The sequence below is a fragment of the Stegostoma tigrinum genome, chromosome 22, assembly GCF_030684315.1.
Source record: "Stegostoma tigrinum isolate sSteTig4 chromosome 22, sSteTig4.hap1, whole genome shotgun sequence".
Lineage (NCBI taxonomy): Eukaryota > Metazoa > Chordata > Chondrichthyes > Orectolobiformes > Stegostomatidae > Stegostoma > Stegostoma tigrinum.
This window is the reverse complement of record NC_081375.1, coordinates 4,018,152-4,247,738: the sequence shown is the minus strand read 5'-3', so window position 1 is coordinate 4,247,738 and position 229,587 is coordinate 4,018,152. Positions and strand designations below refer to the sequence as shown.

Genomic DNA, 229,587 nt, shown 5'->3' with positions numbered 1-229,587 from the left:
AAACAGTATTCAGGTCGATAAGTCCTCAAGTCCTGATGGGATCTATCCCAGGATATTAAGGGAGGCAAGAGAACAAATTGCTGGAGATTGACAGACATCTTTCTATCCTGTTTGGCCACAGGTGAGGTCCCAGAGGACTGGAGAACAGCCAATGTTGTCCCATTGTTATCCCAAACGTAGCAGGGATAATCCAGGAAATTACAGGTCTGTGAGCCTCCCATCAGTGATAGGGAACTTATTGGAAGCTATTCTCAGGACCAAGATCTATAAGCATTTGGAAGTAAATGGAGTTATTAGTGATAGACAGCATGGTTTTGTGTGGGGGATGTCATGCCTCACTTGATTGAGCCTTTTGAGGAGGTGACAAAGATGATTGATAAGGGAAAAGCGGCTGATGTTAGCTACATGGACATCAGTAAAGCCTTTGACAGGGTATCCCATGGCAGACTGGTACAAAAGGTGAAGTCACATGGCATCGGGGGTGAACTGTCAAGATGGATGCAGAACTGGCTTAGTCATAGGAGGCAGAGGGTAGCGATGGAAGGAAGCTTTTCAGAACGGAGGGCTGTGACTAGTGGTGTTCCACAGCGATCAGTGCTGGGATCTCTGCTGTCCGTGATCTATATAAATGGCTTTGAGGAAATCATGGCTGGTCTAATTAGCTTGTGGATAATACAAAGATTGGTGGAGCTATGGATAATGAGGAGGATTGTCAGAGGTTACAGCAGGATATAGATCAGTTGGAGGCATAGACAGAAAATGACAGATGGAGTTTAATCTGGACAAATGTGAGGTGATGCATTTTGGAAGGTCAGGTACAGGTAGAAATTGTACAGTAATTGGCAAAGCGCTTAGGAGTATTGATGTGCAGAGGGATCTGGGTGTACAGGTCCACAGAGCACTGAAGGAGGCAGTGCAGGTAGATAAGGCAGTGAAAAAGGCCTATGGCGTGCTTGCCTCCATGGGAAGGGGCATTAAGTACAAGAGTAGACAAGTCATGCTGCAGCTTTATAGAACTTTAGTTAGTCCACAATCGGAATACCGCGTACAGTTCTGGTCATCACACTACCGGAATGGTGTGGATGTTTTGGAGAGGATACAGAAAAGGTTTACCAGGATGTTGCCTGGTATGGGGGATTTTAGCCATGAAGAAAGGTTGGATAGACTGGGTTTGTTTTCACTGGAATGCGGGAGGTTGAGGGGCGACCTGCCGGAAATTTATAAGATTATGAATGGCATGGATAGAGTGAAAAGTATGAGGCTTTTTCCCAGGGTGGAGGGATCAATTACAAATGTGGAGGGCACGGGTTCCAGGTGTGAGGGGAGAAATTGAAAAAAGATGTGTGAGGCAAATTTTCCACACAAAGGGTGGTGAGTGGGTGGAATGTGCTGCCGGAGGAGGTGGTGGGAGCAGACACAATAGCAGCGTTCAAGAAACCCCTGGATGAATAAATGAACAGGAAGGGAACAGAGGGATAGGGATCCTGCAGGTGAAGAGACTTTTAGTATGGAAGGGCAAAATGTGTCAGCACAGGCCTAGAGGGGCAAAGGGCCTGTGCCTGAGCTGTCCTGTTCTTTGTTCAAACCGCTCTTGGCCACAAACTGCAGGATCTTGTTGTCACAATGATCAATGCAGGTTATATTGGGACTTTGGTTAGGCCATGGAAAGGGTACTATGTGCAGTTCTGGTCTTCTTATTATTGGAAGGATGTAATTGCAGTGCAGAGGTTATTCACCAGAATATTACCTTGGATGGAGTATCTTAGCTATGAAGACAAGCTGAATAATCTTGGATTGTCTTCTATGGCTCAGAGAAGGTTGAAGGTGGATCTGATAAAGATGTGCAAGATACAGGGATAAAATCCTACAGGGTGGATAAAAAAAAGATCTGTCCTGGTTAGTTGAAAGGTCAGTAATAAGCGGTCATACTTTTAAGATGAAAGGCTGGAGGGTTAGAGGGCACTTGAGGAAGACGTTTTTCACTCAGGAGGTGGTAGGATCCAGAAGCTTACCTCACAACCATTAAAAGGTATTCTGGTGAGTACTTGATGTGTCATTACAGTCAAGGCTATGGATCTACTGCAGGAATATGGGTCTAGTGTAGCTTTGTGGTGGAGCAGACTCAGTGGGACTAACAGCCTGCAATGTGAGACTCTACGAGCCCTCAACTCAATTCAGAGATCCTGCTATCTTTGGAGCATTCTCAACAACACTACCAAATCAGATGATGAAATTGCCTGACAAGAACAAGCACTGCATTTTACAGGCTTGTCCATAGGTTTTCACAAGAGCATAACATTTTTCTCAACACAGATCCTTACATTATTTCTCCTTGGTTTTGGGGCGTGTAAACCTCACAGTGTCACATAAAGCAGCAGGTGAAGACGGTACTCAGTAGACCACATACCTTTGGCCATGTTCCTTTATCTCATTTTTATTGCAATTACATAGCTCTATCTTAGGCTTTCCCCTTAATGCTCAGTGTCTACAAAGCTGGCAAAATAAATGCTTTTTTTTATTGAGAGCTTCTATCTCACTTGAGAAGCTTTATTCCAAACCACATCCAACAAGCTGTGTTGAAAACTCAGCTCACATCTTTATAGCCGTGACAAATTCCAGCACAGTAGCTGAGACCATCCATTAGATTTTAAACCAACCCATGCCAATTTTTTTTAAAAGGCAGACCATCCTATCTCCCAATGATGAGGAATGCTTCAAAAATTTCAAGATCTGGATCCAGAATTAACCAGTTCTTCATTGGGCTAAGTGTCATTGAAATCTGAGCATTGGTGTTGTGATGTTATTGGTAGATGGTGAACCTGTCACATCTTCCCACCTTCAGTGGTGCAGTTAACTGGATGGATTCCAAACCTGCAATTTAGAATCTATCTGAGCAATGGCACGTAGTCTCTAGCACCAAAGTTCGTGGAAGTATTTGAAGTTGGCCAAATAGTTTATCATAAAATTCAAAAGAAGAGTAAATAGATTTGTCTAGGCCAGAAACGTCAGCTTTTGTGCTCCTCTGATGCTGCTTGGCCTGCTGTGTCCATCCAGTTCCACACTTTGTTATCTCGGATTCTCCAGTCTCTGCAGTTCCCGTTATCTCAGCACAGGAACAGACCTACAAGACTGCACTGTCGCGTAATGTCATTCTGAACTAAAAACCTTTAGCCTCTGGATGGTCTGTATTCCTCTATTCTATCTATTCATGGATCTGTCAAGATGCCTTCTAAACATTGCTGTTGTATCTGGCTCCACCTCTCCTCCAGTGGCACATTCCAGGCACTTACCACCCTCTGTATAAAAAAACTTGCTTTTCACATCTTTTAAACTTATCCCCTTTTACCTTAAATCTCTGGCCCTAGTGACTGACATTTCTATCTGGGAAAAAGACTCCGACAATCCATTCTATCCATGCCTCTCAAAATTTTGTAAACATAGAACAATACAGCGCAGAACAGGCCCTTCGGCCCTCGATGTTGTGCCGGCCTGTGAACTAATCTAAGCCCCTCCCCCTACACTATCCCATCATCATCCATATGCTTATCCAAGGACTGTTTAAATGCCCCTAATGTGGCTGAGTTAACTACATTGGCAGGCAGGGCATTCCACGCCCTTACCACTCTCCGAGTAAAACTTCTGTCAGGTGACCCCCCCCCACCCCCCGTTCAATATTCAAGTTAAACAAACCAAGTTTGTCCAATCTCTCCTCACAAATAACACTCTTCAAACCAGGCAACATCCTGGTAAACTGCTTTTGTATCCTCTCCAAAGCCTCCGCATCCTCCAGGTACTGTGCAACCAGAAGTGAACACAATATACTAAATGTGGTCTGCAACATGACTTGCCAATTTTTATACTATATGTCCTGACCAATGAAGGCAAGCATACCATGTGCCTTCTTGACCTCCTTATCCACTTGTGTTGCCAATTCCGGGGAAATGTGGGCCCGTATACCTAAATCCCTCCATATGTTAATGCTACTGAGGGTTCTGCCATTACCTGTATACTTCCTTCCTGCACTTGATCTCCCAAAATGCGTCACCTTGCATTTGTCCAGATTAAACCCATCTGCCATTTCTGTGATAACTAGGTGTAAGGCTGGATGAACACAGCAGGCCAAGCAGCATCAGAGGAGCAGGACAGCTGACTTTTTGGGCTGAAACCGTTGTTCAGAAAAAAAATGCCATTTCTGTGCCCAAGTCTCCAGCATAACTATGTCCTTCTGTGTCTTCTGACAATCCTCCTCACTATCTGCAGCTCCTCCAGTCTTTGGGTCATCCACAACCTTACTAATCAGGCCACCTACATTCTCCTCCAAAATAATTTATGCATATTACAAACAACAGCAGCCCCAATACTAATCCCTGCAGGACAACACTGGTCACAGATCTCCAGTCAGAAAAAACACCCGCAGCTACTTTCCGTCTTCTATGATGAAGCCAATTCTGTCTCCAACTTAGCAACTCACTGTGGATTCCATGTGCTTCCACATTTTATATTAGCCTGACATGAATGACCTTGTCAAAGGCCTTGCTAAAGTCCACATAAACAACATCTACTGTCCCGCCCTCTTCAATCACCTTTGTCACATTCTCAAAAAACTCAACCAAATTTGTGAGTCGCAACCTTCGCTGCACAAAGCCATTCTATCTGTCCACAAGTTAAATCCATATTTTTCCAAATGTGAGAATCTTCTCCCATAATTTCTGTGCCATTGATGTAAGACTCACCAGCCTGTAATTTCCTGGATTATCCCTGTTGCCCTTCTTTAAGCGAAGAAAAATCACTGGCTATTCTCCAGACCCTTTGGACCTCTCCTGTGACTAAAGAGGATACAAAGATTTCACACAAGGCCCAGAAATTTCCTCGCCTACCTCCCTCGGCATTCTGGGATGGATCCTGTCAGGCACTGCAGATTTTTTTTAAAACGCACAACACCTTTTTTATATTGACATGCCCCAGAAAATCAACATACCCCTCCTGAGACCATCGACTATGGCCTTCTCCTTTGTGAATACTGATGCAAAGTATTTATTAAGGACCTTATCCACTTCCTCTGGTCCCATGCACAAATTCCACTGTGTACCCTCGAGTGCATTTACCCTTCCCTAGCTCCTCTCCTGCTCCTTATGTATGTATAAAACACCTGGGGATTTTCCATGAAGCTGTTTGCCAAAGATATTTAATGGTCCCTTTGAACCTTCCCAATTCCTCATTTGAGATCTTTCCTGCTAAATTGTGTTTTTCATGGGCTCTGTATGTCTTCAGTTTCCTCAGCCTTATATATATGCCTCCTTTTTCTTTCAGACTATTTTCTTTTTAATAGCCAAGTAATGCTTCTCATTTTTCTTGGAAACATGGATGCAAGAATCCTCCCTTTAATTTACAGCGAATGTGAGCATACACTTACTAACTGTGAATGGGTTCCATGGTTACAACACACAAGATCGTGATTGTTACTGGAAAAGAAGTTGTCAATCCTGCTCACTACATCTCAAATGTTATGCCATCTGATACCAAATTTCTTCCATACATTCAAAAAGAAAAATAAATTATTTCAGGGTTTGGAAAGCATAGTGCAATTTGTGATCAGAGATAATGGGAACTGCAGATGCTGGAAAATCCGAGATAACAAAGTGTGAAGCTGGATGAACACAGCAGGCCAAGCAGCATCTCAGGAGCACAAAAGCTGATGTTTTGGGCCCAGACCTTTTTCTCTTGAAGGGTCTAGGCCTGAAACGTCAGCTTTTGTGCTCCTGAGATGCTGCTTGGCCTGCTGTGTTCATCCAGCTCCAGACTTTGTTATCTATTGTGCAATTTGTACTGGATTTCCTTTGAATTTTACAAGTTTATCTTTCTGGAAGACGGTCAGCCTGAGAGAGCCACCGTCTTTGCGATTCATTGTGTAAGTGTTATTTCTCCAGCTATGAACTTATATTTCACCTGTGAATATGGAATGTTGCTTGCGCTGGGATGTCCTGAGATCATGAGAGGCGTTATATCAGTGCAAGTTGTTTCTTTGAATGGTATGTTTTAACTGTTCAAGAAAGGTGGCATGTTAAAAATGAAATTAGATCCAGCCCCTGCCTGACATCTCTGTGTAGGTTTTTCAGCAGAGGCGGATGGGACTCAAATAAAACTGTAATTGTTTCTCCCCTTATTTTGTCAGTAGTTCGAGTCCGTCTGCAACTGAGCAAACTACTACCACTGAAGTACAAAAATCTATGTTACATTACTAATTATTTAGAGGAATTTAGTTTTGTTACTCTATAACCTATTGAATATTTAGTCCAGCACTCTTATTTAGACATTGAATATAGAAGGAATAAATAAATTATAGATATTCAGTTAATGTTTGTATCAAATAAAGGTTTGAGCTCCTCCAACCCCAAATTGTCTTTCCTAAGCTCACTGCTCAGCCCTTCCAATCAGAGGAGCATCTGATTTTTCAGTCTCGTCCAGAGACAGAATTTAGGATTGGAGGAGCACTGCAGAGAGGGAGACTGTGATTGCAGCTCTGTTGACTGCGCAACACTGCACAGTGAGGGAGCTCTGATAGGTTTTCAGAACGTCACTTTGAAGGGAGTTGAGAAACAGAGGAAATTTGCAGAACTGCTGGTTAATGGGAGAGTTGAAATCACTTCCAAATCTGATGCTTTTTCAAATAGTTTGGAGAGTATTAATTATTTTGGTTCAAGGAAAGGTCTTACGCTTGGACCATCAGATCTGCCTGTTCCCTTTGGATGATGATTATGTTGATTAGAGGAGATAAATTGCTATTTTCCATTCAGCTCTTGGCATTTCAGATCAGTCCAATGATTCTCAAAAAGCATGACATTGCTGTTCACCTGTGAACTGTGACAAAAGGGGCAGCTTGGTGGCTCAGTGGTTAGCACTGCCTCACAACACTAGGGCAGCCCTTGACATCAAGGCAGCATTCAATCAAGTGGTAACAAGGAGCCCAACAAAACTGGAATCAATGGGTCACAGAGACAAACACACTTGGAGACATACCTGACACATAGGAAGATGGTTAGAGCTATTGGAGGTCAGTCATCTCAGCTCCAGGACATCTCTGCAGGAGTTCCTCAGGGTAGTGTCCTCAGCCCAACCATCTTCAGCTGCTTCATCAATGACCTTCCCTCCATCATAAGGTCAGAAGTGGGGATGTTCACCAATGAATGCACAATGTTCAGTACCATTTGTGACTCCTCAGATTCTGAAGCTGTCCGAGTTCAAGTGTAACAAGATCTGGACAATACCCAGGCTTGGGCTGACAAGTGGCAAGTAACATTCGCGCCACACAAATGCCAGGCTATGACCATCACCAATAAGAGACAATCTAACCACTATCCTTGACATTCAATGGTGTTACCATCACTGAATCCCCCGCTATCAACATCCTGGGGGTTACCATTGATCAGAAACTCAACTGAACTCACCACATTAACACAGCGGCTACAAGAGCAGGTCAGAAGCTGGGAAGGGGTAATGGGAACTGCAGATGCTAGAGAATCCAAGACAACAAAATGTGAGGCTGGATGAACACAGCAGGCCAAGCAGCATCTCAGGAGCACAAAAGCTGACGTTTCGGGCCTAGACCCTTCATCAGAGAGGGGGATGGGGTGAGGGTTCTGGAATAAATAGGGAGAGAGGGGGAGGCGGACCGAAGATGGAGAGAAAAGAAGATGGGTGGAGAGAGTATAGGTGGGGAGGTAGGGAGGGGATAGGTCAGTCCAGGGAAGACGGACAGGTCAAGGAGGTGGGATGAGGTTAGTAGGTAGATGGAGGTGCGGCTTGGGGTGGGAGGAAGGGATGGGTGAGAGGAGGAACAGGTTAGGGAGGCAGAGACAGGTTGGACTGGTTTTGGGATGCAGTGGGTGGAGGGGAAGAGCTGGGCTGGTTGTGTGGTGCAGTGGGGGGAGGGGACGAACTGGGCTGGTTTAGGGATGCAGTAGGGGAAGGGGAGATTTTGAAACTGGTGAAGTCCACATTGATACCATTAGGCTGCAGGGTTCCCGCCTGGTTCCCCCCACTGCACCACACAACCAGCCCAGGTCTTCCCCTCCACCCACTGCATCCCAAAACCAGTCCAACCTGTCTCTGCCTCCCTAACCGGTTCTTCCTCTCACCCATCCCTTCCTCCCACCCCAAGCCACACCCCCATCTACCTACTAACCTCATCCCACCTCCTTGACCTGTCCGTCTTCCCTGGACTGACCTATCCCCTCCCTACCTCCCCACCTATACTCTCCCCACCTATCTTCTTTTCTCTCCATCTTCGGTCCGCCTCCCCTTCTCTCCCTATTTATTCCAGAACCCTCAGCCCGTCCCCCTCTCTGATGAAGGGTCTAGGCCCGAAACATCAACTTTTGTGCTCCTGAGATGCTGCTTGGCCTGCTGTGTTCATCCAGCCTCACATTTTGTTGTCTCAGAAGCTGGGAATACTGCAGCGAGTAACTCACCTCCTGGCTCCCCAAAGCCTGCCCCACCATCTACAAGGCACAAGTCAGGAGTGTGATGGAATATTCCCCACTTGCCCCACAACACTCAAGAATCTCAACACCATCTGGGACAAAGCAGCTGCTTGATTGGCACCGCATCCACAAACATCCCACTCCCTCCACCCACCGACACTCAGTAACAGCAGTGTGTACTATCGACAAAATGGTCTGCAGAAATTCACCAAAGATCCTCAGGCAGCACCTTCCAAACCAAAACAACGTCCATCTAGAAGGAAAAATGGAGGCAGATACATGGGAACACCGCCACTTTTAAGTTCCCTTCTGAGCAACTCATCATCCTGACTTGGAAAAATATCGCTATTCTTTCACTGATACATTAAATTGTTTGATTTGCCTGTGTGTATTGTTACGATCCCAGTTGATGCTCATTCTGGATAAGTCAGATCCCAGGCTAAAACATGATTTGATAGATCGTGTTTTGTTTTTGTTTTAATATGGTTGCCTCTCACTGACAGAAACACACAATGTTGCAGGTTTTCTTTTAACAATAAAACAGAAGTTTATTATATGAAAGAAATGAAGTCAAATAGAGTAGACCAATCCATTTACTGATAACACATATCCAAAGAATTTTTACCCCTAAGTAAATAGTATAACCCCAGGAATCCCAAAGCACTCTTCTGCAAATTCCAAAGAATCAACATTCCTTGTATAGTAACTGCACCAGGAGAAACGACTATTTTCCTAAGAAGCAGGGTCCTGGCTGGAAATGATAACTTTCCTCCTCTTCTGATGCTGCCTGGCCTGCTGTGCTCCTCCAGCTCTGCGTTGTGTTTCCAAACTGCTGGTTAGGCTTCAGGGAACTATGATTGTAGCCCCTGGACTGGAAACTCTGATATACCTTCTTCATGAAGCTATCATACTCCTGACCTTTAACATTCTCTTTCAAGTCAGTTCTTTGGGGCACATCTGTTTGAAATTATCACTAACTCCTTACAAGGTAATGTAATATTACTGCATGGTACTGAAATGCTGAATTAATTAATTATTAACTTCAAACACTCAGAAAACCCAAACTTGACATGAATAATATTCAAAATATATTTAATTAGATTAGACAGTCCCAGTCACAATTCGTTTTCATGTTTATTCTAATTTGCTTACAATTCCAGCTCGCTACACAAACTGAGATAACAAAATGTGGGGCTGGATGAACACAGCAGGCCAAGCAGCATCTCAGGAGGGCCCGGAACGTCAGCTTTTGTGCTCCTGAGATGCTGCTTGGCCTGCTGTGTTCATCCAGCCCCACACTTTGTTATCTTGGATTCTCCAGCATCTGCGGTTCCCATTATCTCTGATCACTACACAAACTGTTGTTTGGTACTGCACAAGGGTTATTTTTTAAATCTTGAATCAATCCAGTAAGAGAGATCTTGTTAATCACATAACAGTTAAAGTCAGAGTGAACCTATTGAGGTGTTAGGAGCATTTCATTTCAGTGGCAGTGAGGTGGCCTAGTGACCAGCACTGCTGCTTCACAGCACCAGGGGCCTAGCTTCGATTTCAGCCTTGATCATCTTCTCCCCATGTCTGAGTGGGTTTCCTCCGGGTGCTCCAGTTTCCTCCCACAGTCCAAAGATGTGCAAGTGAGGTGGATGGGCCAGGCTAAATTGCCCGTAGTGTTCAGGGGTATGTAGTCTAGATGCATTAGCCACAGGGAATGCAGCATTAGGGGGATGGGTGGGATGCTCTTCAGAGGGTTGGTGTGGACTTGTTGGGCCAAATGGCCTGATCCCACACTGTGGGATTCTATGGTGATGGTTGTCTTGTGTAAGGGCTGTACAATGGATGCTTTTAAGTACAGACCATAAATGCTGTAATTACCAGGTTGTTTGTCACTAAATATTTTCAGATGCTTCTGTCCTTGGCTTCTAAGTTTCAAACATGGCAACTGAGGCTCCATGGAAATCAGCTATCGACAACTGACCTTGGGCAGCAACCCATAGCTCTTTAAAATACATCCAGTTATACTGCTGAAAACCCAAAAACTGCTCTTTTATACCTAAGTAAATGCAAAAATCTCATCTCCAGGCCATCTCAGGTTGGGTCAAGTGACCCTTCTTCTGGAGACCCAAAATGTTAACTCTTATTTCTCTCCGCATACACTGGATCAAGTTTGATAGCCACAGGGGAACTCTGGCTCAAAAGGAAACAGGATGGCAGCAGCAGGATAGGAAGTGTTCAAGCTCTGTGCCCATATTCTCCCGTTCCTGCTCACCTGCATTCTTCTTCAAATCATAGAATCCCTACAGTGTGGAAACAGGCACTTTGGCCCAACAAGTTCACACTGACCCTCAGAGCATCCCACGCAGACCCATCCCCTCATAACCCACCTAATCTACACATCCCTGAACACTATGGGCAATTTAGCATGGCCAGTCCACCTAACCTGCACATCTTTGGGCTGTGGGAGGAAACCGGAGCACCCGGAGGAAACCCACGCAGACACGGGGAGAATGTGCAAATTCCACACAGACAGTCACCTGAGCTTGGAATTGAACCCGGGTCCCTGGCGCTGTGAGGCTGCAGTGCTACCCACTGAGTCACCATGCCGCCATGTTTTTGTTATTCTGTTTCTTCATTTCTTAACTCCTCTTTTTATCAAAGTTCACCTTTTCCTCTTGTCTGCAGCTGTGGTGAGAGAAGACGGTTGTGAGGGCATGCTGCGGTGGGGGCAGCATGGTGGGTCTAAATACCTGTGCCTCACGGCCATGGACTTATCGAAGGCCCATTGTCAGTGGTCTGGCCCGTTCCTCCTGGCGATGGTGAAGCGATTTGGCGGTTCTGGTTCATTCCTCGTAGCTTTGATGGCAATGTGGCGGCTTTGGATGGTGGCTGAAGTGGCACCAGTTTTAGTGTTGGCGACTTAGTGGGTCCAGTCCGTCCTGTGTTGCTATGACAGCGATGCAGTGGCTTCAGTTTCAGTTTCAGCAGCTGCAGAATGGTGAGTCTGGTCCAGAGATCCTTCAGGAGCCCCGGAGTCATAGAAGGAACAAAAAATGAACTTTGTCCTAACTTTTTCTCAATTATTTGTCTCTATCATTTCTATAATTAAAATGGCACTGAATTGTGATGACTTATACACATTTCACTGTATTTTCAAAAACACAAGTGGTAATACGTTGCCGTCTATTCTATTCCATTATAAAGGAGTCTCAAATATAAACTTTTGGAGGTTCAAATGTTTTCTGACAATCCGTGATTATAATTCATTCAACCAACTCTTCCAAACTTGGCTTCCATCTATAATTTTGCTGCAATGTGTTCAGTTTGATGTTGTGTTCAATGTTTGCCTTAAAATTTCAAAGACTGCGCTAGGATTCTGAGAATTGTTTATTCTGAGGATAAACTAGTTGTTACCATGTGTTTTAAAACCGAGTCATTGTTCACAACTTACTTTCTTTTGGTAGTGATTGCAAACTATGGATGTGCAAAGTAACTGATCAAACCACCAGAAGATTTTACCCCAAATTTTGGAAGAAAATAGTTACCCAAGAAAAGGTATTCTGAAAGTGACCAGTGACGTGCTAACAGCATGGGGAGCTGAGATTCGATAGCTGAGAACAAGCCAAGTCAGAAGCACACACGAAGGAAAATGTGTTAACTGTGTACTCTATGTGACTGAAACCGTCTGAAAAGAGCTCTCCAAATGGATTCAAAAATCTGATGCAGATGTGTTCTGAATAAACAGTTGGATACTTTAACGATTGAATATCACACCATCGTTGGCCCAGTGATGAAAACAGTGAATCATCCCCCACATAAAGTACCTACAAAGCTAAAAGAGGAAAGGTTGAAAGAGAGCTCCTAAAAATGGTAGAAAAAGGAATGGTTGAAAGAGTCACAGAATCTACAGATTGGGTAAATTCTGGGAGGTTGAGAGAGAAAACTATTAGATGGCTTAGAATTTAACATGATTCCAAAGATCTTAATCAACTATAAAGAAGGATCACATCAGCACTAGCAGCAAATGTTTTCAACAAGATTAATGCCAGGAGTCTCTAATAGAGCGTGAAACTAGACTTGGAATCCTCAGTGATGACAATATTGAACACACCTTGTTGAACTGTAAAAATTACTGTGTCTAACCTTTTGGCCTTAAAATGAGCCAGGACCTGTTCCTGCAAGAAGTAGACAAAATGAACAACGAATTCAAAGGAGCAACGTCATAGCAGGTGATAGTATAGACAAAAACAGTCATGACCACAACCTACATGGAACCATGGAAAGAGCCAGGAAAGCTGGGATCAAGTTAAATCCAGATAGTTAGATTGTGAAAGGAGTGGAATGCCAGTTTTCCAGAATGGTGTACACACTGGACAATATGAACCAAATAGAATAAATGAAAAAGTCATGGCTATATCTGACAATAGAAACCCCTGAGAGAGCTGAGAATTTTTCTTGGCCTGATCAAATACATGAGCTCCTTTCATACTGCCTGTGACAGGGCTGATGAAACAGGGAGTACAGCAGTCAGTCACACAACACGAGGCTTGATAATCTCAGAAAGGTAATATGCCCATATAGGTATAAAGGATGCCAGTGAACCAGTTTTGTTTTACAACAACAGGGGTTACGTGGTCACCATTAGGCCAGCTTTTTATTTCTGAATTTTTTGTCACAGAATCTCCATCAGCAGGTCCAAGTGGTGAGGAAAGGCATTGAGCCATTGACCCCGGGACCCCCACCAGTAGGTGGTGTAGGTGACATCCTGGGGGAGGTAACTGGAGCAGTTCAATGGGCTTCAGCTAGAAGCTACCAAAGAAAGAGTATCAGGGATAGTAGGAACTGCCAATGCTGGAGAATCGGAGATAACAAGTCGTGGATCTGGATGAACGCAGCAGGCCAAGCAGCATCAGAGGAGCAGGAAGGCTGACGTTTCAGGTTGGGACCCTTCTTCAGAAAAAGGTTCTGAAGAAGGGTCTAGGCCTGAAACATCAGCCTTCCTGCTCCTCTGATGCTGCTTCGGTGGCTGCGTTCATCCAGATCCACGACTTGTTATTCAAAAGAAAGAGTATCTTTGGTAAGGAGAAGCCTGACAAGAATATGGAGCAGACTGAATATTGAATTCCTTGGATTAATGTAACTGACATAACCATTACCTGCCAGTAGTGTAAATATTTGCTTGTTTATTCTTCATTTCCCCTTCTTGTTTGCAATGACCTGATGCCAGCAGAATAAAACAAACTCCCTGTTTCATGATTTTTGAGTTGTTGGTACTTTTAAATCTTGTGACATATCATTGAATATGAATAGCACCAAATGCTGCAGCAGGGTTTGAAGTTATGTGCTCAGAATATTAGTTTGGGCTTCTGGACTGATGGTTCAGTTGTATAACCACCATGACCCATTACCAGGATGGATACGTTGCCCAGGGAGTGTGGCCTCTTCTACATCAGAGAAGCCAAGCGGAGGCTCGGAGGTCACTTTGTGGAACACCTGCACTCGGTTTGCAACAAGACTGCACCTCCCAGTTGTGAGCCACTTCAACTCCCCCTCCCACTCCCTGGACAATATGTCCATCCTGGGCCCCCTCCAGTGTCACAACGATGCCACCCAAAAACTGCAGGAACAGCACCTCATGTTCCACCTTGGAAGCCTACAACCCAATGGTCTCAATGTGGATTTTACCAGCTTCAAAATCTCCCCACACAGACCTCATCCCAAGGCCAACCCACGCTCATCCCCGCCTCCTTGACCTGTCCATCTTCTCTCCCACCTACCTGCCCCTCCCACCTCACTGACCTACCCCCACCCCCACTTCCTACCTACACTCACCTTTACCAGCTTGATCCCTGCCTCCTTGACCTGTCTTCTCTCCCACCTATCCACCTGCTATCACCGTGCCCCCCATTTATTTCAGAGCCCCCTCCCCCATTTCTGAAGAAGGGTCCAAACCCGAAACATCAGTTTTCCTGACCCTCTGATGCTGCCTGAACTGCTGTGTTCATCCTACACCTTGTTATCTGTGACTCCAGCATCGGCAGTTCCTACCATCTCTGAGGGATGGCAGTTTCCTTCCCTAAAGGGCATCAGTGAACCAGGTGGGTTTTTCCTGACAATTGACAATGGATTCGTGGCCATCACAGGACTCTGAATGACACATTTGTTTTGAACATTGCGATATCCATGAATTGCAGGAAGTAGTGGGTGCTGGTGAGTGGTCTTGAAGGACACATCTGGATTACATCAACATCACTAAGCAGGTCTCAGCTGAGTGCTTCTAACCCAGAAGGGCTGCATGCTGTGAAATTTACTCTTATTTACCTGTGTGAATAATCCTATTGATGATGTCACCTTGAATAGGTTCACTATTGCCACTAATTCATGATGTTCATCTGTGCAGTGTCACACTGCATGTCTACAAAATGCACTGTTTCCCTTCATTCCTTCATCCAGCTTCTTGAGATTTCCTGTTACTGTATCTTTCTATTTTGTGATTTTAAGAACCTGTTGCTTGAAATGAGAAAGAACTGGTTTTAAATCATGCAGTCTGACGCCTGGTGTGACAAGCATTGCGAACAACTGTTTGAACAAGCAGGAATTGAAACAAACACACAAAATGCTGCAGTAATTCAGCAGGTTTGGCAGCAGTGCCCGTGGTGAGAGAAAAAGAGTTAACATTTCGAGTCCAGTGCAACTTTCCATCAGAACCCCTGCTCTGAAGAAGTCATACTGGGCTCGAAACATTAATTGTCTTGCTACAGATGCTGCCAGACCTGCTGAGTTTCTCCATCGCACTGTATGTGCTTCAGATTTCCAGCACCCACAGTACTTTCCTTCTATTTAAGCAGACATTGAAGATTGAGGTACAGATGATTTGGAGCTGGGGTGGTATGGAGATGCACCTTTTAGCAACAAGAAGTTGATTGGTCTATGGAGTAGTGACTAGTTATCAATTACAGAGAACCTTTTGCCTCCCAACCTGAAGATGGCAAGGAAGGCTGCTATACCAGTGTTGTTACAGAGTTTTGCTGCATCGATGGGCTGTCAGTAAGAGGGGCAGGGACGTTGGTGTTGTTTGTGTCCTATGAGGAGAGGACATATGATTCCCCTTGATGACTACCTCAGACCTAGGCTGGTGCTCTGGACCATTCAAAGGAATCACCTGTGCAACAGCATCCATTCCAAGCCTCTTCATAGATTCAAAAACAGAAGTTGCTGGAAAAACTCAGCAGGTCTGGCAGCATCAGTGGAGAGAAGTTAGAGTTAATGTTTCGGATCCGGTGACCCTTCCTCACAACTGATGGTAGCTCGAACATTGTTGGCTTAAATGCAGAAGATACGGTGGGGGAGGGGAGAGGAGTAAACAACATGTGGGGACAGAGTCCGAAGAGAGTGAAGAACGGTTGGACGGACAGAGCAAACGATAATGATTTGGCTAGGAGGTTTGAATAGTTACTACTGGGCACTGTTGGTGGCCAACAATGGGCTGTGTGTAGCGGCAGATCATGTGCTAACAAGGCCTGGTGTGTGGGAGTTGGGGTAAGGACACGGGAGAAGATGCCTTGAGCCCTAAAGTTATCAAACTCGATATTGACTCCAAAAGGCTGCAGGGTCCCCAAGCAGAAGCTGTTCTTCCAGCTGGCATTGAGCTTTGCTGGAGCACTGCAGTGAGCCCATGAAAGAGATGTTCTAGGGAACACAGTGGTATTTTGAAATGGCAGGCAACTGGAAGATCAAGGTTATTTTTTGCAGACAGAATGTAGGTGTCCTGCAAAGCAGTCACTCAGACAGTGCTTTGTCTCTTCGCAGTCAAGGAGACCACATTCTGAGCAACAATTACAGTTGACAAGATTGACTGAAGTCCAGCTAAATCTCTGCTCCTCCTGGAAATTGCATCTGGAGCCTCGAATGGTGAAGCGGGAAGGAAATAAATGGCCATAGAAGTGTTGGGGATGAAGGAGGAGCGGACTAGGGTGTCCCAGAGGGAACAGTCCCTCCGGAAGGCTGACGAAGGAGGGGAGGCGAATATGTGTCTGGTGGTAGCATCCCACGAGGCTAATCATCCATGCCAGTGGGTCAGAACATAACGACCAGGCAGACCCTATCACTGTAATAGGAGGGAAAAGAAGGGATGAGTGCCAAAGTGAGGGAGATGTGTTGGATCCAGCTGAGGGCCGTGTCAGACACAGTGCAGGGGTCTCCTCAGTTAAGGAGCAAGGTGAACACTATGAAGGCCTCCTTGTAGAAGGTAGCAATATTGGAACAGATACGACAGAAACAGAGGAACTAGGAGGAATGGAGGAAATCTTTACAGGAGCTGGGTATGATTGTTTGATTTATTGTTGTTGCATGTACCAAGATACAGTGAAAAGTGTTAGTTTGCATGCTATACAAAGGTAGCAGAACAGAGTGCAGAATACAGTGTTACAGCTGCAGAGAAGGTGCAGAGAGAGAGAGATCAGAATTAACATTTGAAAGGTCCACTCAAAAGTCTGATAACAGCAGGGAAGATAATAAAATGTGAGGCTGGATGAACACAGCAGGCCCAGCAGCATCTCAGGAGCACAAAAGCTGACATTTCGGGTCTAGATCCTTCATCAGAGAGGGGGATGGGGTGAGGGTTCTGGAATAAATAGGGAGAGAGGGGGAGGCGGACCAAAGTTGGAGAGAAAAGAAGATAGGTGGAGAGGAGAGTATAGGTGGGGAGGGGATAGGTCAGTCCAGGGAAGACGGACAGGTCCAGGAGGTGGGATGAGGTTAGTAGGTAGGAGATGGAGGTGCGGCTTGGGGTGGGAGGAAGGGATGGGTGAGAGGAAGAACAGATTAGGGAGGCAGAGACAGGTTGGACTGGTTTTGGGATGCAGTGCGTGGAGGGGAAGAGCTGGGCTGGTTGTGTGGTGCAGTGGGGGGAGGGGACGAACTGGGCTGGTTTTGGGATGCGGTGGGGGAAGGGGAGATTTTGAAGCTGGTGAAGTCCACATTGATACCATTGGGCTGCAGGGTTCCCAAGCAGAATATGAGTTGCTGTTCCTGCAACCTTCGGGTGGCATCATTGTGGCACTGCAGGAGGCCCATGATGGACATGTCATCTAAAGAATGGGAGGGGGAGTGGAAATGGTTTGCGACTGGGAGGTGCAGTTGTTTATTGCGAACCGAGCAGAGGTTTTCTGCAAAGTGCCCCTCCACCGACACCCTCATCCGCCTAGCCGAACTCGTCCTCACCCTCAACAACTTCTCTTTCGATTCCTCCCACTTCCTACAGATTAAGGGGTGGCCATGGGCACCCGCATGGGACCCAGCTATGCTTGCCTCTTTGTATGTTACGTGGAACAGTCCCTCTTCCGCACCTACGCAGGCCCCAAACCCCACCTCTTCCTCCATTACATTGATGACTGTATCGGCGCCGCCTCTTGCTCCCCAGAGGAGCTCGAACAGTTCATCCACTTCACCAACACCTTCCACCCCAACCTTCAGTTCACCTGGGCCATCTCCAGCACATCCCTCACCTTCCTGGATCTCTCCGTCTCCATCTCAGGGAACAAGCTTGTAACCGATGTCCATTTCAAGCCCACCGACTCCCATAGCTACCTAGAATACACCTCCTCCCACCCACCCTCCTGCAAAAATTCCATCCCCTATTCCCAATTCCTCCGCCTCCGCTGCATCTGCTCCCACGATGAGGCATTCCACTCTCGCACATCCCAGATGTCCAAGTTCTTCAAGGACCGCTACTTTCCCCACAGTGGTTGAGAACGCCCTTGACCGCGTCTCCCGCATTCCCCGCAACATATCCCTCACACCCCGCCCCTGCCACAACCGCCCCAAGAGGATCCCCCTCGTTCTCACACACCACCCCACCAATCTCCGGATACAACGCATCATCCTCCAACACTTGCGCCATCTACAATCTGACCCCACCACCCAAGACATTTTTCCATCGCCACCCCTGTCTGCTTTCCGGAGAGAACACTCTCTCCGTGACTCCCTTGTTCGCTCCACACTGCCCTCCAACCCCACCACACCCAGCACCTTCCCCTGCAACCGCAGGAAATGCTACACTTGCCCCCACACCTCCTCCCTCACCCCTATCCCAGGCCCCAAGATGACTTTCCACATTAAGCAGAGGTTCACCTGCACATCTGCCAATGTGGTATACTGCATCCACTGTACCCGGTGTGGGTTCCTCTACATTGGGGAAACCAAGCAGAGGCTTGGGGACCACCTTGCAGAACACCTCCGCTCGGGTCGCAATAAACAACTGCACCTCCCAGTCGCAAACCATTTCCACTCCCCCTCCCATTCTTTAGATGACATGTCCATCATGGGCCTCCTGCAGTGCCACAATGATGCCACCCGAAGGTTGCAGGAACAGCAACTCATATTCCGCTTGGAACGCTGCAGCCCAATGGTATCAAAGTGGACTTCACCAGCTTCAAAATCTCCCCTTCCCCCACCGCATCCCAGTTCATCCCCACCCCCCACTGCACCACACAACCAGCCCAGCTCTTCCCCTCCACCCACTGCATCCCAAAACCAGTCCAACCTGTCTCTGCCTCCCTAATCTGTTCTTCCTCTCACCCATCCCTTCCTCCCACCCCAAGCCGCACCTCCATCTCCTACCTACTAACCTCATCCCACCTCCTTGATCTGTCTGTCTTCCCTGGACTGACCTATCCCCTCCCTACCTCCCCACCTATACTCTCCTCTCCACCTATCTTCTTTTCTCTCCATCTTCAGTCCGCTTCCCCCTCTCTCCCTATTTATTCCAGAACCTTCACCCATCCCCCTCTCTGATGAAGGGTCTAGGCCCGAAACATCAGCTTTTGTGCTCCTGAGATGCTGCTTGGCCTGCTGTGTTCATCCAGCCTCACATTTTATTATCTTGGATTCTCCAGCATCTGCAGTTCCCATTATCACTCAACAGCAGGGAAGAAGCTGTTCTTGAATCTGTTCGTATGTGTATTCAAACTTATATGTCTTCTGTCCAAAGGAAGAGACTATAACCAGGTTGGGAGGAGTCTTTGATGATGTTGGTTGCTTTCCCAAGACAGCATGAGGATAGATGGAGTCAATAGATGGAAGGCAGGTTTGTATGACGGACTGGGCTGTGCTCATAATTTTGTGTAGTTCCTTGCGGTCTTGGGAGAAGTAATTGCTGTACCACGCTGCGATGCATCCAGACAGGAAGCTTTCTATGGTATATAGAGGATGTATAGCCAAGGTAAACCAGGGGGTTGATGGGTTTCTAATAGGGATTAGTGGCCAGCCTATCCCTAGAAATGGAAACTGATGTTGAGGAGGGGAAGGGAAGAGTCAGAGATTGTCTGGGTGCAGGTGAGAGCAGGGTGGAAATTGAAAGCGAAATTGATAATATTTTTCCAATTCTGGATGAGAGAGAGAAGCGATATCAATGATGTCACCAATTCCCATCTATACTTGCCACATTAAATTTTGTAAACACATACCAACTGATTTAGTAACAGCTTCTTCCCTGCTGTTATGAAATTTATGAACAGACCTCTCATATATTACTGTTGATCTTCCTCTGAACCTTCACTGGAACTGTAACACTGTATTCTGCATTCTGTTCTGTTAACCCTATGTAATGATGTGGAGGTGCTGGTGTTGGACTGGGGTGGACAAAGTCAGAAGTCGCACAACATCAGGTTTATTTGAAATCACAAACTTTTGGAGCGCTGCTCCTTTGTCAGGAGTATGTTCCATTGAGCTTTGCTGGAGCACTGCAGTGAGCCCATGAAAGAGATGTTCTAGGGAACACAGTGGTATTTTGAAATGGCAGGCCACTGGAAGATCAAGGTTATTTTTTGCAGACAGAATGTAGGTGTCCTGCAAAGCAGTCACTCACAGTGCTTTGTCTCTTCGCAGTCAAGGAGACCACATTCTGAGCAACAATTACAGTTGACAAGATTGACTGAAGTCCAGCTAAATCTCTGCTCCTCCTGGAAGTTGCATCTGGAGCCTCGAATGGTGAAGCGAGGAGGACATACTCCAAGCGACAGGCCAAACTAGGGCCTCTGCATCTGCCCTCAGCCACATCTTTCACTGAAGACAATGAGAGGAGTTAAAGGGGAAGTTTTCCAGAGTGAGGATGAGCTTGGCCAGGTGGAGGACGAGGGTGATAGATGAGGATGATTCAGACCTTTTTTCCAGGAAGAAGCAGAGAACTTGATGGGGGATTGACTTTTAAAGGGATTCCATGGTAAAGAGGAATCAGCTGAATGGAAATTCTGAAATTGACATAATGCAATAAAAGAATGTTAGATATGAGTGGAAAGGGACCGGACAAGAGGAGAAAAACTGAGTTAAGCCGGGAAGAGGTAAGTTCTGTAGTGCAGGAGCCAACAGAAACAATGGGTCTGCCTGGAGTAGTCCTGTTTGTGCATTAGGAAGTGAGGTAGAAGTCGGCTGATGTGGAGTTGAGCAGTATGGTGCAGATCACCACATGAAATGAGATTAATGACCACTGGGGCACAACAGCTTGGTGTTCCATGGAGGGGTCATGGTCTGGGGGAGGTGAGACAAGGTATCTGACAGCTGGCGCTCAACCAATGCAATGTGGGCATCGATATGACAGCTCACAGTAGCACTGTCCGGGCTAGTGGAAAAATTACAGAGTTGGATCTGAGAGCACAGAGTGCAGGCAGTTCAGCTGGAGATGGATTGGAATGGGTCGTTGGGGGCAGAGAAATTAAGGCGACCAACATCATGTCAACAGTTCTCAATGAACAGGTTGAGTGCAGGTAAAGGGGTGGGGTCCAGGTGGAGAGACAGTGTAGGGCGAAGGGGTCTCTGAGACAGGGAGATTACTCTTATCCAAAGAAATGGGCATGGAGGCAAAGAAAAGGAAGAGTTTGAGCCATGACGTGCCTCAAATCCATCTCCATCCATTGTTTACTCTATCAGCCAGCCCAGCTTCAGGAAAACTACAAAACTTTGCATCTCTACAATCAGTTCCGAAGAACTGGATTCAAACGTTTTGTTTCCACAGATGCTGCCAGGCCTACTGAGTTTCTCCAGCAACTTCGTTTTTAAAAAATTTTTTTGGAAATCACGTCTCTGAACAGGTCAGTACAGGACATTAGTCGGCAGCACACTCCAAGCTTTACAAGCAGGGTTAGATCGGGACCCAGAGGAAACCCTTCGTTCCGTTCAGTCTGTTTGAAGACTCTGCACACACCGCGGGTCTAAAGGGCGGATTTTGTTAGAAGCCCCCGAATTGAAATCTGAGTTTTGTTTTTAAAGCTGGCTCCTGGCTGAGTGGAGGAGGAGGGGAGGGGGGCGGGATTATGGTGGAAGTGGAAGGCCTTCTTTGAAAGGGTGGAGACTCCCCGGGATGGTGTTTTCTCACAGAGACAACGTGCCCTGAGTGGAATCACGTAGCGCCGGTTCTGGAGAAAGATTCAAGCGTTTGCAGAGAGCGCCGGTGCCTGGCTAGGCAGATCGCAGCAGCTCACGGAAGGTGCGTTTTGTTCATTAATACCCACTTATCACGCCTGTCCATGCTCTCAGCCTGTTGGCCTGGCCTGGGCTCTTTTAAGTTCCGAACATGTGCGCTGGGCTGTTTTTCTTTGAAGTGGGGGTGGGTCAGGGTGTAAGGCCTGGGGGCAATTCGTGGGAAAGACTGCATTCCAGTTGAATTCTCACTTGTCCTCAGCTTCCTGCACCGTCTCTGTGAAGGGGCCGGTATCGGTCACAGGAAGCACTCCGCACACTCCTGGCCAGCACTGCCACTCGGATGTTTGACGGCAGGTTGCTGTTGTCTCTCAGTGTGTGCAGAGGAGGCAGCTCGTAGCCCCGTGTGCTCCCAGCAGAGCTACAAGCCGCTGCACTGTGTTCCGGTCTGGAGGTTGTCACACTCTCTCCTCTTCAGTGTTCATTACTGACGCTTTCTCTCTGGGTCTGGAATGTCACCCATGTTTCTCATCATGCCCCCTTTTGTCTTGTGCTAATATAGGGCGAACTGTGCCCTCTACCCAAATAAAAACCGGTGGAACTGCTGATGCTGTAAATCGGGATCAAACGTTTTTGATGGATTGGAATAAGTCAGGGGGGCAGAGAAATTGAGGTGACCCACGTCATGTCAACAGTTCTCAAAGAACAGGTTTACTGCATCTAAAGGACCAGAGGATGGGGTCCAGGTGGAGAAACTGTGTTGGGCGAAAGGGTTTCTGAAACAGGAAGATGGTTCCAACAGTTCTGAGGAAGGGTCACCGGACCCGAAAGGTTAACTCAGTTTTTTCCTTCACAGATGCTGCCAGACCTGCTGAGCTTCTCCAGCAATTTTGTTTTTGTGCCCTCTACATAATCCGTTTACAGCTCTTTTTTCCTCCTCTCTGCATCTGCCTTCGCTTTGTTCCTTTTTGTAAAATGCAAACTGTAACATTAGTTCTGATGTGGTCATTAAGGTTCTTAGACTCATGCCTCGAGTTACGATACAAGTTGGATGTATTATTCCTTTAGTTTGTATCTCATCCTCCCATCTCCAATAACCCCACACAGTCAAATGGTTTCTTTCACAGAATGTAGGAACAAATTACTGCAGAAGCTGGAATCTGTACTGACCACACAAAAGCTGCAGATCACACAGGTCAGACAGCATCCATGGACAGAGAGCAAGCTCATGTTTTGGGTCTAGATGACTCTTCATCAGAACTAAGATAATACAGTGTGGAGCTGGAGGAACGCAACGGGCCGGGCAGCATCAGAGGAGCAGGAAAGTTCATGTTTTGGGTCGGGACCCTTCCTCAGCATCAGCAGTTCCTGCTATCTCTCTTCACCAGAACTGATGTGAAGTGTAGAAGGACAGCATTTAAGCTGTAGTGGGTGGGGGTAGGGGGGGGAGAGGGAGGAGAGGGTTGCGCTGGGGGAGAAAGGATGCTGAGAGTTCAGATTGTGACGGTAATGTAAGAATGGCAGACCAATGGTGTGGGGTGAGCACAAACTGGAGGAACACCATCTGATCTTCAGACTGGGCAGTTTACAACCTTTTGGACCTAATCTTGAGTTCAACACCTTCAAATTGTGAATGCACACCCATTCCTTCCCTTTCTTTTAGCTTTACTTGTTACAACCTCTGTCACCATGTCCTCTCTCCCTCCCCCCCCAAATATAGCATAAATGCTGCTCCCTCCACACTTCGTGTCAGCTCTGATGAAGAGCCATCTAGACTTGAAATGTTAGCTTGCTCTCTCTCCATGGATGCTGCCTGACCCACTGTGATCACCAGCATTTGTTGTTTTCAGTGTTTCGAGATGGATAAAAAACTAGCTGGGCAACAGGAGACAGAGAGCTGTAGTGGAAGAGGGTTTCTCAAATTGGAGACCTGTGACCAGTGGTGTTCCACAGGGATCTGTGCTGGGACCACTGTTGTTTGTGAGAAACGTAAATGATTTGGAGGAAGGTGTAGGTGGTCTGATCAGCAAGTTTGCAGATGACACGAAGATTGTTGGAGTAGCTGATAGTGAAGGGGACTGTCAGAGATTAAAGCAGAATATAGATAGACTGGAGAGTTGGGCAGAAAAATGGCAGATGGAGTTCAATCCAGGCAAACGCGAGGTGATGCATTTTGGAAGATCTAATTCAAGAGCGAACTGTACAGTAAATGGAAAAGTCTTGGGGAAAATTGATGTACAGAGAGATCTGGGTGTTCAGGTCCATTGTTCCCTGAAGGTGGCAACACAGGTCAGTAGAGTGGCCAAGAAGGCATATGGCATGCTTTCCTTCATTGGACGGGGTATTGAGTACAAGAGTTGGCAGGTCATGTTGCAGTTGTATAGGGCTTTCGTTCGGCCACATTTGGAGTACTGTGTGCAGTTCTGGTCGCCACATTACCAAAAGGATGTGGATGCTTTGGAGAGGGTGCAGAGGAGGTTCACCAGGATGTTGCCTGGTATGGAGGGTGCTAGCTATGAAGAAAGGTTGAATAGATTAGGATTATTTTCATTAGAAAGATGGAGATTGAGGGGGTTCTGACTGAGGTCTACAAAATCATGAGGGTATAGCAAGAGGTTTTTTCCCAGAGTGGGGGACTCAGTTACTGGGGGTCATGAGTTCAAAGTGAGAGGAGGCAAGTTTAGAACATAGAACATAGAACAATACAGCACAGAACAGGCCCTTCAGCCCTTCATGTTGCGCCAACCTGTGAACTAATCTAAGCCCCTCCCCCTACACTACCTCATCATTATCCATATGTTTATCCAAGGACTGTTTAAATGCCCCTAATGTGGCTGAGTTAACTACATTGGCAGGCAGGGCATTCCACGCCCTTACCACTCTCTGAGTAAAGAACCTACCTCTGACATCTGCCTTAAATCTATCACCCCTCAATTTGTAACTATGCCCCCTTGTACAAGCTGAAGTCATCATGCTCTGAAAAAGACTCTCACTGTCCACCCTATCTAATCCTCTGATCATCTTGTATGTCTCTATTAAATCCCCGCTTAGCCTCCTTCTCTCCAATGAGAACAGACCCAAGTTCCTCAGCCTTTCTTCATAGGACCTGCGCTCCAGGCCAGGCAACATCCTGGTAAATCTCCTCTGCACCTTTTCCAATGCTTCCACATCCTTCCTGTAATGGAGTGACCAGAACTGTATGCACTATTCCAAATGAGGCCGCACTAGCGTTTTGTATTAGCGTTTAAGGGAGATACGCGTGGAAAGTTCTTTACGCAGCAGGTGGTGGGTGCCTGGAACGCGTTGCCAGCGGAGGTGGTAGACGCAGACACGTTAGCGTCTTTTAAGATATATTTGGACAGGTACATGGATGGGCAGGGAGCAAATGGACACAGACCGTTAGAAAATAGATGACAGGTTAGACTTAGGATCTGGATCGGCACAGGCTTGGAGGGCTGAAGGGCCTGTTCCTGTGCTGTGATTTTCTTTGTTCTTTGTTCTCTTACATCTCTTTTTATATAAAACTAAGATCAGGAGTAGGCCTTTCAGCCTGTCACCCTGCCCCACCATTTATATGATCCTGGCTAATCTTCTCTCACCTCAGATCCACTCTTCTGCCTGCTCCACATAAACATTCCATCTATTACTGGAACATAATAGACAATAGGTGTTGGAGTAGGCCATTTGGCCCTTCGAGCCAGCACCACCAAATAGATAGAACAGAAATAAATAGAACATAGAACAGCACAGTGCAGGAACGGGCCCTTTGGCCCATGATGTTGTGCCAAATTAAACTAATCCCTTCTGCCTGCCTTTGATCCATATCCCTCCATTTCTTGCATATTCATGTGCTTATCTAAATGTCTTTTGAACGTGTATTTTGTATCTGCCTCCATCACCATCCCTGGCAACACATTCCATGCTCCCATCACTGTGTAAAAAAAAAACTTGCCGCTCACATCTCCTTTGAACTTTCCCCCTCTCAGTTTAAATGCATGCCCCCTAGTATTAGACATCTCAAAGAACAAAGAAAATTACAGCACAGGAACAGGTCCTTTGATCCTCCAAGCCTGTGCCGATCCAGGTCCTCTATCTAAACCTGTCGCCTATTTTCCAAGGATCTGTATCCCTCTGCTCCCTGCCAATTCATTTATCTGTCTAGATAAATCCTAAATGATGCTATCGTGCCAGCCTTTACCACCTCCGCTAGCAATGTGTTCCAGGCGCTCACCACCCTTTGCATAAAGAGCTTTCCACGCATATCTCCCTTAAACTTTTCCTCTCTCACCTTGAAATCGTGACCCCTAGTAATTGAGTCCCCCACTCTGGGAAACAGCTTCTTGCTATCGTCCCTCTCATGATTTTGTAGACCCCAATCAGGTCCTACCTCAACCTCTGTATTTCTAATGAAAATAACCCTAATCTACTCAACCTCTCTTCATGGCTAGCACCCTCCATACCAGGCAACATCCTGGTGAATGTCCTCTGTGCCCTCTCTAAAGCATTCACTTCCTTTTGGTAATGTGGCAACCAGAACTGTACACAGCATTCCAAAATGTGATCGAACCAAAGTCCTATACAACTGTAACATGACCTGCAAACTCTTGTACTCAATACCCCGCCCAATGAAGGAAAGAATGCCGTATGCCTTCTTGACCACCCTATCGACCTGCGTTGTCACCTTCAGGGACCAATGGACCTGAACAGCCAGATCTCTCTGTTCATCAGTTTTCCCCAGGGCTTTTCCATTTACCTTATAACTCGGCCTTGAATTAGATCTTCCAAAATGCATCTCCTCACATTTGCCTGGATTGAACTCCATCTGCCATTTATCTGCCCAACTCTCCAGTCTATCTATATTCTGCTGTAATCTCTGACAGTCCCCTTCACTATCAGCTACTCCACCAATCTTAGTGTCACCTGCAAACTTGCTGATCAGACCACCTATACCTTCCTCCAGATCATTTACATATATCACAAACAACAGTGGCCCTGATACAGATCCCTGTGGAACACACTGGTCACAGTTCTCCATTTTGAGAAACTCCCTTCCACTACAGCTCTCTGTCTCCTGTTGCCCAGCCAGTTTTTTATCCATCTAACTAGCACACCCTGGACCCCATGTGACTTCACTTTCTCCATCAGCCTACCATGGAGAACCTTATCAAATGCCTTTAAGCTCTGGGAAAAAGATTCTGACCATTGACCCTATCTATGCATCCCATAATTTTATGGATTTCTATCAAGTCACCCCTCAGCCGCCATTGCTCCAGAGAAAACGACCTGAGTTTTTCCAGCCTCTCCTTATAGCTCATACCCTCTAATCCAGGCAGCATCCTGGTAAACGTCTTCTGCACCCTCTGCAAAGCCTCCTCACCCTTCCTGTGATGTGGTGACCAGAACTGAACACAATACTCTAAGTGTGGCCTAACCAAAGTCTTATAAAGCTACAACATGACATCCTGACTGGTACTCAATTACCCAACCAATAAAGGCAAGCATGCCATACGCCTTCTTTCCCACCCTGTCTACTTGTGTGGGCACTTTCAGGGAGTTGTGGACTCGAATCCCAAGAACCCTCTGTATATCAATGCTGTTTCGGGTCCTGCCACTAACTGTTCTTAACATTTGATCTCCCAAAGTGCAGCACCTCACACTGATTAAAAATCTGTGAGTTTACTTAATGTGCAGCATCCGCTCCACAGATTCACCAGCTTTTGAGGGAAGTCAATCCTCCTCATCTCTGTTTTACAACTACCGTCATTATCGTTAAACTGCAACCTCTTGTCCTAGACTGCCTCTCAAAGAACCATTCTGTCTTGGTCTATCCACTTTAGCAATTTGAATAAAACAAAGACCTGGAAATATGACCAGAGAATCCCGACAACGCAGGAAGAGGCCGTTTGGTCTACCAAGACTGCACCAACCCTCAAAAGTGCGTCCCACCCCACCTTCACATTGATTCAGAAAATAAATAATGGGGCACTTTGCAGTGGGTGGGGTGGGGGAGTGAGTTAATAATTATCCACTTAATGAAATAACAATGTTCCTGCCTGGGGAAATTGTCCAAGCACAAAACCAGGCTCCTTGCGACACCTCACATTATAATTTCCCAACAGGCTGTGCTTTCAATGGTTCACACCTCTGTCAATGCACACACACCCCTTCATGATCACTGTTGACCCACCCACTCACTCAGCAGCCCCCTCTCATCTCTTCTGCCATTACTAGAACATAGAACATTACAGAACAGTACAGGCCCTACGGCCCTCGATGTTGTGCCGACCTGTCATACCAATCTCAAGCCCATCTAACCTACACTATTCCATGTACGTCCATGTAATACCTACCATTAGCACCCACTCTGCATCTATATCCTGACTACCATTACTACTCCCTTTGCCTTTTGCTCTGGAGCATCTTTACCATTTGTTTCATCTGCTCCGGTAGTGATTGAAATGAGGTCAGCCAGGTTCCCTGATTGGGGCTGTTAACCTGGGTCAATCAGGGAGCCCTGGCTGACAGATATAAACAGGAGTGTCACTGGCTCTGCTCCCTCTCTCACTGTGAGGGAACTGGGTGAGTATCAAGTACTAGGCACGTGTCAGTAAAGGGTAACAAGATGTGGAAACAGCAGTGTGGTTGTTGTGGGTGATTTTAACTTCCCCAGTATTGGCTGGGACTCCCTATTTGCTAGGTGGCTTGGATGGGGCAGAATTTGTAAGGACCAATCAGGTGGGTTTCTTGACACAACCTGTAAGCAGCCCAACCAGGGAAGGGGTTATACTGGACCTGGTTTTGGGAAATGAGCCTGGGCAGACGAGTGAAGTTTCAGTGGGGCAGCAATTTTGGAAGTAGTGACCATAAAATAGTTATGGATAGAGATAACAGCAGTCCTTGGGTGAAGGTGTTAAATTGAGGGAAGGCAAACTATAACAATATTAGGCAGGATAATAAAATGTGAGGCTGGATGAACACAGCAGGCCCAGCAGCATCCCACGAGCACAAAAGCTGACGTTTCGGGCCTAGACCCTTCATCAGAGGGTCTAGGCCCGAAACGTCAGCTTTTGTGCTCCTGAGATGCTGCTGGGCCTGCTGTGTTCATCCAGCCTCACATTTTATTATCTTGGATTCTCCAGCATCTGCAGTTCCCATTATCACTGATACAATATTAGGCAGGAACTGGTACCCTACAGCTGCCCTTGAGGAAGGGTCAGCCTTGGTAATGGTCCCATAGCAAAGACGCAGCTTTTAGGGAAATGTAGAAGGAGCTAGCATCATCTAAGGTGTTGGTGCACAATGATTCCAAGTGAGATCTGTTGCTGTCACGTGGTTTATGGTATTCGGGTAGTGTTGGCTGACAGGGGAGGAACACCCAATAGTGAGTGTTTACTGGGCGTTGGCTGATGCAGAATGCAAATACGCCCAGATAGAGCAGGAAGGTTTGGCCCTCATGTTTGGTGTCAGAGTTCAACCAATACCTTTATGGATGTAAATCTTTGATAGCAATAGACCACAGCCCGCCCAGGGCAACTCAAAGAGGACTGGGCTGTGCCACCCATAACTTCAGGTTGAATTCAGTGTTGGGCTCGCATTCTAATGCGCACAATTATGTTGGGACACCATCTGGGAGGTTAAGTAGCAAATGCTGGTGCCTTGAGCCGCATCCCGCTGACAGTTACACTACCCAGTGGTATTGCTGCTGGAAAAGTCTGTAAACTTTCTGAACACATTTCCAGTCACTGCTGATGAGATCAGACTGTGGACACAAAAAGATCCTGTCTTGGCAAAACTAAAACAGCTGGTGGTGATGGGAAAAACAAAGGGCAATCACAATTAGCACTGACGTTCTTCTAGATCAGGTGGAAAGATGCCATTTGGTTATGGGGAGCAAAAATGATTGTCCCGAGCAAAGATAACTGTCAGACAATTCGACTAGGGTCATGCTGGGCTATCCAAAGTGAAGATGTTGCTGAGAGTTGAAACCTTGGGAGTGCAGGTTCATAGTTCCTTGTAAGTGGAGTTGCAGGTAGACAGGATAACGAAGAAGGTGTTTGGTACGCTTGCTTTTATTGGTCAGTGCATTGAGTGTCAGAGTTGGGAGGTCATGTTGCAACTATACAGGACACTGTTTAGGCCAGTGTTGGAATCCTGCGTGCAATTCTGGTCTCCCTGCTCTGAAACTCGAAAGGGCTCATACAAGGATGCTAACAGTGTTGGAGGGTTTGAGCTATCGGGACAGGCAGAATAGGCTAGTGCAATTTTCCCTGGGGCATTGGAGGTACGGAGGGTGACCTTATAGAGGTTTATAAAATCATGAAGGGAACGGTTGGGTGAATAGACAAAGTCTTTCCCCCAGGGTGGGTAAGTCCAAAACTAGAGAGATTAGGCTTATGGTGAGAGGTGAAAGAGTTAGAAGGGCGCTAAGGGGCAACTTTTTCATCAGACGGTGGTGCATACGTAGACATGAGCTGCCAGAGGAAGTGATGCAGGCTGGTCTGATTCCAAAAATTAAAAGGCATCTGGATAGCTATGTGAATAGGAAGAGTTTAAAGGGATATAGACCAAATGCTGGCAAATGGGACTAGATTTATTTGGGATATCGGGTCGGCATGGACGAGTTGGACTGAAGAGTCTGTATCCATGCCGTACAGCTCTATGACTCTTAAGTTACGTCTGGTGGTCAGGATTGGATGCAGATATAGCCACATTGGTGGGGCAGTGCCCAGAGTGCCAACAAGGACAAAAATTACCATCAACAACTCCCCCCACATTCATGGGAATGGCTGGATGAACCTGGGACCCTAAACCCTTGGTCATACATTGACTATTCACATCCGTTCATGGACTAAATATTGTTAGTCATTGCAGATGCCCACTCAAAGTGGTTGGAGGTGCATAGAATTCACTCCTCAAATGCAGGCGCGATGATAGAAAAACTGTGAGCATCTTTTGCAATATATTGGCTCCCGGAAGTGTTGATCACAGACAACAAGCCATCATTTAACAGCAGGGAATTTGAGTATTTTCCTAAAATCGAATGGTGTTCAACATTTAAGGATGGTTCCATACCACGCATTGTCCAGTTTTCTGGCAGAAAGAGCAGTCCAAACTTTGAAGGCAGGCTAAAAGAAACAGCCTACAGCTTCACCAGATACCAAACTGCGCCAGTTCCTTTTTTGATTATAGGATTGCCCTCCATGCAGCTACAGGGATAGCTCCAGTCAAGTTGCTGATCGGGAGAAGACCAGGTTAAATCTAATCTAGTGGATGTGGGTGGTGAGGGTGAACTGGCATCAGGAACGTCAGTGCTGGACAGAAGACTCCCCTAAGCAAGGGAGACAGTTTCTTTCAGAGGATGAAGTTTGGTGTAGAATCCTCAGAAATGGCCCTGCATTGGTAAGAGGCATGGTTGGCATGAGGTCAGATCCCGTGTCATACAAAATGTGGGTAGGTATGACATTCCTGAACAAGCACCTGGACTACATGAAAGCTGCAAACTCATGAACGGGGCAGGAACAGAGCATACCTGACCTCTCAGAACAGCTGGAAAGGCAGTCAGAACCCATGGTTCCTCCCACTCTGTCCAACGTCGAGCAAACTTCAGACTCTGAGACAGAAATGGCAGCTTTTGCAGCCTCAGTGCCTTTACAGTCTGAAGAACAAGATGAATCTCCTTCGAGATGCTCTGGGGTCACAAGAGGTGGGCTCAGTCTGATACTCGCTGCCCATATCCAAGGCTGAGTCACAGGAACCAGACCAGTGCTAAAACACCCCAGGAGATGCTACAGGGCAAGAACCAGCCTACATTCCCAGATGTAGAGGGGAAGGAATGCATGTTTGTAACTTGGTCAGCCAGGTAGACCTTGTAGAATTATGAGTTCCCTGATCAGTCCAGATTAACAGCCCCAGTCAGGGAGGCCTGGCTGACAGACATACTACCCACCTGTAAATAATGGATGACTTGCTGAAGCGATACCGGTCTCTGTGGAGTTATTACACTCCTCCACTTTCACTGCAGCGTAAAACGCATCAATTTTCCAGCTCCATTTATGTCTGAAGAATAGCGATATTGAATTCAACACATTCTCTCTTCGTAGATACTACCCGAACTACTGAGTTTCCTTAGAGACCTACTGAGTTTCATCACTACTTTCTGATTTTGTTTCAGATATCCAGAATCTGCAGTACATTGCTTTGATTTTGGGAACGTCCTTGGCTTGATTGCAGTCTATGTTCTACATTTTGTTTGGATTTAATAACTTTTAGATCCACTATGTTTCTGACTTTCAAGGGCTCTGTTCTTATCATAGAACATAAAACATAGAACATTACAGCACAGTACAGGCCCTTCAGCCCTCGATGTTGTGCCGACCTGTCATTCCAATCTGAAGCCCATCTAACCTACACTATTCCATGTACGTCCATATGCTTGTCCAATGATGACTTAAATGTACCTCACGTTGGCGAATCTACTACCGTTGCAGGCAAAGCATTCCGTTCCCTTACTACTCTCTGAGTAAAGAAACTACCTCTGACTTAGAAGTATTTCTTATCGTTGCCTTCATGCTACTAGACTGAACATACTGTTTTCCTTTCAGTATTTTCCCATTATTTGCCTTGTGTTAATCATGTTGTTGCATTAAACTCATAATTTCTTGACTTAATTATTCTGTTCATTCATTACAAAGAGATGGACCTTATGGTTTCTGAAAGGTTAGTACAGCCGCCTGGTTATCTTCAATCCTCTTGCTTACCCTGATGGAGCTGTTTGAGAAAATCACTTGCAGGGTTTTTCAGAAAAGTATTGCATCTGTATTTATTTAGACTGGCTTCATTTACCAAATATGGTCATGTTAGGCATTGTATTGCCCGAAAACTACCTCAATTTTGGCTTCTTTTAAAATCCTGATTTCTGTTATATGTGCCTTTAGCTGCTCAGCATGTGAACAGTGGAATTTCCTCCCTAAACCTTTGCATTTGTACGCAGCTTTTTTTAAATTGTTCATTAACAAAGTTAACATTTCAGGCCGATGAACCTTTAGCTGAATTGGAAAGAATTGACATTTAACAGGTTTTAAGCAAGTAAAGATACAGAGAAAGCAACAGTTTGAGGAATAAGGAAGAGGAAAGTGTTTAGTGTGGGAGAAGGACAGGAGACATTGCGCAGTAGAAGGTGGCGGTGAAGGAGGTAGCAAGGGGACAGGCAAAGAAACAAAAGATGGGTCTTGGGAAGGGGTAAGTGGGAATAGCAGAAACTACTACCTCAGCTGCCATTGAAGAATTGTGGCAGCGCTTATGAGCTGAAATTGTTGAATTAAACATTAAGTCTGATCCAAGAGATTGTAAAGTGCCTAATTAAAGATGAGGTTCTGTTCCTTGATCTTGTACTGACCTTAGTTGGAACGATGTGGAAATTTTGAAGCAGAGAGGTCTGACTTTGTTTCTCTCTCCACAGATGCTGTCTGACCTCAGTATCTTGAACATGTCCTGTGATTTTTAATCTCTGATTTCCCTCGTCCACTCCACACCCCCCATGAGGCCCATCACCCCTGGCACCTTTCCCTGTAACTGCAGGAAGTGCTACACCTTCCCCTACACCCCCATCCAAGGAACCAAAAAAACCCTCCAAACCAGACAGATGTTCACCTGCACTTCCACTAATGTGGTCTATGCATCTGCTGCTCCCGATGTGGCCTCCTCTACATCGGTGAGACCAAGTGGAGGCTTGGAGACCATTTCGTAGAGCACCTGCTCTCTGTTTGCCACAAACGACTACACCTCCCAGGTGTGAACCATTTCAGCTCCCCCTCCCACTCCCTGGACGACATGTCTAACATGGGCCTTCTCCAGTGTCACAATGACGACACCCGAAAATTGGAGGAACCGCACCGCTTATTCTGCCTTGGGAGCCTACAAGCCAATGGTCTCAATGTGGACTTTACTAGCTTCAAAATCTCCCCACACCAACCTCATCCCAAGACAAGTCCCCCCTCATCCCCACCTCCTTAACCTGTCCATCTTCTCTCCCACCTATCACTCCCACCTCACTGACCAAACCCCACCATTGCCGACCTGCACTCACTTATCACCATCCCACCTCCGTTTGCCAGCCCCACCCCTACTTTCTGTATTTATTTCAGAGCCATCTACCCCTCCCCATTTCTAAAGAAGGGCCTAGACCCGAAACGTCAGCTTTCCTGCTCCCCTGATGCTGCCTGGCCTGCTGTGTTCATCCAGCTCTACACCTTGTTATCTCAGGCTCCAGCATCGGCAGTTCCTACTATCTCTGATTGGGCCATTCTAATACCCCAGCATCACTCAGTGTCAGTACTGATCTGATTACATTCCTTTGAGACACCTGGCACATATTGTCATGTTGAATATGTTTTATAAATATAGATTGTTGTATTCTAGCAGTCACACATGCTTATTTTGAAGCTGTATGTGCTATTGATGATATGACAGTGTTGCGAGGTTCTGATCACTCAGACATAGCAAGAGGTGCAGATGCTGGGGTCAGAGGTAACACCGTGTTGAGCTGGAGGAACACAGCAGGCCAGGCAGAATTGGAGGAGCAGGAATGTTGATATTTCAGCTGAAGATTTCAGGTTCAGCCAGGTGGATAAGGTTGTTAAGAAAGCATATGGTGTTTTGGCTTTCATTAACAGGGGGATCGAGTTTAAGAGCCGCGAGGTTATGCTGCAGCTCTACAAAACCCTGGTGAGACCACACTTGGAATATTGTGTCCAGTTCTGGTTGCCCTATTATAGGAAAGATGTGGAGGCTTTGGAGAGGGTGCAGAGGAGGTTTACCAGGGTGCTGCCTGGACTGGAGGTCTTGTCTTACGAGGAGAGGTTGACTGAGCTCGGACTTTTCTCTCTGGAGAGAAGGAGGAAGAGAGGTGACCTGATCGAGGTGTACAAGGTAATGAGAGGCATGGATAGAGTCGATAGCCAGAGACTTTTCCCCAGGGCAGGATTGACTGCCAGGAGCGGTCATAGTTTTAAGGTGTTAGGAGGAAGGTATAGAGGAGACGTCAGAGGGAGGTTCTTCACCCAGAGAGTTGTGAGCGCATGGAATAGTTTTCCAGTGGTAGTCGTGGAAGCAGAGCCATTAGTGACATTTAAGTGACTGCTGGACATGCACATGGACAGCAGTGAATTGAGGGGAATGTAGGTTAGGTTATTTTATTTTTGGATTAGGATTATTCCACGGCAGAACATTGTGGGCCGAAGGGCCTGTACTGTGCTGTACTTTTCTATGTTCTATGTTCAATGTTCCTGCTTTTCATCCAAGTGACATTGATGTAGGCTCATAGAAGCCTACAGCTCAAAAAAGGGCCCTTTGGCCCATCAAGTCCATGCTGGTCAAAACCCATCTAACTATTCCATAATATTAATGCTATAAGCTGACAGCTCTTGGCCCATAGCCTGTATGCCTTGCCAACACGAGTGCACATCTAAATACTTTTTAAATGTTATGAGGGCTTCTACATCTAGCACCCACAGGTGTTGAGTTCCAGAATCCTACCGCCCACTGGGAGAAAAAAAAATTCTCACCCATCCTCTAAACCTTACCACAAAACTCTGAGCCCTGGTCATTGACGCCCACCCCCCATAAAGGGGAAAACTTTCTTCCTGTCTATCCTATGAATGCCGTTTTATAATTTTCTACATCTCAATCATGTCCCTCCTCAGTCTCCTCTGCTCAGGGGATAACATCCCAACCATGTCCAATTTCTCTTTATAACTGAAACTGTCCAGCCCAGGCAACATCCTGGCAAATCTCCTGGAAATTGCTTGGAAACTAATAAATAAAGTTAAGCCCAGCCATCACTTTTGTAGGTGAGAGTTTGGGCCGGTTGTGTTCTGTTGTATTAAACCTGCTGGAGTATTTATCATTGAGCAGCATTAATGGAAATTTTGTTACAATTTAAAGAAGCCCATTAATAGTGACATGCTGTGTTTCTGAGCTTTTACACCCCAATTTTTTTTTAAAAAGTGGAGCTTGTTTCTGTTGCAGTTTGGGTCAAAGGACAGAAAATTGGTTCAGAGATTTGATAAGATTGAAAATATTCCCCAACAGATGGTAACTGATGCATATTTTCCTATTGTGTTAAAATGTTACTGACCAAGCCTAATGGCTTCAGGCTTCTATGTGCAGGTTTGTAGGTTATACTCCAGTACAAAACACCACTGGAGTTGTTAAATTATGGGTTTCACTTCATATCAAGTCTTCTGGAGCACATGAAGGATGTGGTTAAATTGGATTGTGATGGACAAAGGATCATTGTTAATCCGGCAAGTGGGAAAGGATCAGCTGAGTGCAGCTGTCCGTCCAGCAGCGTGTTAGAAAAGTTGTCCCTGGTTAATCTATCCTGTAACCAAATGTGGATTACACACCAGCATCAGGATAAGAGATTATTCTATTTTTATTCGGAAACAGTGGCTATGTCAGGCAAAAAATGTGCTGTGTGGTATTCGGTTTGAGATGTTTTTGTTGTGCCATTTAGGAGGATTGGAGTATAATAGCTGCTTTCCTCACAGGAAAGGAAAAGTGGAACAGTGGCTTGATACAAACTGAGATGATCCACACATGAAGATGAAATGTCTTCAATACCTTCCCTGCCCTCTTTTCTTCTGTTGGGTCTCGGCATGTGGACCTCACTGGCTAAGCTGCCATTTGTTTCCCATCCTTAGGTGGCCTTAAAAGTCGTGATGCACTGGCTTCTTGACCCTTCGTTCTGTCCACAAAAAAGACCTTGAGCTTCCAGTTGCCTGCCGTTTCAATGCACCACTCTGTTCCCTGGCCAATATCTCTGTCTCAGGCTTGCTGCAGTGTTCCAGTGAAGCTCAGCATAGGCTAGAAAAACAGCACCTTGTTTTCTGCTTGAGAACTCGATGTTGACTTCAACAGTTTCCGGGCTTGAGTTCTTCCATGTCTTTACCCCAACCTCCACGCGTGAGGCCTTGTTGTCACAGTCTGCTATCACACACATCCCATTGGTAGCCACTAACAGTCCCCATTAACAGCTATTCACCCTCTCAGCCAGATCGTCATCCACTCCTTTTTCTGTCCAAATGTCCTCCCCTCTCTTTGGGCTCTACCCACGCCTCTCATTTACTCCTTACCCCTACCCTCTCCTCCACATAAACCAACGTATTTCTCACCACCATCAGTTCTGAGGAAGGATGACTGAACCTTGAAACATTAACTCTGATTTCTCTCCACAGATGCAGCCCAGACCTGCCGAGCTTTCCCAGCAACTTCTACTTTTGTTTATGATTTTCAGCAGCTACAATTCTATTTTTTTTTAATTAAGCATACATGCTGTTGGTTTAGCTTATTTTTACATGTGGTGTGTGTGGTCAGTAGAACGACCGTGGTCTATGGAGTGTGAAGTGGCATAAAGCTCCTGGTCAAGAAAAGAATAAGCAGATTTGAAGCAAACTCTGCCAGTCTGTGGAAATGAGCTGTGTTTGTTTTTTCTTGTAAATGTGAGATGATGGTCTTCCATTCTCAGCAATTTAAAAACTTTTGAAAGCAGTGTTAAAATTGGGTGTTACCTCACTTCTTCCTGAAGAGAGATTTTTTTTTTACGCAGTGAATATGGAAGCCATATTGAAGGATGAATTGGTATGTCTGTTCTGTCGTTACCCTGAAGGCATTGCTCTACACAAGTTAGAGAAACTTTATAAAAAGCAATTCAAGAAGGATTTAAATGCTGAAGACTACAAATTTCCAACAGTACAAGCCATGGTGGAGTCAATGGATGACTTTCTGTGTCTAATACCCACGAAGAAAGGGTTCACCATCAAAGCCAAATCTCGACGTAACTTGAGAAAAATGCGGGCCAGAAGCCTTCAAATTCCTGGTACATCTTTTGGTTCTTCTGAAACTCAGACTTTGCTTCAGGGAAAAACTGACGGTGATTGCAAACCAGAGGATAAAGCTTCTTTGGCACAGCTACCATTGCAAAGAAAAATCTCAAAAGGTAATAAAATCAAATTTTACATACTTTGATCTATAAAACATTTCATGAGTCGAATTGACTCAGATTTGTATAGTACGTTCTTGGATCCTCAATCTATCATAATGTGCTCCACAATAAGTTGAATTGCTTTTGAAGTATGATAACAAAGTGTGAGGCTGGATGAACACAGCAGGCCCAGCAGCATCTCAGGAGCACAAAAGCTGACGTTTCGGGCCTAGACCCTTCATCAGAGAGGGGGATGGGGAGAGGGAACTGGAATAAATAGGGAGTGAGGGGGAGGTGGACCGAAGATGGAGAGAAAAGAAGATAGGTGGAGAGGAGAGTATAGGTGGGGAGGTAGGGAGGGGATAGGTCAGTCCAGGGAAGATGGACAGGTCAAGGAGGTGGGATGAGGTTACTAGGTAGGAAATGGAGGTGCGGCTTGGGGTGGGAGGAAGGGATGGGTGAGAGGAAGAACAGGTTAGGGAAGCGGAGACAGGCTGGGCTGGTTTTGGGATGCAGTGGGGGGAGGGGATGAACTGGGCTGGTTTTGGGATGCGGTGGGGGAAAGGGAGATTTTAAAGCTGGTGAAGTCCACTTTGATACCATTGGGCTGCAGGGTTCCCAAGCGGAATATGAGTTGCTATTCCTGCAAGCTTCGGGTGGCATCATTGTGGCACTGCAGGAGGCCCATGATGGACATGTCATCTAAGGAATGGGAGGGGGAGTTGAAATGGTTCGCGACTGGGAGGTGCAGTCGTTTATTGCGAACCGAGTGGAGGTGTTCTGCAAAGCGGTCCCCAAGCCTCCGCTTGGTTTCCCCAATGTAGAGGAAGCCACACCGGGTACAATGGATACAGTATACCACATTGGCAGATGTGCAGGTGAACCTGTGCTTAATATGGAAAGTCATCTTGGGGCCTGGGATAGGGGTGAGGGAGGAGGTGTGGGGGCAAGTGTAGCATTTCCTGCGGTTGCAGGGGAAGGTGCCGGGTGTGGTGGGGTTGAAGGGCAGTGTGGAGCGAACAAGGGCGTCACGGAGAGAGTGGTCTTTCCGGAAAGCAGACAGGGGTGGGGAGGAAAAATGTCTTGGGTGGTGGGGTTGGATAGTAGATGGCGGAAATGTCGGAGGATGATGCGTGGTATCCGGAGGTTGGTGAGGTGGTGTGTGAGAACGAGGGGGATCCTCTTTGGGCGGTTGTGGTGGGGGCGAGGTGTGAGGGATGTGTTGCGGGAAATACGGGAGACGCGGTCAAGGGCGTTCTCGACCACTGTGGGGGGAAAGTTGCGGTCCTTGAAGAACTTGGACATCTAGGATGTGCGGGAGTGGAATGCCTCATCGTGGGAGCAGATGCGGCGGAGGCGGAGGAATTGGGAATAGGGGATGGAGTATGTTTGCTGTAATACATTAAAGTGCAGGTGAATTGTCGGGAGCAATATGCCACAACTAGCAATGGGTTGAATAACCAATTGATCCATTGTTGCTGATCACAGCGGGTCAGACAGCATCCATGGAGAGACCCCAAGCTCATGTTTAGAATCTAAATGACTCTTCATCAAAGCTGAAGTGAAGTGTGGAGGGGACAGCATTTATGCTATCTTGGGGAGGGTGCATTAAAGTGCTGGGGGACACCCCTCACCCCACTACTGCCCCCTCTACACCATAGAATCTGTGCAATGTGGAAACAGGACCTTTGGCCCAACAAGTCCACACTGACTCTCAGAGCATCCACCCAGACCCATCCCCCTATAACCCACCTAACTGACACATCCCTGAACACTACGGGGTAATTTAGCATGGCCAATCCACCCTAACCTGCACATTTCCGCTCTGATATTTCACATTTCACATCACTTCAGCTCTGATGAAGATTAATCAAGACTCGACACTTTAGCTTGCTCTCTCTCCATGGATGCTGTCTGACCTGCTCTGATCTCCAGCACGTTTCGTTTTCAGTTCAGATTCCAGCATCTGCAGTAATTTGCTCCCACGATCCATTAATGAATAAATCACAAACTGCAAGCCTGCAGGTTCAGCAGGTGATAGGGAAGGCAGATGGAATGTTGGTCTTTATTTCAAACGGAATGGAGTACAAAGATAGAAAGTCTTGCTGAACCTATGCAAGGCACTAGATAGACCACAGCTGAAATGCAATGAACAGGTTTGTTCCCTTTATTTATAGAAAGACTTACTGGCAATGGAGGCATTTCAGGGAGGGTGAGTAGATTGGGCCTGTACTCAGTGGAGTTTAGAAGAATGAGAGATCATAGAGTCATACAGCACAGAAGTAGGCCCTGCATCCCAACTGGCCAATGCTGAACAGGTTTCCCAAACTGAATGAGCCCCATTTGCCTGTGTTTTACCATATCGCCGTAAACCTTTCCAGTCCATGTACCTGTCCAAATGTCTTATAAATGTAACTGTACCAGCCACTACTACTTCCCCGGGCAGCTCATTTCATACATGCATCACCCTCGGTGGGAAAAGGTTGCCCTCAAGTCCCTTTTAAATCCTTTCCCTCTCATCTTAAACTTATTCCCTCTCGTTTGGACTCCCCCACCCCGGGGGAAAAGACCTTGGCTGTTCACCCTCTCCATGCTCCTCATGATTCCACAAAACCCCATAAGGCCACCTCCCCATGCTCCAGGGAAAAAAAGTCCCAGCCTATCCTGTGCAACACAAACCACCGCCCCCCCGCCCCCAACTAATTCAGATCCTTTGGTCTCAGCAATATCCCTATTCTCCTCCCCCAGCAGGGCAACCAGAACTGAACACAGTGCCCCAAATTTGGCTCCCGGAATCATCATGGGGGACTGAACAGGCCGAATGCTAAAAGGTTATTTCTCCTTGTGGCGGGGCATGATCTCAGTAACTAGTCACCCAGTTAGGATGGAAATGAAGATGAGTTTCTTCTCTGAGGGTGATGAGTCTGTGGAATTTGTTCACAGAAGGCCTGGTCATTAAGCTCATTCAGAACTGAGATGGACAGATTTTTTATGGGTAAGGGAATCGAGGGTTAAGGGGGAAAGGCAGGAAAGTGGAGTTGGGGATTATTAAATCAGCCATATGTAGGAGCAAGCTCAGTGGGCTGAATGGTCTCCTTCTGCTCCTGTACCTTATGGTCTTATTGAATCCTTTTACATTGCTTTAGCAATCGTTCAGACACTGGAAGCTTAGATTTTTCACCTGTGATCCCCTACCTTGAGCTTTGCTTTCGAGTTATGATAGTTTGATAGTTCTCTGCTCAAACTAGATACTTATGAGAAAAGAAAGGCAATGAGGATTTACAGACTTAAGAAAATAGGTAGCGATGTATTAAGCTCAATAATTCTTTTAAATTATCTGGTTTTAATTGCACCATTCAATTTGTCTGAAAACGCAACAAATGTGTTACCTAATGAGAGGTCCCTGACATCTCTTACTGGAGGCCAAGAAAAAAAGTGTGTGTCACTGAATCTGAGGTGAGTGAATGGCTGGGATTTTATGGAGCCCCTGGGAGAGTGCCAGGAAATGAGTGGGACAAGAAATCAGATGAAATTTTGGGTAATGATGTTTCTGTTACCTCTTACCATCCCTGGCATTTAAAGCAGGAGAGCCTTCCTGATCTTAGGCTGACTGAGACATTTCACTGACCAGCTAAGGGCCCCTTCCCACACCACTACTGCTGTTCAACGCTTTGCCAGATTAGCCAAGTGCGTCATAGTGGCCTTCATACAGGCTTGGTAGGATTAGGTAAGTTGGGATCCTCCTGATCAGGTGCCTTACGGCCCGTAGAGGGTTGCAGGACCAAAGGTGGTATGGAAGCAAAAAGTCATTTGTGACAAGCTTGTTATCAATGAATCCCATAGAAGGCTCTGGTGGCAAAGCCATCCTGTTGTATTCTCCATTCCACATCCCTCCGCACAAACTCTCCCTCTACTCCTTGCTTCAGTTGATCCAGACAGTGACAGTACCCAACTGGATTTTGAGCCCTCCTCTGCTGTTGCTGATCTCACCTACTCCTAGGCCAATTATTGGCCACCATTGCTCATTAGGTGGGAGACGGTGGTGGGTACGTTGTGTTGGACCTTAGCCCTTAAAGGGGTGAAAATCCTGTTTATAGGTCACTAAAATGGCTGCTAAGTGGGAAAAAAAACTTGTGGTAATGGGTGAAGAAACAAAAAAATGCAAAGTGAGGAACTAGAGAAAAAAAATGGAGAAAGCAAATCAGGGAAAAAAACATCAAAATTGAGGCAGAGATCCCGAACTAAAATTGCTGAACTCAGTATTGAGCCCAGAATATTGTGAAGTGCTGACTGAAAGATGAGATATGCTGCAAGTAGTACAGTAACCTGCATAATGAGAGGATTCAAGCACAGAAGCAGGGATATCTTGCTGCAGTTGAACAGGGCCTTGGTGAAACCAAAACCTTGTCTGGACCATTGTTGCAGAGATAGTAGGAACTGCCGATGCTGGAGAATCCGAGATAACAAGGTGTGGAGCTGGATGAACACAGCAGGCCAAGCAGCATCAGAGGAGCAGGAAAGCTGACGTTTCGGGTTGAGACCCTTCATCAGAAAAATTGGAATATTGTGGCAGTTTTGGTCTCCTTATCTTAGGAAGAATGTTCTTGCTATTGGAGGGAGTGCAGTGAAGGTTTACCAGACAGATTTCTGGGATGGCAGGGCTGACAATGTGAAGAGAAACTGGATCTGGTTAAGAGTAGAGTCATTGGAGTTTAGAAGAATTGGGGGGGTCGGGGGGGCGGGGCGGCTGGGGATTGTGTAGAATCCTATCCTAACAAGGAACAGGGGCCTGAGAAGGGTGATCAGCCACAATCATTATTGAATAGCCTACGCATCTTCTTTTTTTCTATCCACTATAGTCCATGAGCTTGCTTTGACATTTGTTAGAACACTGTGGAAGACCACAGTAAAAACTGTAGTGTGACCTTTTTGCTGCCTTTGATGACTCTCTAATTCTATTTTCAATTTGCCACCTCACATTTGGAAGTGCAGCTCTAAGGTACACTTACACACTCTTCTACAGTACTCCGGGCTTGGTGCTGCCCCTGGAAATTTCAGATTCAGGACAATTGCTAAAGGCCTGTGGTATCTCAGGAATTCCCCATCCTTCATCCAACTCATTAAACCCAGTAGTATCTGCTTCATTACCCAAGGAAGGGTGTTCTCACTGTGAAGATAAAACTTTGTCTTCACTGCTACATCACTCACTAGCACTTCGCCCTAAACCAGACAAATGTATCAAATACAATAAAGTCCAGAAATTGAACAGATCGAGGGCAGTGTTGTACAGAGAATTAAGGTGGTTTTCCATCCAGGTTGCTTCAGGAAATAAGGAGAGGATTAAAGATGCATGTTTGAACAGCCAATGGATGAGACAATATCCATCCTATTTGTTGTATGTGTATCCAGAATTACTTCCATGTAATTATCTTTGGACTAGCAGAGCAGAGACTTCAGCCTTCCTGGTCACTTGTTCATGTAGTGGCAAACAGATCATTATTGTTTAGTCGGAAGCTGAAGGCTTCCTATCATTTTTGGAATAGTTCATTGTTTTGGATGACATGGAGAGAGATTAGGTGCATCATCAAGCACAAGGAAGTACATTTGAACCAGTGTCAGCTTTTAAACTGTGCTTTAACTTGTGTGCGCTGTCCTGATGTAGTTTGAACACATGTAGAAATATCAAGATTATGTGACAGCGTGAGTGAATTCTTTAGTTTTGCTGAACTAACCTATAAGGTATACAGCTTCTTGAGATAGTGTTCTTTTATTTATAAATAGAGTACATTTTGTGCTTTTAGATTGAACTTTTTGGGTGGAACATTGCGTGTTTGTTATGATTTTGCAAAACAAGTGTGAGAACATAGTTAAGATAGATTTTCCTCTCCAGTGAGAGGTCCAAGCTGTTTTTGAGTTTTTGGGATATTTTCACTTTTTGACTTTTGAGGGCATCTTTTTCATTCTCTAGCTCATTTATTCGGGGATATAGTCACACAGTAGCAATGCCTTCTGTATTGGTGTTGACATCTCAGGAATTCACACAGAAGCAGAATTAGAAGAATTAAGCAATATCCTTAATTGTCAAACCTTCCATTAAACAAAGTCACAACACAGAGGGAAAGCATTAATTTCCAACACACCACAGCATTGAAGTTGAGACAAAGCAACAGGCAGCTCTCTGAAGAAGGGTCTAGGCCCGAAATGGCAGCTTTCTTGCTCCTGAGATGCTGCTTGTCCTGCTGTGTTTATTATCTTGGAGTATTTGTTACTTTTTTTCAGTGTGTGTGTGTGTCTCCTGTTGGCAATGTGGAGTATATGAGTAATTTTTAGTGTGTACCCCTCCTCTTACCAGCCTGGGATATTTGAGTAGTTTTCAGTGTGTTTGGGACATCTCTGTAAGAAGGGTCTAGGCCCGAAACGTCAGCCTTCCTGCTCCTCTGATGCTGCTTAGCCTGCTGTGTTCATCCAGCTCTACACCTTGTTATCTCTGGGCAACGAACAAAGTGGCTTTTTTGAAAAAATAACCGACACAAATGACTGCATGTAAAACAACATCACCTTCTACACACCACCTGCAGACTGGTAAAATCACAGTTAATTCTTTTCTATTCAATATACATAAAACTGCAACATTTTTGCAAGGCAGTTACTACTGTTTTCTTGCATACAAGGTGAGGTAAAATTACTGTAGTTTTACTAGATCGTAGGGCTGCTCTCTCATTGGAGAGAGAGAGAGATGTGATTTAACCTGATGGTGAACAGGCCTCAGGTGAGGGGAGAGGTTGAGAAGGAGACACCTTCACAGTAACCTCAGCTGGTACAGGGATTGAACCCACGCTGCTGGCATCACACCATCCGCCATCCGGCCAAGTAAGCTAATTGATCCTTCACTCTACTGCGTAGAAGATCTCAGTCTCAGATACAAATTTAGCAATTGTGGCACAGTTTTCATCACAATGGAATTCACTGTATTTTCTCCCTGTAATCCTAGCTTCTGAATGTAAGCACCTTAAACTAGCGATTCCATCTTCATTTCCAAGTAATTCATTACCTCAGTGATTTCAATTTTTCTCAGTACCCAGTTAGCTAAATACTTCTTTTGTTGACATCTATTAAAATTTTTCTGTTTTCCCCCTTACAGTCTGTCTATTTCCCCCTCACACTCCCACCTCTGTTGCAGCCTTTCTTTAAAACATTACCCCATTCCAGCTCTCTGGGTCCCATTCCTTCAGCTTCGCAATGCCTCTCCGATCTTCCCTCTCAACCAAAGTGGATGGACCCACCTCCCAGCCGAGAGTGGCTCCAGCTTCCATGGTGACTTCGTCACTGCCACCGCTTAGCTTTCCTAGTTGCTCACTGCCCCCTCAATCATAGACTGTTTCTCTCCCACATTGGTTGCTGATAGTCTCCAAAGGGTTGTATTTTCTATGTAGAGGCTTTGTGGCCCGACACTTGTGTAGTTTGAGTCCTGTAGCCCATGTAACCCAAGAGTTTTAATAATATGTGCTCTCTTCTAGGTAATGATTTATTGGTGATTCGGGAAGAAATTTTAAATTTGCTTAAGGATAAACCCATGGGCATCCCGGTTCGACGGATAAGGAAGGCGTACCGGACAGCTTATGGTCGACCCCTGAATCTGTACGCTGGATCTCTCCAAAGTTTGCTTAAGCTGATGAACGATAAGTTGTTTGTTCAACATTCAGGAACGTATGCTCTTGTTTTTGAAAATGAGTTTGCAGCAGGTATGGTTTAACATTGAATAAAATCGTTGTGTCTCTCAGTTTAAAGAACACTGTGTGGTAATGGTCTGTGGGTAAAAAGAAATGAGGGTGAAACGTGGACCATCTGCCCCCGCTCTCATTCACCAGCAGGGGTACAGAATACCAAAGTCCAGTTACAGTGATCAAACTGTGTAAGATGCTGGTGAGGTCACAGCTGGTGTGTTATGTGCAGTTCTGAGAGTGCAGAGAGGATTTACTAAAATGTTGCCAGGGCCAGAGAACTGTAGTATGAGGAGAGATTGGAGAGGTTGGGGTTGTTTTCCTTGGAACAGAGAGGGCTGAAGGGTGACACTATTGAGGTGTTTAAAATTGTGATGGGTAGAGACAGAGGAAACAGGAGGAAACTGTTCTTTTGGAGAGCATCCAAAAACTAGGGTCATAGATTAAAGCTCAGTGGCAAACAGATTAGAGGGGCCTTGGAGAAAATATTTATTTTACACAGAGGTTGGAGGGAGCCTGGGATGGTGGTGGAGACAGAGATTCTAAACTCCTTCAAAAATTCCCTGGACCTGCACCTTAAGTGCTGAAAGCTGCAGGGCAAAAGGGCCGTGTGCAGGAAGATGTGAACAGAAAGGGCATGTGAGTGTCTTTGGGATAGCATAGACAAGATGGACCAAATATTCTCCTTTTGTGCTATATCGTTTCTATTGTTCTTGGCTTTCTGCTGATTTCTACACAAAGCTGAAAATAAAACCAAACATTTTTATTCACCAGCAGAATGAAATACTGCATTGTTCAAACAAACAGATGTCTTGGAAAACATTGTCAGACATTTTTACACTGTCATGGGGATGAAGATTTGTGTCTTATTCCTTCTCCCAGCATTCCATCCCCAGCTCCCCAGTGACACTATTATTGCTGGTCCCAGTTGTGCTGTTTTAGTAAGAACACAAAACAAAGCCATTCAGCCCATTGTGTCTGTGTACGCAGTTTGAAAGAACTAAACATTTAGTATCATTTCCCTGTCCTTGCCTGTTTAGCCATCGCCAACATATTCTACTTATTTACTCAGTCAAAAGTCAAAATGATATTGTAATTTTTTAAATTCACTCATGGGACGTGTATGTCCCTGGCTGGCTAGCACTTATTGCCTATCCTGACCTGCCCTTGAACTGAGTGGTTTTCTAGGCCATTTCAGAGAGCAGTTGAGATTCGAGATAACGGGAACTGCAAATGCTGGAGAATCCGGATAGCAAAATGTGGAGCAGGATGAACACAGCAGGCCAAGCAGCATCGGAGGAGCATGCTGCTTGACCTGCTGTGTTCATCCAGCTCCACACCTTGTTATCGCAGTTGAGAGTCAACCACATTGCTGTGGGTCTGGAGTTACATGCAGGCCAGAGCAAGTGTGGATTGCAGATTTCCTTCCCTGAAGAATGTTAGTGAATCATACGTGTTTTTCCAACAGTCGACAATGGTTTCATGGTCATCAGTGGATTCTTAAGTCCAGATTCTTTCTTATTTAATTGTAAATCCAACATCTGCGGTAGGGCGATCAAACCCAGGACCCCAGAATATTAGCTGAGTTTCTGGAATAATAGTCAGCGATAAAGCAATAGACCATTGCCTCTGCTCTTGTTTTTCTCTGCTGTGCGGAGAATGATTCTACAACATGTTCACGTGGCAAGAACGTGGTTGCTCTAAAACACCAAAAGTGCTTCATGTGATTTTGGAACTGTTATATGTGAAGACAAGGTGTAATTTTATTCATGTCGCTGAAACTGAGACTGTAGAAGTGTTTAAGATAATAAAATGTGAGGCTGGATGAACACAGCAGGCCAAGCAGCATCTCAGGAGCACAAAAGCTGACGTTTCGGGCCTAGGCCCTTCATCAGAGAGGCCCGAAACGTCAGCTTTTGTGCTCCTGAGATGCTGCTTGGCCTGCTGTGTTCATCCAGCCTCACATTTTATTATCTTGGATTCTCCAGCATCTGCAGTTCCCATTATCACTGTAGAAGTGTTTTGTCACTTTAGTCCTGCTACTCCACCAGTCATAACAAAATAAAGGTACTGTTCTCAGTTAATATGATGACCAATTAAATACTTAACTACATTAGGTTTGAGACAACAAGATCTATCATTTGAGTTTCTTAATGTACATAGATTTCTCCAGAACGATTGGCTTTCTGAAAAAAAATTGGCCAATGAATTATTCTCAAAGGAATAACCCATAACTCTTGAAAATCAGTGTAAAATAGTTCAAATTCTGTTGCTCCTGAGTGGTGAGGTCTCTAATCAAAACAAAACATTAAAGAATGCCGTAATAATTGGTGAACATATAATGGAATATAGAAGTGTAAATGCTTATCCCTCTAATGCAAACAAACACAGGTTCACACACACAAGCACAGACAATCACACTCTGTCTCTCAGGGACAGCAAGAACTGCAGATGCTGGAGTCAGAAATAACACAGTGTGGAGCTGGAAGAGTACATCAGGCCAGGCAGCATCAGAGGAGCAGGAAAACTGACGTCTCGGGAAAATTTTCTGAAGAAGGGTCTAGGCCCGAAATGTCAGCTTTCCTGCACCTCTGCTGCCTGGCCTGCTGTGTTCATCCAGCTCCATGCTCTCTCTCTCTCTCTCTCTCTCTCTGTCCAGGAAAGGAAAGGGAAAGACATAGATTTCTCGAGAACAAATGGCTTTCTTAAAAAACTGGTCAATGAATTATTGTTAAAGGAATAACCCATAACTCCTGAGAATCAGTGTAAAATAATTAAAATTCTGTTGCTCCTGAGTTCTGATGAGTGATGAGGTCTATAATCACATACCGTACTCTGGTATCTTGTAGACATTGCCTGCTTGGCGTATACAATCTTGCACTGTTCTTTAAATCCCCTTCAAAAGAACAAAAAGATTTAGCCTTGAACTCAACAAGGTTTTCTTTTCAGAAACAGAAGGTATCTGTTAGGCAACTTGTCATTAGCAGGCAGTCCTCCACCAAACAAGAACATCTTCCAGCCAGTCACTGTTCAGTACTGCCCCCTGCAGGGTCTGCATCAAAGCAAACAGTCATGGAACCACTCATGTGATTTGCAGGAAACCTTGTTTTAACAAAAATGTCCAATGCGCACTGTGACCTCTCGAAGACCTCTAAAATAAACCACTCCAGGAATCTCTCCAAAACTTGAATTTTTCACAATCCTTCAAAAGTCCTCCAAGCAATGTTAAATTTAAAACAGAACGGAAAGAATTCAGCATGTTGTAAATCAGAAACAAAAGCAGAAATTGCTGGAAAAGCTCAGCAGGTCTGGCAGCTTCTGTGAAGAAAAAATCAGAGTTAATGTCCAGTGAGGAAGGGTCACTGGATCTGAAATGTAAACTCTGATTTCTCATCACAGAAGCTGCCAGACCTGCTGAGCTTTGCCAGCAACTTCAGTTTCAATATTAAGTATAAACTTTCTCATAACACAGCCTTTATAATAAATAAGAATATTAACTTGTATTTTAAACTTGATAAACATCACTCAGAGGAGGGGTCTTTATAAAACAAAACTTACCTCTGAACTACATAGGGAAATATAGAAGAGAGGTTATGGACTTGCTCACCAAGCCAATGTGTTTGTTCCCAGATGTTTCATCACCGTGCGAGGTGGCATGGTCAGTGCGTCTCCGGTGAAATGTTGGTGTTCAGTCCCACTTGTTATTTACATGCCTCGGTTTGCTGGGGTGGTTGACATTACTTCCCGTTCTGTTTCTCAGTAGTTTGTATATGGGGTCCAGTTCAGTGTGTTTGCTGATGGAGTTCCAGTTGGAATGCCAGGCCTCCAGGAATTCCCTGGCATGTCCCTGTTTGGCTCGTGCTGTTACGGATGTGTTGTCCCAGTCAAATTCATGTCCTTCTTTATCTGCGTGCATTGAGACCAGTGAGAATTGGTTGTGTTTCTTGGTGGCGAGTTGGTGTTCCTGTGTCCTTATTGTCAGTTTTCTTCCAGATTGGCCCATGTAACGTTTCTCACAGGCCTTGCATGGTATTTTGTATAATATGTGAGTTTTATCGGTTGTGAGAATGGGGTCCTTTATGTTTGCCAGTAGCTGTCACAGGGTGGTTGTTGGTTTGTGGGCTACCCTGATGCCTTGTGGTCATCTCTGATATGCCCCTGCCATACAGTATCTGTGTCTTCCTGCCGTGGTCTGTCGCGGAGGTAAAAGCGGATTGTGTTTTGTGGGTATCCATTCCTTATGAAAACTCTGTATCCATGCTCCCGTTCTGTTTTGCGTAATTCCGGGTTGCTGCAGTGTGTTGTGGCTTGTTTCAGTAATGTCCTGATGCAGCTCAGGTGCTTGGGCGTTGGGGTGGTTGCTGGTGTAATGAAGTATCAGGTCCGTGTGTGTGGTCTTTCTATATAGACTAGCCTGGAGTTCCTTGTTCTTACATTCTACTGTTCTGTCTAGGAAGGGTAGTCAGTTATTGTTCTCTTCTTCTTTTATGAATTTAATTCCAGTGAGGATGTACATAACTAAGATATTATACAAAATACCATGCAAGGCCTGTGAGAAATGTTACATGGGCCAAGCTGGAAGAAAACTGACAATAAGGACACACGAACACAAACTCGCCACCAAGAAACACAACCAATTCTCACTGGTCTCAATACACACGGACAAGGAAGGTCATGAATTTGACTGGGACAACACATCCGTAACAGCACGAGCCAAACAGGGACATGCCAGGGAATTCCTGGAGGCCTGGCATTCCAACTGGAACTCCATCAGCAAATACACTGAACTGGACCCGATACACAAACCACTGAGAAACAGAACCAGAAGTGATGCCAACCACCCCAGCAAACCGAGGCATGTAAATAACACAAATGGGACAGAATACGGGAGGTGAACTGACAATGTTACCGAGCAGGATGAGGAAATGTCTGCAATAAAACATGCTGGCTCGGCGAGCAAGTCTACAACCTCATCCACAACCTGAGATATAAATCTTATCTTGGATTCTCCAGCATCTGCAGTTCCCATTATCTCTCATATAAATCTTCTCAAAAGCTTTAAATATAGAACAGAGGATCAAAATTTTGGTTACAGAGCTGAGGTTGAAAGAATGTCGAAAAATGTGATGTTGAGAATTGTTTCTCTAAAATTCTGAGAGACCAAAGGTATGATTTGGCATGTCTTTACATTTTAAGAGTGTGTTGCTAATTAAAGTAATGGCTAACCTGAACCCAGCAGTAACAGCTAACTATGATTGCTAGCTATTCAGTTCTGAATCTATAAAGTAGCAGCATCATCAACAGATTCCTGTCTTGGAAGTAATGTCATGTGATTTTGAGGAATGCACATTGTGAAACGTGTGCTTAGGTTTAAAGGGAAATTGAAAGTGAAAATAAAGTGGGAAGTCTTCAGATTTATTGTTCCGGTACAGAAGAACCAAAATCAACAGTTTTGAAATAGGGTTACTTTCATTGAAATAGATGCTGCCAGAGCTGCTGGATATGTCCAGCTATTATTTCTGTTTTTCTGATTTCAGTATCTACAGTCGTTGTTTCAAATTGAATCAGTGTTTTAATATTGGGAAAGATATCTACTTTGCTCTGAATTCAATGTTGTGCTGAACTTGATATCTGTCTGGCTAGCAGCAATTCACCCAGGACCTATAGGGCTTTACTAATGGGAATGGGCCCACTTAGCTGTTTTTGTTTGACCCAACCTTTTGCACCCTCCATTAGTATATGCTCATTGCCAAAATAATGGGATAGGTGGAACCTAACCTGGACCCACTGGTACAGAGGTGGGGACAGTACCACAGCCACAAGACCCCTTTAGTACAAACCTATTTAACCACTGACACAGTTATTAAATCGTGTATTGAAATAAGCTGAGAGAACAGTTGCAGAATGGTGGCAATAATTCAGAGCTGTCTGCTAATGAGAAATTAGCTTAATTACAATGGAATTCCAGAGCCTAGAATCTCAACCACCAAAGGCTTGATTACTTGATGTTTTAGGGTGGATTGAGATTGCAAAGAAAGCGAGGGACAAAACCATGGAGGGATTTTGATATCAGGATTAGAATTTTAAAGTTGAGGCATTTCTGCACTGGCAGCTTGATTAAGTCAGAGCCTGTACCACGATAATTGAATGGGATTTAGTTCCAGATGGGAGACGGGCTGCGGTTTTGGATCAGCTAGGGTTTAGGGTGCAAAAAGGTTTATGTAACAAAATTAGCTGAGAGGACAGTCGCAGAACAGTAGCAGTAATGAAGTTATTCAGAGCCATGCACTAATGACATGGAGAAATTAGTTTAAACTTGATCAGTGGGATTTTAAATTCAAGTAATTGAATGATAGTGGAATAAAAGGCTAGTTGCAGTGGTACTGAATGTCGTGGATTGTTGTTTTGTGACAATCTGATTCACTTCAGTTCTTCAGGAAAGGAAATCTGTTGTCTGTAACCAATGTGTGATGTGGTGGACTTTTAACTGCTGCCTGGAATCAGTTTATTTAAGACAGTGGATCATTACCATTTTGTCAAACAACTTTTGTTTACAATTGTGATAATCTGCAACATGAATAAGCTACTTAACTGTATATCTTGACAAAAATCATAGCGGTGTCTGTCCACTGAATGCAATTAAACCTAGAGTTAGAATGTAAATTGTTTCAGAAGTGTTTTCAGAATTGTATTGTGTTTCAGTTTAATATCTTCATTTCAGGTTTTTTTTCCTGAAGTTCTTTCCTATTTCTGATGTCTGTCAGTTTCAGTTTCATTTCATCATCACACTATAATGTTTTCCATTGGGTAAGAGGTTTGTAGCATTACAACATAAGGGAAGAGAAGACTGTATTTTGAAAGGGAGAAAACATTGTGAGCAAGTTCTTGTGGTGCCTGCATTATCAACCTTGGGCTTGCTGAGTCCAATATGTTTTGCTGACTGAGCCTGAGCTCCAGTTGCATGGTAAGTCAAAATACTATTGTTAATGCTGTACTCTTGATGATTTTAATAGGCACTGTCGTCTTAGTGATTTCAGTGAACACTGTTCTCTTGCCAATTTTGGTAAACAACTGTCTTCTTCCAGATCATTCTAGTTAGATCTTTCTGCTCATTCTAATGTTTACTTTCTCTCTTTGACACTAATAAACATATCAATTGGATTGGAGGCTCAAGATTACGTTAATAAATATATAATTTGTCACTGATTGAAATGACTATATGTCTAAAAATTGATGTGAGAAAAATGTTTCTGTAGCTGTAGAACATAAATCTATTTATTAGATCCATGCATAGAGTGGGGACAGATGCGTTTGTTCTCTAGAGGTCAGTCAAGACACCCTGTTGAATCAGCTGTTGAAAGAGACCAGGCTCAGGAATGACTTCATAACTTTCTTTTTCATCCTTTCCTGTTGGAATGCCCAATCTCCCCACTTAAATTATCCATCATGTGGCAAATCATTTTTTTTGTGAGCCAATGTGCCAGCACTTTAGGACAGATTTTTCTGTTCTGTGTCAAAGGAAGTTTCTCTGAACTTTTTGAAGTTAATTTTTGATGGAAAATAGCAACAGGTTCACAGTTGTTTCCTCATTGATCCTTGAAACAAATGTTATTTATTCAGCGCAGTCTTGAGTTCTATAAGAAGTGGCAACTATGTTGGTGTAAAATTTTATAGTTTTGCCGTACTTTGTTTGAAATTCAAGGAGAATATTCAGAAAGTCTGATGGGCCCAACAAGCTGTGGTAGATCCTAGAATCTGATGTGATGGAGAATCTGGGGGAATTAGAGAGGCGTGTCATTACCTAATGCTTTATCAGCACTTGGAAAAGCATTCAGGATTGTGTGAGGGAAAGTCTGAAGATTGAGTCCTTGGTAGTAGAGGGGACAGGAGAAAAGGTTTGGCTCCAATTTGCAGATGTTGTGAAAAAGGTCTAGCTGCCTTATCAGAGGAAAGAGACACAGGTGAATGAGACCCAAACTTCCAATTTCAGAACACCAGGTGCCACTTCTTCTGTAATCCCTTTTGTGCTTGCCCCATCTCCCTAGGACTTTGCTCATCAGCAAATCCACTCTCTTTTCCTGTTCTGCAACATTTAAGTTTGTTTTTCAGATTCGTTAGCAGAGTGACTGTAGTATAGTATAAGTTAACACTCAGAAGCCTGGGCTAATAAATTCAAATGCCACCATTTGGCAATGGGAAAATTTGAATTAATCTGCAATAAAAGAGATAGTTTGCTATGGCAACCATGAACCTATTGAAATGTTGCCAAAAAAACCTGTACTTTAGCAAAAGAAGCTTCTCAATCTTTCATACTTACTTGGTCTGACCTATGTCACAACCATACCCCCTGAAATGACCTAGTAAACTCCAATTTACCAAATATGCCACCAGAAACTATAATCCAAACAGTTATTGTCTTTTTGGAAAGTCAGTCACCACCATCTTCTTTAGGACAACTGGATATGGATCATAAATACTGGTTTACTGTACCAGTATCCTGTGACTCATTTTCCTTAAAGAGAAAAAAAACTGTGGAAATAACACTGGATTGTACATTGAAAGTGCTTCAGAGCCAATGAAGGATTTTGAAAAAAAAAATTCGAAACAACTGTGGATACTGTAAATCAGGAACAAAAACAAAGTTGCTGGAAAAGCTCAGCAGGTCTGGCAGCATCTGCGGAGGAGAAAACAGTTAATGTTTCGGGTCAGGTGACCCTTCCTCAGAACCTTAAACGTTAACTCTGTTTTCTCCTCCAAAGATGCTGCCAGACCTGCTGAGCTTTTCCAGCAACTTTGTTTTTGTTGCTGAAGTACTTTGAAACTTTGGCAATGTACGGAATATGGCAGCCAATTTGTACAGAACAAGCTCCACTCGTAACAATGGGACAAATGAGATCATGTCTATCTGAGAGAACGGATTGGACCTTGACTTAAGCGTGGTATTTATTGCATGCAATGTATGCAATGTAAGAGCTAATCACAGTCACATGACTGCACATTAGTGATCAAAAAGGCATGTGAAGGGTGTGGCCCAGTAATCACGCGCAAACCTGCATCTAAATCTTTTGTGTTTATCAGGCCCTTAACCAATTGCTTGTTTAAATGAAGAGATGTGGTATTATTGCTGCAAAGTCAGAAGCCACACAACACTAGGTTATAGTCCAGAGATAATGGGAACTGCAGATGCTGGAGAATCCAAGACAACAAAATGTGAGGCTGGATGAACACAGCAGGCCAAGCAGCATTTTAGGAGCACAAAAGCTGACGTTTCGGGCCTAGACCCTTCGTCAGAGAGGGGGATGGGGTGAGGGTTCTGGAATAAATAGGGAGAGAGGGGGAGGCGGACCGAAGATGGAGAGAAAAGAAGATAGGTGGAGTGAGTATAGGTGGGGAGGTAGGGAGGGGATAGGTCAGTCCAGGGAAGACGGGCAGGTCAAGGAGGTGGGATGAGGTTAGTAGGTAGGAGATGGGGGTGTGGCTTGGGGTGGGAGGAAGGGATGGGTGAGAGGAAGAACAGGTTAGGGAGGCAGAGACAGGTTGGACTGGTTTTGGGATGCAGTGGGTGGAGGGGAAGAGCTGGGCTGGTTGTGTGGTGCAGTGGGGGGAGGGGACGAACTGGGCTGGTTTAGGGATGCAGTGGGGGAAGGGGAGATTTTGAAACTGGTGAAGTCCACATTGATACCATATGGCTGCAGGGTTCCCAGGCGGAATATGAGTTGCTGTTCCTGCAACCTTCGGGTGGCATCATTGTGGCAGTGCAGGAGGCCCATGATGGACATGTCATCAAGAGAATGGGAGGGGGAGTGGAAATGGTTTGCGACTGGGAGGTGCAGTTGTTTGTTGCGAACTGAGCCGAGGTGTTCTGCAAAGCGGTCCCCAAGCCTCCGCTTGGTTTCCCCAATGTAGAGGAAGCCACACCGGGTACAGTGGATGCAGTATACCACATTGGCAGATGTGCAGGTGAACCTCTGCTTAATGTGGAATGTCATCTTGGGGCCTGGGATGGGAGTGAGGGAGGAGGTGTGGGGGCAAGTGAACAGGTTACAGCTGAGCAAGTATTTATTTGTAGCAAGTCGCTCACCCCACCCACCACTTCACAGATAATTAAGAGTGATCTGATGGGGTGGTAATTGATGAGGGTAGATTTGCCCTGATTTTTGTGAACTGGGTAATTTCCTGCGTTACTAGGTAGCTGTACTGGAATAGCTTGGCAGGAGCCATGGCTAGCTCTGGAGCACGAATCGTCAGTGCTACTGCCTGAATGTTGTCAGGCCCTGTATTGTTGCAGTATTACTGTACCATGAGCCAATACTTGACTTATGTTTTATGGAATTAATTGTGTTAACTAAAGCCTGGTGTCTATGATGCTGAGGACCTTAGGAAGAGGCCACAGTGGAATTGGAAGGTGGATGGAAATGCTTCAGTCTTGTCTTTTGCACTGATGTGCCGGGCACCTCCTCACTAAGATGAAGATATTTGATAGCCACTCTTCTTGTTTTTTTTTAATTGCCTGTGATTGGCTGTGGCAGAACTGCAGAGTTTCAATCTGATCTGTTGGTTGTAGGATCACCTAGCCACATCAATAGTATGCTGTTTCCACAGTTTGATATGTAATAGACCTGTGCTGCTATGCTTTGAATGAGATTTTATGAATGGGACATCTTTAATATATTGAGCTCTGAGATTGCTATTTAGATCCATTGCAGGGTAGATCCCGAAATCTACCCATTGTGGGTACTGGACGAGTTGGAATGGAGGCTGAAAATGTCGTGGTAGTGGTTTTGAGAGTTTGAACAAAGTTGGCTTGGAGGCAATAAAGGGCCATTAATGTTGGGTAGCTAGTATGGGTTAGTGTAAGTTTCTGCGTGTGATAATGGGGCATAGTTGGGGATATGAGAAAGGTGAGAGCAAGAGAGCATAAGAACCCCAGAGTCCCAAACAAGTCTCTGACTTCCATCCAATATTGACTGACGTGTATCCATCCTATTTACAAAGGGGCTATGTGTATGTAGTTTATAATAGAACACGCGTAGTTCCTTGTGCCACATTGGTAGTATCCCTACCTCTGAACTAGGTGACCGGAGTTCAAGTCCCATTTATTTCAGAGGTGTGTAATAGCATTTCTGAATAGACTGATTAAAAATATCTAGAACAAACTATTTATTTGAAATAAAACTTGCAAGCATATGCACATGTATCAGGAAAGGAACAACAGAATGGTTCTCTTTTTGTGTCTTAGTAAAAGAAAGCCAAGTGGAAACTTACTTAATGCTATGAAAGGTTTTGTTTGAACAAATGCCGAAACAATGTTTCATCTTGTGGGGAAGAGCATAATCAGAGCCAACTAGAAGCGGCAGTCATCAAGAAGTCTAGTAGGAAATTCAGTAGAAATTTCTTTACCAAAGAGTGACGGGATTGTGAAACTTGCTACGACAAGTGTGTTTGATGCAGCTAGTATAAGTAATGGCAAATTAGATGTTCAAGTTAGGCAGAAGGAAATCAATAGTTTTGTTTATTGATATTGAGCTACAATGTGTATTTTCTTGAATTTTAACCTTGGTTATAAATCTTATTTTGGACGTGAAAATTTAGATTAATGGATTTGTGGAGAAAATAAATATTGAGTGATTTAATTGATGCTTTGACAAACATAACAGACCTATTTGCATACAGATTTTTAAAATTCATTCATGGGATTTCCCATAATAAATGTTGCTACGAAGTGCAGCAAATGTTTGCTTATCAGTATGAAACAATATGGATGTTCAAAATAGCTTCTGTTCCGTTTGCGTGAATCCTACCCATGTGAGTAGTTTGTGATCAAAGCAAGTAGTTCTGCTATTGCTAAACTTTCAAGACATTGATGTCTAATAACTCCTGTTTTTATTGTGAGGCAGTTTGCTGGTGATCATCTTGTTTCTGAATGTTGCCAGTTTGCTCTGATGCTATTGAATGAGCCATTAGGGAATCCTCGAGATGAGTGCAAAAGGCTCTTTTGAATTTCTCTGTTAAATTATGTGTATTCTTTTATACTACCTTTAATTTAAAATTGTCCATTATTGAATTTCTCTAGTTAATTTGATGGAGAAACTTCGTGGTGAGATATTGGAGCTCTTGCAAAGTGAACCAAATGGCATTCCTGAAAGGAAACTGTGCGAAATGTACAGCAAGAAATATCGACGCAACCTCAGAACAAAATCTTATGGGTTTGGCTCCATTAACGAGCTAATCCAATCCATGACTGATTTGGTGGATATAGTCCCCTCATCTGGAAAAAACATGGTGTTCAAACTAAAGCCCACTCAGCATGTTGGAGCAGCAAAAACAGATCAGCACGTAGCCCAAGGGTCAAAGGCAGCTTCAGCTCCCTTGCCAAGTTTGGAAATCACAAACAGCAACATCGCGAGTCAAAGCATCTTTCCATTTGCTCCGCTGCCACAAGGTACTCTCTTTTTAAATCACTAATCCAGATTGAAATTTCCCCGTATGAATAAAGGAAATAATGTGCTACTTTTACAAAGGAGTTGAAGCCACATTTCTGTTCCATAAAACAGTTTTGAATTAACCAAACACTGATTTTTTTTGTTTCAAGCATCCCGTTACTATGTCCACTCCAATCTCCATCCACCCTTTATCTAACCCCTTTCTTCTTCCTTAGTCACCTCAGGATTTAATCTGCTTATTCCTTAAACACGTCTGTGTTATTTCATTTCAACCACCCGCTGTGGTAGCAAGTTCCACATTCTCACGACTCTCTGTTCAGGATGCTTTCTGCTGAGTTCCATGCTAGGTTTACAAGTGACTTATTTGCTTCAGATTTGAGGATGTCACATGTTGCAGAAAGTCCCTACCTCTGAGTCAGAATCTCTACCAGGCCATTCCTCCATCTTTTCTTTTCTAGAGAAAAAAGCCCCAGTCAGTTAATGTCACTTCTCATTATTGGGATTATTTGAGTCAATTGTTGTGCTTTTATACCCTTTATCTTTCCGCAGCGACCAAGTGCAGGACTTCCCTGCAAGTTCCTAAATCTCCGAACTGAACACAGAAATCTGGAGCAGAAGCCCACATAGTGAGGGGAAGTAGCCCCTCATCATGTGTTTTTCAGGTGCAGCCCCTTAGTGTGCAATTGCTTATGCTTAGTGTCCAGTTATGGAGGCCAAAGGGGACTGTCAAGCTCAGGGGCCAATCAGAAGCCATGCAGCATGCTGCAATAGTAAGGAAGGGGTGGCAGCATTTCAAAATGAAGATGTTCTCAATCCAAACTTCTAAACAAATGAATAGCTTTCGCAGCTAGGTCAGCGCCCAAGGAAGAGCATCCCCACCAGGTGGTTTTTCCAAAAGGTGGGGTGTGGGGCTAAACCTGTCTGAGCATTGAGTTTCTCCCTCAGCCCCACACCAACAGGATATCCCAGTTGGCCCCTTTAGCTGGCATTGCTGGCTACTAGTGACCTTAATAAACATACAAGACCCCACACCTTGATATGCAAAAATGGTCTGGACCCAGGACTGGCACAGTGACTGACAATGATTCCTTTGGCACCCACCTTTCACAAACGAGGCTTAAAAAGCAAGCCCCAGAATTGTACAGCTTATTCTACATGTGAGCCACAATAAATTCTCTGCTTTTCAATTCCACCCATACAGAAGTGAAGCCCCAACACCCTGCTCCACATGAACAAAAGCAAAACACTGCTGGAAACTGGAAGTAAAAGGAAAATACTGGAAAAACGCAGCAGATTGGGCGGCGTCTGTGGAGAAAGAGAAACAGAGAGAACCTTTTGAATCCAATGAAACCCTTCTTCAAACCTCAAGCTCCGCTTCTGAAGCAGAATCATATCAGACTCAAAACATTAATTCTGTTTCTCTTTCCAGATGCTGCCAAATCTGCTGAATTTCTTTAGCATGTTCCTGTTTTTATTTCAGCTCCCTTCATTAGATGCTTTGTTAATTTTTTTTTGGCTTTACTTACCTGTGTTGCTACTTTTTTAAAGCAATTTGTGCATTTGCACTCCCAGATCATTAGAGCTCTTGTGGCACAGAGGGTAGCATTCCTGCTTCTGAACCAAAAGCTCTGGGTTTGATTTCCGTCCCAAGAGCTGATCACAAAGGAAGGCATGTTCAGAACATGGTTGGGCCTCAATCTGGAAATCCTTCCAATGTAAGTGTCTTTGTAAGGGCAGGAAAGATTCTGGGTCAGCCCATGTGACAAAGTGAAACTGGAGCATGTACCACCACTATCCATAACTGCAGACTGCACAATACCAGTAAAAAGTGCACATTTGCAAAGCAACACCAACTCCCTGAGTGCACTGTGTTAAACAACCAGAATCAATTTGCTTTCCTCTATAATTTACTTTCTTATCTTGGGTTAACTGTATCAATCATGGCTCACATCTGAATCACAAGATTCTGGGTTTAAGATGCACTTCAGGACTTGAACACAAAAGTCCAATACATTGCTATTTTGAAGCTAAAAAGCATTGTCCTGTGTGTCCTATCCCAGTGTTTACTTTTCCATGGGCTGGGTGGTATCGCATTGCTATTTGAGGGAGCTCACTGTGCAGAGTTTGGGCCGTCAGGGTGGAATTTTGTTAACTCTTCTATGCTCTTAGATTGTAGAACTGTGATACTATCCATTAGTGTAGACCAGTATACTTAATGTACAATATGCTGCCAAACTCTTACATCGCCAATAAATACAGTTGAAAGGGGACAGCAGTCTGTATAATGGCTTAGAACATAGAAAAGTACAGCACAGTGCAGGCTCTTCGGCCCACGATGTTGAGCCGTGGGATAATCCTAATCCAAAAATAAAATAACCTAACCTACATTCCCCTCAATTCGCTGCTGTCCATGTGCACGTCCAGCAGTCACTTAAATGTCACTATTGACTCTGCTTCCACGACTACCACTGGTAAACTATTCCATGCGCTCACAACTCTCTGGGTGAAGAACCTCCCTCTGATGTCTCCTCTATACCTTCCTCCTAACACCTTAAAACTATGACCGCTCCTGGCAGTCAGTCCTGCCCTGGGGAAAAGTCCCTGGCTATCAACTCTATCCATGCCTCTCATTACCTTGTAGCCTCAATCAGGTCACCTCTCTTCCTCCTTCTCTCCAGAGAGAAAAGTCTGAGCTCAGTCAACCTCTTCTCATAAGACCTTCCCTCCAGTCCAGGCAGCATCCTGGTAAACCTCCTTTGCACCCTCTCCAAAGCCTCCACATCTTTCTTATAATAGGACGACCAGAACTGGACACAATATTCCAAGTGTGGTCTCACCAGGGTTTTGTAGAGCTGCAGCATAACCTCGCAGCTCTTAAACTCGAATGTTAATGAAAGCCAAACACCATATGCTTTCTTAACAACCTTATCCACCTGGGTGGCAACTTTGAGGGAGCTATGCACTTGAACACCAAGATCCCGCTGTTCCTCCACACTGCCGTCAATCCTGCCTTTAATCCTATGTTCAGCATTTATGTTCGACCTTCCAAAATGCATCACTTCGCATTTATCCAGGTTGAACTCCATCTGCCATTTCTCAGCCCAGCTCTGCATTCTGTCAATGTCTCGCTGAAGCCTGCAATAGCCCTCGATACTATCAATGGCACATCCAACCTTTGTGTCATCAGCAAACATACTACCCCCCCCCCCAACCTCCTCATCCAAGTCATTTATAAAAACTACAAAGAGCAGAAGCCCAAGAACAGAGCCCTGCAGGACACCACTCAGCACTGACCTCCAGGCAGAATACTTACCATCTACAACCACTCTCTGCCTCCTGTCAGCCAACCAATTCTGAATCCAGACAGCCAAATCACCCTGTATCCCATACCGCCTGACTTTATGAATGAGCCTGCTGTGGGGAACCTTATCAAATACCTTGCTGAAGTCCATGTACACCACATCCATTGCTCGACCCTCGTGACTTCCTCAAAGAACTCAATAAGATTTGTAAGGCATGACCTGCCCCTCACAAAGCCATGCTGACACCCTTTAATCACGCTATGCTTTTCCAAATAGTCATAAATCCTATCCCTCAGAATTCTTTCCAAAACCTTGCTGACCACAGACGTAAGACTGACTGGTCTGTAATTTCTAAGGATTTCCTATTCCCTTTCTTGAAAAGAGGAACAACACTTGCCTCCCTCCAATCTTCCGGCACGACTCCCGTGGAGAGTGAGGAAGCAAAGATCTTCGCCAGTGACTTAGCAACCTCCTTTCTTGCTTCCCGGAGCAGCCTAGGATAAATCTGGTCTGGCACTGGGGACTTATCCATCTTAATGTTTGCCAAAATTTCCAGCAAATCAACTTCCTCAGTCTTGATCTGTTCAAGCCTGTTTCCCTGCTCCTCAAAGTTCTCATTCACAACAAGGTCCCTTTCCTTAGTGAAAACCGAAGCAAAAAACTCATTTAGGGTTTCCTCTATCTGCTCAGACTCCACGCACAAGTTCCCTATGCTATCCCTGATCGGCCCTACCTTCTCCCTGATCATTCTCTTATTCCTCACGTATGAGTGAAATGCCTTCGGGCTCTCCCTCATCCTTCCTGCCAAGCCTTTTTCGTGCCCCCTCCTGGCCCTCCTCAGTCCACTTTTGAGCTCCTTCCGAGCAAGCCTGTAATCCTCTAAAGCTGTGCTAGACCCTTGCTTCCTCCACCTTACGTACGCTGCCTTTTTCTTTTTGATGAGAAGCACCTCTGTTCCCATCATCCAAGGATCCTTAATCTTACCCCTTCTTACCTGTCTCAGAGGAACAAATTTATACATCACTCGCAACAACTGCTCCTTAAACCGCCTCCACATTCCTGCTGTGCCCTTTCTGTGGAACAATGGTTCCCAATCTGTACTTCCAACTCCTGTCTGATAGCATCATAGTTTCCTTCACCCCAGTTAAATATCTTCCCCTGGTAACTGCTCCTTTCCCTTTCCATGGCTATGGTAAATGTGAGGCTGTTGTGGTCACTGTCGCCAAAGTGTTCTCCCACCACGAGATCTGACACCTGTCCTGGCTCATCGCCGAGCACCAAATCCAAAATGGCCTCCCCCCTTGTCGGCCTGTCCACATACTGAGTCAGGAAACCCTCCTGAACACACCTGACAAAAACGGCTCCATCCAAACCATCTGCACTAAGGAGGTTTCAATCTATGTTGGGAAAGTTGAAGTTACCCATAACAACAACCCTGATACGTTTGCACTTTTCAACAATCTGCCGGCCAATGAGTTCTTCGATCTCCCAACTGCTATTTGGGGGTCTGTAGAAAACCCTCAATGAGGTGACTGCTTCCTTGCTGTTCCTAACTTCCACCCATACTGACTCATTCGATAAACCTTCCTCGGCAACCTCAGCCCATACCACCTCAGTAGACGAGTCCTCATCAAAGGTTCTTTCAGCCGCCGTTATACTGTCCTTGACCAACAAAGCCACACCTCGCCCTCTTTTACCACCTTCCCAGACCTTAATGAAAGATCTAAACCCTGGAACCTGCAACATCCATTTCTGACCCTGCTCTATCCATGCCTCCGAAATGGCCACAACATCGAAGTCCCAGGTACCTATCCAAGCTGCAAGCTCACCTACATTATTCCGGATACTCCTGGCATTAAGATAGACACACTTCAATCCAGCTTGTTGTCTGCCAGCACACTCCTGTGACATGAGGTCCTGACCATGTCCTCCCTACGCTCATCATCCTGTGTACTAGGACTACACCTCAGTTTCCCACCCCCTTCTGAGCTCGTTTAAATCCACCCGAATGGCACTAGCGAATTTCCCACCCAGGATATTAGTGCCCCTCTGGTTCAAGTGGAGACCGTCCTGTTTGTCGAGGTCCCACCTTCCCCAGCATGAGCCCCAATTGTCCATGTGCCTGAAGCCCTCCCTCCTGCACCATCCCTGCAGCCACGTGTTCAGCTGAAATCTCTCCCTGTTCTTTGCCTCGCTATCACATGGCACGGGTAACAAACCAGAGATAACCACTCTGTTTGTTCTAGCTCTCAGCTTCCACCCTAGCTCCCTGAAATCCTGCCTGACATCCCTATCCCTCTTTCTACATATGTCATTGGTGCCTACATGGACCACAACTTGGGGCTGGTCACCCTCTCCCCTCAGGACCCCAAAGACACGAGACATCACGGACCCTGGTACCTGGGAGGCAATCAGATGAAGGGTCTAGGTCCGAAACGTCAGCTTTTGTGCTCCTGAGATGCTGCTTGGCCTGCTGTGTTCATCCAGCCTCACATTTTGTAATCGTGAGTCTCTTTCGTTCCCGGCAAACATTCTATCAGTCCCTCTAACTATTGAGTCCCCAATGACTATCACTCTCTTCCTATCCCCCCTTCCCTTCTGTGCAAGAGGGACAGACTCTGTGCCAGAGACCTGCACCCTCGTGAATGCTCCTGGTAAGTCATCCCCCCCCCAACAGTATCTAAAATGGTATACTTGTTTTTCAGGGGAACGACCACAGGGGATCCCTGCACTGACTGCTTTTCCCCCCTTCTAACAGTTACCCAGCTTTCTTCACACTTGGGAGTAACTACTCCCCTGTAACTCTTGTCTGTCACCTACTCTGCCTCCTGCTTGTTTCATCTTTTGAGTTAACTTACCTCCTTTAGGAGAATGTTTTTATCTTTCTCCCACACCAAAAGCTTCCTTGAAATAATATCCTTTCTTAAAATAAAATAGCTTGTAACTGAAGAGGTTGTACCCAGTACCTTTCTGCTGAAGATGGCTCTGTAAGTGGCGAGTATAAATTTTTCACTGTACCCATTTGAGTACATGTGACAATAAAGTTAATACAATTCAACAATGTAGGTTTGCTTTTCTTTGCTGAGATAATATTAAGCAATTGCTTTTGGTAAAATTTGAACCTATTATTGGGAATATTACTGGATTGCAGGGAAATCTGTCAAACTAATAACACAGTGTGGAGCTGGAGGAACACAGCAGGCCAGGCAGAATCAGAGAAGCAGGAAAGTTTTAGGTCAGGACACTTCATCAGATTTTCTGAAGAAGGGCCCAGACCCAAAATGTCAGCTTCCCTGCTCCTGTGATGCTGCCTGCCCTACTGTGTTCCTCCAGCTCCACACTGTGTCATCTCTGACTCCAGCATCAGCAGCTCTTGCTATCTCTATGTCAAACTCATGCTGTTTTCTCTCATTTGTTTGCCCCTGTGCACAGCTGTTGGTGCAACATATGGACAAAATGTAACACCAATGAGTAGCAGGTTCTATTCTCTGCCGTTGATCCGTTTTCCAATACCACAAGTAGCAACGTGTGGTTTCACAGAACGTCAGACAGCCTCACCAGCGTTGTCATCAACTTCTTCAGAGGATGATCTTGAAAAAAACAGAGGCTGTGCAGAACCAAAAAGTTGCCAGAAGGAAGACACTTCAAAGAAAGTAAATCAGCCAGCAACTGATTTCAGTCTGGGACCTGAACAAAATAAAACAGGGCAACCAGCTGAACCTTACACCCTTCATCAAAAGATCAATGCTTCAATAAATCCAGGATCACGTTCCGCTTCCCCTGCGCTGACAGCAGTGTCTTCAGAAGACTTCCCTGCATTAGACACAAAAATATCAAAAGAAATGCTGAAAAAGCTGAAAGAGGAGGAATTGAAGAAGATGCGATCGAAGGACCGATTCACCCAAAACTACCATCGATGTGTAAGAGAGGAACATAGTTCTGTGACGCAGGCAGTCGAAATGTTAGCCTCAGATCCTCTATTGTCCTCCCAAAATAGGAGAATCAATGTGGAAGAAGTGAATCAACAAGCCGAAGAGTTTATTCGTGCTTTAGCTGCTGAAGGAGAGCAGGTCACTGAAACAAAGGTTTGTGTTCTCATGTCTATATGTGCTGTTTCACTTTCCCATTTTGTGAAGCGATTTTAATGTGCTATTAATATATCACTGCACGGGCAATTACAAATACAGGCTTCAAGGAATCTGCTCAGACAAGGGATCTGCTGTGAGATGTTTGTGGAGTAAAGCGATGTCAAAGGTGTCTTTTTGCACTTGATAATGTTTCCATGAGGTAGAAATGCAAGTTTTAAAACATGGGATTCTTCTATGTCGAGGTCCCAGCAATCAGCTAGCTTCTTGCAACTAATTGATTTGTGTTCCCCTTTATTCTTGTCTACAATAGGTGTTGCACGAAGTTTGCAGACACTTTCGGGTTCGAAACCTGAAAGACATTGGCATCTGGTCACCTGGCAACCAACTCTCTGCCATTCAAGAACTTCGTCGGACACAGCGAGAAGTCACCATTTTCATTGAAGTGAGTGGGAATTGTTTGTGGATGGAAAGGGATTGGGATGAAGCTCCAGCAGAATGGAATTTTTGCTCACCCTACCCTCTCTGCTTTCAGTCTTGTGTCTCTTGCATCTCCCGTAGAAACAATGAATGGGACTAACAAATTTTATCAATCATGGTTTCATTTAACTGTTACATTACTTCCTACTTTAAGTTGCCCCCTTAATTTTCTTCAGCCCTAATGTACGGCAAGTTTCTTGTGCAATGCAGAAAATTAATGCTGTCTAATTACATTTTCTCAGGCTTTTGAAACTGTCCGGACTGTCTGTACTCTTTACGAGCTGAACCAGTGCTTGGGAGCACTGAAAAACAAGCAGAGCTTTGAAGACCTGAAACTCGGCCCTTTATGCAAACAGCCCCTTGTGCACAGGTTATTCAAAGTGCCTGAGTCTTTGAAGGATGAGGATATATTTGAAATTGAGACAGTGGATATTTTACAGGTATAGTATGTTGCATGTTTAGAATGTGTTTCTGATTAGGGTGAGACTCATATCATTCTAGAGCCAAAGAAAGTGTTTATTTGAGTAGAACAATGCTTCCTTGGAGCTTAGTAACCGTGTAAACATTTAAGATTGGTAGCAGAAGAAATTGGTAAATATTTGCTTCATGGGGATGTTATTTTTATAGTAGCTTGAAACCTGTGAATTGTTGATTTGTTAATTTGAGCAATAGACCATTTGCCACTGAGAGATAAGGCATCAATTTGCCGACAGAATTTGCATGGTGTTGTTACCTTTCTGGTACGTGTCAGTGTTTAAGTTGCTGGTTTCTGCCAATATCAGTTATCCTGATTATACTTTTATTATCTCTTCGAGTAGCGAAGTTAAAATCTACTTGTAAACACTCAGAATCTTTCGCAGGCTTATTTATGGTATTGTCTTCTTTCTGTTCATAATATTATTCCTTATTGTTGTTGTCATCACAAATATTTGCGGATATTCATGATTTACTTCCTGCTCCAGAGTATCCGTGCATATCGAAAATCCAGCAAAGCACAAAGAATAGATCTGGCTGACTTCATAAAATATTTAGCAGACCAATACCGTTGTGACTCACCGTACGCCCTTGGTATCAGAATTACTAGCATCGGACTCCTAATATCAGTAAGTGGCTTTTATTTCATTTTATTGATGTTCTCATTTTGGTTTGTAACAAATAATTATGTTTTCCCCCTTGTGCACCCCTGTTGAGTGTATCGATTGGTATTTGGGGTACAGTTCTGGCGGTAACTTTGCCCCCTCTTCCTACCCTGCAATTTGTTACCCAAACTGCTCAGTTAAAATAATTACCATATTCCTTTATTCATTGAGACAAAACCAAGCGTTGTTTATTAACCTTTCTCCTTGCTTCATTCGTCAACATTTTTGAGGTGACCACTCCATTATGCAATGACACATGGTTATTTGACAGAAGACATGTAACATGTTAGGGTGACCTTGTAGAGGTTTCTAAAATCATGACGGGTAGAGATAATATAGATAAGGGAAGCAAATGTACTATCATTCAAGTTTGCAGATGACCCAGAAATAGGTGGGAAAGCAAATAGTGAGGGTGGCACAGAGTCTACAGGTTAAGTGAGTGGGCAAAAAATTAGCTGATGGAATATAATGTGGGAAAAAGTGAGACTGCATTTTTGTCAGGAGGAATCAAGCTGAATATTACTTAAAGAGAAAGACTGCAGAAAGCTATGGCATTGAGGTCTTCATGCATTAAACACAAAGAGCTAGCCTACAAAATTCAGCAGGTGATAGGAAGGCAAACGGAATGTTGGTCTTTATTTCGAAGGGCATGCAGTATAAAAATAAGAATACCTTGCTAAAACAATACAAGGTACTCGTTGGACCACAGCTGGAATACGATGAACATTTTTGATTCCCTTATCTAAGGAAAAAATACTGGCATTGAAGACAGTCCAGAGAAGATTCACAGGTTGACTTTGCGTACAGAGGCACTGTCTTATGAGAAGATGATGCATAAGTTATCCCTGCACTCATCTGGAGTTTAGGAGAATGAGAGATGACCTTATTGTGACATAAGATTCATAGGAGTGTATCTCCTTCTTATATTTACTCAATGTCCCAGCATCCATCACACTGTAGGGGAGTGAATTCCACAGATTCACAACCCTTAGAGAGACGTAATTCCTCATCACCTTTGTTTTACATCTCCTACCCTGTATTATAAAACTGTGACCTCTTGTTCTAGAATGTCCCACATGAGGGAGTATCTTCTCTATGTCTACTTTGTCAATTGTCTTTAGCGTCTAATATACCTCAGTTAGATCTCTCCTTTTAAGCTGTAGACAGTGCAGGCTTAATCTGTTTAATCTGTCTTCATAAGACAACTGCCTCATCTGTGGAATCAATCAAATCAAATTCTAATACCTCCAATATAACCACATGCCTCCGTAACTATGGGGACCAAAAGCAAATGCAGTACTCCAGATGCAGTCTCATTTGTGACATGGACAATTGCAGCAATATTTCTGTACTCTGTATACTACATTCCTTCAGCATCAAATACCAAAATTGTATTTGCTGTTTATTACCTACTGTACCTGCGTACTAGGTTTCTGTGATGTATATAAGGATACTCAGATCCCTCTGCACTTATACATTTTGTAGTTTCCCTCTGTTTAGATAATAATTACCTTTTTATTCTTCTGATCAAAGTGAATAACCTCATATTTATCAATATTAAACTCCTTCTACCAAATTTTGCCTCATTGACCCAACTGTCCATTTCTATTTGTAAATATCTTATTTCTTCATTGCAACTTATTTTCCCACCTATTTTAGAGCCACCTGCAAACTTGGCTACATTACATTCTATCCTTGCATCCAAGTCATTAATATAGATTGTAAATATCTGAGGCCTGTCCACCAAACCGTGTGGCACTCCACGAGTTACATCTTGCCAACCAAGCAAAGATCCATTTACCCTGACTGTCTGCTCTCTGTTGGTTAGCCAGTTCTGTATCCAAGCTAATCAATTACTTCTAACTGCATGTGATCTTAGCTTGTGCAGCTACTTTTTCTTTGCCAAACTATTAAATGCTTTCAGAAAGTCCAGATATACTACATCTACAGGACCCCATTATCTACTTTGCTAGTTACAGTTTTGAAGAACTCATGCAAATGTTCAGACATGAATTATCCTTCACGAATCCATGCTGATTGTGTTTTGGCTTTCCAAACGCCTGCCACTGTTCACCAACTATCCTACCTTCTCAATCTTTCTGCCCGGTTAACTAGGATCAAATCTGTCCTCATGCCAATATATTTAACAAAACCAAAGCTATTTATGCTGCTCACAACTCCCCCTATTCTATTTGTGTTATATATTCAGCATATCTTTCTATTCTCTGTTCTCTCATGCTTTCAAAAGGAAATTGGACAAGTATCAATATTATTTGCATCAACCACTTTCTGTGGCAGTGTTCCACATTGTAACCATTCTGAGCAAAGTAATGTATCCTTAATTCTCTGTTGAATTAATTTGTAACTACCCTGTATTTATGGCTTTTGGATATTTCCCACCCATTGACATGCTTTCCTCATGCATCTACCCCATCCAATCTGTTCTTAATTTGAAAGACTACTGACTAGCCTTCTCTAAGTCTTCCCTTTCTACTAACAACCAAATCCCCAACTTGTTTAGCCTTTCCTACTAATCCCTTGAGTTGTGAAAGAGGCTTTTTGACCCACAACCATTGAGCTGTTTTTTTGTTAATCCCTCTGCCTGCCCAGTTGCTGAGGGACCTGCTATGTATTTCCAATCTTCTCTGCTGCTCAGTTTGTAGCAGGGTTTAACAGAAAAAAAAACTCCCCTTTGGTAACTGGTGAAAGGAGACTTCTAAAAAATCTTTTAAAAGCCACTGGTCTTCTACTGAACCCTTGAAGCATAACGCAATTATTGAAAGAATGCTGTCTTTATTCTGAGAGTTTATCCAATTCCATGATTGTAAAATTCTAACTTTTGCAGCTGATGCTGTTTTTTTGTTCTTATTTTTATTATTTTGTCTGTCGTGTCTACATATAGTCTACCTTTAAATATATCACAGATCCCTCTCTGCATGCCTCTATGTATTCTTGTTCAATGAACAGTTTTTTTTTACTTTCTATATTTCACTTCAGTTATCTTTTCATAGTAAAGTTACTTACCACATCAATCCAGAAATTGCTACTGCAAGCATAACAACTCTCTGTAAGAAGGAAGAAAGGGGGATGATCATTGTGCCCTTCGTTTCTCAGTTGCAGGTAAAGCTGATATGTGAACAGGAAGCAGAGCAAGGTTAAATTCAGCATGACAGTTTGCTGCTGTGAGAAATGGGAGCTGGGGGAAAAAGTGTCATTGAAATAAAAGAAAATGAATTAATCTTTGTTGAAATCATGTTGAATAGACATTGGGGAAGGCTTCAAGCACAGAACGAGCTGCTATAGACAAGGCAAAGAATCGAGTTCAGAATGAAATAGAAGAGGAAGTGAATAATCGTTTCAACAAAGTTAAGAAAAGTGTGATGGACCCGTTTGGTGGACCACATCTGTATTCTACCAGTGGATCTCTGGAACTCCGGAAGCAGTATGCCTCTATGACAGCAGCAGATACAATCCTTCAGGTGTTCTTAAATGTAAAGGATGTCTTCAGTGGTAGAATGACTAAGGTAAGCAATTTTGTTTCGGCAACATTAAAATCCTGATTTGTTGTGTGAAGCAATAGCATAATAATGACTGGTGTTGGCTGTGCAAGAATCTCATCTGTGCAAGGTGAGCGAACTGTATGTTTGTTGGGCAGCCCCCCTCCATTTTGCAGATTGCTCCATTATCGACGGTAAAGTGTTTTATTAGCACAAGGCTATACCACTCTCCAATTAAAATATATTTAACAAGTTCAGCAGAAATAATAATTACGAGGTTTCCCTGACTGAGAGAATGATTTTATTATAGAACATAGAACAATACAGCACAGTACAGACCCTTCGACACCCCCCCCCCCCCGTAGTACCGAACTTTTACCCGAATCCTGAGGTCTATCTAACCTCCATTGCTACCTTATACGATCATCCATATGCCTATCTAATAGCCGCTTAAATGCCCCTAATGAGGCCGACTCCAAATAGGAAGGCTTTGGAGGGATATGGGCCAAATGCTGGCAAATGGGACCAGACTAATCTAGAATATCTGGTTGGCATAGATAAGTAGGACACATGTTTCCATGCTGTACAGCTCTATAACTCTATACTGCTGACTCCTAACTGGCTTTCTGGGCCATTTCAGAAGAGGATCAGTTCAAGGGCAACGCTGTTAATAATAATAAAGACATGATGTCAAATGTATGTGTTCGCAGGTGCAAAGTTGAAAAGCCATGGTGACCAGTTCAAAAAGAACACAAAAGAATATACAATCCTTGAGGTGCAAAGGTTCCAACCTGAAACTACAATCGTTTCAGTTGATGTTTATATCCTCAGCTGTAGTGGATATTTCAGTTGTCCTTTGAGTTCTTAGTATTCCAATGTTTCTTTTCAGTTTGTGTTTACCATGTACTGGTTTCCTTCTTAAAAGGTTGAGAGTGTTTTCTCCAAATCCATTCTTTTCCTGCTCAGTCACGAGCAGCACCCTGAAATACATCCGGAATATGTATCCCAATGTGTTAATTCCTGGTTTCCAACATGATAATTGCAGGTGATGCCTTTAGTCTCAAGTATGTGAACCTTATTTCATAGGTGTAAAATAAAATAGGAGAAGAGTTTCTGATGAAGAGTCATCTAGATTCGAAACATTAGTTTGCTGTCTGTCCATGGATGCTGCCTGACCCTCTGTGATCACCAGCATTTGTTGTTTTCCAGACAGTGTCTTCACACCTGACTCGATTCAGTTTCCTTTTATAAAAGATGTTAATTTCAATTCTGTTTATTCTTTTCACATTGGTTTCACAAATATTGGTAACCAACCGAATGGTATGGCCATTTACAGTCAGTGCTCTTTCCTTTTTTGAAACCATTTTGGACACAGATATTAAAATCAAATTATATAATTGGAAAAATAATTGTCCATTTTTATCACTACTATGACAGGCGTTAACTGACTCAGAATCTCTCTGCATACTTTGACCACTTTGTTGTGGAACTAGTGAATCGTAATCACTCTAGGGACTATCTTCAGCTGTAATTTTTATAGATGTTCTTATTTTTAAAATAGTAGTTGCTTGTACTGATTATGTAAAAAAGTCAGTCAGAGCTAGGAGCACAAGTAGGCCATTGAGCCCCTCTAACCAGCTCTTCCATTTAACCTGATTTCATCTCAGCCTCAACTGCATTTTCCTCTCTGCTCTCCATAATCCTTCAACCTGTTACTGATTAAAATTCTGCCCATATCTGCCTTAGATTTACACAATGTCCCAGCATCATGGCATTCTGGGGTAATGAGTTCCACAGATTCACAACCCTCTGAGTGAAGTAACTCCTCCACCTCTCTGTTTTAAATCTGCTGCCTCTTATCCTAAAACTGAGACCTCTCATTCTAGGTTGCCCCATCTTCTCCGCGCCTACATTAACAAACCCCTTTAGCATCTTTTATACCTCAATTAGATCTCCTTTCATTATCCTAAACTCCAGAGAGTGTAGGTATAAACTGCTCAATCTGTCTTCATAAGACTAACCCCTCATCATTAGAATAATTTCAATGAACTTCATGTGAACTCCCTCCAATGCAACTATGTCCCTCCTCAAAGGGACCAAAACTGTATGCAGTACTCCTTGGAGTCTCACGAATACCTTGTTGAGTAATGCGACTTCTTTATGCTTATTAATTTAGCAGTAAATGTCAACATATGCCTTCCTTATAATCTACTGTACCTGCACATGAGTTTTCTGTGATTCTTGCACAAAGTCACCCAGATCCCCTGTACCAAAGCATTCTGAAGTTTCTCTCCATTTAGATAATAAATTGCTTTCCTATTCTTCTGACCAAAATGGATAACTTCATCCTTTATCCATGTTAAACTCCATATGACAAGTTTTGGCTCATGGACCTAACCTACCCATATCCATTTGTAAATTCCTTATTTCTTTATTGCAACTCACTTTCCCATTTATTTCAGTAAATGGGAAGTTATTTACTGAGTATCTGTAGCTGCAATGGAACACTGTATCCCTGAGAAACCTCTCTATCTCCATGATTCCACCCCAGAGTTAGACTGCTTTCGCTGTGTTTGTGCACACTGGCTAAAACAAAACTCCCCTTCCAGAAAAGTCCAAATTCTGCTGTCCCCTTCTACGTTGGCCACTAGAGAATTCTGGGAAAGAAGAGAACCAGCTGCAAGAAGCAATGCCGGTGAAACAGTCTTGTTGCAAAATTGCTGGATCTGAAACTTTCAGTCAGCTGTGTCCGCTGTGTGAAGTTATAAAATGATTTATAAATCAGCAGCGTTCAATATATTGAGAACCCATGCATTTCATGGGTCTTGACGTTTTGCGTGTCTTAGTAACATTTTTGTGAGTATCTGTTGGTAGAAGTTTCACCGTACATCCCCTGCAAAATGCATTTTCTTATATGTTTCAGTTTAGTAGAATAAATTGTCTTTAAGTGGTGTTTGACACATTGTAGTTATTCTGTACTGGTTGGTAGAAGGGGGATATTATCTGGCAGCTACTTTTAAGCAGAATGTTGAGAAGTAGGATGGCATCACGATAGTGTCTATCATAGTCTATCAAATATGATGGTTGCTAGTCTTTGAAAAACAAAACCACCTTCATCAATGGGTTATGTGTGATTGACAAGTTAATGGAATCCACTTGTATTCCTTTCTTTGGTAACTGGTACCAACATGGAAACAGGAGCGGGCTGCTCAGCCCCTCAATCCTGTCTACCATTCAGTGAGCTCATGGCTGATCTGTGGCCTAACTCCACAAACCTGACTTTGACACATATCCCTTCTACTTAAAAAAAATTCCATCTATCTCAAATTTAAAATTAACAGCTGGCCCAGCCTCCACTGCCATTTGTGCAAGAGAGTTCCAAAACTCTCCCATTCTTTGTATGTGGAGGAGCTTCCTAACATCTCCCCCGAATGGCCTAGCCCTAATTCTTTGGCTGTGCCACTTGGTTTTGGAATCCTCAACTAGTGGGGATTGTTTATCAACCTTGTCTTTTCCTGTTAATATCTCTAAGACTTTGATCAGATCTCCTGGAATCTCTTACAAATTCCAGAGACAACAGGCCTAATTTGCATTATCTCTCCTCATAACTTAGCCCCATGGAGTCTACACAACATTCTTGTAAACCTCCTCCCTGGGAACTCCCTCCAAGACCAATATAAGGTGTGGTGCCCAGATTTGCTCACAGTACTTCAAGGAAGTCAGAGAACATAGAACATTACAGCACAGTACAGGCCCTTCGGCCCTCGATGTTGCACCGACCTGTGAAACCAAACTGAAGCCCATCTAACCTACACTATTCCATTATCATCCATATGTTTATCCAATGACCAGTTAAATGCCCTTAAAGTTGGCGAGTCTACTACTGTTGCAGGCAGGGCATTCCACACCCTTATTACTCTCCGTCTAGTCCAACCGGGGTTTTGTATAACTGCAGCATAATGTCTGCATCCTTATGCCCCAGACCTCTGGGTATAAAGGCTAGTGTTCTGTAGCTTTCTTGATAATTTTCTGCAATCACATTAAGCAGTTTTTTTTTGTTGAAAGCCCACCTCTACGTTGAATAGGCACAAAATTTGAGATCAGCCTCCCTGGGGTTGAGGTCAGGTTGGGAGATGTACAGTTTGTGTTGGTGACTGAATGAGTTTGCAATCTCAGTGTTAAGCTGAAGGAAGTTACTACATATCCACAAATGTTCTAGCAACAGTGTCGTCCTACCACAGCATATTGTCAGCTGGGAAATCTTATTCATTATGTAGTTGAGGGCCTGTTGCAGCTATTACCCTTAGTGCTGTTTGCAACTGGAGAGGTATATAATGTATATAAAAAGTGTTGAACATTATTTAATTGTTTCTTATTTGGCTCTATCCTTCATCTTTTATGTAACGTTCCCAACCATGATCTTAAGATTGATTTTTTTCCTCCCCCCCTTTATATAAATCTTCCTTTGGATTTACCCTTTTTAAAGCCCTTCTGCTGTTTTAGCTGACTGTCTGCTCTCTGCTTTTAGTTTCATGTAACTTCTCAGTGTTTACACAAAACCTACTGTGGAAAAAATATCTGAAAAGATGTTGTCTCTGACACATTTAATAGTTGTCTATTTCCTCCTCCTGCAGTATGTTCAGGAATTCCTGATCAAGATAGGAGAAGATCGTTTGGCCCGATCACTCTTTCAGTTGGCCATTTGCTGTGGTTCCCTGGAAATTCCCGAGGACTTGGTAGCAAAACAGAAACCAGACAAGGCAGTTGTAAATATAGCAGAGGACAATGAAACTCCACTTCCCAGTGAAGGTACGTTATGGTTCGCAATCCTATTGAATCAAATGGGGAGGCCGCGATTTTACAAATATTAACAAAAACAATCATGTCATTGTAATTGAGAAGGAACACATTGTTAAAGTGAACAGCACAATGAGGTTCCACTCAAAAGAGAGCAAAATACTGCAGATGCTGAAAATTTGAAGGAAACACAGAATGTTGGAGAATCGCAATAGGTCTGACAACCTCTGTGGAGAAAGAAATAGAGGTGAAGTTTCAACTGAAGAAGAATACACCGGACTGTTTCACTCACTAAAGTTGCTGCCAGACCTGCTTCTCCAGCTTCCTCTGTGTTTGAGTTCCTCTTGGTGGATTGTTACTCCAGAAGATTGCCTGCTTTCATCAACAACATCTTGCAATTTTTTAACATCATTGACGCAGTAAAATTCCAAAATTTTTCATCATGTTTAAAGCTTCTTATATCGGTTTCTTCCCAGTTGTGCTTCTCTTCACTCAGAATGATGACTATCCCTCTGCTCTGAAGCCAGTTATCTGCCCATGTTTATTTATGCAGGGCTGAATCTTCTGAGCTTTCCCTCTCCCCAGCTTCAAACTGTGCTTTTGTGATGCAGCTGCACTATGCACAATTTATTGGAGCTATTTGGGAGCAAAATGGTAGCTCAGTGTTTTGCACTGCTGCCTTACAGCACCAGGGACCTGGGTTCGATTCCACTCTCGGGCCACTGTCCGTATGGAGTTTGCACGTTTTCCCCGTGTCTGCGTGTCCTCCAGGTGCTCCGGTTTCCTCCCACAGTCCAAAGATGTGAATGTTAGATGGATTGGCCATGCTAATTTGCCACAGTGTTCAGGGATGTACAAGCTAAGTGGATTAGCCATGGGAAATGCAGAGTTAGAGGAATACAGTAGGAGTATAACTGGGTGGGATGCTCTTCAGAGGGTCAGTGAGGACTCCATGGGTGGCATGGCCTGCTTCCACACTGTTAGGGATTCTATTATTGTACTTCTCCATTGGCCTGATAGCCCACTATTATTCTTGATGAGCATTTTGTTGCTAAGTTTATTCCTACTCAAATTTGCTTTGGCCTTTAGGATCTGTAAGAGAGTATTTGGAAAAGACCCTCTCCACTGTGACTGGATACTTGAGTCTTGTCTATTTATGCAAACTGGAGAAAAAATTAATTGATCACTTCAAATTGAAAAGCTTTGTTCACATGGGACATGGCACTTTCCTCGAATATCTGCTGAAACACTCTCAGGTAAGCGTATGCTCTGTTTAAGATAAATCTTCCACTTGTTTTAGTGAAAGTTAGGAAAAGCTTTAAGTGCATTTCATCTCTTCCACGTTTGGGCTTTGTGGTTCACAAAGGTGAAAGGACATTGTACTACACGTTTCTCAGTCTTATTTCCATTGAGTGTTTATTGGCTATTGTTTTTTCAGAAAATCTGAAACTTAAACAGTACAGTTTTCAATTGTGCATGTACTCACTGAGAAAAAATCATCTCCTCAGAAAAGAAAACTCTGTGTTGTGTTTTTTTCCTAGTATCTTCCCATTAAACCGATCAAGATGGATTCGGGGTTGATGAGCTCTGTTCACTAATGGATGAGAGTGTGGTGCAGATTAAAGCCAATAGAGGAGTTCAATCCCTGCACTGGCTGTAGTAGTCTATGGAGGCTAGCTTTCTCACCTCTACAGCTGGGAGTAGCTACCTTCAAACAGTACACCAACAATTATCTCCCTCGAATGGAGAGAAATGCCTATGGTCCTCTTGGACTATGGCACCATACTATAGAATAATTGGTTGCTGTTTTCAACATATTGCCAGTGTCTGAACCTAGCAGGGAGGTCATCTCATTTTTCAAGTTACTGGGAGTGATACTTTCATGATGTACAAATCCTGCTCGATGTGTTTTCCTGTTGAAATTAGGATCAAAAATGTGGTTGATTGGTTGATCTATAGGTTTTATATGTTCTCCTCACATACAAACAGCTCCATGAAAGAATCGATTCAGAGATAGTAGGAGCTGCAGATGCTGGAGAATCTGAGCTAACAAAGTGTGGAGCTGGAGGAACGCAGCAGGCCAAGCAGCATCAGAGGAGCAAGAAGGCTGATGTTTCAGGTCTGGACCCTTCATCTGAATTCAGATTTCTGAAGAAGGGTCCGGACCAGAAATGTCAGCTTTCCTGCTCCTAAGATGCTGCTTGGCCTGCTGTGTTCATCCAGCTCCACACCATGTTATCTGTGAAAGAATCAAAACTGCTTTTGAGTGTCAAACAGTAGGTTTGCACTTGATTAGAATGATTGAAAGTGAAAGATTTCTCATGTGTGGTAGTAAAGTTCTGTTTTGTTACACAGCTGCTAGAAGAAACTGCTGGGGGAAGTCTGTTTCTACATCCACAAGATGCTGGAACTTGTGGACTCCAACCAAGTCACCAAGATGTGTATGAGTTCATCAGGCAATGTGGAAGCCTGGAGGAGTCTATGGTAAATAAGCCTGCTGGCATGGGGGAGCAGAGATACAATATGTTTGGCATCTTGCAGAATGATGTAAACTTGTGGTGGGAAAGCACAGTATGATAGGCACAATTTATGTAAATGACATTTCCGGTGTCATAATGTTCTCATGAATTTCACTGATTCTAATTTGTACAGTTGTAGCCTGGCTATCACTTGACAATGACTTTTCTTCCAACACTCATGACCTCCGTTTGACACCCCCCCCCCCCCCACCCCCCACAAAAGCCTGTTTCTTGACACTCTCCAGTGTGTCATTCACAGACTGCTGTCAGCAGCAAATCTCAGAACTGTTTCAGTTTCTACACAGAATCCCTACAATGCAGAAAGAGGCTGTAGGCTGACAATAATCCAGCTCTGGCTCTCTGCCACTTATCTCAACCACACTAATGTTTCTGTGCCGTCAGATAGCTCATTCTATTTTTGGTACTGGACAAGCAGACATTCCCTCCAGTTAAACTGTAGGTGCAGTCTTCAATTCCCAGTGATCCCTCCAAGGCCACCAATACCATCCCTCTCCATGGCAATCACTAGGAACCGAATTGGATTCTTCTCCAGGTTACCCTGGAATGAGTAGCTGACAACATATATTCATGCTATGCCGTTTCCCCCTCCCGAACTCGGCCTGTGCCTCAGTTCAGCATTTAAAATCCTTGCCCATACCTTTTCATTGCCTTTTCGCCTCAACTACTCAATTAACACTGAGCCATCCCCTCACATTCAACTCTCCCTAAACTCCTGGTCATCCAAAACTCTGCTACTCAAGTCTTCAAGCAATTGTGATCACTCCCGATCATTTATGGGATGTGAGCACTGCTGGCTAGGCCAGTGTTTATGGTCCATCCCGAACTCCACTTGAAAAGGTGATGGGAATCTTCGGTGCAGAATGACTGCAGTCCATGTCGTGTAGGGACTCCCAGAGTGAGACGAACTGGGCCCCTATTCCATCCCCTATTCCCAATTCCTCCGCCTCCGCCGCATCTGCTCCCACGATGAGGCATTCCACTCCCGCACATCCTAGATGTCCAAGTTCTTCAAGGACCGCAACTTTCCCCCCACAGTGGTCGAGAACGCCCTTGACCGCGTCTCCCGCATTTCCCGCAACACATCCCTCACACCCCGTCCCCGCCACAACCGCCCTAAGAGGATCCCCCTCGTTCTCACACACCACCCCACCAACCTCCGGATACAACGCATCATCCTCCGACACTTCCGCCATCTACAATCCGACCCCACCACCCAAGACATTTTCCATCCCCACCCTTGTCTGCTTTCCGGAGAGACCACTCTCTCCGTGACTCCCTTGTTCGCTCCACACTGCCCTTCAACCCCACCACACCCGGCACCTTCCCCTGCAACCGCAGGAAATGCTACACTTGCCCCCACACCTCCTCCCTCACCCCCATCCCAGGCCCCAAGATGACTTTCCATATTAAGCAGAGGTTCACCTGCACATCTGCCAATGTGGTATACTGTATCCATTGTACCTGGTGTGGCTTCCTCTACATTGGGGAAACCAAGCGGAGGCTTGGGGACCGCTTTGCAGAACACCTCTGCTCGGTTCGCAATAAACAACTGCACCTCCCAGTCGCGAACCATTTCCACTCCCCCTCCCATTTTTTAGATGACATGTCCATCATGGGCCTCCTGCAGTGCCACAGTGATGCCACCCGAAGGTTGCAGGAACAGCAACTCATATTCTGCTTGGGAACCCTGCAGCCTAATGGTATCAATGTGGACTTCACCAAGCCCAGTTCGTCCCCTCCCTCCATTGCATCACACAACCAGCCCAGCTCATCCCTTCCCCCCCACTGCATCCCAAAACCAGCCCAGCCTGTCTCTGCCTCCCTAACCTGTTCTTCCTCTCACCCATCCCTTCCTCCCACCTCAAGCCTCACCTCCATTTCCTACCTACTAACCTCATCCCACCTCCTTGACCTGTCCATCTTCCCTGGACTGACCTATCCCCTCCCTACCTCCCCACCTATACTCTCCTCTCCACCTACCTTCTTTTCTCTCCATTTTCGGTCCGCCTCCCCCTCTCTCCCTATTTATTCCAGAAGCCTCACCCCATCCCCCTCTCTGATGAAGGGTCTAGGCCCGAAACGTCAGCTTTTGTGCTCCTGAGATGCTGCTTGGCCTGCTGTGTTCATCCAGCTCCACACTTTGTTATCTTGGATTCTCCAGCATCTGCAGTTCCCATTATCAGAGGATATTGACAGACTGGTCAAGTGAGCGGTGGTAAATGGAACTCAATCCCAAGGGTGTGAGGCAATACACTTGGAAAGAGTTAACAAGGGAAGGTACTAGGTACTATGCATGTTGAGACCTTGAAATGTACTGAAGGTCAGATGTACATGTCTACAGATCCTTGAAGTTAGAAGAATAGGCAGATGAAGTGGTTAAGAAAGCGTATGGGATACTTGCCTTTATTAGCAGGGAGGTGGTGCTAGGACTCTATGGTCATAACTGGAGTAATGCATTGCAATATAGCAGGATGAGATTGTACAAGAGAAAGTGCAGAGGAGATTTATCAGGATGTTGCCTGACTGGCAGGTCTGAGCTACGTAGAAAGATTGGATAGGCTAGAATGGCTTTTTTGAGGAACAGCAAAGGTTGAGAAGGACCTGATAGTGGTGTATAAGGTATTAAGAGCCATTGATGGAAGGGAGGTCAATAACCAGGTGTTTGGATTTAACGTGAGAGGTAGAAGGCTGAGAGGAGAGTTAACAGAAAATTCACTCCAAGGAGAGTGGGAATCTGGAACTCACTGTCTGATAGGAGGGTTGAGTCAGAAGCTTGTGTAATATTTGTGCAGTATTTGGATTTTCACTGGCACTGCCATTGTGCCTGGAGCTAAGGACCAAGAGCTGGTAAGTGTATTGAGATCTTTGTTGACACAGCAGAATGGATTGTGTCTTTCTGTGCAGTAAACGTCCAAGTCTGTTAGGACTTTCACCCAGAGACAGGAGAAGGGAGGTGATAGGATGGCGTGTGGCTTGGAAGGGAAGTTGCAGGTGGTTGTATTCCTGTTTTATCATTCTCATCCTCGTTTTCAAATTCATCCATGGCCTTACCCCAACTGCCTCTTTACTTTCCTCCAGCACAACGATCCTTCATATCTATAGTTTTCTAATTCTAGTCACTTGTGAATTCCTGTTTTTCATTGCTCTAACCCTGGTGACCAAGCCATCAGCCACTAAGGGCCTAAGCAATTGGTGTTTCCCTTGTATACTTCTCCTTGCTTTCCTTCTGCAAGTTGCTCCTTAAAATCTATTTGACCAAGCATTGTCATTGCTTTATGATGTTCAGTGGTAATTTAGTTTCTAATGCTTCTGTGAAACACCTTGGGGCATTGTAGTACATTAAAGATAGGTCATAAATTGCATAAACAAATATAAAAATTGTTGGTGCTTCTGCTGCTCTTGTGAAAGTCAGCCAAATGTCTGAGTTTTCTAATGGCTGGTCATTCCTAAGCGCACACCTTGATGAAGTCTGGGAATGGGCTGCTTACCCGCTCCCACCAATCACAAGATCATGGATAAACAAGGGAAGTGAAAAGATACTTTTTAAAAGACAATCTTGATCTTGGTAAACAGCCATTTTCTTTCTGGCCCTGATTTTCAGTGTTACAGGTTCTGTTAGATTTGTAATCAGTAATTTGCTTCACAAATTACATTGCCTTCAGGCCTTTCTGTTGTTGCTTTCTGCTTTTCATTTTCTGGTTTCCACTCAATCTCAATAAAGTTGTGCAAAAAATTGGAGTTTTCTGAATAGCCCTGGATTGCCAACCTAATGTTTAGTTTTATGATGATTGGCAGTTAGCTACTTAATACTGTTTGGGCATGTTCTGAGGTCACAAGTCGAGTTATCTGAACAATATCACTTATGTGATTCTTGCCTAATACAGTTTTATACAGCTCTTGTGAAACACCGTGATCCAGTTAATTATGTTAAGAGTGATATCCAGGTCTAATGGACATATCGTTCTCTGACTTCAGTTTCCAGCAATCGAGGCTGCACTGCGTAATCAGTTTCGGGTGAGAGATATCAAGCAACTTGGATATGGGACATTGTCCAAGATAGTGAAGACGGTACAACGCCAAACCAAGTCGCACACTGGGCATAACAATCCTCACAGCTTGGTGCTGTATGAAACCACACTGTTAATTGAAGAATCTAGGTGAGGCCCCGAGAAATGAAACTCATTGTGTCCAAGGAATTGCTGCAACATTTTTAAAAAATAAATATTGTTTGGCTTTGATTAATAAAAAATATTAATTTTGTCTTTAAAGTCACTGCACCATTGATTCAGGCAGTTCTGTTGGGCTCCTTGGGGATCTGAGTCAAGAACAGGCTTTGTCATGTCTGTTGAATGCTCCTTTGTTGGAAGATCTCGCAGAATGGTCACAATGGGAAACAGTATTTGAAGCACAGCATGGTTCACTCAAGGACTTCATCGAAAGGCACTGTGGCAAGAAAGCAGCTCATCTTGGTTGGGAAAGTAGGTGCTTGATTAGTCAATACCAATTATTTAACTGATATTTAACCAATATTTAATTTCTCTCTATTTATGATTATGATTTAATTGTAAGCAATGACCCAGAACACCAATCTATTTGTCTAAGCATTAATGCTGTTTGTACTGTTAGATGTTGGGGTGGGTGGACCTGATAGTCAAAACAATTGGTGCCCACAACTCAAATCCTTTCAGTTGGAAGGAGAAGACAAACTAAAGATAAGAGTGGCTGTTGTGAGACATTGTACAAAGCTGCATCACAATGCTGGAGTTTTCTCATCTTCATTGAACTGCTTGCAAGGTCATGTTATTTACTGTGCTTTTCCCGATTGGAAAAACATTTTCAAAGAACTGGAAGGTCAGGCAGCATCAGTGGAGTTAATGAGCTAGATTTTCATCTCGGAGGCAGGATGCTCATTGGAAAATCTCCTGACGTGATATTTAGCTGTGGGGCAGGAGCATGATCGAGTTCAGCTTGCTGCCTCCAGAGGCAGTTTGGATATCGATATCGGCAAAGCAAAGTCAGAAGGTCCAGACTGAAAACAAAGTGTGCTGGAGATCACAGCGGGTCAGGCAGCGTTCATGGACAGAGAGGGCAAGCTAATGTTTCGAGTCTACATGACTCTTCATCTCAGCTGAAGTGAAGTGTAGGGGGGGCAGTGGGAGGAACATAGAACGTACATAGAACATAGAACATTACAGCACAGTACAGGCCCTTCGGCCGTCGATGTTGTGCCGACCTGTCATACCAATCTGAAGCCCATCTAACCTACACTATTCCATGTACGTCCATATGCTCATCCAATGACGACTTAAATGTACCTAAAGTTGGCGAATCTACTACCGTTGCAGGCAAAGCGTTCCATTCCCTTACTACTCTCTGAGTAAAGAAACTACCTCTGACATCTGTCCTATATCTTTCACCCCTCAATTTAAAGCTAGGCCCCCTCATGCTCGCCGTCACCATCCTAGGAAAAAGGCTCTCCCTATCCACCCTGTCTAACCCTCTGATTATTTTATATGTTTCAATTAAGTCACCTCTCAACCTTCTTCTCTCTAATAAAAACAGCCTCAAGTCCCTCAGCCTTTCCTCGTAAGACCTTCCCTCCATACCAGGCAACATCCCAGTAAATCTCCTCTGCACCCTTTCCAAAGCTTCCACATCCTTCCTATAATGCGGCGACCAGAACTGTACGCAATACTCCAAGTGCGGCTGCACCAGAGTTTTGTACAGCTGCAGCATAAAGGAGGAGAGTCTGATGGAGTGCTGAGGGGTGAAGGATGTTGATAGTGCAGATTAAGTGATGCGAATGTGAGAAAGGCAAACTAAGGGTGTATCTAACTGCCAGGCTGGGAAAGGGGGGTGTGGGTGGGGGCGGTGGGTGGGTGGAGGGGAGAGAGGGTGACAGGGAACGTAACAAGCAAAGCTAAAGGAAAGGGAAGGAGTGGGTTCACAGTCTGAAGGTGTTGAACTCAATATTGAGCCCAGAGGCTGTAAAGTGCCGAGTGTGAAGATGAGATGTTGTTCCTCCAGTTTGCGCTGTGATTCACTGGAACACTGCAGCGTGCTGAGGGCACACACATGGAGCATGTGAGCAGGACGCTGTGTTAAAATAACCAGCTACAGGAAGGTCAGGGTCATGTTTGCGCACGGCCTGGAAATGTTCTGCGAAGCGGGTACCCAGTCTGTGTTTGGTTTCCCCAGTGTAGAGTCGGCCACTTTGGGGACAGTGAATACAACGCACAGGATTGGAGGAGGCCCAGGTGAAAGGCTGCTTCACCTGGAAAGACTGTCCAGGCCCTTGGATGGTGGGCAGGGAGGAGGTGAAGGGGCAGGTTTAGTGCCTTCCGCGGTTACATGGGAAGGAGCCGCGGGAAGGGGATGTGGTGTTGGTGGTTGTGGAATTGGCTAGGGTGTCGCAGAGGGAACAATCCCAGTGAAACGCAGCCAGGAGAGTGGGGTGTAGATGGTTTGGTGATGGCATTCTGCTGGAGCTGTCTGAAATGGAGGAGAACAATCCGTTGAACATGGGGGTTGGTGGGGATGAGAAGTGAGAAGAAGTGGGACGTGATCACATTGTTTACCACAGTAGATGGGAAACCACAGTTTCATAAGAAGCAAGCCATGTTTTGGAAGGCGACATCATCCAAACAGATCTGACATAGATGAAGGAACTAGGAGAGTGGGATGGAGTACTTGCAGGATGTGTGGTATGACGAGCTGCAGCGAGGGTAGCTATGGGAGTCCGTGGCTTTCTAGTGGATGCAGTGAACAGTTTGTTTCCTGAAATGGAGACAGAAAGGTTAAGGAAAGGAAGGGAAGTGTCGGAAATGGACTTGGAAACAATAAGGACTGCAGATGCTGAAAGGCAGAGTCCATAGGTGTGAGGCTGGAAAAGCACAGCCAGTCAGACAGTATCAAATGAGCAGGAAAGTCAATGTTTCAGACCTAAACCCTGCTGCTCCTCTGATGCTGTCTGACCTGCTGAGCTTTTCCAGCCTGTCATACAGACTGTCAGAAATGGACAATGTGAAATTTTTAAGGGGATGGAAATTGAAAGCAAAATGAACAAATTTTTCACAGTGTATTTGGGAGCATGAAGTGGCAACGAAACAGTCATCGATGTACTGAGAGGAAGAATTGTGGGAGGGGACAAGAACAGGGATTCTGCCTGGAGAACATCTGTACCTCCTCCATAAGTTTGTGATTCATTGTATGCTAAGACACTTGGAACAGCAAAACTGGGTCTCTTTGAACTCCGCACAAATTTCAGATAACCCAGCTGGGTTTGGGTTTGCATCCTATCTGGGTGCATCACAGCGAGGTCCAGCAACTGCTCTTCCCAAGATGAAAGAAACTACAGAGGGTCATGAACATAGACCAGTCCATCACACAAGCCAGCCTCCCGTCCACTGGCTCCATCTGTCCTTCCCACTGCCTCAGGAAGATGACCAACATAATCAATGACTCCTCCCACCCTGGTTGTACTCTCCTCCACATTCTTTCACCAGGTAGAAGATGTGGAAGTTTACGCATACAAACAGATTTAGGAACAGCATCTTCACTGCTGTCATCACACCTTTGAATGGGCCTCTGTAATGTTGAGGTTAATCTCCCTCTGCACTTACTCAGCAGCTGTTAGTGTATCTTGCACTCTGTTCTATTACCCTGATGCACTTGTTTGGTGCAATCTGCCTGTAAAGCACATGGGGCAACGCTTTTCACTGTACCTCAGTAAATGTGGCAGTAATAAATCAAATCAAACCAAACCTCCCCAGCCCTTATCCTGTGAGCAAAAATGGGATCTGTGGGAAATTGGGCTGGTACTTTAATATCCATATCTAGCCTGGTATTTTCAATGGCCTTCAGGGTCAGCCTGAATCCAAGAAAATCTTATCACAATGTTTCAGGTCACTGATCTTTCATCAGAACCATCAGATCTGTCGTCAACATGAAATGCTAACTCAGTTTATTTTGTGGATGCTACCTCACTTGTTGAGTATATCCCACATTCTTGATTGTATTTCAACTTTCCAGCATCCATAGCATTTTGCTTTTGAAAAATAAAAATCAGCTTCTGTGGGTGTCTCCCACTTCAGGACTCTAGCTCTCCTCAAGTAGTCCCTGACACATGAGTGGAGTTGAGCAACAGACAAATCAGAGTGTAATTGAACAACAGAATAGGTTTGGGATGTTGAATGACCTATTCCCGTTCCTGTACTGCGGAGAAACTGAGGTTGTCTTGAAGAGGCACCATTTACTTAGCCCAGTGTGTGATGATGCTATGGCTTTAAAGGTTATTTTGTCCTGCTTGTTTTTATAGTGAGGTTGTAAGACAGACGTGACGAGAAGTGTGGGATAATGTGAACAGTTTGGGAGGTCTTGGCTTTATTTTTTAACAGCCCAAATGGGTGTAGCCAGCTCTCACAGGTCCAAACTTTGTGGTTTTTGGTTTTTTCAGTAGCATCAGAAGTTGTTGGGGTCTCAACAGAGTTGGAAGCAAGTTTTCCAGTCATTAAGTTATTCTAAATTCCTCTTTCTTGTTGATTGTATTCTAACTGTAGTTTGTAATTAAATTGTGTTTTGACCAGTCACATTGTATCTGAAACAGACTGTCTAGGTTTGCCTTTAAAATAAGAAAAGCTTAGAGTCTAGGCGACATTCTTAAAATATTTTGAGGGAGCCTGATCTGGTCCATAACACAGGATTTAAAATAGCATGTGCCGTAACAATATAGGTTTGCAAACTGGCATTCTCACTGATTTGAAGTTTAGGTTTTGGTGAAGGAAATGCAGATTTTGTTAGCGAGCATCATCAACATCTTTAAGAAGATTCAGTGACCTTATTTTAATTAATTGTGTTTTAAGAACTTCCTTGCAATTTTTGTCTTTATGATTCCATTAAACTAATTTCCATTCTGTTTGAGTAATTTTTAGCAAAGCTGTTCCTGAAAGAGAAAAGGGCGTTGCTACTTTATCCTTTTATGTACTTCTTGTTGACATCTTGCAACATATAATCAAATTTGACTTCAGTATCCTGCTGAAAGAATCTGAGGCACTGAGCATTTTTAGAACATAGAACACAGAACATTGCTGCGCAGTACAGGCCCTTCGGCCCTCGATGTTGTGCCGACCTGTGAAACCAACCTGAAGCCCATCTAACCTACACTATTCCATTATCATCCATATGTTATATGTCTGTCTGCTTGCCTCATTGTTTGAAGGGGACAATGAAGATACTGTGGCGCTAACTTAAAAGTCTGATTAGGGACAGTCTGCGTGGTTTTATGCAAGGGTTGTTGTGTCTCACAAACTTGATTGAGGATATTGAGGAAGTAACCAAAAAAAAAGATGAGGGCAGAGCAATAGATGTTGTTTCCATGGACGTTAGTAAAACCTTTGACACGGTTCCACGTGGCAGACTAATTTTAAAGTTAGATCACATGGGATTCAGGGTAAGCTTGCCAATTGGGTATATAATTGGCTTGACAGTTGGAGACAGAGAGGGTTAGTTTTCGAACTGGAGGCCTGTGACCAGTGGTGTTCTACAAGGATCACTGCTGGTCCACTTTTGTTTGTCATTTATATGGATGAGAACATGAAACCATGTTAGTAAGTTTGTGGGTGACACCAAAATAGGCAGTATATAGTGGTCAGTGAAGAAGGCTATCTAACGTTACCAATAGATCTTAATCAATTGGGACAATGGGCTTAGGAGTAGCAAATGGAGTTTAATATGGATGAATGCAAGGTATTACATTTTGGTAAAACAAACAAAGACAGTTCTTGTACAATTAATGGTAGGGCCGTGGGTAGTGTTGTAGAACAGAGAGACCCAGGGCTTCAGGTGCATAATTCCTTGAAATTTGCATCACAGGTAGACAGGGGGGTTAAGAAAGCGTTTAGCACGCTTACCTTCATTGCTCAGACCTTTGAGTATAGGAGTTGGGACGTTATGTTGAGGTTGTACAGGATGTTGGTGAGGCCTCTTCTGGAGCACTGTGTCCCTTCTGGTCTCCCTGTTATAGGAAATATTATCAATTTGAGGAAGGTTCAGAAAAGATTTACAGGAATGGTGGTTTTGAGGGGTGACCTTATAGAAGATTATAAAATTATGAGAGGCAAGGTAAATAGCAAGGGTATTTTCCCCAGGGTGTGGGAGTTCAAATCTAGGGGGAATATTTCTAAGGCGAGAGGAGAAAGTTTTAAAAAGGACATGAGAAGCAATGTTTTTTATAGAGAGGACAAAAACAAAGTTGCTAGAAAAGCTCAGCAGGTCTGGCAGCATCTGCGGAGGAGAAAACAGACCCGAAACAGATCAGAAACATTAGCTCTGTTTTTTCCTCCACAGATGCTACCAGGCCTGCAGAGCTTTTCCAGCAACTTTGTTTTTGTTCCTGATTTACAGCATCCGCAGTCCTTTTTTTGACAGAGAGAGTGGTTTTTGTGTGGAATGAGCTGCCAGGGGAAGTGGTGGATACCAGGGGAAGCAGGAGGACCTTGTCGGCTGTGAGGCCCTTGATTGTGTTCATTGATCTGGGCCAATCAGGAAGTCCTGGCCGACCACTATTAACAGGGGATTTAGAATCTCCGCAGTACAGGGGACTGATTCTGAGCTGGTTGGCTACAGGAGGTGTACTGTGCACAAGCAAACAAACAGTGACTTGGTGATGGGATACCAGCCTTTATGCGGTTATTTCAGTGCAGGTTACAACATTTAAAAGACATTTAGTAAGTATAGGTAGTTCTCCTATAAAGCCATAGTTGCATTCTTGCGTAACCTCGCATGATAGAAAATCATGTACTCGGGAAATTGCTGTAGAAAATCACTATTCCTCTACAGCAGAAAGTTCACATTATCCAAACAGTGTCCACTGTTCACCAATCACGTTACAGCCAATTTGTGCAAATGAAACACGTGTTATAACAGAAGTGCCTGTACATGAATAGGAAAGGTTCGGAGGGACACGGGCCAAACGCAGGCAGGTGGGACTAGTTTAGTTTGGGAACATGGTCGGTGTGGTCTAGTTGGACTGAAGGGTCTGTTTCCGTGCTGAATGACTCTATGACTCTATCGGGGAACTTAGCTTTGCTGTAGCCAAAATCTTTTCCCTCCCACCAACCATGCTAAAAGCAACTGTTTATTAATTGCATTACTGTAGGACCATACTATGTATGAAACATTTGTTGTAGATCTTTGTAAGGTGACTACATTTGGAAATAAGTGGTGTATGAAGCTAATCAGGAAACAAGACATGGCAAATATGCTTTCTTTTGCAGGCTCGGCTGTGTTCAATGACCTAGCCGCGATAGAAGTAAAGCCAGGTGTATTATTGAGACTCACCACTAAAACAAGCCCTGATCTCTTTGCTCAAGCAGCCACCTTACATGACCCTGTGGGAACAGCAGGGCATTTAGTTTCCATTGTAGCTGCAGATGGATTAAGAAATGCTCCCTTGGCATTGCTAGCTAATCATGTGGAAACTACTTTGGCAGCAATCGGAGGATCAGAAGGTGAGGTTGTTTTCGTTCAGCAGTGCATTCAAATTTAAAATTACACTTCTGATAATCTGTTCATTGTACACCGAGTACTTCTAATGGCTTGAACTCTGTCTTTGTCTCGGTTGCGGATTAAGAGCTTCATAGTCGACACATAAAAATATATTGTCTCATGTTAAGGCGATTGCATTAGGAGTGAGTGAGTCTGAACATGACTTTCTCTAAAACTGTTTCGAACTCTGATGTGCCACAGCATGCCTCGAGTTCAGATGTTCTGGGGTTATCGATGCCAGATCCAACTTGTGGTGTTTTCCTGTCACCAGCATTTCTTCATGGCCCTGCCAAAGAACGTAAAGGATTTTTTTTTGTCTTCCATTGGTTTAAAAAAGTTGAAGTAGCAACAAGCCAAAGAAAACCGAGGTTAAAACCTACCCTGTTTCTAAATCATTCCAGTTAGGCCAGAAATGGAGTGCATGATTCAAAACCATGTCACATGTCACATGAAATTAAAACGCTGCTCTGTTCGGAGTCATCACAAAAGTTAAAGATTTTTAAAATAAATCGCAAGATCCCCCACTTTATTTGATTTTCAGACTCAGGTTGACAAACATGGATAAGGTTTCTGTAAAAGAATTGCTATTTATTACAAACACTTAGACTTTAGCTACAGGTAACAGTTATAAACAGTCAACATCTAACACTACAAATTAAAACTCTCCTCTCCTTAACCACAAATGGAAAAATACACTTGGGTGAAGAAAAACTAGGAAGCTGTTTAGTGGATGCTGAGATGATCCTAATGATTATCATGGTGGTCACAATGTTGCTTTTCAGCCTTTCTTCGGATGCTTCCACTCGTTTGTGCAGGAGATGAGGTGGCTGATTCGCCACTAAAAGGCTGCTGACTTGTCAGTTAAAAGCCATAATTTACCACAACTGCTGAAGGAAAGATTAACTGATTTTCTTTAACATGGTTTTTAACTGTAGAGAATTGAGAGACAGCTCCCGTTCTAACGGAGATCAAAGCTGTCCCTCTATCTTGTTCCAACTCCAAACTGTTAATTTATCTGAGAACCAACTCCATGATTATTGGCAGGCAAAGGCCTTTGTTACTGGTAATTGGTCACTAGTCCATAGACCAACAAACTCGATGTTCGCCCCCGGCTGTATCTAAATGCAGAACTCCTCATCCCTGTGCCATCAGCAGCTCCTTCAGTTTCTGATTGTTCTAGCAGCTGCTTGGCCACTGCTTGCTATGATGGCCAGCTGACTTGTTCTTCCAAACACACAGCTGTAATTTAAAACACTGGTTTTTCAAACAGTTCTTCCTCATTTCAGTCCACAATTTAAATTAAAAAAGCTCAAAAATAAAAAGGCACAGTTTTTGCAATCCATTTACTATTCAAGGTGACACTATCAAAACATGATATTAAACATTTCATCTAACATACAATCAGTGCATTTGCTGCTCTGCTGTAATTGCCCTTGAACTGATTAGCCTGCAATCTTGTCCCATTGCTGTGGATCTAGAATCACTTGTAGATCAGACCAGGTACAGACGGGCAGATTTCTTTCCCTAAAGGACATTATCGAAACGGATGCCCTTTTCTTTTAATAACAATCGATGATGGTTTCATAGCCACCATTACAAAATCATTTCCAGATCTTATTAGTGCCAAATGATGGAAGGTGTCAGTAACAGCGCTATCAAGCAGCACCTGCTCAGAAATAACCTGCTCATTGACACCCAGTTTGGGTTCCGCCAGGGCCACACTGCAGCTGAGCTCATTATAGCCGTGGATCAAAAGAGCTCAATTCCGGAGGTGAGGGGAGAGTGACAGCCCTTGACGTCGAGCCCTCATTTGACTGAGCATGTCATGAGGGAGTCCCAACAAAGATAGACTTGGGGAAAACTCTCTCCTTGTTGGAGGTATATGTGGCAAAAAGGAAGATGGTTGCAATTATTGGAGGTCAGTCAACTTAGCTCCAGGACATCTCTGCAGGAGTTCCCCAGGATAGTGTCTTAGGCCCAATCACCTTCAGCTGCTTCATCAATGACCTTCCCTCCATCATAAGGTCAGAAGTGGGGATGTTCGCCAATGATTGCACAATGTTCAGTGCCATTCGCAACTCCTCAGGTACTGAAGTAATTCTGTGTGTAAATGCGACCAGACCTGGATGGTACTCAGTTTGGGTGACAAGTGGCAAGTCTGTTCCTGGCACTTGTGTGGTGTGAATGACCATCTCCAGCCAAAGAGAATTTAACCATTACCCATTCACACACAATGGTGTTAGCATCACTGAATCCCCCACTATTAACCTCCTATGCCAGCGGAGGTGGTAGGTGCAGACACGTTAGCATCTTTTAAGATGTATTTGGACAGGTACTTGGATGGGTGGGGAGCAAATGGACACAGACCGTTAGAAAATAGATGACAGGTTAGACAGAGGATCTGGATCGGCGCAGGCTTGGAGGGCCGAAGGGCCTGTTCCTGTGCTGTAGGTTTCTTTGTTTGTTTCTTTGTACGTGTTACCACTGATCTGAAACTAAACTGAACAGGCTATGCAAGTGTTGTGATTGCAAAAGTAGCTCAGAAGCTACAAATCCTGTAGCAAGTATCTCATCTTTTGACTCACCAAAGCCGATGGAAAGTCTACAAGGCTCAAAGCAGGAATGTCACACTTCTGGATTACTGGCCTATGACTACTATGATAACTTCTAAAGTCTGAAAGTCAAATTCTGAATCTAACTCAGACTAATAAAATGAAAAGCTTTCCTCCACAATAATTATAAGAATCCAAAATAGAAATGCCTATATGCTTCAATACAATTTCTATTGATAAATAATACATAGAAGCATAGAAAATAGAAAAAGCAGTAGGCCATTCTGCCTTTCAAGCCTGATTTGCCATTCTCTATGATCGTGGCTGATTGTTCAATTCAGTGCCCTGTTCCTGTTTTCACCTCATGTCCATTGATCACTTTAGCCCCAAATGTCTAACTGTTTGGAAAATCTGTCCTGAAATTGGCAGCAGCCCAAAAAGAATCTCTGTAGCTTGAAACCTGTCATATTTTTCTTGGAAAGGGCAATAAGGGAATGGTGGGTAAATAGAAATGAGTACCAGATCAGCCATTGAATAATAGAATGAAGGAGATGGATTGAGGGCTGACTGGTCTACTCCTGTTATGAAATTACGGATTATGTACCTACATAAGTCTGTATCAGATCTGGTCCTCTCCTGACCTGGTGTGGCAGAAATCAAAATGTGCAAACGGAAACCGTTCATTCAGAAAAGTAAATTTGTCTTGGATTTGATTGGTTAGAAACTCCTAGACCTAGAAACAACTTACAGATTTTAGGCTTTTCCCTCAAAGAAATGAACAAAATTTTAAACTGAGTAATGTTGAGCTGCACATTAAACATAGTTATTCATGGATGCTCTCTTGCTCTCCCAGCCAGCATTTTGCCACTTCTACTCTCAAGCATAATATCTTCATCTAATTTCTATTAACGTTTGTGATACAGAATGGAAGTGTATTTGCTTGCTCAGGTGACTATATTCCAAACTTCTGTGCTTCAAGACATTTCAATATGTTGAGGTCCATTATGCATTTAAGTTTTATACTACAATAATTGGATGATACATAAAAGGATTACACATTTTTCTGCACCATACTGTGCCCCATATTTCATGCAATGGCCCCGCACATCTTCATTCTAAAATGCTAACATCCATCATCCAGAATTGTTGCACCGTCAGTCCCCAGGCTACAGATGAGCCCTGTTCCTGAGTAGATATGTAAGTTGATTTGTATGCAAGTCAGAACAAAACACAGTCCGGTATAAAATGGCCATTTATGAATATAAGCAAATGTTCACATGTTAGATCCTTTAATATTAATAGAGATTTTATTTGTGAGTATGGGTGTTCATATGTTGGGACCACCTGTATCTTTCTTCCCATTAACAGCAGATTGACTTTGTGTAATTTCGAGAATGTATTAGGGGCTTTGTTTTCAGAATGTGATTACAACATTGCTTTCTGATTTTTTTTCTCATCTCCAATATGTTTTGTATTTTTGTTTAACAGCAAACATCTTGTCAACCAAAGGTATAGCTTCAAATCTCTCCACGAAATTCATTCTGGATTGTCTAATCAGGATTCCAGTGAGACTCTGCAAGTCACTCCTACATAAGGTAGCCTGCTTTAGCCTGATTTGTACTGCTTTAGCGTAAGATCACCAGCGTAAGATCTTCAGAATTGATGCAATAATTAACTTTTGATTGTAAATTGTTGTATACAGCATTCTTTCATTGTTCCTGTGGACAGTGATGTTTGAAAAGTAATCTGTCAAAATGCACAAGTGACCAGTCTTTATGAGTCTAAATTGAGACAGTACGTCGTTTTTTGGACCAAACTGTACATTACCCATTTCTGTTCTCATTTATTGTTCATGATTCTACAGCTTGAGACTAGTTTCAGCATCCTTGTTGCTATCCCATTGTAAATTGAGGAGCAGTAAACCTGAAATTCTCTGCTCTGTGTGGCTCAGTACAAGTCTAAGATGCGTCCAGACCCATAAGGCTTGCAGACCAGCTTGTCGCACAGCTTTGAAATTACTCATCATGCCCATATTTGTTACATTGATTGGAGAGAAATTAGTGGGAGTTCATCCACTCAAAACTTGTCTACTTCATGATTTTTCCTGCTCTGTACAAGCTCTAAGCAAAAAGTAACAATGCTATCAAGTACCTGTAATAATATTGATTATCTTTTGATTGAACTTTTGAAGCTGTGACATTACCACTTCCAGGGATAGTAGGAGCTGCAGATGCTGGAGAATCTGAGATAACAAGGTGTAGAGCTGGATGAACACAGCAGGCCAGGCAGCATCAGAGGAACAGGAAAGCTGACGTTTTGGGTCTAGACTCTTCTTCAGAAAAAGGGTCTTTTCTGAAGACAGGTCTAGACCCGAAATGTCAGCCTTCCTGCTCCTCTGATGCTGCTTGGCCTGCTGTGTTCATCCAGCTCTACACCTTGTTATCTCATATTACCACTTCCCAATTGCCCCCCTCAACTCCTTCCCCACTGATGTCCTAAGCCACCTATGACAGGAACATTACTGAGTAGAAGTTCAGTTCAGCTATGCTTCTCCTCACTATTCTGTTCCCTGTACTTGTGAAGGAGAGGAGATGATTACCACTGGTGAATCTGTATCCTGTGGACATCTATGCTATTTATTATTGAAATTGAAGCAGTTTTCTTAGAGGGTTTATGTGGTCTTTATGAGGTACTGCAGGCTGAATGTTAAAGATTAAATGGGGATTAATAGCCACTGTTTAAAATCTTTACAACTTTAATTTTCACTCCTACTCAGAACGTCCATGAGGTAAATTATGTTTATAGCAGGTGCAACGATCAAGGTCATTTCTGGATGCTGTGTCAGTTTCTCTCGGAATGAGCAATTACAGTTAAGATCCACTGGCCTGTCCAGCCTGTCTCGCACAACTGTTGTGACACTGTTGGCTTTACCATATACACTGTCCCCTCCCCACCCAACACATTATGGTGTCTTGGCAGCAATGATAAAACAGATAAAAACCCAGGCCCTGTAGAGACAGAATCTCTCCAAATCATTTGGATCATTGAAAAACCAGAATCTTAGTAGTTTTATTCTAACTTCACTTCTACACACAAGATGATCTCTGTCTTAGCCAGAAACTGATCCAACTATTTCTCTATCCTATTCCTTATCATAGAATAATAATATTGATTTGTAGTTGTGAAGTTCATTCAGCCAAACACTTATAAAATGAAAGCAGAATTAAAAGCATAGCCGTTAAAATACTGGGAACACTGTAAATTGTAGGTATTCCTGGAGTCATTTTCTCGAGTGATTGGACAATCTGAATCAAAAGAACTTTTGCTTCAAGCCGCGAGATCCTCCTCCATGCACCTGAACCGATTACATGAACTGGGAATTCTTCTCGGGATCACGGAATGGATCAGAGACTACCAAACCAAACTGGACCCGGGAAAACTTGTAGAGCTTGCATCAAAAGGCACGAAGGTTAGTCCTAGTGACGTGGATAGCTGAACTCACGTGTTTTTAATTAAAAATAAAGTGATACATGTGTATATATAGATCAGCATCTCAGAGAAATCCACTCTTATTTAGGAACCCAGGGGAAAATGTTAAATGTGCTTTTTATATTTCAGATCTTCGTTTGCGCTGTGATAACAGTGTGGATCTTGGAGGAACACAGAAAATTTTCTGAAGAAGGGTCTTGAGCTGGATGAATACAGCAGGTCAGGCAGCATCAGAGGAGCAGGAAAGCTGACGTTTCGTGTCAAGACCCTTCTTCAGAAAACTTTCTGCGTTCTTCCGCCTCCACACAGTGTTGTCTCTGACTCCAGCATCGGCAGTTCTTACTATGTCTTCATTTGTCCTGTTGAGTATTTCAAAAACCTTTTCAAAAGTATGTTTGATTTCCAGCAAGATTCCATGGTTTTCTTTTTATTGAACAACAAAACTCTCATTACAGACTTGAGTTTGAGACGTTTTAGAACATAGAACATAGAACTTTACAGCACAGTACAGGCCCTTCGGCCCTCGATGTTGTGCCGACCTGTCATACCGATCTGAAGCCCATCTAACCTACACTATTCCATGTACGTCCATATGCTTATCCAGATAATAAGAGTAAACTTTTCCAAATAATAAGTGTAAACAGAGCAGTATACTCCTACTAACAAAGGGTTATCGGTCATACACGTGCATGTTCCCTATTTCCTTGTTATTTATTAACTAGACTATGAGATCCATTTAGTTAAAATTTATGAATATCTATTGATTACCATTCCATCCCTGTTCTTATGACTTCTTGCCTCTGAACAATGCTGCAGTCTCGCATGACAAGCTATAAAATGATAAAACTATTAGAATTCCATGGAAATACATATCTCCACACTGTATTACTGTTTTTCCCAAGATGAAGGAGTTTTGTAATGGCAGACCAATTGATTTTATCTGAAATCTGTTCTGCTGTGAGTTTAACTGCCTGACAGATTCACCAAGTAGTTGGCTGAGCAGCAGTCCTCCTGATAAGCACCCTGCATTGTTGGGTTTAGCACGAGTTGGCGGTTGTAGCTGAAGAACCCTTCATAAAGTTACACCTGCCTCGCTCATCAGGAGCATATCTTGCAGAGAAGTTATTCGACGTTAACAGAGATGAGGGACTTATTATTCACTACACTAACTTCCTGCCTCACACTCTCAGACTCGATTTTCTTTGCAGGAAGATGTGGTTGAGCCAGGTAGTCACCCCAGTTGCAGATCAGCGACAGCCCAAATGCCTGCCTAGGGAAGCTGTTTCAAAGGCTCACCTTGATTTTTCTGGGATTTGTCCCAGTTGTTTGCTGAAATTGTAGGGCTCTCAAGCTGTTACATTAATCCCTCTGCCCCCCATTCCCATGCCTTGTCATGCCAACCTAATACCTTTGCACCCACCTTACCAACTCACTCAGTAACTACCATGTGCAGACCTTGGGAAGCTATATTGAGATGAAAGAAGTGAAGGTTTCAATATTGGTTACAACTTTCATTGTGTAAACTAAACATTGCCATTCATGAAAACCTATTCAAAATTAAATCCTCAAACTAGAGCATCCTTTGTGAAACCAAGCAGATTTGTATTCATAACCCTACAGTGTCGATCGTTAACCTTTTAAGAAGTTCTTTGAGTTATCAATCAAATTGAACAATGAATCCCCTGGTAAAGGAGTCAAAACTTAAAAATGACATTACAATTGTCCTAAAAGTGACATTAACAAACAGTTCTGGAACAAGGATAGTAGGAACTGCAGATGCTGGAGAATCCGAGATAAAAGGTGCGGAGCTGGATGAACACGGCAGGCCAAGCAGCATCAGTGGGGCAGGAAGGCTGATGTTTTGGGCCTAGACCCTTCTTCAGAAACAGATTCTGGGACAGGTGTCTCGATGACATCGGCAATTTTTAACGAGCTGTGAATTTAAACATAGAGCCATACGTCACGGAAACAGAGCCTTTTGTCCAATCAGTCCATGCCAACCATAATCCCAACCTAAACTAGTCCCCCCTGCCTGCCTTTGACCCATATGTCTTCAAACATTTCTTATTCACATCCTTACCAAATGTCTTTTAATTGTTGCAACTGTATCTGCATCCACTCCTTCCTCTGGAAGTTCATTCCACCCATGAACCACTCTCTGTGTTGTCCCTCATGTCTTTTTAAATCGTTCTACTCCCACCCTAAAAATATCCACCCTAGTCCTGAAATACCCGACTGTATGGAATGAGACACCTGCCATTCACCTTATCAATACCCCTCTTGATTTTATAAGCTCCTTTACAGTTTTACAGATGTTATCTGGCCTTCACAAAGCATTTGTGTCCACCCTCAGACTGATGCCTTCCACCCTGCAGATTAAGGTCTGCCACTGGAAATGTGACACCTTTTGAACTCAGTGCTGACCGTAGCTCACTCTACCGTAGATTTAGGATATTCCTCATTGTGAGTCACACCCCATTACCCCCTCCCCTGCCAGTGAGAGCGGGTCAGAAATGGGACTCAACTTCAGAATCTGCACCCCAACAACCATTTCCTTAAAGGTCCTTGAAATCTCTGGAAAAATTTGGCCCATAGAGCTAATTGCCTATATTGGACCCTTGATAGACTGATGACATTCTTCATTAGAGATAACAAGGTGTGGAGCTGGATGAACACAGCAGCCCAAGCAGTATCAGAGGAGCAGGAAGACTGATGTTTTGGGCCTAGACCCTTTCTAGGCCCGAAATGTCAGCTTTCCTGCTCCTAAGATGCTGCTTGGCTTGCTGTGTTCATCCAGCTCGACGTCATGTTATGTTGGATTCTCCAGCATCTGCAGTTCCTATTATCTCTGAGATACTTAATTGTTTCTTGAATTGCAAAGCCCATAACTGAATTTATTGTATTAGAGACATCTGACATTCTAGGTCACAGAAGTTTAAGATATTGCCTTGTGATCACACAATGGTATTTTTGATCTGATTTTTAAAAAAATACAGAAATAGTTATGGAGGAATTTGGGCTTTCTTTTGAGAGGGTGAAAATCTATTCTAATTAAGAGTATAATTTGTGATCCAGACAGTGGACTCTGTGTCAGTGAGCAGCAGGTCTTCGCTAGCAGACCTGAGTGAAGCTGAAGATTCTGATGTGGCCAAGTCTGAATCCAACTCAGAATATAAAAGTGCATCAGTCAGTTCAGGTAAGACACATTTTTAAAGCTACTTTTCTCCTATGTCCTCCTGAAGGCATTGAAACATACACTTCACTATCGTGTTACCACAAACTAGCTTGAACACCATCGAACATCCGCACAGAGAGGAGACACAGTAAAAACATTAGGAGAGAAATTACTGCCAAAGATAAAGCCTGGACCAGAGGCAGCCTATCAGCTTTAAGTTGTACAGCCTGAGACCAATCTCCTTCCCCTGCCCAATTGTGTCATGTTTGTTCCTTGGGACTCACTAGCAGTCCATGATGATACTGTCTTTCCAAGTTATTTATTATTTATTCCAAGCACCATAAATAAATTAACATTGTCTCTTTCTTTTGTAATGTATAAATTGCATTAGCTTTTCCTTCCATCCAGTGTAATGTGGTACTTATCTCTGACTTTTATGTGGGTTGTACTGGTGCAGTAAGTTCATTTTCTCTGCATCAGAAGGGAGTGTTGTTCCCTCGATCATTGTCCAGATATTTTCTAAGCAATCTCTTTAGAAATGTTCTTACACACACCTCTGGCGCAGCTGGGACTTGAACCTTGGCCCCAAAGGTAGGAACACTACCCCTGCACCACTCAAGCCTCAATTTAATCATTGCTCATACTTTCTGACCAACCTGTTCACAGAGGTTAATGCGCACCTCTAGAGGAGGTGGGCTTGGTGACTCAGAGGTGGGGACACTACGGCTGCACCACGAGATCCCTGGATGTGTGCAACCAGTGTTCCGCCAAGTGTGCGAAGATTAGCTGGAGCTCTCAGAGGTATTTCTAAGCAGCCCATTCAAGATGTTATTGCACACCTCTGGAGCAGGTGAGCCTTGGACTCAGGTCTCCTGGCTCAGAGGTAGGGACACTACCATTGAACCACAAAAGCCCCAATTTAATCATTGTTCAGTGCCTCCTAGCCGATAGGCAGTAGGTGTAAAAGTCAGAGGCTGGCAGGATTGGACTAGGCTGTGGTGAGGCAGCTGTCAGATAGCACACTGTCCGCTTGGGGAGGTCTGTGTGATGGGAGTAACACCACATGGAGATTCCCATCCCGGACTAATTCCGGGGGGGGAAGTCACAATGAGAGGCTAGAATGAGAGAAAGTACTGCAATTCTGAATTGGATTTGTGCTTTCTTACCCTGACAGGTGACGAAGTGGATGAGGACAGTGAAAAGTTTATGCTTGCGGATGACGTGAGTACCCATCCACCAAGTGAGGAGAAGCTGCCTGAGCGCAGCGGTGACGCTGTGGTCGTAAATGATGCTCCACCAGATTTAACAAATAGCGAGGAGTGTTCAGCTGGTATTGCTGACGACGAAAGAAACAAACACAGGACCATCATTGAGAGCATCAGGTCTGTTTGTGTCTGGTGACACCAAAGTAAAATTATCGGTGCTGGTCCTGAAGTGGGTTTGGCTGCCATTTAAAGTAGCTGCTGCCCAGGATTGTGTGTGGGGATTGGAGGGGGTTTGGGGGGGGGGGGGGGGGCGTGGGCAGACACCAACAGATCACATTCCAAGTGTCACCAACCATCCGCTCACAAACAGGAAATTTTAAATATTTATATATTTTGCTCAGGAAAAGTGAATTTGGCATTGGGATTGAACTAAACAACGAGGGGAAAAAGCTGATGGAAGTTCACCAGAATCGATTGGGTAGAAGCCTTGAACGCTTGTCTACAGAACTATACAGTAAAGATACACATTTTGTCTTGGAACTGATACAGGTAAGATGGACCCATTTACCTGTTTGGTTTCCTGTTTTGTCATTCCAGAGTTGATGTTTGTTTGTAGAAGAACTATTCCTTACTAAGACAGCTGTAAATAATTAAAACTCCGTCTCTTAAAATTACTGCCTTTCCCTTTTCCAGTTGCCATTGTCCTTACCCTCACCAACACCCACCTCACTTCAACCCCTATGTTTGTACAACACAGCCTCACATGAATGGGATAACAAAGTGTGGAGCTGGATGAACACAGCAGGCCAAGCAGCATCAGAGGAGCAGAAAAACTGACGTTTCAGGCCAGGACCCTTCTCCATACCCAAAACATCAGCTTTCCTGGTCCTCTGATGCTGCTTGGCTTGCTGTGTTCATCCAGCTCCACACCTTGTTACCTCAGATTCTCCAGCATCGGCAGTTCCTACTCTACCGCATGAATGAGAGTTGCGATTAAGGAACTGTCTCCCAGGTCTTCAGTTGTGCTGTACTGTGCAGTGATTGTCACCAGAGGCATGTAGAAAGTAGTTTGAAGTAACAACCTCACTGGCTCGTGCATATGCATTTTGCAAAAGATTACATGTTAAAATTCAGCATTTTGACAAGTAACGTTGGGTTTACACAGAGCAGCTTATCTTTTGGAAAGAAAACATATCAACTGTGTCTGCCATTTCTTCCTAGAACGCAGATGATAACAGCTACCCACCTTCCAGCGATAGCCCTCCTAGCCTGCTGTTTGTGGTGGAAAAAGACTACATCATTCTCCTGAATAATGAATGTGGTTTTCAGGAGAAGCATATCCGAGCAATCTGTGATGTGGGCTGCAGTACCAAGGGGAAACATGAGTACGGCTACATAGGTAGGAGCTTGTGGATCGGACTAGTCTTCATTAATGCTTGGCAAATCGTTTTGTGTGCAGCTGAAGCCAAAAAATACAAAATGAAGAAGTCAAGTGGAATCTTGAATAAGGAATTTGATAAGCACTAAAGATGAATCAAGGTACAGAGGGAAAAAGGGAATGAGGGGGGCATAATTTTAAGGTGAAATGCAGGATGTTTAGAGGGGATTTGAGGAGTTTCTTTTTACCTGCCTGGGAGGGAAGTTGAGGCAAGAAACTCAAACCTTTAAAAAGTACGGAGATGAGCACTGGATGTATTATAATATTGCAGATTAAAGGCACAGTGCTGGAATGTGGGACTAGTATAGATTTATTGTAGATTTAGTCAGTGCTGACTTGATGGGCTGTAATGTATGATTCTAGGATTCTGCTCTTGAACTGGAAACAAGCATAAATATAGTGGGCTCCTTTGGTACTCACGTCCTTCTAGTCCACAAGTAATGAACTTTTATTAAAATAACTAACCGGAATCAATCAATTTACATACCATTTCCTGTGCTTCCCCATGTCCCAAATCATTCTGTTTCCCACCCATCCCCACTCAGGTTTTCTCTCTACCCAGTGCATTAACCAGTTTACATGTTTGTGACCTGTTACTTTATATCCAGTATTCTGCAGGAATAGTTGAGTTCAATTTTTGTTAGCCTAGTCTTCCCTGTTATATAGATAAGAAACTATATAGAACTCAGTGCCATGTTTGCCCTGCATTTAATTGCAGAAATAGTGTTCGCATCTAGTACATGTAGCAGGCATGACTCATTTCACTCAAGGTGAGAGGGGGAAAGTTTAAGGGAGAAGTGCGAGGGAAATTTTTCACACAGAGAGTGGTAGGAACCTACAATGCACTGCCAGAGGAGATGGTGGAAGCAGGTACATTGATGACATTTAAGAGGCAACTGGATGGTTATGCGAATAGGGAGGGGATAAAGGGATGTGGACCGAATAAGGGCAGATAGTGTTTTACAACAACAGTACTGAGGAAGGGTTACCGGACCCGAAACATTAACTCTGTTTTAGCATTCACAGATGTTGCCAGATCTGCTGAGCTTTTCCAGCAACTTCTGTTTTTGTTCCTGATTTACAGCATCCACAGTTCTTTCGGTTTTTGTTTGGCTTGTTTTTTAGTTTAGTCAGGGCATGATGATCAGCGCAAACTCGGAGTGCCGAAGGACCTGTTCCTGTGCTGCACTTCTCTTTTCTTCTTTTTTCTTGTGTTCACTCTGACTACAGCAGTTTAGCTTCAGTCATCTGTTATTAGTTGAATGCCATCTGTACTTGTTTACACTGTAATCTTCAATCAATGAAAATGATCTATGAACAGATTTCTGTTTTAATTTGTGTTTCCTCAGGTCAGAAAGGTATCGGGTTTAAATCTGTTTTCAAAGTCACTGACACTCCAGAGATTCACTCTAATGGTTTTCACATCTGCTTTGACAAGCATAGTGGTCCAATGGGATATATCCTTCCTCATTGGATTGAAGATACAAGGCCTGTAAACTTAATAGGATCAGAAGCTGAGAAAACAAGGTAATATTTACTACTTGGGATCTAAAGACAGTTGTGTGTTTTATTTTAAATCTGTTTACCTTAAATAACAATTTGAGAACATAACAACATAAGAACCCAGGGACCAAGGGCCTCCTTTCTATAGGCAGCACAGTGGCTCAGTGGTGAGCACTGCTGCCTCACAAGTCCAGGGACACAGGTTCAATTCCACCCTCAGGTGACTGTCAGTATGCAATCTGCACATTCTCCCTGCGTCTGTGTGGGTTTCCTCTGGGTGCTCCAGTTTCCTCCCACAGTCCGAATATCTGCAGTTTAGGGTGGATTGGCCATGCTGAATTGCCCCGTAGTGTTCAGGGATGTCTAGGTTGGTGGATTAGTCATGGGAAATGCAGGGCTGCAGGGTTAGGGTAGGGGAGTGAGTCTGGGTGGGATACTCTTCAAAAAGTTGGTATGGCTTGTTTCCACACAGTAAGGATTCTATTAAAGAAACAGAAGCAGGAGTAGACTTCTGGCCCCTCACACTTGGTTGATTTCTTTTTGTGGAATCAGCTCCAATTACCTGTCTGCTCACCATAACCCTTAATTCCTTTACCGTTCTAGAATCGATCTACTGTTGCCTTAAAAACATCCAATGAGGAAGCCTCAACTGCTTCACCGGACAGGGAAATCCACAGATTCATAACCCTTTGGCTGAAGATGTTCCTCCTCAACTTCGTCCTAAATCTGTTCCCCCTTATTTTGAGACTATGCCCACTGGTTCTAGAAACATGTCAGGAATTTGGAGATCGTGGGGAGAGTGAAAAGGAAATTAATCTTTCTATATTAAGCATGTGGTCAGGACTCCATGATAGTAACTTCCACACTCTGCTTATAAGCAGTTGAGTAAATTATAGAGCTGGATTCCTTCTGGAGTAAAATCTTGAGCAGTGTTCTTAGAGGTTAATTTGTCTGATCCACATCAAGAGGAAGCTCCACATGATGGATCCAGGCAAGTGCAGAACTGAAAGCCAAAAAGTAGAGCTTTACTTAAGGAAGAAAAGAACGATTGAAAAAAATGCGGCGAATGAAAGTCGTGGGTTTGTGGGATATTCGGTAAATAGGATACCCTACCTGACAGTTATCTCTGCTGCAACTCAGTGTAAAAATGTTCCAAATCTCAATAAAGCCAAGGTGAAGGAAAGTGGATGTCCCAGGGTGCATTACAACCAATTAATTTGAAGTTCAGTGTAATTACTATTTTAATGCAAGACACATGGCGGCCAATTTGCACACCATAACCTCTCAGTACAAAGAATGAAATAAATTAGGCCATCAATTATAGATTTGACTGAGGAATAATTATTATAAAGGCAGTGACTGTACGTGATACTGTTCTCTTGGGGTGGGAAGAGTGTTTACTTTCCTTTAAAGCACACAATAGAGATTGGGAATTTTGAGTTGCACTGTTTTGGGAAAATGATTAGTTCCTGGGTTGGGGATTGCACAGGATGGGGGAGGCAGGGGAAGAGTTTCCATATGTGTACCTCCACATGGCTGATACGAAGGGGGAGGGGATGGCCTAGTGGTATTATCGCTGGACTGTTAATCCAGAGATCCAGGTAACATTCTGGGGACTCAGGTTCAAATCCTGCCAAGGCATATGGTAGAATTTGAATTTCATAATTATCTGGAATTAAGAATCTACTGATGACCATGAATCCATTGTCAATGGGATCCATGAACTCATCTGGTTTGTTAATGTCCTTTAGGGAAGGAAACTGCCATCCTTACCTGGTGTGGCCTACATGTGACTCCAGACCCACAGCAATGTGGCTGACTCTTAACTGCCTGCTGGGCAATTAGGGATGGACAATAAATGCTGCCTAGCCAGCGATGCCCTCATCCTGTGAATGAATAAGGAAAAAAACACGAAGGCCTGGGAACGGTTAATCTGTCTGCTCAACTTCTTAACAATGGAGATTAGAGAATTTGTAACTGTTTGTGCATTGTGACGTACTGAGCAGTTTTCTGGATTCATTGAGATATTTTTGTGCACAATTCTAATTGCTCAGATGGACAACAAAGATAGTCCTGCCGCTAAAGTCACAGAACCAGCAAGCGCAGAGTCTGTTCCATGATGTTGACCCATCATTGCTGCTCTTCCTGCACAGACTTCGTTCCATTACAATCATTAACAAGGTGAGCAGTGGAATTCCAGAGCAACATTTATCAATGAATGTAAACTTAGGACAGAAAATGGTGCTGAATGTACAGCGAATTTCTTCATCCAGTTGCCATGGCGGGAAAAGTTTTAAAGTGAAGCTTGTTATGGGTAAGATCTTGCCGTAAATTTGACAGAACCCAAAACACACTGCATACAAATGTACAAACTAGGAGCAGGCTGTTTCACAATTCAATAAGATTGTGGCTGGTCTGTATTTGCAAATGTGGAATTCAATACACATGGAGACTAATACACTCGATCCTTCTGCGTAATAAGATTCTACACACCACAAATATTTAATAACCCTGCCTGCACCACCACACGACACAGACAGTTCCAAAGTTGCACAACCTCCAAAAGGAACACACTCTGATCTCTCATTTTAAAACAGTTCCCCTCGTTTGGGATTGACCCACAAGATGAAACATCCCTTCCACATTCACCTTGTTGAGACCAGCAGGATCTCTTACACTTCATTCTGGTCACCCTCTCACTCATGTAAACCCCAGTGGAAACAGACCCAGTCTGTCCAACCTTTCCTCATAAGACAACCCACTCATTCCAGGTATCAAACTAGGAAAATTCCTCTAAACAGCCTCCGAACCTTACTTAAATAAGGAGGCTAGAACTGCAAACTGTATTTGTGGTGTAGTCTTGATGGGCCAAGTGGCCTTACTTCCACTCCTATGTCTTATAGTCTTGCCAGTGCCCTGCACAACTGAATCACGATAAGATTCTATTGCTGTTGTGATAAAGGTTAGCGTTCCACTCGCTGCCTTGATTACATGCTGTACCTCCGTGCTAACATTTTTGTGACTAGTGCACCTGAACATCTAAAACCCTCAGATCCTCAGAAGTCTGTTCTCATTCTCCTCACATCCCATAATTCACATTGAGACCCATTTAAGTGTAGCCTCTGAGATAACGAGGTGTGGAGCTGGATGAACACAGCAGACCAGGCAGCATCAGGGGAGCAGGAAAGCTGGTGTTTCGGGTCTAGACCCTTCTGAAGAAGACAATTTTCCTTCCATGGTAATACCTTATCCGTATACCATATGCTTATGTTTCCCTCAATAATTTTTTAATGTGGCACTTCAAATGCCTTTGGGAAATCCATGTCTTTTGTGTCCACAGGCTCCTCTATATCTATAGCGTGTGTTGCACCCCTTCAAATAACTCCAGTTAAATGGTTGAACGTGAATTTCCTTTGACAAAACCATGCTGACTTTTCCCAGTTACATGGAGTTTTTCTGATTGTGCAGCTATAATCCCGTTAATAATGGATTTTCACACCTCCCTCACAGCAGACAGCAAGCTAACTGGACTGTTTCCTATTTTCTGCCTCTGTCCCGTCTTAAATAGAGGAGTTATATTTGCTACGTTCCCTCCAATTAAACCTTTCCAGAATTTTGGAACATCAACAAAGTCATATCTACCACTTTAATAGCAACTATCTTTAAGCCTGAGGTCGAAGACCATTTGGACATTAAAGTGTTGTCAGGCCACTGCTCCATCAGTTGCTTTGTACCATTTCCCAGGCTTTTCGTTCCTGGATTTATATCTATTACTGAAATGTGAAGGTTGAAGCAAAATATTTCTTAATTTTATCTGCCATTCCCACATTACCTACTATTAGCCATCCATTCTCACCTTCTAGAGGACCAACAGTCACTTTACTCACACTTTCTTTTTAAATATTCGTGGAAACTCTTGCTTTATTTCACATTTCCAGCTAACTTCCTCTCTTCTAATTTCTTTCTATTTTTCTAATTTCTTTCCCCTTGTTAACCTTTTTTTAGTCACTCTGTGCCATTCTTTACGTTCTGATAATAGTTTGATCTGCCACTCTTTAAGCAGTTTTCTGTGTTTTCTTTTAAAGTGTAACACTTTCCTAACTACTTTATTGAGCTACAGATAGTGCTTTTGAACTTTTCTTTTTAATAGGAATGTACCTGCTCTAATTATTTTGGAGTATCCCTTAAAGGGCTGCCTCCGTGGCTGTTTTAGTCTATCCTCTATCCTAATTGCCAATTCACTTCAACCAGCTCAGCTTTCATGCCCAGATAGCTGCCCTAATTTAAGTTTAAAAAATGAAGTCTGAGACCCAATCTTCTCTCTTTCAAATTGGTTGTAAAATACAGTCATGTTGCTGCTACCCAGATGTGCTTTAATGCTGGGATATAGCGGATAACTGATCTATGCCTCAACTCCATTGAACTACCGTTGCTCCATATACCTTAATATTCTTGTTTAAAACAAAAGGTCTGTTGATTTCAGTCTGGAAACTCCACATTCCGAGACTTCTCAGCCAGAAAATATCAGATTCTAATCTTTATATCATCTTTCAAGACCTTGTGATTTCCTAAATGTTTCACAAACAGTAGGATCAATCTGAAGCATATTTATAGTTTCATTAAGCATTTATAGTTGCATTAAGTGGTAGGACTTATTTTGAAGTCTTTGCTATTCCTTCTCTCCACATCTTTGTAACTTCTCACAACAGTTTGCCACCTCCCCAAGCCTCATGGATGGTCCCTATAACCAGTTCAGTTTTGGCAACTGTATCTTCCATCACCCAGATCCCACATTTTAGAATTTCCCCTTAAACCTTTCCACCCTCCCTTCCTTTTGAAGAATTTCCTGACAACTCACCTCTTTGTCTGAGTCACCTTCCTCATGTTTCTGTATTTGATTTCACCTCACCTTGGTGAAGCACTTTCAGGTAGTTTGCCACATGAAACATACTACTTCTTTGTAAGTTCATACTGTAAGAGCCAGGAGTTTGTAGCCTTGTTCCTGAACTTAGTGACATGTCTGCACCATGTACATCCACACAGCAAGGAAACCTGTGAACCCAAGAATTGTTTTGTTGACTTTTTAAAATCTGTGTCAGCTGACTGTAATACGCTGCTTTCTTAGGACCAGCGAAGTGGACGTGTTGTAGCAGAATGCATGTTCCAAGTACGTGCCTTGGTCAAACAACTGCGTTACTAGTACTTTGTTTACTTCCTGTTTGTTTAGTGGTTTTAGAGAAAGATCTTCTTTGAATGGTTGAAAGAGGGTTTGGCACTAATCTTGAGGGTGCTTGCATGAATAGCTAATTAAAATCTTACTGCAAATTTCAGGCTTTCCTGATTCTTTCCATTCCAGGACCTCATGCAACAGTTTTTAAATCCTTATTTGCTGTTGTGACTGATCAACAGTGACATGGCACAGACCACCTTAGTTTATTAGGTAACGTTACAGTAGAATAATTCATATGGTAGATTCGGATTGGTAATCAGATGTCTTTTTAGCCAAAGCTTTGGAATTATACTGCAGTCTCAAAGTTGACTCTGCTGAGATTTTTATTTGGTGTTCTTTTTCCTTGGCATTTGAAGTGGTTGAGTTTGTGCATAGCCTTTTTGGAAAGGCATATTTTGTATTAATTATCACTGTACATGTTTATGTGGCATTGTATTATTGTTGGTTGTGTAGCCCTTGAGTAAAAGATATAGAATAAGATTCTTCTTAAATCAGATTTCTCAGTGATGCTCCGTCTAGTGGTTGTAGTTTGAGAATTGAGCAGCACATCCAACCACAGCCAGCAAAAATATTGCGTTTTCTGTTGCAATTTTACTCGTTAATTGGTGTTTCATTTTCTGTTATTTTTCAAAACTACTTTTGTGCAACTAAGCATTAGTTTTGCGAGTAATGAGCAAATGAACGGAAAATTGCTGCTAAGCTACTAAGTGTAAGAAAGAATAGCAGGGGAGAGCCATTCAATTCCTACAAGCTTATGCTGCCTTCCATTAAAATCGTGGCTGAACTTTGCCCGAGCTCTGTCCAATGCAAGTCTCCATTTTTAAGTACAGAGCTCAATACTGCAGGGCTTTCCGACCCCTGCCAGTCCTTGAGACCTTTCTCCCCATGTTTCCACTCCCACACTCAATCCTGAAGCCCTCTGATTGCTGCTGTGCTCTGCATCTGTCCCCCTTCCTGCCCTCCACTCTTATCGTTACAGTCGCTGGTGTCCAGTGTCATCACTGGGGAGTTTCACTGTTTCTCTCTTAGCCTTGGCCTGAAATTGCACTGAAGGCTTTGGCTTCACCTGGTGGCAGAGGTTTGATCAGCGCAGGTAGTCCTGAACTTCAGCTGCCAGTAAATGGAGCCTGGGCAAGAAAAACTTCATCAGGGGAAGGTCATTTCAACACACATTAGTCAGTTGTCTCTATTGGCTGGTTTACGAAGTGGTGTGAGACCAACAATGTAGGCTCACTCCCTGCTCCGGCTGAAATGACTGCGAAGGTCCCACCTTCTCTCGCTGGTCTCTTGCCTTTATCATGGCGAGCATCAGCTTAAACTCATCACCAGTTGTCTCTCTGAATTGAGAGAGCAGCGCTATGATCCTCTGGGACTATGGTGCTTTTTGCCTTTACAGGACCAATATCTATGCCTTATTCCACTTTTTTTATTTTAGATGTTATTTTATTTATGAAATTAGGCATTGAGGAATGCACATTCTTTCAACATCATGCTTTAAAGTTGTTTTCTGCTGAAAAAAAAATCATGAAGTACCTAACTGTACAGTTTGTTTATATTTAATAATCTATTTTGCAAGTTACTTCTCCTTGAAACACATAGTACTGCACAGGTCCAGGTATGTTCCAACCTGTAGACTGTTTTTTTTCAATGAAGACATGTCTAAAGGCTCCTAAATCTGCTTTCAACATTGATTTCAGTGAAAAGACGTAATTCACTTAAAGTCATGATTTTCAGGAGCACAACCACGACAATAAGTAAAGGTTTACTACAGTTGTTATCCCAGCTCTAATCCTTGCAACTCCCATTAATTACAGTTGGTTAGCCTGAGAATTATCTGTTTAAACTGATTCACTGTTTTCTATTAGTTAGCCAATTCTGTATCCATGGAGTATTATCAGGAGAATTGGTGCAAAGTTGTAATGTCACTGGATGAGTAATTCAGATCCCTAGGTTAATATTCCAGGGGACATCGGTTTGAATCGCACCATAGCAGATGTTGAAATTTCAATTCAATCAAAAAGTAGAATGAGAAACTAACTTAATCGTAGCCATAAACCCCTATAATTGAGATGTTGTAAAAACCCCTCTGATTCACTGATGTTAGTTAGTGATGAAATCTGCCAGTGTTACATCTGGCCTACATGTGAATGTGGACCCAGATCAAAGTAGGTGCTGAGCTGCCCCCTGGTCAGATTAGGGATGGGCGATAAATGCTGGCCCAGTCAGTGATGGCCATGTTCCATGAACAAATTAAAATATATAGTGTCCTAACTCCAAGGGCATGGGATCATACCTTGTACAGTACTTATTTTAAGTGGCACTTACCAAATGTCTAAGGTTTTGGAGTAGATCTGTAGCTCAGCTTGAGGTTGGTTGGGTCGCCGAGCTGGTTTCTTGTATCACAGACGTTACATTACCGTGCTGGGTAACATTCTCAGTGCAGTCTCCGATGAGCTGGATTTTTTTTGGTTCTGGTTTTTCGGGAGTAGATTTGTAGCTCGGCCTGTGGGTGTGGTCTTTTGTTCTTTTGGAATCCATGGATTGGTTTCCCGTAATCCAAACTGCGATACCCAAGTCTGAACCTGAACCATCCACACTGTTCCTTTCACCCTGAAGGTGATGCACTTTGGGAGGAGTAACCGGAAGGCAAAGTACAGGGCTAATGGTAAGATTCTTAGTAGTGTAGATGAGCAGAGAGATCTCGGTGTCCATGTACACAGATCCTTGAAAGTTGCCACCCAGGTTGACAGGGCTGTTAAGAAGGCATACAGTGTTTTAGCTTTTATTAATAGAGGGATCGAGTTCTGGAACCAAGAGGTTATGGTGAAGCTGTACAAAACTCTGGTGCGGCCGCACTTGGAATATTGTGTACAGTTCTGGTCACCGCATTGTAAGAAGGATGTGGAAGCTTTGGAAAGGGTGCAGAGGAGATTAACTAGGATGTTGCCTGGTGTGGAGGGAAGGTCTTACGAGGAAAGGCTGAGGGAGTTGAGGCTGTTTTCATTAGAGAGAAGAAGGTTGAGAGGTGGCTTAATTGAAACATATAAAATAATCAGAGGGTTAGACAGGGTGGATAGGGAGAGCCTTTTTCCTAGGATGGTGACGGCGAGCACGAGGGGGCATAGCTTTAAATTGAGGGGTGAAGGATATAGGACAGATGTCAGAGGTAGTTTCTTTACTCAGAAAGTAGTAAGGGAATGGAATGCTTTGCCTGCAACGATAGTAGATTCGCCAACTTTAGGTACATTTAAGTCGTCATTGGACAAGTATATGGACGTACATGGAATAGTGTAGGTTAGTTGGGCTTGAGATTGGTATGACAGGTCGGCACAACATCGAGGGCCGAAGGGCCTGTACTGTGCAGTAATATTCTATGTTCTATGTTCTGTGAAGGAACTTTAATATGTTTGAACATGGTTCTTGAGTGGGAATGTAGAAAAGAGGTGGAGGCCATTCAGCCCGTTGTGCCTGCTCTTCTGGTCTTGTAACCCATGCCTTACTGAAAAAACAATTGTGTTCTGAACAGGTAAAAGGCCAGGATTTCTTAGTGACACGTCAAGATCTCAACAATAACATACTGGAGGTGAAACATAAAACCGGAACTGACCGATGGCTCGTGATCAAGAAGACTCTAGATGCGAGAAAGGCAAGTTACTCTCTGTTACCCGACTGGAACTGTGGCTGCCATGTGTGTGCAGTTTTAACTGTTCATAAAGGATTGACATTCTTCATTCTGAGCATTACTATGTAACAATACTTTGCTGCTTATTGTTAAGCTACGGTCAGATGTCACACGACACCAGGTTATAGTCCAAAAGGTTTATTTGGAATCTCAGAAGCTCTCAGAGCGCAGCCCCTTTGCCTGGTGCAGTGACCTGATGAAGGGGCTGTGTTCTGAAAGCTTGAGATTTCAAATAAACCTGTTGGACTATAACTTGGTGTCGTGTGATTTCTGATCTTGACCACCCCAGTCCAACACCAGCACCTCCACATTATTATTAAGATAGGATGCAGTTCCCCTGCTTATACAGCCCATATGTCTCACAGAATATCATATTACCTGGCAGACAGCCAGAACTGTTTCCTTTCAACAGTCCTTTTCTCAATTAAGAGAATTCACTGACATTGGGCAGTCCACTAGGTTCTTGTCCATTTTAAAAAGCTGCTTACTTTGCCACAGCATGCTGTGAGGTTGTATCAGCTGTTTGGACCAGACTTTAGTGTAGTTATCTCAGTGATGAGATTGAAGCTGAGCTGATAACCTTTATCAGAGGCAGTTGTTTAGTGGGGAGTTTGCAGGTTTAAAAAAAAACAGCATGTTTAACCTTTTGGTTTTAGTTGGCCAACACACATAGCAGGGAAATCATATTAACACCAGCGGCGTGGGAGAGATGGTGGGGCCTGCAATACTGCATTGGACAATGAGAAGTGATGTGACCTTTAACACAGATCAGCTACCTATCAGACATGTTTGGATGCCTTGTCTCAGTATATAGATTCTGCCAATTCATCTTGCAGACATAGAGGGTGAGGAATGGTGGGTTTTGCATCTGCTTTCGCCCTCTCATGCTCTGCATTTTCAAATCTCAGCTTTATTACCTAGGCGCAGTTCAGATAGAGGTTGGCGTTAGTCTCACTGGAAAGAGTGGAAGAATTAGGAGATCTGGAAGCTGATCCTCCAGCTTGTGTCAAAACTGGGGAGTATTTGGAAACTATTGCTTTGACAGTAATGGAGTCCACTTCCTGCTGGAACACAAGACAGACAAAGCAGAGTGTGCTACTTGTACAGCCCTTTCGAACAAAGTAATCTTAAATTGAGATAGTGTCACAGCGTCATACAGCACGGAAACAGCCCCTTTGGTCCAACCAGTCCATGCTGAACATAATCCCAAACTAAACTAGTCCCACCTGCCTGCTCCTGGCCCATACCCCTGCAAACCTTTCCTATTCAAGTACTTATCTAAGTATCTTTGTATGCTTTGAAATTGAATTTTGTCTGTTTTCAGATTAAAGACAATGTGGAACTCACTGAACTGGCTCTTGCCTTCAAACTTAACATGGAGAAGCGGAAACTGGCTGTGAGATGCCTGCCAGAGAAACAGCCTGTGTTTGCCTTTTTACCATTGAGGAGCTTCGGTTTCCGCTTCATCATACAAGGTATTTGTTTTATTTCACTTTTTAACCAAGGCTTATGTGCCAGAGTTTTCCCATTTCTCATAAAGCATGCAGTAACGTGGCAGAGAGTTTATAGAGCAAATTCACTGATGCTGCACTCAAAGGGACTCCAAGGAAGAGACTTTAGGTTGTCAGCTCTATTTTTGATCTTCATTCCTTTCAGGTAGAGCTCCTCACAGGAGTTAAGGATTGGTGAATTTACATCGTTAAAGTCTTAGATTGGCTTATACAAACCCATATTTGAATTCTGCTCTAGGTCTGTCTTGTAGGAAAAGTATAGCATGATACTACAATCTATCTCTTATGAGCACATTTAAGAAGCTCTGACAGGCTGCATTTCAAAGTGGCTTGTAAAGAATAAAATAATATTTGAATGCAAAATCTTTCAACAGGTAATACACAAGTACTTTACAGCCAGTGAGTTACCTTTGAGATGCTGAACTGTTACAGGTATACAGAATACGGGTAGCTAGTGAGCTGAATGCTTGATTAATTTGTTTTCAGTACAGAGGGAGTTAGCCAGAATTCCCTCTGATGAAGGGTCTAGGCCCGAAACATCAGCTTTTGTGCTCCTGAGATGCTGCTTGGCCTGCTGCGTTCATCCAGCTTCACACTTTGTTATCTTGGATTCTCCAGCATCTGCAGTTCCCATTATCTCTCTAGCCAGAATTCCCTGTTGCTTCTCAAGTCTGTCATCAATGTCTGCCATCTCCAACAATGCAGCACTCTTTCAGTAGTGCACTGAGATTCCACCCTGGATTGTGTTTGAGTACGGAACCCATGATCTGACTTTGTGTTACCAAATGAACCAAACTGAGACGCACTATCAGTAATTGGTGTGAAATCTTTTACTGTTGCGAATGTTGATGAGGAAACAGCAGGACAGGTTCGATAGATGTCTATGTATAGAGACTGAATCAGTGAAATAAATCAATGTCCACCCTCAACTAGTATTAATTATATCTCATCACTGACAGTAACTTTTAAGAGCCAGTTTTACAAGATTGCAAAGAAATGCCTCAAAATAAAAAAGTTTTGTTTCTGAGAATCCTCAGAAATTGATCATAAATAGTTGATCCCTCAAACAGGATAAACAACTCCACAAACATCAGTATTTCTACTTCTCAATGCAAGTAGCTGAACCAAACATTATTCTAATAACCAAGTCCAGAATTTTTATAGTTTCAGATTAGATTAGCTTTTGTCCAGTTATTTTAAAGCCAATGTGTAGAGTCGGTACATTGTAGGAGTACCTCACTAGTCTCCAAAATGGAGAAACCTAGATCACTCCATGCTGTCCTGGAGACAGAGTTGATTATATGTGCAGTGTGTGATGTGTGACTGCCCGTGGTTTGTGTTATTCCTGGTGAGTTAGCTGTAGTGTGATGCAGGAGGTTAAGGATGTTGAGGCTTAGAAAATGCACTTTTTTTTTAGAAATGGATAACTTACCATTTCCTTGACCTGACCGTAAATTTTGTTTCTGTCTTGTGCGGCCTTACTTCTAAAGTGTGTGCAACCTGACATGAATTCCTGAAGGAGACCAGCCTGGTGTCAGTCTGCACAACCGAGAGGGAACATCCCATCCTTCAGAGTGATCAGTGATTTCAGATTGGAGACTGCAGTGTGACTGGCTGCACCAATTCCTACTGCTTGGGACTTACAAGGTCTTTAAAAATTAAAAACAAACCCTCCTTCTCTCTCTTTACAATAGGTGGCTTTGATATTCCTTCCTCCCGTGAAGATATTGACCGTGACAGTCCCTGGAATCAGTGGCTGCGTTCTGAAATCCCACAGCTGTTTCTGAAAGCGATGGAAACATTCAATGTAATTTCTTTCTACTTTCTGTTAAATAATGTAGTGTTTACACTTAAAATGTTAAAATAGGAACCGATGATCTTTAGACTGAAAATGAACACCAGCCCATGCTGCTAGGTTTGAGTCAGTCCAAAGCCTTGATAGGTGGACAGGCTGTTTAATATAAGCCCGGTTTTTCACATATTCATAGAACTCAATTTTTAAAAAAGTTTGCATTTATATCCACTTTCTGTAACATCCACAGCATCCCAAAGATGTTTCTTAGCCTATAATGTACTCTGAGGAAGGTTTCCATATGCAAATTCACAACCAAGTGATAATGACCAGACACTATAGTGGTTATCTTGGATTCTCCAGCATCTGCAGTTCCCATTATCACGGACACTATAGTGATGTTGTTTGAAGGTTTAACTATTAACTGAGTCTCAGGGACTGACTCCCTGCTCTTCATGCAGGAGCATCTTCTAAGAGTGTCCTTGGTTCACTGTCTCATTAGAAAGGCACAGCATTTGACAGTGTAGCACTCCCGTGGTCCTACCCACATTTTTGCAATCTAGTCTCTAGCGTGGTACTGTCTGTGATCCTCTGTCCCAGGAGTGATTTTCCATAATTAGCAGCACAGTGGCTCAGTGGTTAGCACTGCAGCCTCACAGCGCCAGGGACCTGGGTTCAATTCCAACCTCAGGCGACTGTCTGTGTGGAGTTTGCACATTCTCCCTGTGTCTGCGTGGGTTTCCTCCAGGTGCTCCAGTTTCCTCTCACAGTCCAAAGATGTGCAGGCTAGGTGGATTGGCCATGCTAAATTGCCCGTAGTGTTCAGGGGTGTGTGGGTTATAGGGGGATGGGTCTTCCACACTGTAGGGAATCTAATCTAATTAGACACTAATTAGATCTAGTCAGGAGTGACCACAAAGATGGCTGCTCTGGGAAAGAAATATTACCCTGGTTTAGCACAACTGAAGAGACGTGTTACCTGAGCTGATACTTATACTGAGCACCAACAGGGAAACTTATATCCGTTCTTCACAACTGCCTCACCTTCCCTTGATTAGCCCACATATTACAATTCTTTATTAATTAAACCTTTATTAATTACAACTGAAATGCATTTACTTCTGAAAACACATATATACCTCTCGTCTGAAAGTTACGTCATTTTTAATTATGGATATATTTTAAGAATAATTCACAGCAAATAGTTTCTTATGTGTAAGGCAGCAAAGAAAAGTCAATGTGTGAAATTGATCTATTAAAGGAGAGTTTGATATATTGAGATATTCAAGAGGGCATTCGATGTTTAAAAAAATCAATGTCCAGTGTTACAGGGAGAAGCCAAGAAATTGACACTGAGTTGAAATCCTGAGAGACCGTGTGCAGATACACTGGACTGAATAGTTTCCTTCTGTCCCACAGCAATTCTGTGATTCTATAAGAAGAATTGCACTTGATCTGATGATTCGAGGTATATATTGTGAATCTGCCCTTGGGCAACAATAATGAAAATGTGTGGAGTTTATTTATGTATTTTTCAAATGGCTAGTGCTATATTGATTCATGTTTCGTTAACTATGTTATATAAGTTTTTGCAGGAAGATTTTTGTTTTATTTCTATTGTTAACTTAGATTAGTTTTAGTGTGTTTACACTATTTTTTGTTAATGTTTTAAACAGAACCATCCGAATTTCAAAGGACTAGAAGGTCTGTGCCACTTCCTGCAGTTTATTCCACTCCCTGATGAGATTTTGGATTTCTTTCAACCTGTTGCCGGGCAGATTATTCAGCTCCTTAAAGCACAGGCCTGTTTACCCACAATAGAAGACAAAGGTCGGAAAACTTCTTCATGCATATATTCGATCTGTTCATTGAATTAATACCTTATTAAGATTCAAATTATTAACTGCCTCCTTACCTTGTATGTAAGATATAGAGAGCTTCCCATGGAAATGCAGTGACCAAATAGTGTTTCTTTAACATTAATTTGTGCAGATGGTCCTTGTGAACTGACTAAAAAGAGTTAAAAATGTCACTTGGTAGCCCGTTTGGAATAAATACACCTGATTTAAGGATGAAAAGAACTCGGCTACAAAAGTAATGCTGTTTTCTAGAAAATTCTTCAGAGTCAGAGTCATCTTAAATGTCTTGAGGGTCCCTGCCTCTATCACCCATTCAGGCAGTGAGTTCCAGATACCCTCTTGAGTGAAAATATTTTTCCTTAAATCCCCTCTAAACCTCCTGCTGCTTACCTTAAAGCTGTACCCCTGATAACTGATCCCTGTACTAAGGAGAAAAGTTCCTCCTCATCTACTCTTTCTATGTCCCCCATAACTTTGCACACCTCCATCAGCTCCCCCCTCTCAGCTTTCCCTCACCAGCCTATCTAGAATAAAATAAAGACCTGCAGATGCTGGAGATCTGAAACAAAAACAGAAGTAACTGGAGAAATTCAGCAGGCCAGGCAGCATCTGTGGAGAGAAAGCAGAGTTAATGTTTTGAGTCGAAAGCAGAGTTGATGTTTCAAATTCAGTGAGCCTTCATCAGAACAGTTCTGAAAAAGTGCCTCCACACTCAAAACATTAACTCTGCTTTCTCTCCACAGTTGCTGCCAGACCTGCTGAGTTTTTCCTACAGTTTCTGTTTTTGTTCCCATCCTGTCCAGTCTCTTTATCGCTGAAATGCTCCAGCCCAGGCAACATCCTGGTGAATCTCATCTGCACCCCGTCTAGTGCCGTCGCATCCTTCCCAGAGTGGGGCAACCCTGAGATTACCGTGAAGCTCTGCCTTCTCATGCTCTCTCCCCGCCTGAGGTGTGGTGACCCTCGGGTTAAACCTCTCATCTCTCACTACAGAGAGAACAAGGCAGTGGTCCTTGGGGATTATGGTGACTTTATCTAATGTGGGGTGACCAGGAATTTCACATTTTACTCTAGCTGTGACCTGACTAATGCTCTATACAGCTTAATTATAACTTTCTCAATCTTCTGCCTTGACTAATGAAGGCGAGCATCCCATTGCTACTTTAACCATCTTTGTCTACATGTCCTGCTGCCTGCAAAGGTCTCTGGACATGCAGACCAAAGTCTTTCTGATCCTCTGTACTTCCCATGGTCCCACCATTAATCATATACTCCCCTGCCTTGTTACTCCTCCATAAATACGTTACCTCACACTTGTCAGGATTGAACTCTGTTTGTCACTATTCAGCCTGTTTGACCAGCCAGACTTATTTGAATGTTTGATTTTGGGACTAAGGGAGTCCAGTATTTGTTAATATCCTGCAAGCTGGACAAATCCAGAACAAACTATCCAGATGAGGACCAAAAGAACTGCGGATGCTGCAAATCAGGAACAAAAACAAAGTTGCTGGAAAAGCTCAGCAGGTCTGGCAGCATCTGCGGAGGAGAAAACAGAGTTAACATTTCAGGTCCGGGTCAATTCTGAGGAAGGGTCACCGGACCCGAAACGTTAACTCCGTTTTCTCTCCACAGATATGCCAGACCTGCCGAGCTTTTCCAGCAACTTTGTTTTTATCCAGGTGAGGGTTCAGTTTGCAGCTGATGAAGCCATTTCTTTCTCCAATCCTCCACCCTGCCGGTTCCCTCCCACCCTCCTGTCCTGGATAACTGCAAAATGGGAACATGTGTAAACAACTTTCATTCTTACAGTTAACAGATAATCCTTTGTTGTTCCCTGAGTAATCCATTTCCTGTTGATTTAATATTGCTAATGAAGGAACTGCCTTCCAATCTGATATGAATTGCCAATGCTTATTGGGTAGACACAGAACACCACCGGTAAACCTATACAAGAGGATTTATGACAAACATTACATTGTTTGGGGAATCAGTGACTGGTTGCCTGCCATTCTTTATAGTTGTTAAGTTAATCCTGTCTCCATTTTTGTTGTTGCAGATGGCAAGGCTGAATACAGATTGCCTTCCCAGATGGCTATAACACATGATACCTTGGTACAAGAAGTAATCACCCCAGAGCGCCTTCAGAAACATCTGAATCTGGCTTACCTGAGCCCAGTGGTACAGTCTGCACTTAATCCAGCCCTGGTTTCTGCCCTGGGGATACACAAACTCTGCAGCACCGATATTATTGCAGTCACAAAAGCCATTGCAAAGGAAGTTACAGAGACCAGTTCTGCTGTTAATGGTAATAAACTTGTCCTTTTTTAATCACAGTGGATTTTTATAAGTTGTTCAGAAACTGCAAAACAACAGTGTATTGTACCATGCTTAACCATCAACTAGCAAATCACAGCATGATGGTGAGTTACTGACATTTTCAGGTTGCCTCCAGTTTACCAGGAGAATTTGTGGCATTCACCCCAGGTACCTTTCCAAACTTTCACACACACATTGCAGCTGGTCTGCAGCCAAAGGTGGAAGAGAAGCTCAGCCAGCCCCTTCATTTTCTAAAGGAAATAAAAACAAATTTCCCTGAAGTAAATGTGGAGTGTAAGGCTAGTCTCAGTAGTGGTGCCATCACACTGTTAAAGCCACCTGGTTCATTAATGTCGATCCAGGGAAGGAATCTGCTATCCTTACCAGCCCTGGCCATTGTGTAACTCAAGACCCACAGCAGTGTAGTTGACTCATAATTGCCCTTGAAGCTGAAGGGCACTTAGGAATGGGGGAAATACATGCTGAACAAAGGAAAATGTGGAATCTTTGACAGCTTTGATAATCCTGGAGGTGCTGAACTGACTCAAGGAAACCCTGTTACTAACCACAAATAACACAAGGATGCTATAGTTTTATAACTTGTGGAAATTTGTATCTTTTACTAAAAATGCCAGGTTTTTAAAGAAAAACACAAAGTACTTGGACCCAAAGGTCTGACTGGTACTTTATCCACGGCTGTTGTATGTAGTTAGCTCATTCATGTCAGCCGTACAAATCTACTCAGACGCTAAGTCCTGTAGTCTCTTCCCAATGTGGAAAGCCGAGACTCATAATGCCGATCACCAGCAAGTTTTCAAATTCAAGAAACAATGTTCAGAAAATCTAAATGTACTTAACTTAACAGCTATTTCTTAAGGAAAATAAATTTCATTGGGGAACTTAAGAAGCTCAACATTGTGTCAAATTCAAAGACGAAGAATTATGAAGTTTAGAAGTAGCTCAATATAAAGCTAGTGCTCTCTTTACCCATGATGTAGATCAGGTAAGATTTTGGGAGGGACGATGGGAGAGTTTAAAACCTTGTCTCTGATTTTAGTTCAGATTTTAATTTCTTTTGCAATTTCTTTATCAGATGATGACATGAAAAAGATTGCAAAATTACTGGTGTGTAACTATCGCAGCCTCGAACAAGAATATGGGAATACAGATCAGCTCTTGGATGATTTGAAATCAGTGCCAATCATTCCTCTTGCTGATGGAAGTATGGGATCACTGAAAGGTCAAGCCATATTTTTCCCCCTCTATGATGAAGAGAATGAACAATTTGTAAACCGTGGGCTAGGTAAGGATGACTTGTGTTGTTGAAGATCCAATGCCAAGACATGTCTTAATGCAGTATTAGAACATAGAACAATACAGCGCAGAACAGGCCCTTCGGCCCTCAATGTTGCGCCGACCTGTGAACTAATCTAAGCCCCTCCCCCTACACTATCCCATTGTTTGAGAGAGGGGTGTTTTACCAAGATATTGTTCTGCTGCTGTGTGCACTTTCCCTCAATGCCCTCCACTTGGCAGAAGCCTCCAGAATAGTTTGATGAGTGAGCCCTGTCTGTTACCTGTTTACTGCAAGGTACCGAGGGCAGTAAGATGTTTTTTATTGTTGTTGTCCCCTTCTTGCTAAACCTGAGCATCACTGTTCTGCTGCTGTACTTGAAACTGTGTCTGATAAATACAGAACATGTTCTGCTGCTGTACTTGAAACTGTGTCTGATAAATACAGAACATGTTCTGTTGGCCTGGCTGCTCACATTAATACCCTTGCCATCAGCCTACCAGCAGGTGACCTATCCTCTTAAAAGGTGGCTGGGGTGTACTTTGGAATTAATTGGCTGTCAATCTGCTTCTTCCTGTGCCAATATGTCTGTTCCTGCTCTTAACGATGACTCGTCCTTGATATTAAAACGTGTTCAGCACTATCATTATCGCAGCCCCAGAACCACCAAACTGAGAATACTAAATCCTGTTTTCCCGGACTTAGAATACATTTAAACTTGGAAGCAACTTTTAAAGATAGGCTGAGTTGTAAGTTTAGAGTCACCAATCCTGCATTACTGCATTTTTGCTTTTTGAGATGATCTGCAGTTTGAAACTGATCCTAATCATCACTATCTGCTTTTGTAATCAGGTATTCAGGAACTTTATCGGGATCTGAAGACTGTCCACCCCAATGTGCTTACCTGCCTGGACAATCTGGGTAACTCCCAGGTTCGCAAACTTCTAGAAAGGATGGATCTTTATTATCTTAAACCAGAGAAAGTCATATTCGAGTACATTCTACCCACCGTAAAGGACCAAAAATGGAAGGTAAACTTTTCACTTTCAACATTGTCACATTTAGTGCCTGCTGTGCAAGTCATATTTTCATCACTGAATATAGAATCCTACTGTGTGGTAATAGACCATTCAACCCATCAAACCCACACCACTCCTCTGAAGAGCATCCCACTCCCTCACCTATCCCTGTAACTCTACGTGTCCCATGGCTAACCCATCTCACCTATGCATACCTGGACACTACGGGTAATTTCCCATGGCCAGTCCACCTACCCTGCATACCTTTGGCCTGTGGGAGGAAACCCGAGCTCCCAGCAGAAACTCCACACAGGCAGTCACCCGAGACGAGAATCAAACCCGGGTCCCTGGTGCTGTAAGGCAGCAGTGTTAACCATCGAGCCACCGTGCCACCCTAAATATGTAATTTAAAAATAAGGATGCCAAAAAAAGGTTCCACTTTTCGCACTCAAACCACCAATCCATCCTTATCTCATTTTCCTCTCCAAAATCTTTGATATTGCTATTGCCTCTTGCCCGGAATTCCAGTTTTGAATCCTTACAGTGAAGTTTTTGCTTGTGTCATGGTTTTGAAACTGTTTATGGCAAAGTTACAAATCTCGATCTACCTGTTTAATCGGGGTAAACTGTCATTCCGAGTTCTGCTAGGCACGTTCACGGCCGCTGATGCACTACCTTCCTCCAGGCCTCTCCCCCAAACCCACATCAGATTCCTCATGTACATTGATGACCCCAGCCTGTACCTCAACACCATTCCCTCGATGCCTTCACTGTTTCTTTTATTTTTGTCAGACAACTTGTCCACATCCGCTACTGGGTGAGCAGAAATATACACAGCTAAATATTAAAAAGACTGAAGTCATTGCCATAAAATCCGTACACTGCAGAAGGAGGTCATTCAGCCCATAGAGTCTGCACTGACCTTCCAAAAAGCATCCCATCCATACCTAGCATTGACACCTTATCCCCATAACCCCACATTTACCATAACTACTCCACCTAGCCTGCACATCGCTGGAAAAAAATAGCATGGCCAATCCACCCAAGATGCACGTCTTTGGACTGTGGGAGGAAACCGGAGCACCCGGAAGAAACCCACGCAGACACGGGGAGAATGTGCAAACTCCACACAGACTGTGACCCAAGGCTGGAATTGAACCTGGGTCCCTGGCACTGTGAGACAGCAGTGCTAACCATTGTCTTCTGTCACACTATGAGCTCAGTCCCTAGCAATTCTGTGAAGCTGAAAGAACATTACACACTAGGTGTTGTGTTTGACTCTGCGATAAGATTCTGACCACGTGCTGTCTCACCACCGAGACTGGCTAATTCCACATCTGTGATATGACCGGAGTCTGCCCTGCCTCAGGGCACCTACATCCAGGCCTTTGATACCTCTGTGGACTTGGCTCTTCAGATACAGCCATGATTAGCCTCCCAGAAACTCATGCTGTACACAAGATATTGATGCCTATATCTAAGCCTTGTTGACCTATTTTGATGCCCTAAGCAACACCTCCATTTTAAGATTACTGTCCTTGGCTCACATTAATCTAAGATCTCACCACTCCCTAACTCTGTAATCCCTTGCAGCCCCACAACCCGCTGTGATCTCTGCTCCTCCAGATCTGGCCTTTTGAAGGTCCCTGATTGTGATCATATTGGTCATGTCGTTGGGATTCCCTCCTTAAACTCCTTTGCAAAATGATGCATGATTACCCGAATGTGCTGAATATAAGTTGTTTTTATAACCTTGAAAGCGTTCTATGTCATGACAGTAATTTGGTTTGCTTTTGATTGGTCATGGGGGCATGAGGGATATTGTCATTCAGTGTGTAACTTTACTGAAACGGGTGGATGTCGTTTTGGGCTTATTCGCCCAAAACCTGGTGTTGGTTATAACCTCCAGATTATACAGTCACATTTGTTCACATTATGTATTTGTTTCTCCTCCCCTCTCTATCATTGTCTCTTCCCAGGAGAAGTCTCAGGGTATTGTGATCAGCTACAGCATCTTCCTCAAGAAGCATTGCCAGGATAATGAGCTACAGCAGTTTAGACCATACATTCCAGTGCTTACTAACAAGGGCTTTGTCTGCCCATTACATGTTAATGTCAACTTTACATGTAACTACAAGAATACCATCAATTTACCGGTGGATCTTCCAGGTAAAAAAACAAACTTGGGGATGTGGAAATGGGGGAAATAAATGGATATTAGACACTGGAATGTGTTACAGCAAATAAGTGGCGTTGCACAAGGCTAATTCTGAACTGTCAGATAGAGTAATAAACTAAATTCTGTATTCTGTGATTGATTAACAGCGAATTTGAGGTGTTGAATTTAGCACTGAGTGCATTATAAATGAGTCTTTCAGACAATCCATGCATTTCTCCCTCCTCTGTGTGGTCTGTTTACTGCTTCTGGTCTGCCCAGAGTGGTCAGACAAGATGAGCTATGCTGGTGGTCGTCTGTGACCAGCAACTGAGAGATGGAAAGCTCCCTGTCCTGTTTCCAGTGTGGAGAGGTGCTTGGTGCCTCCTTGTGGCCAGTATCTGACAATGCTGATACAAAACGGGCCCATCTCGCGAGAGATAATGGGAACTGCAGATGCTGGAGATTCCAAGATAATAAAATGTGAGGCTGGATGAACACAGCAGGCCAAGCAGCATCTCAGGAGCACAAAAGCTGACGTTTCGGGCCTAGACCCTTCATCAGAGAGGGGGATGGGGGGAGGGAACTGGAATAAATAGGGAGAGAGGGGGAGGCGGACCGAAGATGGAGAGTAAAGAAGATAGGTGGAGAAGGTGTGGGTGGGGAGGTAGGGAGGGGATAGGTCAGTCCAGGGAAGACGCTGGTGGCTGTGATGGAATTCCGATAGGGCACGTATCTTTTGGGACATATCAGTCAAAATGTGTAGAGTGTGCTGGATGGTGGCAAGTGCTGATAAAGCCCTTCTGTGTCCACGATGAGTTGTAATTATATTTTTGCATGTGCAGGTGTTGACTGGGTACTATTGGACTCATGCTACCTGCAGACCGATAATGATTCTGAAGGATGGAGGACCTTTTTCAGTTCCCTTGGTGTTCAGGATTTGTTTGTTTTTCAAAAGAAAAAGTGCACTTTCACAAAACAGGAACTGGTTAGTTAAACTAATTATTAATCTTATTATCATTTTACTTGCAGTACTTACCCGAATTTGATTGCATTTACGTACACAGTGTGTACTTAACAGCCCAGAAACAGGCTGTTCAGCCCATCTGATCTGTGAGTGTTTCACAAACCACCTCCCCCTTCTCTTGGCCCCACACAGTCGAATTTACACTAACCCAGCAGTCGTGTGTGAGTCACTTTCCCGTTGCAGGTTTCTGTCAGCTCTCCCTTGATGACTGAGTCAGTGAAGCTGTTTCTTAGTGATATATTGACTGGTTGGCCCCAGTCCTGGTCCCTAAACTGTAGCACTAATAGGTAGGGGATCTTAGTACCTCTGGAATAAAGAGCTGGGAAAATGGACAGTTGTCACCGATGCTGAAGTTGGGTTTTGTTGATAGATGTTAGAAATTTCCAGCTTAAGTAGGTTTTGTTTTCTTTTTGAAATATTTGTAGGCATCTAGCCCGTGGGCACGTGTCTCTGATTTGTGGCCCAACACAGCAGATAATACATACATTGTGGAAGATTATGTCTGTCAGGAGCTTCACAGCCTCTTGACTACAGAAGCTCTGCCTGATCAGATGAAATTCCAACAGAGGATTAAACTGCTGAAACTTTTTGACAGAAACTGGGACTCTGGGTAAGTTAATTGTGTGCCGTTGCAGTCCCTCAGTATTTATGTCAAAGTTATTTTTTTTAAAAGTTTACCTCTTTCCTCCTTCTCCAATGTTTGCTTCCTCTTTCTCCTCTTTCTCTCATCCTTCTTTTACTCTTTTGTTCAGTCGCGCAAAGTTGTAGGGTTTTGAACAAACAACCATTTTGCAGTTGAGGTGGGGATGTGCAAAATGACAATTCAAATTGTGCCATGCCTCTTCAGGAACTCCATCTTCTCAATACCTGATTAGAACCAGTCATTCCCTGCGTTAGAGAATCGCAACACATCTCCTCCTGATGCTGTGGAAAGGACCTAACTGTGTGCTAACTAGATTTTCATTTTTATGCCAAGATCAGAGATAATTTGTAAATTAACTCATATGATACATCACTCCATTGAGCCTGAGGCACTGAAATAGGCCATTAACCTCCTTACGCTCCTTTTAATCTAACCCCATCTAACCTTCCCTTCCCCTCCTCCCATACATTGATCTAGCTTCCCCATAAATACATTGAAAATATTTTCCCCATCTGTTCATGTAACAACTTACTATGAACTAAGTTGACAAATATGAGCATTCACTAGGAATATGTAGTGAGAATTTTATCATCTGTTGCACTGTGAAGTCTTTGTGATCTTCCTTATGGTTTCATGGAAAGACTGAATTAATAGCCAGGCTGTTGCATAGAAACATAGAGGATAGGAGCAGGAGGAGGCCATTCAGCCCTTCAAACCTGCTCTGCCATTCTACATGATCATGGCTGATCATCCAACTCAACAGCCTAATCCTACTTTCTTCCCATAACCTTTGATCCCATTCACCCCAAGTGCTATATCTAGTCTCCTCTTGAATACATTCAATGCTTTTTCTTCAGCTAAATGTAATTACTGCTGGTGGAGGAAGGTGCCTGGCTCGAGCAATGAAGTATTTTCAATATTCTCAAAATTAACTTCTGTTAATTCTCCGTTCCAGTTGCAGATTCTCTCAGTATTGCACAGCCAGACTCTTTGACAGCCAAGATAAAATCCTAAAGAACGAAATTCATTCTTCTTTTGCAATTTATCTTACAACTCTGTCATGGTTACCAACTTCCAGCCCAGCTGAGAATGGCTCAGGATTTTGTTCAGCGTATCTACGTCCTAGTGAGGTATACCTGAGATCAAGCAATTTAATGGAACTATTAGCTAACCGCGTCAGCTACGTATGTTGTGATCTGCTTGAACAGAGCACTTTTGCTGCTTTCGCTGGTGAGTACAAATGGGAACCCTTCAGCTGATCATTTAGAATTTTAAGGCATTGTGGTCAGGCTTTGGTTAGTGTGTAACTGATTGGTGCGAACTGAAAGCTGTCAGCTACAATTCCTGACCTGCATTAGATGACCTCAGCTGGAGTATTAGCAGAAAGTTAACCAAGGTTCAAGCCCCTGAATGTTGTTCAGTGTTCTTGTTGGAAAGTACACTTTTGTGTTAATGGTGGGATTATGTGGGATTGGATTTCTGGCATTTCTGACTGATTCCACAAGCTGCATCTCGCATGTCCAGCATCTTTAAGAATGGGAAAACAGGAATGGTGTCATGAAGCAAATGGGATTCCTTAACTGATGTTGCAACAGGACTACGGGTGCTGTCACTTATCCTTCTGTCACGAAAAGTCCCAGTCAGAACCATCCCAAGTGAAAATATCGTTTCATCAGCATAGTCTGACCATCTTTTTAAATGTCCTGTTAAGTAAACTCATTTCATACACATCCAACCTGAAGGCAGCCTTAAAATACCAATACACATATTGGGGAATCGTTACAATCTCTTCACATTTGAATCTTTGGCAATATGGTGCTGTCACTAGACCAGCCATCCAGGGGGACCATGTTAATAGCCTATCACGGGAGCCAGTGGCATTTAAATTCAATTAATAAACATGTAAAGCTAAGTCTCTGATGGTGACAGCGACAGCCATTGTCCATGTATTGTTAAACCCTTCAGGAGGGAAGTCTCCTGCCCTGACGTGGTTTGGTGTGTATGTCGTTGCCTCTGAAATAGCCTGAGCAAGCCACTTATCTCAAGGGCAGTTAGAGATGTGCAACAAATGCTGAACTGACCAAAGACATCCCATAGGGAGAAAAAGAAAAAAATAGGATGCGTAACATAGGTGTTTAGTGTACATCTTCGGCAATGCAGCACATCCTCAGTAATTTACAGGACTGGGCATGACTTAATGCAGATGAGAGCTCCCCTCCCTGGTACGAGGGAGAGCTCACACTGTGTTTCAGTCTGCAGTCATTCCTTCTCCACAAGCAGTACAACATCCATGTGCCTCTGGTTCTGTCTTGTAATGACAGAAATTCATGTAACTTTGGTCTTTAATAGAGGACCACATGGGCCAGTTCAGCAAACTATTATTAATAACTTGACCTGTGTTTCTTGAAGTATCAGCGAGCAGTACCTGAATTCCATTTTTGTATTTTCTGGCCTGTAAGAAATAACCTGATGTCATTTTTGTTTCATTAGAGCAGCAATCATTCAATTTTCTAACCTAATCCATACTTTACAAAGAGAAAAGTACTGTGGTTGCAGAAAATCAAAAAAAAACAGAAAATGGTAGAAACTCTGATCTGTTCTGGTGACATTTCTAGTGAGAAAAACAGAATTACTGTTTCAGGACTGACTGAAAAGTCAACTCTGCTTTCTCTCTCAATGTCGTGTATTCAACATTTTGTGGGGTTTTTTTTTCCAATTTTACATGACCTGTTTAAATGCATTGTTATAACTAAATGTTTTTCTTTTTAAAAAGAGGCCAGACACTCTTCTATTCCATTAATAATACAGTTTGCCCTGTGGATTGCTTGAATATTCTCTACTTTTCTCAGGTATTAAGACCTCAGTTTCTGTGGACATGATGATCAGCCACTTCAAATCGTGGTGTGTGAAGAAGCTTCCAAGTGAAGCTGCTGATTTGGAAGGTGCAGAATTTCAGACATCAGCAGAGCACATTCACAGGGTTTACGCTTACTTGGCTAGGAACTGCAGTGGGAGCCAGCTGACAGAACTGTTCAAGCATTTCCCAGCTGTGTTTGTACCTACCAGGTATCCACAACCCTATTGGTTTTTGAACTTCTGCCTGGTTAACTTGTCAGGGGGATATGGAGGATGCTAAAATGTTGGCGTTCTGATGGAGCCTTTTGATCAGATGAAGCTTCTGTTGCTACTTTTAATTTTCACACTGCATTCCATTCCACTTAGGATTGTGTTTGCTAATTTGGCCCACGGGTGCCTGAACTTTCCTCTTCTATCTTTTGATATATCCTCTCCCCAGTCATGTCAGTAGAATGTGCTCAAGTGTCTTCTTGCTTCCAGTCACTTGGGCACGCCTGGAAATGTCCATGGTGACCAGCGTAGGTTACTCGCTGACAGGGGAGGTGACAGGGGCTGGAGTGGGGAGCAAATGGGAGGGTGATGGATTCTCACCTAATATTAGCCTCTCCTTAGCTATCTGGGAAAATTCTATGTCAAGACCCCATGATCATTGAAGGTGTAGCAGGGAAACCACACACACCATTAATTCCCTTCCATTCAACTTTCTCTATAAGGGACTCCCACAGCAATGTCCCAATGAGTCGGAAGAATACTGGCTTGAACCTTGCTCCAGAAATGTGAGAGTGAAATCTAATCCGACACACTTGTGGCCTACAGAGAGATGATTGAAGCTGCTGTCTTTCAGAAATGATTTTGAATCAAAGCCCCATAAGTTCTCAGCTGGATGTAAAAGATCCCAATTGACTATTTGGAGGAAGTTCTCCATGCCCTGGGCAATAACTGTCCCTCAACAAAAGTAAATTATCGGATGATTACTTTATTGATTAGTATGTGAAGACTTGCTGTGCACATATTGTATGCTTTTTGTTTACAAAACAATAGCATTTCAAAGACTTCCTCAGGTTGTGGAAAGTTCTTTGGTCAGGTGACTTGTTTCTAGGGTGCTTTAGCCAGTGACCTCATTTGTAGGAAGCAGCAGCAAAACAACGTGAGATAGATTGTAGTTTTTTGCTTAAAAAAAAACACTTTTGTGCAATTTGGAGTAAGTGCTTAACTTTCTTTCAAAGCATTGAACCGCTTTGTTCTGGAAAATTCTGCCATTTGAAGGACGTATTTTGGCATGACCCAACTGGAATGTTCCAGCGATATAAATGTAAAATTCAGGATACTAAGGGATCTTTCCAGGAACCTTACCTGCTTGCACCTTTCTACCATCAATGGAACGATATGAAAGATCTTTTTCAGAAGGTATGTCTAAAACCATATATAACCATTAATGTTTGCCTCTACCTTTTCTGTAAATTTTACAGCCAAAGAATCTGTGTGTGTCATAATTGTGTGTGCAGGGCAGAGACAGTGTTCAGGACAAGCCAAAGGTGAGGGATGAAGCTCCTTATATTAGGCTTCAGTCCCATTACTCTTTTTTTTCATATTTGTGAGGTGCAGATGTCACTGGCTGGGCCCAGCATTTATTACGTGTCCCTCGTTGCCCCTTGAGAAAGTGTTGGTGAGCTGCCTTCTTGAACTGCTTTGGTCCACCTGCTCTGGATTGACACTCTCAATGCCATTAGGGAAGGAATTCCCGGATTTGGAACCAACAACACTGAAGGAGCAGTGAGATGTTTCCAAGTCAGGATTGTGAGTGGCTTGGAGGGAACTTGCAGGTGTCCCCATGTACATGCCATGGGATGCCAAGATGGAAGTGCTTATGGGTTTGGAAGGTGCTAACTAAGGATCTTTGGTGAATTTTTGCAGTGCATCTTGTAAATAGGACACATTGCAGCTCCTGAATATTTGTGCATATAACGCCAGTCAAGCAGGTTGTTTAAAAATGCATACTTTGCACTGATGCTCTGGACCCACTCATCATTGAGGACGGGGATATTTGTGGAACCTCCTCCTGCAGTGAGCTGTTTAATTGTCCCCCACCATTCACAACTGGATGTGGCAGGACTGCAGAGATTACATCTGATCTGTTGGTTGTGGGATCGCTTAGCCCTGCTTATCACTTGCTGCTTTCGCTGTTTGGTGTGCAAGTAGTCCTGTTTGGTAGCTTCACCAGATTGCTGCCTTATCTTCAGGTATGCCTGGTGCTGCTCCTGGCATGCCCTCCTGCACTCTCCATTGATCCAGGGTTAATCCCGTGTCCTGATGGTAATGGTTGAGTGGGGGATATGCCAGGCCATGGGGTTACAGATTGTGCTGGAGTACAATTCTGCTACAACCGATGACCCACCGCGCCTCATGGATGCCCATTCATTGAGTTGCTAGATCTGTCTGTCCCATTGAGCACGGTGATAGTGCCACACAACATGATGGAGATTATTCTCAATGTGAGGGTGGGACTTTGTCTCCACAAGGACTATGCAAAGGTCACTCTTAGTGATATTGTTATGGGCAGATGAATCTGAAGCTGACAGATCGGTAAGGATGAGGTTGAGTAAGTTTTTCCCTCTTGTTAGTTCCCTCACCCCCTGCCGCAGACCCAGTCTGGCAGCTCTGTCCCTCTTCCATGGGCACTGATGCTGACAAATTGACTGCCTGCCTGAAACAAAGGCAAAACACTGTAGATGCTAGAAATCTGAAACAAACATGAGAGAATGCTGGAAAAACTCAGCAAGTCCAGCAGCTTCTGTGGAGAGAGAAACGGAATCAGTTTTGAAGCAGGATCACTGGACTCAAAACATTACTTCAGTTTCTTCCAATGCCAGAGCTGCTGACCTTTCCCAGTGTTCTGTCCCTGTTTCAGACTTCCAGCTGCTGTTTGACTAGTAGCTTCAAGTTTGGCAGGACATCACTGTCTGAGAATTGATCGCGGTGGGAAGCCCACCCACCAGGTGACCACTGAGGACCCCCTGAGGTGCGTGATCTAGTGGCCTTTCCCGGGCATTGAGGTGATGGGGAGCTGTCATGCCCATTTTAATGCCCATCATCATACCCTGAACAAAAAGAAAAGACCCATTCCCCTGGTTTTACAGCTGGAAGAATTTAGAGATTTAACAGCCTTTAAGAAAATACAGGAAGAGGAATGTGGAAGAAGGTACAATGGAAAATGGTCAGTAATAAGGTGGAAGGCAAGAATGATTTCAGTGACAAAACATGAAGAAGGTACAAGACAAAAGGAATGTTAACAGACAAGGAAAGAAGCAGAAATTTCACGAAGGTGCTTGTAAATGATAACAACAGAACTGTTCCTTGCTCCTACTGTCAGAGAAAATAGGAGCAGTGGTTATTACCTGTGGATATTGATACGTTTAAAAGAATAATGCACCAAGTGACCGTATGCGTCATCATAATTCTCATCCCAGAGCATTCTGCTGGAGGGCTAGGAATTCCAGTATAGAGAACTGTTGCCCAATTGTGCATTTCAATATAATAACATTTTAATCTTGAGTATATGGTACTTTACTTGTTTGCATGATAATTGCTGTTGAGTCCAGATTTGTCACTTTATTTATTTATTCATTTCAATTGATAGACTCTCGATGTTGAGAAAATACCAGCCATGAAACACTACGTGAGTCTGCTGGTGCTCATATGCAGTACAGTATCATTTCCCAGCAGTGACATCCTACAGGATGTGTCAGTGATTTATGCCATTCTAGGTAAGATTTTCTTGGAATCTCAAGTCCATTTTCAGCTATTTTCTGTCACAGAGGAGAAATCTCATACAACCATTAATGACAATATTGATTGTGGTTCACATCTTGAATTGTATTTTGTCTTGCATGGTACTGCGGTGACAAATCGTAGGATTGTATGAGGGTCTGCACATTTGCTGTCATCATATAACAGTTCTGTTCTGGTTTCCATGCACTTTCACTGCATAGTTAAGCAGGTCCATACTTGAGCTTAAGTGCATTGTGCCAGTGAGCATACATCACCAAGCAGTGCTGTAAGGCCAGCATTTGTAAGGACATCCCCGACGCCATCCGATGTTACGTGGAGAGATTGGAGAGACCAGGGTTGTTCCCCTTCGGTAGAGGAGGCCTTGCAGAGATTTTATAGCGATATGTTTGTAGTATCAATGTGATGCACGCCAGTTGTCCAGCCAACTGGGTGAATTATCTCCAAAGGAATCAAACATGCTATGGCAATGTATGCCTTTATTGCTTGGAGCTGTGAATAGTGATGGTAGAGGTTCCCATTTTCTTTCATCTCTTGGCTGCCAAGCAATTCCTCCTGCTCCTTGCCATCTGCTATTGGCATGTGTTGGAATGATTTACAAATGGATACCTGACCTGCTTGGCAATGTTATGACCCACACCTTGGCTGTTATTTCCTGGTACTTGAACTCAGAGCTAATGACCCTGAGACAGGAACACTATAGCTGTGCCGCAAGACCTCTGTGGTGGTAGAATGGAGCACAAAACTACTTCAGTTTTCCTGCAGGTCAAAGTGGAACGAAAGAGGGAATGGGTGACCAAAATTGCTACTTCCAATTGTGGTCCCATGTCTGTTGCTCAACCTTGTTGTGTATCTGTGCATGTAGAGGATGAGGTTTGACAATGATAGATATCTACATCTGACATAGCTCTTTAAGTAAGATAGTTGAGAGCACCACAATTCTCACTGCACCACAATACCATTGAGGATTTAGTGCCGATAGAATGCAAAATCTTGCAAGGTAGATATCTTTCTCTTTAAGGAATGTGTAAATTGCCAGAATCTATCATTAATTTGGCTGCTTATTAAGAAATCTCACAATTAAATACTGAAACAATTGTTTAAACTTTATCACGTAGCAACCAAAATAAGACCAGTCAAGTAAGCGAATTAAGCCAACTTCGCTATTACCTAATTAATGGTAGAATTTAACTATGATTCCAACCAATAGCAGCTATCTCTGAGATAGTAGGAACTGCAGATGCTGGAGAATCTGAGATAACAAGGTGTGGAGCTGGATGAACACAGCAGGCCAAGCAGCATCAGAGGAGCAGGAAAGCTGATATTTTGGACCTTTCGAAGAAGGGTCCAGGCCCAAAATGTCAGCCTTCCTGCTCCTCTGATGCTGCTTGGCCTGCTGTGTTCATCCAGCTCTACACCTTGTTATCTCAGCATCTATCTCTGGGTGTCCAGGGTGCAACCCTTGTGCAGTCTGGCTCTCTAGAGATGTGCTACTGAAAAATCCTGAAGTTGAATTCTTATAAGATTTTTTGCCTTGTAAACTTTCTGATGTGACCTTATTGATGATCCTTTCGATCTGTTCATCCATAACATTGATTGTACTTCTGAGCCATCCCGACTGTAGCTTCCCTCTTCCTTGTTACTGCAACAACTGTCTTGCAATTAAGCCCCTCACCTCAGGGTATTCCTTATTCAGACATTCTTAATTGCCCTTTTGTCTCATGGCAATAAGTTATGGGGCAGTTGTTAGCTTCTCTCTCTCAGGAAACAGCTTATTTATGTTTGTGAGTGTTTATAACAGTTTCTCCTTGTCCCTTTCATCATTTATTTTAATAAGAGTTGTGGCTAATTCTTTCAATCTCTGAATAGTTTTCAAGTTTTGAAATCTACATTATCGTAGAAAACCAAGCTATCTGAAGGAAGCTCCCGAGCTGGGGCAGGGCATGTCTGTACTTTAAAAACAAGGCCATATATAGAACATAGAACAATACAGCGCAGAACAGGCCCTTTGGCCCTCGATGTTGCGCCGACCTGCGAACTAATCTAAGCCCCTCCTTGTTAAGAGATGTTTTGGAATGGGGAGACAGTGTAAGTCAGTGAGCACAGGACTCGGTGAAAATTAGGATATGGGCAGTAAGCTTCAAGATTACAGGGTTAGGAACATAGGAGGGTGACTGCATTGAAATAATCAAAGAAAAAGCATTGAGTGCAGGTGAGGAAACAGTTCCTCGGTATCATCCAAGTCAATAGGGGTCTGATTTTTCTTTTTGTGTTTTGTCTGTTCCCCCAGCTGAGAAATGCAGGAGCTATGATAGTGATGATACTTGGGAACTACAGTATCACTATTGCCAGACGCTTAAAGGTAAGGACTGCATGAAACATTTGTGTCTGAGAGTGTGATTTTCTCCACATGCTTCCAGAGTTGTTGAGTCATTCCAGAATGTTCTGTTTTGATTATAGTATAATGTGATGCGCATGAACTGGCTATGTTTAAGGAGAGCACACTTTGCAACATGTTAGCATGTCCAGACAGCTTTCCCTGAGTTCACTATGGGATACTCATGATGGCCTTATATTCTATCACTCAATGGAATAATTGAGAATTATTGAGTGTTGGTTGTTTTATCTTACTGCAGTCTCTATGTGAGTATCATTGAAACTTGTGTTTCTTTTCTAATAAACATTTATTTTCTTGCCTCTGTAACTAGGGATGGTAAAGGATGAAAAAGTCTTTCCAGCCAAGGATAATCGCTGGGTGTCCCTGGCCAGCATGCCTCTGATACCAGACAATAGGCAACTGGAGCGCATTTTTAAAGCACATTCGCTGTGTTTGCTCAATCGACCTGCAGCCGAGAGGAATCCAACAAACACCAAGTCCAAACGAAAGCAAGGTAAAAACTATGTCCATCTTTGCAGCCTAGATCTGTGAAACCTTCCTGGTAGGTCTACAGGAGCAGAACTAGCGCAGAGACGTGTGGGAATGTTCAGTGAGCAGTGATGGGTAGGAGTGAGCCAGTAGATGATGTGGAGTATTGTTGTGCTTTACACAAAGGACTTTAGAAATTAGTGAGCGTTCAGAAGTGCTTTGCATTGAATATATGAATTTTGTGAAATTTTGCTAAATGATGATGCCTAAAGTATGTCTGTAAAGTGCTTCCCCACTGTTCCATTCTCCTGCCCTGATATTGTTTCTTTATAGTGTTTGGCTTTCACCTTTTTCTTTTTGGTATCTGTGAATGTAAATACAAAACCTTTAAAAGTTTAGTCTGAGTCACTTTAAATGTGGGAAAAAATGTGTTAATAAAATGAGTTTCGTAGTCTTGGGCAGTAAAAGAGGTCCAGGCAAAGTGTTGTCTATAAAGATAAGAATTTTGTGAGCTGGGATAACACTTTTTATTGAACATTGAGTTTTCTGTGTTGACCAGAGACTGATTCCTTTTATTTGCTATATAACCATGTTATTGTTCTTAATTTCCTGTTTCTCTGACTCCTCAATACTACAAGAAGTTCGATCTTTATTTTCTGCTGGGCATCAAGCAGAGTCACGGTCCAGCAGAGGTGGCGTGTAAATAGTGCTCCTTGGGTATACTGGGTGGTCAAGACTTATACATGACTGATGAAAGACTACAGTAGTACAGACTGTGCCTATGAGTAACAATAGATACATTCAGCAACACAATGTACTACTTAACATTAGGCAGGAATATACACCTCCAAACCTTATCTCTCACATTGCTCTGGCACTGTCTGTTCTGAAGTATTTGTTAACTGGTCATCTTTGGAGCACACCGACAGAAGAAGAATTAATGTTGTGAAACATCTCATCCTTTCCTTTTCAGGATGCTGGTGCCTCATCATGGTTTGCCGTGGCTGAGATTATTAGATTAGGACTATGTAGTTATTCTACCTTGAGTATATGTATGGTGGCTCAGTGAGCTAACATGATTGAATTAGAATTTGCAACTTTGTGGCCACTCATTTTGTTTCTGTTGCTGTTCCTTATCTCTGCTGTTGTTCTTGGTGCAGAAAAACATGGGTTTCCAGTATTTCATCAGAAAAAGGTGACTGTTTCCTCGAAGCCAGTTGCTTGTTTGAGTTTATCAAATTGTGCATTGATCAAACTGTCATTGTCACGGCTCCCCAGGAAATCACACTGAAAACCAGGCCCCGCACTTCCCAGTGTAATCACAAATGTAAAATTTGATTAAACCAAATTGCCCAATTTTACCTGTCTAACTCAGGTTATAAAAATATGCATACTAGATTTCTAATATTAATAAAATAATGTTTATTCCAATGAAACAGTTTTAACTAAGGGCAAGAAAGAAAATTGAATTATTAACTTGTAACTCGAGAGGTTAAACATATTGTCTTCTAAAAAAAATTCCCACACATACAAACAGACAAAGACACTAATATTCGGGTGGGGCAGGAACAAAAATGTCGGTGAAGCCCACTTCCGGCACTGGTCCAGATTACAAGTGGTGATAAGGTACTTTCATTCAGTTAATTCCAATTCCTGCTGACTCTGTGATGAGGACAGAAGGCAGTGGACACCAGTTCTCAATCTTTCATTCACTGGCTGAAGATTCACCCTTCCCATGTCTCTGAGTGTGTTTTGCCCTTCTTCCTTTCACGAAAGAAAGTTGCAGACCATAAGACCATTACATGTAGGAGCAGAACTAGGCCATTCAGCCCATTGAGTCTGCTGTGTCATTCAGTTGCGGCTGATACGTTTCTCAACCGCATTCTCCTGCTCTCTCCCCATAACCTTTGATCTCCTTAACAATCAAGAACCTGTCTATCTCTGCCCTAAACACGGTTGATGATCTAGCTTCTGCAGTCCTCTGCTGCAATGAGTTTCACAAATTCACCACACTCTAACAAAGAAATCACACCTCGTTTCAGTTCCATGGGTCCCTTCACTTTGAGGCTGTGCCCTGAGGTCCTAGTCTCTCCTACTAGTGGAAACATCTTCACATCCACTTTATCCAGGCTTCTCGGTATTCTGTAAGTTTCAATTAAATTCCTCCACGTCCTTCTAAACTTTAGCAAATACAGACTCAGAATCCTCAACTGCTCCTTAGATGACAAGCTGTTCATTCTGGGATCTATCTTGCGCACCTCTTCTGGACCACCGCCGAGGGCAGCACTTTCTTCCCAAAACGGTTCACAATATTTCACATTCGATCTGACAGGAACCTTACACAGCCTCAGCAGTACATCTCTGCTGTTGTACTCTAGCCCTCTCAAAGTGAATGCTAACATTGTGGTTGCCTTCCTAACTTTTGTTTTTCCTTTATTCATTCATGGGGAGAGGGCATCACTGCCTAGGCAGCATTTATTGCCCATCCCTAATTGCCCAGAGGGCAGCTGAAAGTCAGTCACGTCGCTATGGGTCTGGAGTCACGTGTTGGCCAGACCAGGTAAAGATGCTGTTTCCTTCCCTAAAGGACATTAGTGAACCAGATGGGTTTTTCCGACCAATGACAATTATCATTAGATTGTTAATTCCAGATATTTTACTGAATTCAGATTCCACCATCTGCCACAGTGGGATTTGAACTCAGGTCCCGAGAACATTATCTGGGTTTTTGGGTTAAGAGTCCAGTGATAAGACCACTAGGCCTTCGAATCCCCAACTGCCTGAACCTGCATGTTACCCTTAAGAAATCCTGAACTAGGACTTCTCAATTCCTCTGTGCTTCAGACTTCCAAAGCCTTTTCCACATTTGCCTCCATTTTTGCTACTAAAATGCATAACCTCACAATTTCCTACATTGTATTCTATCTGCCTCTTCTTTGCCCACAATCCTAGCCCTGTCCAAGTCCTTCTGCATCCTCCCCACTTCCTCAACACTACCTGACCCTCCACCTATCTTTGCGTCAACTGCAAACTTAACAATGTCCTCAGTTCCTTCATCCAGATTGTTAATGTATAATGTGAATAGTTGTCCCAACACCGACCCCTGTGAAACTCAACTAGTCACTGGCTGCCATCCTGAAAAAGAGCCCCTGTCCCCCACTGTCTGCCTTCTGCCTGGCAGCCAATCCTCTATCCATGCCAGTACATTGCCCCTAACACCATGGTCTCTGATCTCATTTCACAGCCTCCTGTGTGGCATCTTGTCAAAGGCCTTCTCAAAATTCAAATAGATCACGGCCACTGGCTCTCCTTTACCTACCCTGCTCATTACCTCCTCAAAGAGCTCTAACAGATTTGTCAGGCATGACCTCCCCTTGATAAAGTCATACTGACTCAACCCTATTTTACCATGCATTTCCAATTACTCAACAATCTCATCTTAATGATGAATTCTAAAATCTAAACAACAACAGAGGTCAGGCTAATCAGCCTGTAGTTTCCTGTCTTCTGCCTCCCTCCCATGTTAAACAGCAATATTACATTAGCCATGTTCCAGTCCTCTGGGACTCTCTCTGTCTCCAGTAATTCCTGAAAGATCAGCATCAATGCCTCCACACTCTCCTCAGCTATCTCCTTCAGAGCTCTGGGGTGTAGTCCATCTGCTCCAGGTGGTTTATCCACCTTCAGACCCTTTCAGCTTCCCCAGTGCCTTCTTCACTCAGCTCTGCTTCCTTACTCTCTCGAAGTTCTGGAATACTGCTTGTGTCTTCCACTGTGAAAACTGCTGCCAAGTTCCAGTTCAGTTCCTCTGCCATTTCTTTGAAATTGCTGTTCCTCCAGCTTCATTTTCAGCGATCCAATGTCTGCTGTTGCTCTCTCTCTTGCCTTTATATATACTTAGAAACATTCTTGCAATCTTCTTCCTTTTTACTCGCCAGCTTGCTCTTGTTTCATCTTCTCCCCACCCCAGATCTTTTTGTTATCCTCAGTTAGCTTTTAAAGGCTTCCCAATTATGTGGCTTCCCACTAAATTTCACCACATTGTGTATTCTTTTCCATTTGTTTTCTGCCGTCCCTGACTTCCCTTCTCAGCCACGGTTGCCTCATCCTCCCCTTAGTGTGTTTCTTTTTCCTTGAGATGAATTTCTGCTGTGCCTCCCAAATCGCTCCCAGAAACTCCTGCCTTTGCTGCCCCACTCTCTTCCCTACGAGATTCACCCTTCCAACCAACTCTGGCCAGCTCCTCCCTCGTGTCTTTGTAGTTACCCTTACTCAGCTGTAATAACATTGCAACTGATCCCAGCTTCTCCCTCTCAAACCGCAGGGTGAATTCCATCATATTATGGTCACTGCTCACTCAGGGTGCCTTCACCTTAAGCTCCCTAATCAAGCCCACCTCATTACACATCACTAAATCCAGAATCGTCTGTTCCCAAATGGGTTCTGCCACAAGTTGGTCACCAAAAATAGTCTCATAGACATTCCATAAATTCCTTTTCTTGGGGTCTGCTAACAGCCTAACTTTCCCTACCTGCATTTTGAAATCCCCCTTGATTACTGCAATAGTGCCTTTCTTACATGCCTTTTCTACCTCCTGATTTATTTTCTTTCCTCACATCCTGACCACCGCTAGGGAGCCTGTACATAACTGCAATAGGGTCTTTATTCCTTTGCAGTTCCTCAGCATTACCCAGACAGATTCTAAGTCTCCAACTTTATATCACTTCTTGGTATCAATTTAATGCATTTCTTACTAAAAAGGCAACCCCGGCCCCCTGCCCATCTGTCTGGCCTCTTGATAGGATCTGTGTCCTTGGATACTTGGTTCCCAGCCCTGGTCCCCTTGAAGCCACATCTGTGTGATACCCACAACGTTGCACCTGCAAATTCAACCTCTACCCTCTCTGATGAGGGGCCTAGGCCTGAAACGTCAGCCTTTGTGCTTCTAAAATGCTGCTTGGCCTGCTGTGTTCATCCAGCTCCACAGCTTTGTTATCTCGGATTCTGCAGCATCTGCTGTTCCCATTATCCCAAAAAGCTCATTAACCTTGTTTTCAGGAACTGCATGCATTTAGGTACAGCATCCTCAGTCGTGCATTGACTGCTCATCACCTTGTCATTGTCCCCTTATCTGCTGTGCCTGAGGTTAGATTCCTGACGCTTACCATACTAAACTTTAATAACCTGTGCTGAGCTCTCTGCCTGCTCCTTTAACTAATTGAAAGTCCTTGTGACCCCCACAGTACTTAGCCTTTCCATCGGGATCTTGGCCCCAGATCAGTGCAGGTGGAGGCTGTCCCCACAATACACTTGCCTCCTCACCCAGTGCTAATGTCAGTGCTGCACCGAGTGGAATCTGTGTTTCCCACACCTCTCCTTTATTCATCAATCTTCTTATCTTTCCGCCAATTTGTAGATGGCTCAGGTAATCCCACGTGTCGTGCACTGACGAAGGGGTGAAAAGGTAAACAATGAGTTTATAGAAGGTTTGCATGCTAAAACTTGGCATTTTGAATCTATAAGTTTTATTTTGGGAAGCACAAATGTATCAAATTTCCCCAATGAGTAAATTGTTGCCTGATGTGTCATGTACGTCATACAGGATACAATGTGTCAGGCCTCCTATTTGCTGAACTGACTGATCACTGTTACAGAGTTATGCTGTGCAGAAAAGGCCCTTCAGCCCATCAAGTCTGTGCTGACATAACAACCACTAAAGGTGTGCCAATCCCTTTTGCCTGCATTTGCCCCACATCCTTGAATGTTATGACATTTCAAGTGCTCACCAAACTTCCGGGCAGTGCATTCCTGATTCCCAGCATCTGCTGAGTGAAAATTCCCTCTGAATCTCCTGCCCCTTACCCTAAAACTATACCCCCCCCCTTGTAACTGTCCCCCTTGGGAACAGCTGCTCTCCATTCACCCTGTCCATACCCCTTTATAATCTTATACACCTCAATCATGTCCCCTCAGTCTTCTCCGCACTACAGAAAACAATCCAATCGTATCTACTCTCTCCTTACATCTCAATTTCTCCATCCCAGGCATCATCTTGTTGAACCCCCTCTGTACACTCTCTAGTGCTATCACACCCTTCCTTAGTGAGGTGACCAGAACACACACCGTACTCCAGCTGTGGCCTGACCGATGCTCTGTACACCTCCAGCATTACCTCCTTGCTCTTACACTCTGTGCCATGACTGACAAAAGCAAGTATCCCATTTGCCTTCTTAACTATCCCATTCATGTGCTCTGCTGACTTCAGGGATCTGTGAGTAATTACCCCAAGGTCCCTCTGTTCCTCTGAGCTACCCAGTGTCCTGCCATTCATTAAATACTCCCTCATAATGTTTCTTCTTCCAAAGTGCATCACCTCACACTTACCAGGGTTAAATACCATCTGCCACTGGTCTGCCCATCTGACCAACTCGACTATATCTTCCTGTAACCTACAACCATCTTCCTCACTATGAACCACTCTACCGATCACGGTGTCATCTGCAAACCTGCTTAACATTCCCCCACATTTTCATCTCTATCATTTATGTAAATAACAAACAATAAGGGTCCTAGTACTGATCCTTGATGAAGCTACAGGACACTGGCCTCTGGTCATTCACACTGCCTCCTACCCCCTACCCTTTGTGTCCTGTTACTAAGCCAGTTTCTGGTTCATCTCACCAGGTTTCCCCCAATTCTGTGTGCTTTAACCTTCTTAATCTGTCTCCCATGTGAGACATTGTCAAAAGCTTTGCTAACATCCATATAAGCTACATCTGTCATCCAAAGACTTGATCATGCTCCTGAAAAATTCGAACAGATTAATTAGGCATGACCTCCCTCTGAGAAAGCCATGCCGACTCTCCCTAATTAACCCATGCCTTTCCAAGTGGGTATTAAGTCTCTCCTTCAGAATTTTCTCCAATAGATTCCCTACCACCGACGTGAGCCTCACCAATCTGTAATTTTCTGGTTCACCTTGACCACTTCTTAAAAGTGCAAGGCCATTAGCCATTCTGCAGTCCTCTGGCACATTCCCCATGGCCGGAGAATAATTAAAAATTTGTGTCAGAGCCCCTGAAATTCCCTGCCTCACCTCCCACAGCAATTCACCCAGGCCAGGGAATTTGTCTGTTTTTAAACCCGACAGAGCATCCAATACATCCCCATTTCCTATGTCAAACTGGGCAAGTTCCTCACACTCCCTTTTCCTGAAACTCTGTACCTATTTTCTCCTTTTCCAGAGTGGAGACTGAAGAGAAATATTCATTTAACACCTTCCAATATCCTGCAGCTTCACACACAGGTTGTCCCCTTGATCCCTAATGGGCAGTGTTCTTTCCCTGGTTAATCTCTTCCATTTAATCTATTTGTAAAATATCTTAGGATTCTCCCTAATCCTGTTCACAAGTTCTTTCACATGCTCCCTGCTTCTGCTTCTAATTGCTTTCTTAATTTCCTTCTTACACTTTGGATATTCTTCTAGGGCTGCACCTAAAGTGTTCCCTTTGGACTTGCTAAAAGCCCTACAGTTCTTCCTTATCCAGCCCTGATTTATCCTATATTTTCCCCCTAAAGGCATCTATAGTCTCCCCAGCTCCTTTTTGAATGCTTCCCACCCCGTGCTCTGCTATAGACTTACCTGCAAAGAACTGTTCCAAATCCACTGTGGCCAGGTACCATTTTATTTTAATAAAATTTGCCTTCCTGCAAAGAACTGTTCCAAATCCACTGTGGCCAGGTACCATTTTATTTTAATAAAATTTGCCTTCCTGCAAAGAACTGTTCCAAATCCACTGTGGCCAGGTACCATTTTATTTTAATAAAATTTGCCTTCCTCCAATCCAAAGCTAACTTCTGCAGGCTATCTTTTTCCTTGTCCAGAACAGATTTGAACCGTACCGTGTTGTGATTGCTATCACCTAAATGTTCCCCCCTCTGCCACATCAAACATTTTTCCATCTTCTTTCCCAGAAGCATATCTAACACTTTGTCGTCCCTTGTTGGACTTTCTATGCATTGATATAAAAATCTCGCCTGGATACATTCAGGAAATCTGCTCTCTCTAAACACTTAACACTATGACTATCCCATTTATGTTGGGGAAGTTGAAATCCCCGAGTATAATTACCCGATTATTACTCTTACATGCCTCTATGAACTAGCTACATATTTGCTCCTCTATTTCCTGCTCTCTGTTTGGGGGCTTATGATACATTCCTATTAAAGTAGCTGCCCCCTTATCATTCCTGAGCTGTACCCACAAAGCCTCATTTTAACTAACATTGGGCTCCTCTCAACACCACTAGACTAGAACTGAAAACTAAACCTGCCAGGGTTTCTGCTCCCACTTTCTATCCTTTTTTATTTTCTGGATATTGTGGAAAACTGCTTGGATTCTCCAGCTCATGGAGCTGCACCTTGTTTGCAGTTTTTCAGGGCCCACCTGAAGGAAGGGTATCAGAGGGCCTGTTAACTCAAAAGTCAGCACCATTAGGAGCAAACTGAAAGAAACTTTATACATTATCATGGTATTTGGGGCTACATTATGTAAAATGTAATCATTTCTTTCATTAGAGGTTCGATTTAATGAGGAAGATCGCGACTTATTTTTTGAGATCTGTGGAGTGAAGTCACTTTCCAGCTGTATCAATGTGGAAGCCCAGACTGAGAATTATGTACCCTGTCCAAAAGTCCAAAACTTTGTCCACTCGCTGGCTCCATTCATTCAGAGATGGTTCTTTCACCACGATGATTTCAGTCACGTTTATGAAGAACTACAAGATAGTAATATTGTTGCAAGGCTTAAGTCGATGACATTCATACAGGTAAATGTTCTGTTTATTAAAATTTTATACATGTAGTGAAACCTATAAAGCTTACAATGCAGCGTAAAAGTTGCTTTTTTTATAAATTCACTAACGATAGACAGAAATGTCACCCTTTCGCACAGCTAGTGACCTGTCTTCGAAGGGTGATGCTAATCATACCCCAGGAGAATTCCCTCTTGCAACAGTGCTAGGGCATCCACCTCAATGTGCAGGTGGAGTTTACATTTTCTTCAAAAGATGAGACCTGCAACACTTCCTTAAACTACCAGCCTACATTATGTAATTAAGTCTTGAAATAAGACTCAAACTCACAACTACTGACTGAAGTGGAAATGTTAGCAATGACCCAAGCTGGCCCCAGTGCGCCCCCTGGTGTTAGTACTTTTCCTTCTATCCTCACTGGCAGGTATTTTTCCCAGAGCATTTCTTCTGTAGTAAATCTAGCCGTTTCCATATGTGCCGTGGTTTAACCCTGAAACAAAGACAGAAAATACTGGAGAAATTCAGTAGGTCTGGCAGCATTTGTGGAGAGCGAAACAGAGCTAACATTTCAAGGCTGACAGTTCTGAAGAAGTGGATTCCGATCATTAACTCTGCTTCTCTGTCCATGGATGCAACTAGATCAGCTCAGTTTCTGCAGCATTCTCTGTGCTTGTTTCAGATTTCCAGCTTTCACTGTATTTTGCAATTTTTTGATGGTTTAGCTGAATGCCCGCTAGCTTACATTGAAGTTTACGTTGCTGTCTATATTTTTAAAAAATAGAAAATACAGAATTCTAAGTGATCATGACAGTCAGGTTTCCGTAGTTGTAGAAAGTAAATTTCCACAACTATGAACATTTTAAATCACTCACACTTCTGAAGTTAGATTTTAATGTCAGAATCCACTTACAAACACCTTTCTGGATAAATCTGGTTTTTCTTTGAGAAGTTGGTGCTTTGGACAAATTTCATTTGTTTTCCCTACTGGATACAAACAGACTATTTGAACACAACAAAGGACACAAATTTGATCATTTCTTAATGAAATCTATCTGACTCAAGTTGTTACATTAGCCTGGAGGCTTCTGCCTGGTGAGAATTCTATCTCTGTCACTGGGCAGTGATACTACAACTGATCATGTGTTCCTTACTGGCAAATCTGCTCCATGGAGCTGCCCTGAAGTCAATAGCCTGTCCGAGTGAACAGTCATATTAAAGGATTTTCATAGACACTCAAACAGGAAACAAAAATTTGCAGTTGAATAGAGATTATTTAACTTTTAGACTTTTTTCACCCAGAGAGAGTAGAAACTGGGGACATCACTTGGGTGAAGGTCCACGTTAAAATCAACTGAACTGCTTTCCTTTAAAAAAGCATTTTGAAAATTAGTATCCAAACACTAACCATTTAGCAGCTCAATTATAAAATTTTCTTTCAGGAGCAATTGCGCTTTTCATCAAATTTTACTAATCACGTTGCTGTTAAAAATATTGATATGTATATATTTGAATAGGATGCAACTTTTCTGTGCGTTTCTAGTGGTGATGTAGAAGTGGGAAGGTTGAAATTCTCACTGATTTCAATAATTAGCATAGCAGGTGTTGGTGGATTGAACAGTATTCACTCTGCAGCTTGTATCAGAATCCTGAACAATAGACCGCAGTTTCAGGTTGTTACAGTAAAGTACATGTGCCCCTTAGCCTGAGGTTGCAATCAGTTTCAAAGGGGAATTACAGAGAGTACCACGATGTGGGGAGGTGATGGCCTAGTGGTATTATCGCTGGGCTGTTAATCCAGAGACTCTGAAAATGTTTTGGGGGCCTGGGTTTGAATCCTGCCACAGCAGAAGATGGAATTTGAATTCAGTTAAAATATCTGGAACTAAGAGTCTAATGATGAGCATGAATCCATTGTCAATTGTCAGGAAAACCCATCTGGTTCACTGATGTCCTTACCTGGTCTGGCCCACATGCACCTCCAGACCCACAGTGGTTAACTTGTAACCACTCTCTGGGCAATTAGGGATGGTGTAGCCAGTGACGCCCTCATTCCAAGCATGAATAAAGGAAAGAAAAGAGTAACAGTTTTGCTATGAAACCTCCCCAGCTGTATGTAACCCTCATATTAATGTGATAGAAGTTCTGTCCTCCTTACACCTTTAACAGCACAAACTAGCATTTATATAGCATCTTTTAACATAGTCAAAAAGTTTGAAGTTACTTAAAATTATGTTGTGTTTGAGCAGTCATGAGATGGAGCTGTACATTGCATTAAATTGATTCAGTCCTTCATGATTTACAGATTTTAAGCAGGAGAGATTGCTGTGAAATATGGATTAAGGTGCATTGCTGTACGGTGCAGTGGAGCTTTACGATCCACCTGAGTTATCCTACACATGGCTCATTTTAGATGGCAAAGCTTTGCTGTTAGGTGTGCCAGGAATTGTTTGTCTTTGGCTACTTTACTGCTCTTACAGCGCCACCACCACCATGCACCCTGCCCTGAGAAAAAGTCTGTTCCTAAGTTGGAAGAGGGTTTGGCAGTACATGATGAAAAACTGCACTAGATGGCAGCAAATGATAATTCAGTCTGGATCCTTCACTGTTGAGCAGAGAAACCAGGATAGAGAAATTAATTACCTTTTAAAAGCCACACAGTAGAAGTTTTTATTTGTCTTTCATTGAGAAGAACTTGAGGTGTGTAGTTGAAGAGTGAGTTTTAAGGGTGTTTGTGCTAGGCTCTATCACCTGTAAGAGTGCAGTGCATGTGGAGGTGACTGAGGGGAGGGTAGACACTTACATAACACATTTACTTTCAATTGGTTACAGACAGAGTTAGAGAGATTTGTTAAGTTTTGCGCATGGAATGGGGAGATGGTGATCTGGTTCAGCATGTGTGGACTAGTCACGCAGACGCTCAGGCTCATGATCTGAAGAATGGGTTCAAATCCCACCATAGCTATTGGTGGATTTCAAATTTGAATTCAGATACTGAATTTGTAGCTAAGCACTCGTCTCTAATACCGAACAACAATTCTGATAATCCATCTGGTTCACTCTTGCCGATGAGGGTAGAAAACCTGCTATCCTTACCTGCCTGGTCTGCATGTGACTTCAGAACCGGAGTAATGATTGACTCTTCACTGCTGAACAACAAGGGACAACCAGCAATGGCTGGTCTTGCCTGCTGTGCCCAAGAAAGAATGTGATTTATTTATATAATTAGAATTCTTCTCCTGACACATTTTTTAAATTCACTGACAGGATGCGGATGTCATTGGCCGGCCTAGTATTTATTTCCCAATCCTAATTGCCCAGAGTGTGGTTCAGTATCAATCACATTGCTCTGGGTCTGGAATCAGGTGCAAGGTCAGCAATTTCCATCCCTAAGAGACACTGGTGAACCAGATGGGTTTTTCCTGACGATTGACAATGGTTTTATGGTCATCATTAGATTCTTCATTCAAATTTTTTCTGAATTCAAATTACACGATCTATCACATCAGGATTCAAACTCAGGTCCCCAGAGCATTACCCAGGTCTCATAATCTATCGATGATACCACTAGGCCATCACCTCCCCTTGTATTAGAGGGGCAGGGGGAGGGAAGAGGGGTAGGGGGAGACCTATCATTTAGGGTACAGAGCTTGATGATCAGCTATGATCATTGTGGGGGAGGCGATGGCATAGTGATATTATCACTGGACTGTTAATCCAGAGACACAGATAATATTCTGGATACATGGGTTCGAATCCCGCCTCGGCAGATGATGGAATTTGAATTCCACAATAATCTGAAATTAAGAATCTAATGATGACCATGAATTCATCGTTGATTGTCAGAAAAATCCATCTGTTTCTCTAATGTCCTTTAGGGAAGAAAACTGTCATCCTTACCTGGTCTGGCCTACATGTGACTCCAGACCCACAGCAATGTGGTTGACTCTTAACTGCCCTCTGGGCAATTAGGGATGGACAATAAATGCTGCCTGGTCAGTGATGCCCTCATCCCGTGAATGAATAAAAGCAATATGACTGGTGGAGCAGGCTCAAGGGGCTGAATGGCCTACTCCTGGTCCTGCCTTCTCTGTTTCTATCATTTGAGGTGACTAGACCAGATCCTAGTGGCTCAGAGATTGTGTACAACTCCAGGAATATATTCTGGCAGCCCCAAATTCAGAAAGCTGTCGTGGGATTGTGACTGAGACACATTGTAGGATTTCCTTTGTGTAAAGTTTAGTGAAATGAAAAAAAAGTGTCTACAGGGAACAGAGAGGAAGTTGTTTTTTAATATCTGCCTATGTTATACCCTCAACACTGACATCTGACTGTACAAAGTGGGGAGTTGTCCCATTCTTTCATACTTCACTTTGAGCTTGGTGATTCGGAGGCATTGTCAGAAAGAGGGCATGTTAACGGGAATATCCCCTGGATGTAGAAACTTGCTACTCCATTCGCTCAAACTTATCCTGTAGTTGGGGCTAGGGGCATGATGAGGACAGAGTAGATTCGGGTGAGGGACACAGGGACAGTTGAGAATCGAGACTGTGTCTGATTTTCCTTCATGTTTTTCTGCTTCCTCAGGTTGGTAAACTGTATCTCCATTATAAATTAACTTTGCCGGATGATTCCATTATTTATGAGAACGAGGATATAGTTTGTTATTTAAAGGATGGTAAGGATCTCTACATCCAGAAGGATCACATCACTTCATGCACAGACATCTACAGGTAAACAGCAATCTCCTTTTAACTACAAACAAGTTGTTTACATTGTGTTGTGATTGTAAGTATGACATTTGCGCTCTGGGTTCAAGGGATGTCACTTTAACTTGAAACAGCTTGAACCAATTCTTTATTAAAAGTGAAAGGAATGTAAAGCTTGCTTTTCCATAGTGCCAGAATATTTCAGTGTTTCACAGGCTTTAGGATTTTTTTTAAAAATGTGGTCATTACTGTGAATTCCAGCAAACAATTCACACAAAGCAATCTCCCTCAAATTTGAAAATGACCAGATTTTTTTTTTGACGAAGCTGATTGAGGGATAAGTATTGGCCAGGACCCCAGGGAAAACTCACCTCCTCTTGAAATAATGGCCATAGGATCTTTACCTTCACTTGAGGGGCCATGCAGAACGTTGGTTAATGTTCCATCTGAAAGACGATGTGGCGGTCCCACGCCATTGTACTGAAATGTCAGGATACCCTTTAATGGAGAGCCTCATTCAACAGCTTCCCAGTTAGAAAGAAGGTGATGTAGCAGACGATCATGAACTCGTATTACAGGTTGTATCTAATTTCTCAAATGCACAATTTTGTTAGTTTCTCTCCACATCATTTTTGTTTGTTTGTCTTTCCAGGGAGTTTGTAAAGATGTATAGTGGTGGAAGGGTAGAAATTGAAAAGGAACTCGAACGCTTCCTTCAGCGTCTCATCTCCTACTTCAAGGTATTTATTTCTGTGTCTAGAATATCCAGAACAACTGTTAAGATTTTGAGAAAAACCGAACTGATACAACACCTGCATGTTCTTCCTCATGTTTTGAGAGCTGTATTACCCAGGTCGCTATGTTGGAATCAAGTCTTCTAAAAGCTGGGCAATTTCTTTAGCCTTGGTAGTTTTCAGTTGGACTTCCAGAACCACAACTAAAGAATTTCTGGCAGAAGCTTCTCTGTGCATTGACTGCAAAATGGAATTTAGCTAATTATTTTGAATGACCTTTTAGGAATTATTCTCAAATTGAAAAAATTGAAGTAGATAGAGGAGAGAGATTGTGTAAATGATCAATGTGATACCCTGACTGAGGGAATTGGGTCCTGTGCCATATTGCGTAGTAGGCCTACCTGTGGGCCAGAAACTCATGGGAGGCTCGTCCATAACATGGCCAGACAGGAGGATTATCATCAGGTGGTAAAAGGGGCAGAATTTCCTGGTCAGCCATAGGAAATAGGAACAGGATTAGGCCATTCAGCCCATCAAGTCTGATCCACCATTCATTGAGATCAAGGTGGATCTGATAATCCTCACACCCACTTTCCTGCCTGTTCCCCAAAATCTTTGATTCTATTTCTGATTAAAAATCTATCTCAGCCTTGAATATACGTAATGACCCAGCTTTGACAGGTAAAGAATTCTGGTAGATTCACATCCCTCTGAGAGAACAAATTCCTCCTCATCTCTGAATCAGGGGGCACACATTTAAGACAGAGATTATAACCTCTGATCCTGGTCTCTCTCAAAATGGAAAACAATCTTTCCACATCTATCCCCTAAGAATTATTTAGAATGCAGTAACAATCTACTGCAGTTCTTTGCCTGGAAGCATGGACCAATTCTTTGGCACATGGACTGCAGCGGTTCAAGAAGACAGCTCACCACCACCTTCTCAAGGGCAACTGGGGACAGGCAGTAAATGCTAGCCTAGCGATGTCCCTGTCCCATGAGTGAATTTTTTAAAAAATGGATGTCTATTGCCCAGCCCTTGGAAGCCAGGGTAGGGGAAACGACCGTGAGGAAATCACTTGTTGTGGCAAGAATGAAATATTGTCGCTGTTAGAAAATATTGAGCAAGTCAGGCAGTGTCTGTCTACAGCAATTGTATCAAAGTCCCTGGCAGATTCCTTCTACCATTCAGTTGCTGTTTGAACACTGATATGTGCAGTGTTTTGCTGCCCTTTCTAAATCTTTCCCTATTCCAGGATGAAGCCGCGCTGAAAAAGTTTTTAAAGATGGAGAGTGTTGAAGAATTGACAGAAGATGAAGAGAAATGGGAGGTTCCCACTGCCTTAGAGATAAGATCAGAGCCACCACGACCTCCAGGTACTGGATGAGAACGGACCTAGAATGTTCTTTTCAGTTTTGTGCATGATAATTTTGGAATTTATTAGGGTATTTATTTTGTAGATTATGGTCCAGTAAGTGCCTTCATTTTCTTACATTAAATGTGTAATTTGAATGTGAGCAGTTCTCTTTTGAATGTATTTCTTTTGTTTAAACACATCTTTAGCAGGTCTCGTGGATACAAAGGTATTGTGAGGGAAATGAATGAAATCCACATGGACTGCAGGCAGACAAGTGTTAAATAAGTGCACCATCAGGAACAGCTGTCAGGCAAATGTAGTTGAACCTACTAATGAATCTTGAGGGAATTGAAATTAGCTCATTATCTTTTTTTTTCCATCCTGCAAACGTTGCTAGGAGATATATGACTCCAGTTCCAAGGAAGGATTCTCACCCGTCCTTACTGCGTGCAGTACTGTGCTTCTAACTGCCTTTGGCACCTGAGAACACAAATTAATCACGCAAGTGAACTTGTTTCTCACTCCATCATATCATGTTTCAAGCTACTTGTATTGCAAGATTGTCAGTCACTGGGGAATAGAGGATTCACCTCATCAATCATAGCACTGACTGCACAGTCTGGTGATTACGGCTCTTTGCTGGCTACCGGGGCTTCAGGGAGAATGGTCTTGGACTGTCTCCATACTGTTTGGAGTTGTATACTGCCAGAAGAGTTTTGGGAATTAGCTGTCGGGCTGCCCAGTTGTATGCAGCAGCAATAAAGGGTGAGGTTAACTTGAAAACATGCAAACTGTACATGTTGAGTGACTACTTTCTCCAATTCTTCTCATACACAAAGCACCGATTCTAATCCAAGATAAAAAGGAAAACAGTAAAGAAACCCTGGAGAGCAAAGACAGCAAAACAGATGAAGAGAGGACTCTGGCAAGCTGGCCTCCCAAAGCATCCCTTCATAATTACACTGATGGAACATTCAGTAAGAAATACCTCTGTTCACATGATTAAGGGAGAAAATGCCCTGTTTAGACACTAACATGTTTTGGGGAGGGTAAGGGGAGTGAATTTCATGCTGTGTAACAGGTAGATTGAGGCTCAGTCAATTTATTGTCACTTCAGTTCTGAATTTTTAAAATTGAATTGAATGAATGTTAACAACTGGAAATGTGATGCTGAATGGGCAGTAGATCAACTCAAATGGTAACTCTCAACAGACAATTGGATACAGTCCTTGCAAGAGAACGCTCCTGGGCTATGGGGAAGGAGCTGAGGGAGTTAAACTAATTAAGGTAGCACTTTCAAAAGAGTCAGCACAGGATCAGCCAGTGGGTCAGAGCATCTCCTGTGCTATGATTTTAAAAAGAATTGGTACAAATTGTAAACAAAACCGACAAAGAAAAGCTTGAAATGAAAATAAGTCAGTCAGCATCTGAAGAGAAAGTGGGTTAATGTTGAGCGGGTAACTTTTACCAGACTGATTCCCCAGATCTGTAATTCCAGCATTCTCTGTAGCTGCTTCAGTCTTTGAGCTGCTTATTTCAAAAGCCCAGTGTTCATTATTACTACTTCAGTAGGCGTCAATGATATGAGAAAATACAGGGCAGGTGAGAGTTGCATTTGGTGAGTGTTGTGCGAGGATGTTTTAGCTTAAATCCTGCAGGTTGTGATTTTGCCTGGTTTTGAATCGGATCTGATTCCGGGCTGGAATAGCGTAAACTAATAAACGGCATATCTGAACCAAAAACACACACAGCAGCTAAGTGATGGTAGGTCAATCACCATCTGTAAACAGGAAGGACAGGATGTGGCATTTTAACAAAAATTGCTAGTCTGGACTGATTTTTATTCACTTGCAGATGACATCAGTTTTTGGAGGAGGTTCCTCCTCTAACTCAGACAAAATGATAAGAGCACTTTCCCACTTTGAACCATTTAGCTGATTTTGACATGAAAGCAAACAGCAACACCTTTACACTGTCCAATAGCACAGCCTCACATCACCCCGGGTGAGGTCAGAAACTGAAACATTCTGTCTCTACCCAATAACCAAAGGTCAGCCAAGAGTAAATGCTAATGGTCACTGACTATGAACGTTTTTTCCAGGCTCTGCTGAGACTTGGGGGTGCAATCTCTCTGCTTTGAGTAATGATCGCTCATGAAGAAATTATATTTCACCTAATGAACACCATAACCTGGATCTTCCTATTGCTTGCTGTGTATTGCAGTCTCTGCAGTATCTGTTCCCAATGGAACTGATCTCCAGCTACACTCAAAGCTAGTCTGGGAGCTCAATGAGTAAGGAACTGCAGGAGTATGTCTGTGCTCTTCCACTCACTGTTTCTGAGTCATTTATACGTCAGCCGTTTGGACTGCCCCTAGCATAGTGCTAACTTCATAGCTCTCTTGGTCATCTAATCAGTCATCAGATTATATAACGACCTTGTACAGCTTAGTCTGGATGTAAATGTGGGGTTTTTTTGTGCAGGGGTGGTGATGGGGGAGGGGAGATTATCAGACTGCTGATGATTGTTTGCTTTCCTCAGGTAAAGCTGCAGAAGCTGTCATGAGAATGTGGCCGCCTCCTGCGCCCCCTTCAGGCTCTACTGATAAGGTGGCTGCCAGTGACCACCTACAGCAGCATCATCCTTCCCCACAGTCTGGTGAGTTTTAGCTTAGGAGTACCGCAGGAGAGGGCACTGCATCCAGCAGCAAATGCCTCCCACCCATCAACACCCCCGCAGTCTCTCAAAGTACCTTGCATCGTGACTCAAAGCACTGGTTTCTTGGAGCTATACAACCCGATCCAGGACTTCCTTCCTGCTTTTTTTATTGTTAAGCCCTTTTTATTAGTTGGGTCTCTGTTATAGGAAGTTGTTTGTGTTTTGGTCACTCCACCACCCACATCCTCTGCTCGCTAACCTGCACTGTCAGCGTGTCCAGAAATAGCTCCATTTTAAAAATTCTTATCCTCACCATTCTGTATCGCTGTAACCGTCTCTGGCCCACAGCTCTGAAACGGTCAAGTTTTAATGGCCATTTTTAATCACTCCCACCATTGACTGGAAGTATCTTTTGGGTCTCAAGTTCTGGCATTCCTTCCCCAAATCCCCCCTCTAAAATCGCTCTTTTCCTACTGAGCTTTTGGATTCTTGCCCCAGTGTTTTGGATAAGTGTCAAATTTTGTTTCATAAGGGGAAAGTGTGGTTCATTTGTATAGACAATAGTAACAAGAACTAACACACATACAAAACCATAGGCTTGTCTCACAAGGTTAGTAAACTGCAAAAAAGCATCTACCCTCCACCCCCCCCAACCCCCCCCATTTAAACATTATTACTTTTTTTTCATAGAACAGTACAGCACAGCACAGGCCCTTCAGTCTACGATGTTGTTCCGACCTATTATTCTACTAAGATCAACCTACCCTGCATATCCTACATTTTACTATCCTCCATGTGCCTATCCAAGAGTCGTTTAAATGCCCCTAATATGTCTGACTCCACTAACACTGCCGGCAGCGCATTCCACACACCCACCACTCTCTTTGTGTAAAGACCCTACCTCTGACATCTCCCCTATACCTTCTTCCAATCACCTTAAAATTATGCTCCCTCGTAATAGTCATTTCTACCCTGGGGAAAAGTCTCTGACTATCCACTTAGTCTATGTCTCTCATCATCCTGTACACCTCGATCAAGTCACCTCTCATCCTTCTTGGCTCCAATGAGAAAATCCCTAGCTCTCTCAACCTTTCCTCATAAGGCCTGCCCTCCAGGCCAGGCAGCGTCCTGGTAAATCTTGTCTTTCTCTTGAGGTAATGTCAATGATGTTGCTACAGACCATCCAGAAGTGTTTGAATACACCATTTTGTCCGTACTCATAATCAATCTGCTACATGTCTCTTATCATAGCAACAGGAATAAGCCATCGCGGTGATATTTATACTACAATGAAGTATATTTGATCTCTGAAGTGAATAGCCACTATCAGGTTGATTGTAAATTGTGTGCTGGCTATTACCGAGCCTTGCTTGACACTGACATGGATTTGGAAAGTGTCTGTTTCAGATCTCCTTTTCCAGACAGTTGCAGTTAGATCATTAAAAAATAGTTGCAGGATTGTGAAAAAATTTCTTGGATATTGAAATCTCAGGAGAACAATGCACAGTGCACTGTGAATGAAATAGTTTGTTCAAGCTGATGAACACAATAAAGGATTTGTGGTGGAGAGATAGTAGGAACTGCTGATGCAGGAGAATCCAATGGTATCAACGTGGATTTCGCAAGCATCAAAATCTTCCCTCCCCCCACTGCATCACAAAATCAACCCAGCTTGTCCCCGCCTCCCTAACCTGTACTTCCTCCCACCGATCCCCTCCTCTCACCTCAAGCCCCATCCCCATCTCCTACCTGCTAGGCTCATTCCACCTCCTTGGCCTGTCTGTCCTCCCTGGACTGACCTATCTCCTCCCTAACTCCCCTCCTACACTCATTGTTCCTGGCTCCATCCCCACCTATCTTCTCCCCTATCCAGGTTCGATTTGCCACCCCCCCCCTCCCTATTTATTTCATAACCCTCTCCCCCTCCCCCTTTTCTGAGGAAGGGTCTAGGCCCAAAATGTCAGCTTTCCTGCTCTTCTGATGCTGTTTAGCCTGCTTTGTTCATCCAGCTCTACACCTTGTTGTCAAGGGATTTCTGGTGTTATCCTCAATATCCTTATTTTTGGATTTGTCTGACAACAAGGATCATGTGAGAGGTTCCTCTGGAAGACCTGAAGCTACACAGTGTCTCTGGAAGGGCTTCCTCAGCCACAAGAAGTAGGTGATTCAGGAGAATGTGTTTTGGGATTTTCCCTGCTATGGACAGAAAATGAAATGCCTCAATAGTTTCAACAGCATGATTTATCTCATCTTGAAGACAGTTAGTTATCATTGTTGCATTCCTGAAGTCAGGACAATGTCCTTGCTCCTCCCAAATGTACGGGATAAGTGGATAGAGTTTTGTTTTGAGCAAATACTAACCAACTTTGATGACAGCTGCAATACCATCAAGCCTGCAGTTTTGTTGTTTTACATCCATTTCATTGCTTGTTGCAGCTTGTCCAATGATAGATTCTAGTGCAGAGACTGGGGGGAAAATGCCCGGAGAGTGTGAGTTGCCGCCAGATTCATGGTTAAGAAGCTGTTAGAAATGCTCTTTCCTGTGTTATCCTCCTTGAGAAGAAAAACACTGTTCTGTGAAGGAATAGGATTTTGTTTATTTGACCTTTTGGATCGCAGGTGGCCCTGGTGGCTTCAAACAATCGAAGAATCAAAGGCAGGGAATTGTATAGACATTACCACCAGAAGCTGCAAGGAAATATAACGTGCGTCATTTTTAAGTGACAGATGTAGCTGCCCATTCATGTTTAAGCCTGCACCAGTACTTTCTTGTACAGAGCTTCAGGCGACATGTCTTTACGAAGCAATCTCGTCCGCACAGCCCCCTCTGTTTCTTTCCCATGACCAGCCGTCTATCACAGATTAGGCTGTTGTAATGACTGCTTCCCAGAAAGTGCAGTGTCAGGTCGATCAGTGTCTGCAGCAGCCATGCACATGTACAACACCACTCTCCTGGCTGCACACGTATTCATATGTTACTTATAAAGCTTCACATACAAGACCATAAGACATAGGAGTGGAAGTAAGGCCATTTGGCCTATCCATTCCACTCCACCATTTAAATCATGGCTGATGGGCATTTCAACTCCACTTCCCTGTACTCTCCCCATAGCCCTTGATTCCTTGTGAGATCAAGAATTTGTCGATCTCTGCCTTGAAGGCATCTAACGTCCTGGCCTCGGCTGCACTCCGTGGCAATGAATTCCACAAGCCCACCACTCTCTGGCTGAACGAGTGTCTCCTCATTTCCGTTTTAAATTTACCCCCTCTAATTCTAAGGCTGTGTCCATGGGTCCTAGTCTCCCCACCTAATGGAAACAACTTACCAGCATCCATCCTTTCTAAGCCATACAGGTAACAGATGAATGGATTTGCCTTGAGCTGACGGAATGCTGCCCTCATGATACAAACTTGAGTGGAAGCAGGACAATGAAGGCTGTTCATTTTTTTGTCCTGGAAGGTTGCATATTCCTGCATTGTTTTTGTTGAACCAGCTCTGGTAATGCTTGAATGCAGTAGGGACAGGGGTCTAGCTCTACTTGATTGCACCGTTTTGAAACAGAGTTGGGCGTATATAAAGATTTTCTGGATTGATCATGAGCTGCACTTTAAATTCGTCTCTTGGACTCATTTAGGCTGAGACATCGATCTTCATCCTCTCGGACTTTTGGGGCTTGCGATGTCTTGGTGTGAACTACATATTTATCAAATAAGCCGAAGATCTGTCAGACAGGTGTTAGTACCCGCAGGGATCAAGTGATACAGATCTCATTCACGTCATTGACATGTACACGAACAGAATCCACGTGTCAGTCCTTCGATCTAGGATGTGTTTTCAGTTTGCCTTTCAGTTGAAAGACGCTTGATGTTAGAATGAGGCAATCCTAAGCACACTGTCAGCAGGACACAATCTGCGTCGACTTTTGCCATCCAGTTATTCCCAATGGGTCCTCTCTGGAGGTGGGAATCCAAGCCAACCCAGCATTGAAGAGGATGATCTTTTCTTTTGGGATGGCATTAACTTCAACTGAGGTCACAATGGAATGTTTTCTTAGTCTCTTCACCCAAGTCAAGGATCAGATCGTAAACACCGATGTTGCATGTTGTTTATGGCTAAGTTGGAGGTGGTGGTATCAGCCTTCCATTTATACAGTCGGGTTGCCGAGAACCCCAACTCCGTGGATAGAGGAAAGGATCCTGCCTTGCGTATCCATTAGTGATGTTTCCCCCTTGTTCCTTCAGCTGCATCTCCCCAGGAAAGCACAGGTCGCCCCGAGGGAAATGTGACAGTTGCAGTCTCCATAATTTGCGTGACCGATTTGCAGCTCATCTTTCTGGCAGTTTCAAAAATTTAATGCTTACTTTCTTTGACGATGAAGGTGGTGATTGCACAGGGTGTGGCTCACAGCCAGGATAAAACAGGAACAGCTTATTTTTGGGGCAAACATTTGAGCTTAGCCACGTGCCCTGCTGTTGGATCTTCGTGCATCTGTTGTCTCTGAGTAGGACTAGGGCCTCCCAGGTTCACAGCCCCGTCCCTGTTGCCAGTTTTTATCAAAGAGAACCTGGTGGAAGCCTGTGCAAGGTTTTTAAGGTGGGGATCTTGGGGCACCATCATTGAACCTTCTTGGGTTAGAATCATTCCAGTGTGGTAACAGGCCCTTTGGCCCAACAAGTCCACACCTACCCTCAGCATATCCCACCCAGAACCCATCCCCCTATAACCCACCTAATCTGCACACCCCTGACAACTACGGCAATTTAGCATGGCCAATCCACCTAACCTGCACATCTTTGGACTGTGGGAGGAAACCAGAGGAAACCCACACAGACACGGGGAGAATGTGCAAACCCCACACTGATGGCTGCGCGAGGCTGGAATTGAACCTGGGTTCCTGGTGCTGAGAGACAATAGTGCTAACCACTGAGCCACCGTGCCACCCCTGAGTTGGTGGTCAGGTTTCTGTTATGTGTCTAGCTTCGATGACTGATACTGCAGCCAATGAAGTGCACAGTTGTCTTTCAGCTGTTCTATCAACAAGGATACTTTGGAATGCAGTTTGACCTTCCGGGCATGGGTGGCCCTAGCAGAAGAACAAAGCTCAAAACTGCACCAGTCACAAAATTAATCGGAACATGCACATCTCTCCATTACCATCAATAGAGGGTGTACTCATAGTTATATGGTAGGAAACGGAAGCCAAACTTAATTTCAATTTCAAATTCAAGCATCTCTACACTATATAATTCCTCTAATATAGTGAACTGAGATGATGGTGATGGAGAAATTTAAATGCATTTATTACTGAATCAAATTATTACAATATCCAAGATTATTTCTTGAATGCCAACTATTTTATCTATTTTCATTAAACCAGCTGTTAATGTTTTCTTTCCTGGATGTTTCAACACTACATAATGAATAAAAAGTTTATTTCATCTAGGTGACCTACATAGGTCTCTAAGCACAAGCACCAAGGCCGGCGGGGAACATCCTCACCATCTGGAACGGCAGAAAAGTGAGAGCCACCCTGTAGCCACTGGTAAGTAAATAGTTTCATCTCTCCATTCTTCTCTTAAATCTGGTTGTGACCAAAAAAAAATTCTGCTGTCAAAGATATTTTTATTTCCATCAAGTAAGGAGGAAAGGAAAAACTTGCACTTTTACATGAAAACTATAACTTTTTTTAAAGCAAGAACCTTCATACTTCGCAACCAACAAAGTACTTTTGAACTGGTCATTTAGTATTATAGAAAAGAGAGCGAATAACTTGTGCACAGCAAACTCCCAGGAAAAGCAATATCATAAAGTGATTAAAAAATCTTGGTTGAGGGATAAATGTTATCAGAAACTCCCTTGTCAGTTTAAATAGAAAACGTGATTTCAGGTGCTTCTGCGTGGAAACACACTTCTGTTTTCCAATGCATACTTGCAATGCACAGTTTCCAAATTGAGACATATTGAAAATTTCCTCCCTTATATTTTCAACACGAAATAAAAACTTAGAACTGAGTATGTTAGTTTGCATGTAGTAACATAGTTCTGAAAAAATTATTTGTTTCTTCTAAAATAACTTGTTATTTGGGTTAAAATTTTCTAAAATAACACTGAAATATGGAAAGCAGAAGGCAAATTTGAGGCTGAATATTTTTTCCTGAGAAATAAGTTTCTTTCAAGAATAGGAATGAAAAAAAATTGAAATTCAAAAGCCAGATCAGAGTCTGATTCTAATTCCTGGAGTTAGAGCATTGCTGGTGACAGATTAGTGATAGGATGCCCAAAGCGTTCATTTAGGACAGTACCTGGATTCAGGTTAATGGACAGAAAGTGGCGGTGCAGGAGAAAACAAAGAAAATGTCAAGGCTGTTTTCTTTAAGAAAAATATTCAGTCACTCGTGCCAGATTTGCGATTGATAAATTCCTGCTGCACAGAACAGATTATTTTGTTTCTCTCTTAATGTGATTTTAAAGGCTTAATCATATCTATTTGTCCTCAGCAGAACACATTGATCCAGCATCAATTTCAGAGCAGAAGGTGGATTCAGATCAGTCCAAGCCTACTACGAGCCAAACACAAACACAACCCCCTGTTACTGCAAGTGACCATACAAGGTATTGTACTGCAAGTTAAAAGTCAGAAAAATCAGAGATTGGAGTGCCATAAACTTTGTTCTAAAAATGCTCACCTAGGAGATTATTTGATGTTGGTTATATTAGGAAGGTCAGTACCACAAACATGGTTGTAGTATCTCTAAGGCCTCCTCTCAGACGCTAAATGAGAGTACAACTAATAGAAGTCAAGGAACTGCTGTTGTTTATAAACTCTTAGCAGCACAGAAGCAAATTATACAGTTAATCATACCTCTGCCAGTTCTTTGAAAGAGCTATTCAATTTGTTACACTTGCCCCGTAACCCTGCAAAATTACTCCCTTCATGTTGTTGATCCAGTTCTCGTTTGCAAGTTACACTTGATCTGCATCCACTGCCTTTTCAGGCAGCATGTCCCAGATCACAATAACCCACTGACTGAAGGAAGCAAAATCAGGAATTGATCTCCTGGCCCTTCAAGTAAACAATACCATTTGATTAAAGTCACACGAGACCAGGTTATAGTCCAACAAGTCTATTTGAAATCACAAGTTTTTGAAGTACTGCCCCTTTGTCTGGCTTCTCTCCACACGACAAAGATTTTATAACCAGAGAGATCATAAAAATGATGTGAGTGGAGCATCAACAGGCTGAAAAATAGGTCTCTGCAGGTGATCACTACAGCATTGACCACTCATCCAGAGACAATGACTCCTATTTCTTGTCTTATCAGCCAAGGAAAAAGAGCATCCCAGCATTAATCCTTTCAACCAGGTACCAAAACTTCTCAATATTTATCATAATAGACAAAAGAATCAGTGCAATATGTATCCTCTTGTTACTGACCTTGCTGCAAATGGAAACTTGCTCCATTCTTCCCCTCGGGAAAATCCCTTCAGACCAATCCCTTGATTACAGGGCACAAGGCCACAAGATCAAATCCCAATAACTGAGCAAAAGAAAATTTCAAGCACTGTGAAGGTGCAGAGGCAAGCTGAACCATTGCTATTCTGAGCTGATACAGAAGATCAAACAATGTTCAATAACTCTCACCACAGGAAAGAATCAATGAACAAAGAAAATTACAGCACAGGGACAGGCCCTTCAACCCTCCAAGCCGGCACCGATCCAGATCCTCTATCTAAACCTGTCGCCTATTTCCAAAGGAACTGTATCCCTTTGCTCCCTGACCATTCCTGTATCTGTCTAGAAAGATCTTAAATGATGCTATCGTGCCCGCCTCTACCACCTCCGCTGGCAACGCGTTCCAGGCACCCACCACTCTCTGCTTAAAGACCTTTCCACGCATATCTCCCTTAAACTTTTCCCTTCTCACCTTAAAATTGTGATCCCTAGTAATTGAGTCCCCCAGTCTGAGCAAAAAGCTTCTTGCTATCCACCCTGTCCATACCCCTCATGATTTTGTAGATCTTAATCAGGTCCCCCCTCAATCTCCGTCTTTCTAATGTAAATAAATCCTAATGTACTCAACCTCTCTTCAGAGCTAGGGCCCTCCATACCTGGTATGGGCCTCCAATATCCTGGTGAACCTCCTCCACACCTGGTATTTTTAAATCAATACATTGAGATTTCAGAGGAAGGCACGTGCCTCTCAATATATTCGATTAGATTAGATTCCCTACAGTGTGGGAACCAGGCCCTTCGGCCCAACAAGTCCACATCACCCCTTGAAGCATCCCACCCAGACCCATCCCCCTACGGGCAATTTAGCATGGCCAATCCACCTAGCCTACACATCTTTAGACCGTGGGAGGAAACTGGAGCACCCGGAGGAAACCCAAGCAGACACAGGGAGAATGTGCAAACTCCACACAGTCACCCGAGGCTGGAATTGAACTTGGGTCCCTGGCGCTGTGAGGCTGCAGTGCTAACCACTGAGCCACCATGCTGCCCCAAAGTCACTGAAATTGCAGATGAAGCAGTGATTGAGATGGAAGGTTACTAGGAAAGCTGTGTCACAAATACCTAGTGCAAACTGCTTTAAAATATTTGCATTTATATAAGCAGTTGAAAGCAATCTGTGTCCATAGTCAGATACATCCAGCCCATCGAAAAGATCACCTCCTCTCCATTTCTCCCTTCCTCACTCATTCTCTGACAGCCTTGCTGTTGCTTTCAAAACCAATACTTCACCTCAACTTCTTTTCACAACTTTGCAAGATGGAGGGAACCAGGAAGTGTGCGGAGGTTGCATGGGGGTGTTGGTTCCATTCTTGACCTGTTTTCATGGATAATAGCATAAACTGCAGTGTTGGTGAGTGTTCAGTACTCTCGGAGTTGGGAAACAGCCTCTGTGGTAAAATGTGTCGATTTCAGCTGTGAAGGAGGACAGGATTTGGCTTGGGTGTAATTCATTCTACAGATGAATAACATGATGCCATGTGCTATCAAGGCACATAAAGGGAGGGGAACCACTGAAGTACAATATTGTACATCAATCTGGGGGTTATGATGGACCCAGGTCCTGCTTGAACTGAGATGAGCCATACAAATACTGTGGCTGCAAGTGGGAAGGAATCCTCCCTAAAGCCTGCTGACCATCGACATACGTAAGTCCAGGAGTGTGATGGAATACTTCTCCCTTGCCTGGATGAGTGCAGCTCATACAATACTCAAAAAGCTCAATACTATCTAGGAATAAAGTAGCCTTAGTTGGTGCCACAGCCACAAACATGCACTCCTGATGCACTGCAGAAATACACCACGGATCCTTAGGCAGCACCTTGCAAACCTTCAATCACTGCTCTCTAAAAGGGCAGCACCTACATGTATAGGAGAAATGGGAGCAGGAAGGAGTCTCATGTTTTACAATTATTACTTCTGTTTCTGTTGAGCAGTCAGCAACCAGTGGTATCGGTGACTCAGGCCAATCTCTTCAGTGCAGCTGATATAAACACATCCCGTCCAGCCATTCCACTTGACAGCCCAGTATGGACAAAAGAGGTGCCACATGAGGAGGTCCTGGAGGAGCTGCTGTTAGATGATATGATGGAAAAACCACAGACAGTCGTGTTCAACGAGGACAAGATACAGAATCATGCCATTGGAGAATGGGGGGAGCGCCTGGTTCATGCATTCCTCACACACTGGAAGGAGAGCGATAGCCAGCACAAACCCAGGGACATTATGTGGGCAAATGAGAATGGGGAGAGCGGTCTGCCCTATGATTTCAAGGTCACGTTCACTTCCGTGAATGACGAACAGGTGGAGATCTTCATTGAAGTTAAATCCACAATCAAAGCTGAGAAGAACTTTGTACAACTTTCAGCTCAAGAAGTGGACTTGGCACTAAAGGTCAGAGATCGTTACCACTTGTACAGAGTGTACAAGGCAGGGGACTCTCAGAATGTTCAACTGTGTCGAATTAAAAACTTGGCACAGTGTTTGCATGCCAAACAACTTGAATTGTTTCTGTTTGTGTAAATGCTATACTGGTTTTAGAGGTAATTATTCAAGTGTATTGCTTTTATGTATTTTTTGTAAATTAGCAATCAACTATTACAAAGCACTGCAGAAGTTAGGAATATTCGGCAGCTCTGGAGAGTGGTAACATTTCAGGTTGTGTTCCTCTCAAAATCTGAAGGTTACACACCTAAATTAAGTTTCTGTCTCCAGAGATGGTAGAGTTGCTGAGTATCTGTCATTTTTCATTTTTATTCAATTGTAACTGATAAAGTAGTGGTGGCTTAAGACTGCAGCGATGAGATATTTTGGGAACTCCTTTTTAATCAATGTTTTTATACATTTGGAAAATGTATCCTCTAAGCAAATAATGTTTAAAATAATATATGTTCACTATAAAACTTCCGTCTACTGCATGATTATTTCCTAAAAATGCATTACCCTTCACCTCTCTGCAAGCAAGGGACCAAATGGATTTCAGAAATTATAATAAAAATCATCTGTACAAAGATTTACATAATTCTGTATGGAGGAAAAGCTGACATTTCTTACCCTGAGAAGATGTTGATAATTCTTTGCTTGAATACTTTAAGAGACAGATTAGAGTCATCACATAGTTAAAAAGTGGAATCAGAACAGTCCCATAAATGGGTATGGTTTTCCAATGACAATTGGGAAAGCTTTAGATTCACTTGTACTGATAAAAACACAAAATGAAAATTCTCAGCAGGCAGCATGTGCAGAGCAAAAGTTAACATTTCAAGGCAGTGACCCTTTAAATTCTAAATGAAAGGTCACAGATCCACATTAACTTGGTTTCACTCCTGAGATGCCCCCAAACCAACAAGTATTTCCAGCACCTTGTACTTGTTTCATTTTTACTGATACCCAAACTAATTCTCAAATTCAATAGATAGCTGCAGGGATAAAGAGAAAAATTTATGAATATACATCCTGATTTCAACTCAGATTGTGAAAACTGGAATCTGGTACGAAAGCTTAGTGAGGAAGAGATTTTGGAAGAGTTACAGAAATGATTGGGGATAAAAGGAATCACTAAAAGCAACAAATAAAAATTAGTGTTTCATATCTTTAATACAGCTTGGATACAGTTTCTTTACACAGATGGACAAATTATATAATTGGCAAATTAATCTTGCAGAATAAAGCAATATACAGACTTTATGCTGAAGTATCAAAGAGTTTCTCAATCATATCTTCAACCTGTTCCACTCTGTATTTTATGTATTTTTCAGTATTCTTGGTGAAGGGAACATTTGCATACCTGCAGAGTTAATGAATATTGTTAACAAATTAACAATGATGAAAAGTTTATCCAAGAAGAACATACCAAAGCTGTCCACCTGAATTGACACTGAACTGGACATCTTCATTTCAGAAGCATGAACCCAGTAGCAGTCATCTCTCAAACACATTACTCTCATCCTCTACCCAAAGCTACTCCCAGACTGTTCACCCCAGAAAGGATTTTGTTACAAGCTCCACCTATGGATACAATCCCATAGAGTTGAACACCTGGAATGTTGGCTCATGCTAACAGGACAATCCAGAAAATAAATGACTTGCATTGATCTATCATTATTCACAAGCTCGGTATGCATTCCTCCTGATCTGATTTGTATTTGCTTTAGCCAGTCATGAATGGATTACTTTTATCTCTTTCTTACATGCAACAACAATTCTTACTTCTGCCAGAAGTTGCTGTAGACCCCAGTTACATTTTCCTTCTGTGCACGTCTGATTTTATCCCTTTGCTCTTTGTCTGGAATGGCCCAGGATTTTTGGATTTTGCACAGTTCTTCCAGCCCATCGTTAAATGCCTTCAAAACAGAAACCAGTTGTCTTTGAAATGAATGAATGCTTCCCCATAGCAAAGCAGCAGTCACAGAAAACTGAGGGCAAGCCCGTCTGGTAAGCCAGTGCTCGATCTGGGCAGACCCATTCCTCAGTAGCCTTACGGCCATCAAAACACATTCAAAAAGTATGCTGTCCTCACTTGCTGCAACCACCCAAAGCAAGTTTCTTCTGTTTTAATTCTGGTCAGTTTTATATTTCCGGTTTTAATATTAACTGAGAGAGACAAGTTGCCAGTTGCTATTAGGTATGCGTTTCATAAAACGGTTCAAAACATTACCGAAGTAGGCAGGAGCTGTCACTACTGTGATCCTGCAGTCTGCCCAATGAACAATAGGTAGCACTGTCCTTTCAGTTGCAAACAAATCAAGTCTGGAGTAGGTTTAAGTTGCAAAGAGACAGTCAGTTACAGCAGAACAAAGTCGAGGAGAAATGGAAAACTATGTTGCTGCAACAACTTTACTTTTTCTGGAGTGTTTACGTAAATAAAACGAGAGACACTTCACAAAGGTGGTGAAGTTAGTACATGCCTGTAAGGTGTACAGAGGTGGTGGAGGTAGTCAGATGTGTTTGGGAAAAGAACATCACATTAGAAGAAATTCTTAACATCATTGTCCCTTACCTTAAATCGGTCTTTAATTGCTTGTCTCTCCTTATCTTTTAACTGTAAAAATAAAATTGAGTGAATTACACCAATACCTCACAATGACCTAATTGATCCAGGATTCAAATTGATTACTTTACCAATAAAAGCTGGAAAATCATAAGGTTTAGCTCTTTATTTTGGACGGCGTTAGTTATGTCAAAGGTTACAGAGCCAAAGTGGGTAAGCAAAGTTCGAATACAGATCAGCCACAATCTAAAAACAGTGGAACAGGCTCAAGAGCTAACTCCTATGCATATGTTTGGATGCTGCAACTATTGGGATTGCTACAACCTGGCAAAGCCTCCCTGAGCTAAAAAATAAAGGAAATAACCAAAAGTCAGCTGAGGTTCCTACATCTGATTGCTATTCAGTGATCCCAGTCAGTTTGCAGATCATTTGAAGATATGATCAGGTTTACTAGGCAGACTCACCAAGCATTGTGTGCAAGTAACAGCCAAGTTAATGAGATACCAGAGGGTGCTCACCACCTGTGGATGTGCTCCCCAGACCAGTCCGGTGGCAGGGGTGGGGTAGGGAGAGTAAAGGGGTAAGAAAATTCCTGGAAGGAGACTACAGTAGGTGGTAACAGAAATAGAGCCCAATAAAGCTGCCCAACACCTCAAGAACAGTGGTTTATACAAATTTAGCAAATATTAAGAACACTTACTTTTGTTCCTGGCTGGATGGCAGGCATGTTATTCTCGTTAATGGGCGATGTGACCTTTACCCAACTGTAAAGATAGGATTACATGTTAAGCTATCCCTGCTATTGTTTGCATCGTTCTGCCAGTTTCACTGGGAAAGACAGGAACGAATGACCCTAGCCAGCTCTCCACTCCAAATTTTTGCCATAACTCCTGTAGGTGCCAACACTTCAGAACGTAATTCTAATGGCACAGGCTCTTCCTCCAGAACCCTCATTCAGAATCAACCACAGTGCCGTGGGTTTGAAATCACACAGGGCACATTTCCTTCTCTAAAAGGATAGCAGTGAATCAAAAAAGGTCTTTCTCTCAATTAATTGTTACATACTGACTACTATTAATCCAGCTATTTAAAATTTTTCAATGGCCAGATTGTTTGCCCAAATCTCTGATATAATAGTCAAATAATTGAATCATGACATGACATTAAGGTGGGACAGAATCAAACTTCACTGTTTTGACTTCAGTCAAGTAGCATGCAGATACATATGGGAAGAAAAGGACAGGGTAAAAGGAGGTCTGCTGGTGCCTCTGGAACTGTGATCGTCTTCAGGGAGTTGGAAGACAGAATTGCAAAAAGTACAAGATAAACCAAGATTACCTGCGCTGGTAAATATGGAGCTGCTCATCAATGTGTGCCTTGTAAGTCTTGTCTGCGTTCTTCTGTGTTACTGCTACAAGTTGGATTAATTCAGACCTGAACAAACATACTGAATGTGAGGAAACTAGTTGATATCAACTTTTAACTAGTAACCAATTGCATTAATCTACAATTTGTGTTTGTTACTTCAACTGTATCACTCTGGGAACTTAAAGGACACTTTCATAACATAGAAGAGCTATAAATGGCAACAGTATTGTCTGCACGCATTTAAAGAGAATCAGTCCAAAGCATTACAGCCAAGACAGTGGCCTGTGATCCAGGAGCAAAAACAGAAGCGCTGGAAAAGCTCAGCAGATCTGCAGCATCAGAGAAGGAAAAAAAAAGTCAGAGTTAGTGTTTTGAGTCCAGTAATCCAGGCACCGGTCGCCAGACCCAAAACATTACCTCTGATTTTATTTTCTTCACAGATTCTGCCAGACCTGCTGAGCTTTTTCAGCAAATTCTGTTTTTGTCCCGGATTTACAGCATCCACAGTTTTTTCAGCCTATGATCCAGCATGAGAGGGCTCAGATAGCTGTCTGTACACGACAGGACCATGGCTCAGGAGCATCTCACAAAATGGCAGGTCTTGGCTGCAGCTTTACACTGTGACAAAGAGGGAAATATTTTAAAAGAAAACATTCTTTTAGGAAGAGAGCTAAAATAGAACAGAATGCTTTTTTTTGTTTCACTTCTGCAACTTTTATATTTGTCAGTCTGAGAACTCCAGACACAATTATCACAAACTTACTTCTCCAAGGATTTCAGGATGTAATTAAAGTTATTGAGAAGGAAGACAGCACCCAGAGCAGTGTCCTCATAAACCTTAGCCTTGCTGTGCAGGTTCAGCTGCAGGTTGCCAAGTATTTTGCCTAGTAACAGAGAGCGAACTATATTAAAATTGGAATTAAAAGATGCAGAATTAAATTTATTTTCAAAACAAATTATCTACACATTCTCAGGAGGTTGGTTTTTATTCTCTACTATTTCCCCCTGGTACTCTCGTTCATTCTCAGTGATAACGCAGTGTCTATTACCTACATGCGAGGCTCAGTGGGAAGACCTGGCAGGATTATCTTACAGTAGAGGCCAAATCTCTTATTCCAACAGGTGGTCAGCACACAAATCATTTCATTTTTAATACTGAGAAGAGATTGTTGTACAAGCAAGAACACTGGGAGATTGAGCAATGAGGAGTAAATGGAGTTGAGGTGCAGATCAGCAAGATCGAATAAGAATGCAGGAAACACAAGGACTAAAATACCTTCTGTTTCTATAATACCTTTTCCAATATGATTTTGCAAAGAGCAGCAACATCAATGAAATTCCAAGATAACGAAATGTGAGGCTGGATGAACACAGCAGGCCCAGCAGCATCTCAGGAGCACAAAAGCTGACGTTTCGGGCCTAGACCCTTCATCAGAGAGGGGGATGGGGTGAGGGTTCTGGAATAAATAGGGAGAGGGGGGAGGCGGACCGAAGATGGAGAGAAAAGAAGATAGGTGGAGAGGAGAGTATAGGTGGGGAGGTAGGGAGGGGATAGGTCAGTCCAGGGAAGACGGACAGGGCAAGGAGGTGGGATGAGGTTGGTAGGTAGGAGATGGAGGTGCGGCTTGGGGTGGGAGGAAGGGATGGGTGAGAGGAAGAACAGGTTAGGGAGGCAGAGACAGGTTGGACTGGTTTTGGGATGCAGTGGGTGGAGGGGAAGAGCTGGGCTGGTTGTGTGGTGCAGTGGAGGAGGGGATGAACTAGGCTGGTTTTGGGATGCGGTGGGGGAAGGGGAGATTTTGAAGCTGGTGAAGTCCACATTGATACCATTGGGTTGCAGGGTTCCCAAGCGGGATACGAGTTGCTGTTCCTGCAACCTTCGGGTGGCATCATTGTGGCACTGCAGGAGACCCATGATGGACATGTCATCTAAAGAATGGGAGGGGGAGTGGAAATGGTTTGCGACTGGGAGGTGCAGTTGTTTATTGCAAACCGAGCGGAGGTGTTCTGCAAAGCGGTCCCCAAGTTCCCCCACTCAATGAAATTCCAAGCCTGGTTAATAGAGAGGAGCAGTTTAAATCACTGTTTCTCAAGTGGGTCAAACACTTGCCTGAATCAGCCATGAGTTCAAATCTCCTCTACAAACCTGAACACATAATCTTGACTGACATTTCCAGTGAAATGCTAGAAGGGGCTCTCTCCCAGATTATGCAAAAGCTACATCTGCCCCCTCAAATAGAAGATAAAATTCCATAGCACGATTTGGAAGATGGGAGATTATCCCTGGTGTCCTGGCCAATATTTATCACTAAACCAACATGAAAAAAAAAGATTTTCTGGTCATTTTCACATTTAGATATAGATGACTTACATGCAAAGATAGAAGTCTGTATAGCCAAATTTACAGATGAAAAAAAAATAGATGCTAAATTGCAATGAAGAAATAAGAACCTTACACATCGATATAGATAGATTAGGAGAATAGGCCAAAATGTGGCAGATGGAGCTTAAGATGGATAAGTGTGAAGTCATGCATTTTAGATGGAAAAAATGGGAAGGCAACTTATTATGTAAATGAGGAGACACTTTAGGGTGCTCCAGTGTAGAGGGATCTGGGTGTCCTCATTCATGAGTCACTTAAAACTAGTAGGTACAGCAGATAATAAGGAAAGCGAGTAGAATTGGCCTTTATAGCTACAGGAATAGAACATAAAAAGGTAAGGATTGGTGAGACAGGACCTGGAGTATTGTGATCAGAGATAATGGGAACTGCAGATGCTGGAGAATCCAGGATAACAAAGCATGGGGCTGGATGAACACAGCAGGCCAAGCAGCATCTCAGGATCACAAAAGCTGATGTTTCAGGCCTAGTCCCTCTCTGAAGAAGGGTCTAGGCCCGAAATATCAGCTTTTGTGCTCCTAAGATGCTGCTTGGCCTGCTGTGTTCATCCAGCCCCACACTTTGTTATCCTGGAGTATTGTGCACAGTTTTGGTCCCCTAATTTGAGGTAAGATGTAGTGGCATTGCAGGCAGTTCAGAGGGACTAATCTCAGAGATTAGGGGCTTCTTGTATGAAGAGAAATTAGACAGTTTAGGCCTATACTCTCTGGAATTTAGAAGAATGAGGGGAGATCAAAAAGAGGTATTCGAGATGATAAAAGGTACAGATAAAACAGAGCTGATGCTTCCTCATGTGCGGCATTCTAGGACAAGGGGTGGAAATTTAAGACAGAATTGAGGAGAAACTACTTCTCCCAAAGGGCAGTGAATCTGTGGACTTCCTTCTCTCAAAGAACGATGGGTGCTGAGACAGTGAGTAAATTTAAGGAGGTGTTTGACAGGTTTTTAATTGGTAATGGGTTGAAGGATCATGGGGAGAAGGCATTAAAATGGGGGTGAGCATACCAGCCATGATCGAATGGTGGAACAGACTTCAATGCACCAAATGGCCTAATTCTGCTCCTATATCTTATGAACTTATTTATTGTCGCGTCTAGTTGAGTGCAGGACGACAGGAGTATGGTGAAAACTGTACAAAGTCACCATTTGCCGGTGCCATCTCACTATACAAAAAACAGGATTAAAAACAGAAGCCGAAACAAAAAAGAAACAGCCAAAAGAACACTGTCCATATCACTCCCCACCTCTGCCATGAGCCCTCCCTGCCACGAGCCCTCACTGTCACAAAAACAAAGTCACAAAGTCCATCCATCAGACTGCGAGCACTCAAGTGCTCAAGACCCTGCACAGTGCTGAAGCTGGAACGCCATTGTCTCTGCCATCATTGTTACTGGTGGGAGTTTTCTGAACTTCCTTTGTAACATTGTCTACACCTCAAAAAATTTCTTAACTGGCTGCTTTGGGACATCCTGGTGTTGTGCAATATACTATTTAAATCATAAAACTGAACAACAGGCCAAGCAGAAGACAAAAACAAACTAAGACAGTCCCAACCCACCTTGCAGCAGAGGCAAGGTATAACATGAAACTGTTGAGAATTCAGCACTAATTGAAAGTTAAAGACACTTGCGACCCACACACGTTAATATTCCCCTTGAATCTTTTACTGGAGACTTGCAATCTAGATTTTAAATTATAAATGTGATTCATACACTGAATCATGCGAACAATGTGGGAAGTAGAAATATCATGGTCACATATTAAAGCAACTCCCCAAAAACTTAAGTTTCAACATTTGGGCAGAACACAACAAATAAACAAGATCAGGAAACATACCTTATGCATGATATGTACTTAGCTTCTGATACTCCAATATATACTCAAATTGACCAGCAATTAGAAGAGTACAAATAGATTGCTGAAGATTAGGTGGAAAACACGAATTTCCATTATTCAGATAATGAAAACCATAAATACACACTATGAAAAGCCTCTGACATCAAACTTAAAGCAGCTTTTTTTAAACAATTCATTCATGGGACATGGGCACCCTTCTTGTCAATCCCATTGTGTGGATCTGAAATCACATGTAGGCCAGACTGGGCAAGAACCACAGATTGACTTTCCTAAAGGACATTAGTGAATCAGGTGGGTGCTTACAACAATCGAAAATAGATTTGTGATCTCATTACTGACGCTAAATTTAAATTCAGGATTATCTTTCAATTACTTAAATTTAAATTCCATCAGGTGCCATGAAATAGAAATTATTCCATTTCCAAAAATGTAGAACTGCACATGAAGATTGCTCACAACACACACAAGACTGATTTTACATGAAACAGTTTCTTCGCACAGCAAATAAACTCAGAGTCTCATGCCAAGGTATTTTCCAGTGATAACCATGAACAGACAAAATGTGTTCATGTGAAATTCCTTTACGGCATCAAATCACTTTCCCAGAATAATGTTTTCTAAAGGTAGGTGCATTGACTGTGTTATAAGCAATGTATGGACAAGAGCCAGAATCATACAAGTTAGGTCAACAGGCATAAATTAACAGGGATATAGTGCTTGAAAGTTCAGGCACTGGGCATGAAGGCAAGAGCACCAAGATAAAAAATTACTGGAACTATTTAATTTTTATAAAAGAATCATTTGTGTCCATTGTCACATGGCATACACAAGATACACCCTCATCCAGTGAAACAAATGCTTTCAGGCTTCACTCTAATCAGATTATTACTTGTTTATGAGACCCAACTTTCATGTGACAAATAACTATTGACAAGGCAATTTAAATCTGTCAAACACCGAAGCAAGAGACTCAGCAACCTCACTATAAAATCGATACTTACAGATATAGTTGCTGAGGAGCCGCCTACTGAACTCAAAGTTGTAGGTGCTAGTAGAGGAACCAGTTTCTGCAAAGTCAATCGTTTCCAGTTTTAGTGATAAAATATATCCTGATGTGATATTTCATTGGACAATCATTTAAAATAAAATTAATGAGATCTTCTCTCAAAGTAGTTCCTCCATTCTCGTCCTTCCCCGCTACCCAAAAATAAAACCCAACACGCAAATGAAATTTTTCTCGACAAGATCATACAGGAACATTCTGTTACCAGCTTCTGTAACACCTTCTCTTACAGACTACTTGGTGAAATGGAATGGTAACCCAATGTAGAGGAGTAGTGCCCTTCATCCTGTTTAACTCCCTTACTGTACAATTACAACCCCACTCAAAGTTGTGTCCAGGGCCTCAAATAGAAAATCCGATTCTGCAAATCTGTGACCAGTTAGGAGAATACAGGAAAAGCATTAAAATAGCAATCCACAATACAAGGAAGTCTGTGTTCACCGTACATCTCCCATTCGGACAGAGTTCCACGGGCACCATTCATTTGTTGACATCTCTCAAAAGTGGTCAAGTGGGAGACAGATTCATACCTGGGTGTGGCCACACATCCAATGACCCTTCTGGGAAACAATTAACTATCAACCTTGATTTACTCTCCCTTATACAGATGCCTGTCACAGCAGAAGGTAATCTCCCCCTGACTGTAGGGACCATGCTACACTTTATACTTGCTAACTTAGCCTTTTGGAAATGTTGTGGAATAAATAATCTCAGGTAACAGCATAAAAGAGGCAAGCAATTACCCAATATGGGAACAAGAGCCCTAATTTTCAGAAATGCATGCATTAGATCTTCTCAAACCTTGAACCATCTCCCACCACACCAGCTTGACATGGATGGGTAAATCACAGAGAGACTAAGCTGCTCAACAGATGAAGCAATGGACACAGTTTTACACAACATTGGTTCCAGTAAAATATAAACTGATGGGAGATCACAGGCATAGACAGACTTGGAATTCCATCAACTTACCTCTGGGATCTAAAGGAATATTGTAAGTGTCCCCCAGAACTACAGGTGACAGCACAGCAAAGAGAAGTGCAAAAGTGAAAAGGATTAAAAGTCCATTAGTTCAGAGAGAGTAAAGTTAAGCAGGACAGGAAGGTCAGGCAGAGGGTACTAGCAGAGTGGTAAACAGGTGAGGGAGTGTGGTTGGGAACAGGTACAGGGAGACAAGCTGAAGGGTGGGTGTCAGGAACAGACAATACCTAAAGTAAAAAGCAAGAAAAAGTAATGGCAATAAAATGTTTGATATTAAACTTAATTCTAAAATAAATACATAACAAATAATTCAATACTCTAGTTAAGATTAGCAACAAGAAACAGATAGAATATTAAACCCACCAACAATGGCTTTTTAAACCAATTTTGAGAGAGTGGGATTTTAACCTTTGCAATGATTTCAATTTCACTAGAAACACAGCTCTTAGAAAAGTGAAATTCAACATCATCGACTCCTTTCCAAGACAAGAACTGCAAGTTACTGACAGGAAAGCAGAGACAATGAGAGAATCACTCTACCTCTTCTGATGTGAATCTAGAGTGGTGAATCTATAGAATTCACTGCCACAGAAGGCTCTAGAGGTCAGGTCATTAAGTACATTTAAGACTGAGATGGATTGGTTCTTGATTATCAAGGAGATCAAGGGTTATGGTGAGAAAGCAGGAGAACAGGGTTGAGTTACTTATCAGTCGTGATTGAATGGTGGAGCAGACTCGATGGGCCAAATAGTCTAATTTCTGCTTCTGTGTCTTACGATCTTATACAGGTTTGGGAAGTAACAGTCGCCAAGCAGGCAACTGGACCATACTCCTTTAGACCAGAGTCATGCATCTGCGCACAAGTGGAAAGCTACAGTATGACAAGGCAAAAAAAAAGCAACACTCGAGCATTTCCTCCAACCTCCTCACCACCACCCCACCCCAAAAAAACTTTCAAACACACTCACCCTGTGATGCCAACATGGCGCTCGCTGTCTCTTGAAAATCCAGTAGCTGCTGAAGGAATAATATCGCCTGCAGGAGAAATCAGTGGCTGTTACTGCCTCGTAACAGAGGCACAGCAAACAGAGAATAACTTCACTTTCCCTTCTATCTGCTCCCCCGAACATGGCTATACAATGGTCTTTGGTTCCCTGGGCCCAAGCTTTTCTGTAGCTCCTGACCACAACTATTCGGGTAAGGGCAAGGTACCTCAACTTGATCTAGGTACTTATGACAGGTGGCATAGAGATTGAGACATCGATCAATAGCAGGAATGCAAAGAGGGTGCATTTTGTATCCCTATCACTGGGTGACTCTTGCTCCCAAGTGTAGCACCGCCTTAACACCAATGAACCCAGCAAAGAACAGCAACTTGGTTAACCGTGCGCTGAATTGGTATCATTACCAACTGAACAATAGATCACGTGTTCTATCATATCTACTTATCAAAATGACAAATGTTAGATGTTCACCAAACACCAATAGCATGTGTAATAACACAAATATTTTTCTTGCCATACCAACGTACATTACTGGTCAGTTCATGGACAGTTCCATCTTTGGGCATATTATACTCTTTGTCTGGATCACTCTGTAGAATAAGGAGAAAGGAAGCTATGTCACTGCTTACAATGGCTAGATTTTCACAGAATGATGTAGTTTAAGGTTCAGTCTTTAAACAAAAAGAGGCCAGATGTTGTACATCTGAAGCACAGACGTTTTTAAGCAAGAAACAGAAATGATAAAATAGGCAAGAGGTTACGATACAAGTAGGCTTTAAAAAGGTGAATGATTTCAAATGGGTTTCAGGTGGTTGTCAGGTATTCAATCTCGCTCATCAAAACACGAGGACATACCAGTCCAATCTCCACAAGTACATCAATAGCTCCTAAATGGCTTGCGTTTTACGCCATTTCATACAGTTCTTTGTTAAAAGCCCATCTGGGGTCTCTTATACAACTAAGAGAAGGATAGAGTTTCTTATGCCACCATCCCATTAGTCAGAGATATGAAAGAATAGGCAGACGTAAAAAGCTAATGGTATGACGCACAGAATGCATTTATACAGGATTGCAGCAATTTTTCACTGTGGATTGACAGCAGAGAAGGCTGCTTACAATTGACAGACCATAAAATATTGCTAAACCTATAGAGAGTGAAACTTCACTGATTCAACACCTACCTTAATGCTGTCTGCAAACTCTTCCAAAGCTTTTGCTCCTGTGGTCTCCATGGAGGTAATAAGAACCGGTAACTTATTCTTGGTGCTTGCTGCTGTACCCTGTGTGACACAAGCATTACCAAAAATGTGTGCAGCATATTTGTCTGGAGAAAGTTTCAGGCTCAATTCTGACCCTTTCAAAAAAATGAAGAGCAAACACACTTTTGAATGGCATTGCCTGAGCTAACCAACTCTCCTGGCTGGAAGCTGGTTGCTGGGCACAACCAATTGGACAATATTTACTGCTGGGTGGCAATTGACTGTCCAATCCCTGTACCAGAAGTGTGGGTACAGGAAGCAGCCTATTCAGACTGTCCTGCCAGTGACAGTGATGGTTTGACGGTCAGCAAAAACTGATGGTAGAGGCAATGGTGGGGCTCTTGACAATAAAACAACAAGCCATGCATACAGTAGTATACTTTCCACTGATCTCCGCTTGACTGCTGTGCGCCGTTCCAAACCCAGGAAGAGAGTTAGGCTTACGCATGGCTGCTCAGTCTCCAAATCCCAGCCAGGAAGCAAGGGCAAGGCCTAAACCAAAGACAGTTTTTCCACTTTCCACCATGGGCAGCACATGCAAATTCCCAGCTTGTTTCACAGCCACCAATCCCATACCATATTTCAAAGCATCCACCCGCCCACTTCGGAGCCTTTTGACTAAATCATTGCATGTACCTGCAGAACCTGATCAAACTCCTGCTTCATCTGCTTGAGGTGCTTAAGGATAGGGAATATGGTTAAAACAGCAGAATAATCATGTCGCATAATGGCACGGCGTGCTGTGGAGACAATGCTCTCTCCTTCTACCATAAGGCCATCCAGTGCTTCCTGAAGCGCAGAGAGAGAGAGAGAGAGACAGATGACAGGCTCCCAAATATCCAAAAGGAAAATGGTCATCCTTCACCATCACATGCAGATACAGTCTGGTCACTAATGTCCTTTAGGGAAGGAAACTGCCATCCTTACCTGCTCTAGCCTACATGTGACTCCAGACCCACAGCAATGTGGTTGACTCTTAACTGTCCTCTAGGCAATTAACTCAGACAGTTCCAGGAAGCCTCAGTGCAAGCTTGAAGAACATCACCTCATTTTCCACTTGGTGACCCTGCAGCCTCTAAGACTTAACTTCAACTTTCATAACTTTACAGCCCAATTGTGTCCCTCTATGTTTTTACACACCCCCTACACTGTGCTCCTCTCACGAGATGGGTTGCTTTCAGCACAACCTATCCATTTTCTCCTCTCAGATCTTATTATTACACATTCAGCTTCTTTTCTGTGTTGCGGAATTGGGTAGAGTACTTGGGGATTGGGAGGCAGGAAGTTCGAATTTGGTGTTCGTAAAATGTTAAGAAGGAAAGCATTGCGTGGTCGCTTTAAAAGATCATGTGCATTTCTAGGCTTAGATGTTTAAAATGGATGTCCGTGAGCAGCAGTTTGAAAGTTTGCGAGTACACAGACAGTGCACAAATTGAAACATTTCTGTCAAAAGGCCAAACAGTTAGCAGGCCAAGCTGCGGTGTTACCGAAACAAGTTTTGAATTTAGCCAATCAATCAATCTGAACCAGGCACTTGGATACCAACATCAATTAAATTTAAATTTCTGATTTCTGAGGGGCCCCAACTGGAAACATCAACATTTTTGCCCCTCTGATGCTGCGTGGCCCGATATATTCCTCCAGCTCCACACTGTCTTATATCTGACTTCAGCATCTGCAGTTCTTGCTATCACCTAAATTTAAATCTGATTGTTTTGACAACATAGGACGAATCCTACTCTAAGAAATATTGATATGTCATCAAGGATATAAAAGAAGGGGGCTGTTGGACAAAACATCAGAGCTAACTCCCATCCACCAGAGCTAACAGCCCAGTTCTTGAGAGAGAATTGCTGGCACTCTAGCCTCCTCTGTCTCTTAGGAGAAAGCATCTATTAAATAACAAAAGGTACCAACAGCACAACCAGATAATGTTTCCAGTTAGCAGTTAGAAGGGATTTATTTGCTTTAATAGATTAGTTAATTTGTTCACTGTTAGAGTTAGATAAATAAATTGTTACATGTGGATTTTAAAGTGAGTGTATGGGATTTATCTTATTTAACCACTAGAAGCTGCTGAAAAACAGGTTACATCACTTTTCATACTGCTTTTACAGATAATAGGGCCAGGCACTTACTGGACAAAAAGAATAATCAGTTTTAATAATGTAAGAGAATCCTACCTGTATCAGAGAGTCAAATGTTTTCTTCTGGTGATGTTCAGGAATGATGCCTGTCAATAACTGGTACTCAATCTGGGCTAGTTTTACAAAGGCACTGACGCAGTGAATGTATGAGTCAATCTCACTGTCCAATATGTCCTCCTTCCCTGAGAAAAACAGGGCAAAATAAGCTTCCAGAAATGCTGAGTTATTGCCAAAGCAAATTTAACATTCAGCTCACTGAAATGACTCTTCCCACACTGCCCACTATTCCTTTAGCCAGGGCTGGAGGGTTGTGGCAGTACTGGAAGCTAACTTGCTGGTGGACTGCTTTCCTGAGGGACAGAACAGAATGAAAACTTCAAGAAACTTTGCTCAGAGTGTTCTTCCACATTGGAATATCATAGGCTCAGGAAAGGGAACACTAGGACCTGGAAGGCTGGGAGGGAAACTAGAGTTGGGAATGCTGGCTGAAATGCTAATTGCTGATACCCAATGAGCACAGTACATAACAGCAGTAAAAAAATTAGACAACTTGTACCTACAAAGAGATTTGTCACTTCACAAACAGAATTATAAATATATATATATTTGTGGTCATGTTCAGAAAGGAGTTAAATTCAAACGAATGCCAAACATCAAAGTCAAATACACTGTAATGTCAAAACGGAGACAATAAACGCTTCAGTCAGCAACAAGTCACTCTTACAAAGAGCAAATTTAAAACCAAGGACAAAAATCAACTGAAACAATGAAAAGAAAGTGAGTTCACTTCTGTTCCCCACTCCCACTGTCTACCTCCTTTGGCACTTATCTTTCATCCATTTGACCACGACATGTCAAGCAATTCAGACCACACAGACTGCAGTTAAAACTATTCAATTCTGATCCCCATGAGCTGTTAATATGCATTTCCTAAAGACAAAAAGCATTTGCAACAGTGTTTAGGATGAGCAGACTCTCCACATACATGTCTGATGAAAATGCACCATTAGAAAATCACATCCACCTTTCCCACTTAAATCCCAATCAGTTCAGAAGCAAAGTTCCAGAGAATTTAGTTCTCAGTAAAGTCCTTGATATGTGTGTCATCTATTTTTAAGGGAACAAATCCAATAGGGGGAGGGGTCCGAACAACTCTAACACACACTCACATCACAGCATGAACTGATCACAATCTGCCACTCAATCCTGATCATCCTGCTCATCCAAGGGAAAAATATTGGTGATAGATGGTGATTGATGTTGAAAAGTTGGGAAATAGGTTATTCTGCAATTATAAAAACAATCATGGCGAACATAATGGTCTCTATAGGTATGCAAAGCCAATAAGATTTGGATGTTAACATTTGCTTTCTGCTGAATATTAGGGTCCAGTCATCCTGGATAAAATACCTTGTTAGAACCAATGAGATACTTTAACAGGTAACAGTTTACTTCAGTATACGCTAACACAGTACCTTCCTCTAAAACAGCATCCTATGTTTCTGTACTGAAGTGGATAGATTGTTTTCAAATACTAAGGGCATGAATGAATATGAATCAATGGCAGGTGAGTGAATGCAAGTTGGACTGGCCCACTGCAAATGTTCATAATTCAACTATTAAACTATTAATTCAACTATTGCGAGCAGCAGCGGAGGCAGGACGGACCCGGAAGACTGCAGCTAAGGTAAAGCAGTTTATTTTTAAAATTACTTACCGGTAGCGGGCAGCGGTGTTTTTCCTCTTTCAGAGAAGGAGCGGGAGCAGCGGAGGAAGTGACGAGGACCAGAGGGGCAGCCGGGAAGGAAAGCAGTGACCATATATATCAGCAAGGCGGCTAAACCCGAGACTCTACAACTGTAGAGTCTCCCACCCGCCCTCCTCCTCTAACCTAGTTAATAAGGTAAGGTTCATTCTAAACTTTCTCTATTGAAAGTAAGTTTGTTATTAATTTGTTATTATTACTTGAAGTAAGCTTTCTACTTTAGTACTGAGTGGGTGTTCAGATAAGTGGGGTACGGTTGCTAGGGCAGTTGCTTGCTCCTCCTGCAGAATGTGGCAGTTGGGAGATGTGGCACACGTCTCCGCTGGCTACATCTACGGGAAGTGCACCCAACTACAGCTCCTTGAAAACCGTGTTAGGGAAATGGAGCTGGAGCTGGATGAACTACGGATCATTCGGGAGGCAGAGGGGGTAATTGAGAGGAGTTACCGGGAGTTGGTCACTCTTAAGGCTCAGGACAAGGATAGATGGGTTACAGTTAGGGGGAGGAAAGGGGACAGACAGACAGTGCAGAGATCCCCTGTGGGCATTCCCCTCAGCAATAAGTATACCGTTTTGGATACTGCTGGGGGGGATGACCTACCAGAGGAAAGCCATAGTAGTCAGTTCTCTGGCACTGAGCCTGACACTGTGGCAAAGAAGGGAAGGGGGCAGAACAGAAAAGTACTCGTGGTAGGGGACTCGATAGTTAGGGGAATTGACAGGAGATTTTGTGGTCAGGATCGGGATTCCCGGAAGATATGTTGCCTCCCTGGTGCCAGGGTCCGGGACGTCTCCGATCAGGTGTATAAGGTTCTAAAAGGGCAGGGCGAACAGACAGAAATCGTGTTACATATTGGCACTAATGATATAGTCAGAAATAAGATTGAGGATATAAAAAAGTGATTTCAGGGAGTTAGGATGGAAGCTGCAGAGCAGGACGAACAGAGTAGTGTTCTCTGGTTTACTACCGGTGCCACGAGATAGCGAGGCGAGGAACAGGGAGCGGGCGCAGCTTAACACGTGGCTACGCAGCTGATGTAGGAGGGAGGGCTTCAGAGATGTAGACAATTGGGATGCCTTCTGGGGAAGGTCAGACCTGTACAAGAAGGACGGGTTGCATCTGAACTGGAAGGGGACCAATGTCCTGGGTGGAAGGTTTGCTCGAGTAGTTCGAGAGGGTTTAAACTAGTATGGCAGGGGGGTGGGAACCTGAGCTGTATACCAGAGGTGAGCGTTGATGCAGGTGAGGTAGTAGCAAGAGGTAGACCAGCTAGTGGGAAGGAACCAAGGGATCGGTTAAAGTGTGTTTGCTTTAATGCAAGGAGTATCAGGAATAAAAGTGATGAACTTAGAGCATGGATCAGTACCTGGTGCTATGATTTTGTGACCATAACAGAGACATGGGTTTCTCATGGGCAGGAACGGTTGCTGGATGTTCCAGGGTTTAGAACATTTAAAAAGAATAGGGAGGGGGCGAAAAAGAGGAGGGGGTGTAGCACTACTAATCAGAGAGGATATCACAGCTACAGAAGCTTCCATTGTCGAGGAAGATCTGCCTACCCAGTCAGTGTGGGTGGAAATTTGGAACAGCAAGGGAGTAGTCACCTCGTTAGGGGTTTACTACAGGCCCCCCAATAGCAGCAGGGAGATTGAAGAAAGCATAGGTCGACAGATTTTGGAAAAGTGTGGACGCAGTAGGGTTGTAGTAATGGGTGACTAACTTTCCTAATATTGATTGGAACCTCCTTCGAGCAGAAGATTTGAATGGAGCTGTTTTTGTAAGGTGTGTTCAAGAGGGTTTCCTAACTCAGTATGTTAGAACATAGAACATAGAACAGTACAGCACAGAACAGGCCCTTCAGCCCACAATGTTGTGCCGACCATTGATCCTCATGGATGCACCCTCAAATTTCTGTGACCATATGCATGTCCAGCAGTCTCTTAAATGACCCCAATGACCTTGCTTCCACAACTGCTGCTGGCAACGCATTCCATGCTCTCACAACTCTCTGCGTAAAGAACCTGCCTCTGACATCCCCTCTATACTTTCCACCAACCAGCTTAAAACTATGACCCCTCGTGCTAGCCATTTCTGCCCTGGGAAATAGTCTCTGGCTATCGACTCTATCTATGCCTCTCATTATCTTGTATACCTCAATTAGGTCCCCTCTCCTCCTCCTTTTCTCCAATGAAAAGAGACCGAGCTCAGTCAACCTCTCTTCATAAGATAAGCCCTCCAGTCCAGGCAGCATCCTGGTAAACCTCCTCTGAACCCTCTCCAAAGCATCCACATCTTTCCTATAATAGGGCGCCCAGAACTGGACGCAGTATTCCAAGTGCGGTCTAACCAAAGTTTTATAGAGCTGCAACAAGATCTCACGACTCTTAAACTCAATCCCCCTGTTAATGAAAGCCAAAACACCATATGCTTTCTTAACAACCCTGTCCACTTGGGTGGCCATTTTAAGGGATCTATGTATCTGCACACCAAGATCCCTCTGTTCCTCCACGCTGCCAAGAATCCTATCCTTAATCCTGTACTCAGCTTTCAAATTCGACCTTCCAAAATGCATCACCTCGCATTTATCCAGGTTGAACTCCATCTGCCACCTCTCAGCCCATCTCTGCATCCTGTCAATGTCCCGCTGCAGCCTACAACAGCCCTCTACACTGTCAACGACACCTCCGACCTTTGTGTCGTCTGCAAACTTGCTGACCCATCCTTCAATTCCCTCGTCCAAGTCATTAATAAAAATTACAAACAGTAGAGGCCCAAGGACAGAGCCCTGTGGAACCCCACTCACCACTGACTTCCAGGCAGAATATTTTCCTTCTACTACCACTCGCTGTCTTCTGTTGGCCAGCCAATTCTGTATCCAAGCAGCTAAGTTCCCCTGTATCCCATTCCTCCTGACCTTCTGAATGAGCCTTCCATGGGGAACCTTATCAAATGCCTTACTGAAGTCCATATACACCACATCCACAGCTTGACCCTCATCAACCTTACTAGTCACATCCTCAAAAAACTCGATAAGGTTTGTAAGGCATGACCTACCCCTCACAAAGCCGTGTTGACTGTATTTGATCAAGCCATGCTCTTCCAGATGGTCATAAATCTTATCCCTCAGAATCCTTTCTAACACCTTGCAGACGACAGACGTGAGACTTACCGGTCTATAATTGCCGGGGATTTCCCTATTTCCTTTCTTGAAGAGAGGAATTACATTTGCCTCTCTCCAGTCCTCAGGTACGACTCCAGTGGAGAGCGAGGATGCAAAGATCTTCGCAAGTGGCGAAGCAATTGCATTTCTCGCTTCCCAAAGCAGCCGAGGACAAATCTGATCCGGGCCTGGCGACTTGTCAATCTTAATGTTTGACAAAATTTTCAGTACATCAGCTTCCTCTATCTCTATCCATTCCAGCATGCACACCTGCTCTTCAAAGGTTTCATTCACTAATGTTGACAGGCCGACGAGGGGAGAGGCCATTCTAGACTTGGTGCTCGGAAACGAGCCGGGGCAGGTATCAGATCTTGTGGTGGGAGAGCATTTTGGTGACAGTGACCATAACTGCCTCACATTCTACATAGCTATGGAGAAGGAGAGGATTAGGCAAAATGGGAGGATATTTAATTGGGGAAGAGGAAACTATGATGCGATTAGACATGAGTTAGGAAGCATGGACTGGGAGCAGTTGTTCCATGGTAAGGGAACTATAGACATGTGGAGACGGTTTAAGGAACAGTTGTTGGGAGTGATGAGTAAATATGTCCCTCTGAGACAGGCAAGAAGGGGTAAGATAAAGGAACCTTGGATGACGAGAGCGGTGGAGCTTCTTGTGAAAAGGAAGAAGGTAGCTTACATAAGGTGAAGGAAGCTAGGGTCAAGTTCAGCTAGAGAGGATTACACGCAGGCAAGGAAGGAGCTCAAAAATGGTCTGAGGAGAGCCAGGAGGGGGCAAGAGAAAGGCTTGGCAGAACGGATTAGGGAGAACACAAAGGCATTTTACACTTATGTGAGGAATAAGAGAATGGTCAAAGAAAGAGTAGGGCCGATCAGGGATAGCATAGGGAACTTGTGTGTGGAGCCTGAGGAGGTAGGGGAAGCCCTAAATGAGTTTTTTGCTTCTGTCTTTACGAAAGAAACAAACTTTGTAGTGAATGAAACCTTTGAAGAGCAGGTGTGCATGCTGGAATGGATAGAGATAGAGGAAGCTGATGTGCTGAAAATTTTGTCAAACATTAAGATTGACAAGTCGCCAGGCCCGGACCAGATTTGTCCTTGGCTGCTTTGGGAAGCGAGAAATGCAATTGCTTCGTCACTTGCAAAGATCTTTGCATCCTCGGTCTCCACTGGAGTCGTACCTGAGGACTGGAGAGAGGCAAATGTAACTCCTCTGTTCAAGAAAGGAAATAGGGAAATCCCCGGCAATTACAGACCAGTAAGTCTCACGTCTGTCATCTGCAAGGTGCTGGAAAGGATTCTGAGGGATAGGATTTATGACCATCTGGAAGAGCATGGCTTGATCAAATGCAGTCAACACGGCTTTGAGGGGGGCAGGTCATGCCTCGCAAACCTTATCGAGTTCTTTGAGGATGTGACTAGAAAAGTTGATGAGGGTCGAGCTGCAGATGTGGTGTATATGGACTTCAGTAAGGCATTTGATAAGGTTCCCCATGGTAGGCTCATTCAGAAGATCAGGAGGAATGGGATACAGGGGAACTTAGCTGCCTGGATACAGAATTGGCTGGCCAACAGAAGACAGCGAGTGGTAGTAGAAGGAAAATATTCTGCCTGGAAGTCAGTGGTGAGTGGGGTTCCACAGGGCTCTGTCCTTGGGCCTCTACTGTTTGTAATTTTTAATGACTTGGATGAGGGGATTGAAGGATGGGTCAGCAAGTTTGCAGACGACACAAAGGTCGGAGGTGTCGTTGACAGTATAGAGGGCTGTTGTAGGCTGCAGCGGGACATTGACAGGATGCAGAGATGGGCTGAGAGGTGGCAGATGGAGTTCAACCTGGATAAATGCGAGGTGATGCATTTTGGAAAGTCGAATTTGAAAGCTGAGTACAGGATTAAGGATAGGATTCTTGGCAGTGTGGAGGAACAGAGGGATCTTTGTGTGCAGATACACAGATCCCTTAAAATGGCCACCCAAGTGGACAGGGTTGTTAAGAAAGCATATGGTGTTTTGGCTTTCATTAACAGGGGGATTCAGTTTAAGAGTCATGAGATCTTGTTGCAGCTCTATAAAACTTTGGTTAGACTGCACTTGGGATACTGCATCCAGTTCTGGTCGCCCTATTATAGGAAAGATGTGGATGCTTTGGAGAGGGTTCAGAGGAGGTTTACCAGGATGCTGCCTGGACTGGAGGGCTTATCTTATGAAGAGAGGTTGACTGAGCTCGGTCTCTTTTCATTGGAGAAAAGGAGGAGGAGAGGTGACCTAATTGAGGTATACAAGATAATGAGAGGCATAGATAGAGTTGATAGCCAGAGACTATTTCCCAGGGCAGAAATGGCTAGCACGAGGGGTCATAGTTTTAAGCTGGTTGGAGGAAAGTATAGAGGGGATGTCAGAGGCGGGTTCTTTACACAGAGTTGTGACAGCATGGAATGCGTTGCCAGCAGCAGTTGTAGAAGCAAGGTCATTGGGGTCATTTAAGAGACTGCTGGACATGCATATGGTCACAGAAATTTGAGGGTGCATACATGAGGATCAATGGTCGGCACAACATTGTGGGCTGAAGGGCCTGTTCTGTGCCGTACTGTTCTATGTTCTGTGTTCTAATTATATAACATACATATTCCCATCACCCTTTCCCATAGACATCCGACCATAGCACGGCAGGCCACCATTCTGCCTGTCATGTCTATGCAGGTTAATAAATATCTGGCTACACTAATTCCATTTTCCAGCTCTTGGCTCATTAACCCAAAGGCTATGGCAATGGAAGTAAATATCTATGTACTGCCTAAAACGTTCAGAGTTTCTTACTCAACTGCCCTATCAGACCCTCTGGGTAATACAATTGCTCCTCAGCTCTCCTCTTGGCCTTACTGCTCTTATCTTAAATCTATGCCAATGATTATTAGCCCTTCTACTAACAGAAAAAGTTATCTATCCTGGGCATCGCATCAGTACTCCTCTTAATTTTACACACTCCCATCAAATAACTTCTCACAGAAAACAAGTCTCCCCATTCAAACTTACTACACAGCTTAGAGCCTGACAGCACAGCTCACAGCCTTTCCTAACATCCTTTACAAGCTCCCGGTGCACTTTTATACTTCTCTGGAGACTCTGCGCTATTGTTTTGAGCAGAACAATAAAGAGGAGTACTGAGAAATAACCTGAACAATTGAATACTAAGGCAGGTAGTTAAATAAAAGGCAAAAAAAAACTTTGCCTGCAGCAGCCTTTTCCTAATGCCCATTAACCGCAGTTAAAGCAGAAAGAACACAGCATTAAACCCCATTCAGCCATCTTTAACATGTAAAATCATGGGCACAGCAAAGGAGTATCGGGATCAAGTAGGAAGGTGAGAAAGAACAAAGATACAACTGCAGCCTTTGCAGGTTAAACTACTACATAATTCATTTCTAAATTACAATGGTCCAAGTAATGACACTGCCCACACCCACAGAACACCAGTTTTACTAACAGCAGTCTTCTTTGGCACATTAGTCACCGAGCTTCACAGAGTTACGTTTTGGTTCCTAAATAGTATTACAGAAAATACTGTCGACATGAGTAACTGCTGAGAAATAAATTCAATATGAACAGTCAGTGAACATCCCATCTCTGTTATACCCCCAAGTTTGTAATTTAATGGAAGTGAGAGATTGATGAAATCTGATTATTGCGTTTCCAGCACAGGGAATCACCATCAAGCTGCAACTTATACCCATACATCTGTTACTGAATTACATCTCGCAACACCAAGGCAATCAATGAAGCAGAAGTGCTAGGGGAGTGCTTCTGGAGAGTGACATCAAAAATGCTTCAGACCACCAGTATGGAAGGAAGCTTGAACCCCTGTCACTGGCTAATTGTATGAGTCCAAAGGGAAGTGTATCCATTCAAGAGTTTTGGTAGTGAAGGGCTAAACGGGCCCTACATCATTATGCTCCTTGCCAATTGTCAAATGTACCCTTTAATCTGCTGAATAAAGCACATTAAAAGAGTCTGCAACCTCTTCATTCACCACTCGATACAGCAGGAAGAGAGGGTAGAGTTGAGCAGCCATGAAGTGGTATGGAGATGAACAGGGAGAAGACAAGGCTTGAAAAAGGGTATGCATGACTGGTAAATTACTCAGCAATTAAAACTGAACAGTGATTTCCATCCCAGAAGTTGTAACATTGTTAAAAGTGCAACAAAAAAAGTTGAAGGAGTTTTCCTTTTTTTGTTCTTAAAGAAATATGCAACTTACCCACTGCAGGCCCATGCTTCTCATTCAGCGTATCTGAGAGATGTTTAGCTCGCAATTCGTGATCATGACCTGGTCAGATGTCAATTAGCAGAAACAGAAGCAGTTGATCTAGAGCTGCTGAAAGGACGGACTATGGGCACATATGGAAACTCGGAGAAATGACTGACAGACTTTAGAAAGGAGTGTAATCTAACAAACCAATTCCTTAATCTCCTAGTCAGGATAATGCAGTGTCAATTTTCATATCAATTAATAGATAAAGAAATTCATACAGGACTTGGTCAGACGATCACAAATTAGGAACAATATTTGTGATGTTTCGGATCTCTGTCTAACCTATTTATATTGCTAATCGTGACTCATTAGACCAAAAAAACACAACTTGCACTTTCCACATGAGGTGATTTATATCGTCGAATCAGTAGTCAAAACCGGAGTAGTCTTCATGTTAGTCAGCCTAGTGGATGGGGTGACAATTAGGCAGATGTGCAACATAAGTTATTGCCAACTTTAAACTTGGTTTTGTCCCTTTTTTAAGAAAAAACCTCACTAATAAAGGAAATACCTATATAGATAACAGTGTGGAGTGGAGGAACACAAGCAAGCCAGGCAACAGAGGAGCAGGAAATTTGATGTTTCGGGTAAGGACCCTCCTTCAGAAATGGGGGAGGGGGAAAGAGAGCTCCAAAATAAATAGAGACAGGAGGGGTGGGGAAGGTAGGTGAGTGCAGGTAGGCAGTGGGAGGATTGGTCAGTGAGGTGGGAAAGATGATAGACAAGTTGTGTCAGGTCAAGGAGGCAGGGATGAGAGGGAGGGCTGGTCATGGGATGAGGCTGGGGGTGGGGAAATTTTGAAACTTGTCAAGTCCACATTGAGACCATTGGGTTGTAGGCTCCTAACCCTAGCCCTAACTATATAAACTGGTCACACTTTTAGTATGCAATGTTCCCACTGGGAGAAAACAAAACTGGAACATAATTTTCTCATTTCACACAAAAAATTAAATTTCCTTTTAATATAATCAATATTATAGAAACAATAAAAAGGAAGCAATTTTTCAACACCCTGCAGCCAATGACCCACAAGTGATTCAATTCTCGAATATCACCGGCTACAACTGCAATGGAATGTTTGCTATTCACTTGTACATGTCCCTCCACACACTAGATGAGAGAAACATCTCCATGAACACTCCCTCCTCTCCCTGCTCAATGAGCAATGACTGATTTCTCCTGGACACTGATCAAGCCTGAATGCCCCAGAAGTATTTCTCTGCAAATTCTTGCAAGATTCAAACTCCCATCTAAAGTTTACCAGAGGCATAGATTAGGCAAGGTGTGCAGAAGGTGCAAAAGATTTAGAATGCTTTTATGAAAACAGATGTGGTTAATTAGAAAGCAAGACTTTGCAAAGAAAAGCCAAAAGAAGTGCACCCAGGGACAAGGGGATGATTACCTTCAGTGGGAGCGAGATTAGAAACACCCTTTTTGCCATCCAGCCCATGCTGAGAATATTGTTTCAGAAGGTTCTGAGCCTTACGAATTGTGCCTGTTACCACAGTGATGCAGAAAAGACAAGACCTAGGCAAATCAGTGTGGAACACCAGATTCCCTGCCACCAACACCACGCTACTTCAAGAATATTTACTAGTAAATCTCATACCAAGACAGAAATTAAAGCAAAGACAAAAAGCTTAAATCATAGACATCACAAAAAAGCTTAAACAGAACAAATCATACAAAGTTAGACAAGTTTAACAATATTAAATAATCTGTTAGGTTTCATTTCATGTAAATGATGTTTTTATCTGAGCATTATAAACTAAAGTAACCTCCGATCATAAAAAGTTTTAATTATTTGCTGACTGAAAATTCAAACCTGTATAACCCAACTTCACCTCAACCCAAAGAATTCAGGTACCATTTAGTCAAATATTTTAAAGAAAGAAAACTCTGGAGAAATTAAAAGAGTTGGTGAAAAAATTTCAGCTGCTTTGCATATAGCAGTGCAAATTAGAAGATGGAATTGAAATCATTTCTAATTAATGCTCTCTTCTATACACCACAATTCAACATTCAATTTCCAAACATTATCTAGGTTAACTAGATATTGACAATCAAAGTAGGAATATTAATTTTCTGGAATAAAATAATGCTGGAATTACACAAATGTAGCTCTCCCTGAAACAGAGTTTATCGTCAGTTCTGATGAAAGGTCATGGACCTACATGTTAATTTTTATTTCTCTCTCCATTGCTGCTGTCAAACTCAATAAGCATTTACTGTATTTTTTCTTTTTATTTCAGATTTTCAATGTCTTGTATTTTGTTTCAGTATTACCACAGATGCCAATTAGCTCCCCACTGATCGTTAGCTTAAGTGTCCAATGGTGAAATATCAGAAAAGGCAAGATGAAGGTTACAAATTGATCCTGGGCGGATTAATCCACCCATTCTCTTGGTGGATTAAAACCTACATCTATTTCTATGACGAATGCAGCACACAACAGAAGGAGACAGATTTCAGATGGGTGTTACACAATCAATGCTAATTTCAGGGTCATGATAATCAAGCATTTCAAACATATTCGTGTTTTTGGGATCCTTAAGCCGGAGGGGGAGCAGCCCCAAGTCGTGGTCCACATTGGCACCAACGACATAGGTAGGAAGAGAGATTGGGACTTAAGGCAGAAATTCAGGGAGCTAGAATGGAAGCTTAGAGCTAGGACAAACAGAGTTGTTGTCTCTGGTTTGTTGCCCGTGCCACATGATAGTGAGGTGAGGAATAGGGAGAAAGAGGAGTTGAACACATGGCCGCAGGGATGGTGCAGGAGAGAGGGTTTTGGATTCTTGGATAATTGGGGCTCTTCCTGGGGTAGGTGGGCCCTCTACAAGCAGGATGGTCTTCACCTGAACCAGAGGGGTACTGATATCCTTGGGGGGGGGGGGGGGGGGGAATTCGCTACGGCTATTCGGGTGGGTTTAAACTAATTCAGCAGGCGGCTGGGAACCAAAATTGTAGTTCGAGTATAAAAAAGGTTGAGAGTAGGGAGGTCCAAAATAAAGTTTCAGGGACGCAAGATGGCACCGGCAAGCAAGAAGTTGGTTTGAAGTGTGTCTACTTCAACATCAGCAGCATCCAGAATACGGTGGGAGAATCTGCAGCATGGGTTGGTAGCTGCGACTTGGATGTTGTGGCCATTTTGGAGACATGGATAGAGCAGGGACAGGAATGGTTGTTGCAGGTTCCGGGATTTAGATGTTTCAGTAAGAGTAGAGAAGATGGTAAAAGAGGGGGAGGTGTGGCATTGTTGGTCAAGGACAGTATTACAGTTGCAGAAAGGATGTTTGGGGACTCGTCAACTGAGGTAGTATGGGCTGAGGTTAGAAACAGGAAAGGAGAGGTCACCCTGTTGGGAGTTTTCTATAGGCCTCCAAATAATTCCAGATATGAAGAGGAAAGGATAGCAAAGATGATTCTCAATAGGAGTGAGAGAGACAAGGTAGTTGTCATGGGGGACTTCAACTTTCCAAATATTGACTGGGAACACTATACTTGGAGTTCTATAGATGGGTCAGTTTTTGTCCAGAGTGTGCAGGAGGGCTTCCTGACACAGTATGTAGACAGGCCAACAAGGGGCAAAGCCACATTAGATTTGGTACTGGGTAATGAGCCCGGCCAGGTGTTAGATTTGGAAGTAGGTCAGCACTTTGGTGATAGGGATCACAATTCTGTTATGTTTACTTTAGTGATGGAAAGGGATAGGTGTATACCACTGGGCAAGAGTTATAGCTGGGGGAAAGGCAACTACAATGAGATTAGGCAAGATTTAGGGAGCATAGGATGGGAAAGGCAACTGCAGGGGATGGGCACATTAGAAATGTGGAGCTTATTCAAGGAAAAGCTCCTGTGCGTCTTAGATAAGTATGTACCTGTCAGGCTGGGAGGAAGCTGTAGAGCACGGGAGCCGTGGTTTACGAAGTAAGTGGAATCTCTGTTCAAGAGGAAGAAGGAGGCTTATGTTAAGATGAGATGTGAAGGCTCAGTTAGGGCGCTTGAGGGCTACAAGGTAGCCAGGAAAGGCCTAAAGAGAGAGCTCAGAAGAGCCAGGAGGAGACATGAGAAGTTGTTGGTGGATAGGATCAGGGTAAACCCTAAGACTTTCTATACGTATTTAAGGAATAAAAGAATGAGGAGAGTAAGAGTAGGGCCAATCAAGGATAGTAGTGGTAAGTTGTGTGTGGAGTCAGATGAGATAGGGGAAGCACTAAATGAATATTTTTCAACAGTATTCACTCTAGAAAACGACAATGTTGTCGAGGAGAATACTGAGATACAGGCTACTAGACTAGGTGGGATTGAGGTTCACAAGGAAGAGGTATTAGAAATCCTACAGAGGGTGACGATAGATAAGTCCCCTGGCCCGGATGGGATTTATCCTCGGATGCTCTGGGAAGCCAGGGAGGAGATTGCTGAGGCTTTGGCATTGATCTTTAACTCGTCATTGTCTACAGGAATAGTGCCAGATGACTGGAGGATAGCAAATGTGGCTCCCCTGTTCAAGAAGGAGAGTCGAGACAACCCTGGTAATTATAGACCAGTGAGCCTTCCTTCAGTTGTTGGTAAAGTGTTGGAAAAGGTTAAAAGAGATAGGATTTATAATCATCTAGAAAAGAATAAATTGATTAGGGATGGTCAGCATGGTTTTGTGAAGGGTAGGTCGTGCCTCACAAACCTTATTGAGTTCTTTGAGAAGGTGACCAAACAGGTAGATGAGAGTAAACCGGTTGATGTGGTGTATATGGATTTCAGCAAGGCGTTCGATAAGGTTCCCCACAGTAGACTATTGTACAAAATGCGGAGGAATGGATTTGTGGGAGATATAGCAGTTTGGATCAGAAATTGGCTTGCTGAAAGAAGACAGAGGGTGGTGGTTGACGGGAAACGTTCATCCTGGAGACCAGTTACTAGTGGTGTACCGCAAGGGTCGGTGTTGGGTCCACTGCTGTTTGTCATTTTTATAAATGATCTGGATGAGGGCGTAGAAGGATGGGTTAGTAAATTTGCAGACGACACCAAAGTCAGTGGAGTTGTGGATAGTGAAGAAGGATGTTGTAGGTTACAGAGAGACATAGATAAGCTGCAGAGCTGGGCTGAGAGGTGGCAAATGGAGTTTAATGCGGACAAGTGTGAGGTGATACGCTTTGGTAGGAGTAACTGGAATGCAAAATACTGGGCTAATGGTAAGATTCTTGGTAGTGCAGATGAGCAGAGTAGTCCAGATTCATTCAAATTTCATTGGCTGCCACGGTGGGATTTGAATCCATAACAGCAGAGTGGGTTTAAATTGGGATCAGGATCACTGGATTACCAGCCCAGGGGTATTCAAACTATGCCACCATCTCCCCCACTGACAGGGGTAGTAAAATGTTAATTTATCAACTACACTCAGGGAACCATCTGACACCACATCAGTGGACACTGCCTGGGATACCCAAACACAAACACAATCAACAGCTGTGTATCTCATCAACATGTCGGACTCATCCTAATGAACTAGGGCATAAACAGACAATGATCCAGTTAGTTAGCTGTGGAAAAGCTCCCTCAAAAAGAAAATTCCCTGAACCAACTTCACTTCTCCAAAGTTTTCTGATTTTTTTTTAAGATTCCAAAAGGGTGTCAAACTCATTAAATTAGTCAGGTCAAACGTGTTAAAGATGATACAGCAGCATTTTGCACAACACAGAAGCTTTCAATAGACAAACTGGCAAATTTTCTGTCCACAATAGAGTTTAAAATGTGCCACAGGCAGTGGACACACCACTCGATCAGGCAATCAGTGACTGGCGAGGCTTAATAGGGCACAAATACAAGCGTGGTTTACCTGGGATGAAGACTGTGTTTCATCAACATAAACATAAAATGAAAATTTAAGAGAAAAATAATTAGTTGTGACATACAAAGGAATGAGAGTTTTTTTGTAAAATAAGAAGAAAATAAAAATCTTAAATTGTTGGTGGTTACAACTTCTCATTTTAGGAAAGAATTTCTCATGACTTTTCCTTTAGGACAACTGAAACTTGTATGATACAGACACGTGTGAAAACATTGACTGTTTAGAAACGATAGTGAGATACTCACCTGGTCTCTTGATAGCCTTTTTACTAGGGGTATCTTTTCTTTTGTTCTGAATGGCAGGGGAATATAGTACACCAGAGGAAGAGCTGTTCTTGCGGAAATGCTCTTTCAGACCTTTGATTGTTCGATCTAACTGGTTGGAGCGGATTTGGTAGTACACATTCATAAAATCTGTAAGGAACAAAATGTACCAGTCAAGAATGAAACGTAGATTTAAAGTAATTAATTATCCCCATCCTTTGTTCAACTTTTAGCATCTGCAAGTAAATACAAACTTACTGCACCACTTGATGTTTTGACAAATTTATCCATTTCAAAAATCAGATATAAATGGTCCCCGAACATCACCTTTCCTCTAGTAGATTAGACAATAATCGAAACCACTGACACACAACAAATCATTTAGAATTTCAGGAAGTTAGAATGGCTGAAGGCTGGCCAGTTCTCTTGAAGGGATACTGTAACGTAATGCTTTGAAGAGATGCTGATTGGCCTGCATAATTCCAACTTATCAGCAGCACCAGCTCAGGAGGTTTCTTAATCGATTGTAAAAATGGAAAACTCATGCTCAAAATGAACAACGCTGGGAACCTGAGTAATTTACAACCAATTATTTGTTTCTGAATGATACAAAGAAGAAGAAATGCAGAGTTGTGACAGAAGATTAAGGAACGGTTGAGAGAAATTAAGAAAACCAAAAGAAAGCGGTAGCAAGAGGATGACTTCACGAAAATACAACATCGATCACAACTGTACAACTGGTTAACGGAGGTCTCTTAAAGGACACATGAACAGCAACTATTAGAGAAGACAAATACCAGTGCCCACGAAACAAAAACCCAACAAAAACACAGACCAACAAGATTTTTCATTACAGTAGTGTAATGTCGTACAACACTATAACTGCTTCAGGTGACTAAAGAATTCAGATTCTGAATCAGAATTAGATTTTTTCTTATTGATAACTATTTGACGATATGCTCATTAACCCAATACCCAATCAAACCTCACCAATCCCATCATGTACTTCTTGAGACCATTCACCTAAAACATTCACATGGTTAACCACCCCTCAAACTGGTGGAAAGAATGAAAGTCTGGATACTGTGCAGCTTCACACCATTTTAAACAGAGATGTCACAGGTTTTACCTAAATTCCTTCCATATTCAACAAGCCACATTGAAATGCAGGTCAAATCCTGCAGGATATTTTCAGGAAGAAGATTCAGTGACGGATCCTCTGATGTCTCAATCTCATCATCTCCAGCAATCAGGTCCAGGATGATGACAGGTGGCACTGCTTTGCAATGGCGGGTCAGGAGATTTCTGAACTCGGACTCTAAAGATTCCTTGCCTTTTTCAAAAAGGAATTTCTACAAGACATGAAGCAGAGTTAGATATTTCTCAAAGAAAGGGAAATATATCTATTGTTTGTTCTGCTTCCAAATTTGACACTCAACACAATTTCTTTCAAGACAGGATGGCAATAACTTTGGGAAAAAATGGCACCTTCTTATTTTTATGTTCTATTCAATTCAAATGCAGCAACAATAGAGACATCAACCATCTCTTTACTTCACTTAGTGTTGGCATCATATTACTCTCAGATCTGTTACAAAGTAATGCTCCTGCTTACAGACCACTGCTGTGGCCCCCTTTTCTCCTGAAGGCCCTAACAGTTATACTCCCACGTGCTGTTAGCGCTGTAAAGGGCCAACACTCTCATGAATTTCTAGATAGTGACTGTCCCCTTCAAAATCAACTGCTGGGGGTAGTATAGCAAAGCTTGATCCCCATTCAAACTTCCCATTTACTTTTCAATATGGTCTGGTGCTTGATGAACTGTTAAGTGGAGTAACCAGAAAGTAGGAAGTGAACGATGTTTGTTTTGAACTATATCCTGCATCACATCATAACACTGTTGATCTAAAATAAACCAAAATAAACACATTTAATGAATGAAAATTGAAGGATTTGCCAACAAAATTTTACCTTTGTATCTTCAACATCATGAATCGGAACTAGAATTTACAGATACTTAATACTTCAAATAAAAAAGAAATTTCACTTGAAATAATTTATACAAAGTCACATTTTGCACAACCACAAGTCCCGACAGCACTCCCCAAGGTCAAGAGGCATTAGCTCAATCAATTCATCCCTCAAGACATTCTTGGAGCCCTTTTCCAATGGACATTCTTGAGCACACCCAACACTTACAAGGTCCACATTTGCAAACCATCTCTCACTCATGGTGCGCCGATCTTGATGGTTGTAGCTTTTAAGAGTTCCTTTAAATTTAACCAATCAACAGAATCTGCTTCACAGTCTGTTTCTCTGACACAAACTCTCAGTTCTCCCAAATGTCTGAGATTCAGACACTCACCGGCTCATCCTGCTTGCCCTAAGAAAAATAAAAGCATAATCCACCACATTTCACACCCAATTCCCGCTTCAACCTACCACCCGATTTAGTTCAGGGCTGTCTGGATTGTTGTCCTGGAAGTATTCCACTGCTTTTTGAATTTTTGCCATACAGTTCAGGTACTCCTCCAGCCTTCCAGCAGGACTGATCAGACAAGAGAGAGATTGAATGAAATTAGACCAGCAAAACCTGCAACTTGGAAAGATTAATGTTACTTCCCTTGAAAAATATACCCATTATCCCCCTCTTAAACAAACAATATGAAAGCTAAATTACTGAAAATAACAAAGTCGCAGAAGAGAAAAATTAGTCCAGTGTAGCAGCTTTAAGACGTTTACATTGTGTTACATCAGGAAGAGAAAATGGGCATAATAAATTCAGTATTATTCACTTTATGAATATAATTGTCAGCTCTTCCCTCCCTCCCCCTGCTCTTATGGGTTGTACATTACAGTTTTTAAAAAATTCCATTATAGAGATAATATGGCAAGTAAAATCACGACAAAGATGAATAGTCAAATTATGGATGAAACAGCCAGATTCAGTTGTGCCAAGTAGGAATAATTTTAACAATGTTTCCAAGGTCAAGCTGCAGACAAATCATCTTAATGTGTATTGACAGAAACTTAACTGGACACTTTTTCAGCAATCACCCAAGATGACCATGTGGAATGGTAACAAAACTTACTTTTGGTGTCATTTCAAACCAGCAAACCTCAACTAGACACGTAGATTTGAATTCACAGAACCAGAAGGGATGGATTCAAAGTTGCTGAAACAGGGGACAATGGGCACAGATAGAAATTTGGAGAAAGGAAACCCTCCATTCCATTGAGGATTTCAAAAAGGTACTGTAATCTAATCAGCCAACAGTTTAAATAAATCTCAAAATCAGGTCTTGTGTACCTCAAGACTGAGATACACAAGACCTGATTGCGATTTACAGATAACTACATACTTCAAAAAATCCATGTACCTTATGAAAAAATCTGCAATTTCATATTTAAATATATAGTTTCAAATAATTCAGCAATAAATGTCAATAGGAAACCTCCAATGAGTTTTTTTTTTCAGGAATACCCAAGGGCTGTACCCCAGGCCTTCACAGAGAGTGCCCATAGTATAAGCCCAGGTGAAACTCCATACTTCAACAGGGACAGGGGAGCAAATGAGATACAGAAGTACAAATAGCTAGAGATAAGAATAATTTACATCCCTGAGAGGATGCTCCACTGGCTTTAAGCAAAGGGCCAGGAACAAGAGGAACAAGGCAACAGATAAAAGTAGAAACAATTCTACAATGGGCAAAAAGGTGAAGAAACAGCCTCCACTGCACTTGTGGCTATGTTTTTCACTGCCTAAGCCCTCAAATTTGTAATTCCTCACCACCCTCCACGACCAAAAAAAAATTAAAGCCCTTAAAACCCAACCTTTTACTGTCTGTGATTTCTCCTTCTTTGTAGGAGTGTCAAAATTTGGTTTCATTGTAGACATTAAGCATATTTAAGGCACAACACAAGTAAAGGAGCTAATAAAATGTGAGGCTGGATGAACACAGCAGGCCAAGCAGCATCCCAGGAGCACAAAAGCTGACGTTTCGGGCCTAGACCCTTCAGAGAGGGGGATGGGGGGAGGGAACTGGAATAAATAGGGAGAGAGGGGGAGGCGGACCGAAGATGGAGAGTAAAGAAGATAGGTGGAGAGGGTGTAGGTGGGGAGGTAGGGAGGGGATAGGTCAGTCCAGGGAAGACGGACAGGTCAAGGAGGTGGGATGAGGTTAGTAGGTAGCTGGGGGTGCGGCTTGGGGTGGGAGGAAGGGATGGGTGAGAGGAAGAACCGGTTAGGGAGGCAGAGACAGGTTGGACTGGTTTTGGGATGCAGTGGGTGGGGGGGAAGAGCTGGGCTGGTTGTGTGGTGCAGTGGGGGGAGGGGATGAACTGGGCTGGTTTAGGGATGCAGTGGGGGAAGGGGAGATTTTGAAACTGGTGAAGTCCACATTGATACCATATGGCTGCAGGGTTCCCAGGCGGAATATGAGTTGCTGTTCCTGCAACCTTCGGGTGGCATCATTGTGGCAGTGCAGGAGGCCCATGATGGACATGTCATCAAGAGAATGGGAGGGGGAGTGGAAATGGTTTGCGACTGGGAGGTGCAGTTGTTTGTTGCGAACTGAGCGGAGGTGTTCTGCAAAGCGGTCCCCAAGCCTCCGCTTTGCAGAACACCTCCGCTCAGTTGACCGCTTTGCAGAACACCTCCGCTCAGTTGACCGCTTTGCAGAACACCTCCGCTCAGTTCGCAACAAACAACTGCACCTCCCAGTCGCAAACCATTTCCACTCCCCCTCCCATTCTCTTGATGACATGTCCATCATGGGCCTCCTGCACTGCCACAATGATGCCACCCGAAGGTTGCAGGAACAGCAACTCATATTCCGCCTGGGAACCCTGCAGCCATATGGTATCAATGTGGACTTCACCAGTTTCAAAATCTCCCCTTCCCCCACTGCATCCCTAAACCAGCCCAGTTCATCCCCTCCCCCCACTGCACCACACAACCAGCCCAGCTCTTCCCCCCCACCCACTGCATCCCAAAACCAGTCCAACCTGTCTCTGCCTCCCTAACCGGTTCTTCCTCTCACCCATCCCTTCCTCCCACCCCAAGCCGCACCCCCAGCTACCTACTAACCTCATCCCACCTCCTTGACCTGTCCGTCTTCCCTGGACTGACCTATCCCCTCCCTACCTCCCCACCTACACCCTCTCCACCTATCTTCTTTACTCTCCATCTTCGGTCCGCCTCCCCCTCTCTCCCTATTTATTCCAGTTCCCTCCCCCCATCCCCCTCTCTGATGAAGGGTCTAGGCCCGAAACGTCAGCTTTTGTGCTCCTGGGATGCTGCTTGGCCTGCTGTGTTCATCCAGCCTCACATTTTATTATCTTGGAATCTCCAGCATCTGCAGTTCCCATTATCTCTGATACAAGTAAAGGAGCTGTTGCTGACTAACATGAACAGGGAATGAAATTAACTTTCGCACTCCAATTCTGCTCACCCCTCTTTGATGATCTTCTCTGTGTCCTTAGCCACATGGTAATAGCTGATAACATGATCCAAACAAGAGAGAGTTTTTTCCACGTTGTCCTGCAGGCGCTGCAGATTTTCTGTCTGTTTGTGGACTGGAATGATGGAATTCTCCAACTGCATTAGCCGGCTTTCGAATGACGAAAGGATGGAAACCTAGAAATGTGGAGTAAAGACTTTGCTGTTATGCAACATACAGTCTCTCAGTCCCTCCTCAGGATTCAGAGGCTCGTGCCTGGTGTCAGTGCAAGAAAATAGGAGTACGGTGGTCAGATCTTTGTTGATTGATTGGTGTGGACATAATAGCCCAATAGCCTCATTCTGCACTGTTAATGTCTCAGTACATGAAATAAAATACTTCTTGAATCCAACCGCAGTAAATGTGGGCACCAAGCAAATCATTCATTCTAGTCAGAATCACCCTCCAATCTCATCAACCTCCTCCTTTCTTCCTTTCCTCCAAGTTGTTCTTTGGCCAACTTATGCTATAAAAGTTATTTATCTTTTAGGAGTTGAGTTCTACTAATTCTATACCCCTCTTGTTTTTCTCCCTTTCAATTTCAAGGTTCCTAAACTATGTCCATTACTCTTGATTTTCTTTCTCCTCACTTTCCAGCTTCCTGGGTGTGTTTCTAGTTCAAGTCTCTTCATTTTCAACTGTACCTTAACTAATTCCAGCCATCGCATCCCAATTTCTGGCTTGCTTTCTTCCAATTCTGGATAAATATTACCAGTTAGGTCAGTTGGCTGGACAGTTTTGTTTGCGATGCAGTGATGTCAACAACGTGAGTTCAATTTCTGCAGCAGCTGAATTTCTGAACGACTATGCTTCTCAGATTTTTCCCTTTGAGATGTGGTGACCCTCAGGTTAAACCATCACCGGTCATGCCTCTCTTATCACAGTGCAGCCCTATGATCTGGTAAGACGATGATGACTTTACCTTTTTACAGGGTGGATAAACACAAAGCATCTCATCCTGAGAGATCCTGATTTGATTTCAAATACTACCAAATAAACCCAATAACACTCAAAATAATCTTCAAATTCCATGCAACATACTTCATCACAACACAGCCATTTTAGATGCAGAAGCCTCACGTACCGATTACTTTAAAAAAGACACAGATTCCTATTAAACCCACTGAATTCAAATCCTGCAAGAGCCCCCAAATGTAATGGTCCCAGCTGAGCTTATCATTGGCAAGTCTAATTCCAAAGTGGAAGCTGGCTTGAGAAAAAAAGTGATCTAATGAGACAAAGTGCAGAGCTGGATGAACATACCAGGCCAAGCAGCATCAGAGGAGCACAAAAGCTGACATTTTGGGCCTAGACTCTTTCTGATGAAGGGTCTAGGCCCAAAACGTCAGCTCTTGTGCTCCTGAGATGCTGCTTGGCCTGCTGTATCCATCCAGCTCCACACTTTGTTATCTCAGATTATCCAGCAACTGCAGTTCCCATTATCTCCAATCTAATGAGACAATCCTCTATAAACACAAACGTGAAATCCTGCAGACCTGTTTTAAAAATAGAATAAAGCTCATCAGGCAAAAGAGATGATAAAGAGAAAAAATATTTTACATGTAACACAATTTGAAATATTTCAAAATGGTGAAAATATAATCCCATCCAGCCCAACAGCATCACTCTACAGTATTCAAATACCAGATAGGGTTGAGGACTTTGAAACATCTATACATTTCATTCACATCACACACAGGAGTTCCTCATGTAACGTCCTAAGCTAAATCACCTTTGGCTGCTTCAATGCCTTTCCCTCCATCATAAGGTCAGAAATTGGGACATTCTCTGATGATTGCACGGTGTTCAGCACACTTCACAACACCCCAAATACTTGCAGTTTATGTTCAAATGCAACTAGACCTGCACAATGTGAGGCTTGAGCTAACTAATGGCAATTAACACTCATTGCCTTCCAAATGCAACTACTCCAACAAGATAGAATCTAAGCACCTCCCTTTGGTATTACCACAAATGAAATCACTGACGATATTGTAAAGGATCCCACTGACCACAGGCTGAACTGGACTAGCCACGTATTACTGGAAGCACAAAAGACGACAGGGACTGGGAATTTTATTGCAAGTAACTCAGACTCCCCAACTTTTATTATTCTTTCAAAGGATGAGGACATTGCTGGCTAAGCCAGCATTTACTGCCCATCCCTAATTGCATAGAGAGCAGTTAGGAGTCAACCACATTGCTGAGAGTCTGGATTCAAATGTAGGCCAGACTAGGTAAGGGAAAGGCAGTTTCCTTCCCTAAGGACATTAGTGGACCAGATGGATTTTTCCCCTGACAATCATCAATGGATTCAAGGCCATCACTAGATTCTCAGTTGTAGGTTTTCATTGAATTCAAATTCCACAATCTGCCATGGTAAGATTTGAACCTGGGTCCCCATAACATTACCTAGGTTCTTGGGTCAACAGTCCAGCATTAATACTAGGCCATCACCTCCCCTATCCTGTCCATCATCTACAAGACACAAGGCAAGAGTATGATGGCATACTCCTCACTTGCACGGATGAGCACAAGTACAAAAAAACTGTCAAGAATCTCAAAACCATCCTGGACTAAGCAGCTTAACTGGTACTCCAGCCCACCATCTTCACCTTTCACTGTTCCCACTATCAATGCACAGTAGTAACAGTACATGTTATCCAAAAGATGAAGCATAATAACTCACCGATCCTTTTTCAACACCACTTTCCAAACCCTTGACCTCCACCACCCAGACAGACAAGTAAAACAGTTGATTGTGCAAACCCCAGTTTCTTTCTTACCCCAGGAGCTGGAGATAAACAGTAGTACACACACCATCATCTCTGACAATCCAGGAGCAAACATGATATTCTCTTTTAGTAAATGGAAATATGTCAGTGTGACACACTGCCATTTAGCCCACACATGCACAAAACATGATAAAATCAGGGTCTGTAGTGTAGTAACACCCTTTCTGACACCCCACCAAACCCCTATCACTGTCCACCTTACCAGCTGCTTCTAATATACAAAACATTGACCTACGACTGAAGTAAGATGAACTTACCATATTTTTGGTCAGTTGGTCACTTTTCTCCAAGCTTTCTCTTATGAACGACAAGGTTTCTTGCTCCTGGTTATTAAAGAAAAGTCACAAATATGCATCTAATCAAAGACACTTGACTTCCTAGTTAATAGTAAATGCAAAGGCATCAGACCATCATTAGGATAGCAGTTGGCAATACTTATAACACCACATCGCACCCGCTTTCGCCCCGACCAGACCCCTGGACGGGGACTGCAGACAGAGACCGGCACACGGCACTCCAACTATCCATTCCTCTTCCACGGCTACCCCGGCCATTTACCTGCTGAAGCTTCTCCTCGATATGCCTTTTCCTGGCGGACGCGTCCTCTGTAGGAATCATTTTGCGCCTCGCAGCCTCTCCGCACAGGCCTCAGGTCAGCAGGACAAACTTCCTTTGCGTCACGTCCGGCCTGGGGATGCGGGGGGTGTGGTCTGTCGCTATGGAGACGAACAGCTCACTGGGATGACGGTAGAGTTGAAGATGCTGGATAATCTGAGATGACAAGGTGTGGGCCTGGATGAACACAGCAGGCCAAGCAGCATCAGAGGCGCAGGAAGGCTTCTTCAGACCTAGACCCTTCTTCAGAAAATCATTTACTGATGTTAACATTCTGTCAGCCAGGAAATGTTTGGGAAAAATTGCCCCAAGACATCAGTCCTTTTATTTGGAGCCTCACATGTTTGTGATTTGTCAAATAATCACCAGGGTTGCTTACCTCTCTGAAGGGTCAAGCTGAACTGCTGATTGTGTGACTTGAATTTACTCAGCCTGAAAACTGGAGTATTTCACCGGGGTGATAAATAGGCAGGCGCTTGATCCCAAGACACTCAAGGAGCTGTTCGGCCAGCTGACGACCACAAGCTCACGCAAAGAGGTAGAATTTAAAAAGCATCATAAATGACAAGAAAGAGCGACATGAAGAAGTTTAGGAAGGGAATTCCAAAGGTCAAGGCCCACTTAACTGCTGCAAATGCAACGGAGAAAAATCATTATTTTCATACAGTGAGTAGTTACTGTCTGAAAGCATGCTGGATGCAGGTTCAACGAGGCGTTCAAAAGGGCATTGAATGATTGTTTGGATAGAAATAATGTGCAAGGGTATGGGGGGAAGTATGAGACCAGCTTAATGATGTTCCTTTGAGGAATTAGTGTAAACACAATGCGCCAAATAGTCTCCTTCTACATCGCAACACTTTTATGTTCCTGCAAATTGATGGTACCAGTGCCAATGGTTAAGCAATAAAAAAAAGGTCTGCTGAAGAGACCAAAATTGGAAGAGGTCGGAACATTTGACAACTTGAGCAATTTCATGGTGGCCAGGAAAATGGACATAACAATCAATCAAAAGCACCTCTGAAGGAATGCAAAATGAACACCTGTAAGCTGTTTGTTAAAGAAAATAAAGCAAGGTGAGAAACAATGTGGTGAATCCAATCTGGTGTAATGGCCAAAACTGGATGCATGAGATCTGAAATGAAAACAGAAAGTGCAGGGAAAACTCATCTGTGGAATAAGACAAAAAGTCAAGGACTTCCCACATATAAATAAAGGGTGATTTGGTGATTGTGTACTCGCCGGTATAGAGTTATTTCAGGAGGAACAATGAAATAACACACTCTTGAAGGTATTTACTCATCATAGTTGCCTTTTAGATAGTGTTAGCTTTTCTGACATCATGCTGTTATTTGGGAAGCTTGACTCATTCAATCCTGCTGTCAAAGATGGGCCAAAAATTCGGAAAGAATGCACTACATTTTTCTGAGCAAATGACCTTGTACATTACAACTCTTTTATGTTTCTGCAAATTGAAGGTACCAGGGCCACCAATGGTTAAGCAATTTTAAAAAATGGTCTGCTGAAAAGACCAAAATTAGAAGAGGCCAGAACGTTTAGCAACTTGAGCAATTTCATGGTGACCAGGAAAATGGACATAACAATTAATCAAAAACACCTCTGAAAGAATGCAAAATGAACATCTACTTTGGATTTGGTGCTTGGCAATGAACCGGGCCAAGCGTTAGACCTGTTGGTAGGAGAGCATTTTGGTGGTAGTGATCATAACTCTGTTACTTTTACAATAGTCATGGAAAAGATTAGGTACATACAGCAGGGTAAGGTTTATAATGGGGGAAGGGTAATTACAATTCTGTTAGACTAGAACTGGGTAACATAAAATGGGAACAGATGTTGTCAGGAAAGAGTACTATTGAAATGTGGAGATTGTTTAAGGAATGCATACTGCTTGTGCTCGATATGTTTGTCCCTAACAGGCAGGGAAGATGCGGTCAAGTGAGAGAGCCTTGGTTCTCAAGAGTGTTGAATGACTGGTTAAGAGGAAGAAGGATGCTTCTGTAAGGTTTAGAAAACAAGAAATGGAAAAGGCTCTAGAGGGATACAAGTTAGCCAGTGGGGAGCTGAAGAAAGGGCTTAGGAGAGCTATAAGGGGGCATGAGAAAACCTTGGCAGACAGGATCAAGGAAAACTCCAAAGCTTTTTACACCTATGTGAGGAATGAAAGAATGACCAGAGAAAGGGTAGGGCCAATCAAGGATTGTAAAGAGAATTTGTGCATGGATCGTAAAGAGATAGGAGGAGTGAATACTTTTCTTCGGCATTCACAACTGAGAGAGACCTAGTTTTAGAAGAGGACAGAGTGAAACAGGCTGGTAGGCTGGAGGAGGTTGCTGTTAGTAAGGAAGATGTGCTAGGAATTTTGAGGAAGTTGAAAATTGATAAGTCCCCCGGGCCTGATGGGATTTACCCAAGGATTCTATGGGAAGCGAGGGAAGAGATCACAGGGCCTTTGGTGATCTCTTCGTCCTCACTCTCCGCTGGTATGGTGCCGGAAGATTGGAGAGAGGCAAATGTTATTCTCTTGTTCAAAAAAGGGAATAAGGATAACCCCAGAAATTACAGGCAAGTTAGTCTCAGGTCGGTGGTGGGCAAATTATTGGAAAGGTCTCTGAGAGATAGAATTTAGGATAACTTGGAAAGGCACGTGGATGAAGGTGGAGTAGTGGATGTGGTATACATGGATTTAAGTAAGGCGTTTGATAAGGTTCCCCATGGTAGGCTCCTGCAGAAGGTAAGGAGGTATGGGATAGGAGGAAATCTGGCAGACTAGATTCAGAATTGGCAGACCCTTAGAAGACAAAGGGTGGTAGCTGACGGAAAATATTCAACATGGTGCTCAGTTATAAATAGTGTACCACAAGGGTCTGTTCTGGGTCATCTATTTGTGATTTTTGTAAATGATTTGGATGAAGGTGTGGAAGGGTGGATTAGTAAGTTTGCAGATGATACAAAGGTGGGTCATGTTGTGGACAGTGCAAAGGGCTGTTTTAGGTTACAAAGGGGCATTGAAAGGATGCAGAGCTGGGCTGAGAAGTGCAGGCGGAGCTTACCCCTGAAAAGTGTGAGGTGATTCATTTTGGAAAGGAAATCTTGAAAGCAGAATACAGGGTTAAGATTAGATTAGATTCCCTACAGTGTGGAAAGAGGCCCTTCGGCCCAACAAATCCACACCGTCCCTTGAAGCATCCCACCCAGACCCAGCCTCCCTAAACACTATGGGCAATTTAGCATGGCCAATCCACCTAACCTGCACATCTTTGGACTGTGGGAGGAAACCGGAGCATGCAGAGGAAACCCACACAGACATGGGGAGAATCTGCAAACTCCACACAGACAGTCGTCTGAGGCGGGAATTGAACCCAGGTCCCTGGTGCTGTGAGGCTGCAGTGCTAACACTGAGCCACCGTGCCATTAACGGAAAGATTCTTGGCAGTGTGGAGGAGCAGAGGGATCTTGGGGTTAATGTCCACAGTTCCCTGAAAGCTGCCACCCAGGTGGGTAGATAACAAAGTGTGGGGCTGGATGAACACAGCAGGCCAAGCAGCATCTTAGGAGCACAAAAGCTGACGTTTCGGGCAGAGTTGTTAAGAAGGCAAATAGTGTGTTAGCTTTCATTAATAGAGGGATTGAGTTCAAGAGCTGTGAATTTATGCTCCAGCTATACAAAAGCCTGGTTCGACCACATCTGGAGTATTGTGTCCAGTTCAGGTCGCCTCATTGCAGGAAAGATGTGGAAGTGTTGGAAAAGGTGCAGGGGAGATTTATCAAGATGTCTGGAATCGAGGGAAGGTCTTACGAGGAAAGGTTGAGAGAGCTAGGGCTTTTCTCTTTAGAACAACAAAGGATGAGAGGTGATAGAGGTGTACAAAATGATCAAAAGTATAGATACAGGAGGCAGTCAGAGACTTTTTCCTAGGGTGGAGGTAGCTATTATGAGGGGCATAGTTTTAAAGTGAGTGGAGGTAGATATAGGGGAGACATCAGGTTCTTTACTCAGAGAGTGATCGGGGCATGGAATGCATTACCAGAGCGGGTAGTGGATTCCGCCTCATTAGGAGCATGTAAGCGGCTATTAGATAGGCATATGGATGATAGTATAAGGTAGGGGTGGAGGTTAGATAGACCTTAGGATTAAGGTAAAAGGTCGGCACAACATCATGGGCCAATGTGCCTGTACTGCGCTGTACTGATCTATGTTCTAAATGACATTGGGGTGAAATTGGTTGAGAATGATTCACTTTAATTGACTCAACATTTTTCAATTAGAAAATGGCTGCACCAGTGAAGTTCTAATTAAACACTTGGTAGTTTTACAGGAAGGTCTGGGGACAATCAAAGAGCCGAGGTCACCTTACACATTGATCAAGAAGCAATTCTGTGATCCTGCAAGGCCCATCCAGTGCCATTTGCCTTTTTGGCGAAAGGGAAGGTGAAATCAGAAGGCTAGAAATGAATCACCAAACCAGTACAATTTGCGGAATGGCTCATACCGATGGTGAAGCCAAATGGGTCGGTTCACCTTTGTGGTGATTTTAAACAAATGGTAAATTGTTTTTCACAGATGGATAAATATCCAATCACTTGGATAAAGGATTGGTACATGAAACTGGCAGGGGTGCTGTGCTTCACAAAGTTTGACATCAGCCATGTGTACTTGCAACTGTGGTTAGTTGAGGATTCCCAGATGTATGCCACTATTAATACCAACAAGGATTTGTACTAATATACGAGACTGTTATTTGGGATATTGTCATGTTTTAAAGGTTTTCAATGGAGTTGCATTCACTGAAACCCCAACTATCAACATGCTGGGGGTTCCCACAGACCAAACTCGCAACTGGACTTGTCACATAAACATAATGACCACAAAAGCAGGCCAGAGACTAGAAATAATTAAGTGAGTAACTCACCTCCTGACTGTTCAAAACCTGTCCGTCATCCTATAATGCACAAGTCAGGAGTAGGATGAAAAACTCTCCACTTGCCTGGATGGGAGCAGCCTCAACAACATGCAAGAAATTTGACACCAACCGGGTCAAAACAGCCCATTTGATTGACACCATATCCACAAGCATCCATTCCCTTTCACCCAACACTCATTAGCAGCAGCATTTACTATCCACAAGATGCACTGCAGAAAGTCACTGAAGATTCTCAGACAAAATCCTTCCAAACCCATGGCCACTCCATTCTAGAAGGACAAGGGCAGAGATAGATGGGAAGACCATCACCTGCAAGTTCCTTTCCAATGAGGATCCTATGGGGTTGACAATTGTTGGATGCCAATGTGGACAAGGGGTGCATGCAGCTGGTATCTTACCCTGAGATTTTGTTAGATAGTGAACAAACGAAGGCCCTTCACAGCAACAGGTGACCCGAAGTTGCACGTACCCATTCTGACTTTCACATCAAGAATTCTCACAATGGGTGTGAGAATGGGTATGACAGGAAGTAGACTATTGGAACAAAGAACGAAAAAAATTACAGTACAGGAACAGGCCCCTCGGCCCTCCAAGCCTGCACTGATCCAGATCCTCTATCTGAACCTGTATCCCTCTGCTCCCTGCCCATTCGTGTATCTGTCCAGATATATCTTAAATGATGCTGTCGTGCCCGCCTCTACCACATCCGCTGGCAACGCCTTCCAGTCACCCATCACCCTCTGCGTAAAGAACTTTTTACACATATCTCCCTTAAACTTTTCCACTCTCACCTTGAAATTGTGACCCCTAGTAACTGAGTCCCCCACTCTGGGAAAAAGCTTCTTGCTATCCACCCAGTCTATACCCCTCATGATTATGTAGACCTCAATCAGGTCCCCCTCAACCTCCATCTTTCTAATGTAAATAATTCTAATCTACTCAACCTCTCTTCATAGCTAGCGCCCTCCATACCAGGCAACATCCTGGTGAACCTCCTCTACACCCTCTCCACAGCATCCACATCCTTTTGGTAAGAGATAATGGGAACTGCAGATGCTGGAGAATCCAAGATAACAAAGTGTGGAGCTGGATGAACACATCAGGCTAAGCAGCATCTTGGGAGCACAAAAGCTGATGTTTCCGGTCTCGACCCTTCATCAGAGAGGAGGATGGGGAGAGGGTTCTGAAATAAATGTGGTGACCAGAACAGTACGCAGTATTCCAAATGTGGTCGAACCAAAGTCCTATACAACTGTAACATGATTAATGTTACATGATTATTAATAAGACAAGATGTGTAGTTAGAACATAGAACATAGAACAGTACAGCACAGAACAGGCCCTTCAGCCCACAATGTTGTGCCGACCATTGATCCTCATGTATGCACCCTCAAATTTCTGTGACCATATGCATGTCCAGCAGTCTCTTAAATGACCCCAATGACCTTGCTTCCACAACTGCTGCTGGCAACGCATTCCATGCTCTCACAACTCTCTGCGTAAAGAACCTGCCTCTGACATCCCCTCTATACTTTCCACCAACCAGCTTAAAACTATGACCCCTCGTGCTAGCCATTTCTGCCCTGGGAAATAGTCTCTGGCTATCAACTCTATCCATGCCGCTCATTATCTTGTATACCTCAATTAGGTCACCTCTCCTCCTCCTTTTCTCCAATGAAAAGAGACCGAGCTCAGTCAACCTCTCTTCATAAGATAAGCCCTCCAGTCCAGGCAGCATCCTGGTAAACCTCCTCTGAACCCTCTCCAAAGCATCCACATCTTTCCTATAATAGGGTGCCCAGAACTGGACGCAGTATTCCAAGTGCGGTCTAACCAAAGTTTTATAGAGCTGCAACAAGATCTCACGACTCTTAAACTCAATCCCCCTGTTAATGAAAGCCAAAACACCATATGCTTTCTTAACAACCCTGTCCACTTGGGTGGCCATTTTAAGGGATCTATGTATCTGCACACCAAGATCCCTCTGTTCCTCCACGCTGCCAAGAATCCTATCCTTAATCCTGTACTCAGCTTTCAAATTCGACCTTCCAAAATGCATCACCTCGCATTTATCCAGGTTGAACTCCATCTGCCACCTCTCAGCCCATCTCTGCATCCTGTCAATGTCCCGCTGCAGCCTACAACAGCCCTCCACACTGTCAACGACACCTCCGACCTTTGTGTCGTCTGCAAACTTGCTGACCCATCCTTCAATTCCCTCGTCCAAGTCATTAATAAAAATTACAAACAGTAGAGGCCCAAGGACAGAGCCCTGTGGAACCCCACTCACCACTGACTTCCAGGCAGAATATTTTCCTTCTACTACCACTCGCTGTCTTCTGTTGGCCAGCCAATTCTGTATCCAGGCAGCTAAGTTCCCCTGTATCCCATTCCTCCTGACCTTCTGAATGAGCCTTCCATGGGGAACCTTATCAAATGCCTTACTGAAGTCCATATACACCACATCCACAGCTCGACCCTCATCAACCTTTCTAGTCACATCCTCAAAAAACTCGATAAGGTTTGTAAGGCATGACCTACCCCTCACAAAGCCGTGTAATAGTATCATGAACAAATAATAATCCCCTTGATAGGCAACATGCTGTTGCCTCGCAGGAATCTTGCTTTGATACCCAGAACTTCATTAAAAGACACAGCAAGTTGTTCCCGACATCAAGGCAGACTTCAATGGACACCTTATGTGTTCTGTCACATAACTCACATTGTTCAGCCCTCTATAAAATTCTGCCTTCTTTATTTATATCTGCCTTCAAACTGTCTGCATTATTAAAGCAAGTGGAACTATACCTGTGCTCCAATGGAATTCAAGATAATTTACTTAGAGTCTTAGAGATGTACAGCATGGAAACAGACCCTTCGGTCCAACTCATCCACGCCAACCAGATATCGTGAATTAATCGAGTGCCATTTGGTCCATATCCCTCTAAACCCTTCCTATTCATATACCCATTCAGATGCCTTTTAAATGTTGTAATTGTATCAGCATCCACCACTTCCTCTGGTAGCTCATTCCAGACATGCACCACCCTCCGCATGAGGAAGCCGCCCCTTAAGTCCCTTTTAAATCTTTCCTCTCTCACCTTAAACCTTTGCCCCTCTAGGTTGGACTCCCCCTATCCTTGGAAAAGGACCTTGACTATGCACCATATCCATGGCCCTCATGATTTTATAAACTTCCATAAGGTCACCCTTCACCCTCAAACAACGCTCCAGGAAAAATAGCCCCAGCCTATTGAGCCTGTCCCTATAGCTGAAACCCTCCAACCCAGGCAACATTCTTGTAAATCTTTTCTGAACCTTTCAAGTTTAACAATATGTTTCCAATAGCAGGGACACCAGAACTGAATACAGTATTCCAAAGTGGCCTAAACAGTGATGATGGGAACTGCAGATGCTGGAGAATCCAAGACAATGAAATGTGAGGCTGGATGAACACAGCAGGCCCAGCAGCATCTCAGGAGCACAAAAGCTGACGTTTCGGGCCTAGACCCTTCATCAGAGAGGGGGATGGGGTGAGGGTTCTGGAATAAATAGGGAGAGAGGGGGAGGTAGACCGAAGATGGAGAGAAAAGAAGATAGGTGGAGAGGAGAGTATAGATGGGGAGGTAGGGAGGGGATAGGTCAGTCCAGGGAAGATGGACAGGTCAAGGAGGTGGGATGAGGTTAGTAGGTAGGAGATGGAGGTGCGGCTTGGGGTGGGAGGAAGGAATGGGTGAGAGGAAGAACAGGTTAGGGAGGCAGAGACAGTTCTTCAAGGACTGCAACTTTCCCCCCACAGTGGTCGAGAACGCCCTTGACCGCGTCTCCCGCATTTCCCGCAACACATCCCTCACACCCCGCCCCCGCCACAACCACCCAAAGAGGATCCCCCTCGTTCTCACACACCACCCCACCAACCTCCGGATACAACGCATCATCCTCCGACACTTCCGCCATCTACAAACTGACCCCACCACCCAAGACATTTTTCCATCCCCACCCTTGTCTGCTTTCCGGAGAGACCACTCTCTCCGTGACTCCCTTGTTCGCTCCACGCTGCCTTCCAACCCCACCACACCCAGCACCTTCCCCTGCAACCGCAGGAAATGCTACACTTGCCCCCACACCTCCTCCCTCACCCCCATCCCAGGCCCCAAGATGACTTTCCATATTAAGCAGAGGTTCACCTGCACATCTGCCAATGTGGTATACTGTATCCATTGTACCCGGTGTGGCTTCCTCTACATTGGGAAACCAAGCGGAGGCTTGGGGACCGCTTTGCAGAACACCTCCGCTCGGTTCACAATAAACAACTGCATGTCCCAGTCGCAAACCATTTCCACTCCCCCTCCCATTCTTTAGATGACATGTCCATCATGGGCCTCCTGCAGTGCCACAATGATGCCACCCGAAGGTTGCAGGAACAGCAACTCATATTCCGCTTGGGAACCCTGCAGCCCAATGGTATCAATGTGGACTTCACCAGCTTCAAAATCTCCCCTTCCCCCACCCCAAGCCGCACCTCCATCTCCTATCTATTAACCTCATCCCACCTCCTTGACCTGTCCATCTTCCCTGGACTGACCTGCCCCCTCCCTACCTCCCCACATATACTCTCCTCTCCACCTATCTTCTTTTCTCTCCATCTTCGGTACGCCTCGCCCTTTCTCCCTATTTGTTCCAGAACCCTCACCCCATCCCCCTCTCTGAAGAAGGGTCTAGGCCCGAAACGTCAGCTTTTGTGCTCCTGAGATGCTGCTGGGCCTGCTGTGTTCATCCAGCCTCACATTTTATTATCTTGGCCTAAAGTGACCTGTGCAGTCACTACCCAACTCATGTACTCAGTGCACTGACCAATAAAGGCAAGTGTACCAAATGCCTTCTTCTCTATCCTGTCTACCTGTGACTCCACTTTCAAGGGACTATGAACCTGCACTCCAAGATCGCTTTGTTCAGCAACCCGGAAAACAGCAGCAGAGTGATGATGCTGATTGGCTGATGTGGGAAAGATTTGCATCAGTGCAGTCACTGTTTCCAGAAGGTGATTTGCAGAGGTGTTGTTGTCGAGTGACAATTCAACTCTGAACAATTCCTTAGTGTTTGTGAGAGAGATGATGGGAACTGCAGTTGCTGGCTCTGATGAAGGGTCTTGGGCCTGAAATGTCAGCTTTTGTGTTATACTCCTGAGATGCTGCTTGGCCTGCTGTGTTCATCCAGCCTCACATTTTATTATCCTTAGTGTTTGTGTCTGTATCTCTTCCTCCAACCAAAGGAAAAGTAAGGCACACATATACCACTGTTTGGACCAAAAGAAGGAGGGAGGGAGGGAGGGAGAGAGAGAGAGAGACCCAGAGGGTATCCTGGGAAGTGAAAGTACCTGTCTTGGGTATTTGCAGCAATAAGTAAGGGTAAGCATTCAATAAATTTTCTTAAACAGCTTGATTTGGGATAGAAATGTCAGTCAGCGGAGTTAAGTGCTGCACTTGTGAGATGTGGGAGATCCATAATGCTTCCAGTGTCTCGGATGATTGCATCTGCTGGAATTGCAGCTCCTTACAGACCGCATGGATAGGTTGGTGCAGCAATTGGATGCACTTGGGAGGATGAGGGTGACAGAAAGCATCATAGGCAATAGTTTTAGAGATGTGGTGACACCCAAGGTGCAGGCATATAGATGGGTGACCGATAGAAGGGGCAGGCAACCAGTGCAGGAATTCCCCATTGGTCATCACCTCTCTAACAAGTATACCATTTTGGATAATGTTGGGGCAGGAATGACCTATCAGGGGATGATAGTAGCAGCAGCCAGACAGTGGCACCGCGGCTGACTCTGTTCTTAAGAAGAGAAGGACAAAGAGCACTAGAGCAGTAGTTATAGGAGACCCTATAGTTAGGGGTACAGATAGGCACTTCTGTGGACATAAAAGAGATATCTGTGAATGGGCAGAAAGCATTCTGAAGGGAGAGGGTGAACAGCCAGAGGTTGTGATACATATTGGTACTAGCAACGTAAGTAGAATGAATGACGAGGCCCTGCAGCAGCTGTTCAGGGAGTTAGATAGAAAGTTAAAGAGCAGGACTTCCAAGGTTGTAATCTCGGGATTACTCCCTGAGCCATGTGCCAGTGAGGCTAGAATTAGGAGGATACAGCTCAACACATGGCTAAACAGATGGTGTAGAAGGGAGCGCATCAAATATCTGGACCATTAAGATCTCTTCCGGGGCAGGTTGGACCTGTACAAGAAGGATGGGTTGCATCTCAACTGGACGGGCTCAAATGTTCTGGCTCAGGAGGGTTTAAACTAGCTTGTCAACGGGAGGAGGAACCAAAGCAAAGGTAAATTGACTGACAGGGATCTAGAGAATAGGGGCAGTAAGACTCAGAGGAAGAGCAGGCAGGGTGTGGTTGCTGATCAAAGTCGGTCTGGTGAACTGAAGTGCATCTGTTTCAATGCAAGAGGTGTAACAGGTAAGGCAGATGAATTTAGGGCTTGGATTAGTACTTGGAACTATGATGTTGTTGCTATTACAGAGATTTGGTTAAGGGAGGGACAGGATTGGCAGCTTAATGTTCCTGGATACAGATGTTTCAGACAGGATAGAGGGGGATATAAGGGTGGGGGAGCTGCGCTACTTGTGAAGGAGAATATCACAGCTGTACTGCAGGAGGACACCTTGGATGGCTCATACGGCACGGCAAGGCAACAGGGGTAGAGCTCAGGAACAGGAAGGATGCAATCACAATGTTTGGGGTTTACTATAGGCCTCCCAACAACCAGTGGGAGATAGAAGAACAGATATGTAGGCAGATTTTGAAAAGATGTAAAAGTAACAGGGTTGTTGCCGTGGGTGATATTAACTTCCCATACATTCACTGGGACTCACTCAGTGCTTGGGGCGCAGACGGGGCAGAGTTTGTAAGGAGCATCCAGAAGGGCTTCTTGAAACAGTATGTAGATAGTCCAACTTGGAAAGAGGCCGTACTGCACCTAATATTGGGGAATGAGCCTGGCCAGGTGGTTGATGTCTCAGTAGCACAGCAGCTCAGGAACAGTGATCACAATTCAGTATGCTTTAAGGTACTGATGGATAAAGATAAGTGTAGTTGTCCAGTGAAAGTGCTAAACTGGGGGAAGGCTAATTGTACAATAGGAGCAGGAACTGAAGAATGTAGATTGGAGGCAGATATTTGAGGGCAAATCAACATGAGATATGTGGGAGACTTTCAAGTGTAAGTTGCTGGGTACTCGGGACTTGCATGTTCCTGTAAGGATTAAAGATAAGTACGACAAGTTTAGGGAACCTTGGATAATGAGAGATATTGTGAGCCTAATCAAAAAGAAAAAGGAAACATTTATCATGGCTAGGAGGCTGGGAACACACAAAGCAAGAGTGAAATACAAGGAAAGTCAAAAGAAACTGAAGCAAAGAATCAGAAGGACTAAAAGGGGTCACTGAAAAGACATTGGCCTACAGGATTTAGGAAAATCCCAAGGCTTTTTATACATACATAAACAGCAAGAGAGTAGCCACAGAGAGGGTTGGCCCACTCAAGGACAGGCAAGAGAATTTATATGTGGAGCCAGAGGAAATGGGCAAAGTATTAAATGAGTACTGTGTGTTAGTATTCACTGTAGAGAAGGACATTTTGGATGATGAGTCTGGGAAAGGGTATGTAGATAGTTTGGCTCATGCTGAGTTCAAAAGGAAGGGGGTATTGGGGGTCTTGGAAAAACATTAAAGTAGACAAGTCCCCAGGACCTGGTGGGATATACCCTACGAAACCTGAGAGAGGCAAAGGAGGAAATTGCTGGGGCTTTAAGGGAAATCTTTGTATCCTCACTGAACACAAGGGAGGTGTTCCAGAGGATTGGAGAATAGCCAATGTTGTTCCTTTCTTTAAGAACAGGACAATCCAACTAATTACAGGCCAGTGAGCCTTACGTCAATGGTAGGGAAATTATTGGAGAGGATTCTTTGAGACAGGATTTACTCCCACTTGGAAATAAGTGGGCAGTTAATGAGCGGCAACATGGTTTCGTGAAGGGGAGGTCATGTCTCACTAACTTGGTTGAGTTTTTTGAGGAAGTGACGAACAGGGTAGGGTAATGGATATGGCCTATGTGGAATTCAATGAGGCATTTGACAAGGTCCCTCATGACAGACTGAAACAGAAGGTAAAGTTCCATGGGGTCAGAGGTGAGCTTGCAAGATAGATTTTAAAAAAAACTGGCTCGGTCAGAAAAGACAGAGGGTAGCAGTGGAAGACTGTGTTTCTGAATGGAGGGCTGTGACTAGTGGTGTTCCTCATGGATCAGTGTTTGTAACATATATAAATGATTTGGAGGAAAATGTAACCGATCTGATTAGTAGGTTTGCCAATGACACAAAGATTGGTGGAATTGTGTGTAGCAATGAGGACCATCAAAGGATACAGCAGGATACAGTCACGGTTGGTGACTTGGGCAGAGAGATGGCAGATGGAGGTTAATCCAGAAAAATTCAAGATAATGCATTTTGAAAGGTCTAATCCAGATGGAAAATACACAGCAAGTGGTAGACCCCTTAAGAGTACTAATAGGCTGAGGGATCTGGGTGTACAGGTACACAGGTCACTGAAAGTGGCAACTATTTTAAAACTCATAGATTTATGGTCATTGGCCCCAAAGTCTTCCCCCATTGACACCTCAGTCACTTGCCCTGCCTTATTTCCCAGAGTAGGTCAAGTTTGATTCCTTCCCTGGTGGGTACATTCAGATACTGAAATAAGAAAACTTTCCTGTACACACTTTAACAAATTCTTCTTCATCCAAGCCCTTAACACTATGGCAGTCTCAGCCTATGTTTGGAAAGTTAAAATCCCCTACCGTTACCACCGTTTATTCTTACAGATAATTGAGATCTCCTTACAAACTTGCTTCTGAATTTCCCTCTGACTGTTGGGGAATCTATAGTGCAATCCCAATAAAGTGATCATCCCTTTCTTATTTCTCAGTTCCACCCAAATAACCTCACCAGACCTACTCTCTGGAATATACTCCCCAAGTATAGCTGTAATGTTACTCCTAATCAAAAATGCCACTCTCCCTTCTCAGGTTACTGAGGGAAGCAAGAGAGGAAATAGCCGGGGCCCTAACAGATATCTTTGCAGTGTCCTTAGACACGGGTGAGGTCCCAGAGGACTGGAGACTTGCTAATGTTGTCCCCTTGTTTAAAAAGGGCAGCAAGGATAATTCAGGTAATTATCGACCGGTGAGCCTGACCTCAGTGGTAGGGAAGCTACTGGAGAAGATACTGAGGGATAGGATGTATTCCCATTTGGAAGAAAATGGGCTTATCAGTGATAGACAACATGGTTTTGTACAGGGAAGGTCATGTCTTACCAACTTAATAGAATTCTTTGAGGACGTGACAAAGTTGATTGATGAGGGAAAGGCTGTAGATGTCATATACATGGACTTCATTAAGGTGTTTGATAAGGTTCTCCATGGCAGGCTGATGGAGAAAGTGAAGTCACATGGGGTCCAGGGTGTGCTAGCTAGATAGATAAAAAATTGGCTAGGCAACAGGAGACAGAGGGTAGTAGTAGAAAGGAGTTTCTCAAATTGGAGACCTGTAACCAGTGGTGTTCCACAGGGATCTGTGCTGGGATCACTGTTGTTTGTGATATGTGTAAATGATCTGGAGGAAGGTGTAGGTGGTCTTATCAGCAAGTTTGCTGATTACACTAAGATTGGTGGAGTAGCTGATAGTGAAGGGGACTGTCAGAAATTACAGCAGAATATAGATAGACTGGAGAGTTGGGCAGATAAATGGCAGATGGAGTTCAATCTGGGCAAATGCGAGGTGATGCATTTTGGAAGATCAAATTCAATGGCGAACTATACAGTAAATGGAAAAATCCTAGGGAAAATTGATGAACCGAGATCTGGGTGTTCAGGTCCATTGTTCCCTGAAGGTGACAACACAGGTCAATAGGGTGGTCAAGAAGGCATATGGCATGCTTTCCTTCATTGGGCGGGGTATTGAGTACAAGAGTTGGCAGGTCATGTTGCAGTTGTATAGGACTTTGGTTTGGCCACATTTGGAGTACTGTGTGCAGTTCTGCTCGCCACATTACCAAAAGGATGTGGATGCTTTGAGAAGGTGCAGAGGAGGTTCACCAGGATGTTGCCTGGTATGGAGGGTGCTAGCTGTGAAGAGAGGTTGAATAGATTAGGATTATTTTCATTGGAAAGACGGAGATTGAGGGGGGACCTGATTGAGGTCTACAAAATCATGAGGGGTATAGACAGGGTGGATAGCAAAAAGCTTTTTCCCAGAGAGGGGGACTCAATTACTTGGGGTCATGAGTTCAAAGTGAGAGGAGGAAAGTTTAAGGGAGATATGTGTGGAAAGTTCTTTACACAGAGGGTGGTGGGTGCCTGGAACGCGTTGCCAGTGGAGGTGGTAGACGCAGACACATTAGCGTCTTTTAAGATATATTTGGACAGGTACATGGATGGGCAGCGAGCAAATGGACACAGACCGTTAGAAAATAGATGACAGGTTAGACAGAGGATCTTGGTCGGTGCAGGCTTGGAGGGCCGAAGGGCCTGTTCCTGTGCTGAAGGTTTCTTTGTTGTTTCTTTGTTTCTTTCCTCTCTTGCCCCCTTTCCTATCCTTCCTATCGCATCCAAAACCTGGAACATTAAGCTGCCAATCCTGCTCTTCCCTCAGCCACGTCTTTGTCTGTAATACCTATGATAGCCCAGTCCCAAGTTCCCAACCATGCCCTGAGTTCATCTGCCTAATCTGTCAGGCCTCTTGCATTGACATGAATGCAGTTTAATTTATCAGTCCTACCTCATTCTCTGCTTCTGGTTATTTTTATGATATCACCTATTTTGACTAAAGAAAGTGAGCAGTACTATGTATAAATATTTGCAAGAGCTGAAATAATGAGGAAATCCATGACCTTAGCAGAAAAATGCATGATTTGAACAACACAGAAAAGATCTTCAAAATACTGTTCATACTCGTGACTGCAACAAAGTCCAACTGCTTGCAATTCTGGGTATAGAGAAGGACTGATATGAGCTGGAAGTCATTAACTACCAGCAGGTTTTACAGAAAATCTCTGGGAAGCAGATAATGCAATGAAAATGAGAGAGGAGAGGAGGCCAGAGCCCAAATGTTTTGTGCTTGAGACAACAGCTACAAAAATGCCAAGCTGGTTAACTGTAGCCCAAGCGGAAAACATATTTGATAACAAAGAAAGTGCAAAGCCTTTGCATTAAATAATCTGGAATTTTACCACAAGTATTCAGCTGGCATTTAATGGGATCAGAAGCGTTTGTTCTGAACACTGGCTCATCTGTGGTCTTCATGCTAATGTTAACCTGCTGATGCTAGTTCACCTCTTTCAAACTGTAGTTAATGTGTCACCTCAGAAGAGCCAGAAAGTTCGTTAATCAAACTTTTGATTACAGATAAGGTGTGGAGCTGGATGAACACAGCAGGCCAAGCAGCATCAGAGGATCAGGAAAGCTGACATTTTGGGCCAAGGCGAAGGGTCTATGCCTGAAACATCAGCCTTCCTGATCCTATGATGCTTGGCCTGCTGTGTTCATCCAGCTCTCCACCTTGTTGTCTCAGATTCTCCAGCATCTGCAGTTCCTATTATCTCTAATACAACTTTTGGTCACAAACTTGTTAAAGGTATTGAAAAGGAGTGAAAGAACAGGAACAGGCCCTTTGGCCCTCCAAGCTTGTGCTGACACATTTTGCCCTTCCATGCTAAAACTGCCTTCACTTGCAGGATCCGTATCTCTCTGTTCCCTTCCCACTCATGTATTTGTCGAGGTGTTTCTTGAACGCTGCTATTGTGTCTGCTTCCGACAACTGGCAGCAGATTCCAGGCACTCACTACCGTTTGTGTGAAAAATTTGCTTGCGGATCTCTTTTAATCTTACCCCCACCATACCCTGAACCTGTGTCCCCTTCACTGTGGAAAATAGCCTCATACTTTCAAATCTATCCATGCCATTTACAATCTTATAAACTTCTATCAGGTCGCCCCCTCAGCCTCCTGCGTTCCAGTGAAAACAAACCCATTCTTTCTAACCTTTCTTCATGGCTAAATTCCCCTGTAACAGGCAACATCCTGCACACCTTTTCTGTGCCCTCTCCGTTTGGTAGTGTGGTGACCAGAACTGTATGTGTTATTCCAAATATGGCTTAACTAAAGGTCTATGAAGCTGCAGCATAACTTGTCTATCCTTATACTCAATGCCCCTTCCAATGAAGGCAGGCAAGCCATGGGCCTTTTTTACTATACTAACCTGCGCTGCTGCCTTCAGTGATCTGTGACCTGCAGACCCAGATCCCTCTGCATATCAATACTCCTAAGGGTTCTGCCATTCACTGTATAATTACTACTTGTACTTGACTTTCCAAAATAGGTCACCTCACATTTGTCTGGATTAAACTCCTTCTGCCATTTTTCTGCCCATGCCTCCAACTGATCTACATACTGTATCCTTTGACAATCCTCCTCACTATCCACAACTCCACCAATTTTTGTACCATCCACACACTTACTAATTAGACCATCCATGTTTTCCTCCAAATCATTTAGGTAGATCATGACCAGCAGAGGTCCCAGCGCTGATCCCTGGAATCCTTCCATCGCTACCCTCTGTCTCTTGTGACTAAGCTTGATCCGTATCCATCCTACCAGTTCACCCTGACACCATTCTATTTCATCTTTTGTAGCAGTCTGCCATGAGGAACCTTCTCAAAAATCCCATGTCATCAGTCAGCAGTTTGATGAACCTAAATGTCCTGCAAAACATTCCTTCTGATGTGGAAGGCCCCTGCCTAGGTTAATTAGATACTAATTGAAACTCTTAAAAATTAAAGCGCTACTTTACCTTTCTAAGTTCAGGTTTTCCCAGACTCACATGGTCTGCATTGATTACTAATCATTCCCAATGTGCATTTGCAAAAACTCATAACATTGGATATCTACAAATCAACCATAAAAAGTATTGGTAAAGTTGGAATGACATAAGTATGTACATGGATATTCTGCAGAAGGCCTTTGAAGATCTGGATCTAATTATCACTAAAACAAAATCAGGAATATGCCTCACAGTACAACACTGCATATTCACATGCTGTATACACCTGATTCCTACTCTTGAAATTTTCCAGAATTATGAATAAAAACCGAAAGAACTTCAGATGCTGTTAATCAAAGACAGAAATAGAAATTGCTGGAACAGCTCAGCAGGTCCAGCAGCATCTTTGGAGAGAAATCAGAGTTAATGTTTCAGGTCTAGTGACTCTTCTTCAGAACTGTGATTCTGAGGGAGGGTCACTTGACCCAAAACGTTAACTCTGATTTCGCCTACAGATGCTGCCAGACCTGCTGAGCTTTTCCAGCAATTTCTAATTTTGACCAGAAATATGACTAATTTGCTCTTAAACCTACCCAAATGTAAGATTGATGTCAAAACTTAATTTTTGCACTTCCTTCTTCATTGATGAAGAGACGTTAATCAATGTGTTGACTGCTGTTTTTTCCTCTTGTCTACCCAAATGCTGCAACATTGAACGCCAATTTGCTGCTGTCCCATAACATAGTAGAATCCCTACAGTATGGAAACAGGCCCTTCGGCCCAACAAGTCCACACCAGCACCCAGACCCATCCCCCTATAACCCACATAATCTACACATCCCTGAACACTACTGGCAATTTAGCATGGCCAGTCCACCTAACCCACACATCTTTGGACTGTGGGAAGAAACCAGTGCACCTGGAAGAAACCCACACAGGCACAGGGAGAGTGTGCAAACTCCACACAGACAGTCACCTCAGACTGGAATCGAGCCTAGGTCCCTGGTGCTGTGAGACAGCAGTGCTAATCACTGAGCCACCGTAGTGCCCTTAATATAGGAGAGAATTGTTGAGATGTTATTCAGAGGTATGGACAGGAAGCAATTCCTCAATGAAACAGACTTCTTACAGAATAAATTATTGTCTTGCACTGAGTATCAAAAGCATTACAGTTTGTACACCAGGCAACAGTGGGGGGAAAAAAACAGTATACCTTCTTTGAATTTTTTTTTGGAATAAGTTTGCAAAGTACCTTAACGCTCAAGAATAGGCTTCTACAGGTAATGGAATTGGAAAGATTAATTTGTTAACAGATGACCTGCTAAACTGGAATTCATCCCATGACTTCAGAAGATTTAGAATCAATAATTTAATGTCATTCATAATTTGTTGTCTGCTTTGTCTATAACATATGCAGAATGATAGCAGAATGATTCGTTTACTGCATTGAAGTGAAGATTATCTCCAAAAGTTTGACTTAGATACAATATTGATTTGTGTTGTTCATTCAGCTTCACCTAACTATTTAAATTACACAAAATATTTCTCTTTTCTCAATATTGATCTCCCTACATCCTTTTTCACTTGTAAGCCAATTTCTGCTGAGATGCAGGGTGTTTTATGTTGCTTGATCTTGAAAAGAACATTAAAAATGGGAGCGTGTAAAGACATTCTTTTCTATTTTGGTTTATTCTTTATTGTGAACAAAAATGTGAAAGGGAGTGTTTAGAAGCCAACAATGGTTGAAGGATTGCTGCAATTTTTAAAAGCAAGTTACCTGATAGACATTGTAAGTGCTGCTTACATAGCTATTTGTTCAAACAGTGAGGATGTCTAGTTACAAATGAGCTGAAGCCAAGGGATGTGTATGAATGGAGCTTTGGCTGGCAGGAAGTAGCCAAATGGTGTGTGATAACTTATTGATTACAAAGGCCTGCTGCCTGCCAACTATGTGATTGGTGCCCAAGTAGCTGAACAGCTTGTGGATACAAATGTTTGAGGGAGAAGCCATCGGATCTTTGAAAAGCAAGGAGCTGTCCCTTGTCTTGCAACAAAACCACCTCAAGAAAGCCAGTTTACTTTTTACCTCATCCTTACTATTACCTGTGTTTCTTAACCATTAAGCCAATAAAAACAAGTGGAAGTACCTGGGGAAGGAAGATCAAGGAGCTGCATCCTGACAGGCAAAAATATCTTCTCAACAAACCCTGGAGACACGGTCATTGAATTGCCTTTTCAGTCTCTCCTCTGTCCACAACACCCATATTTTATATAAGATAACAAAGTATGAAGCTAGATGAACACAGCAGGCCAAGCAGCATTGGCCTGCTGTGTTCATCCAGCTTCACACTTTGTTATCTTGGATTCTCCAGCATCTGCAGTTCCCATTATCTTTGACCCATATTTTATATTCTGTGTCTGTCTGTATGTATGTGTGGGGATGTTTATAAGAGGGTTAGAGTTTTAAAGCCAAAGTTATATAGTAGAATCATATTTCAATGGTTTGAATTGTTTTTCTGTAGTTAGAATCTATGTATTTGTAATAAGAGTTCATTCTTGTTAAGTATGGAAACCTGGTCTGGGCTTTCTATCACATAGGTATAAAATTCCGGTAAATTAGGGAATTCTGCAGCAAGGACAGCATCTGTTGAACCCTCTCCATTATTCTGTGTGATTATGAAGATTCTGGACTTCAGCTCCATTTTACCACTATCTCCCTAAATCCTTCCATTTGCTGAGAGACCAAAAATGTCAGAATTGAATATATTCAGTGATGGCATAACAACTACCCTTTGGGGTAGAGCATTTCAAACATTTGTAATCTTGAGTGCAGAAATATTCATCACAATCTGAAAGGATCACTATCTTATCCTGCATGTGGTGGCGGGAAAACAATAAGTCAGAATCCCCTTACAGCCCCCTTTGTAATCTTCAACATTTCAATGAGAATCTCAATCTACTAAACTCCTGAGAATGTTGATTTAATTTTACTTAAACTCTTATCACAAGTCAACTCTGTTCTTCCAGGAGCAATCTAGTAAACCTTCAGGAGACTGCTTCCATTGCAAGTGTGTTCTTTAAGTTTGGAGACCAGAATTGCACACAGTATTCAATGTGTGCTTTTGCCAAAGCCCTGCAGAATCACAGAAGTGCTATAGTGCAGAAGGAATCCATTTGGCCCATCATGTCTGTGTCAATTAGTCAAATTATCTGCCAATCTCCCATTTTCCCCCAACCCTTGCACATTTATTCTCTCTAATTGGTCAAACCCCAGTTGAATGCGTCTTTTGAATCTGCTTCCATCTTACTTCCATTCTATTTGCTGTATGAAACAAAGGTTTACTCTCACCTGACGTTTACATTTTTTTTGCAAATCACTTAAAATCTGTGCTGTTTGGCTTTTGATCTGTTTACAAGTGGGAAATGTTTCTCCCTATCCATTCTATCCAGATCTCTTATGATTTTAAAAACCTCCGTCAGATCTCTTCTTTCTAAGGAGAAGAGTCCCAGCTTCTCCATTCCATGCTCATATGCAAAATTTCTCATCAGTGGAACCATTGTTAGAAATCACTTCTGCTCTCTGTCCAAAGTGTTCACATCCTTCCTGTAAATTATTGCCCAGAACCGTACACAGTAGTCCAGCTGAGGTTTAACAAGTGTCTTATACAAGCTTAACATTATCTCCTTGCTCTTATACTCTCTGCCCCATTAACAAAACCAAGGATACTGTACGCTTTCTTAAAAATCTTAACCGTCCTGCCACTTTTAGTAATCTGTAAAAATATACACCCAGTTCCCTCTGCTCCTGCACCCTGTTTAGAAATGTGTCCCCAGCCCTATATTTTATTGTCTTTCAACCAAGGTACATCATCTCACAATTATCTGCCATCTATCCACCTGATCCACTAACTTGTCTATGTCCCTTTTGAAGTTCTGCAGTGTTCTCCTCACAGTTTACAATTCTTCCAAATTTCATGTATTCCACAAACTTTGAAGTTATGTCCTGAACCAAGATCTAGATCATCAATGTGTCATAGGAAAAACAAGAGTACCAATATTGACGACTGAGGAACTCCACTACAAACCTTCCTCTATTCTAAAAAACATACTCATTGACTTTTACAATTGTACCCGTATTGCTTGTGACCCTTTTATTCTATCACCTTTCCTCACAGATGTATAATGTAGCACTATACAGAACACATTCGGGAAGTCCATAAAATTGTAACAAAACTTCTCGAGTATTGTATATCAATCCCTGCAATACAAGTCAATATACCATGTGATTTCCTAATTGTTTGCTACACCTGTATGTCAATTGTCTGTTCCTTTTGTGGTTACACAGAAATCTACCTGAACTCATTTAACATGTGTGACCGTTCTTCCCATGTACACTTAGACTAGGGTTTATGTCAAAACAAAAGTTCAACCCCAAAAGCAATTCATTGATGGATAAGAAAATTTTATTTTCTCATCCTCTCTTGAAGATGTTCATTATTTACTGCAATAGATCTTCAAGGGGGTTGATCACAGTCCAGCTTTTGTCCATTAATCATGCTTGAGCTGTAATTATCTCTATACAACTCTGGAGTTAATGCAGCCAAGCTTGGACTTGCTTTTACTAGGTCATTGCTCATGGATTGAGAGCACCAGCCATTCTTCTCTTACCTGAAATCTTGCTTTGTTTGAGATCACCAACCCAGCAAAGACAAGAGATCAAACCTAGTCTGAGTCAGCCAACACTGGATACACTTACAGAGCCAAGAGATATATTTTTAACTGTGCATTTACATACTTGGCTGCTGTTTCTAAAAAAATCATAGACTTCCTGCTTCCTCCTTCCTGCTTTGTGCTGCTGCACACTTTCTGCACATCATTCATGAACATAACCACATGTGTCTCTGTTTCCTAAACATTCGCTTTAACAGAAATAATTATTTGCATCCGCTAGCTGATAGCAATATTCAAATTTATTTATTTACACAGTCATGATTGACTTTCCTTTTGAGATATGTGAGGATACTGCTAACTATCCACAATCCATTTGGTTATGGATAGTTATCATGGTCTGATTCACTCCTTGCCCAACATTGTTGCACTTTCCTTCGGTAAGCGCTTGAAAGCAAAAAGAAGTGAAATGCTTTGTTGACTTTTCTCTTTCCTTCTCCAAAACCGAAGATCATCTGCACTGAGATTGACTTAGAAATTAGTGATAAATGTGAAAGATATCTCTGGAATTCACCTTATATATGATGGTGTCTCATGTCATTTATCACTTCACTCATAACCAACCAATAATGTTCTTCCTTGCAGGAGAAGATTTAGAGATTGAAGTGGCTTCAAGATGACAAGTGATGAAAGTTCAGAAAAAAAGTCAAACTGCGCAGCATATGCATGAATTTTAAAACTGAACCAGGTAGATTTGGATGACCCTAACTGATAGTTGAACGCGCAGACTGGCACACTTCTAGAACACAAAGGAATAAATGCGTCTTTTGGATTCAGATCCCTCCCATTTCACCTTGTGGGCCGAAAGCAAAGAACTATGTATCCTGGAAACCTGGAATATAAATAGAAAATGCTGAAAGCACTCCCCAAGCCTGGCAGCTATAAGACTATAAGATGTAGGAACAGGAGGAGTCTATTCAGCCCATCAAGACTGTTCTGCCATTTAGTGAGATCATTGCTAATCTGAGAGTCCTCAACTCCACTTTCACATCTTTTTCCCCATGAATCTTGATTCCCTTCCTGATTAAAAATCTGTCTACCTCAGCATTGATTATTTTTAAGTGAGCCGGCATCGATAAACCTCCATGGTAAAGAATTGCATAGATTCATGATTCTCTGAGAGGAGACATTCCACTTCATCTCTGTTTTAAATGGGTGACCTCTTATTTTGAGATTATGCTGTCTGGTCCTAGATACTCCCACAAAGGACAAGAATCTCTTTGCATTTATCCTGTCAAGCTCCTTAAGAATCCTTCATGTTTCAATAAGGTCACTGCTCATTATTCCAACACCCAATGAAAAGAGCCTGACTGACTCAACCTCTCTTGTAAGACAATCCCTCCATACCTGGTGAACCTTCCCTTGACTGCCTCCTATGCCAGTATATCTTTCCTTGGATAAGGGGATCAAAACTGTTCACAATATTTTAGGTGTAGTCTGATTAGTGCTCTGAATAGTTACAGCAAAACCTCCCTACTTTATTATTCCAATCCCTTTGAAATAAATGCCAACATTTCATTTGCCTTACATATTACTCACTGAACGTGGATGCTTATTTTTTTGTGATTCATGCATGAAAACCCCCACCACCCTCTGTACTGCAGTTTTCTGCAGTGTTTTCACATTTAAATAATATTCAGTGTTTCTAATCTTCATGCAAAAGTGCATAAATTAATATTTTCCAACATGATATTCCAGCCATCAAGCTTTTGACTATTTTCTTAACCTGTCTTTATCCCCATGTAGACTGTTATCCTCTCTACTTGCCTTCCCAGCTACTTTTATGTCATCTTCAAGCTTGATAACAATACATTGATATCTGTTGTTGATATATAGTAAATAATTGTTAGCCCTGAACTGATTGCTGTGGAATTCCACTAGTTACAAGTTGCCATCCTGAAATTGTCCCCCTTTATCCCAACTCTCAGTGTTCTTAGCCAATCCTCTATCCGTTCTCATATACTGTCTCCAATACCATGGGCTTTAATTAAGTTTGATGTGGAGGTGCTGGTGTTGGACTGGGGTGGACAAATTCAGATGTCACATGGCACCAAATCATAGCCCAACAGGTATATTTGAAATCACATGCTTTGAGACTGCTGCTCCTTCACCAGGTGACTCTATCTTCCCAATGTCATTTTAAATTAACTGGCCTATTTTTGTGTGTTTTTCTTCTCCCTCCCTTTTTGAACAAGGGTGTTAAATTGACAGTTTTCAAGTGCTCAGGGATTTTTTCCAGACTCTAAGAAGTTTTGAAACATTATTACCAGAATTCTGAGCAGTTACTTTCTTTAATATCCTAGGATGCAACTCATTAGGTCTAGGGGGCTTATCAACCCTTAAAATTCCTTGTTCTTCAATGAGAGTTGCTGCATTTAGTTTTTCTGCAATCCCACCCACTTTTGCCTTTCGTTATTGAGTGTTTGTGATTACTAACATTAAGGCTGATACAAGTTATTTATTCAATTGCACTACTTCTCCACATCCCATGTTAGGACCAAAATGTATTGTTCTCAAAAACTGTCCCAACTACAAACTATGAATTCTTCTGTGTGACAACCTCTGCTAATTTATTTATTTTAATCCACATGAAGATTAAAGTCACCCATGATTAATGTACTGCCTTTTTAAAAAATATCCTGTCATTATTTTCTGATTTATTCTTTGTCCTACACAACAGCTACTGTTGGGGCTGTATGGGAGACATTGATGCATGGAATTTATTACACACAGGTTCCCACTATTCAGGGAAATTCTTTCTACAATTTGTAATGTTCTCAAAGTAAAATATTCAAACAAAAATTTTCCCTCATTTTCTTCTCTGCCTTCCCTCTCTCCTATCTCTCTACTTCTTCACTTTCCTTCAGAAGTTATTTATCTCGATCAGTTTCGTTTGTCAGACCTATGACTCAGCATTCTTGTTTGGAAGTTATAGCTAAAGTTTAGTTGTTTACAAACAGATATTGACCACTTCTGTTGTCCTTGTCCTCTTTGTTTTTCTTCTATTTATGTAATTGTTTATATATATTTGTATGCATATACCTAAGTGTAAGAGATATTCATTTCTTATTAGGTTATTTTATGTGGTCTACCATCAAAGCTATGGTTTGGCTATTTAATTTCCTCCCCAATCCCTTGATCTGTTTTAGTTGATGACTCATCAACTGGCTCCACTTTCACATTGCTCAGGAGTTGTTTAGAGTTTTCCCTCACTAGGTACTTCATCATGTCATTCAGCCACGATCTAGCTGATGACTCCATTCCTCAGTGATCATCTGCCTTCAGACTTCACACCTCTGCACTTATTGACTCCATTCCTCCCCCACTGCAATAGATGAGTCATGAAATTTCACCCTCCAAGTCTGTCAATGGAACAATGAGAATAATCCTTCTGAATGCATTAATAAAATACATCAGTGGTCATTTTTATCCTGCAATACTCTGAAGAATGGTTATATAACATTTAAATGGTAATGAATACCCTCACAGGAGAAGTGGGTCATTGATTCCATTATTCAGGTTGGGGTATACTAATGAGATTATCACTATGATTTGAGATTAGTGCATTCTGCAGAGATTTCTTAGCCAGGAAATTTTTAATTAAAATGCAGTAATATTGAGCAACACTTCTTGTGGTGAGTCAAATATAAGTACCTCCAAGTGTCCCAGTGCTCTGGGTTTTTCAGTTTACTCTGGGAGATGGTTGTTGTCGGAGATTTATTTGTACAACTGAGAAGTTGTTGCACACAGAACATCCTGTGGTTTGACCCATTGCTGCCTTGGTTAGACCTTTTGGATAAGGAAGCCAATCAGCGCTGGCAGCTGGAAATGCCTAAAATAATGGGATCTACAGTTAGATGGTAGAGGGGATAGTCAACAGAGTGGGGAGTAACAGATAGATTAAGATGTCAGAGGCATTGCCCAGAGGTTCACAGTCTTGACATTTGTGAGAAGGAGGAAGGTGAGTCACTTGCTGCAAAATACGGACTCTGGGACTATACTCATTGGAGTTTAGAAGGTTGGGGGGGGGGGTGGAATCTAATTGAAGTTTACAGAATACTGAATGGCCTGGACAGAGTGGATGTTGGGAAGATGCTTCCATTGGTCGGAGAGACTAGGACCCGAGGACACAGCCTTAGAGTAAAGGGAAGACCTTTTAGAACGGAGATAAGGAGAAACTTCTTCATCCAGAGAGTGGTGAATCTATGGAATTCACTGCCACAGAAGGCTGTGGAGGCCACGTCATTGAGTACGTTTGAGCCTGAGATAGATAGGTTCTTGATTATCAAGGGGATCAAGGGTTACAGGGAGAAAGTGGGAGAATGGAGTTGAGGAACTTATCAGCCATGATTGAATGGTGGAGCAGGCTTGATGAGCCGAATGGCCTAATTTCTGCTCCTCTGTCTCATGGTCTAATATCCAGCACTTGGGCCTACAGTATTTATGAGATAGGTCCAGTTAAGTCTCAATGGTGACTTTAACCCCACCTTATTTTTCCCCACCCCTTTACACTCCATTAGTAAGTTTTGGGAATGGTTAAATGGTGTAGAGGTAACACCAACAGTTTGTGTAAATATTGCTACATTTGAGGGGTTATTTTCAGATATGTAAATAATTCCACGATAATGTGGCCATGACTCAAGTTTTGGAAAAGATTGTTCTGTACTTGGGATAGCCAGAGAGGATAGAGTTGATGCAAATAATGCTGAGCTGTGCATCTTGGTGCAGTTGAGGTTTCATTTTCAGACAAATGAGTGATTTCATTATAACGTGGCCATGATTTGTATTTTAAAAAGCAATTTACTGTTCTGGGAATATCTCAAGAGCGTGGAGTCGATAGTACAACCTTGGCTTGGCCATGTTGTGCAACTTGATATAGTTGAGATTTTCCCATAACAATAAATGATATCACTATAACGTGGCCAAGGTTTATATCTTATAAAGGAAGTAACTGATGGGAATAGTTGAAGAAGTGGATAGAGTTAGCACTGCAGCCCAATCTTGGCCATGCTGTACAGTTAAGGGTTCAGGCTGCACACACCATTCTTCCCCCCCGCCTTTCCGTCGCACCCATGATGCAGCGCGGGCCTTTCCCGC

At 43.3% G+C, this 229,587-nt stretch overlaps 2 protein-coding genes across 16 annotated transcripts; one reads left to right on the top strand and one right to left on the bottom strand.

The window, feature by feature from the left end:
- The first annotated feature begins 22,665 nt into the window (after positions 1-22,665).
- Positions 22,666-163,549, top strand: wu:fj29h11 (uncharacterized). The gene is made up of 48 exons (XM_059653587.1): positions 22,666-22,718; positions 37,495-37,884; positions 45,387-45,611; positions 57,664-58,032; positions 64,768-65,420; positions 65,734-65,865; positions 66,143-66,340; positions 66,863-67,003; positions 70,303-70,563; positions 75,171-75,345; positions 76,423-76,589; positions 77,689-77,817; positions 81,849-82,030; positions 82,143-82,351; positions 89,147-89,380; positions 93,458-93,564; positions 95,238-95,438; positions 98,534-98,654; positions 99,808-100,015; positions 100,240-100,387; positions 101,060-101,237; positions 102,626-102,803; positions 104,834-104,960; positions 111,536-111,655; positions 113,016-113,166; positions 114,897-115,009; positions 116,671-116,824; positions 118,910-119,158; positions 120,263-120,472; positions 121,316-121,494; positions 123,462-123,651; positions 124,483-124,625; positions 125,090-125,274; positions 126,263-126,537; positions 128,157-128,373; positions 129,390-129,570; positions 131,801-131,927; positions 134,240-134,311; positions 134,658-134,840; positions 143,393-143,643; positions 148,213-148,358; positions 148,987-149,074; positions 150,325-150,445; positions 151,266-151,403; positions 152,968-153,084; positions 158,529-158,627; positions 159,583-159,697; positions 162,533-163,549. Exons 2-48 carry the CDS (start codon positions 37,500-37,502, stop codon positions 163,116-163,118), a joined length of 9,138 nt encoding a protein of 3,045 aa, XP_059509570.1. The 5' UTR covers positions 22,666-22,718; positions 37,495-37,499; the 3' UTR covers positions 163,119-163,549.
- A 624-nt stretch (positions 163,550-164,173) lies between these two features.
- exoc7 (exocyst complex component 7) lies at positions 164,174-202,011 on the bottom strand. 15 transcript variants are annotated; one of them, XM_048554980.2, is made up of 22 exons: positions 201,882-202,011; positions 201,581-201,646; positions 198,481-198,665; positions 195,470-195,575; positions 194,157-194,379; positions 193,010-193,177; positions 192,753-192,764; positions 188,322-188,414; positions 186,866-186,934; positions 177,702-177,847; positions 176,155-176,307; positions 175,441-175,539; positions 174,787-174,849; positions 174,224-174,290; positions 173,247-173,285; positions 172,213-172,278; positions 167,717-167,837; positions 166,924-167,019; positions 166,286-166,349; positions 165,595-165,636; positions 164,805-164,938; positions 164,174-164,382 (listed from the first exon to the last, which is right to left on the bottom strand). In XM_048554980.2, the coding sequence occupies exons 1-22, from the start codon at positions 201,939-201,941 to the stop codon at positions 164,280-164,282; spliced, it is 2,175 nt and encodes a 724-aa protein (XP_048410937.1). In that variant the 5' UTR covers positions 201,942-202,011; the 3' UTR covers positions 164,174-164,279. The 15 variants fall into 15 exon arrangements, 14 of the variants coding, with proteins under 14 accessions (XP_048410937.1, XP_048410939.1, XP_048410941.1 ...); XM_048554982.2 differs by lacking the exon at positions 173,247-173,285; XM_048554984.2 differs by lacking the exon at positions 186,866-186,934.
- Positions 202,012-229,587: the final 27,576 nt, after the last annotated feature.

Bases quoted from the DNA above. Each gene is read 5' to 3' on its own strand.
- exoc7 (XM_048554980.2), bottom strand. From the start codon at position 201,941: ATGATTCCTACAGAGGACGCGTCCGCCAGGAAAAGGCATATCGAGGAG. The intron at 201,647-201,881 runs GTAAATGGCCGG...TTTAATAACCAG, and splicing joins TCGAGGAGAAGCTTCAGCAG to GAGCAAGAAACCTTGTCGTT. The intron at 166,350-166,923 runs GTAATCTTGGTT...CTATCTTTACAG, and splicing joins CTCCATATTTACCAGCGCAG to TTGGGTAAAGGTCACATCGC.
- wu:fj29h11 (XM_059653587.1), top strand. From the start codon at position 37,500: ATGGAAGCCATATTGAAGGATGAATTGGTATGTCTGTTCTGTCGTTAC. The intron at 82,031-82,142 runs GTGAGGCCCCGA...TTGTCTTTAAAG, and splicing joins CTGTTAATTGAAGAATCTAG to TCACTGCACCATTGATTCAG. The intron at 98,655-99,807 runs GTAAGACACATT...TTACCCTGACAG, and splicing joins AAGTGCATCAGTCAGTTCAG to GTGACGAAGTGGATGAGGAC.